This window comes from Falco rusticolus, chromosome 2 (assembly GCF_015220075.1).
Source record: "Falco rusticolus isolate bFalRus1 chromosome 2, bFalRus1.pri, whole genome shotgun sequence".
Lineage (NCBI taxonomy): Eukaryota > Metazoa > Chordata > Aves > Falconiformes > Falconidae > Falco > Falco rusticolus.
Window position 1 is genome coordinate 77,179,895 of NC_051188.1, and position 208,077 is coordinate 77,387,971.

General features: G+C 40.9%; 1 protein-coding gene across 2 annotated transcripts; it reads right to left on the bottom strand.

The window, feature by feature from the left end:
- Positions 1-26,033: 26,033 nt before the first annotated feature.
- KCNJ6 (potassium inwardly rectifying channel subfamily J member 6) lies at positions 26,034-185,093 on the bottom strand. Of its 2 annotated transcripts, XM_037378459.1 has the most exons (4): positions 184,755-185,093; positions 140,155-140,203; positions 64,911-65,831; positions 26,034-26,425 (listed from the first exon to the last, which is right to left on the bottom strand). In XM_037378459.1, exons 2-4 carry the CDS (start codon positions 140,177-140,179, stop codon positions 26,100-26,102), a joined length of 1,272 nt encoding a protein of 423 aa, XP_037234356.1. In that variant the 5' UTR covers positions 140,180-140,203; positions 184,755-185,093; the 3' UTR covers positions 26,034-26,099. The 2 variants fall into 2 exon arrangements, with proteins under 2 accessions (XP_037234356.1, XP_037234357.1); XM_037378460.1 differs by lacking the exon at positions 140,155-140,203.
- Between the last annotated feature and the right edge of the window lie 22,984 nt (positions 185,094-208,077).

Here is a 208,077-nt window from a genome sequence, read left to right on the forward strand (position 1 = left end):
GAGCACCACAACGAAATGAAAATTTGAGATGGGATGTTGCAGGAAAAAAGGTGAAGAAGAGTAAATATACATAAGGGAACATTAATGGTAAAGTACAAGGGAGAATGACTCTTGAGAGAACCTGTTTCCACCTTAATGCTCAAGGTTCATTTATTATTTTTTTTTTACTCATTTATTGAGTCTTTACAAGAAGGGGCAAAGCATAAAGGGAAAAGGGCAGAAAAGTTTTGACCTTATGTAACCTTTACCATTTTTCTCATTGTCTTTTTTGTCACCTAAAGAAAGGCAAAAGGAGTGAGAGAGGCTTGTCCATAAGGCTGAGGTGTTTAAAATAAAAGGTTTTCAACCTGTGGATGCCTGGAAACTGAACCACTTAAAAGTTTGCAAAGTTAACCATGGGGAGCAAGCCTACTGTCAGTAGGTTGAAATTTGCTTTTTCTAGGCTGCAGAAAGCACTGGGAACTGGAGCAAAGTATGACGAGGGATAGTAACAACAAAAACCTAAATTCAGGACCTGGTCACTGTGATTTTTGGAATGTGAGAAGGAAACACGAGATAAATTTGAGAACTTAAAGTCTCAAAATAAAATAATTTTTTGATTAAATTTTACTATATTGGGCTTAATTGGAAATGAGCACTGCTAAGCAGTGGTTGAATTATTGCACTAGCTTTCTGCCCTTGAAGTTCAGATTTATAATCTGAAAGACCAGTAAATCATGCTGGAGGACCCTGCCAGATTTCCAGTCAATGTTTATCTATATTACAACAGTATCCTGCATTTTTTTTTAATAGGATATCTATCAATGAAGCATAAAGATACTGATAAAGATACTGAGAAAATCCATTATTTAGGTAGATTTGTAAGATGATTATTACTGAGAGCAGCCCTGAGGTGAAGGACTTGGGGGTGTTTGCTGGTTGATAAGAAACTCAATGTGTCCCAGCAATGTGTGCTTGCAGCCCAGAAAGCCGGCCAGCAGGTCCAGGGAGGGGATTCTCCCCCTCTACTCTGCTCTCTGGAGACCCCACCTGGAGTGCCGTGGTCAGCTCTGGGACCCTCAACAGAAGGAAGGCTGTTGGAATGGGTCCAGAGGGGGGCCACAAAGGTGATCAGAGGGCTGGAGCACCTCTCCTGTGAAGACAGCTTGAGGGATTTGGGGTTGTTTGGCCTGGAGAAGAGAAGGCTCCAAGGAGACCTTATAGCAGCCTTCCAGTGCCTAAAGGGGCCTACAAGAAAGCTGGAGAGAGACTTTCTACAAGGGCATGTAGTGATAGAATCAAGGGCTAATGGCTTTAAACTGAAAGAGGGTAGATTTAGGTTAGCTATTAGGAAGAATCTTCACTATGAAGGTGGTGAGACACTGGAACAGGTTTCCCAGAGAAGCTGTGGATGCTCCATCCCTGGAGATGTCCAAGGCCAGGCTGGATGGGGCTTGGAGCAACCTGGTCTAGTGGCAGGTGTCCCTGCCCATGGCAGGGGGCTTGGAACTAGGTGATCTTTAAGGTCCCTTCCAACTCAAACCATTCTATGATTATTTTAAAGGTATTTTTCAGGTACATATTATTATTTGTGCAAGACAGTGTCTGTTCAAGTTGTTGTTAATGGTGTGCATCTGATTAGTATTCTCTATCTTCCAGTACACTCAGTCTTTCAATGACAAGTGCAGCTTCTAGTAAAACATATAACACATATAAGGGAGATACAGAGATCACGTAGAATTTTATGGCCCATAACCAGTGTAGAGAAGTCACCACAACTTGCCTAACCTTGAAGACCTGAGGCAGACTATGAATAAATAAGATTTAAAGCAGGGTCAGTCCTTCCCCTGCCCATGCCTTTCTTCCCTACCTCTGCAAATGAGAAATGTTCCATGATAAGATGAGTATTCACACAAGTTGTGCAAATAGTTGAGCATATGTCCATAAAACTTGCTTTCCAGCAGCACATTTGGAATGCAGTTTGATTGCTTGGATGTTCAAGAAGAGCAGACATGAAGTCAGCTGAAACAAATTTTCTGCTTTGGTCTAACAAGTCATTGTTGAAAAGTCTGGCATTTACACAGTTCTAATTATTCTGATATGTTGCATGTGCTGTCTCTCTCATCAAGGCCTTTTGGCATCTATGGTAAATCCATCTTGTTTTATCTTTCTCTCATCTTTCTGTGCCCTCAGGTGAACATATCTAGCCTTGGTCTTTCTGAAAATGAATCTGTTTGTTCACTATGTCTTCCTGTTGATGTTTTTAATAATAAAATGTTTCAGTAGCTTTTCTTTGTAATGGAGGTAGGTTTGTCATGCCAAGGTTCTTGCTCTAGCCACTTGATACCATGTGGAAATCAGCTGTAAAACTGATGTACCCAGTAATGAAATCATCCAATTTAGAGATTAACCTCTGGAAGATGTATTACACTCATCCAAGCGCCAGTTACATGGGTCATGGCTGCAGAGAGTTTAACATTATCCCCCCCTTTCTGGGCAGATTTCGCTTCTTGTTTCGACCTATAGAAGATAAAGAGGCCTCCCATTTGCTCAGATCTCTGCCAATTTGACATGAGTTTCCCTTGGTAAGAGAACTGATGTCGTGACTTTTATCCCTTGCTCTTCATTGCCTTTCACAAAGTAGAGCCTGCGCAATTTAATTTCAGTAAGGGCTTTTCCTGGTTCAAATGCCAAAATGTTTCCTGTTCAAATGTTCAAAAGTTTTCGGCTCTGGAGTTTTTTGGCTGTGTGGGTGTTTTAAAATTGATGCAAAGCATATGCTTAAAGGAAATGTTTTTCTCATCATGGAAAACATTGGGATTTTAGTAATTTGAAGTGATTTGAGTGGTTTAGTTGCTAAATGTAGTAGTTATCGATAATTTGAATAAATGACTGAAAATAGGAACTCAGGATAGAGGTAATTTATGTACCTGATCCTTAATTATCCATCTTACCATAAAATGAAATTATTTATGGCATCTTGTTTTCTGTTTTGTTTAGTAATTTTTTCTCTGATCAAATATTGAATTCAGAAAGATGCAAAAATATTTCTGTAAACAGAAGTCATTGACTTAGAAGAAGATGATCAAGAATGATGAGGTTTTTAGCACATATTGATAATACAACTGCAACTTGTAACTGTGGGATCGCAATATACCTCTCAATACTTGAAGAGATTTTTGTTCAAACAAGCTTGCTTTTCTTTTCTGATAGCTGTTCTAATATTCTCATATGTGCCATCTAGAGGTTGCTTTGGTGGATCAGTCTAGAATAACTTGAGGAGGTCATGTAATAACGTCCACGAGCAGAAGTAGTAATTTGATTCTTACCTTCTTTGAGCTGTACAAAGAAAAACATTGTTGAGAAACAAGATAATGCACATTTTTTTGCTTTAACTATGATGCAAAGCTTACATCCTCATGTAGCTTCTTATAATCACTCATGCCTCTCATGGATTAAGAATGGTAACAAAGAGAAGAAACACAGAAAAGAAAATGTAACTAACTGTATCGTGATCACCCTCAGGAAAACTATGCTCTACTTGGATCATATTTCCACATTCACATCTTCTTCCTCATCAGTATAACCTTAAAAGTCTTTCTGCACTGTGTGCCCACTGCTTTGTTCCCTTTCCACAAAGGGTTCCTTTTCTCAAGATTTTCTAGTTTTGGCAGAAGACAAGAAATGAGGGGACACAATGAATCTACTTGACTGGAGTGCTCCACTTTCGCTTTCAAGGAGGAGTCATCACAGAACCCAAATTCTGAGGATCTGAAGAAGAAAGCACAAGCAGAGGAAAGGGGGAAGAAAACAAGCAGTTATTAATTAATTACATTAAAATTTATCCATCTACCTGCCTACTGCGATACTGTACTTGTGTCACACCATCTGTGTCCAAGGTTGTAAACTCATTGCAGTAGAAACTGTGAAGGGACCGACTGATGCACCTGCAGATGATCATTACAGAATGAGGAAAGGTAGGTCACCTAGATACCAGTGGTCCTTAGGGTAATTTAGGGAGTCCTCCGAACCAGCCGATGCCTCTGAGAACCTCTGTGGCCCCCTAGGCTGTAACTCTACGTGGTTTATTGCCAAGAGGTCCTGCCTCACCCCATTCATCTTGTGAAAGGTTTCCAAAAAATTTTGCATGGCTCCTGTCTGGATGGTCTGCTTTTGGGAAACCCTTGATCCTGGAAACAGAATACTTGGCAACTTTCAATCTGTTGTGAAAGGGCCACCTTGAAGTGACGCTTTTTTGAAACTCCCTGTTGGGTTTCTAACAGCACTAAGCACTCCTTTGGCAGATTGGTAAATGGGGTTCTTCAGCCTTTGGAAACAAATGTACAGTGTGGATGAGCAGCATGTGAAAACTTAAGAGCTCTGATGAAAGTCTACTTGTGAGTCTTATAGCAGTTGTTACACTGTCTTTAGATGGTACCTCCACGGGACATGCCAGATGTTGGTTGCTCCTGCACCAGAACTGAGTAAAGGGGAGATTTCTTCCAGAGTGAACCTTGGACCTGTGCCCACACTACTAATGCAGTCTTGTTTGAATGGAGATGCTGGGCAGTAAACTGTGACAGAGGTGTAGGCACATACTCCCTTCTGCCATGCCTGCTTTGGCAGTGTTATGACAGACAGCTGCAACAAAGATGCTTAGCTGCTGGTGTGAGATTCTCCGAAGATTATCCATCAAAGCTAGGAAGTCTTTATGGGAGCAGCATTTCCAGAGAGGCTTTATAGTATAGTTTGCTCTGGTTTGCTCCCAACCCCCACCCCCCAAAAAAAAAAAAGTAAAAAAAAAAGTTTACTGAGCTATTTAGAAATACATTAGGAATGACTGTAAATGGAGAAACAGCTTTTGAGCTAGTATTTCAGGCTTTACAACTGTGGAGTCCAGAACAGCTCACTGTGGTGCTATCTGTGACCATACTTAGATGGCAATCTCAAATGAGGAATAATAAAATAGTTTATCTCCTGCTGTAAGATACATGTGACAGTTGGAGTCACTCAGTGTCTGTAAAGCCATTTATCTTGAATAGTAAGTCCTCTTCAAGCTTTAAAATCTTTGTTACAAGCAAGAAAGTAATTTACATTTCTTAAAGTGGTCTTTCTTATGACACCACCAACTACTTTGCTTTTTTGACAAAATCATTGCCCGCAACTATGGTAAAATAAGAGTTCTGGAATAAATGTTAAATCTTGCAAATGGTACAAAGTACTTCCAACCGATCAGTCTTTAGAAAACATAGATTATGAAGTAAAACAAATGGTTTTGTTTTAAACCTATTAATAATTTTCAAGCATAAGTACCACCATTGAACTGTCTTTTAAGACTTTTTAAAAGCGGGGGAGAGGACAGGATGAGAAATAGAACAAAAGGGACAAGTCTGTTCATCAGTGTTTAAAGTTAGAAAAATAGACAAGAATGTAATCCAAAATGCAATTTATTACCACTTCTGTTGAGATAACATTTTATTTTGTTAAGTAAAGAAAAATTCATGCTGGCAATTGTCCTATAAGGTGCATGATTTCCTTTTTCATTATGATAGTCACAAGCAGATGTGGCTAGTACACAGGGGAATCTGGTTGGGAAGTCACCTTGCTCAGCTTATGTTTTGCTGGGCGTTTCTTTTCTGAGTTTGCTTCTGAAAAAGAAAGTGAAGCCTCCAGGCTGGAGTTTGGATGAGGGTGTATATTAAAACTATATGCATGCACAGTAAAGCTGGAGACATCCAGAATGCATCAGACCAGCAAAGAGCAACTTAAGAAAAAACTGAGTATATTGCACTCGCTGTGTGTTATTGCAGTTGTGCACTGGCTTCCCTGTGCATACGCTACTTATTGTACACATATGCCATTTCGGTAAGGCTTCTAGAAGTTCTGTAGATTAATATTAAAAGTGGTTGTCTGTCACTCAGGTTGTAGACTTAGAAGATAACCAAAGGCAGAAGTAATTTCTGGAAGGTAATGCCTGGATAACAATCACCCCATTTCATCATGGTCAGAAATGAAAATAGTTACTAATAGCTTACGTACTAATCTTTTATCATAAAACTTGGAAGATTACTATACTAAAAATCTTGTTTTGAAGGAAATTGTAATGAGAAAAGAAGTTTTGACATCTATCCAACCCCCTTTCCTTAATTCTCACTTCTGAGGAAGGAGGGAACGCCCTCTTTTGTGGGTGAGTGCTTATACTGCCCTGAGCTCACCCCCCTACTTGGCCCTGTCAATATATTTCCTTCACTGAAAATAATAATTTTCAAGAGTATGAACAAGTAGCTCATGAGTTCTGTAGCTGGCTGTAATTTGGACAAGGGCAACTAATAGAGTAAGTGTTGGAAGACCCAGTTTCCTTCCCTTGAGGGAGGGATGGTGAAGCAATCAGACAACATCCTAGGGTCTAAGGCACTGGGTTTGCGTTACAGCAAGCTTTCCAGGCCTTTGTTTGTCCTGTGACGTGGAGGTAGTTGCATTTTCCTGTCTGTCAGGGTGTTATGTGAAAGCAGATCTGGTAAAGATGTCTTTAGCTGGAGAAGAATCTAGTTCCACTGTTGTGTAATCTGGAGTGGTGAGACTCTGGTACTCCATGTACTGTCAATTTTGTCAGCGCAGGCACATTTCAGGTCCATTTCTAAGCACTGCAAATGCTTCATTAAAACTTTTTAGTTCTCTGTCAAATATTTCCCTGTTTTCTGTTCAGTTTTGTCTTTTATAGGATTCTGTTTTACAGGTGTGAAAAAGGCTGAGAGAACTTTGTTGCCAGAGAACTGATATGGAACTTCCCTGAGCAAAAGACCAGTATTGCCAGGGGAATACTTGGAAGACACAAGCCATTGTGGTCCAAAGTAGAGCTGTCTGTAATTGTCTAACCTAGGAAGTGCTCAAGTCCAGACTTTTCTCATTTTTCTATGATTCTTCTCAGCTAAGATATATTTATGTCCAAGGCAAAAAGAATATGGTATGTCCTTAGCACTGGTGGCTGGTCTTGTAATTACTGACTTGAACCCGACATATTTCCATTGTGAGCTGACCAATCTTCATTTGCAGTATGAGTAGGTTTTGAGCCTTTTGCTTAAAAATATTCTCTGTTTCTGCCTTCAGGTAGTAAGTGGTACCTTCTCTGTGACATGGTGCGAGTACATGTTGAAGATTACGCTAAGCCCATTTAAACTCGTTTTGCATGTGGCTCAATCAGTGTGTACCACGGAAAAGGAAAGGAAGATTAATGTGATAAGTCATTTTACCAGACATTTGCTTCGTTGCTGTGTAAATTCAGACCAGAAACCCCAAGTCCTTGTTTGTTTGGGTCAGCTTGCTTCAAGAGCTATCAAAAACTTGACATGTCCTCTTGACTTCCTTAGAAAAGGTGCCGTTCACTGGGGAAAGAAACCAGACTGTGGCACAAGTTTAAAATAAAAAACCAAAAATAACCAACACCCAAAATGATGGTGAGGAGATAAACGGCAAGCTGAATTGTAGTGTCTGATAATAGAACAAATAATAATGGAAGTGCTCTGAGCTTCTCCATCTAATAGAAAGTTGAGCTGCAATCACCATATTCTTTATTTGAATGAAAAGCAAGCAAACATTATTCTTGATAGAGAAGTGTGTGTCTTTTACTCTGTTCCATCATCTGGAAAGCAAAGGGAACAGGATGATTCCTCCCCTATCTGCATAGCTCTGGCTGTGTAGAAAGAGATTGAAGCCATCTGCAAAAATGGTTTCTGCTGTTGAGGACATGTTCCATGGGAGCCTGGGGGTCCCAGAGTACAGCAGAACTCTGTTTCAAAGGGCAGAAGTTACCACAATACAAATGAAAGCAGTAACAGTATTTGAGGTGACAAGCAAAAGGTCCTGGATTAGGACCCGCATCCTTACTAGACATTTGGAAAGAGGGTGAGGAACACAATGACAAATCCTGTAAATGACACGGGGTGGTAGACTTGGGCAAAGTTCATGAAAGCTGTGAGAAACTTGAGAGGCACCTCACCAAGCTGGGGAATTCACTGAGCGGCACGCTGCCTGCCATGGGATATCTGCAGCTCAGTGACAAGGTCCAGGAGGAAGGACTTGGAAAGGAGCAAGAAGAAAGGATGAAGCGAATGGAAAAGCTCTCATGGAGAGAAACTGAAAAGGCTCAGGTTGTTTATTTAATGTGAAGGGATAAAAAGCCTGTAAAGGAACTTAAGAACATGCCCTGGTAGAGTGTAGTGAAACCTTCTACTCACCTTTTTATTTGAAAGGTGAAATATCGTGAAATGGTTTTGCTTGAAAAATTGAAGTTCAAAGTGACAAAGTCAAAGCTTTTCTATGCTTTGCTCTTCTAAGGTGGCGTAACTCCTTCCCATAACTCTCGTTGGAACCAAGGACTGAAGAGAAAGCATTAGAGAGCGTATAGATAATGCTTAATCAAAACGAGTAACAGATACTGAGGAGTATAAGCACGCTTAGGGGAATTAATCAGTTCTAATTATTGCAAGTTAGGAGAAAACTTCCTTGCTACTTCTTGGTACAAAACGCTGCCCGTGCTGCTTTCTACTGTAGCTACTCAGAAACCTGGGGGCTTGCTGCAGTTGGGGAGAAGATAGTGAAGATCTTTTCTATGACCATGTAAGAGCTTTATCAAAGCCTGCCTGTCCTGCAACCTTCTTCATCACCGAATCCACACGCAGCTTCAGCTGTATTACATAAAAAGCTTCTTGTCCCTTTTTTTGAATGTTGGCCAAACTCACACAGCTGTGAGTTCAAGGCGGCATGTGTTAAAATGTGAACAAGGGAGCGAAGGATTTAGGAGGGGTAATAGGAGAACCAGGAAAAAGTAGATCTAAGCATGCATATTTCTACTGACTTGTTTTTCCTCTAGTTTGGAAAGAGAACCCTTACAAGGTAACTCTTCATCATTATCAGAAATAGATTTCAGTCCAACTCAGTGAAAGGGCGTACTTGAAAAACTTTAAGAAATATTTGAATTAAAGTGGGTTCTTAACACATCTGACATGATTTGTTCATGTCTAATTATAGCTACTGCTCTGTGCGTGCATTTGATTTTTGCAGCGTGGCTTGGAGTAGCTGTTTCGCTTGGCAGTGCGTGTGCTGGCCCACCCCCCCCCTCCTCATTCACTGAATTCTGACACTATGTTTAGAAGCACCAGCCACCCAAATCATAATGGGCCTCATACTTTGCATTTAGACTGCAGAAGTTAAAGCCAATTAAAACAAGTGCCTCAGCATCTGATTTTTTTGTTTTGTTTTGGTTTTTTGGTGGGTTTTTTTTGTTTGTTTTGGTAAACTTCATTTAAAGATATTCTCTTAAGGGGAATTTTTAATGAAATCTGTTTTGGTATGGTACACTGAAGATATGTTTATTTAACAGGCTTATTTTTTTTTAATCCAGTGCACTTCTCATGCATTTGATGTAATTTCCCCTCCAGTGTTAATTTAGAAGAAGGAGAGAATACTTCTTAAACATGGGTTTGAAGAGGAGGGAAGAAAATGTCTTCAGACACATAACCTCTTCGTTCTCCCAGTAACAGTGGCTGGAGCAGTACCTGCCTCTGGGCACGAGAGGGGAGAGTAAATTCATGTGTGTTCAGCCCCCTTACCAGCTGCGGTGAAGCAATGTTGACCCCTAGTTATTCTTTGCGTGTGTGGGGTGAGGGTTAAAGGCACTAAAATGAATCCTGAAAATCAAGCTCTGTACTCAGCTCTCTGTGCCAGCTTTTCAGGGTGGCTTTAGACAAGCTACTTTACTACTTCTGTTTCTGGGTTAAGCACCCTGCAAAAATCTGTAATAACGGAGCTTTTTATAAAAGATTGTTTCAGTCTTGCATCTTTTTGGCTATGATTTCTTCATGCAGTTTGAGTAATTTCTCTTATGGGAACAAACTTACTTAGTACATAAGGCAAAATATTATACTTCTCCTGAACGGGTATCTCTGTTCATTCACTCTGGAAACAGAGGAAAGGCACTGTGTAGTTTGTGACTAGTCTCAAGTAAAGAGACAAAGCAAAAGCTTACAGCAGTGTGTCTGCTGAAGAAACAAGAAAACCAGTGAAAGTCTGCTTGAGTCCAGCAGTTCTGGACTTTGTCTAGGTATAACATGAGCAAAAAACCTCACGAGGCTGAGTTCCTCAGCTTGGGAAAGCTAAAAGGATATTTTGACATTCATTAAGGAATTTAAAAGGCCATTTGTTACAAAGTAGCAAAGGTGAAATTTGTGCTGTATTTCTGGGGGCAGAAAGACAAAAGTGCTAACTCAGTCTGTGATGCTTCAGGAGAAAATGAATCAAGAATGGGAAGACAGACACAGCAGATTAGATAAAGTGCAGAGGCTGCAACTGTCAACACAGAAATAACTGAAAGTTAATTTGAGGTAAGAGATATGAAGGATGAACAGCTATTAATAATAATGGGACACTGAAAAAATCCCACAGCCGTTGATGGAAGAAATCTGAGAACGTAATGCTATTAGAAGGATTTGTAAAAATAGTAAGATATGTTTGCAGGGGATGTTTCTCAGTCATATCGGTGGAGTAATGGAATATAAAATGCAAGTTTCTAGAGTGGGTGCATCAGAGGTCCATAAGCAAGTTAGTTTCTGGAGCTAACCAAATCCATGCCAGAGGAAAAACCTTACAGAAATAGCTGAACTGCTGTATCGGATGACTGCAGCGAGACTACATTTGATATGGTATGGAAAGTAGAAACACTTGTACATATCAATCAGGAGTGGAACGTGACAGGAAGAAAGCAGAGTGGATAAAGCTCAAAGAAAGTAAAGAATTTAATCTAGCCATGAAAAAGAAAGAAAGAAAGAAAACCCCAGTGAAATCAATCTATTCTTCTCATGCAATTATAATTTTCAATGGGTGGGAACTGTTTTTTTTCCAGTCGTTGAGTCTGGACAAGAATATGGAGGGGAAAAAATATAGTGCAGGCTCAGCAGAAAAGGTAACATGCTGGCTGGCTGGGATGATAACAGGTAATGTTTTCCCCATGAAGTACAAGTGAAAGAAGAGCTGTCTGGCTGATAGCTCCCTCTTCTTCACAGCGAAAGTTAAAGAAATGTGTTTGCATGCATTCAGCATCTCTGACCTGATTCAGTTTATAGAAGAAACATTTACCAAAAAAACCCCCAAACTCCAAATGACTTTCCTCTCATTTTCAGTATTGATATGAACATAGAGGATGTTGCTATCACAGTTTGTTAACCAGCACTAGCATTAGGCATAGAGTACCAGATGGCACAGAGGCCTTCCTGCATGTCCCTTGGACCTTCAGCTTCCAAGTAACCTGAGTCTTAAGAAATTTAAAGGAAAGCATCGATTTTCATGGATCATGACAAAAACAAGGCATAATAAAAAATCCCTCTATGAAATGGATTATTTCACATACATCTGTATTTGCTTCTGTTTGCTGAGAACGAGGAAAGCCTTGCCAAACCAGCAAGATTTTTTTTTTTTTTTCCCAGTTCCAAATGAAGCAAATCTGCCTGGAAAGATTTCAGCCAGCTCTGCTGATGGCTACTGGTTGTTGCATAAGAGCATCCCTCACTTGGAGGGAGACGTGGCTCCCCTCGCTGACCTCTTGGGCAGCAAAGAGCTCCATGCAGGCAGCAGGCTGAGCGCGGCTCTGGAGTAAGACTGGTAACAATAATAATGCCCTGGTTAATGTTCTGTGAGGAGTAAGTGAAACAGCTTTGCAGCCCACCGTGTTAAATGGAATTCAGTGATGTGTCATTTACAAAACCAAATTGTTTTAAGATTATTCCACAGTGTGCTGAGTGGCTTTCATAATGTTCATAGACTCTAATTTGGGAAAGGTATTTGTGCACGCCCATGACCTTAAGCGCACAGCTCTGTGCCTGTGCTTAAAGACAAAATTTCCTAAATCGGTGTCACAATACCTTCAATTCTCACAGAAAAAAAACCCCCAGAATTAAAATTAAAATGATCAGAATGTTAGTCTTGTTATTCCTCCAGGCCATTTTAGCAAAACACAAGCAACATTATTTCTGCAGGTTACGCTAATGAAACATGCATGTGGTTTGCAGGGTGTAGGCATATAGTTTGTGTGTATAGCAGCAACTTTTTCCTTAGTTTTATGCAAGATTTTTCTCTGAAGAGTTACGTAATTTTTTGCTATCCTTGGTTCTTTTACAGAAGTTATCTAATGTGACATAAAATTTGGCATGAAAGGAGTAATAATCTACTGACATCATATAAAACTGTATCTGAGTGTACTCAGTTCTTTAAAACCAGCAGATAACTGAATCATGGATAGTGCTGTTTCTCTTCTTTGATTCCATAACAAAATAAAATCATAGAACCTGATTTTTAGCTATTCACTAAGTTAAGGAAAAATGAGTATTAGAAGTCAGGTGTGGGAGTTGTGTATTTTAATGATTCAAATTCCCAGGATTGGGTGGTTTTTTTGTTTTGGTTTTTTTTTTTTTTTTCTTCTCCATTCGTTTTGGTACATTACCTACTTTTCATGATTTTTATCAAAAATAGTTTGAATCCAATCATTCAATCTGAATATTCAGTTTAGAGGGGATATAATCCTACCAAGTAGTTTGAAGTCCACTCCCCTGTCATATGGAAAGCAAACATGAACCAAATATTTGCAAAAAGGTGAAAACCAGCTAGAACTTTGGGGAACAGAAGAAACAGGAAAGGTAAAAGGACCTTTTCTTTTGTTCTCTTCTTCCCCTTGCCCTCGAAAGTGTTCCCGTGTCTGATCTCTCCGGCACATTTTTATTCCATCTTCACCTACTTCTCCCTAATCTTTTTTACATTTTATCACAGCATTAGTGATCTTGCCCATCTTCCTCCTCCTGTTCATCTCTTTACTCACTGAGTGCACTGTTTGTAGTCACTGTCATCTTTCTCTTTCCATGCTGTCCCTTGTCCCACCCTGGCTCTCCCTGGCAGGGATGTGGGGAGGCAGCTTTGCAAGCCAATGTGGGAAGAGCGCTCCATCTGCCTCCAGCCTTTGCGTTGGAGGCACCTTGTGGCCTTTTAAACGCCAAACTGCTGTTGCCTCCCACTAGCTTTCTTGCGTGGGATCTCCTAGAGTTCGGCCATCTAGAGGTGCTTCTTCAGCATTTCTACAAGCGTATACCTCAGTCCCTCCAGAATTTGCTGTGGGAGATTATTGGGTCTCTTGGACCCCTTCTCTTCTCTCTGTCCATCCCCATTTCTGTCCCATCCTGTCTTTAGACAAAAGACTAGCAGCCACCTATGTGGAAAACTCTGTAATCTACCTCTGTGCTTTGGTCCTGCCTTGTCTGTCCCTAGGGTCAACTTTGCTAAAACTCATACTTATGGGCCCAAAAATTTAAATAAAATTTAAATTTAAAATGCGATTTTCTATATTATAAAATTAAGTGTAAATTATCAAGTCTTCTCATCTTCCTTGTGTTTCCCTTTTGAATTTGAGAATACCTTTCCATAAATAGTAACAGCTTTAATACATAATAGTAATAGATTTAATTTTCCTCTTGATAGCTTCTATTTTTTTTTGGTGACAATTACAAAAACCTTAATACTTGTTAGTCCACATGTTCACTGATAATGAAGCCTTACCCAACTTGAAAATAATGCTGCATCGCTTCTTTTTCTCTTTATATTTATCTGTTGTCTCTAGCTTTATAGTTGAGACTTGTCTACTTAGGACGTCAATCTAAATTAGCTAATAGTATAATTTGAAGTGGATTAGTTTGATTGCACAGAATCAGTTTATGGCACTCAAAATGTAAATGGCTTTAATTTGATTCAGTTTATTCCACTCTCCAAATAATGATCGAACAAGGTTGAGTTAGAGTTAATTCTTATGGGCTTTTCAGAATAAGCAAATTCTAAAGAACTTGAGCAATGAGAAGCAGAAATTTGCCTTGGGATGTGGTGCAGTGGGTGGCCGGGATTTAGTATAGCAAAATGGCTGATGAGGCAAGGGATGGGGTACAGAATGGAAAGCTGAGTTCTCCCTGAGAGAACTGAGTTCTGGTAAATTAAAATTCGCTTATTTTATATAAAGCACATTTAAAGAAATATCTGTTGATTTGAAATCTGATTTTAGTACATTATGTGACAATCTAGTGTTGCAACATTTAGGGAAAGTATAAAGGAAAATACACTTCAATATAATTTGAGAAAGTGCTACCTGTAACTGTTGAAAAGCAATTTCAAAATGTCTTAGAGACGGAGATTATTACCCACCAAAACTCATTATTTAAAATTTTGTATGTACAATTTATTAGCTGTTTTTCCCGTTTAAATCAAAGCATAACTCCATAGACATATGAACTGTAGAAAATATCTTTATCCTATTGTCCTATAACCTAATGAAGCACTATTAAATTTCAAGTGTCCTAGTAGCAATAATGAAGCTCTTCCTAGGACAGTGCTTGGAGGCTGTTCTTTCATAGCCATCTTGCCAATTTAGGAGCACAGGACTGACTAAAAGTATCATATCTTTTAAAATATTATGCCTGTTAAGATAATCTCATATTTTTTAATCTTTTTAAAGACTGGAGTTTGTAATATTGGATAATTTAAAAAGCACCAATGGAAAGAGGTTGTATCTCATCTACTAGAAGGTAATTTTAGTGTTGTAGGTGAGACTGACACTTTTTTTTGTCCCTTTCTTTCTCCCTTTCTGCTTTTCTTTCAGCAAATAATCAGTGTTTATGTGAAATGGTCTAACCCCGTAACGGTTAACGGTGCAGAACTATGTTTATAGAAGAAATGTGACCTGGCAGCACAATACACAAACCTCATCAGTTTTGACCGCATGTAGATTCCTAACAGATGATTTCTGTGACCAGATATCCTGTTTTCGGGCTAATGTTGGTGCATATTCCTGTAGTGCCATAAAAGCAGTGACTGATGTACGCCTACATGTGTTGCAGCAGCTTTGAACTGGCTAGTTCAAGCCCCAGCAAGGTGCCCACAGCAACAAACCCTTGGAGACCTCTGGAGCCGTGCAGCCTGTGTTCAAGCCACGTGCACCGCTAGCATTTGCAGGACAGATGACAGTGAGTTTGCAGGCAACCTGGACATGATAAGTCAGATAACATTTTGCTAATTTTATGATAAAACAACTGCCAGATCAACCAAGAGTGAAATGCAACATACCGACGAGGAATGTAGCTTGCCTTTGGCTGAGGTGGGTAGACCGTAAGTCAATGAAAGTTGTGTCCCACTTCTAGACCTGAGGCTGCAATGAGGTTCTTGTTCACCCACACCTGCTGCAGCATCCATCATTTCTCAAAATGTGGAGCCTTGTAGGTACCCCACCTGTGGGTGAACGTAGGCTCACAGAGCCACTCGTTGGTCTGTGGTATGGGAAGAAATCCAGCTCCAGTCATACTCATGCCAAGTTTAATTAATACTGCAATGAATCAAAATCCAGTGAAAAATTGTTTTCAAAACACATGTGTGAATTTTTCCCCTGGGACCTGGAATCGTGTAAGAAATTCTCTGGAAAATCAAAGATCTGAAAAAAGGAGCCTGAACTCTAGGCTATGAACTAAGGAAATCAGATTTTCACTCTCAGCTCTCACCTATAGCCATCCCTCCTGCTAATAGCACACTGGCGTTTCAGTGGGTTAAGCGTAATCAAATTAAATCAAGACAGTGTCCAAAGCTGTTTATTGTTCCAGAGGAAAGGATTTATTTATTAATATCCCTAATTTTCCTAGAACAGCACTTTCATATATATTTTATTTAGAAATTCAGTTCTCTAAATACCTGATTTTCTTGTGCTTTCTTCATAAATATGCTTTCACCCTTACTCATTCACAGATGTTTTGAAATTATTTCTAGTGAAAGACAAAAGCATGCAAAGGTAGGTTAATAAGAAAATGATTGTTTTTGCTTACCTACCTTGTATCTCTTATCTGACAGAATAATCATACATAGACACTGCTATGACACCAAGTAGGTAACTGCATCTTCCACAAAAGTTTTTTTCTGATTCCTGCTTATTTACTGGCTAAGATGATTTGTGTATGTGCATGTGCAGTTTTACTAATTTCATCAAAAACTTAGATGTCAGTATTTTAGGATAGATACAATTTCCTAATTTGCTAACCTAATGGTGTTAATATTCAGCTTCTGAGATTTATGCAGAAATACAGACAAAAGGTATTTGATATCTGACTACATTATTATTTCTTACTCTACTGGGAATGATATAGCAGACTTCAGGCTTTGAAAAATTTGGAATTTGTGACTACTGATAAAGTCAAAATCTTAATTCATGTTTATCTGAAGTAGTTGCTTTAATTTCTGTTTGTCCCTTTGCTGGATTATGGATTAAATGCAAGAAAAGATGGTAGTAATTGCCTCTCAGACTCTGACTCTAGCCATTAGTGATATTAAAATATGATACAACTTACAGGGAACTTAAAATACTGACCCAGACATTTAAGATACTGTCATTTGTTTAGCAGTTAAATTACTCAACATTTTGATATTCAAAATTAACTTTCATAGTGAATTTTTGCAAAATGACCATATAAACAACAGAAAAGTGATTTTAGGTGGCTTTTTTTTTGGTGTCAAGTGGACCTTGTGGATCCGTACCACAAAGATTTTGGGGCACATAATTTTAAAGATGTTTGCCTTTGTCCTCACTGCTCCCATGTGAGGTTCATTCTGTGGCACATGGAAAATGCTGAGGAGGGCAGTGCTGAGGGCTTGTTACCAGCTGGCGGCCTGCAGCACAGATGACTGGAGGGCCAGCAGTCTGAGAGGAAAATGTTCCTTGTTTTAAGGGCTCTATCCAGGGCTTCCAAGAAAAGTGTAGATTATTTGCTACTACATACATGAATTGTCAAAAACCACCCCTTTTGTTCCTTTTCCCCTTGTTTCCTTTTTTCCTTGTTTCCTTTATTCTTTTTCCTTTTCCCTTTTTTCTTCTTTTTCCCTTTCCCCCCTTTTTTCTTTTTCTCCTGTTTTTCCTTTTTTCTTTCTTTTCTCGCCCCCTCCCCCTTTTTCCTTTTTCCCCCCTTTTTTTGTCCTGCAATGGAATTTTTCCACTGTGGGACAGCCACAATGCAGAAAAAAAGCAGCCAGTGTTTCTTTGGTGTTTCAGATGCGACTCGGAGTGGGCTTTGCTGGAACACTCCAGCATTTCCATCCCCATGCTCATGTAACCCTTTCCCCTTCTCCTGCTGCTCACAGGCTGTCAGCTTTGATCATTTTTTTAATTATTCATTTTTAAATGGCTATCCACTCACTCCAGGTAAACGAGGATAGACTATATTGCCTTTCAGTCTTTAGAGGTACAGCTCCAGTTTCAGCCAGTGCCTTGAGAGAGTCTTTGTATCTCACTGTGAATTTTATAGTAGATTTGACCAGAATTTTTCAACTTAGACCCAATATTATTTTTTTCCTTTTTTCCTGGATACTTCTTCAGATTGCAACAAGCTGACTGATAATTTGTAACCTGGTGGGTAGAAACTGCCAGGGGAGGAAGAAGATCTGCCTTGAGATTTTGCAGCTCTGTATTTAAGATGATCTAAGATTAAAAATTCTTTTATGAGTCAGTTATGGCAGGAAGTTGAGCCTACAATTCCCAGATCCCAGGTGGGTCCTTGATATTTTGGTCCAAAGCCTTCACAAGTCCATTTTTGTGAAAATGTACAGAATATCATATTGGGAAGAGTTTAATTTTAGCTGTAACCAGAGTAATGGAAATGACTGACTCATATTGTAAGGGTGAACTTCGTGGCAGAATTCTTCAGCGCTAGATACCTCCAGCAGTGCGTTTTATTAAAAAAAAATATTAATACCTATTCATTTTTATAGTAGGTAAACAGACTTTAATTTGCTGGTATGAATTTGTTCATTGCAAAGGTGAGCAAATATGTATTTTTCAACCTCCTTCAAGAAAGTCTCCAGCTGAACAAAACATTTTGTTCTAATATCAAAATACTTCAGTACTTTATTGTGGAAATGTGAAGGGAAAAAAATCTGTGAATGGAATATTTCCTTATGATTTATAAAGTAACAGATTTTAATTTTTGTGATTTTTTTCTCTGAAGCAGTTAGCTATATTAATCTTGTTCTAATTATCAGTACAAATCCACAGATTACTCAATAATTAATAGCTGAAGACCTAAAATAAATTATTTCTTTACAGAACTGGAATTACTTTTGAAAGGTCATATTTTCATGGCCATGCAGTTTTTTAGCAAATTAGAGTGTTTGTTGACATGAAGAGAGAACAAACACTGTCATTTATAGAGAAAAAAAAATTGTTATCTAAAATTATTAAATAAAGCCACATCTTTGCCAATTTCCAGGAAAATTTCTGTGTTGAAAAATGAAAAAAGAAAATTTCTTTTTCTGTTTCTGTTCTGCTGTTTCTTCTCTGGGAAATGAGGCTAAGCAGAACCTTAACTCCCTTTATATGCATTAGTTATCATATTAGATGATCTTGTGATTTTTCTTGAAGTTGATTTTGAATTTGTGCCTCTAAAGGGATAAAAGCTTTTCTACACTCATTACTGTAGGTACTAACTAGCATACAGCTAGTTCCTTCCTTGTTATGTAGATGGTGGCAAAACCCCCTAAAGATGGGGTCTTGAAAAGGGACAATGTTTTTTGTGCATTGAACATTTTCCTCTTTCTTTTGAATTCAAGAAGTTTAATGCCAATGCCATCTCTTGTTGGTATTACTTGAATGCATTTCACAAGGGGGGAGAAGTGCTGAATGGGGTTTAAGTGATGAATTTTCTCCCTTGTCTCTTCTCATTATACAGATTTCATTTTGATGATTTGGCTAGCCAACATTTTTAAGCAATAGTTTTCATCACACTGTGCTTTAATATATTTATTAACAGTAATTCTGTGCATGTCAAAGAAATGGTACTTGTGTATAAAAAGTAAAAAATGGCCAGTAGCTTGGCTTAGCTTTGAACTCTTGATACCTGTGGCAGTGCCTGTTGGCCAACATTGTTGGGTTTCATCTGCGGACTTTGCAGTTGGTTTTTTTTCTTCCTTTCTTTTTTTCAGGGATCTTTTGTATTTGCTATGAACCATTTTGCCTTTTGATTAGAAAGTGCATTATCTTGTCTTCCCATGTTTTAAGTACTGAGTTTATTAGAAATGAGGATTGCTGTTTTTCTCTGCTAAGTGATGGCTTCCATTTTTTCCTGCAGAAGCTATGTGTGCCTAAAACCTACTGCAGCACGTGTGGGTTCTTTAGGACTTTAGGATGTATTTGGTGCGGATGGCATTTCAGGGAAGTGGAGACCTCTCCTGGCTCCATCACCTCCCAGGGAGCCTAAAAGCAGGAGCAAAAGGCAGCACAAAGTTCTTACATAGTCATCTGAACAGATGGTCTCTCTTCACAGAAATGCCTCCTGATTCCTCTTGATGTTGGTAAGAGCTGGTAAATGTTCAGCATTTCTGAAAATGACAAGCAGAGATTTAGGAGGTTAGCTCTAGCATCCCATCTATCTAAACCAAAAATGTTGCCGTGAAAAGGAAATAATTCTATCACCATCTGAACAAGATTCATTATAATGACTTCAAAGTATAGCAGTTTGGGTTCCCCACCACCAATCTTACTGGTATTTTCAGATTAGAGATTTCTCATTAAGTTATCATAACCTTTTTTTTAGAAAAGGTCCTTTTTATTTAGAGTTTAATTTTATTAGAGTTACATTCTTGGGAAGATTTCTTAGGCATCTAAAGAGCTCTGCTAGTGGTGCAGTGCTCCAGCTCTGTTTCCTCAGCTCAGCAGAAGGTTGTGTACGAAGTGCTGTGTGCGTGAGCTGTATCGAACACTATACGTTGCATTGCCATCCTTTCTGAGCTAGAATGGTGCCATCCCAAGCACCACATCACACATCCTTTGGGATGGATATTTCAGTGAGAAATTTGGGTCCTCTCGGTCACGATGATGGGGAAGCAGGCAGTGAGGGTGGCTGCGAGGCTTGGTGCTCATGTGCCAGGCAACCTCCTTTCCTGAGCTGGAAGAAGTCCAGAGCACTCCAGTCCAACAGACTGTGAAAAACATGTGGAGGAAAGTATGGTGGGGTAACAGTTCTCCACCAGTTCTTCCAGTTCAGACCTTCCAGAAAAGAGTGCAATTGACTGCCTATAATCATTTGAGGGAAACCAACTCTATGGCTTGGAAGAGTGGCTGATACAGACTTCAAAGCAAGCTGGCAGCAGGATGGTGCCTGTAGCTTCCAGAGGACTGCCCATGAGCTGCAGCTGTGAGTTTGGAGCTGCTGCCTTTGATATAAAATGAAAAAAAAAAAAAAAGTGGGGAGGGTTCTCCCCAGTCCTGCCCTCTGAGAAAAAAAATCTTCAAAGCGGCTGGTATTATTTGAAACTCTTCAGTTTTTATTCTGTGTGGATGACACACAAGTTAGGGAGGATGAGGAAAGAACTGTGGTTTATACTTGTGAATTTTCTTGGAATAGAAAACAGATTTCACACTTGAGATGAAATAGCAAGATATACAGTTCTCTTTAAAACACTGTCCTTAGTTATGACGTCTGTGTGCTGTCTGTGTGAAACTGTGTTACAGCATCACTACCCAGGCAATAAATGGGAGAGTGGCAAGTGGTAAAACAAGTACACCATTACACTGAGGTTGCCACTAGATTATAATTTCTGGAAATCTAGAGGATTTGAAAAAATGGAAATTGGTAGAAGTAAGCTTGAACTAAATGCACAAAATGAAGCATGCCCTGGAATGTCTAACAGCACCCCTCCTTCCTCCAAAAAGCCAAATCCTAGAAGTTTAAAATTCACTCAGGATGGATAAAAGATCATCAGTTAATATGAATAATAAATAACAGCTTTCAGGTCTTGTCTTTAAGAATTATTTACAACATGAAACCCAAATTTATGCTTGCTTTCCAAGCACCTCTTTCCAGACAGCAAGTTTACCAGCTGAAGGAACAAGAGTGAAAGAGAACCCAACTGTTGTTCTTGTTTTATTATGTGTGATTTACAGCCTAAAAAGTGTCTGAGTAAGGCAACATGCCTTGTTAAGGAGGCTGGTATTCTGATAAGAAAGGTGTTTTGATGGACAGAGAATACCATTATGGTAAAAAGTTTTTGTTTCACAGTCAGAAGCTCTGGTGGTAGCAGCTAAGGGAAATGTGCTGCCCGAGGTGCCTGACCTGAGGTTGCTATATAGACAAATTTTGTTTTCAGTGTTGAGCCTCTAATTCACATCCACATTAAATAACTGGAGGAAGGAGTATAAATTCACCACCTGCTTAAATTAAATTAATTAAATAAAAAGACAGGAGGCCCAGATACGCCTTCCTCCCACCAGCCGGGATTCTGGCATAACTCCGTGCACTCTCAGGGCTGCACGCTGCCGTACCCATCTCACAGCCAAGCGGGAGTGAGGTAAAATGGCTTCCCTCCACCTCAGGGCAAGGCTGGGCTGGTGGGTGGTGGCCAGGGCACATCAGACCCAGGCCTCGCGGGATTTGACCCCCTAGGAGACATGGTAGCTGGTTGCACTCAGAAACATAGGCCAGGGCTGTGGCACTGCCCCTCTGCAGACAGCAGCTGGCTGCTGGCCGTGCTGGCTTTGGAGGTGAGAAACTGGAGCACCACGCCTTTCCCAGCCTGAGGTCTGCCATTTAGCCAGGGAGCACCCTGGTCTATAGGGTGGAGGCTGTTATGGACCCAGGGAATGAAGAATTTTCCATTCTTCTGTTAAAAACACAGGATTTAAAGTTTCTTTGGGATGGCGGGAGAATTCGAGAGGCAGGCAGCCTTTGGCATAGGGGCTGAAGTTCTGCTGTTGCTTTTATGGCAGGCCTAGTTTCCTGAAAGAAGTTGGATGCAGCTTTGAGCCTCCCTGGGCTGAAGAGGGCACTGAATCCAGACCTTCCCTCTCCTAAGTAGGCCAATACTGTGCAGCTGAGCAAAATGGAAACTTCTGTGCTGTGGCTGAAAAGAGAAGAGTGATTTCTTCCCTGGTTTTGAAAGGCCTGATTTTCCCCTTTAATTCCAGCAGAGGAACATGGGCAACCCCAGATCTGGGCACCTCTGTGCACCGGAGTTAAAGCCAGACCCTGCCTTGAAGTTAACTTCAAACCAGGCATCAAGTGTTTTCCTCTTGTGTTTGCCAGTGCCTTGTCCCACCTGGTTTGCCCCAGCTGCCTTCTGAGGACCCTCGTTTGTCACGCCACCTCCTTCCTCCACCTTGCAAGGGATGTGCAGTCCTCTGACTCAGGGCTGTGCAGTCCTCACCGCATACGGTGCAGGTGCCTCCACGCTTGCAGCAAGGACCTTCACAGAAGCAGACATTCAACTTTGATCACAGGAGTTAAATTTGTTGGGATGGCTCACATCAATGCTGATGACTATGGTTTTGTAGGACAAAGATCTAGATCATAACAGCTATACACATCTAAGAGAACATTTGCATTTCTGGATGTTTATTTTGAAATAATTTCTGAAATTCATTTTAATGCTGGTAAGATGGTATTTATTGCTAAATGATAAGCCTGAGTATTTGCCGAAGGTTAAATTCTCGCCCAGTATAAATTTGTGTTGCTTTGTTTAAAGCAGTATGTCTGTGTCTATTATGAACACCTGACAGATCTGATTTGGAAACTTGGATGGAGGAGAAACAATTAGTGTGTTATTAAAAAAAAGAAGAAAGGAAAAAAGTGAGAAGGAGCAAAAGAGGACTGTGCAAGGCTGTGCATGAAGTCTGTACAAAGCACCTCTGCAGCATTTGTGTTCATTGGACATGGAACTGAGAGCTGCAGCAGATTACTGAGAGCTCATATGTATCTCTGGAAATCCTTTTGCTCCTGGAAATCACAAGATCCTCTAAGAAAAGGACATCAAGATATATTAGTGAAGTATATAGAGATGTAATGGGTCTTGATTAATGATGTAGTCAATTATATTGAAGTGTGGCATTATTCATGTTCCTTTAATGTGATTTGCCAAAAATATTCCTATAGGGCACTGATATTTCACAGTATAATTTTTAGGATTAGGAGATGAAGTTCCCAGGTTATTTGCTGTTAATGAAAACACCACGCAGTATATACGGCTTGAAAATCCATTGTTAATTAACAGCATTCAATTCTTAATTGTCTTTTTACCAGTTCAGTTGAAATCATTGACACAAAATACATTGTTAAACTGCTTAATCAATCATTGTAGAAAAATAGAGGTGTTTGATAGGGACATTCTAGTACAAAGTTTACGTGAAGCTTCCCCAATGAAAGCTCTGGAGGCTTCTATTATTTTTAAAGCTTATGTTACAAAAATGAGATTTCATAAACTTTACAGTCCATACTACATTAATACCAAAGACGATAAAATACAGGGGGAGAGAGAGAAAGAGATGAACACACACACCTTAAGCTTTAAGTGCCCTATTCACAAAAATATAGCTTACACATGCGCATGCCCCAGTGGCGGAAAGTCTATTTTTTTGTGCTAAAGGACACAAAAAAGGTTTAATTAGGGCCCTGAGCTGCTGTTCTAATTAACACAAACTTTTGTTAAACTGCAGCAATGAATTCTAGAGTGGCCCAGTAAATTACAAGAGCAAAAAGCAGGTTTATCCTCAGAGGAATGCTTTGCTTTCAGCTCATGCACCTTTCGCTAGGACTGACACGTGCGGGCGGCTCGTTGCTACCGATGCCATGCTGCCCCTGGCTCCTCTGCTGTAAGGCTTCTGTCCTCCAGCGGAGCTGTGGAGCCACCCTTCCTTGAAAATGCTCAGTACCCTTCATGGGTAACCTGATGGGTGGGTTGTGAGGGATGAACTGGAGCACTGGGCAGCTGCTGATGCTGGGGCAGAAGAATGAGCTTTGAAAGATCTGCAGCCAAATGAGCGCTATCTTACAGAAGTTAAGTGTTAAGTAACCTTTACCAAGTTGGCAGAATTGGCTATCCTAGGTGAAGGGAACAAAAATCCATATTCTGCACCATTCCTTACATCATGCTGCTTTGTGAAAGCCTTTTAGGGAAAATGTTTAGAGCTGAAACAAAAAACATCTTTCTGTTCAGCCTGATCTACCAGTCCCTGGTGTGCAGCCCTTTCCCCACCCTACTCTGCCTGCCTCAGCAGGAATCACAGCTGGGCGACCTGCAGAAACCCCCACTGATTAGCCACACTGTGAAAATTATCAAGGGGCAACTGTTTCAGCCAAAAAAATGGAAAATAGGTGTGAATTCAATGTGAAAGCTATATCACAGTGCAAATTTTCCACCTGCCCACTAAGTATCTCCTGAGGTTATTTTTTTTTCTCTTCTATTTTAATGTAAATGTTTCTGTACAAAATAGTTTCAGATTCTCTTCAGTGTATTCTTTCTTTCCAGAGCAGGCAGGTATCAAAAAACAAAATTAAGGCTGCAGCTTCTTCTCCTTCGCTGACAGAAATGCAGTTCTTGATGGGCCTGAGCGACAGCCCAGCAAAAGCAATGCTTTTTTCAACAGGTAGTATTTTATGCATGTTGGGCTTGACTGAGCAGTCCTTAGCCCCGCACAGTGCCACACCGTCTGAGCAGCCCCTTACAGAGCATGTCCATGGAACTGTGACACATCAACTCCCCCTGCTCACGTGAATGTTGCCATGTAAGGTACGCAAATTATCACTGCCTCGTTTATTTTAAAGTTGTCAGGTCAGAATGTACAGGATTTACACTGATTTACAACAGCCGAGGAGCTAACCTATGGTGAAGAAAATCATGAGGGAACCACTCTCCTGAGCACGGGTGGCAGGAACCATGTGTTTATCTGAGGAACCCTGCTGAAGGATGTACCCAGGGATGTTGCACCACCCGTGACTCTGCAGGACTGGCCGAGCACTGGTGCTGTCAACAATTGAATTTCATTTATTATGGGTTCAGATGAAATCCAGCTGTTTCTTTCCCAGCTGAGTAGCTAAAATCTGCTTGCTAAGGTGCGACAACAGGTTTCCAATGGCTTGTGCTGTTTGTATACAAACTACTACGCTGAAATCCCATGGTTTGGCTGGGGAGAAGGGAGAAGTTTCCCTAGATATTGCACATAAAGGATAATACCTCCACATGAAACATGCTAGCTATATTAAGAGTATAAAGGAAATTCTGGTTTGCCACAGCCTAAATTTTAGGTTGAACTGCCAAAAAAATAACCGGGAATGGTTTGCCTTATTTGTAAACATTTTCACAGTATATCAGTAATTATGTTACAATTTATCTACCCTGCCCTCTCCCAGACTTATGGCTTTTTAGAGTCATTGAAACGATCTGTTTGGCAAACAGTGAGGTACTCTAAATAGCTGCCAGTCTGGTACACTGAAGAAAATGTCATGCACTAGAAGAGCCATAGATATAAGGGGGAAAATAATCAGTATTACACTCCAAATATTTGAAGAGAAATGCCTACTTGATGGGTAGTTAGTTTTTGCATCCCGATATTTCTAGAACTCTGTTTCTAAACCTACATTAATTACACATCTGTGTACATTATTTAGAAGTTCTTTACTACAGTACTTTTGTACATGCGGTATTTATTACTAAATGTAAAGAGAAAATAATTACATAAGGCATATGTACAGTATCGTGTTGGATTGCAGATCCCTCTGCTCACCTTCATCTTAAAGCTGCAAGGCCCATTTCATAGAGGCTTGTCACCCAGTTCGTGAAACTGTCCTGAAACACATAAAAACTGGAGCCAAGGCCCATTACTTCGATGAACGTTAATTAGTCTTTCCTTCTAAATCCTTTATGTATATACCCATTGCTTTTGTTTGTTTGTTGGTTTGTTTTGTTGTTGTTGTTGTGTTTGGGATTTTTTAATGTGCATAAACCTGGAGGTCTGAACTTGGAGAGGTGCCGAGAAGGCCAGCAGTCATTACCAGGGTGGGGATAGAGATTCCACCATTGATAATGGGTATTGCAGCTTTAACCCATGCCTTTGCTTAGTCTGTGAATCTCTTGAGTTTAAATTGGGCAGGTAGATATTTTGCATCTTGAGTATTTATTTTCCCAGAATTAAGAATAACACAGAAGGAAAAAAAAAAAAAAAAGGTGTGCTGGAGAAAGAAAAGGGGAGCAAAGAGAGAGAAGATAAAGGAGGTGGTCTGGCCCTTATGCCCCTAGTGGTTCTACACTTTGGACTCATTCTCCAAGTTGGCCACATCACCGTTTCTTTCATTTTGGTCTTCTTGATTCTTTTCTTCCTCTTCAGTTTCCAGCTCAGCATGCTGGTCCAGCTTGCTGGAAACCGACCATGTTAGGGGCAGTTCTGCTCGGCTGGCCATTTCTGCCAGCTCTTTGGCACTGTAAACTGGTGTGTTGGTCTCATACGTTTCATGAAAACTGTTGTAGTCAACTTCATAAAATCCATCCTCCAGAGTGAGGACAGGGGTGAAACGGTAACCCCACAGGATCTCACTCGTAATGTATGAACTTCGAGCTTGGCAGGTCATTCCTGTAACAGAGAAGGAAGAATTGCTGTAGTAAGGACCCACTGCTTTCCCAAATCCTTAATTATTTTTTCATATAGGAAGACAAATATATGTAAAAAGGCACATGCCAGAAAAAAATTAGGTTTGACATCATATGAGGTTGGGCTTAGAAAGCAATTTTACGGTGTGTAACCTCTTTGACATCCTTTCCTTCTGTGCATATACATAACAACAAGTAGTGGGTCTGTGAGCAAAGATTAAGATTTCTTAAATGCTTCCTGTATTGCATCAACAAGTAACTCACCTGCTGGCAAGTCTCAGATGGCTTATTGAGAGTCTATGGGACTAGCACCACGCCATCCTTTGGTTCCCTGGTGTGTAACGAACCTATGCTACCACATTCAGCACTTGCCCAGGTTAAGTAACGTACACAAAACTTTTTCTCTGCTGGAGTTGACCCCTGAGCCTGTGATCCATGGGTTGACTTGGCTCCCCTAAAGGCTGGAGCCACCTTTCAGTTACGCTGCTTTGAGGTTAGGGCTGGTGGCCAACACACGAACGTCAGCAAAACTCCTGAAGGACAGGAGTGTGCAGTGTTGAATTCAGATAGCTGGGACTAACTTCTTTGTTACCTTCCCTTCATGGGTCTGCTGAACTTCACTCTGGGAGTTGCTATAGGGCAAAGAGATCTGTAAGATACTATATTTTGTTAAAAGGCATGGAGACAGGCAGTTGTTCCGAGCTCAAAGTAGTCCGGAGTATCCTCTGGGTGAAGAAACATTTGGCTATGGCAGGGACCTGTGACTTGGAGCGCCTGCCCCATCTCAGACAGACAGCCCAGGGAAGTACTGCAATAAAATATTAATGCTCAGAAGTGGAAGAGGGAACCCAGATGATGAGGAAAAATGTCAGGAGAAGTGAATTTAAGAGACAAAACCATATTGCTAAAAATGGAAATACATGGAGAGGATGTGATAATTTTCCTTTAATTATTTGCACATTATTAGCTATATATTACTAGGCAAACTTCAGCTGAACAGTATACGTTGAATACTTAGTAAACACAGTAACATACCCCCCTGGACAAACCTGCCACACATCAGTTATTTAGAAGGTAATCATAAGCAATTAAAAAGAATATTTAATTTTGGGCGCACAAATGGCTGTCTGTAGAAATGCACATTGTTTCTCTGCACTGCTGGCATCGTATTAGGTCACATGGAGAGTCTCAGGAAGAGCAAACATTGGTAGCTTTATTTTTTTCAGGGCTGTGCAAACTGCTCCAGGTAATTCTGCCCTCATTCTCTCGAGCCTCCTCTCCGAGCTCAGGTGGCTTGCTTCTGATGGGTGAAAACTGCTGTTTCTTGCTACTCTGTATTTTTCACTTATAACATTAGGTTTAGAAAGACATTTACCAGCTGTTACCACACTGTGGTACTTCAGCCCTTCTGCAGTGTTTCCCTCCACTTACTGCAGCGCCTCAGACCCTGCAAAGCGGTGACTGTCAGGGAAAGCTTTAGCATGAAAACTGCTGCACCATACCTACCTACTACAGCCAGGCAGAAATGCGACCGTCCTGCTGTGCTTACTGATCTTAATTTCTCTTTCCTTATGCCTAACAGAAATACTCAAGCCTTCAGTTTTTTCGGTGCTGCAGGACAAGACATATTTGCATTTCAATTCTCAAATAACGCACAAATGGAAATATAAAGATCTTACCATTTTTCTGTTCACTTCACAGTTGGGAGGGGTGGAAGGACACGAGACCATATGACAAAATCATCTCTTGTGAGATTTCCTGTGTGATTTTTAGTCTAAAGGAGATCTTCTTTCCCACAAAATGACAGAGGGAGAAGAACCCGGCAGCTCACAGAACACTATACGTGTGAGAAACGTACCAGTTGTGCAGCAGCTTCCCCAAAGGGTCATTTGTGGTTTTTTCCAGCGCTCCTCTGGGCAGACCCAGGAGTGTGGGTGCAGTATTTGATAGGATCTCTCTGCCCTGGGAGGGGGGCATCAGCAGGCAGAGAGGGGTGGCAGCAACCAGTGTTGGTCACGATGTCTCTCCTGCCATCTCGGGCACCTCTCTGGGCTGGTCTCGTACCAGCTCCTTTGCTGTTCCTCGGTGGTGTGCCAAGACCAGTGACCCCTGGAAAGGTTTCCCCAAAGGAGTGTGCTGTTCCTTAGACTCATGTGTTTCTAATCCCTTTCCCTGCTACTGAAATTCAACTTAGACGTGAATGGGAAGTTTCAAGTTTTCATTATAAGGGCAATGGAATTAAAAAAATAATATTGAAGACTCTTTGAAACACTATTACCTTCCTGTGCTCAGACTAAGTACTCAGTGATCCTGCTGCTTTGATTAGGAAAAATTTGCTTAACTTGTGGGAAAGAGGGGGGCAATTTTGTGCAGAAGTCAAGAGAGTTAATTGGATTACATTAGAGCTAGGGCTCATTAAAAACAAACACTCATCTGAAATTTTGACCTGTCAGTTTTTAATTTAGTCTCCCATTGAGCAACGCTTTAATACCTGTTTCTTTTCCGCAGTAGTCAAAATACTTCCAGAGCTAGAACGGAAGAGTTAGGATTTTTCAAACAAATAAGTTGAAATCAAGAAAAAGACTTTACCTAGTGAGGGACGTGTGTATGAGAGAGACCTTATTAAGTTCTCTAAAGGTTGAGAAAGCTAATACAGAAAAAAATTGTAAGTGGATTAGAGGGTTTCCAGATTAAAATGTGCAACAGTTGTGGAGACCCTTGCAGTGATTGCCAGTGCACCTGCATTTCTTCATGGTGTGGCTTTACCAGCCTCTACCTGTGCTGGTTCAGGGGTCCTTCAACTCTGCAGTCACCAGAGCTTCTGGACTGGTTTTTTTGCATTTAAGCCCTTATCATATATTATCATCTAATTTACATGTGTTGCATTATACTCCATGGTTTTAATTGTTCTTTAAAAGGTATTGTGACTTTTATCATTTGCTGCAAGTTCTGAGCATGCTCTGGGTTGACAGGGGAGGCTGTGTCTTGAGTAAGGACATTTTAGATTTTAGGTTTCCAAGTATTGTGTCATTTATTCAGTAATTATGTGGTTTATGTGTAGCCATAGATCTGTTGCACAATGGCTTTAAAAATGATGGTGGTTTGACATTTTGACTAGTGTCTCATTTTAATTGGACCTCTTCAGGGTAGATGAGAGCTGGGGAGCCTTTGGAGCTACTTAGCTCAGCATTAGTTGGACTTTTTCAAAATAAGCTGGGAAATTAAGAGACCCAAATAATTCATTCTACATTAATTAAAACTATAACTGGAAGGAACGGTCTATTTGAGACCATTTGAAAACCTTGAGGCTGGGCTCTCAGGCCCTGCTGTGATGGGCATTGAGTGAAGCTGGGGCAGCGGGTGGTGACAGAGGAGCATTCCTGCTGGGCTGGGCAGCCACTTGCCCCTGCACGTCCCAGTATGGAGGCTCCGCAGCTCCCTGCACCATCTGTCCCTGCCGCCCAGCACGGGGGAATGGCAGTGGCAGGATTAGGTTGCAGTGCAGTGGGCTTGCGCTTGCACCTGTTCACCTCGCTGCACACTGTATTTTAAACGTGCCATAAGCTGATGAAACCTCTGATGGTTGCCCTTAACTGCTGTCTCACTCCTTTAAACTCAAAGCATTTTTAATGAGCAGTAATGAGCCTTTGTATATGTTGCAGCTTTCTGTTAGGTCTTAATGACAGCGTTTCAGTCTGTTTGTTTTATGTTTGCACAGGCTGGGGAATCACAACCGAGTGTTGTGCAAATACGTGATTGCTGGGCAAGTTACCTAAGTAGTAAAATTAATTGCCACCTTACTTCATTGTGGGTTTTTTTTATTATGTTTGATGTTCTGTTAGAGCTTTGTGGGCTGTAACCAGCATCATAAGAGTTGCCACTTCTCTGTGAAAGACACACATCATGTTCCTATATATATACTGTTCCTATAGCTCCTGGGTCAGACCTATTCAAGGTGAGTTGCAAGCTGAATTTTGGTCCTTATTATATCAGAGGAGACAAACTAAATTATGGGGATTGGGTGAAGGAGACTTTTTTTTTTTAGGTAGCCAAGCTAATGCAGCAACATTTTTATTGTTTTGCTTTCAAATAGGGACAAAAAAAGTCCTGCTGACAGTGCTGGGATTAGTTCTGTGTATCTGAAATCAGCAATTAGTTATGACTAGTTATGACAACCAGTGTAATTAAAACTTTAATTTATCCTCTAAATGTTTATTATTCCAGTTCAACAGGTGAGGAGCTGTACAGAGACTTGAGCAATGCTGGAGAGTGACGAGTGGCTTGTGAGCAGGAGCCGGCCTGCTAAGCCACTTTCTGTCTGCATTGGATTTGACACACAGCTGGGCTCTCGCCACAAGGTACCTGTGCTGGGGTGGGAATGCTGTAGAGGGCTTGGTCACATCTGTGACATTGTGTCCTGTTTGCTTCAACAAGAACTGGGGACCATGCTCTGGCTCCTGGTAACACGTGGGCTGCTCCTCTCCAGAGCACAGGCTGCAGTGGCTCCGTCTGCCTGACTGGCAGCATGGACACTGTTTCAGCGTACCCCATCAGCAATTTTCCTTGCAGCTAGAATGAAAGGTTTTATCAAGCTTAATCTTTGCACCACGCAGTCTAAGAAAATGACAGAATAATTCCCCTAAGCTGCTGCTGATATGCGGGTAAGGTTACAACCAACTTTGACTGATTAGAATTAATAACAAAGTTGACGCCACCTCCAGATTCGTTACTCTTGAAAAGTTGCCCTGTGCAGTTATTTTGAGGCTACAGTTTGTTCATGCTGTCTACTGCTATTTGGCTTATGCTTTCACTGTCTTGCAGTGCTACGAGGGTTTGGTGTGGTGACCCAGAGTGACTTGATGCATTTCCCCCCAGTGCACTTAATTTAAGATTTCATGGTAGCTTACACAATAATATGTTGTGTCATGCACTCTTACCATATATTATTTCACTTTGTGATGGCAGCCATCAAAAATAAAATGCTATAAAAAAGTCAGGGGGAAAAGGGGACTTCAGAATCAGGGAATCAAATATGTTTGGACCAAAATACAGTAATATGCAGCTCTAGGTCAGCCTACTGCAGATTACACATAGCAACAGCCTCATTCAGCTTTTGTTTTACTTGAGCTGGTCTTTGTTACAACAGGATGTTTTATTTTGAAATTCCACTCCTGTGATAAAAAAAGGACTCTAAATGAAATGAAGGGAGCAAGAATTATGGCCCATTACTGACTGCATCTCTTTGGCTGACAGCCACAATGTCAGGCCGATTTTGAGGTTCAGCAGTTTCCTGCTGGCACTTAGCAGAACAAGGCAGACGTTTGGCTGCACAAAATCGAATGGGATACCCCATAAAAGCAACCCATTTCCAGTCACTGCATGGGAAGTTTGCTTCACAGTTCAGCCTGGAGTAAGACCTCAGCAGCAGAGGACTCAAGTGTGCACAGAAATCAGTGGTGTCCCCATTTCTGGGGTGAGAGGAGTTTCGCTCGTGTGCAGGAGGCACAGAATTTGGTTGGTGGTCTCCAGCTGAGAGCTGAGACTTCCGTTTGCTCATGCGATGCTCCTATTATATTGCTTTTACCCTGTCTTTATTCATAGCATCCTTTGCTGAGGTTTTGATCTCCTTCATCAGAAGGTTCATTTGTATTGTGAGAACGTTTTAAAAACAAGCCCAGACATGTAGAAAATTCTCTGCCCCTTGAGATGAATTCCTACAGCCTCTGTGTCAGTGCTCATGATGAAACTATTTTGCTGTAGGAATTATGAAGAAGAGGGAGGTGCTGACCCGTAGCATTAGAGCTGACTTGTACCTTGCCTAGGGCAATGGTGAGAAGATGGGAGAATTTTACTTAAACAATGTGATAATAGCACTAATATTGAGGTAATTAGCTGAATGTGCACCTAATGTCTGAAACTCCAGTGTAGTGCTTAAAAAAGCTTACAGTGACTTTCTTGTTTTGTGGCTGAGCTTTGCTCCTCTGCTCCTTAGTGCTACAAGGCAGAGAGATGGTCTCTGCCCGGATGACCTTTTGGTCTCAAATATATTTGGTGCAAGATTTATCAGTCTGTTATTTTTAGATGTTAAAGAGAATGAGAAAGCTATGTCTGCTATTAAAAACAAGCAAAAGGCTAGGAGTCAAGAACTCCTGATTTATGCTTTGGTTCTCCTGTGGACATTGTGTGGGCTTTGGCAAATTACCTAGCTTTGCTGGGTCTGTTTTATTGGTGTGCCACAAGGGACATGCTGAGATTTAAAGGCAGTAGATGTACTTGCAGTATATTTTCCTCCTCATCTAGACTTTCACTGTCAGTTTTGTACTAAACAATTCTCCCTGATGTGAAAACGATTGCCTCAAAAAAGGACAGAGATTTAGAACAAATTTTCATAGTTCCACCAAGTTATTATCAGAAATATTCCACATTAGCTACTTGGTTCTCTTTAATCAAGCTAAAAAAAAAAAAAAAAAAAAAGGAATGAAAAAAAGGAAAAAAAGTCATGTTGTACCCTGAATTCACTGCTTTTTGTGAAGCCCAAAGCATCAGTTGTTTTTGTTGGAAAATGCTGTAAATACCGTGCTCTGGTAAAAGAGTTTCCCCCTCCTTTTTGAATTTAGGTACACTTGAGAAGTAATCAGTGTTGGTTTTTCAGTTTTATTTAATAACCCCATAAATATATATATATATATATACATAAATATAAATATATATATATATAACCTCTTATTCAGAGCTGGAAAAGGGGAATTCCCAGGGTTTCTGATAATTTGATTAAGAACACACCTGGAAATTGGATGCTTATCTCATCCTGACCAGTGTTTAAAGCTCTTGGAAGAAGTAAAAACTGGACAGGTGCCTGTGAGCATTTTAGTCTATCTTTGCTTCAGCATGCCTAGGAATCTGTGCATGACATCCTCATCTTGTGGGTTATGAATGTTGTGCGTGTCTTCTCCATGTCCCAGCTACATCGCAGCGTGGCCACTGCTGGCGCTGGTGCAGGAACTGGGGAGAGGAGTGTGTATGTGAGTGGGAGAGGAAGGGAGTGGGGACAGATATTTTTTTCTTATAAGGATAAAAGAAATAAGCTTTCATTGGAGTTTTTTTTGTTTGTTTTCTTTTTCCTTTTTTGATGTTAAATCAGGTACTTTTTTCTGTTAGCAATTCAAGTAATTTGGTATTTCTATTTTCATATTTCTTATTTAATCAGGCAAAGAAGCTGATCACTATATTTGAAATTTTATAGCCTTGATCTACTGCCATCTGTGACTTCTGATCAGAGGTCTTTGTGGCATCTTCTGTCTTCATCACACAGGTGATGACGGCACCAGGGACAAACTCGACATCAGAAAATGCGAGTTGCCATGGAGTGAGCCGGAGCAGCTGGCCCGCCCAACACCAGGAGTAATAAAATCACATCCCCCATGGGAGAACACATATATTATTGGGTCATGTCTGCACAAGAGGAGAACATGCATAGGAAATTGAGCTGATGAGAAGCCATAATTTCAAGTCAGTGGGACTTTCTGACACTCCAAAATCTTTTTCGTTCTAAACAAGATAACAAATGTGAGGAAATGGAATTATGTTGAGTTAAATTCTAAACAAAGCCTAACCTGGATTAGTCATTCTATTTTCATTCTGACTTCTTCACATGTGATATATTGCATAATGCAGCATCTAAATTAGAAGAAGATGGCCATGCTTTAGTCTTTTTCAAAATATTTTAAAATGTACATTTTTCTGCTCAGTAGGAAATTCCAGTGCCAGTGAAATTATATTTTCCAATGGAAAAATGCTGGATTATAAATGTTTGATTTACTTAGTTATCCTATCAGGAATTAAATATACTTCATTGAGTGTCTTGTGTCTAATTTCTTGCTTTCTGACTACATGTAGCTTAGTCTGAGAAATGGTAAATGATAAGGTAGAAAAGCTTGTCTGATTCAATCTCAGATGTGCTGCTACTTTTAGCTAACAGTACCATATACAGTCTCAATAAACAGCTTCTCAAAGAGATGGTACAAATACTATTCAGCCAATATTTAACCTTCATTTAGCCTTATATTCAGGCCAAGCCCAGCAAATCAAGCTGCCTGATGTGTATGAATTTTAATCATTTTTTTCAGCTGTGCTTTTTCAAATGGATGATGATTACATTTTTCTGTCGACTAAATCTGTGAAATTTAATGTATCAAATAATGCAGCGTCTGACCAGAGAGAGAAGCTTGTTCCTCTGAGAATTTGCACTTGGAGTCCTTGGAAATGGGAAACTCAATTCAGTGGAGCCGGAACATGAAGTACCAGGATTTTGTACCCTACTCTTTCTTTCACAAAATCACAGAATGATCAGAGTTGGAAGGAACCTGTGGAGATCATCAGGTCCAACCCCCTGCTAAAGCAGGTTCACCTACAGCAGGCTGCATGAGTTCCCTTTGCATGAGTTCCTGTTGGCTCCCTATTGCTTTTCCACATTCATAAGCAACAGCTTTAATTCTTATACCAGAGACCCTCAGGAAATACATAGTTCACACAAATATTCCCGTTTAGTTACCTCAGCACTTCAAAGCACTTTGGGCTCAGCCTGTTTTATAGTCTCTCTCCAGCCACTAGATTCACTGCCATGGAGGAAGAACGTCTCATAAAAGCACCAGGAGAGGAGAGGACGGGGGACATCCAGCTGCACACTGGTGTGCAGCGATGCTGTGCTACAGCTGGCTTCCTGCAGCATGATCTCAGGTTGGGAGAAGCTAAAGGGAGTCCATTTTCCTCCAGGGGCTCTGGGTGCCCTGCCCTTTCCCTCACCTTTTATGAAGGGGTGGAGAGCCACAGGAAAATCTAGTTTTGGATAAAATAAGGGTGAAGAAGGAAATGCCTGAACTGCTGTATTGCTCATCTTGGGGAAGAAAGCAGTTGAACAGTTCTTCTTCTTCTCTGTTCTGCATAAACCCAAAGGCTAAATGAGGTCAGCACCTCAGAAGCAGGTTCTTCTCTCTCCACTCCTTGCTGGGGAGGCAGAAGATGGGAATGGGACAGATATGAAAGCAGAAAATATAGAACAGAAAATGCATCCTCTAACACTTCTAAGCTTCACAGTTTGATAAAACCCTATGTCTTTTTAAAAACTCCAGCTTTGATTTGCAGTTTGGATGGGAACTACTTGCACCTCTCCAAAACTTTCAGACTAACGTTGCAAGGTGCACGGTCTCCGATGCACCTGCGGTAAGGTCCCCGGGGAAATGCCCGTGGACAGCATTAGTGGAGCTGGATGCTCGGCAGGTTGCCTGCTGAACTGCTGAAAATATGAACCTTAAATGCATTTGGCATTGGAAAGGGGTAGAAACATTGTTTATATGAGAGCTCTTCCAAGATGGCATCCTTTAAGATGTATACACAGAGAGCCAATCTCTTGTGGAAAAACATAGCTGACTGCTGTATTGGCTTTATGCTACATAATGCACAGCATATGTGACCCTCTTGAGGAGCATGTGTTTAGCACACAGTGGTAACCGGGACTGAGAGTAGAACAATGCGTGTTTGGGCATTGCTGAAATTCCACATGAGCATTAATACTAAGGGACAGCTGGGAGAAAAACCCCTTTAGTTGGAAAGATGCTTGCTGTGAAAGAAGAATTTTCTGTAACAGCTTGTACCTGCTGCACACTTGTGCTGTCATGACTGTGAGATAAACATTTAATTAAAATAGATGTGTGATCTCTTTCACCTCTTGCTGTGCAGATTTCTTAAACATGTAATTTGAGTCTGCGTGTTTGGATGTGTTTTGTTTCTTTTCAAAAATGCTACTTTACAAAGAGAACAGAACATCCAAGGTTTGCTCTATCCTGAACTTTACTGACTTAGAGCTTTTTATAAAAATCTCACATTTTACTGTGGAAATATTTCTGAACCCAGGATTAAAGACAAAACAGTGTGAACACATAGCTTGGCATGCTGTAAAATTCAGGAAATAAGGAAGATCACTAGCTTTTTGACAACAAAATCTGTGAATCACCCACAAAGTATTCTGGTGGTTGTTTGTAGGTTTGTGGCTAATGGCATTGCTGAAGCCTGGTTTAAATGTTGTGAAATCAGAGGAGGAGATGAAAGAGAGTTCAGGATAAAGCACTTATTTCTGCCAGGCAGATGTTTGTGAGAAGTAATGTTTGGAAATGCAGCACAAATAAAGTGAAATTGTGTGCTATCCAAAATCACCTGGATTTTTGGTAAGCAACAGAACGTTTCAGTGGGGTTGCCTGGGCAGTTTCATAATGGTGCATCCTTTTAGGTGGGCTGGAAAACAAGCCTAACGTGGGTAGGTGGTACTTACTTTTAGAAGAGACATCTTGAAGAATTTTTTTTTTCTAAAGATATCTTAGTTTCAGAGATTATATTTTTGATTTATATTTCATCCAAAAGTGTACCAAGAGGACTGGTGTATGGGTGCTCTCTGGTTTTCAGAAGAAAGCTCTAAATCCTGATGGCATTGCTGCAACTATCACAGCTATCATTTGAGAAGGCTAGCTAGTACCACATGGCAGCCTAAAAAAGCAGCTGGGCATGGAGATGTGTGAGAGCTGGATCTGTCCAGCTCTGTAGCAGGGGCTAATAACAGCAGAGCTGCCTTCTGGCTCTTTAACCAAGCAAACAAGCAATGAGCCCTTTCTCTGTGCATTTTGGACAAAGCTGAGCTTGACCGCATTGCCCTTTGGTGACGGCGTTTGGACCTGTGCTTAATTCAGCTGGCACCTCCTCCTCATTTCTTCCTGGTGGCTTAAGCATGGACTGGCCTCTAGCCCCGTTCCTCTTCCTATGACCTGTTGGCAGTAGAGCTCTTGGCAGATGGAGAAATTCTGCTCAGATACTTTGAAGTATGTCCCTGGTTGGACAAAAGTTGAAGCTGGAGGGGTTCAGTGCTGTCTGAAGGACCCCCACACTGTACATGGCTTAGCGCTAACTTAGCTGCTCTGGGAGGAGGAGGATATCTGGGCTAGTTTTGTTAGTATTTCAAAAGATGTGTTTAGATAGCAGACCTTATATCCTTTCATTTTCTTAATAGGAGATAGTTTAAGCAACCAAACATTTTTTCATGCTATTATTTAGTGTGATTGGTCAAGTTTTTTTATAAAAATCTTTTTAAGGGAAACTGTTAAACACACTAAGCTTAAAAAGTCATCTGTTGTAAAATAATCTTTAATTAGCATTTAAATGAGGTTTATTGATTTGGCTGTTGTTACCTTTATCGTAACAAAAGAATCAGCCAATCCCAGACTTCACACAGCTTTGATTTTTTATGAACTTTTGCAAGCCTTCTAGCGATTATGCAAAGAAAATCATCTACACTGTTAAAATCCTCCCACTGAATAGCAAGCAGGTTTTGATTTTTCTTCTTTTTTTTCTCTTTTTTTTTTTCCCCAGTTCATAGGATGAGACTTATTAAGTTGATGCTTTCAGGTTAATAATATTGGCTGTCAACTTAAGCAGCATATTTTTGAAATGCAGGACTGAGCAAAAACTAGCTGCCTCAGGGAATGAGATGCACAATCTTTCACTTCTGAAACACTATTTAATATTCAAGTTATGTCAAAATTTGTATCCATATTTTAGCTGCTTGGCATCCTGTCTGATAATAGGTGCTATTAATATACCTGCTTGTAGATCAATAACCGTTTTAGAAAAAATAGTACTTCACTTGGTTTTAATTGACTTTGGTTTTATTTGAGGTGGTAAGGACGAAGCTGATTCTGATCTTTAATTACTGCCTAGGCATTTAGCAATGAGTTCAATAAAGGAGAACAGCAGCAGTAGAGTTGGGATTTTAGGAAAGCTTCAGTACTGCTCTCCTGATATTTCTATTCTGGGAAAAAATAGGAACAGCACACTTCATGCTCTAGCCTTTTCAATCTAGCACTTTCCTCAATACCTGAATTCATTAAAAAAACCCCAAAAAACCAGCACAAAGCCCAGCAAAAAGTTATTTTGCTCTATTCCTTGTTCATGTGTTATAAATATTTAAGCTAACTGTTCCTGGCAGGGGCATAGACAAATCAGTCTCTGAGAATATGTGTCTGATTTTGCCACAAACATTTCTAAGTGGTGATGGAGCAGAGAAATTCCAAGTTTCCTTGACACATGCACCTCATTTATAGAAGCAACAAAGAGTCATTAGGGCTTTTTAGCACTGAAATGTCTTCTTAGTTTAACAACGTTTATCTCAGCTGGTGAGAAAAATTAGTTGTTTTAAGAAGGAAAAAGTAATTGAGAAAAGGTGGCTAGGTATGGGGAAAGCTATTTGAGGAAGCAAGGAGAAGAGGGTGCTCACACTCCAAATTGCACAGTTCCCAGAGGAGAGGTACCTAAGATAGTGCAGAGGAGTCTGAAAGAAAACAACGGGGCTTTTGAAGCAAGAAACACCTCGTATAGAAGCTACATAAGGTCTGTTTCTCCTGAGTAATTAATTTCTGTTCAACACCGAGGGTGGGCTTGGTGGTCAGCAAAGATGTTAAGCTTTTTCTGGTGGAGCACAAAGCACTTGTTTGGCAAAGGAGTGTTTGTCTCAGGTGGTTGAGGTGCTGGCTGGGTACACAGGGCATGAGCTGTCCCTGTCCTCCCCGGCAGTGAGCAGCACTTGAGAGCTTTCAGCTTTTCTGCTGTGGGTTGTTTCATTCCTCTGTATCAGTCATGAGGTGGCACTCTTCTACCAGAAGAGATAGCTTACAAAGATTTTGAAGTGTGCATTTATCTAAACTAAGAAAAAAGAAGTGATGCCTGGAAAATATCGTTGAGAGATTATTGCAAAAGTTTTGAAATGTCTGGGCAGGCAGGTGGATCACCACCGGGATGCTGCGTGTTTGTGGCAGGAATGTAGTATCTGGAGGAGATACCTTGCTGAATGCTCTTTGAGCTAGAGGTTAGTAGCTTACTTGGTTTTCTTCTGACCCCCATAGATATTTGAGACATTTCTGCACACCACTTGCAGACTAACTATATTCTTCTTCATGACAAGCACAACTCGACAGTCTCTTTCTTGCAGCTTTTATTACTGCTGCCAGACCACTGCTGATCTGGAGCACTTCATTGATATGTGCTTTGTACAATGAACACTTGGCTAAAACTAGACATACTTCACTCTGATGGTATCCTGCCTCTCAGAAAATAAACTAGACCAGGCTCCCAGTTTCAGAGGTAAATGGGAGAAAAAATTAAACCCAGGCATTTCTGGTTAAAGAGCTCTCTCTCTAACATTGCATAAGAGTGTTAAACGTGCGGTTTTAAAAAATGTATGCCATAGCAAATGGAAAGCAGAGCACCAGATTCTAGTCTCAGCCAGCAGCAGTTCAAATCAGCAGCATCTTCCATCAGGATATAGTTATTCCAGACTGTGCACCTGACTCAGGTCTCCACAGTTTTTTACGCCCACGGGGTCCCTGCTAAGTCCCAAGGCATCTAGCAGATGTTTGCTTGTGAGGCAGCATCCTCTGGCTTCTGCTTGTTCCTAAGGCACGCTTAACCTCCAGGATGGGAAAGAGAAATAAAACTTGGCATGCTCTCTTTGAAAGCTTGCTGACCCCTTCTCTTCATGCTTGCCCTGAACCAGGCTTAGGTGGTAGGGGAGCTCAGGGATGGCTTTACAGCTAGTTGTGCTTCCTTCAAACAGTGTAAACCACAACACATGGGAGGAATAAGAGTTTAGAGACAAGGCAGGTTGATGAAGGGGGTGGGAATTTGGGGTGTGAGTTTGGGAGGAGTTCAAGGCAGCATCAGAAGAATGTTGATCCCAACCAGCTCTGTGCCATGCAGTGAGCCTTTCTCTCTCTTCCCACCATAATAAAAGGTTTCCCTGGCTGCCAAATTAAATGCATTGCCACTGCCTTCACCTTGTACTTACTCCAGGCAGAGCTTTTTTAAACCAGAGAGATAAAAAAAGGAAAAACTCTGGACAAGGCACTTTATTATCTAACCAAAACTGGGAGGTGCTCCTGGGACAGGTGACGGATCAATAAGGCCACCTTGGCTTCTTCCTCCTGGTTTTCCTCAAAGTACACTGGAGGATCTGCGCCCTGGTGTAAGTGCTCATCGCTCCCCCCAAGGCTGAACTGCTGCTTGGCTAACCTGAGATCAGCGCAGGCAGACCTGTCTCAAGGAAAGAAGACACTTTTGTCTTTTTGATCACACATTTCTAAAGAGAAAAGGGAGAAAAAAAATGCAGTCACTTATTCCCAGCATGGATGAGACTACTGGAAATGAATTGAAAAATGTAGCAGCTCCCCAAAAAGTCCAAACCCTGACATTATACATCGCTTTAAGAAGCAACTACAGAGCTGGCACATGCTGGGTTTTATGTGCATAGAGCATTAGCTGCTATGCATTCAGCACAACCCGGATTATTTGCTTCTTGTGTTTCCTATCAATTTTTAAATGACATTTTATTCTGTTTTTGCTGGAAATGGAGGTCAATGCAAATACAATACAAGTGCAGAATTTATTATGCCAATAAGTTTACATCAGAATCCAGAAGCCCAGCGGGGAGTGAATTACTGAGGCTCAGAAAAGATAGTACTAGTAATGTTTGGCTTTTATTTCCTGTGACCTTTCATCTGAAAGTCTCAAAAGAAGGGAAATGTTGTTATTTTTGATTTGCCAATGGGGAACTTGAGGCAGTGAATGGTGACTTGCCCTAAGGCCTTATAGAAGGTATGTAGCAAAGAAAGGCTACCGTGGTGAGGATGCATGCATTTTGATAGTCATTTAGGGGCATGCTGGCTATCTGTTGTGCTTTGATGTGAACCAGGAGGATTTTTAGGCCTAAAGCTCAGTTTTCATGGAGAGCTAATGTTTCGGAATGGCATTTTTTTCAGATCCTGTTACTTCAACAAAAGGCAAGATTCTGCTCATTACCAGAGTCTCAGCAGAGCTCAAAATCTTTCCTAAGAACATTTTTCTCCTTTGCTTTAAGCAGAGCAGGGTATGGATGACAAAACTGGAGAGCTTGTTTTGGGAACAGAAGGCAGATGAGATGAATCATGTGTGGAATGTGAATGTGTTTTCCTGGAGTCGCAATTGTGCTTCCTCAGCCTTTTCCTGTTCTCTGTGCAGTGGAGCTCTCCCCTTCTTTTAATTGTGATTGAAAATTTTCTGCTATCAGAATAATGGAGATTTTGCCTGCGGGTGCTGCAATGACACGAGGCATGGCATGCACACATGTACAGATAGAGAGAGATGTGCAGAGATACTGAGGTCAGTGATTTTGCAGTTCTCCTATATCCAAAATAGCAAATCCTTGATGTGTCAGCCTTGGAAGTCCTCAGTCACTTCAAATGCTTAATGAGATAGGTTGATTATCATCAAATTAAAATTACTTCTGTTGTATGAAGGGAGGAGAAGAGAATTTAACTGGCAGCAGTGAGAAGACAATTAACAGACTTCAGAGAGGCACTGGGACAGTTAAGACGTTGTTACAAGAAAATGATGGAAATGATGGACAGATCAGGCTATTATAAGCATATGGTGAAACTGAACAACAGAGCACCACAAAATACTGTGGTATGATGGGATTAAATCAGCCAACACAATTAGTGATGTTCTGTTGCACCACCACAGCACAGAAGCATTTGGGTTTTGAATTTTTGGGAAAGTTTAATGGCATTTCCTCCCTCTCCCCCAACACAGAAACATTTGTAGTGCAGAAAGCTTCACTTGATTTCTAATTTGGGAAAATGCTGTACCAAAACTCATAATTCTTTTTCTGCACAGTTTACCAGGGTAGTATTACACATTTTGGCTGCAAGAAAGCCCTGTAATAAATGATAGCTCTTTCAGCCTGTTGGCAGTATACGGTCCAACCATCAGTCTTGTAAATGTTCTCATAACCATTGCAAACTTGAAATATTTGGAACTGTGGCTTAACACATTATTAATCAAAGAACAAAGGGTTTGCTTTTCTTTCACCAGGCATATTAATGTAAAAAACCCTGTGATCCTCTCAGGTGTCTGCATAGGGATAAAAGCACAGCTCATCATAGTGCTGCTCCCATGATTAAATACAGGCTTCAAGCCCAGTATTCCAGGGAGCATTCCTCAAAGTTTGGTCAAGTATGAAGGCTTTCATTTAATAAATCCCTTTGTGAGCTTGTACAGGTTGTTTGTGTGTTGATGTGCATGTCTGTGAGTGAAGGAGAAGCTGATTAATAGCTTGTTCACTTTCTTGACTGATAAAGAGAGTTATGATATGGTCCCTTCATGAACTGACTGCTCTAACTGCAATGCGTGCCTTTTGTGCTAACCAGTGATTTCATTTCCACAGGCTGTCATCTGGTGGGTCCAAAGCCAATGACAAGGTGATGGCCCAATCCAAGCTTCACAAAAGTCAAAAGTGTCTTGCTGCATTTCTTGGCTTTTGGAAGGAAGTGGTTTAAGTCTGGATAAGAGTGAGTTGCAAAAGCCTCTATAGGAATGGATTTGTTCTTCAGGTTCCTTTACCTTTGGCAAATTTCTCCAGTTTTTCTTGTGTCTGCTGAATCACATGAATGTTTCTGAATCCAAGTGTGGTGATACGTATGGAGTGACAACAAAAGAACTCATTCAAAGGAAATCAGCCCAAGGTAAGGAGGGGACCATGCAACAGCTTTCAACTACATACAGTGCCATGTCCAAGCCAGATCAGGCTGGCCTGCTGTTGTTTGGGTTATTGCTGTACCTTGAACTAAGTTGCTGTGAACAAATATATCAAAAGAAGGAGCACAATGAGAGCCCTGACACTGCAGAAATACTGAATAACACTGTAGCTTGCAGCTCTGTTGCTAATAGGAGAAAGATGGAGAGTGAGATGGCAGCTGCAGAATAAAATTCACTTTGCAGCCTTTTTACACTGTCATATTTAAGAAAGAAAGCCACTAGTACAACTGATGAGGTGTGATGCTTTAGAGGAGGACAGTTTGGATTTGCAAGAAGCTTTAAATGTTTTGTTTTCCCACAAGAACTGCTATCTCCCTTGATAAACTAATTTTAAAAGTTAATGGACTAGATCCTCCATTGTGTTAATGCTGCATTGTACTGCTTCAGTGGTGTGGAAGAGCACTAAAGTAGTCTCCTTCTGTTGCTGGAGGTTTTCCTCTGTCCCAGGGAACTGCCGGACAATACAGGTCAGCTAGAAGGGATCTTCCATGAGCCCTGATATGTCTGGAGCAAAGACTTCTGGGAAAGAAGTGGGTTGAGAGGTGTAACCGTGTATCTCGATTCTGAGTGACTACTGCTTTAGCGTCATAGGCTGACAGCAAAAATAATTTTATGAGCAACTGATAAAGCAAATATTCCCAAGACTGGAAGAGCATTGAGACTCCAAGTGGTTTTTGCATTGCCACCACACCTCCACCCAACCAGGAGATGTGGGTCCCTGCTACTGTTGGCCACATACTTGGAAGAAGATGTAAAAAACAGTGAGGGATAAAAGAGTCTTTGCAACTTGTTTCCTCAGCTGTGCTAACTAAACAGCCCATTCCCTTGTTTTACATGTGTTACACCTACTGGCACGTGGCTGTGGTCAGTGCACGCTGTGCTGAGCTAGGCGGCAGCTGCTCTGGGATCTGAGGGGGATGCTGACCCAGCGGGGCACCGACATGTCTGCTGTGCAGGCAAAGGGGAGTCTAAACTAAAGGCTAGTGCTGTGGGTTGTACCATCTACTCAAATCCTGCAATGCACCTACTTAGTAACTCCATGCTTACATGATCTGAACCAGGGGGGTTGGAAGGTTTTTGTAGGTACCCTGAAAAACCACAGGGTGCTGCAGCAATGCGACATTAAAACAGTATCAACTGTGACAACATTTGTTAGAAGAGGAGGCTGGCAGGGAGCAGTAACAAATCCAGCTGGACAGTTTTAATCTGCTGTTTTAGGTCAATCTGACTCCAAGCCAGGGAGAGACACTGAAGGAGGGACTGACTGGATGGAGACATCCCTGAGACCCACTCACCGTTACAACTTGGTGTCATCATACAGCAATAGTCAAAACTCTCTGCAGCTTAATTCTGTCATCATTCGAGAGTCTAGACAGGGTCCCTGTTCCTCCAGTTCAGACTGGATGTTTTCCACACAAGAACTTAAGGTTATTGTTACTGTTCTTCAGTTGGAGGAACAAACATATTGGAATTAGTCCAAAGCTAAAGAGATGGACAGGTCTTAAGCACAGCTGATGGTTCTTCTCCATTCTAGGTAAATAGACTGACTTTGGGTCTATACAGTTCTTCTCCTACCTGGACAACGTAACACAGTGTAGCAGGGCATAAGAGCACAGGTCCAATCCATGCTGAATTCTGAAACACTTCCAGAGACAGATCTTACCTGCCATTTCATCTCTATAGCAAAACCCCCGCTTATTTTTAAACCTGTGCTTATTTTCAAGGTGGTCATTACCTGAGACCAGAATAACTCTGGACCATTTCCATCTTGGGTACGGATGGTCAAAATGGAACTTTTCTGTTTTACAGAGGCAAGAGACAGCGAAATAAACTCCAATGACAACTAAAACTCAGTAGTTTTCATTGGAAGTGCCAGACAGGCATTTTTGACCTTGTCTTTTTAATACAAAGAGAATAGCATGGATTAAAGATAAAAAAGAATGAGCCATCACATCTGACACACACTTGTCCTGATGCAGGGAGGCTATGGACCACTTCTGATACATTTCAGTTGTGCAGCATAAAGTCTTTAGACACTGCAGCAACAGGGATCTGTCTGAGAATGGGACAAAAAGGAGCTTTCTGTGGAGGCAGTAATAAGACCAATAGGGAACACTTCTTCCTGGGAAAAGCATCGCTTACAAAAGCAGCCGTCTTTCTTGGGGCAGCCAGGAAGGGCTGGCAGGAAAGGATACAGGACTGAGAAATCTGAAGGACAAAATAGCAACCCAAGTGGTCGAGAGCATCTGTTCTTTTTCCCCAGGGTACATGAGCTGCTGGGGACAAGATGAAAGGGTGGGTCTGAATTCTTATTTTCTGTTCCTATTGTGCCAAGTGTGAGGAAGCAGAAGGTCTATCAGCTGGGCCACCCATGAGTGGAGTGGATGTCTCAGTGGGACAAGCCCTCAGGGGTCATGACTACCTAAGCGGTGGGGTTGAGGGCTGATTCTTTGTTTTGCATTAGGTTTTGATACTCTAGAGAGTATAAAATCCCTAGGCTAACCCAAAGACTGCTGCTAACCCACTCTCAAGCTGCACTTTCCTGAAGGACTGCCATGATAGCATCCAGGCTGAGCAAAAATGCTGTGTGATGGAAATCTGAAGCTGTAGAGAAGCGGTTGGCATAGGAGCAGACATGCCTCTTCTGCCTTGTAGGTTAGTACAGCTTCACAGTGTGTCACAGAGAACTTGGGAAAGACATTTTGATCCCAGAAAACATTAGCCCTAAATCCCAGTGTTTTATGGCAACATGGAGAGGCATAACTCTCAGGATGTACCTGTAGGTTGTCAGCACCAGAACGCAGCCTAGAATATGAATGACAATAGCTAGAGAAATTTTGGACTGTGCATATCAATGTGAGCTACAAGAGCAGAGCAAGTTTCACATGTCCAGGAAGGATGTGCATGTGTTTTCTCTGTCCTGAGCCATTCTGATCCTGGTATTGGTAACACTCCTGCTACTGGTTGTACAATTCAGCGTTTTGAGGTGATCAACTCAGGTAAATCTGAAATGAATGTACATCTGGCCTCTGTGTGGCAGATCTGTCCCAGGGGAGGGCAATGGGGAAGATAAGAAAACTTTCTTTGCTTTTTCCTTTTGTCTATTCTTTTCTCTTTCTATCTTTGTCAAAGAATGACAGATGCCTGTGTGTCAAACTGACACACCATCAGGTATAATCTTGAGCTGAATGAAGGCTGTAACTGGAGGGGCCATGACAGGTTTCAAAATAATGGCAGTGTTTTAAGAATGAACATGGAGGATTTAATTCATTAATAGTGTAGGTGCTGCATAGTACAGTTTTCATAAACCTTTCCTACTATAGCAGCTGGAACATCCCTCCATCTACTCATCCTGCTGAATTCAGAGGGACTGAACAGAGCTGAAGGACCTTGTGAAAGGACAGCTAATGAAGTGAAACTTCAGGGAGGTAGGATTCAGCAAATAAAGACCTGCAGTGACTTGACAGCTGCTGAGAGATCTGTGTGGAAAAGAAGCCGAAACTCTCACAAAACACAGAATTGTTTTGAGATTAATTTCTCAGCTCTTAGTTCAGATCAGAGTCACAAAATTAATAAACGACTGTCATTTGACAAAGTCTGTACTTACACATGGGGGCTGGTATAATACAAGTTGAAACTCAGTAAAGTTGATTAAAGTCCATGATGCTGTCAGCACAGATACAAAGCTTGAGGTGAAACGCTGTAGGTCAGAATTGAAGAGATTTTTTTTACTTGTGCTTCCTCAGAATATATTACAAAATTTTTCTTCTGTGTCCCCTATGAGGAGCTTAGCAGCTGGGTGGGAATCAAGCATGTGGATCAGACCTAATTGCTCTAAGTTCCAACAGGTGAGGGGTTCACTTGGACTCTGGTTTGCAGATAAGTAGGTGGGATGACCTTAGTGGAGCCTCCAGGGGAAAGCTTGGTTCATACGTTGCCCGTTGTCATTAATGTTTTGGCTAGAAGGCTTTGGACATAGGCAAGTTAGTTAGAACAACTGAGTGTTTTTCTGTTCATCCAGCACCATAAAAGGCACACAGAGGAAAGGTCTCCGGTTTCTTTCTGATGGAGCCAGGGTTAGATCACTGGGCTCGCTGTGGGACACGGGCTTCACTTCTTTGGAGACAGCCAAAACATCAGAATAAATAATGTCTCCTGGCCCCAGAGAGAAGGAAGACCCAATCCTCAGGTAAAAGGGAGGAAATCTCTTTTTCATTCCTGAGAGTCTACTTCAGTACACCCACGCACTGTTCCTTGTATTGGAAACTTAATAACTTCACTTGAAAATCATGCCTTTTTGATGGCAGTGGAAATAATATGACTTTTAAAGAAGTAGAGGAGACTGTCATTGAAGTCGAGCCAGTTATGTGGGAGTCAGATGATTAAGGTAGATATGATGTAGGAGGGAAGAAATACTATCATTTGGAAAAAACCACTGTATTTTGAACAGGTTTAATGTTCTCTTCCAGGGAAGTAGGTTTGTTATTATTATGTGCATTGCCAACATTAGATGCAGGGCTTGATTTTTCTGTTGACGTGCCTTCTCTATAATTGTTCACATCCATGCAAATCGCCTACAAATAAGTCTAAGCTGTTACTGACTTGTATGGTTGAAGTGTAGGGGAACTTTGTGCTCACTTTTTCAGATGTGGAAACAAGGAGGCAGAGGGTGAGATGATAGGGAATTGCTCTCTCATCCAGGTCATGCCAGTGTCTGCCTGTCTGTCTGTAATGCAGCAGCCTGGGGTATCTATTTTCTGATCACGTCATAAGGTCTGTTTCATTCTTGTTGGCCTGACCTGAGTCCTAGCTCAAGTCTGTGAGATGTTGTTCCTTTTCTTGGGGGACGACGACAGTGCTGCTCCAGCATGTATAACTTGCCCCTTCAAGGTTTCTTGGGCTTTGAGTCATGTGCGGGTCTCAAACTGGCCTCTGAGGCTGCAGCCCAGCAGCTTTAGAGAGGCTGTTGTGTTGATGTGTGCGAATAGCCCCTTAATTTTTACTTTGTCTTAAGGCATATGCAAAGCTGATGCCAGTGCAGGCAGCCGCATGCAGTGAGAGCAGCTGGAGGGCAGAGGCAGCATCGCTGGTGAGCATGGTGCTGCGTGTGAGCTGCAGCAGCTGGGCACCGACTGATGCTGGAAGGTCTGTTCTTGTTCTGAAGCAGTTTTCACCTCTGAAGCTTCAGGCTCTCTGCTCCTCTCTTTGCTGCCCTCTGAAGATGTCTGGTTTTTGAAGCACAGCTTCTTCACAGGGCCTGGTTTCACTCTGTGGGACCAATCCAAAGCCAAATGGGGCTAAAAGACTCAGATCTGAGCATTTTTTTCTGCCCACATCTTGGGATTTGGGGCAATTTGGGAGCAAAGAGCACCATGCACAATTTAGGAGTTCAAATTTAGACTGTGAAGTACTCATATCTAAGCTTGAAGTACTGCTATACGGTACCTTGTTTTCCCTAATCAAATGGTCTTGCGTTTAATTACTTTTACATGAGAAAGAGGAGAAGAAGTAGAAAACGTGCACTGAAAACCCAATAAATACAACATCTGAGATAGATTTAGTGTAATATCTCATGATCTGGATGCAATAAAATCTCAGTGTAGTGATTATGCAAATGAAATAAGCCCTGGTGATGGTGCGGTTAGACTTGACTCAAAGCAAGAAGAGTCTTTCTGTTGATTTCAGTAAACTCGGGGTGTTCTCATACACAGTGGCAACTGCTTCACCTTAGGGTCTCAGCATTTTAATATAAACAAGTGCCTTCTGGGCAGCAGCCCACAGCAACACCTTTCAAAAGGCTATGTTTCACTACCAAAATGGTTTTGTGCGGTAAACAAAACCTCTCCACAGGCAAAGTTCTTTTTCTTCTCCTTGACAAACTAGTAAAACTTTTAAACTGGTAGAAAAATAAGCTAAACCAGAATCTGTGCTTTAAATACTTTATGTCACGTTGTAGAAAGCAGCTACTTTTTTGCTTGGAACAGTTACTGGCCTCTGAGCTTACAGTGGAGGAGCTAAATGACCCTGAACTATAACCAGAATGACAGCTGACTGCTGTATAGCTCAGCCTCTGAGCTTGCAAGTTGTTCTGTGTTAGCAAGTACAGTTTGATTTGTATCAATCCTTTTGTCTAGCCCATACTTCGTCGAGTATGTAAACCCCAGATCCACAAAATGAGTAAGAGGACCCTGCTACATATTTGTTATTTTGCCTGGCATTTGAGTGACCATATTTATTTGAGTGGCCTCTGGACAAACACTTTCCCTGGGATTTATTGCAATCTTATAAACTCAGTGTTTTTTTAACATTCTGTGGTTAAAAATGCTTTGAGAAAATTACATTTCTTCCTTGGCAGATTACAACTGTTTTCAGGGTCCATTTAGCACCAGCACTCACAATAATGAAAGTCCAAGATTTTACAGTCTGGAGAACAGAAGGGTACTACCCCAGGACAAATATTACTTTTACAAGATTTTCTAGATTGGGCTTACTGTAATTACATGATATATATGGAAAATCCAGCTGCTGTATATTATCCCTGCTGGGAATATCCTTTTTATATTAGCATGACTTCATCATTCAGTTATAGTGTGATGCTACAGGGTCTCATGATAAAGACATTATAACACATATTATAAATGCCAGTATGGTTTTATGAGACAACCTGCATTTTTTGCTTTCATAGCACCAATTGTACATTGAGTGTTAATCTCCTGGCAGTACACCTGTTCCTACTGAGTGCGATTTTCTTCTCCTTTTGTCTAAACAACCTACGGGTATGTTATGTATTTTGTTCATTTAAGTAAGTTATGTCCATTCCCAAACTAAAGATCAAATTGCTTTTAAATTGATTTTTCCTTATCCTCTCAAGTCCTGCATTGCTGGAATAGTGGAGATAAGGCATTCTGTACTGTATTGTGCTGTTTTTACCTGGAAGGTGCCTGGCTGAAGGGTACTGCTCTCCCAGTGGCCAGTGATAGCTCTGTGCTGGCTTTTTTGGGGAAATGTGGCTGGAGGGTGCTACTCAAGGGCAGATGCCAGCTGCCTCAGGACTGCCTGGACCTCCATGGAGTCCCACAGGTTTGATACCTCCTGTATCCCTGCAGGACATTGCACATTTTTTTGGTGTCCTCCCAGGTGCGTGGGGGCAGATGCAGTGTGCTGCCAAGGGTCTGGGCTGTGAGGAGGGAGAGATGTACCTGGCTGCCTGACAAAGCAGGTATTGATAAAAGCCGGGTAGCATCACCGCTCAGTATCTGTCGAATAGACTGCTGAGAGGCAAACCAGACTAGAAAGCTTGCCTTGGTGAGGATGACAATTTGAGCCTCTATTGTCCTGTTAAGGTTTCTGCTTAGCTCCCCAGACAACCTCCCCTCAGGTCCCAAGCCATCAGCCTTTGTGTGACCACAGTGCGGCAAGAAAACAGCTGTCCTGTGAGCCAGGCATTTTGGCACCAAAGTGGTGAACAATCTCTTTCACATTTCCATCCCTTTGCTTTGTTGCAATTCCTTATACCAGTCTTCTCAGCCACAAAAATCCCCTTTTAGCTCAGTGCAAATCAGCCTATAATTTTTCACCTCTACCCTGGCTGCTGATATTGAATCACTGGGGATTAACATCACTGTTTTGACCCCCAAAAGATGAATGTGGTCATTTTGTGTTCCCTCCACATGTGTTTCTATGTCAGTGGAACATCACATAAAGCTGGAAATCAAAACTGGTTGAAGAACATGGGAATGGGAGACACAGCACTAATCTGTCATGCCCTGACTGTTCTGCAGTCCTCAGATGGAAGAGGCTGCATGAGTTGCTAGATAGAAATTGCTATGATTATTTATTGCTTTCTGTGCATTTTGTTTTGGTTGCTGTGTAGATATCAGTAAAACTTGGCTGCTGTCTTTTCAGCATCACAGGCTGGGCTGCTGGGCTCTTCAGAAAACTACTTTGAAATCTTAAGATGGTCTGCCCATTGGGTCATCCTAAAAAGAAGTTAGAATATGAAACAATGAGGAAGAGGTGAGCATGGCAATGCTAGAACAGTGACGTCCAGATCTTATATTATAAACAGGGTTTCATGCTCAAGAAAACCCCTTGCTTCTGAATGAAGAAGGGCTTAATCTGAAAATTTTTTCCAAGGGAACTGCTGGAGGTATTTAAATTTTATTGTTCTCAGTGTTCTTCTGGTCTGCTTGATGTGATATTTACACAATGTAATGAAAAGAGTTTTGAGAGAGATTTGATCTCTGTCTTGGCTGCCATAAAAAGGATCAACTTTGAGATCTGTATGTGTTTACAAGAGTCTCTAGCGCTGTGCTCTAGTGCTGTTATCTTTTAAATGATATCGTTAGCACATATTTGTAATGGATCTGCTATACCTGGTGAAATTTTGGCTCTTGGTTCCTTTCTTTGTAACAGATTATGCACTACACCACATACGACAGATGGAAAGCGTGGTAGGAGGCAGTGAACTGAGTACATAAGAAAGGGACATAGAGTAAGGTGTATTTTCACGGACTGAGCATTTTTGTACACAGCAGTGTTTGTATTTGCTGAGAACAGTTTGTATGATAAAATATTCAAGATTTGTTGGGGCTGTCTTTGTGGAACATCTTGTTCCATCCATACACAGAAGGAACAGTAGTGGCTGCAGAGAACAGAACTGCAGGACTGCAGCAATACAGCATACCTGAGGGAAAGATACCCTGCCTGATACCACCATGCCTCCCATAGGTATGGAGTCTCCTCAATTGTTGTGAAGTCTCCTTTTAATAGATGAAATTTCCAGTATGGGTACTTTATCTAGATTATAAACATTTATCTGCTTCTAATCTTCCATTTGCCTTTTAATTAGAGTCTTAATTGCTTCTTTTCTGAGGCCATTAGGGAACTGACAGGCATTGCACAGCTCAGTTTATTCCTTTAGGGTCCTAATTCAAAGGCCAGCAGAGACAGACCTACTCCACAGGTATGGTAGAGCTTCGGATCAGGCTCAAAGCAGCATATTAAACATCCAATACACATTGGTAAGGGGTGTTTCTGGAAGGGATTTCTATCACCATTGGCTTTTGAATACATGAACAGTATTTTATATTCCTTTGGAGGGTAAAAGAAGGCAGGTGTAGCAAGGTTAAGATTCATGTTTTGTGTCTTAAACCCTGGATCTTGATTAATTTAACAGGGTTTTAAAACCCTGTTGTAGTTGTGTTCAAGCCCTGAGGGGAGAGTCTTAAAGAGGAGTTTGAGCACAGTTATAGAATAAGCTGTTCTGGAGCACAGACAGGCAATTTTAATTCAACTGTTTCTAATTCATCTGTAAGTTGAAAAATGACTACTGGATCTATTTTGAAAGATTTGTCTTTTGAAAGGACTTAGATCTTTGCCTCATTCTTTGCTACAGAAAGAAAATAAAAGCAATTAATCGTAAAATTGGAAAGAACAGACCAGTTGTTCTTCAGGGGAATTCAGGAAATTGGAGGAGGCCAGCTGTGAAGGGTGGGCTTGTGTTCATTCTGCACTAGTTGATGTGATGCCTTCCTTGAACTAGTGTCAACCCCACTCTCTTGGTGTTGGCTCCTCTTCCTGCCGGGCCCCACACTGCAGATCGTGGTGGAAGTGCTGCAAGTGACTGCTTTGCTGTAGTCTTGACACACAACTGTGATGATACTTACAGCCTCTGTTTCTAAAATACTCTGAAAAAATGCTCTGGAAAGGCTTGAGTTGCTGTAATAAGGGTGCACAACACGAGACCAGATCAATCACTTGTAAAGCACCAAACTTGGTTAGTCAGGTGCTGGCAAACTGTGGGGCAATTGTGTTGTGAAGGCAGCTGCTGGCCTCTGTCTTCCCAAGAGAGTCTGCCCTTGACTTGTGGCAGGAGGAGGGCATTTTCCTCAGCTGCAAAGCTAAACCTCCTCGCCTTCACAGCTGTGGAGATGTGGCTACTGCCATTGACGCAGATTTTTGGCCAGAGAAGAATCCTTGACTGACTCAAAACCTTTGGCTTCGGACTCTCCTACACTTTTTCATAGCGCCTGTCATGGCTCTATTGGCAGCTAGAATTATCAGAAAAAGTAGCTCATTTGTTGTCTTCTCACTGTAAAAAAAAGACTAATGGAAAAAGAATTTGAAAATTATGAAAAGGGAAGGGGATTTTCCCATCTTGGAGATCTAAGTGTAATAAATTAATACTTCTTATGCAAAGGTGAAAAAAAGCGAACTTAATGGCTGGTTACAAAAAGTGCCAGCACAATTTAATTGGACTGGATGATTCATAAATCTTTTTTGTTATAGTGGTGCCTGGCAGCTCTGCCATAGTCAGATTGATTTTTCTTCTTTAGTGGTAAGCCCCTGTCTCTTCAGTTCACATTAGGCTGCATCAGTGAGAAATGTGGAATAAAAGTTGTCAACCCTGATGTACCTTCGGGGTCCCCTCAAAGACAAATCTTAAACATCTTGATTCTGTTGCTAGATACAAGGCTACCGGTTGTGGTGGTGGTGATGATGATGATGATGATAACAGTAATGACAATGATAGTTGAGCAACTGCTTGTAGCTGGATTTTGTGTTGGCAGCTTGAATCACACAAAGCTTATCCAATTGAGAGAGAAGCAGGCATTCACAGGATCACAGAATGGCCAGGGCTGGAAGGGACCTCTGGAGATCATCTAGTCCAACCCCCTGCTAAAGCAGGTTCACCTACAGCAGGTTGCACAGGATCACGTCCAGGTGGGCTTTGAATGTCTCCAGAGAGGGAGACTCCACAGCCTCTCTGGGCAGCCTGTTCCAGTGCTCCATCACCCTCAGAGTAGAGAAGTTTTTCCTCATATTCAGATGGAACTTCTTGTGTTGCAGTTTGTGGCTGTCGTCCCTTGTCCTGTTGCTGGGCACCACTGAAAAGAGCCTGGCCCCGTTCCCTTAAGATATTTGTAGACATTGATAAGATCCTCTCTCAGTCTTCTCCAGTCCCATCTCTCTCAGCCTTTCCTCATAAGGGAGAGGCCATCACAGCAATGCTGGATGCCCCTCTCAACCTCCCTCACTGTCTAGAGGGGCAGAAAGATGCAAAAGAGGGTGACTGTGGCCAGGGGATTGGGACAAATCCAGGACAAGTAGGGAATGCTTGGGTTACTGCAATCTTCAGATCACTCTTCAAAGTCTAGTTGTCTGACAGAGTGCAGCCTTACAATTTTAAGATTTCCTCTTCCATCAGACCTCCTGGAGCAAAGCTTGGTTGCACAGGCTGCCTGCCCACCTACAGTAATGAACTCATGCTCCTTACCCAGTTCTGCTTCCCCTTTCTGAGACACTATCGTCTTCAGTGGTTCAATGGTGGCCACAGAACAGCTTTCAAGTACATAAACCATAATTTCTTAAATGGTGACATGGGAGAACAATGCAAGCTGTTAGCTGGGCTATTCATTTTTCAAAGCCATTCAGTTCTTTACAGCTATAAAATACTAGGAGCTGGCTTTGAGTTTTGTAATCACAGACTGATTTAGGCTTGAAGGGATCTATGGAGTCATCTGGCCCTACCCACTGCACAAAGCACAGCCAAATGGTTTGAGTTATTCAGGGCTTACGCAGTCAAGTTATGGGTATCTCCAGGAATGGTGATTCCCCTATCTCACTGAGCCCCTGTTTCAGAGTCTTACCAGCATTATGGTAAAAAACCAAAAGTTTTTCCTAGTGTCTAATCAGAATTACCTGCATTGCGACTTGTACATGTTGCCTCTTGTCTTGTCACCCTGCCCCTCTGAGATGTGCCTACCTCCATCTTCTCTGTAATCTCCCATTGGTACGTTCAGACAGCAGTAAGATCCCCCTGCACTGTTGCTTCTCCACGCTGAATAGTCCCAGCTCCCTCCAGCTCTCCTTGTGTCCTGTGCTCCAGCTGCTGATCATCTTGGTGGTCCTGCTGGACTTGGTCCACTAAGTACATGTCTGTCTTGTACTGGGGAGCCTTAAACTGGACACAGCACACAGGAGGTGGCCTCACAAGTAGTAAATAGGGAGGATGAGTTGCTTTCCTCAAGCTGATGGGTATACTTTTACTAGCACAGTTGGCCTCATTCACCAAAAGGACTTATTTTTGTGTGTATCATTCTCTTGCTGAATAGCTTGTGCTAAGAGGGGTAGTTTAATGAATTGCTTAGAACTGTGTTTGCAGAGACTTTTACTCATTTTACTCTAATGAGTTTAGTGTGGGTAGCTGTGTTCATCGTACTTGTGAACCTGAGCCAATTCATCTTCTCAGGAAGCCTGTACCTAAGGGCAGAGGTAGGCAGTGGTGCTTGCCAGCTTCCTTCCCCATCTTGTCTTTTTCTTCTTTTATTCTCACTGTCACTTTGGTGACATCAGGAACATTCTGGCCTCTTCCAACTCCATTTAGTAACAGTTATGAATTTGATGACAAATCCCTGGGAGGCTGGTTACCCTGTTAGCCTTGGCCAGTGCCATGAACTCTCCTAAAGCAGATGTCTTGGCTACCCTGACTGCTTCCCTTCCTACGACAGTGGCCTCCATTCATGCCGACCTAACTATATGTCATTGCCCTCCTCCAGTGCTCATGGTGTGAGATCAAGTCCTGATCAGGCCTGTCTGGGGAAGCCGTTCGTACAGTTCATAACTTTGTAAAATTAAAGTGCTGGGATGAGACTGGGAACCTACAGCTTGGTGTCCTTTGAAGGGCAGAAAATACTCGAGCATGTGATGCCCTTCCCACCATTTATTTCTGAGAAGTTAGTGGAGCTGATCCAAATATTCCCTCTGAATTAGTTTTCTAAACAAATTTTGTCATTCCTCCAAAAACTTAAACAGGTTTTCGCATAACTACTGGAAATTGGTTTTTGGTGATGTCTTTCATTTTTGCTTTGTTTTCATGTTTTGAATGTTTCTTTAAATGAAGTTTCTTTATTGGCTAAATTGTAAGAATGAAATATCTCAAATTCAACAATCCTATATTTATTAAAATCCTATTTTTAAAACTAAAGCTTTGTTGCATTCCACAGTAATCCCAACAAATTAAAATCATCAAACCCAGGAAGAACAGAAATCTTGGAGAGCGTTGTGACTATTTTCTCTAATTCTCTTGGGAGTGGTGGGAATGAAGGAGGGAGAGTGAGCGAGCAAGAACACAAGGCTGATCACATGAGCTTGGTGTGCCTTCCACATTGGTTGTCACAGTGGCTGCCTCATCGCTCCAGGAAGATCTTCTCTCTTTCTCTCTGATCTGCCAATGTAACAGGTTCAGAGTGACGTGCAACCAAAAAAATGAGATGTGCATTGCTTGACAGTTATAAATGTTGTCACATGAGGAAATGTTTTTTATATCAAAATCAACTTTGTAATAATAAACCATAGCTGTTCAGCATCACTTACTGGGGCATTAGCACCTAAGGTTAAATTACTTGTTTAATTAATCTGACTACTATTGTAAGCTGAGAGCATACCACAATGGGATATGGCTATTTGCTCAGGCTGAAACTCTGGATTGTCGTCCTCAGCCAAAAAAGCAGGCCAGCCTCCCTCCAGGTGTGCAGTACAGACTAATGCTGCTCCGAGTTGCACGTGGGAGTGAGGAGAAACACGTGGCTGCTCAGTATAAGCAGCCCATGTGTGTGTGCTGGGATTGATGGGTGCCTATGCTGCTGCTTGGACTCCAGCTCAGACTCACCAGCGTGGTGTTAGTTTGCTCCTCTTCAGTCACACAAGGGAGTGGCAAACTGAACCCCCTTTGGCTACATGGATAAACTAGAGCTCACCTGCTTTGTAGTGTCGGGGAGGTGAAAATCAGGCAGAGCACACATCAGGGAGTCTGAACTTGTGTTTGGTTTTACTTGAAATGCTGTGATTGAGACCACCGAGACCATTGCAATTCCTGGTGATTTGTTTTTACTGGAACCCCTTGAAGACTTTTTTGTAGTGGCCTCAGGAAACCCAGAAACTATGCCATAATGGGAGATTTTAGTGCTGGTAGCAGCTTTCTAGCGTAAAACCCGTATATTCATACATCTTCCCTAGTTTTTTCATGTAGTTTATGCAGCTGGTGGCCTTAGCTGCTGTCCATAGCCTTGTGCTTTTTAACCTATCAAATGTTGATTTTGAATTTCTGGTTTACTTAACAGTTTTGCTTGCTCATTTTTCAATCTTTTAGGTCACTTTTGACTTTACAGTAACTGTTCTATTCAATTTTGGGAAAACTTTCTTCTGAAGGTAAATAATCTATCTGCTTAAATTCATTAGAAACTGATGTAAACATCTGTAACTTTAGAGAGGCCTTACTATTATCAAGGAGTGTAACGTAACATGTTTAGCTTTCATTACAAGTCAGTAAACAGAACAGGAGGAAACAATATTATACAGCTGGAATTAAATAAGCAGCAAGGGGAGAAGTGAAAAGATCTAGAAATATGAGCAAGAACAGTTTGCCAAAAATATTTCCTGTGGTTTTGAACTGCAGGCTAGTTAAGTATGCTTCATATCTGGAGATCAAACATGAGTGAACAAGGTAATCAACATGAAAGAATCAGTTCATTTCAGCAAAAGTTCCAGGAGTAAGACACTGCCCTGATTCAAATCAGTGTGCACCCGGGATTTCATCACAGGTGCTCAGCAGTCTTCGTCCTCGGATGACCAAAAGCAAGTCTAAAATTAGAAATGACAGCTATATTTTTCCTTTTCCAAATCAGCTGTTTCATCGCTGACCCTTTATTTACACTGCTCCAAGAGCAAGTGGGCAAACTGAGCATGCTCAGGTTAATACCCGTTGTCTTGAAAAGTGCACAGAAATGTAAAAGGCACTTCATTGTCCTGAAGCACTTCTCAGGAGGGCTCAGAAATTATGCCTCCACTTTGAAAGCAGGTGAAGAATGTTCAGTGAGCTAATTCTGCCTAGGGAATCCTTTGACCTGCATAACGCTCCTGTGCCCTTTGCAAAGAATTACCCCTTTAGTTTTGCAAAATGGAGATCTTTGTGATGGAGACTGTGTGGGCACAGAGGACACAAGCCCTGCTCAGTGCAGCTCAGCCTCTACTTTCTTGTTCCTCCAGTAACACACTGTCATTCCTTGGTGTCTGAGCTGGGTCTGGAGACACAAGAACTCCACAGTATCACCTTTGCTGATGCCTTGCTTCTGTGCTAAAGCTGCTGGAAAATGCAGTTGCTTGAAGTTATGCTGGAGGCAGTGGTGTTTGGTGAGTGTCTGGCACCGCAGGGTTTTAGGGACAGTCTGCCTGTGGTGGCCAGTGAGGTCTGGGCTGGTCAAGGAGGAGGGTGGCTGCAGGGCCAATGTTACAGCACAGCTTTGTCATCCTGACATTGCTTTGGCTGTGGAAATCCCAAGCCCTGCAAGGGATGTTGCGTGTAGGCTCATGAGTGAAAAGGACTGGTGAGCAAAGACAAAAGTTTGGACATCTCTCTCTGCTTTCCACTGTGCTAGAAAAGGAGCAGTACTGACAGTGGAGGTCTGCAAGAGTGTGCAAAGAACTGCAGACTGCCCTTTCTCTGTGCCCAGAAAGACTTGATATGGTTTGCAAGGACATGATAAGCAAAATGAAGCTCTTCTGCAGGTCTGATTTTTCAGAACAGAATTATGTAATAATATCTAATTAGCTATATGAAAGTGTTTTTTAATGCAGAGGGGCTCAAACCTGTTTTTAAGGGATCTTGCCTTTTAACATACAAATACCTGTTTGAATCTGAGTATCATATCTGAATGTTTAGAGGTGAGGGAGCAGCGGCAGTTGTGGAGGGCTGAACCAATTAATTAGTGAGAAAGGTATTAAAGATGGACAACAGGTTATTAGCAAACACTTGGTAACATGTTTGTATAGTACAGCACTATTCAGAGAATAAAGCTGTTAAACAAAATGTGTAAAACCTTTTCCCTGCCTTCGCTGAAAGTGTTATAGATGCTTTCACCAAAATTTTGGTTGTAATACTCATAATCAGCGTATCTCTTTTCTCATGAACTTTGCTTCCTGACTTCTTGCCTTTTTGTATATTGTTTTGACTATTGTAAAACTGTAATTGTGTCATTTAAACCTACAGCCTTCTTCACCAAATAGACTCATCTTTTCCACCTGTAAAGAAAGCTTCCTGAAAGTAACATTACGATGAAATAGAAGTGCCTTTCTCTGCTGGCATTCAGAACTCCAGCTCACGACTGCAGTCACTCATGTTAACATCCCTAATTTTCTGTGTTAGAATTAATAACCATGAAATGTCTTGTTAGGATTGACAGAATGAGAATGTGAGCAAGGAATGTAAGTGAAAGGGATTGCTGGCAAGCACTAGGGAAATGGGGATATATGAGAAGGTGAACCTGGATGTCTAAGTCTAATAGCTAGCATCAAGAGATGTTAAAACTCTTAAAACAGAAAGAAAGGAAAACTAAAGCCATTGTATCCTGACCATTCCTGGAATGATGATGATCCAGCTTACAGCAGAAGCCATTTATTCTCAATCCTGTTTAAATTGCATTTCAGTCAATATACGTTGGTCGCATCCTGGAGCACAACAACCAAACTTACTTTCACCAGTTGCCTTACAGAAACACTTGAGTGTGAGAAATCCTGGTTCTTTTCTTTCTTTCATCTACATCCCCTTAAGAAGCAATTTGAGAGCATAAACATCTCTTCTTTGAAGAGCAGTAAAAAATTCTAGTGAAAAACTGTAACCCAAGCAATGCTTATTTGGAGAGAGAACAAAGTCTGCTGAGATGTTTTGAAAGGTTGGAACTGCTAACATACATATCAAAGGGAGGTATTTGTTAGGATTGGGCAAGGATAAGGGGTAAATATGGAAATTCATCCAGGAGAAATAAAAAAGACAATAAATCAGGCAGTCAAAAGGGGTGTAGTGAAGAGTGGGAGAGGCTTTATAAAATGTTTGTCTAGTCGATAGCATAATTTACTATATAAATAACCTTCTCTGTGAATGTTTTATTGCTTTCCACACACATTTTCCACAGCTGGCAAGTGTGTTTGTTTACGTATCTATAAACCATTCAGCAAATACTGCTCTCAAGCTGTCCATGTGTCAGAATTGGAAATGCATACTATTATGAGTTTATCTGTAAAATTATCCACACTAACCTAAAGTTATCTGTCTAGCTTTGTTGCTTATTTTTTTGACAGTTATAAACATGTAGATCATTTTCTCTTCCTTGATACGGTTTCAGTTTTCATATTTTTATTTTTAGGCAGAAGGAATTGCCAGTGTCATCTAGTGCACCCTACAGGCCTGATACAACTTCACCAAGATTGAGGGTATTGCCGGCTTAAGTGGGATGAAATACCTCATATTCCTCTCCCGTGTTAGAAAATGCTGTTGTCTGTAAATTAATGCATGTTTAGGTGAGTGATTTGAACCAGTCTGCGTATGATTCAGGAGCCACATTACCAACAAGGCTATGGGCTGTTCAGGGTACTTCTCTTCTTCTTTCTCCTTTTTTTTGTAAATCCTTCTCTTTGAGTTTCTCAGTTTCTTTCTTTCTTGTTCAGTTTCTTCAGCTATCATAACATACGTCACTTTCCCACTTCATACTCCCCAACTTAAAATACTTTCCTTTTCTTGGTCTCAGTTTATTTCCTATATCAGAATTATACAATTGGAAGTCTTGTTTAATTTTTTAAAATTACTAGTTTGATGCTGCTGATAAGATCTTCCTTAAAAATAGATTTCACCAGGTGAAAAAGGCTTTAAAATTTCAATCCTATTTTTAGGAAGAGGCTACTAAATTATCATTAAAAACTCTTAATAGTATATATTTTTTTTAAATTAAACTTCTTTAAATCCAGGCTTTTGTGCCTGCTGTTTAGGGGAGACAGAGTTTAGGATCTTTGAGCCCAAGTTTTTTTTTGGTCCAAGGAAAAAAAAATAATTTCTCAAATTCCATTACTATAAATGTGCATACTCTATCAAATCTCTTAATTGGTCTCTAACAAATCTCTTAAGTGGTATCCAGAAAATAACATGAAAACAGTGGTGGCACTTTAATATAAACCAACTATTTTGAATGGCAAATATCAAATACTGCTGAAATGAGATCAGCATGTTAGTCATGTTCTTTCCAGTTAGTTCATTTGCATTTAATGTTACAGCTCTCCCATGAGGAACGGAGGGATGCCAGAATCCTGCTGTTTAGTACTGCGTTAGTGTGGGACCAGACCCTTTGCTGGTATGGGGCTATTCTGTCAATGCCACTAAAAGCAGCATAAATGCCTCAGAAAAGGCTTCCCTATTAAAGGTGACTGTTAATTTAGTTTTTGCAGAGTTATAAATGATCCTTGCATTGCATTGGCACTTCTACCTGCTGTTAGCATGGTGAAAAATGCAATGGGGGCTGCAAAATGGGGGCTGGAAATAACAGATACGTCCTTCAGATATGGTGAGGCTTCGTTGGACTTTCGCCCCCTTTTCCTGAAGGTTTGTTGGTGCTTCATGGCAGCCTGACATATTTCACACCATGATCGGGTTTTTTGGACACCTGAGAGATGTGCATCAGTATCAGGAAAACCACAGGAATAAATATTTGCAGAAGTGTTATCCTTTGAACCGAAAGGGATACTTTTGAATGTCATTGTACATAAATAAAGAAAGATGCATGTTGGAAGGAAGGATCCATAAACATTTTTAAAAACAGCCTCATTTTGAGTTTTTGCTGATGCTGTATGAAGAAGTCAGATTGACTTCATGTCCTGTTTAAAGTGCCTTATTGAAGATTCTGCCCTCAAAGTAATCTTCATGGTAGAATGAATGTGAATAGTCAAGGTGTAGTGATACTTCCCAAGTTAATATTTTGATATCTGCCTTGGTAAAGTCATAGCTACTTCTTTTTGCATTTCAGAAAGTTATGGTGATGCTTCCAGGGGGAATTAGGGGGTCCTTGGTTTGATCTTTCTGCTGAATTTCGGTTTGGTTAATTATTTCAAATTCATTTAATAAAATGCATTAGTTTTCATTTCCTGTCCTAGCATGCAATGTAGAGTTCACATGACACTACATAAACAATTATGTTTCATACTACAGGTAGATGTGCTTTTGGAGCCCTTGAGGTTGAAAGTATTATATATGTATAAAATGATATCACCTGCTCAGTAAAACTTTAAACAGTATAGTATCAACCTTTAATAAAAATAATAGCAAATGTTTATACTTCACATTTTCACACTGTGTTACTTCTCATTAAAGGCGTAAGTGTTGTCAGAGTGAGTGGGGAAGCTCTGAAAACAGAGAAAGGATTGTTTTAACTTGTCAGCCTTGGGAGTGGCTTTTCTGATGAATAACATAAACTAACGATCTCAGCCTGGTTTTGACCCATGAGCAATGATACTGAATGACACTTGCTGTAACTGAGGTCACAGTTTCTTAGGTTCAGCTTTAATGTTTTTGTATCCCATGACTTTGACCAGTGTTGGCAGGTATGATGGGTAGCGTATTGCTTGCTCTCCAGGGTTGGAGGCTGCTGCTGTTAGCAACTTTTGCTGCTCTCACTCCACATCGCGTGCAAGAAGGACATGTGAATAAACAATGGCCTAAATTTGCTTTCAGTGTTTGCCAGGATGTAACTGGAAAATATTTGTAGAATAAAAGAGGGAAAATGTCTAATTTTGGTAGAAAGTTGGCCTGGTTGCACCTTTGACAAAAATAACCCTATGTGTGTGGGCAAAGGACAGAATCACTGGCTACTTCTGCACAAACATGTTCTGGAAATTGTGCTGATAATTATGACATTAATCTTCCTGATGCCATAGTTAAGTGGCATTATTCGATGCCCTCCCCTCATATCTCATGCAGCTAGAGAGCCAACCCAAACAGAACAAAATGGAGCAGCTTAAAATGGTAAATGCGGCTACCTATCCAGTGCCAGGGTAACACCCGAATCTTGGATGGCTTCAGTGGGTTTTCAAATCACTGCATCCAGTTTCTTTGTTAATATGGAGTCTTCTAGCATTTTAACTTAAACTTTGCTAGCCCGAGCAGTTTGAGAGGTAGGCTCGTCCACTGAAGGCTGATAATGGCTGAGTGGAAGATGCGGTCAGTATCCGAGCAGCAAAAGAGAGCCCAGACACCCGTGCTAGTGTGCAGGGGTAAAGATGAGGTAAGAGAGGGAGAATTAACCAAGGAAGAGTGATGAGGCTTGAGACAAGGCTACATTTGATGCACTGCAGAAGTATACTCTCTTTTGATATTACAGGCATTTTCGGAGAGACTAGTTTTTATACTTCTACTACTTGCCAATCATCTTCACGGAAAACTTGGTGTTCAGTAAACCTGAAAATATCCACTGCTCTTTGGGATGTCAAGTTCATTTCGCTGCATTTCAGAGATTTCAAAATGGTTTTAGCTAACAAACAGCATTTTCCTCATCGTATCAGCCGAAGGTGATGCAGATGTTTGAAACCTCTGTTCCTACTGCACATATCAGAAGCTGTAAACATTTAACTTTGATTTCTCTTTAGTACCACCTACTTCCTGGAAAATCTGGAAGCCTTGCATTTACCACTTCAAATTCTCTGCCAAGTTCCTTTCAACTTTTTTTTTTCCTCCATTTTTGTCTCACACGTTTATTATATGGTGACAAATGCAGTTTTCTTCTGACACCACATAATAGATGTGTGAAAGGCACACACATGTTCTAGTAAGAGACTGCTCTTTATTTCCTGGCTCCAGTTGCAAAACATGAGTCACGGTTAGAAAGGTTGTACCTCTGTCAGAGATGTTTAATCTGCATCCTCAAACTTTCCTAGCTTTTGCTACAGTAGTGGGGAAAAAAGGCAAATCTGGTTCTATTTCTATACTCAGTGCTTCCCTCTCCCTAAGCACATCTTTTCTTCATTTTCTAATCACCATTTCCTTGTATTGATTCTGTTTACTGACTTCAGAGAGTCAGATGCTTTCATTAAGAGGGAAAAAATACCTCCACCTCCTAAAACAAGCGTACCATCACTCTGATTGCAGGAAATACAGCAGTTTTAGAGAAAGTTTCCTCCTCCTATTCTGACTTTAACGCAAAGAAGAACATTACTAGTTCATTTGCTGTGAATTCCAAGCACTATTTTCTCCACGTCAGGTGATATCTGATGTTCTGATATATAATTGTAGGTAATGACCAAATAGCCTCTCAACAAGAGTCTGGTGACATAACATGCCTTGTTTATATATACCAGCTTTAAGTGTTCTGTACACTTCTGCAGTGTGTAGGGGGCCTCAGTGAAATACAAAATCAGACAGATTTTTTGTGAACTAAAGTGGAACAAGCCCCATGTTACAAGTTAAAACAAAACCAAGCAAACAAGCAAGCAAAAAGAGAAACCTGAACATATTATCACTTCCTACTGGATCCAGACAGGCTAGGAATTTCACATGGCAGGCAGTTATTATGCAGTTACCCATGGGTGATAGGAAGCAGCAGGAACTATGGTGCTTCCATGTTAATCATACACAGAGTTTTGTATTGAATTTTGCTTTCTAAATCATTTTATCCCACAAGGTCCTAGTGGTTGAGTTGCTCCTGCAATAGAATGACAAATAACTGGGTGACATGCTGTGAAAAATTTAGAAAATGAGAAATACTATCCCATTTTCCAAACAGAGCACAAACAACACTAAATCCATTAGGCAAGATGGAACAGACAATTAAACTGGGCATGCTTTTAATTTTGAAGCTAACCAGACAACTGATGCTTTTTTCAAATGTAATGACTATTGAAGTGATTCCTTTAAAGTGAAGCAAAACCACTGATTTTCCTTTCTAAAATTAAAGCATTTACCTTATACAAAGTATAAGAAATGTTACCTGTTGCCTCCACCATTCCTTCTAGGATTACAACAATTTCTAGCTCCTCTTTGGGCAACTGGGCTTTGGAAATCTCCCAGAAAGGACTCTGCTGGTTAATTTCATGGCTGATGATCAGTGGTGAAACCAAAAAGAGACGATCATCCCCTGTGTAATAACCTACGTTGATATCTGTCTGGTTGAGTGGTATAAATTCCCCCTCCTTTGTCTGTTTGGATTTGATCAACTTGGCTCGTATTGATGCCTCTACAATGTGTGAATTCCTAAGGTCTCCTACTCGGAACATCAGACACAGCTTTCCATCCCGCATGGAAATAACTGCGTTTGTAGAGAAAACCAAGGTTTCTGCCCTCTTCTTGGGTTGGGATATTTTCACAAACATGCAGCCAACCATGAAAGCGTTGACGATAGAACCTAAAACAGACTGCACTAAAAGCAGAATAATTCCCTCAGGACACTTGTCCGTGATGACCCGGTAACCATACCCAATGGTGGTTTCTGTCTCAATTGAGAATAAAAAGGCTGAGACAAACCCATTGAGGTTGCTGACGCATGGGGTCCACGTGCTGTCCCCTATGTGATCCATATCTCCTCGCATGTAGGCAATTAGCCACCATATCATTCCAAAGAAGAGCCAGGTCACAGTGTAAACCATGACAAAAATCAACAGGTTGAACCTCCACTTGAGATCGACTAAGGTAGTGAAGATGTCAGTCAAGTAACGGTAAGTCTCTCTGACATTCCCATGGTGGACGTTGCATTTCCCATCTTTCCTAACATACCTCTGGATTTTTCTCTTGGCACATTCTTTGTTTATATTTTTTGGCAGATCCTCTCTAGCTTGTTTGGGCAACTTTGGCTGATGAATAGTGACAGGGCTCTCTATGTCCTGCTCCATTGAGTCTTCTTCCAGTACGTTAGCTGCCATGAAAAAAAAAAACAAGAAAAAGACAGGCATTATTTTTCTTATTATTTCTCTAAGTCAACACACACCTTCTTCCTGTATTATTGGCATGAAATTGATATTAATCAATAAAATTATCATTCTAGTTCTTTGATCACCTCTTATAGAACAACACAAATGTCAAATGATGCCAAGCATGCTCACTTTATTGTTAAAGAGAAATAATATGAAGGAAAACTCTTGTTTCCTATCTATCAGGTCATCCTATCTGTACCCATATTTAAATTCTGCATATCTTTCTTCCCCCTACCCTCCTTTACAGTTTAATAAATGAGATTTCTTATGCACCAATAAAGATCTTCTGGGAGATAGCGGATATAAATGAAGAAATGGGTTCACTTGGGGGTTTTAGTCAACAAGGTGAGCAGAGAAAATGAGCGATTGTTGAACATTTTTTCCCATCAATTGAATTGCTATGGAGAAAGTATTAAGTAAGCATAAGGAGTTTAAAAAAAACCATCAATTTGTAGAAAGAACCAGTCCTACCCTTGTTGAAGGAAAGGTGGGCTACAGTGTAATGTATACCAAGAGCAATTCAGGCACATTTCCGTAGAAAATCAATGTCTCACTCGTAATGAGACAGGGAATTGTGTCCTTCTCCCAGTAATGTAAAATATACAGTACTTCAGCACATGATTTCATTTTAATTCAATATGCCTGTGGCCTTTAATTCAAGTGTACCCTTTTCTGTAACAGTATGGGCCTAAACAGCATTACTCCATTAGTGTCTTACAAGAATTTAAAACCCAGAAATGAGAGTAACTGCCTCTTTTTTTTATAAAAAAATATTTTAGTTTCTCAGCCTTTTGACATAAATAGCTTCATTATGTTTATAAGCAAGAAAAAAGAGTTTACTGAGGAGGAGGGTGGTTTAATCAAATGTGTATTGCATGAAGCTGCAGACACAGTGAGGTCTGGGGTAAGTGTTGTCTTTTACTGGAAACCCTACTGCACTCTGGGGCTTGTTTCTGCAGGAATTTCAGCTCTTTAACTCCTAATTTTCTCCCTTCTGGCAAACCGTTATCATTCTGCTGCCAGACTGTGAAGGGAAAAGGCTTCTGCTGGCTCTGCCTAGGCATTTGGCTCTGAATATAGTAGCACTGATGTAATGTTGTACCGTTGGTTTATGGAGATGCTCTTCTTTAACAGTCAGGGCGCTGACCTGCATGTTGTCATTGTGCCCTGCAATGGCCATGGTTTCATAGAACAGTAGAACCATAGAATCATTTAGGTTGGAAAAGATCTTTAAGATCGTTGAGTCCAATCATCAGCCCAGGACTGCCAAGTCCATCACTAAACCAGGTCTCTAAACACTGCATCTATATGTTTCTGAAACACCTCCCGGGATGGTGACTCCGCCATCTCCCTGGGCAGCCTGTTCCAATGCTTGACCACCCTTTTAGTGAAGAATTTTTTCCTAATATCCAATCTAAATCTCCCCTGGTGGAACTTGAAGCTATTTCCTCTTGTCCTGTTGCTCGTTACTTGGGGAAAGTGACCAACACACACCTCGCTACAACTCGCTGTCAGGAGATTCCACACTCCAGATCCTCAACATCCCTCTTGAAGTGGGGGGCCCCAAACCAAACACAGTAAGAGGTGCAGCCTCACCAGTGCCAAGTACAGGGGGACATGTTTACACTAACATGCTGTGGCAACCACTGTGCAGACCCAGGTGTGGACTGCCCTGTCGTGCTCAAGCAGAGAGCTGGGAGCAAGCAGCTTGGGTTGGACAGCACTTCATTTCCCTGAGCTCTGGTTGCCTCTGAGTACCTCTTGCCTGGCTGGGAAATGGGGGCATAAACCCATCAAATCTCCTGCTTGATGCAGCTGTCCTGTCTCTGGCATCCCATGGGCTTGGGTGTCTCCACCTGGCACTGCCCTGGATGGTACAGCCAAACCCTTTTGTGTGCAGGAGCTACCAGGGATGCCTGGGCTTTTGTCCAGAGAGAGGGTTGCACAAGGGGCTGCTCTTGGTGGATCAGTATGGCTCGAAGAGCACTTTAGTCTCTCACTCTTAGAAACATGTGCTACATAGCAGATCGTCTGTGGAGTCTCACAGCATCTGTAGCTTTTTCAAGATGCGCAGACTTGTCCCTGTGGAGAAAGATCACAGACCCTTATTAAGTTTTAGGGGTCACTGAAATACCTAAGGGGAAAAAAAAAAAAAAGGTTTGTAGGCTGGTGGTCTGTCCTTCTGGTCTTCTGTACTGCCAGCTAAGCCTCTGTTCAGCCCCACAGCCTTTTCTGTGTTAAAAGAAAAGCTCAAAGGCCAACAGTAGGATGGAGACCTGATAGCAACTCTGTGTTTAAGACTGTGAGCTCCATCCTGTGTCACCTTTTCAGTTTGCTGCTGTGTCTAAAGAGCATTATTCAGGCTGATGGTAACAGCAACACTGGAAGTCATGTCACAAGGCAGTCAGTTCTGAAGGAACTTACCCTGGTTAGTGACAGTGTGCCTGTTTGCATTACTGCTAATGCTGTATAATGTATGACAAAATAAACACAATAAAAAGGCATTGCAGGAACCTCGTGAGGCAGACTTAAGCCAAAGCCAGAAAATTTGAAGTTAAGGCTTCACACTTCATGCTTAACTCTCCATTGTGCCTAAGGAAATTTCAGTCCACAGGAGCTATCACATCACTGCAGTAATAGACCCCTCAAATACTTTTGAATAGCCTGTGAAGGCTCTGGCTTTTGAGGCTTTAGTGGTCTGTATGTTAGAGTAGTAATGCTGGTTTAATGTGTATCTTTAAGGCATTCTGAATATTTTGCTTTCCCCTCCCAGTTAGGGCCTGGCATGAACACAGAGACAGGGTGCAGGTGTCCCCTGTTGCCTTTGAGAATATACCTTACTTCTGACCTTGCTATTAAAGGCAACCATGTCCTAGACATCCCTGCCTGAGCATCTCTTACCAGAAATGGCAGAGTGAGTAAAAAACCATAGCAGGACTGGGAGGGGACACAGGCGCTGATTTTTATTACTGGCATTAGGAGAAGTCTGAAGGGACAACCCCATCGAGGGATGCCTACCAGTCATATGCTGTACCCCTCTAGCCTGCTTTGCATACAGCGTTTATTTCCTACGGAAGTACTTGCTAGCCATGAAGCACCTTTTATTCATACAACAAATTTTACTGATGCTTTCAAAATGCTTTCTGTTGATTAAGCCCTTGTGCATCATAACCAGCTTTTCCTGCCTTTCCTAGTACATGAGCTGACCCACAAAGAGAGGTTGAAGGGCCACATTTTCTCAAGTGGCCATAAGTTCTGTAGCAGGAGCAAGAAGCCACTGTGTTCACCAGCATACGATGGTGGGCTGTCACTGTCACTGTAAGTGGACTTCAGAGACCTGCCCCTTCCAACGTGGGAAGATTTTTCTTCACTTTGAGAGGTTACACCAGAGCTGACTCCCATCTGGATATGTAAGAAAGGAAGCTTTGGACAACGAAACCCATTGACTGCATTTAACTGAAGTCTCTCTCAGTGCAGCATCTCACTAATACTCTTGTAGACATTTTAATCTCCCTGGGGGCATCCGGCCATTTTGTAAACTCTTCAGGTTCTTCCCAGTGCTGTCATTTCTCAACTCTCAGGCAGTCTCTGAGAGGGAAAATTAAGGTCAAGTTTTCAGCCTTTTTCTTATTGCAAAATGTCCTTTTACTCTTTCCCTCACCCAAATTCTTCTACTGTGAAACCCAATGAATACCTGTATGGGGAGGTTTCTAGATCAGAATCACAGCCTGTCACCCTTTCCTGGTCTGAGTTCTCACACCAGAGTGAACCCTGGGAGAAGCAGTTCATGAAATATGTGATCCAAGGATTGTGCATCTGAGTGTTTCCATGGAAATGCTTGATGAATAAGTTTTAAACACATGGTAGGATCCCTGTTCAGCACTAAGGCTGAGGAAAAGCCACATATTGTCAGCCCCTTTTCCACAAAACACTTTGGCTAATTATATTTTTACTCTATATCAACCCAATTAGCCTATGCTGTTTATTTCGTTTAATTTTCCTTTTGGTTATATAATGGCTGTCATGGTTCCAGGAACAGGGGAGTGAATAGCAGCTATCTCACTTGAGAGCTATTTTTACTCTCTCCGCTTTTCTTCGTGACAAAAATATACACATATTATTAATCTGCACGGCACCCCCCAAAAAAAAACACCCAACAAACAACAACAAACAACAAAACCTAACAAAACTGAATGCTTTCCCCTCTCCCAGTAAACATTATGTTTGTTTGAACACAATGGCCAGGTAACAATACTGTGCCAGTTTAGGCCAATTTAGATTATTCTGTTCTACGTATTTGTTTCAGTGAGTCTTTTAGGCAAATGCATACAAGAGGGATGAGATTTCAGTGGCTTGTTCTGTCAGCAAATGACAAGGATTTCTCCTAAACAAGTCCCAGAATAGTTCTCATGTGTTTCATCATAGCAGTATGTACTGGCTATGGCTGTATTAGTAAACTAAATCTGCCCAGGCCTGTTCTTTAGCTTGGTGGCTAAACGGAGTGGTACAGCCCACACTTTTGTTATTGAACTCCTGCTGTTTTCAAAGCAGGGTAGTCTCATACAATCTGCTTATTAGGAATAGTCTGTGTCCCATGCTAACACCTGAAATGTGGCCAGGAATTGTGTGTACTCAGTTCTGCACTGGTCAAAACACCATGCCAGGGGCTTTTCCAGGAATTTTATGATACAAGGAGTTGGGTGCCAGTGCTTGGGAGCGTTTTATTTTCTAGTAAAGATGCAACCAGTGTTGTTGCCCTGGTCTTGTCTATTCCAGAACAGCATTGGAAAGGTACAATCCAGTGTTTCCAAGCACACCTTTTTATTTGGAGTCTATGGAATAACATGAATGCAGAGTCAACAACAAACTATGAGCTGTACAGGAGATGTTCTCACCACATTTGTCGCTGTAAATGTAACATATTACTATAGTCCCTAAGGAATCATTTTATAATTAGCAATGTGATTTTTTTTTTACATTGGTACTGCTTCAGAGATCTTATTATGGTACTATACAAATACAAAGAAAAAGGAGGTATGTAAAAGGTGTACTTGTCTAGTTTAAATACTTGTAGCCTATTTTGACTGTATAAAATATTAGTGTTGTAGGATGACCTGCAAAATAATTAGGAGTTTCAACAGAGAATATTACAAATTATAACTGACCTTTTAGTAACACAAGCTGATATAGAGTTCAGTGAAGGTTTAACTGTAATTTAGCGGACTAATCTGATCTCTTTTAACATAGTTGTGAATGATTTGTATGCAAATTCATTGAAGATTTGTGAATTTAAAAAAAAATCATTTATAATCTACAAGTTGTTCTCATGGGCTTTATTGCACATATACAAATATTAAGCAGACATAATTTTGACTGTGATTTCTGTCTGCATCCCTACTTTCCTGACAGGATGAGGACAACTTTGAAGTTATGCAGTTGTTTGCATTTGTAAGGTCCAAGCTTGCCTTTTTTGCACAGTCTTCGGTATTCACCTCTCATTTGCTGTGATCACAAGTCTCCCTGACACTGAACTCATCTGTGGAATATTTGGCAGTACCAGGTGGCTATTTCTGGTCCCTGCTGCCTCTGCAAGGTTGTTAGGCTTTGACATCAGGGGAAGAAGGTGTAGCACTGCACAGCAGAAGACATTTTCCACAGTGTTCAACACTCTGCTTTAAGTCTGTGTCTTTGTTTCTTCTCTTGCTTGTGATGGAAGAAGTCAGGTAGAGGAAGCAGACTGGAAGCTTTTGAAATGCTTTGCCTGATCTTGGGCTGGTTTTAGTTACTGTTTCTGAGCTTTGTAAAATCTTATGTCTGATGAGCACTGAGGGCACAGGACCAGATATTCTCAGAATAGAGGAGGATTTGCATGTTTGATGAACTCAGCCTGTATTGATCTCAGTGAGACCAGGTAATCTGTACTGCGAGACGCTGTGTATTTCCACTAGATATGAGGAGAAAGGGTCTTGTTTACAGAAAAAAAATGGAGCCTTTTATGATCAGCTAACAATTGTGAGCAGTCATTATCACAAAATGCAGATTTTCTTCTGAAAAAGAAAGGAATTAGGATCTGATCCTGCATTGTTGAAATCAATGCAAGATTGTCTATTCACTCAGCTGGGAACATTGTCTAGTCCTCATTTTGAAATGTAGAAATGTTCAATAAACACTGACTTGGCAAATTTCTTCAAGAACAAAATTACTTATTTGCACCCATAGAATCATAAATACAATTTCAGAGAGAGCATGTGTATGACTTAAATTTATTTCAGCAGCAGTTTTCACTAGAAAAGAAATGTAAACTGAAGTATATGCATGATTAGAAAAGAGGCTGTTAAGGATGATACCTTGTTTTTTCACACTACCTGCCTCATCGTTGCCTTCTAATCCAACTTGATAAAAATGGTGTTCTACTATTTTCATTTCCTTTAAGCCTTTACAGCTGCAAAAAACCAGCCTGAGTAATGCTTTGCCTCTATGCAGTACAAACATTTCCATTTATTTCTCATTCTTGGGCTTTTTATTATGGAGGGTGGAAAATGAAGCTGATACGTGAATTTAAAAAAACACGACTCTTTTTTGCTAGTCATTTGACCTTGCAGTTTTTGTCTTGGATTCTAACCAATTTTTTTACAGAATTTACCACTAAAGGCCTCAGAATGCTGCTTTTACATCTGCTTTGCTAAATGTAGCTTCGTTTGAAGCACAGGGAGGCCAAACAGCCTCGGCTCTGTTACATATATGGGCAGTGTAAAAAGGCTACACATTCTGAACCTGCAAAGATGTGTGGAGGCAGTTGATTATGAGCTTCTTCTGCCTTTCATTAGGCTGGGGATCCCGAATGGGATTACGAAACTTGTTTACTACCTGAAGTCTGAGTCTGAGTGCTTGGAGTCAGTGATAATTCAGACCCATCTCTAGTTCAAATGCTCGGCATTGAAAATAGATTCTTGGAATATGGAAAGTTTGCTGCTACATATCTCTGCTCCTTTCTGATTAGTCTAGTTATACATGATTTTTACCAGGCTTTTCCCTTCCAGAAAAGCTTGAGCTAGAGGTTGTTCAGAGCAGGTAAGGGTTCTCCTGATAGCCTGTGAATCTACACAAATTAACCTATTGTTTTTGATGTCATCATATATGCTGGCCATTGACCCTTACGTATGTGGTGACTGGGACCAATGTCCAGAGGGTTTCTGGGGGCCCAGTTCAGTCCAGTCTAGATGTTACTCTTTTGAGCAGACTCAGTGCATTTGTGGGCTACTGCTGATATTGTGTATGTGCTCTGGCTTGTGCCATGTTCTTATTCATCATATTCCCCTGGATGGTACAAGTTATGTCTGTCACAAGCTATATGTTGAATTAACAACTCCTTATCCTTTACAGCAGATGGTCTATCACCCTTATCTAGTCCTTATTACTTCTTCACACTCAACCTCCCCACTTTTGTTCCCTTGCTCTCATCAGAAAGGCAAAAGCAAAGATGTTTTCACCTTAAGCAAGTAATGAATAGGAAGGTCTGAGAATGACAGGCCCATAGAGCTACAAAAGGGAGATGAATAGGTGCCCCATGCAATTTCAGAGAATGTTGAACAATGGGGCCAAAGCTCAATGTGATGGAGGGAGCGGTGGTTACTCTGAAAATCATGGCCTACCATGACTAGACAATGGAGGACTACAAGAAAGGCAGCATGAGGATTCCTGGTCATGATAACTGTGCAAGGCTGGCATTAAACTCAGAGAATCTTGCATGCAATTGCTTATAGCAACATACAAAGAAGTCAGAGAGGTAGTTACCTCTTTTGGAAAAAATCAGATGTCAGTCTGCTTTGCTATAGTGTTCTTGTCCTATCCACAACCAATGCAGAAAGCAGCCTTCTCAGAAGCAGTGTTTCTTCTGAAGTAGTGAGGAAGATAGAAAGGATGCACTTTTTGCACTTGGGAAATGCATACTATTGTCACTGCTGCTGCAAGCAGTGGAGCAAGGTCAGTGGCACAGACAGCACAGGTGTCCAACCCTGAGTCATGCCACCTGGCAACATCAGACCTTGGCTCATGTCTAGTACTTCCATGTGGCAAAACTTCTGACAACTGCTGTAGTAGGGATAATAGGGATCATTAATGAGTCACAGTGCTGACAGGTCTTAGTAGCTGCAAATACTGGCCGCATGCTTTCTTTCTGATGCCTCTGTCTCGGATGTATGTCTCCCTGAGCTGCTGTTATGTGTCATTGTCTGATGTGCCCCCTGAGAGATTTCTTTTTGCAGTTACTCAGCTCCAGCTATTTCTGCCAGTTACTATCATGTACTAATGCCAAAATTTTTACTTGTCCGTTGCATTATTACTTCAGAGATTTACTAAGAACTCAGCTTTTCATCTGTGTAGGGTGTACCAGGAAAAGGAGAAAGCGTGAAGGCAGTATACTGACCTGACTGTTATCAGTTTTAAACTTTGTTTACATGCTTTGACTACTAGAAATAAAAAATAAATACGTTTAAAACCTGCTTAACATCACAGAATATTTTGGGTCAGAAGGGACCTGTAAAGGTCTGTTGACCAAACCCCTGCTGAACATGGGACCAATTTTAGAGTTGGATTGTGTTGCTCAGGGCCAAGGATGGGACTTTCCACAGCATCTCTGGGCCCTGTCCCAGCGCTATACCTCGCACATTAGGGAATTTTTTGGTTTTTTTGTATCTTATTGGAATTTCCCTCACTGCAGCTTGTGCCCATTGCTCCTTGTTTTTCCCTGTGCACTTCTGAGAAGAGTATGGCTTAGTCTTCTCTGCAGCTTCTCTTTTGCATCTGAGCTGTTGATTTTCAGGGGAAGTTGTGTGAGGGCTGGTTGAATCCTGGTTTCTCCACATATTTTCCTTACTGCTTACATGGAGAAAGAGTGTTTTCAAGTTTTATGAGAAGAGACTGGGAGAAGAAGCTCCTTCTTCTTAAGATTTTTTCCCATTAAAATTTTCCCAACTGAAAACTCTAGGAACAAAAATTAGCTGATAATTCTTACTCATTTAATTCTGTACCTGTAATGTCACTGATATCTGAGGAGTGCTCCTGGTGGTTTCTGGAATCTGAAGTGTAAATAAGAGCTTGGTTGGCCTGTCCAAGACTGGTTATCTGTACTTCATGTTGGCAAGCTACACATCTTGGCTGTGGCCCATGCCAACTACTGCTCTGAGACAATACATGGGAATAGTTTGGGAGACAGTATGTGCCAGGGACTGCTCCCATTAGACAGCATGGATGAGATTGCATCAAGTTTGGTTTCTTTCACTGTCATCTGCCAACACTGTCCCAGCAGATTTTGTTCCCTCAGACACCTCCACAGGCTCTCATGCCACCTCTGCATCAAGCAACATACAACCTTGGTCTGCAACACAGGCTTTATGTTATTTCAGATGTTTTGAACTGGAAAGAAGATCACTGTTAATATATTAATTATGCCTTGAAACCAAGAGACATAAAGTCCACACAAGACTCAGGGCCAAGTGCTCTGCAGTGTGGTATGGACATCCTGTATCACTTGCTCTCAAGGTTGCAGAACAACTCGTGGCCTGGTTTTATTTAGTGTTGTAGGTGTAGTCACATTGGTGGTGGGCCCGATGTGTATTCCTGTATGTGAAAAGTTTAGAAATCAAAGCAGGCAGCTGTTGCCCTTGTCGAAGTCTATCTTCCCAGTCATGTCACTAGAGAGGAGAGAAATAGACTTGCACAAGAGGAGCTGATACCACCAATTTTACCACTTTCATTTGGCAGGAGAAGACAGCCCTTCTCTCTCCTTGCTGTTTTCTATCCCAACTCTATTCTTGTCCTTTTTTTCCTCCACTTCCTGAAGTAAGAGTGGCTTTACTTGAATCTTTGTGCTTGAGATAGCCAAATACAGTTTTTGCCTGTATTGCTGAACAACCTTGAGATGGCTTTGTGCCTGAATATTCACAGAGCTATTTGGGCAGGTGTTGGAACCATCTTGACTGCTGCACAGACGTACTCTGACCTCTTGCTTTGCTTTGACCAATGAACTATCATAAATATAAGGCACAGGAAGAATGGAGAATATTTTTGTCAGAAAGGAAGGGCTTGATTCAATCAGTATGCTGTACCAGCTGACTGAAGCCAATGACTTTTGCAGTGAAGTAAGTCTGCAGACCAAGCACAAGAACTTCTAGTACTTTCCTACAGAAATGAGCAGAAGCTGCTATGTATTGATACAGATCTTGGACCTGATAAGCAGCTTAGGGTTAGGGGATCCCAGATGGCTTTGAGAGTGTTTACTTTTTCTCTGCAAAACATCACCTACACTAAGTAAATTTTCCCTAAGTCAAGATGATCATTCACTCGGGCAAGCACCTAGAACTGGCACTCTGGGTAGTGTATGTGCGTGCTACGATGCAAAACAGTGTACACACACACCACTGACTGCTACTTTGCAGCTGATTTTGCCCACCATCAGCTTCCTAGTGAAGCAAGGTTTTGGGAGAGCAATTTGAGTGCCATTGGTAAAGATGAGGTGTTTAAGCTCGAAACAGTTGTCACTTGCTATATCTGCTTTTTCAAAAAATACGGACTACAGAGAATGGAATGCCTTTGAAATACAGAGACAAGATTCTTCCTACCCCCTAGTTCTCAAAAGAAGAATGAAAAAGTGTCACAAACTTCTGTCCTTAAGTTATATTTTTCTTTACCCTTCAGTTTATAACCAGCTGCACCCCAAACAGGCTGCCCCCAGGTCACAGACATTGCCTACACATCTTGGTTTTCCTTCTGCTGTTACTGTTGCATGAGGTTACAGAAGGGGCTGGAAAGACTGGGAAAACTGAAACAGCAAATAACTTTTTTTTGGTATTTTTAATGTGGTAACGGAGATTTCTTTCTTGATAACTTCTTTGCAGTCAAAGGAGGATTTTGGTGGCTTTTGCTTCTACTGACATATTTCAGAAGAGCAAGGTTCTCCTCCCTTACAAAAATCAGGCAGGATTTTAATTCATCTTTTTTGCACACTTGAGAAGAAAAATTACTAAATTTTTTTCTCATAGATGCTGGAGAAACAACATATCTGATTGCTGCTGTGTTGTGTGGTGGTGACCTGGTGGATGTCCGCAGTTTTCTGTCAGGTGAGGTGAGTGACGTTCACTTGGCCTAACATACAAAACTCTTGCATCCAAACAGTGCCTCACAAATAACATTGCCGCAGGGACCAGGCAGTTACCCCTCTTACAATTCCTTAGCTTAGCTGAGCAGCTGCCATGTTCTTTCCATCCCCCTCCTATTTCTTAATGCAGCTGATACCGGGATTCTGGCTGCTTTCTTTAATCTAAATAATTAGGCCATCACTAGCTTCATCCTCTTTCCCTGCCAAAGGAAGTCACAGTGAAATACAGAGACCTAGTTTCTTGCTACTGACTTCCCATTTCTACTTTGTGCAGTTTGTAGACTGCAGAGGAAAAATAACTGAGAGATAAGGCTGGAAGTGACATTTAAAAAGATATTTAGAAAAAGACATTTTTTAAAAAAACTCCATAATTTCAGCTGGGTCAATTTTTTGTTTCTCAGGTTGTGCTATTTTGATAACCTGGAAACTGTAAGTGCAGAATAGTACCTGAGCCGTGTTTCCTAAGGAAATGAGCCTCATCCATCACTCTGTCTGGCCTCCCCCCAATCACTTTTGAAACTTTGGCTGGTATTTAGGCTTTTAGATTTCTTTCAGATCTTCAGTTAGATTCTGAAAGTTAGGCATAGCAGCATTTAACAGTCTGTGGAGGTCTCAGAAATACTAAATTCCTACCAGTATCATGACAGCAGCCTGAGTTAACCACACTGTCAGATGCCAAGGAGTCTATATAAGAGGGAGTTACAAGAAATGTTTCTTTTTCATGAGCACTGCTGCTCTCAAAGCTACAGTCAAAAATTTTTGAAGTAGCTTTTCCATTCAATGTCTCTGTGAACTATCTTCAAAAATAGTTGCGTGGAGCTTGAAGGGTTCTGTGCTTTTATTTTCAGGCAATGAGAGTGCAGCTGCAGGCTGGATCTGCCTGATGCTCATATTCTATAGAAGGACCTCCACATTCAACAACAGGTCTGCTTAGGTCAGTCTGTGGCTTTGTCTACAAAGCAAATCGAATGCACGAAAGTAAAATGGACTCAACTCATGGTTTTGGTTTTTTAATATTTTTTTTAGTAGAATCAGAGAAAAAGATAGACATATGTTAGGTTTCAATTCAGATTTTTTCTTACCTTTGTTTGATTTGAATGAAAACCCATATACCCTTTCTGCAATGAGCATCAGCTCTACAGGATTTTATACCCATCTACACATGAATCTTTTAAAAGATATATTTACACAAGTACAAGTACAATATCAGACCCAACATGACTGAACGTGTAAGTCAAAACCACAAAATTGTTTCCATGTCAACAAATAGTAACTTTTTGGTCTTGAAATAAACAATTCAATGGTGTCTAAATGACAATTTACTGTGTTATTTCACTTAAGTTATGTAATAAAGCAAATAGGCCTATAAACTTTTCTGAAAAAAAGAATCAAAGGAGTTGCTGTGAAATTGCTATAATTGCTATAATTGCTATTATCCTTTTTTATAGGGAAATGTGTAGCAAAAAAAGAATTGTAAGCACTGAAACATTTTGTAAATTGGATACAATTCAACCAACAGAATTTTCCAATATATTTTATGAGAGAAAAGACATTTAATTTCAGACTTCCAAAAATGTGGCATTTTGCCTGTGAAGTACTGAAGTGTATGAGCTTTTAGCAAATTTCAGAATTTGAATTTTCACTCCTTTTTCATAGTAAAATTTTACCTAGCTTTAGGAAACAAAGTTGTTCAAAAGGATGAAATAATATATTGGAAGGATTATGTGAAAGACTTTGTAATGCCTATTTTGAGTGAGGTAGGAGGTTTCTGTTTGTTTTTCTCACTTTTTATAAAACTATGTAAAAGTCTTTTCGATTTACTCTTGCTTTGTCTTATAGTTTTTTTCTAGTCTGCCTGAAAATAACCCATCATTCTCCAGGATTGTGCCAAGCATGAATCACTAGATCAGTTTCCTCTCTAAAAATAAGGTACTTTGAGAGGTAACTGGAACCTTTCTGAAAGAGTAGAAATACTTAACGGCATCAGGCTCTCATGTTCTCCCAGCTGGCTAGATTGCAACGTCAAGGTTCTGCAAATCTGTTAAAAAGTCTTGATGCCATTTGATTCTGGGTGGCTGCATGTAGAACCTAATACAAAAATAAAATACTAGCGTGGATTTAAATTTTCTTTCTACCGTATCTATGGATCTTACCAGAACAGGCTGAACCGGTATTATGTTTTTTAAATAATGATGTTTTAGATGGTACATTAGCCTTCAGCTAGCAAAGCCCATCTATCTTTATTGGAGCTAGCAAAGCTCGGCATGAAATAATTCAAAGCTTTCATAGCCTTTAGATGTCTTGAGAGAAAAGAGTAGTTCTGTTTTTCACACATGTCCTGATTTGTATAGGGAGAAGATCTACTTCTGAAATGTATGAGCTATTTTTCAGGGATTTTCTCATAGACATCAGAAATACAGATTTCTCTTGTTAAAGCTAGTATGTGAAACAATAAACAAGCTGAAATAAAATGAGAATTACATGTCTTTTTGAGTCAGATACATGTAGTCAGACTCAAAGAGAGTTGATAAAGGAGTTGACCTTTTAAAGAGAAAACCGCTCCTGTGCAGTAAACAAAAGTATTGAGCCCACAGAGGAGAAATTTTGATAAATGGACTGGTAACAAGAACACACTTCTTGTTCATCCAAAAGCAAAACTAAATGGAAAACTGAGATGGTAAAAATAGAGCTTGGCTGCTTCAGAGCGGCTTTCCGTGCATGAAATGAGTGGAACATTTGCAAACAAATCAGCTTGTGTATTGGTAGGTTTCTTTTTTTCTTCCATTTAAAACTAGCTGAAAGCCCATTTGTGAGGCTGAGGCCAGTGGCAGAAGGGTAATGCTTTGCGGGGAATGATGCAGGATTTCAGCTGCTTGCCTTGGTGCCTGAGTCCCCCAGCAGCTCAAGCACCATGGGAGCCCACCTGGCTGTTCTAAAGGATGTGACTAGTGGATTTGTAGATGCCCAGGGTTTCTTAATAGGGACAGCAGTTGCAAGAGACGGCTTCCGGATCACAGAATGTGAAATGGCAGAAATGCACATGGATTCATTTTTAATGAAATGACAAAAGCTTTACAGGGCCTTCCCTAGAGGTCTGATTGTGCTCTTCTGGTATGTGTGTTGATGTGGGAGCACCAGAGGACATGGGTGTGTGTGAAAAAAATGAGGATTCTGGGATGTCAGAGATGTGGCGGAACAGTAGGCAGGCAGAGTGAAATATTTGAGCACTGGCATGGGTATGTTTGAGCAGGCAGAAACAGAAAGCACAGGCAGGCAGCTGGTGAGAAAGGAGGTAGGAAGCACTACAGTAATGGAGCTAGGGGACCAGATTTGTATTTGAGAGGGTGATGGGAAAGAGTTTGCAGTAATCTGACTTGTCTAGCTTTGTGCATAGGATGAGATTCATTTGTGGTGTTACAGAGAGTATCTTTGTCTTACTCCTTTCAAATCTGGTGGCAAAACAGCTCCTTTATGCTTGAGCTATAGCTTCCTTCTCCGTGTCCAGGACAAATGATGATGGGATAAATTATGACAGGACAAATTAAAACAGGTGACAATTCCTTTCAGTGACTTGCCCAGTCTTACTCAACTCCTTCACTCTCATCTGGGTTCACAGCTGGTGCTGGATGCCTCCGGACTTGAATGTACCAGCTATGAGGGTAGAGTACCTGCACAGCTCCCCTAGCATCCCATGGATGGTCAAGACGAATCTTTGTATTCCTTATTTCCCACCTGACATCTGAAGCCCAAGGGCTGCTTGGCTTCCAAACAGTAAAAAATAAGATGATAGTTGTAGAGGAATTATAGAGGAATGAAGGCAGGTTAATTAACATTGATAATATAGAGCTGTGGGCTGGGTTCAGGGGCAGTGGGTTGGCTGACGTGGGTAAGGTGCAGCTGTGGCTGGTTCCTACTAAGTAGTTAAATAGCTCTGAGGGATATAGAAGAAGAGCCCTGGATGAAGAGAGACCCAGAAGAAGTAGAGGGAGGAGAGAGCTCCTTGGATGTAGGAGAGACAAGAAGTAGGCCCTGGGAGAAGCAGAGAGAGGAAGGGGACCTGGATGAGGAGAGGCTGGCTGGAAGAGGAGCCCAAAGAAAGAAGAGTCTGGATGCATCAGAGGCAAGAAGCAGGGTGGACTGGCCTGAAGATAAGAAACAGCACAGACAGTACATGAACTTCTGAAACCTTGTGGGAGATTGGTGGCTGTGCTGGGGCAAGGCATGGGAACTACTTATTGAAGTTAACATGGGGTGGTAAAAGCCTTGTTGCAGCTGACTAGTTTGGGTAGTGCTGTGACAGATAGTTACAACTCCACTTGTTCTCAGGGCTAGGAATCACATCCTAACACCAGGTAACATTGCATTGTACATGTGCGTGGATGGTCACTGGGCCTCACAAGGCCATGGAAGAACTAGAGAAGGCAATAGAGATGGGCAGCCAAATGGGTGGAGTCCCAGCACCTGCAACTCAAAGAGATGGTAAGAAGAGCCTGGACTCAAGTTTAAAGAGTGTGAAGGTTGAGAAGGACTACGTGGAGATAGAGAATCCCACAGCACCCTGGATCTTGCACAACTGGTAGGAAACTGGTTTTAAAACAGTTGCAAGAAAGTATTCCTTAACAGCAGGTAGTGGCTTCAGAAGCTTACTGCCCTCGGGAGGCTGTGGAGTTGGGTAGTATCAGGAAGTTTGAAAGTGGTTTGACAAGCCCATAGACAAGAGTCCTTTGAATAGACAGTGAAAGGATGGGGCAGGGATACTCCCTCCAAGAGGGTTAATGCAGGAGGTAGGATTGCAGGGGAGTAGGTGGGAAATGGACCACGGGGCTTACATGCTCCCTCTATCACGGCACAGTGAACACTTTTCTTCTTGTATTCTCCCAGTTGTATAATGTACATGTTTCTCTTTTTTAAGTCATTGACATGCCCTCTCAGGTTAATGGGGAGGTTCATGAGAAGTGGATGGATGCTAAGAAAAGTATTTTATCTCTGTTCTGGTGGGTTAACTTTGTTGTTCATGTAAAGGCTGATTGGTTGACATCAGAGGTGATTGGGCCTTACTTCACTGCTATAAAACTATTTATGAGCTCAAAACCAGAGTCTTAGACTTCATTTTTTCCTAGCCTTGCTAGTTTCAAAGGACATAAAACAATATAGATTGTCTGCAAATGTGGTAACTAACCAGCATTGAACAAGATGGATGCAAAGAACTTCTTGGAAAAAAATTAAAATTTCAAAGCAGCTCTTTCTTTTAATGGCTAGTACGCAGAAGGAGTCTGAGTTCCTTTCAGACATTGAATGGGCATCCTCATTTGCCTTCACAGTACGGTTTTGTAAATAACTGGCTTTTAGACTGGTGTCCTCAGATTGATTTGGATGGGATTTTTTCAGAGTATCTGGCAGTTAAAAATGGGATTCAACAAATTATTCTCCCTGTCTATAAATAACAGTTTGGATTTATAACTCAAAAAAAATGATAGTCATAAGTTGCCCCTGAGCCAGCAGTGTGTACTTGGGGCCAAGAAGGCCAATGAGGTGCATTAGGAGAAGCGTGGCCAGCAGGTTGAGGGAGGTGACCCTGCCCCTCTGCTCTGCCCTGGTGAGGCCCCATCTGGAGTGCTGGGCCCAGTGCTGGTCTCCCCAGTTTAAGAGAGATGAGGAACTACTGGAGAGGGTCCAGAGGTGGGCTGTGACAATGATGAGGGGACTGAGGGCATTTCCCTTATGGGGAGAGGCTGAGAGAGCTGGACCTGGTCAGCCTGGAGAAGACTGAGGGAATATTATTGATGCATACAAATATCTTAAGGGCAAGTGTCAAGAGGTTGGGGCCAGGCTCTTTTTAGTGGTGCCCAGCAACAGGACAAGGGGCAATGGGCATAAACTGCAACACAGGAGGTTCCATATGAATACAAGGAGAAACTTCTTTACTCTGAGGGTGATGGAGCACTGGAACAGGCTGCCCAGAGAGGCTGTGGAGTCTCCCTCTCTGGAGACATTCAAAGCCCACCTGAACATGATCCTGTGCAGCCTGCTGTAGGTGAACCTGCTTTAGCAGGGGGTTGGACTAGATGATCTTCAGAGGTCCCTTCCAACCCTGACCATTCATGTCATTCTGCGATAGACAGGGAGGAGCAAAGGCAGCTGTGATTCATAAAACATGGTCTTCTTCTCATGTTACACAGACTTGGTTATTACATAGGGTTAGTAGTCTTGGATTTGCCTTTGAGTAAGGCAAAGACAGGGTTTGATCTTGGGCTGTCCTTTATGTCTGTTGCTTACTGTGGGTATTGGGAGTGAGGAAGGGTGCAGGAGAGAGGTAAGCAGGGTCTTAAGTCTTATTGATCCTCTTGGGAATGCCACCTGCATTGCTTTATTAATCTAAACCACAAATATAATACTGTTTCTGTATGTAAAGCTGTGTTTTCCTCCTTAGGAAAAATCAAAAAATACTTAGTTGAAATATATTTACCTAGTTTGACGCAAGTATACAGACTTTAAGCTAGAATACTTAAAGCATCATTTTTTCAGTCAATAAACTATTTCCCACTGAAATGCCTCATAGCCTACATCTCTATATAACTTTTGGGCACATCTAGGTTGATGCTAAAAGTGAAGCTTTAGAAGAGTTGATACTTTGCAGTATCAATTGTGGGAGGATCGATGTGGCTGAGAGTTACCCAGACAGAACCTATAGGTAGAAAAGTGGAAAATCTGCCAGTTTACTCTGGCCTTGTCACTTTGGGAAGTTTTATCATAATTATTGCAATTTTTATAAGGACTAGATTAAGATTTTGTGCTTGTCTCTGACTTTCACACCTCCCATATATCTCAATACAGACCTTATTTGTGTAAACAAATGCATATTTATTTCCAGCTACAAAGAATGTGTGGGAGTTGTGTGTGTGAAACTAATAATGAGGGCCTGAGATACGTGGAATACAAACCAATGAATATGTGTTCAGGAAGACTGGGGGAGACACACAGAAACCTCTTTCTTATCTGTATACAAACACATATTTTTTTCCTGTCAGATACTGAGCTCTGAAATGGTGACTAAACCTTTTATTTTGGGGCTGTTACTCCTCCTCCAGCTTGTGCGACTGGTATTTCATTCTGGAAGGCCAGTACATGAAGCTGCATCAGAGACATTTTTATCTGATGCTTCCTAAAGCAGACAACCAGGAGCACTAGCAGACCAAGCATTGCCTTCTGCCCGATGTGTTTGGCTGCTACAGATAGCCCTGGACCTACTGTTTTCCTCTGAAGCCCAAAAGAGCAGCGAGTTTGTAAAACAGCAGAGGAACCTGGAAGGATCAGCAGCACTAAAGTGAAGTGGGAAAAGCACTGCTTCCTCTAGCCACAGATTGCCTCTCTCTCTCCTTGGAGAGTGTCAGAGGTAGCGAGCAGGATTTACCTGCTCACATACGCAACACTGGGAAGGCAGCCTGGATAAGGGTGTTAAATGTAATGCAGTGAGACGTTCACTCCTTTGACACCTCTGCTAATGTTGGAATAAAAAAGAAAATGGCATTAAGTACTTTCTGTGGACTCTTGGGTAATAGGAGATACTGGTCTCCCCACATTTCTCATTTTTGTGTATGTATAGGGACCCTAAACTGAGGGTCCCAGGCAAGCTTCTTTAAGGTTTGGTAAACAGGGGGTTGGGAACAAAGAGACTTGCTGCTGCATGGTCATTGAAGCCTTCCAGGGGCTTGGTCTCACCTCTAAAATAGAGAGAATGTCACTTATGGACCTTCAGGAAGAGCAACGAAACCACAACAACCCACATTGGGTGTTCCTTGTGCAGGTACCAAAGAAGCTGCAATGCCATCTCTAAGTTAATCTTCAGTTTGAGCTCTGATCTGTACAAGGAGCTGATGCCTTGAACTGCCACAGGACTGCTTCCAGTGCACAACATGACAGGCACTACACCTTTACTCTGTTAATATATTTATTATCACTGTCTTCTTATACAGAGCAAGCTCTGCTAGCAACATCTGGCAAGCCATTAATAACAGCTGACTGTGATAAATGTCTATTAGTTACAACTGATTTCAGCATTTTATGGCTGACCTGAGCATAAGCAATCAGACCATACTACTATTCACATGTAAATTAAGTACAAGTTCCTATTGCAAGGATGCTGGGCTAAATGGGCAACCTCTTGCTTCTCATCTGTGATCAAATTGCCTGACTTGTTGCTTTCACTTTCCCTCTCTTACAATTACCTTGATTATTTGTTTTTATATTTAACATTAGTTTATCTTGTCTCTGGTAAAGCCTCCCTGTCAAACCAATATGCAACAGCCCTTCCTCGCTCATCCTCTCAGTACTGTTTAAGTATGCTGATGTTATTGGGTCCAGGCAAAATTAATAATAGGAGATAAAAAATGCAGCTGGGTGCACTGGTAAATACATTTGTAGGAGGCAGCAGTGCATTATATTATCTGCACATTGGCAGGGGATAAGCAGTGCTCAGTGCTGCTCACAAAAGGCTACTTCTTTGGCAGACTGAACAAATTTGATCTTATGTGGTGTTATCCTAGGAACATTAATGCAAACAAGGGTGGCCTGGAATCTCCTCTAAGAGGAGTCACAGCTTAGTCAGGAATTGCAGGGTGAAATTTCAGGGGCCAGACTATGCTGTGTACTGGATTTAGCAATTTTAAAAGACTTTTTAACCTTTTGATTAAAAAGACGCCCAGCATTTGTTCTCCTCCACCTCCTCATAAAGCTGTCACTGTTTTCAGTCCTTCTGTTCTGTTCTCTTCCTACTTAAAATAAAATGAAACTGTTGTCCTTCGGTCAAGTGACTTTGAGCTGGAGAACAAGCCTGTATGCACAGGAGGGAACACTTCCACTCTATTTTCCTATGTAAAGCCAGGACCATTGGATAAAGCAGGGGACTGGCAATTATGCTGCATGGGATCTCCAACCTGGCAAGGCACTTAAGACTGGACCCAGCGCTGGCCTCCAATCCTATTTTACTTGATCAAGTGCTCAAATTCTTGTCAGGTGCAAAAAGCACAGGATGAACCTTCCCCAGACCCTTTGTACTCCTGGCACCTACATGCTTTAGTTCAAGTGGCTGTTGCTGAAGTGGCCCTGGTGCTTTCACAGAGGGCTGCAGAGCCCTGTATGCAATGGGCTTTGGCACTGACAACCGGGAGCCACCAATTGTCACAAAGAGGTGGCCAGCTCTGAGCTGTAACACTTTTGGTTTGGGAGATACTTTTTTTTCCCCCTTCCCTTTTACAAGATGCAACTTCAGAGGAGAAAGAATGTGAAAGCTGACTATGTAGTGCAGTAAACTCCAGGACAGATTATTTCCTACAACTGAGGCTCTGCCCAGCTCCATGCTGTGGGTGGATCTGGGTGCTGGTGAGGACTCCTGGCTCTGTGCCTGCTAACTTCAAGCAGTGCATGCCCAGGGCAGAGGGTTGCCTGGGAGGATGTGTGGGAAGCTACTTTGCCAGCTGCTGGCCCACAGGACTAATGCATATGGGGAGTTTGCGTAGTGGGGGGACTCAGGGGGAGGCAGTTTTCCATTAGTACGCTGGAAAGGAAGATCTGCCCATAATGCACAAGGGGAGAACAGTAAGTAGGAAAAAAAAATTACCGTCTTGGTGAAGGGATCTTGGGTTTACCTGGTTCTCTTTATGTGTTCAGAGTCATATGTGCATATGGGAGAACAGGGGAAAGGCAACTCACACAGCTCTTCCCACTGGAGGTGCACCCCAGCCTGCTTTCAGGGTGGTGAGTCTTCATTTTTGTAGGCCTTAGCCTACATGCGGTTTATAGCTCCAAGCCTAGCTTACATTGGATAAGGAAAAAAAATAGAAAGAAGATATATGCAAATTTGTTGTTAAATAGTGAAAGTAACTTTCTGTACCCAGTTAGCTCTCTTGCAAGTGAGGGCAATAGAGAAGGAAAGGGACCTGAGATGTGTTTCATGGGGACCTGAAACATGGGGACCAGGACAGTCGGTACCTGAAACCACTCTGCCCTTTGGCTATAGTACGAGAAGATAATGTGGATGCCTGCTTGGATTTACATTTGCTAATATACTTTGCGGGATTACTAGCAAATCTGCTTGGTTTCATTGTGAAGGGCTTGCTGATTCCTGACAGCCTGATGTACTTCAGCCCTCCCGGAGATGGTGAGCTATGAAGGAGGGGTCTGAAGGGGGTTCAGAGGTGGGTTTAGCCTTCCCTGTCTTTGATAGCATTAGCCTGATAGGAAGCTGGGTGTGAAGTAAAACACTTCTGCAGTGGGCTGGGGCTTGGATGCAAATGTCCCCATACTTGGATATATGTGAAAGGCTGTACTCTCACACATTTGTAGCACTTGTCCTCCACAGAGCGCCTTCGTGGCTGTTATACCAACTCAGAAGCATTTATGTCTCTATTTTCTGCTCATTACCTCGCTTCAAAGACAGTGAAGAAACTTCCAATTAGTTTCATGGTGCAAAAGCAAAGGTAAATACAATTGAGGAAGGACAGCCTTCTGTTGATGTAAATATTCTAATATTCCAAGGAGAATAAAAATTTACAACATCCTATTCCTACTATGGAGACAAGTAAAAAGATCCTGTTATTGACTCCTCGGAGACCATCACTGTGCCCTGATTCTCTAGAGTTTCAGTTTCCTATTGCAATGCAGCTCCAACAGGAACTGATTTGAGTTGTGTTTGCTCCCATGTGAAAGGTTTTGCAGAATTGGTCTGTTGGAGCGCACATTCCATCTTGGGATTTGCAGAACCCTGAACAATCATTTAAAGTTGCATAGAAGTAACCTATTCAGTAATTTTAATGGACATGCTGATATTTAGCTGTAATAAATCCACTTTGATGAGGACAATCAGAATTCCTGCTAGCTGCAAATTCTAAAGAAACTTTTTCTATGGAAAGGAATATTAGAAGTATTGAAAGCATTTCATTTTTCTCCTGGTCCTTGCAAACATCAGTATGAAAGAAATGTGATGATCACTCTATTAACAAGGGATATTATTAGCACTTGCTTACATTTCATAGTTTGTGCTCTCTATGAAGTGGTGGATGCATGTTAACTCTTTGGAATGGAAAAGTGAAATGCTCTGAAAATGCACTGAATCTATTGTTATAAATGAAGGGATTCAAAGAGGGGAAAACTGTAGTTGTGGAAGATAATAAGTTAGTTGCAATGGAATAATGCAGTAAAGAAGACTTAGATGGTGTGTCGATATTTCCTTTTTATTTCTTTTCACTAGGCTGTTCATCCTCAATAACTTTTTGGTCTAAAATCAAAAAGGAATAGAATTGATTTCCAAGTTGAACTAGGATGTCTTTGAATGTAAAAGCCAATGCGGATGTTCTGTTTTCTTTTTCCCTTGCCGTTTTCTTTGCATTTTTATAACTCCTCCTGATTTTTAGAACTTTGTAGCACAGCTTTTGGTTACAAAAATGGGAGAAATCAATATCATCTTAATATCTTGTGTCCTTATGGTCTTTTTAGAATTGTGCATTATTCTTGCATGTTTTCAAAGGCATTGTCAAAGTGCCAGTCTGGCTAATGTAATTTATCAGCACAAGCACCCTGAATACTTCAAGTTATCAGATGTTAAACTCTTCTCACCAAATACGCTGAATAGTCCAGCAACTATTGAACTTCATACTTGTGGGTAGAAATGCAGAGCTTTGAAAGAGTCTTAAATTTCTGGGTTGTAGACAGTGTTAATCATGGAGGAAAAATAAGTAACGGGCAATGAGAGATCAGGGAAGCCATAGCAGAGACATTGGTCTGCCTTTTCAAATACAGTTTACTACCCTGGCTCTGTCTAAACAATGTCTTTCAGCATTCAGTACCTAGCATTAAAGTAATTATTCATGCCAAGGTAGTTGTTAAGACTATCAATATCACCTCTACTTTCTATTGTGGAATCTGTCAGCCCATTATAGTATTTCAGATGAGGCAGTTGGCAGCTTTATGTTGAGCACTAGCCTAGTGTGCACACATGCTGTAAATCCAGTCACCTCCTACCAGTTGTGGTCTTCTACATTTTCTTCTACATATTCTTTTTCAGTAAAAAAAAAGAAAAAAAAAGAAAAAAGAAAAAAAAAAAATCCCTTCCCTCATACAGGCTCTGTCTTCTTTCTTTTTCACCCTAAATAATATTTTTTAGACTAATGCCTCCCCCAAAAAGCTCCCTCAGTAATGATGCCCTTTGGACTGAAGTTAAACAGAACATTGCACTCAAGTGGATATGCAATGGTCCATTTCAGACTGGGGTGGATATCAGGGGGAAGAAGACATCTTAATGCCAGGAGTCAAAAACTTGAAAATCTCACTGAAGAAATGTAAATTTGAAACGCACAAACTTTTCTTTTTGTTGAGACTGTATTCTGTAGTAAACAGTTCAGTGCAACGGAGAATGCGATATATTTTGCAGGTGTGAAGCCTATTGTACAGAACAAGGGGATTTAGGAAAACTTAAATAACTGTCCTCAAAGAAGCTGCTAAGAAGGGAATGCCATGCAGAGGGTAAGAGTACAGCTGCTTCGTCTGTGGACACGGGGCATATTCAAAATTGCACTTGGCCATGGAGTGGCCTTTTTTTGAGCTTTGTCTCAAGTGACTGTAAAGAAATTAAAACTTTGCTATTGTAAAATTAAGGAGTTAAATGTTTTCACATTGTTACAGTTTTACTAACTGTGACTATTTGGACCTCAATTTCATATTACTACTTTTTCCAGAATTTTCCTAAAAGTTTTGTGTTTTTAAGCACATCCATTTCTCTTCTGTTAAAACTTTCGACACTACCAGACCTAGTTAGTTGTGTGTATCTGTAAACACACTCACTGCAAAAGACAGGATGTGAACTGCAATTTTTATGGCAATGGTAAGGTTATTCTTGGGAATAAATGTATGTTTTGTTAAACCAAAACATCATTGTATCACTTGGTTTTCATTTCTTTTATTGCTTGAATTAGAGGGAAGTACCTAGGAGAAAGAAGCAGCCCAATTATGTTTTCTGTTGTCTGAGGAAAATGCAGAGCTTCCTCCACCTGGAAAATTGAGCTTTAGTGTGAATGTAATTATCACACTCTGCTCCCAGCAGCATTCTGTCTGCAGAACAGCAAGGCAGACTCCTTTCTTTTTCAATAAGAAAACCCCAAACACCTAAGAGTCTTCAAGCATCCCTGGCCTGCACATTTGAAAGTTTAAACTGCATCACTGAGAAGGACAGTCTAAATGTTGTGTACAGGTACTTACTTCTCAGGTAGACATTTCAACAGGGCCTCTGTATCTTCCATTCTGCCCCTCCAAGAGCTCCCATGTAAACAGTATTATTAGAATGAATTCTATACGCAGCATACTGCCTTCTGCTTGTTTATTCATGTACTGCTCTGGCTGAGGGTCTCCTGTCCCCTCTAGTGGCTGGGTGGTGGAAAAAACACCCCACCCTATCTGATCCATGTTTCCAATGCTTCCCTTCTAGTTTTTGGAGTAAACTTATGTCGGATCTTTGCTTTGGCTCTCTGCCCATTTGTGGAACTTCTTACAGCTGGTAAGGAAAACCCCAAGTGGAAAATGAATATGGCAGCTGAACAAGAGATGATGTGTCATATAAGGTGGTTTTTATTCAGCAAGGACCTAGAGTTCTTCCAAAACTATGTCAGAAAGAGAGCAGAAGATAATTTCTGGAGCAGAATCTGATCATTTAGCTTTCTTTTTCTACTCAGAAACATCTCACGATTTCTTGGCACTCATGTTGGAAAGTGTTTGATAAATATTTCTGGGACTTTCTTCCCTTTCCACTTTCCCTTGATGAACCGGTCCTAGAGTTTGCTGCAAATATTTAATATATTGCATTTAAAATCTGGACTTGGTTCTCCATCTGGGACTAGTCACAAAAATCCCATGCCATTGTTGCTGTTCCCTGGTTGGATGGGTTGGAGAACACATGGAAGCTCTGAATTTGTCACCAGAGTCATCAGTGTGGCTGAAATCCCTGAGCTTATGCATTCATGCAGCGTAGTGGCAGTGCCCTGCTGCACAGGAAAACCAGCCTGGCTCCTGAGCAAGCTGTTGGAAAACCAGTAGTGCAGGGCCATGCCTGAACTCCTAACCCAGGGAGGACACCTCCTGCTCATGGAGATCTTGCCTTGCACACACCCGTCTCCTGCTGTGCGTTGTCTGTGCCTGGGCATCCCCCGAGGGTGCATGGCAGCACAGGTCTCCAAAGGGGATAATGTACCTTTGGCCTTGGAGCTCCCTGCAAGGTAGTTTGCTGGCACAGTTATGCCTGTGAGAAATAGCACAGTCAGGAGGAGAAAAGCAAAGAGGTTTTTTTTGTTTAAAAGGTTTTTTTCTGAGGGCTGGCATTGTTCTGAGAGAGACCGAGTTACTGCAAGATGCTCACACTACTGCAGGGTTAGCCATACACTCCTTTTGTTTGCCATTTTGTTATGAAGGATGAAGTCTCATCCTCTAGGAAGAGTTTTGAGAACACTCTCAGAGATGCGGTGAGTCAATACAGCTCACCCAATACAGCTTTTCTGGCAGGGATGTTCAAGTCACTTGGAAATTAATGAAGTCCTTTCTGACAAGTGTCTGCTGAATCTTTTTATATAAATAATTATTTCATTTGCTCTTTAAATGCTTTAGCCTCAGGATGCTGCTTAGAAGAAAAAAAAATCTTACTAAAATGATAGCAGAAGTTGACGCTTACAGGCTATGAAAAGGAACAACAAAACAGCCATTAACTGGTGGTAACCAGTGATTAAGAAAGAGTTGCACAACTTGCTTTCAAGTGGATTATTCAGTGCCCAGTTGTATTTTGCTGCATTTCTGTGCTTCCCATCCTTGGGAAGATCTAATGTGTTCAATAAATTGCATCAAAGATTTTTGTCTAGCTGTTGCAAGTTCTATGGGAGCAAATGAAGGATGCTGTGCATTAGCTTTACGGATAATATCACCTGACCATGTTCTGCAGACCTGCATTCACCTCAGCACTGCTTGAGGACCGTGTCGTCTACCTCCCCAGACTATGTGCTGAATATTGCAGGTGAAATCCAACAAATGAATTTGAAGCTTCATTCAAACAATATTACCTTTCGGTTGCAGAACTTTATCAAACATCTTAACAATGGATTTTTTCCTAGCATATAAAACCATGGGAACACCGAGGGACATAAATTAGAAAGGCAAAATAAATTAAGTTGATTTGCTCTGTTAGTAAAAATTTCTATAAAGGTTTTAAAGGTATTTTTTTCTGTTAGTGGTTTAGCAAATAATGAATTTGAATCTGTTCTGAATACTGGACAAACACCAACAAAATTTTCCACTTTGATTAAGTTTGAAAGGAAAAAGCATTGCATTTAGGTTTTTTTCCTCTTTGCATTTTGGTTTTTGAACCTTTATGTTGCCTCTGCAATCGTTACAGAGAAGAAATTCCCTTTTTGTATTGAGATTTCATATAACCATGATTCCAGAAGGTGAAAAACACCCATAGTGTTCAAAGACTTGTAGGCAGCATAGTGAAAATAACTTTTTGGGAGTACTCTGCCTGCTTTCACTGCCTGCTCAGGCTTCCAGTCTGAGCTGAATCATAGAAACCTGAATATAGCCCTGCCTGATGACCCCATCCAGACTTTAATTTTAATTCATTCTGTAATATGCATTATGTGGATGATTTAAAAAATTAGTAAAGAGGCTTCATAAATTTTTTTTCTAAGCATGCTTGGCTTGCATCTGAAATAAGAAGTGCTTAATAGGTATCCAGTCACCACCAAAAGGCATCCTTAAATTTTAGTGTGAGCTCATTATAAAACCATGGTAACAGGACTTTGAAATTGCTAATCTACAAAAGTGAGATTAAATACTTTTAATCACATCTTTGGTTTTGCTACCCAGTTGCCTACAAAATCCCAGAAATCTTCATGTAGTATGTTTTATCATGCATTGGAACTTGGTCGGCAGGTGTAATTCACTTAGGACTGCTATCAACATACACATTTAAAATAAGCTGGTTGCTTTCAAAGCCCTAAATTAAGAGGCTTAACTGTTAAAGCCAGAAGCCACAGATTCCATGGAAACCAAAAGTACCTTAGTCAACAGAGATATAAAGTCAAATGTACATCTCTTCATTTTGATTGTCCCTTGCAAGTAATTGCCTGAGCAACCGAGGTTGTACCGCTGTCTTTGGAAGCCTGTAAATTAAGTACAATTAACAAGGTTTAAGAAACAAAGCAAAACACTTGAACCTCCAGGAGAGTGACAGTTAAAAAAAAGACCTGCAGAATTTTTAACACTGAAAATGGTTGAAGCTCTTGTTTCAGCTCTGTGGCTGTTCGCTCAACATGGAATGATTTCCTGATCATGACTACAGTGTGTTAGCAGGGTTTGTAGCTGTTCATCTGCTACCTACCAACACACAAATCGCTAAATGTGTTGATTTTCCTGATCACAGGGGCACAGTCCTGCAATCCAGCACTGTACATGGAATTCACTAGCTGCAGTGGGAGTTACATGCCTTGCTCTAACTTCTTTGGGTTCAGTACTTTTCCACGGTGGGTCAGAAAGACTCTGAAAACCAGAAAACTTTCTCTGAAAACTTTCCCAAAAAGTGCTTTCATTTCAGATTTCCAAGATTCTTCCCGAGAGACGAAGTCTAGATCTAGATGTGTTAGAGGTATTGTATGAAATCTTAATGTATAACAGACTTGCTGACTTTTGTGCACCTCCGCAAACCTAAACTTCAGCCCATGGCTGTTTAAAGACTTGCAGGTAAAGCTGGCCAGGGAACAATTTGTGTTTCATGACAGCTTTTGCATTTTTTGTGACAGCTTCTGAGGTTGTGAAGTTTTCCTTCTGCACTGAAGGAAAAACAAATCCTTAAGAATGCTTTTTATGAAATGGATCTGTGGGAAACATCTCTTTTTGTCTTGGCAGGATCAGATTTTTCAACCTGTTTTCCCTTCTGCAGTCCCTCTAATCCGAAAGCCCAGGTCAAAGACTTCAAAACCCCTTCCCAGTGCCAGTTTTTCTGAAACTGGACCCCACCTTGTTAGGCATTTTGGCTTTCAAAGAAAAACGTTTTTCAAGAAATTTTTTGTCAGAACCATTCCAACAAGCTCAGCTTTCTGGGGCACGTGGTCCCTGCTCCCCTATCAAGCTACATGTGGAAACAACGTAATATATAGGGACCTGATGGACTGTGGGACTTTCCTCTGACTTTCCTCATGCCCATTTACTTGGACCGTGAAGCCACCATAGGAAATATAGGGTAGGATAAAGATTTTGTGCAAACTGTGTAGAAAGCACTGAAGTTCTGGACATCTCTGGTGAGCTAACCTGGACAGTGGGAACCTAAGGAAAAATCTGGGAAGTGAGGAGGAGCAGGACACATGCTTGATTGAGGGAAGTGTGAAATGTTTCTACAGCTTTACTGTTCCTATGTCTTTTCTATCTTGTATTTAATTAAGCTGTTACTAATATCAAGCTGTTTTGTCTTTTCATGTGAGAAGTAGCATATTGTACCATAGTTTTGAGAAATAGCCAAGGCCTATATGAGACAGAGCAGCGCTCGGAACATTGTCTTCCATCCAGGAACTGCCAGCTGTTGTGCCCTACATCAAGACTAAACCATCCACTGGGGAGCAAGGGACATAAGGAAGAAATTTTCTGGGACAAACAGGCTAATCAGTCAGAGAGGAGGTTTTCTGGGTTACTGCTGATATGAGAAGGCTCTAATGTGACTATTAAGCACTGAGCAGCCTTTGATCTGTGAGTCAGTCATTCAGTATTCTTGACCCAATGAGGGCACGTCTGCTCCTCTTTGATCCATGGGGCAGACTCTGGTCTGATGATCTGCTTTTCCCAGGGGTGTGTGTCTGGTTGCAATCTGTTAAGTGGACACAAAAAAGTTGTCTTAGCAAAAACTGGCAACTTTGTAAAATCCCAGAATTTTATGGACAACAGATGTGTTTGTCAATCTAATTTGCTATCAAGGCTACCTAGATAACTACGGTGTGTGCAGCACATTAGGCATGATCTAAAGCAGAAAATCTATGACATTGGATGACACACAAAGTACAGATCAGTCTCTTTTCTGTTTTAGCTGGGGCACTGCCACTCCCCCTTTGCTACATCTGCTTTTTCAATCCATTCAGTTTAGGACCTGCTGGCACCTGTCACCTCATCCCTGATGGTAACATTCAGATGGATTGACCTGTTCTCTCTTGGCACATACCCAAATGGGTGTGATCCCACTGCACTGTGTTGCTTCCTCCGTCTCTCCCAGTCCTGTTCACCTTTTCTCGCCCCAAAATAGCCCCTTTTGTTTGCTCCTACGGAAAACATAGCAGTTGTGGTAAATAAAGCTTATCCAAATTTGTTCTGTTTGGTCCTACCTTTTTGTGAAGAGGGGATGAATTAAGTGTTGTTTATACCCTGAAATAAAACAGAAGTATTTACTGATTTCTATTGCTTGTACTGCAATGACTCAATGTATTAGGACAAAATGCTATTTAGAGTAACGAAAGGAATGGATACTTCAGTGACAGCATTGATTTTGATCTAACACAGATTAATATCTTATGCTGGTACAATGCAAATCACAGCCAAATGAGATTTTCCCTCACTGCAACAGAAAATTATTAAAAAGCAGTGCTTAGTAAATGCATTAACATATGGTGATATGACTGTGGTTTTGTCTGTACTCCACAGTGCTCATGGAGAATGTGTTAAAATCTCCCCTCCCCCAGCTCCTTAAGCAGACATTTCCTACTCTGTGAAAAGCAAGTAAAAAAAGACCAGACCTTCTGTTTCTAATTTTTGTGTTTAATATCAGTTCTGATTCCAGTTGCTCAAGGCCAAAACTGTATTTCTCTTTCACATTTAGCCTGGAGAAGCCTCCAGGGACACCTTAGTGTGGCTTTTCAATATATAAAGGGGGCTTATAAGAAAGATGGAGAGAGACTTTAGCAAGGTCTGTACTGACAGGACAAGGCACAAGGGTTTTATACTGAAAGAGGGTAGATTTAGATTGGACAGAAGGAAGAAATGTTTTACAGTGAGGGCAGTGAGACACTGGAATAGGTTTCCCAGAGAAGTTGTGGATGTCACATCACTGGAAATGTTCAAGGTTAGGGTGGCTTTGAGCAACCTGATCTAGTGAGAGATATCCCTGTCCACGGCAGGCAGGTTGGACTAGATGATCTTTGAAGGTCCCTTACAACCCAAACTATTCTACAATTTCTTTTCCTTTCCTTTGGATGCTGAGTGGCAACATGTTACTTAGCCACACCTCAGCAGCCATCCATGGTTAACACAGTGTGTTGTAAAACTAAAGATCCTCCACAAGTCCACATGAAAGATTGATCTCAAGTTTATTTAATTTCACTGCCATATTTGTATATGCAATTCATGTGCTTCTGAGATGCAAGGCATTCAGGACTGTATTCTGTAATTCACAGAAGGAATTAAAAACACATAATGTTAATCAGGAAAGACTTGAATTCCAGTCTCATACTCCAGGTATAAATCATGGAACCACAGAATAGTTTGGGTTGGAAGGGACCTTTAAAGGTCATCTAGTCCAACGCTCCCCCCTGTAATGAGCAGGGACATCTTCAACTAGATCAGGTTGCTCAGAGCCCCATCCAGCCTGACCTTGAATGTTTGCAGTGATGGAGCATCTACCACCTCTCTGGGCAACATGTTCCATTGTTTCACTGCCCTCATTGTAAAAAAGTCTTTCTTATATCTAGCCTAAATCTATCCTCTTCAAGTTTCAGACCATTACCCCTTGTCCTATTGCAACAGGCCGTGCTAAAAAGTCTGTCCCCGTCTTTCTTATAAGCACCCTTTAAGTACTGAAAGGCCACAATAATGTCTCCCCAGAGCCTTCTCTTCTCCAGGCTGAACAACCCCAGCTCTCTCAGCCTGTCTTCATAGGAGAGGTGCTCCAGCCCTCTGATAATCTTTGTGGCCCCCCTCTGGACTCACTCCAAGAGCTCCATGTCTTTCCTGTGCTGAGGACTCCAGATCTGAATGCAGTACTCCAGGTGGTATCTCACCAGAGCAGAGGGGCAGAATCATCTCCCTTGACCTACTGGTCACACTTCTTTTGATGCAGCCCCAGGTTACGGTTGGCCTTCTGGGCTGCAAGTGCACATTGCTGGCTCATGTCCAGCTTTTCATCTACTAAAACTCCTAAGTCTTTCTCTGCAGGGCTGCTCTCAATCCTTTCATCCCTCAGCCTGTATTTATACTGAAGTTGCGCTGATCCAGGTGCAAGACCTTGCACTTGGCCTTGTTGAACATCATAACGTTCATATGGGCCTACTTCTCGAGCTTGTCCAGGTCCCTCTGGATGGCAAATAAGACTCCTAAATGAGATTCTTCTTCTGGTCCAGACCGTGCATAGCAATGATGTTGAAAGAGATTTTCAGGTCTTTGGCTTCTCTAGTGTGAAGTAGGAATAATTTTGAACACTAGTGTTTTCTGGAATCCAGATAAACACATGTTGGTGTTTAGTTCTAGAGGACTGTGGGACAAAGTGGAGGAGCTGAAACACTCAATGATTTTTAGGTACATTCACTGAAGCCTCGGAAATTTCTGGGTTTAAGGCTATTAATGAAGAACTGCAAATTTCTGGTGGAGTCAAGTTTAACCAAATCTGGACAGCCCCTGTAGTCACGTGTAACAGTCATTCAGGCTGTTAGTGAGAGGCCCACAGAAACACACAAGAAAAAGTAGGACATTAAAAGAAATGTCATTCTGAGAATCATGAGAGTAGAGAAATTAAGTAGGTGCTTTCATTTTTCCTGAAGCTGGGCTTCCTAAAGGAAATACAAATAAAAGAACATACTTCCTTCATTTGTAGCAAAACCAGCCTACATCCTAATCTACTGGGGTTTCCAAGAGATTCCTCAACTTGTTTAAAAGCCTTTTCAAAAACACAAATGAACTTCTATCATGCTATATTGCAAGATAGGTATTTAAAGTTTTAGGTCTCCCAGCCACTGCATACTTTTTAGTGGGAAATGTCCCTTGCACACACTGGTAGTTAATTGCACAGTTGGAGCACCTTTGGCAAATGAAAGGGTTATAATGACTCTGCTGGAGTTGTTCATTTCCTACGTCTCTGTAACCACTGGCACGAAGCAGCTTTTAGCACTCCCCTGCTGCACAAAGATTTGCAAACTGCCATGGGACGGGGAGCCCCAGACTGACAGCTAAGAGTGAGGAAAACTGATGTGAGAGGCGGCAAAGAGCTCCTCCAGCTGGGAGCTCCCTTAGGAGAAATGGTGGTAAGGGTCTGATTGCAGATCCTTTACCTCCACACGTGGACACTGCTGAGAGAAAACTCATGGCTGTCCTTGTTGTTGAAGGTGCATATGGGGTACCACCACCTGTGGTAGTGTTAGAGGTGCCCTGCCCAAGAGGGCCATCGATAGCCATGGTGTGAGACCTATGTGGCTGAGGGTGTGCTCCATAGCCTGGGAGGTGACAATCCTATCATCTATCAGGTGTCGGTTCCCCTCACGGAGACCTGTTGTATGTGCTGCATTAAAGTCCTCCTCTTCACCAAGCTTAGAGCATGGTGCAATGAACACAACCCCCCACATCATCATGCAGGTGTGACATTAAGACACCAACCTTACAACCATTTGGCCTAAGTTAATGATGGAGTAAGATATAGGTAACTCCCTCTTGGTGGGAAAGCTGGTGTTAAGGTGAGATAAGCATGTGTCAAAGTCTGTCATTCTTAAAAAGGCTGAGAAAATGAAAAAGCATAAGGGATGAATCTCTGCCTGGTAGATACTGGCTTCACTAGAACCCTGTTGATTCATGTTAGCTACAGATCTCATGCAAGGTGTGTTGCTAAGAGTGGTGTGGGAAGAAGAAAATCAGACTTTAAGTGAGGAGAAAGCTCCATGCTTTAAATAATCAGGTGCATATATTTTTATTAATCCTATTTTTTCCCTGATTCTTAAAGTTGGCTGGATCAAAATTCCTTGTGGCCCATCAGCCTAACAGCCTCATATAAAGCTGGGGGAAAAGTTTACAGTCAGAGAATACAATGATAACAGAACATTAAGGCCCATGCCAGACAGGAAGAAGCTATTTTCATTGAGTATCGATTCATATTGGGACCAGAAACTTGCTGAAATGCCCCACTATTTGCCACTAATGTGTATGCAAGTTCCTGCACTGTCAGATTTGCTGCCTTTGTTGAGCAGTAGGTTGCTGAGCTGAAAGTGCCTTTTTATCACAATTTAAAAAATAGACATCCAATAAGAAAATTGGCTCCTTTTAGATACTATCTGGCATGTAGCTTGCTTTGTTTGCTTTTCCAAATCTATCACCACCAGCTTTAAATATTGCCTTGATTAGAACATATATAGATATACCTCCTTTTTTTTCTGTTTCATAAAGCAGAATGAAACAAGATTTCTCTGCAAAAGTGGTATTTTGAGTATCCTAAAAGCAACACGTTAAGGAAATCACCTTTTCTTCAAATAAACTGACAAAACAATTCAGTTCATGGTATGAACAAAGTTTCTAGAAAAAAAAAAAAAAGTGGTAGTCACTTGTAATTCTGCACCTGCCAGATGCTATCATGAAATATGGACTTTGTTTAATTGAGAAAGGGTGTCACATTGTTTGAAGAAGTAGCTTGATTTTGTTGGAAGCTCTGTGTTTTGGAAATGGACAAGAAAAAACTGTTTTTTTATCACAGATGACCAGATGCTTATGTACCACACCTCAGCAAAAGATATAATATCTGTATGAAGAAACTCCCTTGAAATCTTTTCATGGATTGCTCAGATTTACGTCTTGGTGGTGCCAAGGCTGAAAAGAAAATTGAAGTAAAATTCACATCTTCCATGATACCTCCTGACATTAGCCATTGCCATTATGATACTCAAGAGCACAGCAGACTGAAAGCATCTTGAATGCACTTTCTTGAATTTCACCAAGGGTGGTTACAAAGAGCATGTCTCTATAGGTAAAAGTGAGACATTGCTTGGTACCTCTTTGGGGTGTAGTCTGAATGTTGCTTGGTATTATCATAAGAGTGATGAATCGTGGTAAAAAGTAACCTTTTTCACCAGCTGTTCTGACTCTTCCTTGCTGAGATATTGACTCAGCCTTTTCCTGCAGCTTGATACCCTGATTTCTGTATTGTGCCTCTGATCCCTCTCTTTGCCTTGGGGCTGGGCTGCACCACAGTTTCCACCGTGGAAGTCACCCATCACAGACTACATGCATTTGTGCACACATTTGATGTCAGGTGGCTACACTTAGCTTGTTTGCCACTGAGTGCTACCTCCTTCTCCAGCTGCACGAGCCTGCAGGTAGCAGGTACCTACCAGGAAAATGCTTTCCAGCCAGGCAGCCATGTCAGCAGCTTCAAACCAAGGCATTCGCTCAATGGATCTACCTAGTGCAGACAGACCTCTCATGGCTTTTAGCTGCTTTACATGAGTGGAGAGAGGGCTGTGGGCTCTTAAAAACAAGGCTTGGGTTCTGTGGCCGCAGAGCCAGGGCAGCTGTCCCAGCAGGGTCGCAGTATGTAGGTCTGTCATGCTGTACTGCACAGTGTGGTGGTGAGGAGTGAAATCCCCCTCCATAAGCCAGTGCCTGAATACCTTTCTGGGGTTTGTTGCTCTTGTTTTTCACCTTGTGCCAGCTGTCTGACCTGACAAACAGGGTTCCCTTTGACATGGAGAACTGCCTGCTGAATAACACAACTCCATCCTTAGCTTGCTGGCTGCCTGCTTGCCTGTCCCCATGTCGTTTCCTATGAAAGATATATTCTTATCTTCTTTTGTGCCCAGATCTGCTTATGTACTCTTTGATTGCCAAAACTTTCCCGCATTCAATGGTTTGATCAGTTCCCAGATGTTTATTTGCATGTATATGTACATCCCAGCAGTCCTCCCCCCACTTTTGTAAAAGCATATAAATATTTGAAACAGAAAACCATGAATGTAATTTCCCCACTTTTCTTATTTTTAAGAAGTACTTCAAATATTTCAGTGCGGGGGAAAAAACAAAAAGCAGCAGAACCCACACTAAGATGTAGCCTTATTACTTGTGCGTTAATAGAAAAGGACTGTACTACTTCTAACTTCTAAAGGAGTTTAATGTTATGTTCTTTCAGCATATGGAGGGTTTGTTTGATACTGACTTGATTAAGATTCTCTTGGGATCTATTCCACATCCTGCCCATTTGTTTCCTTAGACAGATATTGTACATGATCCTCCTCCCTCCTCCCTGGAAATGGCTCATTGCCCTCTGTCTGAACTGCTTTACAAGGACGGTTGTATGGAGACTGTGGTAAAGATGACAAAGCCTGCGGTGCATGCCAAGCAGTGGATGGTTCCTATAGGGGAAAATGCAGTCTGCAGACATCCTGCCTCCAAGTCTGACATCAGAGGCAGCTTTTCCCCTTATCTCCAAGTGCTTACAAATATGCTGTTAGGCATATCTTTTGCGTGAAGTGCTGGGTTTGTAAGCTGAGACAGGTGCAAGGAAGGATGAGATGCATGGGCAAATTAGGAGCTATGGTATACATGGGTACAGATAGAAACAGTTCAGCAAAAAAGCTGGCTTTCTATTCTGGGGTTTTGTTGCTTTTTTGTGTCTCCTTCATTCTGAGGTAGTACTCAGATGTATTTCTTCTTTGTTTGTAATACTGGCAACTTTCTTCTGGGCTTGCATAGAAATCAGAATCAGAAACAGGAAGAAATGATGGGACTGGCAAGCCATATGCCAAACCTAAACAAGAAAAGAGTGACTTATTTTTACCAGGTTTGGAAATTGTTCCCGAAGTTACTCTCACATGGGAGGTAAGGTGACTCCACATTGCTTGTGGAAGGTAATTGTATCTTCTAACAGATCAACGCATAGAACTGGGCTTGAGAGCAAACAAACAAACATGCTTTTAGGCAGAAGAGTTCTTTTTTAATTTGAAATGGAGTGTAGGAGGAATGCATTAGCAAAGTAATAACCCCTCTACTGGGGTAAGTGGATGAAATATGCTTGCATTATTACAGAACTTTTGGTCTCTTCTGTAGTAGAGAAGTAGGAGAGAAAAGCAGTAGAGAAAGTAGGAAAAAAAACCACTTTCCAGCACAGGAAAGTCTGTATTCCTTGTTGATGTGTAGATATGGATTTATTGAGAAGGGTAAGAACAGCAGAGCCGTAGCATGACCTGCACATCACATGTCCTTTCAAGCTGGTCTTGTTGCACAAGAAGGTGCCCCTCTCTTTCCCCTTGACCGTGCTGGGGTTGCCCCCACCCCCTACCAGTGCCTGAATGATGCAGATCTGTAAAATTACACAATTGTCTCTCTTTTCTGTAGCCAGCTCTGGTTTGGTTTGTGTTTCCCAGGATTGTTGGGGAGATTTCTTTAATGGAAGGAGGTGGGTGTCTCTGAAATCGTTTTATTTTACTTATATGTGTGAGTCACATAAGATTTCTAACTCTGTTCTTTTCTTTGCGGTCCTTTTTACTAGTCCTCAGTTGTCTGCTTAAAGTGCTATAGTGCAAGTAAGACCCTGCATGGGTCTATAAGATACAAGAAACCAGTCTCTGAAAACTGTCTAATGGGGAAGGAGGACAGGTGTCACTTCTGCAGGATCTTCATGTATTATGGCATTATAGCTCTTGCTTTCACCAAAAGAGCTACAGTTGTCCAAGCATTAGTTTAGGCTTAATCCTTCACTATGTCTATGCTTTGGTGTGGTTTTACCATGTGATTTTTCTCACATGAATTGCTGGCCATCTGAAGACACATGGCATCCTCCTGATGCATCATGTGTCATAACTGATATGAAGATAATGGATGCTGGCTGAAGGACCAGAATGTGCAGAGCAGAGTCATGGCCAAATGCACCCTGACAGTGTTTGGAACATGATTTCAGACTGTGCATGTCTAAAGTGCAGAAATATATGTCAGCATAAGTGTAGTTCACCTTTTCACTTTTTTTGACTACTGCTTTCTTGGATATCACCTAAGTATGAATACCACAGCTAATGCAACTAATCAGGCTGGATTGATGAGTTGAGCCCAGTTTTATGAGGTTCAACAAGGAGAAGTGCTGGGTCCTGCACTTGGGTCGCAACAACCCCATGAAATGCTACAGGCTTGAGGAAGAGGGGCTGTGAAGCTTCTCAGTGGAAAAGGACCTGGGGGTGTTGGCTGACAGCCAGCTGAACATGAGCTGGCCTGTGCCCAGGTGGCCGAGAAGGCCAACAGCATCCTGGCTTGTATCAGAAACGGTGTGGCCAGCAGGACAAGGGAAGTGATCATCCCCCCTGTACTTGGCATTGGTGAGACTGTACCTTGAATACTGTGTTCAGTTTTAGGCCCCTCACTTCAAGAGGGATGTAGAGGTGCTGGAGTGTGTCCAGAGAAGGGCAGCAAAACTGGTGAAGGGTCTGGAGCAAAAGACTTATGATGAACAGCTGACAGAACTGGGGTTGTTTAGCCTGGAGAAAAGGAGGCTCAGGGGAGACCTTACTGCTCTTGACCACTACCTGAAAGGAGGAAGTTGTAGCGAGGTGGTTGTCCATCTCTTCTCCCAGATAACAAGTGATAGGACAAGAGGAAATGGCCTCAAGTTGCACAAGGGGAGATTTAGATTGGATATTAGGAAAAATTTCTTCACTGAAAGAGTGGTCAAGCATTGGAACAGGCTGCCCAGAGAAGGAATTGAGTCGCCATCCCTTAAGATGTTTAAAAAATGTGTTGATGAGCTGCTTAGGGACATGGTTTAGTGGCGGACTTGGCAGTGCTAGATGATCTTAAAGGTCTTTTCCATCCTAAATGATTTTATGATTAGAGCTGAGTGTTGGCAGGTCATTTGTATGGTCAAAGGAGAGAGAATTCAGCACCATCTGGGGATGATTTGGCCACATGTCTGGATAATTTCTCAATGTTTCTCTTCTTTCCTTTGCCTATGAAAGATGGCCATGCTTTTTCTAATGTAGTCCCCTTTGGCAGGTACCTAAAGCTATGTATGATGGAAACAGGTCTAAGAGCTCTGGTTTTAAATCTACACTTCATAAATAGAGCGGTCTCCCTTCCACTCTGTCATGCCTTGTTGAATTCAGCAGGGGTTAACATGGATGCAGGAACCAAAACGAACAGAACAAGCTTCAGGGTCACCACCCAAATTATTCTTGATATAGGGAGGAAAGGGATATTAAGAGGGAGGACACAAGAAGATACAAAAAAATACATGGTTTTAGTGTAATGTAACCAATTATTTTAGAATATAATTGAACCATTAATTGGACCTGGGTGTTAACTGAAAGAGGGATATTCTTTGGTAATATAATTATGTACTGCCATTTCTCTTTTTGCTGCCATGCTTTCAAGCCTAGCTCAATTATCTATTATTCCACACAGTCTATTACTAAGGTCAGCCTCTGCAACACAGTGCAAATTTCTGTCAGTTTTCTTTTGTCTTACTGTGGCTCTGTAGCAAAGCCCATGATGAAGTCAGTAATTCTGTCTGCTGAGCTGTGGGCAAATGGTCTGCAAGAAAGAGAGTGTAAAGCCACATTGAATAACAAGAATAAAACAAAATACTGAATATCTTCCAGTCAAGTGAGCACTATGCATATCTGTGCACTGAATGAGACAGGACCCATGGAAACAAGAGACAGTGGTGGTGTGTGATTGCATGCTCTTCCATAACATATGTGCTCAAGCAGATGGGAATGTGAAGTTTTCCTGGACCTTCTAAATAAGCACATTTCTTAATTTCTCTTCTTTTCTCCCTGCCACATCCAGTAAAATAGCTTGACTGAAGTTGACCCTCAGCATGGAAAATTTCAGCCCAAGCAGATTTTTTCACGGGAATTAAAACAAGCTGAAAATGTTGCTGTAATGGGCATGATAAGGCAGTTTTAACAATAGGTGAAACAGCTGAGAACTTCAATTAGGTTAATTTGGCCACATTTAAATCCACTGTGAAGCTGAATAGATGTCCATAACTCCTTATGTTTGCCTGGATGCTAAATTAGGGCTTAGAGTAGGGAGCCCAAATATTTGCTTGCCCCCAGACAAGCAGCAATGCTGCATTTTCTTCCTCTTTTAGCCTGAAGAAATGTGCAATAGCAGGGGGCAGACTATCAGGCTGTAAACAGAACTGCTGAATCCTTTAGCCAATAAATTATCTGTGAGCTACAAGTTAGGAAATGCCAGGGTGAAAATCTTAGCTGTCACAGCATCCCGAGCTGCCTGTCAACCTGCTGGCCTGGAGTAACCTCTGAGCTGAAAGAAAACTGCAAATGAGAGGCTACCGAAGATTAACAGAGGAGGTGCTGGTGACCGAAAGTAGAGAATCCTGAAGTATGTGCTGCTCAGAGGGGTGATGCAGTTTGGGCTCAGTCCTTCTGCTCCACTGGAATATCCCATAATTTATACTCTAGTGTTAATTAAAACCCAAATGCTAACAACTAGCATCCCTTCTAGTATCTTCATTTATTTTAAAACTCAACTGTTTCAAAGTATGAACAAATCAACAGATTGGAGTGGAAAATGCAAGTACCATGTCTATATTGTGCTCTGGGATTAACTGATTCCAAACTTTCCTTGGTGGTCAAGGGAGCTGCCTTTGACAGGGAGTAGCTGAGAGTGGATTCCTGTAACCAGGCCTCCTGGAAATGTGATGAGGTCTCCTTCAGTGAGGAAAGACACTGTCGGTACAGCTGACTTTCTTAACAACACTTGCAGGGGTGTTTTATTATTCAGTTTATTCAGAGCAGGATTAATGTTCTAAGAACTGTTGTCCTAAACAATAATAATGAGTTCGATCTAGACAATGTGCAAAAACCAGAATTCAAATCTTCAAAGATATAACCCACAGAGAGTGTTTGAATGAGTAGTCACACTGCATTTATTCTCAAGATGCCTACCAGAAACAAAGCTAGCAGATTAATAGCTAAGTTTGCTGTTAGCTTTGCATTTCATTCTACTTGTATATAAATTACTTTTGTCTGATGTGAATTACTTTGAAGGAGGAAAATAATTTTTTGATGTGCAAGGTGTGATTGATATGTAAATACAGCTAATATGCAGGAAATGCAGGAAGAGGGATGAAGAACTTCATGTGATGGGAGATATAGTTAGAATACAAATTGCCATAAGATGCGAAGTTTCTTTTCTCCTGCAAGAATGGGAGATGAAAATAAAGCTATTGTTACATGTGCTGAATGCATTTAACATTTTTAATTAGAATGAATTGGCAGATGCTGGAAAATTCCTAATGGTGCTGCATATTGCTCCTCACTATTTTCCTATCAAAATAACTCTGTTTAGTATGAGGGAATCACTGTAGATTTATTTGCCTTGTTGACTTCCTTTTCTCCTTTGGGCTTCCCTGAGCTGCTTTTTTTCCTGTCATTTTGAGACATTAAACAGCCTTTAATCAATGGGCGATAATGCCCAAGGGTTCATTAGTGTTGCTTGGGTCTCCCATCGGCTGCCCTTTTACAATGAAGCAGCTCAAATTATATCACCTCTTCAAAATGTGTAAGGCATCTAGGCTGCTCCTGTGCTTCCAGACTTCCCACAGTGCTTTCAGCCAGGGAGTGTGGTCTCATGACTGTGTGCTGGTGAGAACTTTGAGTTGTCCTTGCTCGCTTTTGGGGTTGCCGACAGGCCAAATGATACGTAGGTGGCAGAAAATGAAAGTGTGCTAATCTAAACTGCCAAGATGCAGAGCGATTTGCTTTTCTTAGAAATAGTGACTCTTCCCTATATAACAAAGAAAAAAGGGAGAAAGGAGGCTGCATCCTCTTTTTTCAGGGAAGCTGCAACTCAGAGCATCATGTAACTTTTTTGCTATCAGGTTGTTTTAGGTCAGTTATTACTGAATATGGAGGGGCTTGTAGCTCTTGCTCTCCCTTTTGAATTCACTCTAGTCAAATGGAGTATAGCACAAGTATCAGTCAACGTGCACAGTGAAGAGTATCACAAAGTATCCTGCAGGGACCCTTCCCTTCTCAAACTACATTGCAGTAAAGTATGAGAAGGGGCAAGGCAAGACCTTTCCCCCCTGCTCAGCAGTTGCGTGTTCACAGAAATCTGTGGTAGTGCAAGAGGAAATGAAACTGAGTTGAGCACCAATTTGCTTACCTGTAGGTCTTCCTGGTACCTGGGTAGAAGACTGTCCAAAGATTCGGGGAGGCTGAAGGAAGGAAGACTGGAAGGCCTCGGGAAGAAGGTGGTGGGCACAAGATTCGGACTGAAAAATGCCCTGCTGTTAAGGAAAAGGAATTTTGATACACTCCACTTTTGATAAAACAGTATTTGGAAGTTTTACAGATGTGTGAATATTCCTGGTGAGGCATTTCATATGAATCTGAATTTTCTATTTTTGAAGTATCATGGTTATAGCAGAAGGTACCTTGCCATTACAAGTTAACACAGGATATAAGCACCATTCCAAGCAAGAGAATTAATCTTGCATACTTTCGGGAGTATTTTAAAAGTTTTTGCTGAACTGTTCTTACAGGGCTTTATAGGGACCCAGCTGCTTGGAAAGGAATATGCTCAGAAAGACTGTGCTGGGGAATGGAGGAAACATTACTGTGGATTTCATACTTGCTGTATGTCTAGTGTAAGCTGATTTCCTTAGAAAGCTTCCTGATCTCTCTTCTGCTATGTCATGCCTGGCAGAAATGTTGTTGTGCTTACTTGATGATTCTACCACCAATAAGCAGTTGCCATTGATGTATCCTTTTTCTTTAATAAGATTTTGTTTTGTGTTATTTTGACAGTTCATCATAATTTTGGTGGGTTATATAGGAATTTAGATATTAGTTTTGCTTGTTTCTGAAGACAGAAATAGTTTTGCAAGAGTTTTGTTCTCAGGCTGGCTTGAGAAGTTTTTCTGTCAGTGTGAGTTGCCAGTTTCTCAGCTTCAGTGACAACTGTTGGAATTTATTTTTGGTTAAAACCCAAAAGAACTGCTTTTGTTAAGAATAATGAGAACAAAGCTTTCTGTAATGAAAACTTCTGCTAGTAGCACAAGCAACAGGCTATGTTGTACCATAGTTTCCTGTGAAGTTGTTTATTGTTTGCATGTGTACCTAGGGCACATTTGACTGACTTCCTTTGACTGTCAAGTGAAAGGAGCTGATGATGTGATGTGCAGGTAGCTTGAGCTGCTCTAGGTGGACTTAATGGATGGACTTACATGATGCTCATGAGAGGTGGTGTGCAAGAGAGAAGTCTGCAAGGCCTAGGGGACTTTAGCTCCACACTGGGGAAAAAATCATCTCTGCTCTTATGAAGACTTTCACGGCCATCACAGAGCACTGTCAGAAATGTGCAGTTGCACCCAATGCACCACCCAGGTGGTCTATTTATCAATCAGTCAACCCTCCAGAGCAGCTTAGATCACATTGCAGCAGGCATTTTCATGCTGCTCAGATGCACGAGATCATGCAGAACGTAAGAGAATTTGCTTGATATTCCTTGACACAAACAACAGCTTAGCTTTTGATCGCTTGGAGAAAAATGAGGGAGAAAGGAGGGAGCAAGGAGGGAATGTGAATAATTAAAGCCATCTGACTGATGCCTTCCTGTAGTTGTAAACTGCTAAGTCTGATATAGCTGTTTAATTTTAAAGGCAACTGAACTAAGTTTCCAATTTGTAGGGCAGAGCTTGGAACCAACAAGACAACAGCATGCAAGAGCAAAACAACTGATTTTCTCCCAGGTCAGCATTTAGCACCAGTTAAACATTTTTTGTAGATTATGCTTTTAAATAACTTCCCGCCTCAATTCACTAATAATCCTGAAAGAGAAGAAATGGAAGCCCTTTCATTGTGCTAAACATTTTAGACTCGAGACCCTTGGGGGAAAAGAACAGTTTCTTTCTGCAAGAAGCTAGAATCTGCATAAGAGAGCTGTGCCTAGGTGGTGACAGAGCACATACCACTTTGGACTGATTTTACATCCACACATGTGGTCTTTGGACAGAGTTTACTTCCTCTCCAGTAACAGGACTAGGGATGGCAAAGGCGGGAACGATATTTTAAGGGATCTGGCCCTTCCCTGGAGTCCAGACTCTGGGGTTTAAGTCCAGGTGTGTTCTATTCCTTTCTGGTCTTCAGTAGTCCCATTACTTGGAACACAAAAAGAGCCCTGGGAACAGATGTCAGCCTTCTTCCTTCTGCACCTCTCCCAGGCTGGAACATGTAATTCAAAATGGAGAGGTATCTATCCAAAAGAACTGCTTCAAGGTGGTCCAGCAGCTGGCTGGTTACAGAGACTGCAAATGTCCCACAGCTCCCCCTTGGACAGCAGAGCGATAACTTAAATGGCCAGGAGATCCTTTTGCTGTGCTGATAAGCCAGACAAATTTGTCTGGTGTTCCTCAATGGATAAACCTGTTTATCTTTTCAGTCGGCTTGCAAAATTGATTATATCCTTCTGCCTTTAGCTCTTGGATTTGCTTGTGCTCCCTGAAGGACTTGTGAGACTCTGAGGAAACCTGACATGGTTTGGCATTAATATGACTAGTGCAAAGAACGGGCCAGCCATCTTCTCCAACTTTAAGAATCCTTTTCCAGATCCTCTTAAACTTGGAGTATCCAGACAAAGATGATTCTCTTCGATAATAAATGTTGTGAAGGTGTAGGGAATGGTCTTGACTTCCATCTTTTATTGGTGATCTTTGAAGGGAGGAGGAGGCCTTCTAGCTCCAGCCTGAGAGCAATGGCTGATGGCACAGGATCGGGGCCGTGGCATTTTGTAATGGAGATGTTCCTTTCCTTGAGCTCATTCCTTGAGCAAGAACATCAGTTCCCAAACAGCTGACTAGCTCAGAAATCAGCACCTTTTTCTTTTGCCCAGCCTTTTGTTTTGCCTCATTGAAAAAAATTTCCTTCAGGCTTTGATACTAAAGGAAATACTTTCCTGCAACTGATGTTATGCCTACTTACCTAGCTACCACGTGGTCTTCAGACTAAGCTCCTGTGCACAGAAATCAGACATGTAACCTTTCACTCATTAAATGTGCCTCTTGCATGGAAGCAACAGCTTTAGCATAAAGTGGCTGGGTGACAAATATGGAGATGGGCACTCAGTTCTGAAATCACTGTAACAGAAATATAATGATAGCTGCAAAATACATTTATCTTCTTGTGTGTCAAAAGGGGAAGATAATTTTGGGAATCAATGTTGCCCTTCAATTCTGTGTCTTCTCCCTTTACCCTGAGAATTCTGCATCAAGCTGTGGTGCAACCTGTATTATTAACATTGAATCCCTTGCTATATGAGTCAAGACAGCTATGTCCTGATTCAATGTATGTCACCAGAAGAATGTCACATTGCATTCTCCTTCCTGAAATAGTTAGAGTTATAAAGAAGTTCTGATGTGTTTCCACATGAAAGACGACAATCCTGATGACTGATGAAGGATTGAGCCGGCAGGATGCAAAACTCTTAAAAGATTTTTTAAAGGGCTCTTCAGAAAAAGACTGCTAGGAAAACGACACACATGGGTGCCCTTGGCTCATGGTGTTGAAGTCTTAGCAACTGGTGTATTTCCCGCTGTATTATTAAGGTAAGTTCTCACTGCAGATCTTTCCTCATGAATATCTTCCTTTATGTGGAAGGGGATGTTGTATATTAGTTAGAATAGAAATATTTCTTATCTCACTATGATACATACCCCCAGCATATAGTATGATGCATTGTATTTGCAAAACATTGTAAGTAACCAAAAGACTTTTAGCAGAAGTATTTTTCAGACATTTTTAAAGACTGTTCTATTATATTCCATATATGCTACTACTAGGAGATGACGCATTGTGAAGATCCCGTGGGCTGAGTGCACTACACACAACAGGTTCTCTTTGTTCCACCACTACATTTTCTTCTCCCACAAATTTCCTACAAGAGTCGGGATTTCCCTCACAGGCTTCCCTTTCACTCCCCTGACTAGTCTACAGCCAATGACATTGATGCTAGAGGCCAATGAGTCTTTGTACTGGTTTTGACAGGAATAGAGTTAATTTTCTTCATAGCAGCTTGTATGATGCTGTGTGTTGGATTTATGACCAAAAGAGTGTTGATAACGCAGGGCTGTTATAGCTATTGCTGAGCAGTGCTTGCAGAGTGTCAAGGCCTTTTCTGTTCCTCACACTCCACCCTGCCAGCGAGTAGGCTGGGGTGTATAAGAAATTGGGAGGGGACAGAGCTGGGATAACTGACCAAAGGAATATCCCATACCATATGACAACTTGCACAGCAATAAATGTAGGGGGTAGATCAATGGAAAGGCCTAAACACATTTATCAAGAACTAAAATCTGGGTTTCTAAGTCAAAAGGGCAAGCACAAGAGTCTTCTGGTAGAACACATAGTTGCTATTGTTTCACCAAAACAAACTGTATTTTGAATACTTACTAAGGCCCTTAGAAGTAAACCTCATTATTTAAAGTTTTTGGAGGTAATTTAGTAAAGGAACTTAGTTGCCCACAGCAATATATTAGAAGTAACTACTTGATTTCTTTCCTTTACTGTCTTCCCACATGCAGCTTCTTTTTCCTTCACAATAAATGAGTTACTGGACAACTACAGCATGCAGACATGCCTCTCAATGTCTTACCTAGGAAGGTGTAAATTATAGGGTTGTTTCTTTTGTCCACAGTTTTCAAAATTTGCTGGTTTTCATTTGGAAGGCTAAGGCAATTTTTAAATGCTTTTAATTTTACCTGTGAGGCTGGAAGAGGCAAAAGCAAACCTATAGCTAACCCCTACAGTGTCTGAGGGTAGAAGCACACTCCCCTAACTCCTGTCTGGCTGGAGCTGATGATCTGCCTGGGACATTGTTTGAAACATTGCTGCCTCTATCAGGTTTTCAGGTTTTCAAGGACGAATTTCTGTCAGATATTACAGGAAAGAAATGACCGCCCTTTATTTTAGTAAATCCATGTTTTTCTTCACAAATAATTGTATGAAGCATGTTCATTTGTAAGAATTATGCATGCTGAGGTGAAGACTATCGACTTGGGTTTGTAATGGGAATATGGAAACTTACAGTTGAAATGAGTACATGTAGCCCTAGGCTCCACCAGCTTGGATGCTGATCACTGCAGATTCTTTCTGGAGGCACTGGAAGGAGACGATCTCCTCCAGAGCTCCCTAATTCAGAGTATCTAAAATGGACACTTAAACTAACCTTTGCAGAAGTCTTGCAAGAGAAGCTTTCAGACGCAGCACTGGAAGTTAGGTGGTGTCATTGGTTATTCTGATGTTTCATAAAATGCCCTGTGGACTATATCAAACAAAGGGAAACAGCTTGAAAACATCAAGAAAAGGATAAAATGAAATTGCTTAGTAAGAAAAATGAGTGGATTTTCCAACCAGTCAGTATTTGGTGGTGCTACAGTGAAGTTTCCTGTTTGTCCATATTTTATGGAGGTAGGGAAATGGGAAGAATCGATTCTTGTAAAAGAATGATGGGCCTAAGGGACTACAGATTCAATTCTCATTTACTGGCTCCTGTATCATGTTGAGAAAGGGTTAGCTCATTTCATGAAGCAATTCCTGATGACTGATCTCCAATATGAGCTCCAGTGTTGCCACTACAGTAGCTGGTCAGAGAGTATGAGAAGCTTTCAGACCAATCTATAGCAGACAAGACCACAAGGACTATAAGTGGAAGGAAGAAGGAATATATGCACAAGCATGCTTTGGTTCTAAAATGCAAATGAATTAAAGTGCCTTCTTGATGACACAATCCAAATGACATTTAATGAAAGATGGTGTATTTTGATGTGGCAGGCTTGGAAAGGAATTCAGTGATAGTTATGAAAACAAGACACTTAAAAACCCCGCAAATTACTGATCTGCATATGAGTATCATATGCCACTAAAATAGATGAAGATAATCTACCTCCCAAAAGAAGTAATTGTATCTTGGAGAGTGAACAAAAGAAGAAAGTAATCTAATGATTATATGACACAGTTGGGTTTGGTTTTTTTTGTTTTTTTTTTAACCAGCAGACAAAGAGCTGAAGTGACACAAAAATCACATGCTAAAAAGACCCCTCACAAAATGTGATGGTTGCATTTTGCTTCTAAGGACTTTTTCTGAGTGGCTGAATCATTCTCAGTGCTTTAGTAATAATCATCAGATAAGTCTCCCAGGGGTATGAGGTCCTCCTAATATCTCTTGTTGGGGAAATTTGAGTGTGCTGGGCTCTTTCTGGCTATATTTTTGGAGGGAGTGAACTTCAGGCATTTGTCTTCTCTTTCTAGCTCTGTGCTAAGCAGCCTGGGAGACTTCATGCATATCTCTTCATGTATATCTATATTTGTATTTATTTGTGCATATATGTATTACTTTTTCCTAGTGAAAGCAGGAACAAGATGCTATTAATTCAACGGTTTGGAATACTGAAATAAAATAAAATGGCATGTATTAATATTACTACTAATAATGAGAAAAAGCACATGCTTGGTGTATTTTATGTCCACTTAGAATCAGCAGGTTTTTCGGTATATTTGGTGCTGTAGTTTAGAGTTCAGTTTTATTTGCATTTCATGGCCACCAATTCCATTGCTGGAGATGTTCTGCCAAACATCATGAGGTGCTTCAAGGCAAAGCTTGATTTGGATTGCATCTTGTCTATAACTTAGTGCTGGCGTGGTACTTCAAGACACTGGTATCTCTGCTTTCATGAGCAACACATTTCACCCATCTGCCAAGCACACAGCTCCACCTAGAAGAAAAAACCCCTCTCCTTCGCTTCAGAAGTATTTCTTGCTAGGAGCTGGCAGTAACAGACAATTGTGGGCTCTTAAAATACTGTGTTGTTCTTCTAGCACTGTAGAGTAAGGGTGGTTAGGCTTTTTTGCGTGCGCATGCCCGAGGGAGAGAAAGAGAAATTCTGGATCTTCCCGACATATCATCTGCTTGTCAGAATGACTGCCAGCTGACATGGAGCTGTATTGTCTGCACCCTGAGACTTAGCGCTATTTCTGAGTTGCCTTCAAAATCATTATTCTTTGAAAAGGAATTCACAGCCCACTAAAAACCCCTCCCTGTACCTAAGCAGTCTTTGGGAATTCAATGAAAGAATCACTCCAGGGCATTTCTGACTGAAGATAGTAAGAGCACCTACTCTGTATTTGCTGCTCACAGAGTAGTTAATGGCAGTTTGGCACATCCCTGAGGGCCTTTTCTAGCACAAATACAGAATTCTGCACCTCTGGCCCGCAGGGGTCTGTCAGGCCTGTAAGGTGCCTTGGACTCTCTCTCCATGTCAGGAAGCCTATTAACGTATTTCATGCCGGGAACTGCAATTCCTCTTTGCTTTTACCCTTCTGCTTGAGATCTGCCTCTGTTGAAAATATGCATAGAAACCTACCCACGTGGAATATTTATTTGGACTGGGCATACACGCAAACAAGGGAACAGTCTGTGTGCATGCACTAATCATGAAAAGTAAGCTTCTGAACTGTGTGTTTACTGGTGTTTTTCATTTCCAGCTTAGAGGTCAAATGGACACCAGACTGCTTGCAATTCAACAGAGAGGTGGTCATACCCAGACTCCAAACAGCTGTGAACTATAGCACATAGTGAAACAGACTTTGTAAAAGAAAAGCAGTTTTGCTTGTCAAGCTGAAAAAACATATTTGCCACTGGGTAGTACGTACTGAGAAAGTACCATTTCTGTAGGCATAATTCAATTCTACCGTCTCTCTGTTCCTACTTCGTCTTTCCAAATGAGATGAAACTAGATGTTGATGAAGGTAAAACAATAGTGCATTCCTTAGTTGTGAGATGAGTAACAGGATTAGGCTCAAGTGATTAATACTGTATTGGTTTCCTGTGCAGAGTATGCATGAGACTATATTTCCTCTAAGGTTAAATGGCACATTTACACTATTTGGGGAGCTAGAAATGAGCATTCAAGGTGGCCTGAGGTATTTCTGTTAACAACCTTAGTTACATTTCTATTGTGATGTGTACCAGAAGACTCTACTTGTGCCCAAGGCACAGAATTAGGGAAATCTGTTCCCCACATTCCCATAAACATCCTTTGGGATCTCTAGCAAGTCTTATCAGCAAACAATTTTTTTCTGGCACATGTCCATTGAAACTGGAGGCTTTGGATTTTGTTGCCCCCTTCAAACACACACATTTCTGCTGCAGTGCACCACAGCTCAGCTCAGACTTTTTGAAAATATAAGCCTATGTTTGCACCTCAGGGAGCAAGACTGCCTTATCCTGCAGTACTATAGAAAGTTAAAACTAATGTTTCTGAGGAGCTCAAATAATATGGCATTGCCTTTAAGTAACAAAACAAACAAACAAACAAAAAAGATTTCTCATTGTCAAACATTCTTAGTAAATTGGCTGTTTTCTTTTTGCCCTCAAACATCTGAAGAAGTATTATTAAACCTAAGCGGATACAAATGTTAAGTAATATGAAGAGTTTGACTCAGACCCAGAGTTAAAGCTGGAAATATTTCTGTCCTTAATCCACTCTGTAGTGCCCTGTGGTAATGTTGATTGTCATGCCAGAAGTCTAATAGACTGCTTACATCCTCCTTGGATAGCAGAACAAACTGGCCAGGGCACATTTTCACTGCAACATGCATTGAGCTTCTCATTGCACTCCTAGTTGGCTTTTAAAAGAACATTTACAAATATTGTTGTTGTTATTATTATTATTACCTGATTATTGCAAGACTCTTCCTTGCTGTATAAATGATAAATGGAAATGCAAGTTCAGATTGCTTATGGAATACAAAACCTAATTATTTTACCCTTGCATACTTAAGTATAGTTTGAGAAGTTATCAGAAGCTTCAAACTGTAGGCTCTCTAGTCTTTTGTTTCTGTATTTATGTCTTTTTTTGGCTTTAATCACTGAATTCCTTTGCTTGGGGAATTTTCATGTGTGACAACACCCAGAAACTATGCACACAATACATTGATATAGAGTTGGTTTGACTTTCAGATAAGTGGAAGGCTTTTGGTCATTGAACTAGTCTTTAAATATTTGTAAATATTCTTGAAAATGTATATATATAATATCAGGTGTGCAGTAAAGTTCTTTAAAGAAAAAGTAGTTACTCCTTATGCCTGTGGAAATGGAGTTATTGGAAGAGATTGGGAGATACTGGCAAACAGATTACTGAAAAGTGACAGAACAAAACAGGTATCAAGTTCAGGCTCTCTGTTTTTGTTTTTTTTTCAGCATTGATAAAACAGATGAAAATAATATGTATGCCCTGAGATTGCTGCAGTGCTTAATTGATTGACCTCTGCAAAGTTGGATAGCAGTTGGTATATAAAATATTGCTATTCCCATTTGATAGCTGGGAAAGCTTTAGACAGTCATTGCTATCTATAGTCATACTGCCCATCCTTTCATTTTATGCTGCTAATTGGTGAAACTGGTTTGTGATCAGCTGGAGGATCAGTTAATGGATCATGTAGGTTAGATGCGTTTGACTCATTCCTGAAACAGATATGAATTTCTCCCAGGTTAGCTTCTTACTGCTTATGATTTTTCAGTTGACAGGAATGAAATATTTTCCCTGGATCTGTAACTTCAGTGTAAAATAGACATAAAATCCGGAATGTCTGCAAGATGTAAGTTAATAATCAATAAACAGTATAAGAAATAAAGCTCCAATACTTCACTGCTAATTTATCTCTTGCTCTGAGTTGCTTAAGTGGTTTTAGTTTCTCTGGTCCTGTGCCCCAGGGCAGACACTGTATTTTCAGTTTCTGTAGAGTATACACAACATCATGTTTCTTATCAGACAGCTTTACAAACAACTTCTATTGCTGCTTGTGATTCTGTCAAAGCTGTGAGAGTGTGAACTTCTTAGAATGGTGAGTTTACTTAAGACACTGCACTTAAAAATATATATATGTTCCTCGAGCCACACTTGAAATGTTTTTCCTAAGTCTTCTGGTGCAACTGTGAGGGTATCTCTAACCATGGTCTGGTACAGTGTTGGGTCAGGCGGATGGTCCTAGGAAAGGGACTGGAAGGATCTGGAAGCTGTGCTCAGGGCCCCAGCGGGTCTGTGAGGAGAGCAATGTACCTTGGCAGGAAGATCCACAAAACCCCGCAGGCCGAGCTGCCTTTACTGCCACTAAAAGGGGAAGGAGCTGACTCTATTTAGGCCAAACTAACCACTTGAGTAATTACTCAGTTTCTTAATTGACATCGGGCTATAACTGAGCTTGAAATGTCATGGAGACTGCTGATTATTTGCCTTCAAATGCCATGCTGTGAGCTGCAGCGATTGGAGAGCTGCCCCACTGGGCAGGTCAGAGCTCTGGGCAGAGCCCCTGCGGGTGACCTCCACAGCAACATTTGGGAGCATCCGCAGCGTTCACAACACAAGTCCATGCCACCCTCTGCCAGATCTGTCATTTTATCAGCTACATTTTGTGCCGGGTGTGAACTTCCAAGCTGTTACTTTTTTACTACGAGCCAGGTCTAAACCAAGTGGTTTAAAACTAGCAGGGAGTGTTTGCACCAGTTACGGCCACAGCAGGGACTGCACTGCAGATGAGGTTCCAGTTCAGCAACAAAGTGCAATGGTCCACCCACACCATTTAGGCTTGTTGCATGATTAAGACCCTACAGTCTGTCCTGTTAATACTGAAAACAATAAATGCCTATGATGGCTAATTAGATAAAGATTGTACTGATGTTTTCTTGGCTAATTTCTGATAAATGGAGCTGTGATCTTATATAACCTTCATTTCTCCAGAAAGGATTTTCTTTTATCCAGGTGGATTACATTTCAGATGAAAGTAATGTAATTATGCAAACAATAAAGGGTAAATAAGGGTATGGGTGAAAACGAGCAAAGATAAATAGATAGGCTTAATAGAATGATGTGTTCCTTCACACAGGCAACATCTGTCTAACTTCATCCACTTCTACAACAACTGATGATTTATTTTATTTCTAAGGACACAATCAGGTTTCAAATATTTATGGAATTGTAGAATATCCCAGGTTGGAAGGCACCTTGAGACATCATCTGGTCCAGCCTTTTGTGGGGAAGGGAGCCTGATGAGATTATCTAGCACCCTGTTCAATCACATCTGGAAAATCTCCAGCGATGGGGACTCTACCACATCCCTGGAGAGGTTGTTCCAGTGAATGTTTCTTACTGTAATAAATGTCTTTCTTATGTCTAAATGATGTTGAGATTTTCAATTCTGTTTCCCTTTTCAACAATCTAATGCAAGAAAACACTCTAGAGTCTACCGCAGCAGGAAAATGGACATTTGTAAGTTCAGCTAGGAGGGCCATTAGGTCTAAACCTCTGTATTAGACTGTTTTATTAGGAATTTAGCAATTAGTTTGAACTAGGTAACTACTGACACAGTTTAAAGCAACAACAAAATTATGACTGATGAAATATAATTAAGCATCTCATAAACAGGTAAATTTATTCTATGTCTTTTCCCAGGGGTTTATTAGAGCTTAGACATGAAAACTGGAATACCAAAAATCCAGCCTGCAGTTGGCTATTTTAGTCTAAGGGAAAATACAAATGCATTTTCAAAGCAAAACGTCAGGCTACCCACAGCCATTACAATTATAATGTGAAATGTTATGGTACTTAGTTCACGCATGTTGTTTGTTCATGCATGATATATTTCAGTTTGCTTTGTTCTTATTACAAACATTCCTTTTTCTTTTCTTGGTGCTTACTCACTGCATGTAGTATGTACAAGTACTGTTCAACCATAAGACTTGCCTTGAACTTGCTTGGTTTATAGGCTACTAGTAGGAAGTAGTCTCTGGCCAGGGTCAATAGGCAAAGATGCCCATGTGCATCAGCCTCTGTTGCACCCAGGAAGCATTACTACTCCAAGTAGTTGTCAGCTTTGTAAATGACACAGTGTGGGAGGCACAGTGGTTTTGCCTTATGGGGGAAATTTTGGCCGCCTTGACCTAGGCAGACGCCACATAGCTTTACTGAGGGATACTAGATCTAGGGGAACCATTCAAATGGAAATGTACTCTGATTTTTATTATTATTATTTATTTATACATGATTTTATTTTTGGTCTGTTAATTCATAGACTATAGCTCTTACTTTGGAATATAAAGTATCACGTATTCTGACATGTTGCACCGACTTCAGTATCAGTGACTGCCACTAGCAGTATCAGAAACCTGCTCATGCCTTCATAGCAGAGAGTTTCAAATCCAAACTCCCTATAGGAAGAGTGGTAGCAAAGAGACTTGATAGACCTGTAGCTCTTTATTTATAGACCTTGCAACAGCTACTGAAGAACCTTTGATTTCAGAAGCACCTTTTATCTGTTATGAAACCTTAGCTGAAGTGAATGCTTATTTTTCAGTTTTGTCTGGGATTTATTTTCAGGCAGGTTTTTTTTTTTTTTGGAAGAACTCTAGGCTTTTGCTTACTACTGACATCAACAGTTCTGTCACTAGAAACTTCTGTTTTCTTTGGGAAGCTTGATATCATTGTGAAGGGTGAATAGGGTATTCTCCTGGCCCTTTCACCTCCAATCCTGTCTGTGGTATAGTAGGGAGCTCTCAGCAAGTGAACCAAAGACAAGACAGGAGAGCAGTGGCTCTCCACAGGGGCTGAGATGTTCATGCCAAGTTTTGGTGGGAGATGTGACCGCCTCCTGTGTGGAAAGCACTGAAAGAAGAAAAAGGTGATGATTCAGTTTGTGTGTTCCCATCGGAGGGCAAAATGCATCATAAGCCAACTGTAATTTCTGCACTTGTCCTTAGAAAATAGTGTGGGCACGTAATATAACTCTGTGGGCTTCCTTGGTGCAGAAGCCAGTGAGGGAACACAGACAGATGGAAAGCTATCAGATACAACTTGTTTTTCCTTAGGAATCTCAGTTGTTAGAGCATTGGTGCCATACTTCCCAGCTACTCTGTGATATGAGTAATGCTAGCCCAGGAGCAGAACGAGGCAGGGAGGCGTGATGGGAAGGAAGGCACTGGTTCACCTTGTTTGTCTCCATAAAGTATCGTGATGGGCTTTTTAGGCTGAGCAAAGAGTACGTGCTTGTAACTTCCTATGAATGCACACTGAGGCAAGATGAAGCTCCTTGGTGGTTCTCACATTTACAGTTGTTGGCTCCAAGAACCACAGACTGCCTGCCACCACGCTGCTTATGTTCTGCTTGGTTGCATTACTGGGAAATAATGACAGCCCATAAATACTGTAATGAATCTTTGCAGTTTGCAAGTGGACCTGCGTAGATGTGAAGCTGGAATGATTGACTGTTCTTTACCGTGTGTTTGAAAGAACCAGGTCCTGCAGGACCAGGAGGGATATGGGAGCATAAGGATGAGGTGTATTGGCAAATTTGTCAGGGATAGCTTTCAAGACATCTTTCTCAACTGTTCCTGGCTTTACCCATTGCATTTGCATTTGCATAAGCACTAAACCAGAACAGAAGTTTAAAAACTCCTAGACAGCAGAGATTTGAAGTACTGCCTATACAACCTTGCTGAAATATGCATGAAAGGAATTTCAACTAATACATTATTAATTTTGGTAATGCCACATCTCTAGCAACATTAGACATATGGAGTAATGAACAAGAATACTTAGAAAATTTGTCTTATATGTGTGTGTATGTACCTGCCTGCATACAGGCTGTGACTCTAGGTTTTCATAAGCACTGTTTAAGATTAAGTTTTGATGCACATTGGAGATAAAAAGATTTGCACCCCTTTTTTCTTTAAACTGTTTAGTTTCTGTTTACTGACCTTTTGTTCCTAATGCATTCAGGGAACAGAAATGAATGCTTTCACTAGCTATTTATAGAAAAAGTTTTAAAAATAATATTTAAGAGGGATTTTTCATGCAGTATTTTATTTGTATTATAAAGCTGGAATAAATAATTGCACACTATACAGAGTAACAATTCCTACTTGTCATATTTTTATAGTCTTCGTAATAAGTATCACTTTTAAAAATTCAAGTGATAACTTCCCTGTACTGCTTTCCATCAAAACTAGTTAGAATATGTCTTAAAATGACAATTCATTAGGGTTTTGCCAATGTAGCTGCAGAGCTTTCTATGATTTTCTGAACTGTATTGCTTATATAATAAAGCCAGTAGCAAGTAATAATCTTTGGTGACATATTTTTCTGCTCCTGGGATGCATTTAGTGAGGTGAATTTAAAATAATGTGAAATAATGATTACAGGAGGAAAGAACAAGGAGTTACCTCATCAGTCTTCTATACTACTGTAGATTAAATGAGTGCTGCAGTAAAATAATACTATGTCAACTTTGTCGCTTTATTCTCAAGATGGTGCTAAAGGACTGTAATCTATTTAAATAGTTTCAATTTGGAGGGGGAAACTACAAAAAATAAAGATTAAGAGAGACAGGGAACTGCTGCAGAGGGTCCAGCAGAGGGTTATGAAGATGATGAGGGGACTGGAGCATCTCGCTATGAGGAAAGGCTGAGAGAGCTGGGCCTGGTCAGCCTGGAGAAGACTGAGAGGGGGTCTTATTGATGCCTACAAATATCTTAGGGGCACGTGTCAAGAGGATGGGGCCAGGTTCTTTTCAGTGGTGCCCAGTGACAGGACAAGGAGCAACAGGCACAAACTGCAACACAAGAAGTTCCATCTGAATATGAGGAAGAACTTATTTATTCTGAGTATGAAGGAGCACTGGAACAGGCTGCCCAGAGAGGCTGTGGAGTCTCCTTCCCTGGAGACATTCAAAACCTGCCTGTATGTGATCCTGTGCTGTAGGTGAACCTGCTTTAGCAGGGGGTTGGACTAGATGATCTCCGGAGGTCCCTTCCAACCCTGACCATTCTGTCATTCTGTGATTTTGTTTTGTATGAATTGATACTATGGAAGAATTAATTGATTTCTTTTTATTTTAACACCTGTATATGTATGTGTGCTTGGAGGGCCTGCAGATCTATTTGGTTTGTTAAATACTTTCCTTACAGTGAAATCTAGCTTCCAAACAGATAGCATTCTTAGTCCACCCTGTGGCCATACTTCATGATCATTTTGAGATGAAGTTCTTATTGCTCTTTTCATAATACATAGAGAAGTCAGCTCCATTAATTCAGGTCTGAGATAAAACCATATCAATATGCTGGATTTTTATATGGAAACACAGTACAAAGTCATAATCTTTGAATAGTTGCTGGAATTTACCATGAACGCTGTGGGAATTAGCAGCACTGAGACCTTGTAATTCTAAAGGCAGAGGCTTACTGCTGCACCACCCTTCGGAGAACCCATGTAGAGGGCAGATCCTCAGCTCTTCTTGAAACTGGTTTAGCTGATTTGAGGAAATTTTTTTCTGTTTCTCTCAATGAAATAGGAAACTAGTTTACTGTTGCTAGGTTTTTTGAAAATGAATATGAAATGCTTGATAAATCACATCTCTTTTCTATATGTGATTATCTCCAGTGTTGTGCTAGTGCTTGTTATACATGGCTGTAAATGGTGTTGCCCACCATAGTGTGAGGACTGAGAGACGTATTATCTGTCTTGCAGGCAGTGAGAGATGAAAAATTAAAGTGTTTCTCCACTGTGTCTGTGAGGACATATTCCCAGTGATTCTCTCAAATGACTTTTCATATGATATGCAAAGGCAAATACACTGCCAGTGCACCTTTCTTCAGTGTAGTCTCCAACAAGCATTTTAATGACAACCACTTGCCATGTACATTTATTCCAGTTTATGAAGACTAGTTTCTTTATTCTTATAGGACTAGTGGGCAGAAGTAGCCCAGAAATTTGACCAAAAAATGGAAGAGAAAAGCCTGGATTTTCTGTAGATGTGATTGTGGTGCAGCAAACATCCACCACCACAGGAGATGCAGAGGGCTCGGATAGCCTTCTCTGGCCCTACAGCACCTACAGGTGTCTGTCATGCTGAGGTAACTTGATGCTCTCTGCTGTTTGCATTCTTTCTTTCCCCTCTCTCTACACCACCACCCCCTCCTTTTTTTTTTTTTTTTTTTTTTGGGTGGGTGGGGATATTTCTTTGACAAGTTATACTATGTGCAACTTTTTTGCAGACATTTATGTTTCACTGGAGGCTAGGAGTGCCTTGTTCTGGCCTGATGTTAATGTCCCTAGCATTGTCTCAGTAAATGACTTCTGGTTGCCACTTTCTGCCTATCGTTTATGCCATACAAAACTGCAGGATTCCTCCAAATCCATCAGTGGTTTATAGCACTGAGTACATTCCTCCAGCACCTCACTTCTTTTAAAAGACAGGCTGAACAGTCTGATAATAAATAGATACAGTGGGAATGTCTGGTCATGACTACCATGCTTTCTTCTGCCAGAAACCATTGGGTCAAGAAGGAACTGCATTCTTCAGGGATCTGGCATTAGAAGTTATCAGCAAGGGCTCTTCATTAATGAAAGCTAGGCCTTGTCATTCATGGGATGGGGCAGAACTAGTACAAGCACCAGGTCATGGTTTCAGCAGCATCTCTGCCCATCAAACTCACTGACACCGCATTTCAGAGCAAGCTGTGCCTCTTTCCTCCTGAGTATCCTGACTGTGCAGCACAACTCCTGGTGCACAGGTAACAACATACCGGCTGCTATTTCAGTGTACTTTAGTTCTCTAGTGCTTGGTTTGAGCAGGATGAGAGCTGCCTTCTGCCACTTAAGCAGTTATTTCTGTGCCATGGGATGGGGGAGGGAGTCTGCTGCACTAGTGTGGGATCTGTATTTTAATCTGCTGCTGCTGTTGGAACATACACATGTATTCCATCTGTATCCCATCGTAGTATAGATGACAGGTAGCTTCCTCTTCTTTTTTAAAAAAAGAGCTGGTGTGCAAAAATAACTGTATTAAAAGATCCTTTTAAAGCCACAATGTTAGCAAAACTGGGACACGAGTACTTATAATGTGGTCTCTAATCGTGTTTTGCTTTTTCTTTCGGAAATCTCCATCTGCAGAAGGAGTGATGTTTAGTGCGTGAATCAGGGGTAGTTATGCAGTGAGAAAGGTGGCTGGTTGTATATCTAATTTCTCTTTCACTCATAGAATTCACAGATGTAGAAGTAATGACCTTGTAATTTAGTTCTTGGTCTTTAACTCTTGTTTAGTTTTACTTTATGAAAGTTTACAGAAATACTGAATTGTGGTTGGCTGTCACTAGGACCACATACTCTTCATTTCCTGCGTGTTCAGCTGAGACCTGGAGATTCTGGTCTTAATCTTGGTTACCAAGCCTTTGCACCTGACATTGCTGAGGCCTGGCACCTTTGGCAGAAGGCCAACTGGGATAAAAATGTCCTGGGCCTCGGGACATCATTAGTTGTAGCACTCATCTCTGGTTCCTCTAGTGGCCTTCGGCAGGTAAGTCTGAGCCCCCATCTCAGTTTCTGTCTGCAAGGTGGAGAAAGAAATAACTTCCTTTATTGTCTGCAAAGTACTTGAACATCATGTGGAAAGTCCCATGGGACACTCCAGGAGGAAATATGTGAGCAAGTTGTGTGACCTGGGCATGTTAGTAGTGGCACTTCTGAGCTTGAGGGTGCTCTGAAACCACAGCTGCTTCAAGCCTTTCACTGCAGACTGATGGGCACAGAGTATGTATAGACACAACTGCTTTCTCCTGCTACTCTCATACGTCACAGTCATTTACAGATCAGCTGTACATACTTTCTCTTCTATGTTACTGGCAATGTAAGATTTGAAGCCAAAACAAATTCTCACCCAAGTCAATCCATTACCACCTCCTCCAATCTAATCAAAGGTTGTGTAAGATACATATACATTTATATACACACAGATCTGTGCATATATGTGTGTGTATATATATATATCCATTTAAGATATTTAAGAAATTGTGCACATGAAAATTATTTTAAATAAAAAAAGGGTCAGGTCTTCAATCCCTAGTACATCAAATATTACCTCTAGTTATGTGGGAAGAGAGCTGAGGAGGATATTAAAGCCTGAAATTACTGAGCTGTTTGTAGAAGTAGTTAGGGAATATGGGCAATAATCTGTTGTTTAAAAAGCAAAATCCCCAAGGATTCTGAGTTCATGAGTTGAGTGTGCATGCATAGCATGTCTATCTAATAGATCAATATTTCATAGATCAAGAACAATTTACATGACAGACTGTAAATTATAATGACTCCCCAACTAGCCGGTATAAATGGATTCTAAGCAGCGTGAATCAATAACAGATGCTTCTCTAATAGCTTCCCCACTGCTGGTGGGAAACAAAAGCTGAAACACCACATCTGTTTTTCTGTTGCCACCTAGAGAATGCCTGATACTATATATCCCATCAAGATCTTTTTTCAGGTCAATTTTGTTACATTTTCTATTGAAAATCTTAGCAGGGTAACCTATAATTGTGTACGGAAATTTAAGATCCTCACTGCTTATGCCTAAGCAAATCGAGCTTCTTATATGTACAGGCGTACAGTTAGTATTTATTGAAGCACAATGTCCTGTTGGCTTCATAGCCATGTGTCAGGAATGGGACAGTATGGATTTGTGGGACACATGGTTTTGTCCCCAGTAGTAAGTCTCAGCAACATAATGATAATTAGATAGTTAACACTTCTGAAGTGCTAAGTGTTGATCATGGAGACACACATTATGGCTAGGGATTTCCGAAGTGACACAGTCCACCTGAGACAATCCCAATTGTCTGTCTTCTGCTGTCACACCTATAAAGCATTCACTTGAGCTACTACTCTGAAAGTGCTCCTGCTCAGTTTGTTAATACCCTCTTTCATTTGTTTGTTCTAGTAAAAAAGTTCATCAATCCCTTCTATGGTTTTGTAGATCTGTAATGAATTTTCTGTATTCTTTCTGACTCCCAAGTCCCTTGTTCTTTCTCCTTGGATCTAAGCCATTTTTGAGTTCCTTTAATTTTCTTCCTTTTTTTTTTACAAACCCTCATTCATTCCTGATGATTCTATTATGTCTTCTTCCATGAAATGCTGCATTTTTAAATTTATTTTGTATGAGTTATTAGCAACAAAACAGCCTTCCCCTCAGAAAAACAAAACAAAACAAGACATCCCAAACAAACTGAAACCAACCAAAAACCCCAAAGGCAGCTCCTCCTTCCCCAACAATCTTTGATTCAGCAGCTATGTGGTTTGTACACGTATCTGCTGGTGATAGGGGTGAAACCTTAGCTCCATCCCTGCCATCATTTCTCACTTAGCCCCACTAAGGATCACTAGCTTGATCCCTCTGTTCCCATAGTCTCTACCCCCCACCCCTCTGCATGGTGGTTTTGAACTGTGCGTTATGTGAGGACTTGTCTTCTAATACCTGTGCTTTCAAAGAGGTGTGGATGTTATGAGGTTGCGCAGGTGAAAATAGGGTATTAAGATTCTCACCTTTCTTCCCCCCCTCCCAACTTTTCTCTGTTTTTATTGAACTGCAATTAACTCTCTGATTTCTAGTTTAAGTTTCTTAAGGTCTATCTGGCAGCGGTATGTTAATATGTCTAAGAAAGGATTTCTTACTCTCCTCCTCCCTTCCAAAAAGCCTCTCTTGTCTTCATTCCCAGTTCTAGTTGTTGGTGTGAACAGAGGGTTCTGTTATTTCTGTCTACAGCATTTCATCATTTCAGTATCGTCTTCAATTCCCCTGATTTTTCCTCACTTCTTCGCTACTTGGTTAAGTGTTTTTATAATGATCTAGTATGTCTTTTCTATCTAATCACATCACTAAAACTGCTGTAATACATATTCTGTGTAATATACATAGATTGAAACACAGTCTGTAAAGCTGCCGCTAAGATTTCCCCTTCCTCCCCCCTGCACACACATACTCTCACCCTCCCCGCCCTTCACTGTTCACTGTTGCAATTGTGTTCCCAGTTTTTCTGTCTCTCTGCTAGCTCTTTTTCTTTCTATTATTAAATTGAAGCTTCTTCTGCCTTTCAGAAATCACAAGAAATCATATCCTGGTTATAGACCTGCTCTTCTCTCCTCTGTCTATTCACCCTGCATCCTTTAAAAGTCCATTTCCTCAGGCTGTCTCATAGTCATGAAACTGTTGGTCAGTCATGGTCACTGAAGCACATATTCCTTGTTGGTCTCTTCTTGCTTGTGTGAACTCTCCCGTGCAGGAGCTATGTTAATGATTTGCAACAGATTGTCTTTTGTACTTGTCAGTGTATGTGTCTGATACTCTAAAAATTAAAAAATGTAATGGATGACTGGCATGAAAAGGAAGAAGAAAGAGTAGAACGGGGTATGGCAAGTAAATTATTACAAAGGGCAGTTAGTGTCTTTCTAAGCCTCAGAGAAAATACTATGGATCGCTTGGTGCATTTCTGTGTACAAAAGGGACAGGAGTAGAAAAGAGGAAGAAACAAAACAGTCTTTTTTTCCTCTGCAGTAATCCATAGATGCTTGGCTGAGATGGGCTAATATTAAAATGAAAGCACATTGTCACACTCTTCCCACACCTCTGAGCAGCAGACTGAACTATACATAAGAGACAGTACTCCCTAACATCTGACTGAAGCACATTTGCTTTCACTGTGTCAAGAGAAGGATGGAAATGGTATCAACACCTTGCTTTAAAAATGCTGTGAGCAAAGATTAAAAAAAAAAAAAAGAACAGAAGAAGGCGGCTTATATTTGGAGCTCAAATTGTGATTTACACTGACAATTTCAGTGGTAAGCAATTCCATTGTTTGGGGTTTTTTTTCTCCATTTCAGAGTTTTTTACCTTTTAGGTCTCCCTGAAGCTATAAACCACCTCAAGCATAGTAAACCAACAGCAGCTGTAGCTTTCTTTTAGGGAACACTACCTGTTCTCCTTTGCTGGCCTCCCTGCCTCTAAACCCAAGATATACTATGAATATAATATAGTATAATATATATTTTATATATATATAATAGATATAAACCATTATATATATATATGAATATAAGCACCTTACCATCCCTCCCTTCCTTCCTTCTTTCCTTCCTTCCCTCCATCCCTCCTTGTCTTGCTCCTTCCGTTCTTCCTTCCTCTTGTCTTCCTTCCTCTCCCTCTTGCCTGCCTTTCTCCTTCCTTCCTTCCTTCCCTCCCTCCTTCCCTCCTTCCTCTCTCCCTCCTTCTTTCTCCCTCTCTCTCCACCCTTCCCCCTTTCTCTTGTTCCCTCTTTCAGCAGCCCCCCTCGCTCCTCACTGATATGTGGTCTATTGTGATTCCTTAAGACTTATAAATGTCAGTCCTTCCCCCAAGCCTCCCCCCACCAGATTCTGCTGTTTCAGTTCTCCGACATCTCTTGCTATATATAGTCAATTGGTCTAACTGAGTAGGAAAAAAAAAATCCTTTACTTTCTGTAGGGAATACCAGCAAAGCAGCAAATATTGCTATGGCAACAAGCCTCTCAATCCATCAGACTCCTGCAGTATCTAATATATAATCTGTAAGGCGGAGACTAGTGTTGAAAAATGAGCATGACATATTGTCACTTCAGGATTTAATATCCCTTCCCCATGACCTTAATTAGCTCACCTTATTTTGGGTAATTATTCAGTTTCTGATAGAAACTTCTATTTTATTTTGCTTTACTAAGGAAGCTAATGTGTCTTCTGCCTTCATTAAAATGCAACTTTTGACTTTTTCCCCACAAACATGCCACAAAATTGGAGTTTCTATAGTAACACACAATGCAGACTTAATTTGAAATTATAATCTCTTGATAAAGATGAGATTCCCCCAGCCCCCTTCTCAGTGTATTTTCTTTTTTAAAAAAAATGGTTTTGCCACAGTGGTATACCTCTTTTCTGTTCCAAAGGAAGTTTGAAAAGAGTTTCTTAAAATTAAAAACCACCATCTAACAGCACTACTGAAGTTCAAAAAATCACATTCTTAGCACTCATTTTCCTTGTACATTATAAAATTTTTATAATTTGGTTGCTTTTTGGCCTCCTTTTATTTTTAAATTATTAAATTCTTTTGCTATGACTGTTTGTTTAATGCTGTGGAAAAAGCATAACTGCATTTAAACTGGTAAGACTTGCAAGGGTTACTGGAAGGGCCTTTATCAGGTTTAACTATAGGCGTTGGATTTTTACCATAGTTTTCTAAGAGATATACTATTACAGAGCCTGTTTATCACTCATTCAATGAGATAACTTTACAAAAAATTAATCCACTGACCAATTTCAACAGCATTTTAAGAAGCCTTTCCAGGCCTTCTGCTGTTGAGTGGGAAGATGTAGATCTGCAAGATCTTTTCCCAAGGAGTTTGAAATGGAGGTGGGAGGGAGGTAGAAGGGTCTGATTACAGTCGGGGTGTCCAAAATAGGAGCATGCAAGAGTGAAATGTTTCACGGAGAACTGGACCTTGCTAGCGAGGCAGAGGGTGTCAACTGGCTGCCCCTAAACAGCAGGGTGTTTGGGGAAGGAACTGATGCCTACTACAAATGGTGCATATGTGAATGGTTTGACACACCAACTCTTACTAAATCACTTACAGAGAATGAAGCCTAAATCCCACTGTTAATCTCTCCCATCAACAGTGTTTCTCCAGGGCTTCAGGTCAACCTCCTCATGGCCAAGAGGTTTACCATTTGGACTTATTAATTCTGGTTCTGAAAGTGGCCACTGCCTCCTCTTCCTTGTGGCTCTGCGTCTCAGAGGGAGAGACTTTCACTTATGAACCCCTGACTGTTCTTCATGGGCATTTGCACAAAGTTCTACAGACGTTTCTGAACAGTGAACAACAGAGTTGTGCCCACAGTCTGACTCAAGCTTTGCTACTAGTCCACTTATTTACCAACAGATTTCTGCATGGTTGTTTTAGATCTACCCCAAAAGAAGAAAGGGTAAGCTGTACTGATTTGAAGAGGTGTACTTTAACACTAGACCATTTCAAGCTGCTTTGAAATGTGGTCACTTTAAATGTTGCCCCTACATCTGCAAGCCTTTGAGAGTTCTGTAAATGTTAGTCAACTGCATGGTGAAACCCAGAGCAGAATCTCTTGCAGTAGGGGTACAGAATGAACCAAGGCAAAAGCAGGTTTTAAAAAACTATCACATGCTCAAGATATGGCAACACAATGACACTTAAGACCCTGACGTGGGCATTTTTCCACTGTGTGGACTGTTCTACCTAACTAGCAGTAAGTGAGGTCATACCTTAATGCAGGGGTCTACCTGTTGAAAGTCACTGACATAAAGAAATAATTTAAATGAGTTCATGAGTCTCTCTCCTTTCTTTTCATGTTAACATCATGGGCACCTTATAAAATTAGGGAGGCAGAAAAACAGTAGGAATTTTTCTGTTCACTTTAATGGGTTTTGTATCATGCTTTTCATGAATTCATTTTTAAATATTACAGCCCAGCACATATGATTGAATGGATACTAAAAATATGCAACATTCACCCACAAATTAGTACAACAGCATGAGTTACTTGCGCCTTAAATAGTAATACTCCCCTAAATAATAATGTTATCACCAAAAAGACACTCAATTGCATGCAAGAGCAATATGCCATAAGAAACAAACTGACTTAGCAGGAGGTCTGTAGATAGTTCCTCTCTGCCTTCTTAAAAAAAAAAAAAAAAAAAAAAAAAAAAAAGGAAAATGTGTGCCAATATACCATCATATGTTTCAGTAGGTTTCAGAGGAAATTATTCTTTGCCTATCATCAAAATAACTATTCAAACAATACTAGAAAACAGAGCAGATATTTAAACTGCCTCCCAAAGCTGTCAAGTGAAAGTATAGGTTTTCTAAACTTAAAAATAAAGTGCCACTTTTAAGGACAAGTAATCATGCTCTTTGTTGTCCTTTTGATTTGCAGCTAGGTTAGCAAACGTTTCATGACACGTGATGTGACTCTACTGTGTAAGTTCCTGGGAGCAACAGAAGAAACCTGCGATGTAGAGATAGCAGGCTCAGCTTGACAATGATAAATATGTCAGACGGTGACAATCATTCTGTGAATTTAGTTCTTGTGAATGAACAAAAATGGTAATTTAAAGTGTCATGATTTGGAAGCATAATCATCTCTGTACCAGTCATTCACAATCAGTTATAGTAGAACAGAGCCTGATATTGTTCCATGCATAAACTGTGAGCTGCATGAAGACATATGGATACAGATTGGGAGTCAGACAAGAGCATCAGATATGACATTCTAGAAATAACAACCAATTAAATTTCACCCAAGGACTGAGTCCAATCACTTACATACCACTAAAACTTGTCTGACTTGATGGAGATGAGGCATAAAGTATGTGTTTATACAAGCCAAATATGTTGTGGATTTTGTCTTCAGTGTTTTTGGCCACGCCACTCTCAGTCCCCACACCAGCTGGGTGAGGAAGAATCCAGCTGGGGAAGGACAGGGCTCAGCGAAAGCCCTTGCAACAGTGGTCAGTGACTCTTCTCAGCTTCAGAAGCATCATGAGTCTTCCTTCTCTTTGTAAGCTGCTACCCTGCCTTTAGGAATTCAATAGGCTCTCTAAGGTCTTGGGACCAAGCTGGAATAGTTTTGTAGCCATGTTTAGAGCTCTTACTACTGCTCAAGTGGACACAGGTGGCCTATATTGGCACTGGATTAAAAGGGTCCCTGGCCGTAAAACTATAGGAAGACAGGGAAAGTTATCTTAACTGCTGAGTGATACTCCTAATGTGAGGCTGATGGTGGTAATGGTAATAGGTGGTGTTCATAGGTGATGAGAAGGGAAATAGAAACCAATTTAATTGCCAATTAGGTGAGTAGGAGCTGCATGCCTCTTTTGCTGATACCAGTATTCTTTTTCTTTTGTGCAAGCCTTTCTGTTTTCCATTATTTTGCTTACAGGTATCTGGATTAGGAAATGTGCTTATGAAGTACGATGATGACAGAGTGGAGGGAGTTCAGCAAAGAGCAACCAGGACTGGAGGCCCTGAATGCTGAAGTGGACTATAAAATCTAACTCTATAGTTTAATTACAGGGTGATTAGAGAGGAGTTCTGCAACCTGGCAAATATTTGGAGAAGAGAGATAGGGGAATTATTTACAGGAGGGATGGTAATAGGAAGACGGAGCAATATGCCTGTGCAACATGCCTGGGCTGGAACAGCGAAGGGACCAACGCTGAAGTCTGGGATGAAGACTGATGCTGAGGTGCAGAACAGCCCCGTTGCACAATCACTGCTGTCCCTGTCACCTGAAAACACTGCTGCGCTGACTCACAGGAGGACAGATCTTACAGGTGCCTTCCTTCTTGTTGGTTTATATTTTAAGAGCGCTCTTACTGTTGGCAATGACTCTCGCTGGAGTCTTTTTGGTTTTCTCCTCCATGTAGTTCAAGATACTTTACGTTAAGAGGAATAGTGGTAAATAAAGTTAGAAGAGCCTGAGCTATGAGTACAGGCAGTGGTTCAGAAACAGTACACTTTGAATTAACGTGTTCTGTCCACAAGAGAGAGTTTGACTTACAGGCATTCTTTTGCCTGTAATATGGTTAACATGGCCCCTCTTATCACCTGTCAAATGTTTGAAGAGGAAAGGAGGCAGGTGAAAAATACAGGGAGAATATAGTCTAGCTTTAGGGATTAATTTAACAGCTGATTATAAGACTTTTAAAAGATGTCTGTCTAAAAATACCATGATAAGACCTTTCTCATTGTTTATATTGAATAATGCAACTAGGCTGTTTTTTCCAATGAAGTGAGGTATTTCTCTTTCACATCAAATAGTTTATCCTACCATGCTCTATGATATTTTCCATTCATTGATTCTGGATGACTTTGCAACTCATTTTCAAAGTCTAAGGCTTTTAAAATCCAGTACATTTATGGTACTACCTGTTTAAACAGCTGTTTTTGTACATCTCAGATACCTTTTTTTTTTTTTTTTTTTTTTTCTGGATTGTTTTTCATGTAACAGTTGACCAGCATTCTTTGCTATTCATCATGCTATGATTATTTCCTAGAACTAAAAGCCATTATGGTCTCTTATCTGCTTGATAGCTCAATAAGCCTGATCCAGATCAGACAGTTTTCTACAGCTTTCAGAAACATTGATCCTGTTTTCCACCATTTAATTCAACCCATCTGCTCTCTGTGAAGACAATTGATTAGACATTTTTAATGACTTCTATATCCTCAGTGAACATGAACTTCCTGCTCTTTACATGTACAGCATGGTGCTTTCTTTCAGCACTGCACACTGCCCTCTTCTCCAGCTGAAGTCTGATGTTGGTTACCACCTCTGGAAAATTTAAGTGTATGTTAAATAAATATAGGAAAAGCTCTGCATTCCAAGGACATTAAAATTGTGAAGCCAAGCCCCAAATAGCTGGAAATAGGCAGTTAAGGGTGCAATGCTAACTGGCTCAGATGTGAACATACCCATATGATTCAGGGTATGATGAGAAAATGTCTCAAAAAGGGCTTTAGCCACCTAACTGATGTTTTTGGCAACTCAGTCCAATACTGAGGTCCTCAAAAACTGGTACTTAAAATCTGAAGTGACTTCTGCTTTCAATATTAAATTTCTGTACATGCTTAAACTAATTCTGGTCATGCCCAGAAACACTGGGCATGTATTTCCCCCCAAAACATTGTCTTATACCTAAATGTATCTCATACCAAATCTCATCAGGTTCACAATTTTGCCCTACTGCTGATCAGAAGATGTTTTTGCATTATGACTGTGGATTGGGTTCTGCAGCAAGCAGTGCTGTGGGAAGCTGTGAAGGTGTTTTGTCTAATAGTTTTGTGTCCAGACCACTTAGATTTAGTATAGAAGACGAGTGTTTCAGAAACATTGATCCTGTTCCCAAAGGATCCTTTGGGAAGCATGTGACTGAAAAACCCAGCTTCACTGTGCCACAGGCCGTAGCAATGCAAAGGAAAGGCACTGAGTATTCTTAAATAGTGTTGGACTGACTGTAGCCTCTCTTTTAGGAATGGGTGATCCTGAGCTAAGGAAAGTAAGGGAAATATTGAAACACACACCTACCATGGAAAATTACAACCTCAACAGAACAAATGTTAAAGGTGTAAGTAACAGTAAATACTGTGTTTCTATAAGAAGTGGTATAATGTTGCCTATGTGTAATCATTGTTCCTAACTAGAACACCAGAAATTGTTACTTTATTCATAGTTCAGATCTTGATTATCTCATCCCCAATATTTTGAGTTTTATTTTCACTACGATTTTAGCTTAGCAAAGTAATATTAGCAATGCTATGAAATTTAATATGTTTTTGAAAAATCTAAGCTTCTAGAATCATATGATTAAATGAAAGCCTTGGTTTTTCATTTGGTAAAAACCACTGCTGTCTCTCACAGTTGCAGACAAAAGTTAAAGACAAGACTCTTAAAAGCTTAGAGAACACAAAGCAAATACTCTTCCCATTGTTGTATACTGAGGACTAGAAGTACTGTCTATCAGCCTCCTGATTACAACAAGTTCCTTTTGTTTGTTATAGCATATATAAATTCACAGTTCTTCTAAGCCACTGCTATTGCATCACTGAAACAACAGAACTTCTTGCTTTCATGCATAATGAGCTCCTGTTATAGAATTTCATTCTCACAAAGCCTGACCTTTACCATGAAGAACAGACCGTATTTTCATTTAATGATAATAGCATTGTTCTTTCTATTCTTTTCATTATGCACATCATCTATTTCTGCAGAAATAGTAACAACAACAACAACGATATTAGTAATAATAATAAAGCAATACACATTCTGGGTACTTGGAATTTAAATTTGTCCAAGGATTTCAGGAGTTAATTTTGAAGTAAATGTTATCAACCTACATATACAGTATCAAATCAATAGTAATTAGATGTTCCACTTAATAAAACATTTATCTCTATGGCTTAATATTTGCTACAAAACTACTCCTCCAGAAATAACTGTCACAGCAGAACTCTGTTCTTACTGAAAAGTAAGAGATGATGAAAATACATATTGTAGGAAAACCCAGCCTTCCTATTCTACTCTTAGCATGCCCTCATAAAAAGCTAACCGTAAAAGGATAACAGTGTATCTTGAAAATAAATGACTTCAACTTTCTCAAGCATATGCAGATGTCTTTCTTGAGTGAGTTTTCTGAATCCTTTGGAGTTTTTGCACTTCAATTTTGCATTGTAAGAATCTGTTCCTTGTAACAAATTGATGGTAGTTGACATCAATGGAAAATGTTGAACTGGGTATTTGTACTTAGAAATGCTTTCTGACACTGAAGAATTAGTATTCTAGACCAATGGGGTGGAAATTCGGCCTTTAGGATCTGTTCTTCAAAGTCCTGATTCTATATATACACAGCTGTTGTGTTCACACAAGATAGCATTTATGAATGCACCACCAACTTGTGATGTGATAATAAAAAAGTTAGGTTTCTGAACAAAAGGCAAAGATAAAAGGTGTAGTACTGGGGAAAAAAAAGTTGAAGTAGAAAGGTCACAATGTCCTATAGCAAGAGAGAATATATTTGATATATATTTACTGTAACATACCGTATGTTTTTCTTACATGTCATAAAACAATAATTCAAAATAATTAGAAGTGCTAAAAATATTCCACACTACCCTGGCACACATAAATCTGAAAGTGCTGTGACTTTTAAGTAACTCAATGCAGAAACATTTTTCTTTTTATAAACTCTCTCTACAAGTATGAAAGAGCAATAGGGACACTTCAGATTCAGACGCTGGAGACAAGAAAAAGGCTTTTGGGAAAAGCACTTCATCACAAAGCAGCTCTCTCTTAGGGTTTGTCTGGAACTGAAATTCTTTCAGGTTAGCTTGATTATTTTTTTTTTTACCTCCCCTGAGTAAAATTCATGGCATCCATAATTCAGAAGATTTTATCTGGAGTCATCTAAGGTCTCAGTATTCATTATTTCGCTGTCTTTGGAAGTAAATTTATGGACATTTGGTGTACACATTGTTGTAACAAATGAAGGAACATCCTTCTTTTAAAACAACTATTCTGCCTCCGGCTGTCCTCATGCAGGTGTATCATGTGGCTTAACTCGGAGGCAGAACAAACATGACTGTTTACTGATGTGCCCCTACTGCCAGAGAACATCTTAATTGGATGTCACTTCTCTGTTTCAATGCTTTAAGGCAGCCAGCCGTGCCCATTTTCGATTCTAGCCTGCAGCAAGTTCACACTGCTCATGTCACATATTGATTATGCTGCAGCCATCATATGGCACACTAGATCCATGCTTCTGCGTAATTCAGTGCTGAGACCTTGGACTTCCTCATTACCTTAGGGAGAAGGGTTTGTACAAGCTCCTCTGTACACCAGTGACCGGGAGATCTCAGAGGTCAGTTTGGATGAAGGAGAAGAGACACACTTATATTCTCACTTGGTCTTCAGCAAAGAGCACATCTCTGGCAGGGCTGTTAGAAGTACCAGGACTTTGAGAGCTTTGCAGGTGCTACCTAAGCTGGCAAACCATCATGTTGCAAAAGAAGCAACCAGCTAGTCCCTGGTGTAAGACAGACATCCACAGATACTAGTTAGGGGCTGTGATGTAGGCAGCTTTCTTTCACCCAAGGTAACTCAGAAACATGCTGCACACCTTGAATAGCAGGGTAGCAGGAGGAGAAACTGATGGAATTAGAGAAGAATTTCCTTTTAATGTCATACCGCTGGACACTGAAAGGAATTTTCTAAGGTACTGTCAAGGCATCGCCATATTTGGCTACTCATAAAATGTCTTGTAATAATTGTTATTCCCCGAAGTGTTCAAAACGATGACCGTTCCTGAGGACTGTGTAGTTCTGTACAGGATGTTTCTCTGAATATCTAATTTTTCATATTGGCCAAATACACCAGGCTGAACATCTGATACTTTCCTGTACTGCTTAATATTTGCCTTCCTACCTTGCTTGCTGTGCTTTAGCTATTCACGGGAAAGATAATGGCATTATTTGGGTTAAAAATGACCACCGGTGCATGAGAAGCATAACAGGGACAGAAGGAAAAAAAAAACCAAAACCAAAACACAGGAAAAATAATTTGGTTCCTGATTTCATTTATATGCTCATCTTTTAAATATTCTTAGATTATGTGAGGTAAATTGCCCAACTCAGACTATAAAGAAATTTCAAAATGCATATGGATTTTAAGGCAGTATAAAGGAATTCTTGGACAGCTCCCTGGGGCTCAATGTAATTATGGTGGCTTTCTATGAATTCTGTGCTAGCGTTGTAAAGTAATAATTTGGGCAGAGTGGTCTTATTTGGCATGCATTTCTACTTCTATATCAGCTCTAAGGAACTATCCCAAAAAAATTATCACAACATTTCTTTCTAGATTGCACTTTAATTGTTGTATTAAAATGTTTTTCCCTCTCAACTTATTTTTTTTTAAACTTTCAAGGAAGACAGTTGTCTCAAGACATACAAGTACATAAGCTCTGTCATCATACCTCATATCCTATAGAATGGATACCTATATCCTATAGAAGTGGGACAGAAAGTATTTAAACCCTTTTTCCCTTACCAATCTTCCTTACAATGCGACAGATCCTCTGGGGATGGAAATACAAAATGTGACAAAAATACAGACTGTTATCCCTGCTGGCAAAGATAACAGACTTGGAACAACTATTGCATCAGTGTTCTCTCAGTCTTCCTCTTAGCATGCAATGTGACATGAATCTCAGGTGTAGGGATTTTCTCACTGCAGAAACATCCAGAGAATCTTTATGGAGAAGAAGGGGCAGAAAGCAGTGCTTGGTAGCTTCATCAGAGCATTTTGGTAGAGAGAAAAAGATAGAGCAGTGGAGGGAAGGTGGCTGTTTTTTTCTGGAACTGTGCAAAAATATGAACAGAGGAAAAAGACAAAAAGCACAGCTTTTGGGTGAAACTGAAAGGTAAATAGTAATTTCCTTATATTGGTACTGTGAACAAGCCATTCCTTGAGGCCTTTAAACCCCTACAAGGCCTCAAAGGCCTTTCTTTATTTTATCACTTCTAAGTAAAAGGCCCTGCAGTCCAAACCAGAGGCCCACCCTATGCCAGCTTGTTGCTACCCCATTCCATTTATTTCCTTTTAATCTGTGCTAGCTTTAAAGTGAGCACTGTGGTACCTTCACTAAGAATTTTCTTTCCAGCTTGCAACACAGTTTATGATTTATTAAAAATATTTTAAAATGTCTTGAAATCATCTGAAAATTTCATAAAAGGCTTGCATGAAGTATGAACAAATCCTTATACAAAGCAGCAGTAAATCCTTTCAAGAAGCGTGCTGTCTTAAAGAAGCCAAATAAAAGTAATTCACAAAACAAGCACAAATCCTAAAGGAACTGTACAGTGCTCATGTTCCTGATCAGTCATAAAGTTTTACAGAGGCTGCTTCTCTGACTCTTCAGACCATTCAGAGTCTGCTTGCTTTGTCCTAACACTTTTTGCTGAGATTCCTTCACCTTGTTTCAGAAAGGTTGTGCAAAGCCCAGCAAGTAGCTAACATATAGGGCAGATACTTATCTGCTTTCACCTTTGCTAACAGGTTTCTCCATTGTTCCGTCCATCTCCCACCCATCCATTGAGACAGTTATAGAGCTATCCAGCATCCAGGAGCACCAGAGAAGTGATGGGGTTGCAGGATGTTTCTAAGAATGACATTGTACAACCACAAAGATCAATGGAGCAAAGGAGGAACCTGTTAGTAAAGGGTCTGGTATCATTGGCCTTTTGGGGCCTACTAACAGTTACCACCTAGGCTCTGCTGCGCCATGGATAAATACTTCTTTCTACTTAAGAATACTGCAGAAAGTATAGGAATGTGGATCCTGTTGGCAGCTCAAAAAATTGAAAATCTATGAATCATGATCATCTCATCTATGAATCTGTCTGAAAAACTTGAACTTTGCCAGGTCTTATGAGGTGCAGACAGCGGGGGAAAGAAGTAGTGGACAGAACAACATTCAGATAACAACACACACCTTCATGGCAATAACTCCAAGTGCTTTAATGAGAGTTTAACTACCCCATAGGAAGAGGAGCTCTCAGGTTGACTTCTGCATCCTGTATCTGCGCACGAAGCATTAGGAGTAGGGCCTTTGCTACTTGGATGCTCTGCTGCCTCTATTGTGTCTCCCAGGTCTGCAGCACCTTTTTGTGAGATAGGTCGTTTCTGATACTGAGATCATTTTTTATAGCCAGTAGTGGTGACTCTGCCCTGCAATGGCATATGTAAGGAGATACAGAGAATGATTTCAAAAGGAAGCAAAGTGAACTGGGAGAGCAAAAATGCAGGGAAGTGCTGCCCGAATGGTACTTTTGTACACAAACAGATAAAATTCAACGGAAAAAAATTTCTAATGTGAATGAGTCTTATGCATTTCTGTGTTTCTGTCTTTCTAGAATCTCTGGTTAAGCACAGTAAAAGATTTCTCCCTCTTAAAGTCAATTTATTTAATCTTCCATAGGCTGTGGAGCTATATAACTTTTGGGAAAGAGACAGTGGCTTGGCAGGATTTCATCCTAAATTGCCTCCAAATTTAGTCCAGAAATAGATTATCAGCCTGAGTCTTTCAGCTACAAGTGTTTGCAAGCACTAATTTATTATCTAGATCCCATATTACAGCAGAAGTACAAGCTATCTCTTGTTGGTTACATGTTTAAGGCAATGTACACCTCTTAGAAATCAGTGAAACCAATGGAAGGTTTTCCACATATATCTCTGGGCATAATGCCTGTTGGGTGAATCTGCCAGGTGACAATCCTGAACAATCGCACTGCATTTAGTGCAACCTTTTGTAAGCCTGTGAAGAAATGTATGTGCTAACCTGCATCAAGTAAATTAAGCACTCATTAAATCCACAAGTAGGTACATTCTATTTAAGTAAAACTCAGGCTTATGAAGTCAAACACATAGTAGCTGCTTTGCTGGATTTAGGTCCAAATACAGTTGATTTAAACAATGCATGAAGAAAATAGTCCTTGTTTTGGGGATACCTTATTTTTTTTAGGAGTGGAATGATTTATGATGAAGCTAGGAGAGAAGACAGGGCTGAATGAGATCCCTGAATGCAAGCACTATTCTCTGGTTTTGTGGCATTATGTAAGGGAGGGGGACAGATGGAAAAAGAAAGTGGTTGAACTTCCTATTTGTACTCACTCATTGACTCTGTCAATTTGGCCATCTCTGTTTCTCTTTTGGGCTTCTCCTGGGGGAACAGACAAAATAAAAACAAACATATATATATATAAATGTATATCATATAGATATAAATATAAATACACTTGAGTGCAAGTGGCAATGTGAGGGAAGGACATTAATCCTTTTTATATTTCTATTTTATTTAGGGATTTAACTTCACTCCTAAATAGCTTGCACCTCTAGGGACTTTTTTCTTGTAGTCTTTGCATTGTGTCGGCTGTGAAGTGTGAAACTTGTATTTATTTCTCTGTGTGTGTGTGTGTCTTGTTTGAGTAATTGAAGTTGTTAAAGTGATAATGCAGGAGGAAATCCTCCTCTGTTTCACACTCTGCACTAAAATGTGCAAGTTTGTTAGGACTTCCTGACAAAAGACATAAAATGACCATCCCACAAAACAGATATACTGAAGGAAAGAAGGTACTTACTTAGAAAAATAAATTTCATATGGAAGCTGTAGTGAGTGGTATGGTACTGGGTCTGACACAGAGATGAACTGACTGAAGTACTGCTTCCTTTATTTCTTTGATACATGAGGGACTCCCAGTCAAACTTGCTTGTCTTTGTCACTTGATTTTGGCATAATTTTTTTAATCTAGTTTTGTTTTCCCATTTCAAACACTTGTTCTAGCTGTTGTAACTAAACTTGCTTTGACAGAAGGTTTGGCCAATCAAGAGCCCTTGGATTTTGTGGCATTTCTCTTAACAGAGATCAATGCCCCAAAGCACATCTCAGCCAGAGCAATGGAGGCTGCTTCAGTCTCCTGATTTCAGAGCCAGAGTTTGGCCTGAATTAAAACATTCAGCCCTTGAAAACCATTTAAACTCTAATTAGCTACTTCTGAGAAGATGTGGGGCTGCTGTCACCCTTACAATCCCTGAAAGATTATACAAGCGTCTTCAGTGACTGAGTCCCAGCCCTCTGGGTTATTAGTGGCTACCTGTCCCTTACCCCACAGCTGTCTTGAAAATGCAAAGAGTCCAGGCATTCTCTAGTTTTAACCACAGCTGACAAGTCCAGTTGGAAAAGTCAAAGGGAAAAGGGCCTGGAGTCAACACTGATTAATAATGGGTGTGAGAGCCTGCCTCTGTGGAGGCTGTGAGAGAGGGTCTTGTGCGCAATGAGTGTGCAGGTGTCAGCTCTTGATCCAAGCAGCTTTTTTCCCCAAAAACCTCAGCAGAGAGCATTTCCTCCAAACTATGTCTTTAATGGGCAGCAACTCCAAAGAGAAGCACCCTGCCCCCTAGCTCAACTCTGGGACAAGGTCTAGGTTTCTGGGCAGGGTGGCCTGCAGCAGATGCTGAAATGGTTGGGGACAGGATTCAGCATGGCAACATCTCTGGTTGGTTGGTTATATACCAACAAACGCACTGGGGCAAACCACTGGCTGAGAATGATGTGAGAATGTTCCCTACCAGGTGTTCTTTGACAGTCCAGACCTAGCCTTCCAATGCAACTTGGCTATGACATGAGCAGACCCTGCTGCAGACATTCCATGCTGTCACAAGAGCTATCCCTCCTGCTTTGTTTAAAAGAGTACGATCATCTTATGACTTGAGAGGAGGTGAGGTCATCCATCTCTGTCTTATGCAGTACTGGCTTCTACTGGTGTAAAAAATCTGAAAGAAGTATTTTCTATACCAAATAGGCTACTACTTGCACTTCAGAAGTCTAGACTTCTGCTAGAAAAAATATCACATTTCATAGTGATAGGAAACATTGGAACACATGAAACAGGCAGATAATGCTTCACAACTGTATGCATGCCCCTTAGAGCATTTCATATTAAGAGAAAGGTTTAAGGTTATGTCCTGAATCTGTAGTGAGGTTAATGCTCTAAGCCATGCTGATAATGTAGCATTCAGCATCTGATTCATGCATTACTATGAAAGAAAAAAAAAAAAAGGAAGAAAAAAGAAACAGCACAAGAGTGCCAGTTACAAAAAAAAAAAAAAAGTCCTTTATGGCAAATTCTTGCATGGTATTAATCATCAAGGGAAAGCACAGCACTGTGAAAATCATCAGTAATTTCTGTCCATGTTGCTTTATAATGTGACCTTAAAACACCTCCTTGCACTACAGAACTTATAGTTTATCAGGAACGAACAGTTGGGGAAGATCAATGTTGAGCCCTGAAGATGGAAGGCTGGATTTATTAGATTAATAGCAAGCTGTGATTTTAAATATTAATACTTTGCTCTTGCTTATTATGAAATATTTTTTACTAATGATGAGGTCTATCATAAGGACATAGGAGACTAGAATGTAATTTCCTTTTAAAATGAATGTATTAAATATAATATACAAGGAGGAGGTTATGTGTTTTTCAACCTCTGCGTTCTGTTAATGATCAAAATATTTGTTTTGAAGAAGCTGGTAAGGGCAAGCATTAACAGAATGTACTTTTTCCTGAAGTAATGGTCTGAGACCACTGACAGGTGAGCACAGAAACATTTACATGTAAAGAGACTGCACATCTGAACGACAGCAGTTAGAGTATAGAAGGCTGAAGAAGAAAGCTAGGGTTCTCAGGCTTGCAATACTGTCACCTGTGTGAATTTCCCTATTAGACAGACAACATGAAATGGCTGACAAGATTCAACTAATTGCTGTATTTGAAAATATTGAAAGAGTTGGGTTTACCTTTCCTAAGAGAAATGACAGGACTACTGAAGTTCTGATCTTGCTTCCATAGAAGATAACGGTAGTCTTGTGTGAATGTCATTTCTCAGTAGTACCGATTAAAAAATGACACCCTTTTCCCAGGTATTTTATTGGAGAAATTAATCTTTTTTTTACTGCTATCACTGAAGTTGAGAATCTGTGTGAAATTATTCTCTCAGGTTCTGCATTTTCCCCTTTCTCTACTGATCACTAGTACATGCACACACACTCTATGGAGTTCTTCTGGAAACTCTAGGTCCCACTCATCTGTTTTATCAAAATGGCATATTTTAAGAAAATGTGAACACCTCTAAGAAATTTGGGGTTTGATGGCAGATAAAAAAGGAATTCCATCATTTCTGATAGAATGAGTTCTAAGAGTTTAACTTTGGGGCGAAAAAAAAAAACCCAACATTAACACAAATTTTTGCTCCTGACTTCAGCAGATGAGATTTTGAAAACAGACTGACAGAGTAAGATTTAACTGCCTTTTTAAAAAAACCAAACAAATAAAATGCAAAAAACACTGTTTCATTTCAGGACAGAATTTGCCTTTAAGGGCAGACTGTGGTAGTTATTCCCTCTTGAGAATACCGGGTAAACAAGAATTGGCATCTCAGAATGCACATCAAGAAAACTAGGCCTTATTTTTCATCTCTCCTAAGACAGTGAGGTTCAAATTTATTTTTATTTTATTTTATTTTTTTTTAGCTATCTAGCCAGCATGGAGTGATTTCAGCAGGGATTTGAATCCACAGGCTGTTGCTGATTGTACCTGTTCTGGGGCTAAGAATCCAAATCTTCCACAACCTCAGGGGAGCAGCAGAGACCAACTCTGCTCTTTTAAGAGACTGGATTGTGTGCAGACATGTGCTACCCTTGCACACCTGTGTGGCACAGTACTGTCTTCCTGGGTGCATAAAAAGCAAGTTGTTCTGCTTTTCGTATTTTAAGTTATATGTTTATGAAGTGCAAGTGATAGATGAAATTGTTGTGATGCAAGAGGGGACATGTGAAATGTAAATTGGTACATGAAGCATGCTAACTTCAAATAGTAAAAATGGCTATTTAAAATGCTTCTTTATACTTTTTGCACTGTTGGTGAGGTCTGTAATTCAGCTGAGGGTGTAAGAAAGAAGCCACAAACTCTCATTTTCTAGTGAGGTCTTTTTTTTTTTTTTTTAAGATATCTGCTTTATATAAGCTTCCTTAAGACAGATGAACTCTTTGCCCAGTCCAACAACACCCTGAGACTGTGGTGTCCTGTCTTGCACTGAATTTAATCTTAAATTATCATGCTGTTGCAAATTTCATGGGTTTAATGTAACTCTAAGTGCCAACACAGAAAGCATGGCCTTCACATCAGTTTCACTTCTCAGCGAAAGAAAGTCAGGCACCTTTGTATAAAGCTCTACTTGCCTGACTTCCCATGCTGCAGAGTCTGCCATAGGTTCTGTCAGAGGGCGCACAAGAAGATGTCAGTCATGACAACAAGGAAGTGCAGACTTTATATTTTCAAGCATCGTGCATGAGCAGACAGGGAGGATCATATCAAGTACCAGATGAGAATCAAAACATGGAGTACCTAGGTCACTTGTTCGGTAAGGAAAAATTCTTGGGCAAGAGAGTGCATGATCTTGTAATTTTACTAATGGAAGGACATGGACACATCCTGTGATCTTTTCATGGTCTGTTAGCTTCAGCTGGCACAAATTGGTGAGATCATTCACTTTACTGCATGGCTGAAACTTCTCTTGTACTTTTGCCAGTTCACAAGTGCAGAAGTGTGCCAACATGCTAGGAATCTATCGACGTAATCTAGAACTCTGGCTAAGATTTCTAAGAGTTTTTCCTCAGTCTACTGGCTGAGCTATGGATCAGAACTCAAATACATTGTATCCATTACACATACTTTTTGTGAAGCTTTGTAACTTTTGAAAATAATTCAGTAGCAGATCCCTAGTAATTTCATTGATACATCCTTTAAGGCAATAGCTGTTCAATCACTAAATGCAAATTCAATGAGCAAGAAGCAAAGAAGAACCTTTTCTGAAATTTCAGCTTGGAGTAATCTATCTTGGGATATTTCAGATTACTTTTCAAACTACATGGAAATGGCGTTATGTTCGAAACACTATTAAATGAGAATAATAGAATTTCATTTTATGTAGTGTCTTTCATACTCCTGACATCTTCAAATGCTTTACAGTAATGAATTAGATACTGGTTGTTAGGCAATGGTGTGTAGGCAAAGGCAGCACTTATTATGTGTTATTCATTTTAGCAATAGCCTACACGCAGCTCTCGAAAGCATAGCTTATTTTAGGTGGAGAGGGATTTTTGGAAGGAGTTGGACCTCATTTGAAAAACACCATAGGAACTCTCATTTCTATCTGGACACATATCCAACAAAGGAAAAAATAGCTTAATAGCCCATCTTTAGGACCTCTAACAATGAGATGCACTGCGTTATTGCATTATTTTACTGTTATTAAATTCAAGCTGTATGTAAGACCTGCCTAGATTTATGGGAGTTGCTTTTCATGCCTCCCTGTCCCAAAGCTAAAAAATAGTGTATATCTTGTTTATTTTTGTTATTATGCCTTGACCACCCGAAAAAAGGTGGCTGGTCCCAGCTGCCTGCTTTGCCTTGTCTTTTAGAATTAACTCTTAGGGTAGGGACTGTAATGACTATATTTGTGCAGCAGCCAGCACAGTATGAACTCAAGCAAATTGGCTTCATCCTCAGCTTTAAGGGTGAGAATACTAGCAAGTAATCTGCATTCCCTTGCAGTGATCCCAGCGTTTGCATGGCTAAGAATATATTTTAGAGGACTATCCTGTGCTTGGCACAAAAGGCGATTTCAATTTGCATCAGTTGGAATGAGTTTAACAGACAGTATTTGAATAGATGGAGTGAGCAGAGTTCACTGAGGGTGTACCTTAGCTGGTTTCGCTGGAGTTATTGAACAGTAGGGGTGAGTATGGCTCATTAATATGTTCAGATATCATAAAGCACTCTCAGTAGCTGTGATACGGGATGCCTTACATGGAGGAAATTTGCATTGACAGCAGGAGGAACTGAATTTATTTCTCTTGGTTCTAGAATATAGTTTTTACATTTCTCATAGTTTTAGTTAACTTACTCATCATTCACACTTGGTCTGTGAAATATGCATGGAAAAATCTCTGTGTATTTTTCCAGGCAGAAAATCAAGCAGCAATTCTAGAGAAGCTTGTCAGCTCCCCTCAGAATCAAGATACAAAGCTCTCAGAGTCCTGTATTAAAGCCATTGCAAATACATTATTGTTCTTTAAGTAGGAAGAAAAAATATTCACATATTAAACAGTGGGGATGGCATGTGGTGTTTCTGAGTGTAGGAAATGTTTCTAAGAACAGAAGCAGCATATATAAATGTTGCTGACTGCTGTTGAAAATGTATGCACCTACCAGAACACAAATAAATAAAAATTTGTTCAAACAAGATAGTTTGCAGTATGGAGAATATTCTTATCTATGAAACAAAACAACAACAAAAAAAAAAAAAAGAGAGAAACACATTAAGTTTTTGGCATTTTAAGTAAGATCTAAGCTGTAGTAAGCCTCAGGTTTTCATTTTTTCTTAAATAACCTAAAGCACTTCACATTTTTAAACTATTACAATTGATTGTAGAGAACACAAATCTAAAAAAAAATATTAAAAAGTCCCACCTTTGGCAGGAAACCTCAGAACTACAGGCATTTAAGTATCCTTAATTTATTGTGGTAAAGGTGCCAGGAGATGCAGATTATTTTACTAACAATTCTGTTTTATATTTTTATGCTGTTTTATAAATGTTATTTCTGCTATCAACCGTAGAAGAGTCACTTAAGCATTAATATGCAATGGCTATTAAGGATTTAACGGGAAAATTACACAGTGATAGGTTAATATAGAAATATTTTGGATATCTGAAGGACCAAAGGTGAGGGAGTTAAGTAATGTTGTGGTATTATTACATGATTAAAAGCAGGTATAGTTTGTTTTCTCTAGAGGGCGAAGTATATCAGCTTAATTTTCATCTCCTTTCCTGGTTTCATCTGGGATGGACTTAATTTTCTTCTTAGCATCTGGTGCAGTGCTGTGCTTTGGCTTTGGTGTGAGAACAACGTTGATAGCACACGGATGTTTTTAGTTGTTGCAAAGTAAGGTAAGGTTCCTGGATGCTGCCAGTGAAAGGGCTGGAGGGGCACGGGAAACTGGGAGGGGACACAGCCAGGACAGGTGACCCAAACTAGCCAAAGGGATATTCCATGCCATGTGATGTCATGCTGAGTATATAAGCTGGGGGAAGAAGAAGGAAGGGGGGGATATCCAGTATTATGGTGTTTGTCTTCCTGACTAACCGTTAGGTGTGATGGAGCCCGGCTTTCCTGGCAATGGCTGAACACCTGCCTGCCCATGGAAATCGGTGAATGAATTCCTTGCTTTGCTTTGCTTGTATGCGCAGCTTTTGCTTTACCTATCAAATTGTTCTTATCCCAACCCTCGAGTTTTACTTCCCTTTCTGATTTTCCTTCCCACCCGTCTGGGTGAAAGGGGAGTGAGCCAGCAGCTGTATGGTACTTCGTTACCATCTGGTAAACCATGACATCTCTCATTACAAAGACCCTATAGAATGACTGAAGATTTATTTGATTCCCAGATCCCAGTAAAAATATATCTCTTCTAAGACAATGAGTTGGGCTGTCTAAACAGTAGGAGAGCTTCCCCTTCTATACTTTGACAGCCAACGAACTATATGTACTGCTTGCTTTTGAGAAGCTCAGCTTGGGTGTTCTAACAAATTATGGATGAAGGTAATTGCAATGGAGTATTTAAGTCTTACACACAACATTTTCAGCCTACATTGTGAAACTAAGCAAGTGTAAGTATAAGCTGAAAATTGAGAAAAATATCCTGGCAACAGAGTGATGTAGTGATGCTATACTAAAAAGGTTGGAAAGCTTTTTACTTAGGGGTATTAAAACTACATTGGACAAACCAGCATAAATCGCATCTTGGAAAACAGTCTTCAAGACAGAGTGGAAAATCTTATATGCTTTGTCATCTAATCTCCAGATTTCAGGTAGGGTGGCTGTGTACAATTAATGCATGGTGCAGAGCTCTATAATCAGTGGAAATTTTCTTAACCAATTCAAAGACCTTTGCATCTAGCTCTTAAGAAACTGCTATTTTCCCTTCTAGGGCATAATTCATGAATATATTCTAAATTGTAATAGAAGAAATGTAAATTACTTTGACATAACAGTAGCTACCATATTTTAAAAAGTTGGTAGAAACCCAAAAGAAGAGATTCACCACAGAAAACAGACTTAAAAATGCTTACCCCATCTTTTCAGCTGTTAATAATGCATATGTTTAGTTTTTCATGAACTCATTGCTTCTGTGCCCCCATAAGAGAAAATCTGAACTGGTTGTTTGCATTCTTGTTATAGCATTGTAATGTTGTTATAGCATTAAATTCCAGATTTCAATAAGGCACACTTAAAGAAAATTTATAGATTGGGGATTTCACATGAAAAATGATAGGTAGAAGCATGCCTGAACTAATCTAGAACCATTATTTAAACTATTTAAGAGCATAATGATCTAATAAAGTATTTTTTTATTATTACTTGCCTTGATACATTGCAAAAATAACTCATAACTGAATAGAACAGATCAAGCATTTCAAAACTGAACCTATTTCCTCAGGTACCTTGTGAGACTTAAATGATGAACATACAACTAGGGGAACTGACATTTTTCTTTGTTTTGTGCTATCATCATGTTCATTCATTGAAAGTTCTTAAACAAGAACTGTCTTTAGTGTCAGATTTGGCTTCAAATGAATAATACCAAAGCATCTCACACAGTTTCCAATTTTAGCAGCCTTTTGTTGTTAAATCTATTTAAAAAAAAAAAATCTTCAGAAGCAGATACATTGAGAAGAACAAGTAATGTGTTGATGAAAAAAAATGCTAATAAAGAAAATACCTCACTGTCCTACTGAAAAATACCTGAAAATACCTCCCATTTACTACTCCCTGACAGAAAATTGAACTTTTGCTTGCTTCTGCTGATATTCAGGCTAGCTTACACAGATCTCTTACAGATGAACTGCAAAAGCATTAAGAAAGAGAAATGCTGAGGTAACCCAACATTTCTGAATTTAAAAACCGAGACTTCATTCTCAAGTTGGTGTCTTCCACATAGAAAAAATAGAAAATGGGAGTGCAGCACTTTCAGTATGATTACTTTGTTATTAGTGACCTTTCCACCTTAGGGTGAAACTCCTTCTTTCCCCAAATGTACAAAGTCACAACCCTGGCTTTCAATCTGCCAGCTTTTCAGAGTTAATGAAGATAATAATAGGAGCTGCAGCAGAAACAGTCAAATCATAGACCTTTGGACATACGGCCTGGGGTTCATGTCACCCAAGTTCAGCCCCCTAAAGATTTGGACATACATCTAAGCAAGTTGTTTAGACTCCCTGTAGCATCAACAGAGGGAAACCAGCACCTCCAAAGGCAGGTTAGCCAGGTGTCTCAAGTAGATGAAATTGCTGGTGGAAGTGCTCAGCTCATTTAGAAATACAGCTGACATGACTAAATCAAACTAAAACTTACTTGCTACATGGCTAAAGACGCGAGGTATGAAGCCTCCTGTCTCTGAAACTGCTGTGGTATTGACTATCATCTTTCTGCTGTGCTAAAGGTTTGCTCCTACCCTTTACCTCCCATTCTCCCCACTCCCTTGTACTATTTCTTCTCCTTGTTCTCTCTTGTTTTATCCAGCACATCACCTTTCCTAAAATGCTCTCGCCTTTCCCTTTTCTCTCCATCTAACTTTACAACTAACCTACCTTCTTTTTCCTTCTCTTCACACTCTCCCACACTTCCAAAAACAACGGCTGTGAAACTAGCATGCTGTTTGTTGCTATCACACGGTGCATGCCTCCCTCTCCACCCCTCAAACCCACACGTACTATCTATCTTACCTAAACAGACTGCACATCTTTGAGGCAGGGACTGCCTATTGCTTGAACTGTGCCGGATCAATCATAGCACTACCCCAAGTCTTACGACTCTGTAGAGATATTCTTATTTTGGTATGTACAATATATTATACTGTACATGATCATAAATGACAGAGAAGTACAAAATATTAATTAAGAAAAATGCAAAACAGGGTGAAAATCATTGCACTGTTGATCTCACCGTTCTCCTGGTACTTAGACCAAGCTGACAAAGGGTTCTGACTGCTTTAGGAGACTCATGCTTTTTGTTGGCTGAGGCTAGAGATAGCATGCACGTTTATTGTTCCAAACCAAAGGCTGTTTTCTGTAAAGGAATGCTGGCTCGGTATGGTGTAATGCTGCCTAGAGATCCCCAAGCAGCCTCTGAAAGAACAATAACTGTCAACCAGTAAATTAGTCTGCAAGAACCTTGCACGAATGTAACTGTGCTGCTAGTACTTGAGTTAGCTTTTAACCTAGACTCATTTTGTATTGTGCCATGTAGACATCTGTATTGTGTCTTGGGGATTTGAATACACTTTAACTGGAATATCCAGACAAACTCTGTGTATAAATCACACTACAGATTTACAAGTCAGATACAGCAAACCTATGTGTTCCTCAGGTAGCGCAGCTGATTGCACTGTATATACAGTGCTGTATGATGGATAGGTTTCAAAATGTACTAGCTTGTGTTCTCTTTAAGTGTAACCACCCCCAAAATAATATATATGGTGCTACTGATAAAAGGTCATCTCATGAAGCTAGCCATTTCTGTTGCTTTTAATCCAATTGTTAATAGTAATAAAACATGAATAGCTATTAGCTTCTAAAGGGAAAATAAGTGTCTTATTAGAGATGGAATGGGATAAAGCATTTTATTCTATTAAAAACATATCAACTGTAATGATATTACCACTAGCAGATACATCTTCTAGGCTCCTCTGCTGTACCTTGATGTCTCTAAGAATGCTGTCCATCGCCTTCCTACATGATTGTTCCTTCCTGAGCCCTCTAAGCTCCTGTATCATACATACTTCCCTGACTATCACTCCAAAGGAGTCCCTGCCTCTTCGGTATTACAAAGCTCTGCCTTTTCCTCCACCTTTTTTGATTGTTTTAACCACTCTTCCCTCCTGTCTGATATGCCTCCATGCACAAAGTAGATGCAGCAGTGTGGTAAGGAGCAATGTCTGAAGCTGCCCATGGGCCTGTGTGAAGGCTGAAGGCTCCCAGTGTAGATAAACACCTTGTACAATGGTACAGAGAAAGCAGAGAGCAGGAGCTCAGGTCCAGCCTACGTATGAAAGAGTGAGGTGCTCACCTGGCCCCAGAGCTGCACAACCAGCTGCCAGAGAGGGTAATGTCAGGTAGTGAAGACTCACAGAAGTATCAGAACTTTATGCACATCTAATTGATTGTCAGCTGAGGATCCTTCCTGGTTTCTGTCACCTTGAGTACATTTACCTGTAAACTAGGACAAATTTCCTCAGTACACCAGCCACAGTGCAGAGACCTCCTGTCTACCACTGATGTGAACTAATACAGCTGCACACCTGGGGGCCGGGGTGGGGGGCTGGGAAGCTGCATCACCATTAACACCGTGGGTGGAGCTCATCAGCTTGGCCCTGGGATGCACTGACGTGACTGTAGCATCTCCACTTCAGGAGGCAGGAGGCAGGACAGTTTCTGATCAGCTGAGTATAGCTGCACCATGCTGCACTGCATGGTATAGAAGTCAGAAGTCTCTATGGTTATTTTGTGAATTTTCTGGTACTATTGTGCTGATTTGGAGTTTTCTTGGTCTTATTCTTTATTTATTTGTGGTTAACAATGGTTATCTTTTTAAGAAAAAAACATTATGGATATCTTTTTTAACTCTGCGGTGGGTTGACCCTGGCTGGATGCCAGGTGCCCACCAAACCCACTCTGTCACTCCCCTCCTCGGCTGGACAGGGGAGAGAAAATATAACAAAAGGCTCGTGGGTTGCGATAAGAACAGGGAGATCACTCACCAATTGCTGTCATGGACAAAACCGACTTGACTTGGGGAAATTAGTTCAATCTATTACCAATCAGATCAGAGTAGGATAATAAGAAATAAAACCAAATCTTAAAAAAAAAACACCTTTCCCCTACCATCCCTTCTTCCTGGGTTTAATTTTACACCCTATTTTCTCTGTCTCCTCCCCCCAAGCATTACAGGGGGACAGGGAATGGGGGTTGCAGTTAGTTCATCTCACGTTGTCTCTGCTGCTCCTTCCTCCTCACACTCTTCCCCTGCTCCAGCATGGGGTCCCTCCCACGGGAGACAGTTCTCCATGAACTTATCCACCATGGGTCCTTCCCACAGGCTGCAGTTCTTCCCAAACTGCTCCAATGTGGGTCCCTTCCATAGGGTGCAGTCCTTCAGAAACAGACTGCTCCAGCCTGGGAAGCCCACAGGGTCACAAGTTCTGCCAGAATACCTGCTTCAGCATTGGCTTCTCTCTCCACAGGGCCACAGGTCCTGCCAGGAGCTTCCCCACAGGACCTCGAGACTTCCCATGGGGTAACAGCTTCCTTTGGGCATCCACCTGCTGTGGTGTGGGGTCCTCCATGGGCTGCAGGTGTAGATCTGCTCCACCATAGACTTCCACGGTCTTCACCATGGGCTGCAGGGAATCTCTGCTGTGGTGCCTGGAGCGCCTCCTTCCCCCTCCTACTTCATCGGCCTTGGTGCCTGCAGAGTTGTTTCACATATTCTCACCCCTGTCTCCAGCTGCAGTTGCACAGGTTTTTTTTCCCCTCTTCATAAGTATGTTATCCCAGAGGTGCTACCACCATTGCTGATGGGCTTGGCCTTGGCCAGTGGTGGGTGCATCTTGCAGCCAGCTGGCATTAGCTCTATCAGACATAGGGGAAGCTTCTATTAGCTCCTCACAGAAGCCACCCCTGTAGCCACCCCATGCACCAAACCTTGCCATGCAAACTTCATTGTCTCCTCCATTTTAAAACTATGAGGTAGTTCGTTATTACTCAGAATTACAAATATATTTCCTAAAAGCTGTTTTGTGAAATTTTAATCAAGAATAAATGCAGTCAGAAAAATTATTAATTTTTTTTCTCCAATTTTCGAAACATCCCGTTTTCCTATTTTAATGGTGTCTTTTCTTCTCCCCAAAGTCTAGATTATGCCCAACATTCATTCAGTTATGTGTAAACCTAGATAATAAAAAGATAAGCACATAACAATTCCCTTTCTGTCCTTTTAACATATGTATTCTACCACTGTGCAAAACAGATGTAATATATAAAAATCTTCTGAGTTTTGCAGCTTGACTTGATTTTGATGTCTGCTGTATAATTCTTAAATGCTTAACACTACAGAAAACTCTAGGTAATTTAAGGCTGAATTAATCTTTACTCACAGAAAATGGGAACAAGAATTAGGCAAGATGTTTCATTGTTTCTTGGTATCTTTTAGTTAAAATTCCAGTTGTTTCTTTATTGTTATTATTTTTTATTTTTGTCTTACGGAAAACAAAGCTTTACTTCTAGTAATGCGTACTACAACAGAACAGTTCCAGGCTTTCCTAACCATTCAACAGAACAGATCATTCTGCTTTGCAAAGCCTTGATGTGTAACTTTATGGACTATTTTTCATCTCTTTCTGGTTTTCTGTTTCTTTCCAGAGCAATTTCAGCTGCAGAAGCCTGGAGAATGTTATCTAACATAGACATATATGCCCTGATTGTGAAATTCAGTGAGTGCAGTTCTGTTATATGTCTTCATGAAGCTCTGCTGGATGGGGTCAGAACACAGGCCGGCTCAGTCTAGACAGAGATGTCTCAGTGCAGGGTCAAGGCTTAAGGCTCTGACTTCCTTCCAAGCTCGTCGGTGGTATTTGAAAAGCCCAGAATTAAAGTGACTACCTTGGTTCGCATTCTGTTGGAGAGAAATCACGTCTCCTTCTCTTTTTCTGAGTATACAGTAGTAATAAGATATCTTCTTTTTCTGTCCACCCTCTGAAATCAACTCTGTCGATGCAATTCCTCAGATAATAACGATTTTCACTTTGTTAATTTGATTGCTGTGTAATTACAAATTTTATGCAAGATGGTACAAATCATGGCCACAAAGGGTTTCATATCAAGCAAGGTAAAATGAGATGTTTACCACAGCGATCATAATAACAATTGGAAAAGCAGGCACTCCAAACACTTATATGAGAGGAAAATGACTTGTTTAGGCTTTATGAGACGGTGTGTAGTTGTTTCTGCAACTGATCAGATATATCAGGTTTATAGAACATCACCAGAATGGCCCAGATCTTCCCAGGTTACAGCTGCTGGTCTTTTTTGCAGACATGCCCACAGTATACTGGAGGTCAGAATGGCATTTCAGTGTTACAGCCTTGGGGACCAGCCTCTTGTGAAAGGCTTCATCCAGTACTTCTGGGGATCTGGTTAAATCACACCTGCTTTTTCCGTATCATTCCACACTTGCTCACAATCTATCATTGTGAAAAATACAATTTACCTTCAACTTTTCTAGAAACTTTATAATTCAGTTCTAATGCACTGTCTGAATTTCTGTTTCTGCTACTGAAGGAAGTTGCTGGTGTGTGCAATTCCCAGGATGAACAGTTATTACAGCTTCTTTTTTCTTCATGTAAAATGAAAAAAATCCCAAACATTTTCCCTCTCACACTTCTCTATCTTTCTCATTTTTATGGAATCTTTTTTTTTAAAGTTTGTTGTTGCTTTTCATTGTGTTGACAGTCACTGCTACTTTGCGGCTTCCTCATAATTCTTACTTGGCAGTTTTTGCACTGAAATTACGATCAGCGTCCAAATTTTCCAAGCTACTGAAAGTTTTCTGATCACATTAAAGATGTGGGTGAATAATACCTTTGGAAATTAAGCCCTGAGTGTTTTAATAGAGTCATTATCCCTGTATGTTGTCACAACAACTAGACCCTTTCAGTGATTCAGATCCAAATGGAAAATCACATCCCAAATTACAATAAATGTGGGTACATGCAATTATCATCACAGAAGGCACTCCAGTTTCCATGCTCATTTCGTCATGTTTTTCTCACCTGAGCCTGCCAACAAGGATGCTAATTAATGTGTTGGGGTTTTTTTTGAAATGTGGACACCTGCCCATTAGGAGCTACCAGTTCTTAGTATACAGAGAAAGCTGTCAAATGGTAATTACCTTTTGTTTTCTGCTACTCAGGTCTCTGAAGGAGAAGTTGTTCTCACATTATCAGATGGGCATGAGACCTCTAGTGCCTTTGGATATTTTTTAATTTTCTGCTTAGGAGGGGTTCCTTTGGTTGGTGGTTTACTTTGTTTGTTTATGGTCTCCATTTGTTCTTATCCACAAGGTCACATCATTTCAAAAATCACTTCTGTGATTTTAGGGGAACTTTAGGCTCAAGGAGAAAGAATTTATTACCATATTACTAAACTGGTCCAGAGAATTACTTTGGCATATCCAAACATGTAATTAACAGTAGTCAAGAACTACTGGATTTATCAGATCACAGCTCCACTTTCAGAAAATGTGTGCAGAATATTTAACCTTGGCACTTTATAATTATCTTATACTTCCTTATTTGAAAAGAGAAACATCCCACTATAGCTTTTTAATGAATAAAATCTGACTTACTACTTTGAGAACCCTGGGCTGTATTCTTCAGCACAACCTTGATTATTATGATTTTAAATCCTTTCTTCATTCTGCCTAGCACAATACAGCATATTCTTTATTAAAGAAGTTATACGTGGTATCTCCGTTAGTGAAAGTCATGATAGCAATCTGAGCTAGTTTAGAGAAATTGGAAAGAGCCTCAAACCACCTACCTTGGGCCCCCTCTGGGCTCTTTCTTGCTAGATGCACAGCCAAATGTGGCACTCTCCGTGTTTTGGTTGTATATTTTGTTAAAACACATAATGATTTAATCCTGATTTCCTTGGTATTCTCTGAATCCGAAGGTCTCTGATCTACAGAATGTGTTGTATTTGAAATACACAGCTTTTCCCTCGCTACCCTTTTTGTTCTTGTTGTTGCTGATGATGCTGGGTTTAGTGAGCTAAAATCTTGAACTCGTTCTTCAAGACCTGTCCTGCCCAGCATAGCCACACGGAGTGGCACTTTCCTCCTCAAGAGATCAGCAGGACTGCTTTCTGTGGGAAGAAACATCAGAATTTGGCTTTCTGTATTTAGTCCTAGTGAGATCACCCTCCTTCAGCAGAACCAGCCGATGCTGCATGAGTAGGGGAGAGGGGGACAGTAGGGGGACAATGCCTGATATGGGAGAGGGAATATCACGTAGGGGTAGAAATGCTTGAGGGAGCTCAAAGGCATGGAAAGACAGGAGAACCCCAAGTGAGTTATGCAAAGAGGGGAGGGTCGCACAGTAGAGCATGGCCCCGGTTTGGAGATTGGAGGCAGAATGTCTGTCTCAGCATGGCGAGACATCCTAGAGGAGCCAGTCAGCCTGCTGGGAAGTAGAGTTTATTAGCTTGGGCATAGTGCCGTGTTAACGTGGCTGTACTGTGTTTGGGTCTTGAACAACTATTTCTGTAAGATGTGCTGTGTGAGGGGTACCAGCCTATTCAGTTCTATCTCAGGAGACTAGACACTGTTTGATGGGTTAGTGCATGATGTTTGAGGAAAAGGAGAAAGAATTGAGCTTTTGGGGTTTAGCTTTAGACCCTGAAGGTCCAAGATGCCAAAAAAAAAAAAAAAAAAAAAAAGCCTAATTTCTTCTCTTTAGAGTCATTGATATTAATACCTTTCTCTATGCCAACTTCTGTGTTGTTGGTGGTGTTTTGTGTGTTTTTTTTAATTCAGCCATTTTAAAATAGAATATATTTATAAATGACCCCAGGGCTATCATTATTTTTTATTCTGATTTCCTACTGAAATGTCTGTTGTGACTGAGGTGCCTTTTTTTCACTCTTCTAACAGCATTTCAACAGTTTTGAGGTCTGTTTCAACCACATTCATCAGAGCAGTTACAGGTTTCAGTCACATTAATTTATCAGATTTTTTTGGAAAAATGGCAGCTGAGAAGGAGCCGTTGCTTGGACTGAACTGCTAGGCAGTGGAGAATTCACGTGGGACAGTACAACAGGAATTTGTGCCTTCTGCTGCTCAAAGAAATATACACAGATGGTGCAGAATATGCACCTTCAGGGGCTCAAGCAGTGACAGTTCTGTGATTCGTTAAACTTAAGCAGCTTCCCTTAAGGTCTTGGTAAGTCACAGCAGTCAATATGTTTACACCTGGGGCACAACTTCAGCTCTAGAGTAATAGTTGTCTTTTGTGTATTTACTTATGTGGGATAAAAAATTTAATCAGGGAACAATTTATATTTAAATGTATTGCACAGAACCTTTCTTGCACAACTTTCTGTTTCTGTGCAGCTCTTTGCATTTCTCATTTTGCTACAGCCCTCTGTCTTCTGAGAAGAGTATAAAGTTATGTCCTCATTACTCCAGTTGTTATAGGACTTGGAGAATAATTGTGTGGGTCTCCTGACTAGAACAGATTGTCATTGTATGCTTTTTTAAATGGATGTCTCTTAGATTTTACATCACCCATGAAAAATTATTTTGATTTTTCATTTTATCCATACCCAAGTAAAATTGTTCAGTAGTAGAACAAGAGTACCAGTTTAATGTAAAATATGCATCAATTAACTCCTTTTAGAAAGTAATTTAACACTGTTTTCTCCCTTCTTCTGCAATGGTATAAGTTCTTTTGTTCCAGTACTTCCTGAGATGACCTGCTGCTGATTGTACAAAGTACACTTAGTGCTGCAGTATTTCTGGCTAAGCTGAAAATTGCTGGTGGTCTAGAATCCTTGACAAAGTCTATTCATCTGCTTGCCAGCCTTCATCATGGATTAAGGTAGTAATACCACAAAACCTCTCTAGTCAGGAAAGCAATTGCACACCTGTTTAAGCAGATGGTTAAATGCCACTGAAATTGGTTTTTGGTGGCATAATAGAGAAGGGCATGAGGACTCATATTGATAAAATGCTACCATTATGGAATGATGTTCCTGAAATGACAAGCCTCCATGAAGCTATTAAGAGCAGGTGCAGATGGATGAAAGAATGGGTGAGGAGAGGTGGGGAACAGATACCTTAGTGTTTTTCTCCCATAGTGTGCCTATCGGTACAGAAAGTACAGTCCAGATGATTCTGGATAAGAATTAGCAAAGGGCGAATTACTTTTTCACATCACCGTTTGGACTTTTTCTGCTCATTGGGACAGCTCAAGACAGCTTGCATGATGGCAATCCCCGGTGTGCTGTTTGAATATATAATAGGAATAGGATCCAGCAGCATGTGTATACATGGTGCAGAACAAAATGTTCCGTAAACCTTGACAGAAAAGTATATGTCCTTGCCCGAAATACATACCCTTGAAAGACACAGAAAGCTGTTAATATGTGTACAGTCTATCAGGAGTGGAAATTGAAAGGGGGAGGTGAGACAGGGGAGATTTTGTGGCTCTGTTGCTATTTATCACTTTCTTCAAATAGACAGTAACCCATGAAGATACCCAGTCTCCTTTCAGGAGTACCCCAGACTGAATTGCTGAGCTCCCTGCGGAGAATTCATTCATCTGTCTGCCAGTCCTTGTGAATTATTTAACTCCTTCAGGGCTGCTCAGAAGGGTGTCACTTTGGTTTAACCTTGCGGGCTGCACTGATCAGAAAAGGCACCTTCTATTACCTTCTATTTGTGGTCTCCTTTCACTGTTCTTTCACACCCTGCCAGCCTGGGAAGTGCTGTGTCAAATTATAAAAATCATTGATCTTTCTGGAGCACATATGGAGACTGGTGGAAATTTCATCTAGAGAGGTGCTGACACTGAGAAATGAATGACCGGCCAGCTCTGAAGGTACTCTGTGGGACACATCTACTTATTTTGGCACCTAAACACCTTAAAAGTCCTAGACATATTTTTTTTTAATTGAAAACAGTAAAAACGCTTAGATTAAACTACTCCAAACCATAATATATAAGTACAGTACAAGCGTTGTATTGCTACCCTTGTTAGTACTAGAAATACTAATTCTTCAAAAAAGGGAGCTGTAGTCTATGTTGCAAGTAACACCAAGTGTGTGCAGTGTTGAAAAATGGTTTTGAAATATATTTTGAGAGGGTACTTAGGATATTGTTACACACATATGTAACTGTATGTGTTACATATTTTATTCTAATGGCTCTATTTACACGATGATCCCTTTACTGCTATGAGAATACTTTCATATTTGAGTGGAAAATAGCTTCTGGAGTTGTAGGAAGAGGTATCATCTCTGTGTGTCCCAAGTGAAATGAGGTATCATATTATAGAATTGTATTCTTGTTAGAGTAGATGTCTGTGTCCCAGGATATCCTGTTAGGATAGCTATGTCAACAAATTGTCATGTCTCTAACCAGTGTAAAAATAACAATACAACTGATGATACAGTCTCAGCAAATGTTGTTTGCTATTATTCTTTAGTGTGTATTAGCAAAATTGTGTCCTGAATTCCTTGTTTATCATTTGTTATCAATTGCCCAACAGCATGTTCTGTATTTTTCTTGCTTGTTTGAAAAATAATCAGGTTCAAACATTGATTTTTTCAGGTTGAACAAATTAAAATTTAATAGTAGCAAATGCCAGCAATACTTCCGACTAAGCAAAGATTTCATAAGTAAAACAGACCTTTGAAATACCCATTTTATTTTTGCCCAGAAGTAATCTCTTTAGGCTCTGAGCCAAATATCTGAACTGGCTAGAATAGAAACAAATCTATACAGATTTTCATTGAGTGCCCTAAGGTGTTCAATTATGTCTAAAAAAAATGGGCTGATTTGGATTATGGACAGATCATTCAATTTGGATAAAATACAGACCTTCCCAATACCAAATCTTTAGGGTTTTATGAACTCTAGTCCAAAGGCAATTGCACTGAGACCTGTCTTCTATCCCAAAAAACTTATAGCAGTCTTCTAACCAGAAAAAGAGAAAGCATAGTATGAAAGATACTATTTCTTTTACCTCTTTGGATGCAGTCAGAAGCATAGTGCCAGAACTCATCTAGAGAAGTTTGTTTGATTTTGTTTTAAACAAATAGATTTCACAAGCATCTGAAAAGAATCTGAAAAATCTCCTATTTACAGTTTTCCTATCCTTGATTTGGGGTGACCTCTCTTGCAAATGAACCTATTTTTTAAGAACTCTTGGTGCTTTATGAACGTTTTCTGAAAGGAAGGAGTTTTCATGTCACGCTGAAGAATTGCCCTGTCTTTCTGCAGAACCAACACTTTAAAAATGCAGCTCTCTGAATCTTTTCTTGCTAGCATGTCTTCTCTTCCTTTGTTGCTATGGTTCTCTTTTTACTTTCCTGTGGAAGCTAAGCTCAGGAGAAGGGTTTCCATTGACCATGTTGAACTTGAATGGATCTACCTAAATGTGGAGCAGGGGGTTGCTTGTGGCATCTAAATCTGCACCATTTGCAGCAAAAGTCTAACGTAAGGATTCTTGTCACGTGCTTCTTCTCAATGAAAGATCTCTATATATGTACGTGTATATATATGAATGTGTCTATTTGTCTATCAGTCTGTCTATGAATGCCTACTTAATAATATCAAGACCCAAACTGCATTTTCACCTCATGCAGAGCAACAGTATGATTGATTCATTTATTATTAGATAAGGTTAGTTTTCCATTGGGGATAGCAAGGTAATGGTAATGGTCATATCATGTTTAAGAGTGCTTTATGTGTAGATTTTTTTAAGCCTGTGATGGTAAATCACTTTGCCAAGTGAGATGATACATATTTTTCTTTGGTCAACATTAAGATACATCACCTGAGAACACAAATTGTTTCTTGTCTGCAAAGGGGGAAAACTCTTCCTTTACGTTTTGGAGACTTTTGCTGTTTTTTTTCTTTCAGAAGTTTTTTTATTCCCTCTGACTTTTCTTGATTTTGCATCTTCCCCGCCCCCCCCCCCCCCCCCCCCCCGTTTAATTCTTTCTTTTTCAAGAAAAAAAAGATTGGTTATTAGAATTAGTTATCAATAGATCATTGATTAAAAATAAAATACATGTAAAATAGTACCTAAGGAGTTAATCTGGATAAATTTAAGGCAATGTTATGAGTTAACCTGGAGGCAACACTCAAAATCAATAACAATCTGAAATCAGTTATTTCCTGTACCTAGAACCCATCCTGTACAGATCAGCTATTATCGGTCATATTTATTTTTCTGCTAGGGTCATTTTAGCCTTCTGTACATACTGCATGTTTATAAGGCAGGTTTTTGGTTCAGTTCATACCATTCATTAATCAATTGGTAGGTCAAAGAATAGGGAAAAAAAAAAAAAGGATACAGATTGACTCCTGGTTCTGTTTTAACTTTTATTGATCATTGGGAAGGCTGATTTTTTTCCCAACTTGCATAATGTGTGGTTTTGTTTTCTGAGGGTATGCTTCTGTTTTCATTAGAAAAGAGAACAGAGGACTACATCTGACTTGCCTGGTATGTGAAATTCCAGCATTTCAGATGTTTAAGATATTTGCCATTGCATGAGTCTACTAATTTAACTTCCTTTTTCTAGTAGGCTGAACAGGGTGTTAACAGTTGGCAGAGTCCATGACTTTAAACTAACTGACTAATATAATAACAGGCCTGACCTGATAAATAATTTTGACAAATTCTTGTTCTCTGTCTGCTAATCCCCTTTTGGTGGGGAAAGGACATGCATTTTACGGCTTAGAATTACTATAATAATGGAAAGTAGATACATTTTTTCAGCCTGGATAGCTTCTCATGTGTCAGTTTTCTTGCTGATTGTGGAATTAAGACCAGAATGAACTGTGTTCTGTGTTTTTTGCCTATGGATGAGTGAGTCTGTTTTTTCTTTTCCTGGTGTTAACTTTCTACATTACGTTTCTTCTGTAAATCTAATCCACTGACTCAGAATACAAGGGAGTAAATAGATGTTACATTGGTAGGTTTCTATTTATTTATGTTTTGGGGTAGGGAAAAGGTATGGCTGCTCTGAAGCAGCACATGCAGGAAGGCCCCCAGACAGTCTGAACTTACACTTTGAACAAGATGTAAAAAAGAGGAGTAACGACCATAAAGCAATGGAAATCAAAGGCTCGGTTCTCCACACTCCTGTGTGGACTGCAAATAGCCTTTCAAATGAGGTGTGATTTTTTTTCCTATGCTATTGATGTGTCAACTTCTTGTAGTCAGTTGTGTCATAGCCTTTAGAAAGTATCCTCAGGAACAGGCATATGAATACTTTGCTGTAGGTTAGCCCACACTAGGAAACCAGGGAGAGTATTTGTTCACTAAGAACTAAGCTAGTATACTACAGGTGGCCAAAGAATAAAAAAGAAGTGTTTGTGGAATCTAAGGACTAATATATAATGCAGTTACAAATTTTCTATTCTCTAGAAATACTTAGCCCCAGTCAGGACTCTCGAGTTAAAAGAAATTATAAAATAGGTGCCATTCCCTTTTAGAGTCATTACCTTTCAGCTCTTACAAATCAAGGACGGACTACCTGAACAGCATAGTAGTAAGATCATCAGTGTCATCGGTAAGTGCAGGATTGGCTTTGCGCACAGGAAAAGTGGACAACAGACTACTGGAATTTCAAAGTCACAATTGTCTTGCAGCTTGGTCTAGCCAGAACTCTGGAAGTTCAGGCTGCTGAGTTGAGATGGCTACAGCTGAGGAGAGGAGGATGCATTCACAGAATGACAGAATGGTTGAGGCTGTAAGGCATCTCTGAACGTCATCTGATCCAGTTCCCCAAAACAGTGCCACCTAGAGCTGGTTGTCCAGGACCATGTCCAGGTGGCTTTTGAATATCTCCAAGGATGGAAGATTTCACAGCCTCCATGGGCAACCTTTGTCAGTTCTCAGTCAACTTCACAGTAAAGAAGTATTTCCTGATATTCAGACAAAGTGTCCCGTGTTTCAGGTTGTGCCCTGTCATAGGGAATCACTGAAAAGAGCCTGGCTCCATCCTCTTTGCGCTGTTTCTTAAGGTATTTATATACATTGACAAGATGCCCCCCTGAACTTTCTCTTCTCTAGGCTAAGCAGACCCAGTTCTCCCAACCTTTCCTCACAGAAGAGATGCTCCAGTCCCTTAATCATCTTCATGGCCCTTCATTGGACTCTCTCCAGTCTGCCCATGTCTCTTGTACTGAGGAGCCTAGCACTGGACACTGTACTCCAGGTGTTGTCTCATCACTGCTAAGAGGGAAACTCTCTCATCTCCTCTTTTTCACCCACCCAGTAGCAGGAGCAGTAGCAAGCTTGGCTCGCCACATCTTTCACCAGGGCCTCTCTCTACTAGCTTTGCCCATTTACCCTTCTCAGATCAAGAGCAGCTTTGCCTGAACTCCTGAACTCTTCACTTTGGAGTAGTAACCTTTCACCCTGCGATGCTCCTGAGAAGCTCTGAGCCAGCTCTGGTGCAGCAGAGCACAATACAGTCAGCCACGAATGAAAGCAGACACTAGCTCATCGTGTTTCTAATGCAGTCATATTCACACCCCACACACTTAGAGCTGATCCAAGGCCCATTGCAATCAGCAGGAGGCTTTCACTTGGCTTCAATGGGCCCTTGATCAGGCCCGTAATTAGTTATACTTCCATTACTGCTCAGCAGGAGTCTGAAGGCAGAATCTTGTACATTCCTGTCTCTTTTTTTCTTGAGAACACTCCTGTTATTGAAACACGATGTGACGAACCTCCCTAAGGTGCAGTAAAAAGGGCTTTGTTTTTTTTCCCCCCTTCATGGTTACACAAAAATCTATAGCTCCTTTTGTTTTTCTTTTGTTTGTTGCCTCCCACAGTAAGCACATTAATTACCTGCTCCTTCAGCCTTCCTTTTTTTCAGTTACAGTAACCCTACTGGAAAGAACTGATAACAAGAGAGACTTCATAATCCAGACTTAAGTTAAGAGCAGTTTAATATATAAAAGCATGCAAGTGATATAGGTTCTGTTATCCCACTTTGAAAAGTTACATTGAGACTTCTGAGCCTAAAATTTCTGGTACAAGTCCGTGGGTGTTTGGAGTGTAACTCAGGCTAGAAAGTTCTAGCAGAGTACAGTCTGCATCATTGCAATCCCACACAACTACGCAAAGCTAGCTCCAGGAGTAAGGATTATTTTTGAAAAAGGTTTGGAAAGGCAGAGGTGAAGACATCCTAAACTGCACTGAAACAAACATTAACAGTTCCAGGTATACACATCATAATATATGGGCTGTTGGGCTTTTTCTTCTTTTTCTTTCTTTTTTTTTCCCCCTTCTCATCTGTCGAACTCCCAAAGGGTCAGATTGTGTTTGCTTGTTTGCTGACACTAGTCTGGCCTCTATGGGGAATTCACTGTGTGGCATGCTGGGGTGAGCATTTATAGGGGGCTTGCTATCTTGCACTAACTCACTGTGTGAACTTGCTCAGGACAGGATTCACCTCACCTCACTTCAGCCATCCTCACGTTAAGCATCTGCTTCTGCAGGTCATCCTGTCTGTCACTACAGGCCATTGGAAAGAAAAGGCACTGCTTTGCTCCCTCCTAAAGACTGCACGGGGAACTGTCCTCTGGAGGTACCTGCCTCCTTCAGTTAGTTAGAAAGGGTACCTAGACAAGGGGCTGAACCTAGAGGTTTAACTTCTTGGTAAGACAAGTTCTCCTCCTTTTCTTTGGGTGCAGTAAATGTTCTCCATGCGCTCAAAGCACATAATGTCCTCTGTTCTGTTTGACATGGGCATGTTCACATTGAAGGTAAGGTTCAGTATGGGCAAGTGTATTGCAGGCTGTATGGGGTAGACTTGAGGACAAAACTAGGGATAAGACACCTTTGTCAATAAAAATGTAAACTCGTCATCTCAGTGGCTGGAAAACTCCCAGTCTATCTACGGTGTTATCAATACCAAAAGGTTTGGGTGCGATGACTGGGACTATATTTCACCCAGAAGGAAAATCATCTCACACACCAAATACATATGCATCACAGTATTGAGGCATAACCTGTGAAAGCAGAGAGGAATCCATCTGGCCTGCCATTTACGGGCACTACATTTTTACTGTCACTTTTAAAAAAGTTACGTTAACACCCACCTCCGGGCTAAGTCTTTGCGTATGCAGCTCTGCCCTAAAAACATTCCCTTTCTCAGCTGGAGAACCTGCTCCTGTTTTGCCCATGTCTCTAGCTGTTCTTTCATGTTCCTGGTACAGAACAAGACACTGAAAACAGCTGCATAACATGTATGTGCATGTCTCTGGGGAAGGTGAAGAGAGGCAGCTGCTGCCTTTGCAGAATGTAGAAGTGCTTTAAAAATATTTTTTATGACACTGTCTGAATATGAGTGACTACTACTTGAAATTAAAACCTAAAGTAAAACTTACACAAAAAGATATCTTCTGATTATTGTATACAATTTACCTAACAGACATATTGAAGTATTTTTTATGTGTGACATCTAATACATTTTCAAATCTCAGGCTTCATTGGCACTTCATCTACCATCCTTCATGTCAGTTGCTTTCACTCTGATTCCATATTGTTTGCTTTCCATAAATAATACACTGCTCTTTTCTAGCTGACAAAGGACAGCAGTTAAGAAAAGACTTTCTTGCTTCTCCTTATTTGATAACATCACTGAGGAATCCTAGATGGAAAGAAGTAACTTCTCCTATCATGTTAAGCCTTAACAATTTGCAGGTAATTCCACTGCAGTAAATTCTATTATGTAAAATTGTTGTACCTGAAAAACAGACATCTACCTGCACTGTTGGGTTGTTAAGTTGCAGTTTGAGCTGTGCTAATTGTTTCTTCTTACAATGTATAAGCAGGCATGGGAGACTGAAGGACAGAAAACAGGCTGAAAGTGTTTCTCCTGACCCACACTAAATTTTCCATGTTGCCAAAGGACTTAAAAAAATGTCTCTGATCTTTGAGGGATATGGTTCTTTCCTCTCCAAATATACGAAGTCAGACACTAGTAGCTGAATAAGATAAGAAGTCACAGAAGACGAGTTCTGATATCTGGCAGAGCTAATCAGGTCATACTCTAACATCTGAGCAGAAAATGAAGAATCTTAATTGGAAAGACATGCTGGGGCTTGACATCTTCTCCATTTCCATTGTAATGCACATTTGATGGCAGCAGTGTACAATAAGGGTTCAACACCCTACAAGAACAAAACACAGTGTTCTTAAAAGCAGAAAAAAACCTTAGTCATCGACTGGACTTATTAAATTTTCTTTAACTCAGATTTCTGAAGATTCAAAGAGTTTGTAGTATTTGTGCCTCAGAGGTGCATTGCTTGCTTTTTAATTGGGGAGGTAGGTGGATGATCTGTTTAGGAGAACATGGTGGCAGCATTCCCTTCCCTCAAATTTACTGTAATTGCTCCAAGGAGTGAGAAAACAATCAGGGCAGTGAAATTCTGAATCTTGCAGTCTGCTGCGCTGGAGGAATCCTGTGAGACTTTGAGTCACTAAGGTTATTTTTCCTTTGTTTTAGCTCTGTATCTCATGTTATTGCCCTGCCTTCTAGATGCCCAGCTGGGATGGACTCATTCATCTTTATGAAGCATGCATTTTCGAACTGTATCATGACTAGTGTCATGACCAGACACACATGGGCTAATTTCCTTTTGAGGAATGCTAGATGGATGACCTGTTCTGCTGCCAGTATCTGAACTGCTGTTTCCAGGACTCCTTGAACATCTTTGCATACCTCTGTGCTGTGCTGTGCTATCACCTCTTGATATAGGAAGAGCATATGTTTGCCTAGCAATCGACTGTCACAAGAAAGGTGACTGTTGCAAATGCATTTATAGTCAAGCTATTGAATTAGCTGTCCCTTTGAATTTATACGTGCTAGTCCATGAATGTACAGGCATAGATTTCTGTGTGCTCATGTGCACACAAATACACACACCGTCTGCATATTGTCTAAGTTTAATTTTAATTTTACTACACATATTTTCCTTGTATGCCTGCCAGTGATTTTGATGGACTCTTTTCTTTCTCTGCTTATTGATTCCTGAATTCTCTTCATGGCAAATGAATAGAAAAGACAATATATGGAGAAAGAATTTGAGTAAAATAAAAATGTACATTTCTGATGCATGCTGTATATTTTATTCTTGAGTGGGGTATCTTCAGTGTCCTTGTAAGGGATGTTATGCTGACAGAACCAGCGGAGAATGTAAGAGTGATTCACAGTGAAAATTGGTGAGGAAAATTTGCTATTTACAGTCAAACAAAGTCCTCTACAGACTTCTGACTACATAACCTTTAATATAGAAAAACAGTTAATAACAGTTTCTTGTAGATTGGCAACATTGAAGCAGAGGCATGGAACTGCATATATAATGAAATTGGGAAGCTTTCATCATTTTCAGAACTGACAAAAATAGTGGATATTTAAATATTTCATCTTGGCTTATTATGAGCTGGCATTTCTTCGTACTTACTAATAACTGAATGCATTGTGCCTTAAAAAAGCTTCAGTGCAGCCTACCTGAAGATGAATACAGCTAGCTAGGAACCACTGGCAGGGAGGGGAGATTGTTACAAAGGGCGCATGCCTGGGTATGTACTAATAGGTTGTAGAGGTTAGAAGAAGGGACAACACATTTTTCTTATAGACCTGTGGTTTATACTGAGATTAAGCCAGTGTGTCCTGGAAGCCTCTGCCATATGTTGTCTAAATGGAATTATTTGACAATTTAATTCCAGTTCCATAATTAAGCACAGTTCAGTTAGTACTGTGGATATCTCGATGCAGAGGAGGAAGGTGTGTGTAATAAGAAACAACAGAGGGATGTTAAAGCCAGACAAATACAAGCACAAATGTTTAGTAATGTTTATATGGTAACCTGTGGGTCCAGCTGCCAGGTATGACATAGGTTCACCACTTCTTGAGCTCTGGTAACAAGACATGGACATAGCCTGGAAAAATATGTTTTTGCCAAAGACAAGCTACTACTCTAGGGTCATGTGGTATGGTCTGCTTTTTACAGGAGTGAGATCAAATGAACTGATGGTGATCCCTACTCTTAAAAACAACAGAAAAACTTTTCAAAGTCATGTTATTCCCTTGGTTTACAGGCTCTGCCCTGCAAAAAGTAGAATTTTAGCTTAGGCTTAGCAGACCTGGGAATAAAGCACTGGCTGAATAATGCACGGGGTTTGACTGCACAGATTCAAGAGAAACATGGGACTTGTGTCTTCAGATGTCCTAGGGACCTTGGTCCCCTCTGCCAACAGTTAAGCATCATTCCATAGATCCACATTCAACCCAGAAGGGAGAGGGAGTTCAAATAAATTACTTTACTTGTCTTTGAATCACCTGATTTTAATGAGAGTGTTCTAAAATACATAACTGTAGGAATGCTTAATGCAATGACAGCTCTCTTCATTAGATAGCAGTCCCTTCTGTGTCCCTGCATGACACACTGTTGTTTTTTCAACTAGTTAATCATCTCTTTTGTTAAGTAAAGATATATTTTTACATTTCTACCCATTGAAAGTCAAGGTCTTTGGCTTAGTATTGAATTATCTACTGGAATGGTCTCCAGCTTCTGGGGGCTTGAAATAACACAGTTACTCATTTTAATTTTGGATTAAATTTAGATTCAAGTCACGTGAAATCATGCAGTAATCTAAAAATACCCCTTGCAGAGTTTTGTCTGTGGTTCCCAAAGAGATATACACAGCATATACAGATATATGATAAATCTAGTATAACTTTTCTGTATTTGTTATAAGAATATTCAGTTTTTCTGTCTATGTTCAGTAGTTATTCTCCATCCTACTCATGTCCAGTGAAATCGGAGAAAGAGTTAGTTGCAGTATTTCATATCCTCATATCAGGACCATTTTACTTCAAGTTCACTCCATAAAGCACAGCGCTGCCTGAAAACCTTAGGACTAGTATAGGCAGATATTTCACAAATTATGCATGAGGCTACATTGAATGTATTCCTCCAAACTGCTTTACCACACCATTCTCCCTTTAAAATATCTACTCTTTCCAAATGTAGAAGGTTGTCTCTGCTGGCAAGATCCAGTGTACTGAACAAAGGCTAAAAGCCAGGGACTCCTTAATTCTAGCAGCAGCTTGCTCTTTAGTAACAGATCTCTTTCTTTTCAAGAGGATGCACCAAATTAAATTTTCAGTGGAATTTTCCATGGAACCATGCTTCTCATTGATAATGTACTCACCAAACCTGCAGAAGCTAAAGAAATCCTAGGTGGCAACTGTGGAATTCATTTCACCTACTTTTTCCATTCTTAAATGACATTGCCACTTCTGCTCCTTCTGTAGTCAATGGAGGCAAAGGTAAGCAAGCAACAAGCAGGCAACAAGCAGGCACTTCCAGAGATTCCACTGGAAACAGGATTTGAGAGGGAATACTTATTTCTTCTTTGTTGAGTGACTGCAGAGGGACTAGTCCAACTTAGTCTAAATGCCTAAGTTTTTGACAGCTAGCATGACTGAAATGGTTGATCGTTATTAAGATATAATGGAAATTACGCAATTTTGACCATTGCATTACACATTCTTGATGAAAGAGTAGCACAGAGCAGTTGTGTTCTCCTTTCCAAAGTCAAAGAGGAATAGCTGGCATAATACAAATCAAGATGCTGCTTAGGTCTCCACTGTCCTATAAGGCTTTGTCTACATGAGCAAGTAAAAAAAAAGTGCATGAAGTTATGGGCACTGGAACTCAGTTGTTTGCAATTCTGAATTGTTAGAGTGCCCATGAGCATAATTTTGGCCTAGGCCAGCTGGCAGTATCCCACTCCTGACAAGTAATTTGGACATAAGTTTTGCAGACTGGGAGGGTTTGGTACATGTCAGAGGACAGTCCCAGGCATCAGTTTGTGATTACAGCAGCTTACTTAGCTGTGTTCCCATTCTTATCTGTATGAGCCTTTTAGCATTAGTAAAGCCTTCGTGTTGGGCTTTGCCACAGCAACTCTATGTGTCCCATAGGCATTAGGGGGTTGGGTGGTGTTTAGATTCCAAGTCATACAGAATTGCTTTTAATATATGACAGGTATCCTATTGGTTCTGGCAAGCTAGCACTATTATATCTATGCAATTGGAAACTGAGTTCATTTAAGATTCTTTTAAACTTTTTATTTCACTCAGCTTTTTATTTGATGGGGAAAAATAAAATGTGTATGGTACTGGCTACCTAAGGGGTCATTTAGTTGAACAGTATCAGCTTTTTTCTTCCCTTCAGAGAAAAACAGCTTGAAAAGGTAACATCTGAACAAACATGGCCTTTCTTTCTACACACATTATGGTAAAAACCATTAAAATGCTCAAGAAGTGTTGAAACACTATTTCATTTAGCATTTCCCCTTCTCTCTTGAATCATGATTGTCTTTTCTAGTTACCAATTATATCTCTCATTTTACTGCTGGAACACCCACCCATAGGATTTACATTATATAGTACTGTCTAGTATTTTATTGTGTGATCTTACAACTTAGAGTGTAGACTGCAGAAGTGATAAGCTGCAAATTGTTCACTTTTGGACTTGTTTTTCCTTTCCTAATGACAATTAACTGAAGCAGAGGAAAAGTTACATCTGATGTTTAACTAGGTGTATGATATTTCAACTTCTTTATATTGTATCAGTGACACATTCCTAATGTTGTACACTTAACTGATAGGTAGATAATTTTTATGTTTGATTTTTTTTTCGTATTTTCCCCAGGAGACATCACATATAGGTCCTAGCAGAAGAACTGCAATCTAGAAGAAATAATTTTTCTTATTCCATCTATCAACGCTGGAATTAATAGTACGCATTCTTCAAATTATTTTATACCAATGACTGTTGCTTTTAAATCATATGTCTAATGCCAGAAGTATTTAACAGTTTATGTAAAATTATGTACTTATGTTAAACATCCAGGTGAAATGTATGACACAGTGCTGGTCTGTTTATCCTGCTTTGCTAATGAAGTTTGAATTCAAAAAGACACTAAGAAGTTAAACTGCAAAGATAACCCTGAAAATGTCCTTCCTTCTGCAGTGGGAGTTAAATGGATGTCATAGACGTCATGGATTTTAAATCTATTTTTCATTAAAGTTTATGGTGCAATAGAGATACATACTAGACTCTGTAAGGATTGGGAAATACCGTATTTGAACAGGGGGAGTGGAAGAGAAGACTGCCAAAACATGGATTACAAAGCAACAAAATCTTAGGCTCAGAGGTTATTCAGAATGGTATTGTGTAAGTAAAGTAAGCAGCTCTGCTGCCCAGCTGCTCCAAAGATGCCAATAGTTGTTTTAATCTTGCCAGGGGGCTAGATGCCAGTGACAAAAATTAACATAGTGTAACATCTGCTTTCTGTGATTGCCACCCAAAAATGAGAAAGGAACATTCAGTTGCTTCAATATGCATGACTGAAAAGGACATAGATTTTTTAGCATCCTCTTTATCAGAATATGCTTTTGTGCACTGCTGCTTTTCCCAGCCTGTTCTATGCAGCGCACATTCTTTATGGACTTCAAGATAATGACATTTTAGGACTGGCATCAGGGCTCCTTCCCAGCCATAGCTGTTTGTGGGGTCTCGAGTCCAGGGTGACTCAGTTGGTGTTCTGGAGCCTTTCTTGGTAAAGGCCTCCTCTCACCTCCTCCTCCAAATGCCTCAGGGAGGCAGCCAAGCATGCTTAATTCTCTCTTAACATTTGCTCACAGGGCAAGATGCTTCTGGCAGACACAACGTCTGTCGTAATTTACAGGCAACTTGATAAAACAGCTGTCCTACATTTCTGAAGTGCTGAACACCTTGAAGATACATTTGGCTAAAAGCAACGTAAAACAACTTTGAAGACATTTGAAGCAAAAGCTCTGTGGTAGCAAAATGTAAGAAAGAATGGAAAAAGTCATCAGGCATGATCAAACCTAGCTGTTAGATCCTTGTTCTTAGGATCGGGATGTACTGCTTCTCTTGTGCCTAACTCTCTAGAGTAAGAGAGAAACAGATGTTTCAGGGTGGAATATGCAAGATCTAGCACATTTGGGAAAAGGTATATTGTTTTCCAGTGGATTCCAGTCCTTTGGCTTTGTAGCCAATTATCCTTGTTTTAGGGGAATACTCTGTGTTACTATTGAATTTGAATCTGGTCTTTCAGACCTTTATTTTGTCAAGATAATTTTGAATGCTAACCTTATCTTCTAAAATACTTGCATACTTTACAAGTGCAGTTAATTCCGTCATTCAGAGCATCAATGCATCTAAGACAGAATTGGACACTCTACAGACCCAAACTGACACATTCTTCTATACTGTCAATGAACCACCAGTAACTCTTCCCTAGCACACTTCTACAACCAGTTTTGTAACCATGACTATGTAATTTCTTCTAGACCAAGTTTTGCTCCTTTCTTATCAGAATACTGTGGCAGATGGTGTAATGTCTTCATAAAATCAAAATATATGACCTTCTCATCTTCTTTCTTAGCCTGTGTTGGTCTACTGTAGAATGAAATTAGACTGGCTTGTTGCAATATGCTGTTGATAAAACCATTTTGACAGCTCTCAGCTTGTATTTTCTGGTGCCTACACCAGTCTGTATTTTTTAAAGATCTTAAGTTAAGGTGAGTGGTCCATAATTCACTAGTTTGTCTTCCTTTTTCTGTGAAACATCTTTCTTGCTAAAGATGCACACCACACTTCCTCTTTCCAGTCTGTTAGAATTTCCCTCATTCTCCATGAATTCTCAGGTAGCTTTGATGTTGTCACAGACATTCCTTTAGTGTATTCTTCAGGTTTAACCGAATTTGAAACACCTAGTTTTTTGTACACTGTAGCCTGTACCTTCCCAGTTATAGGGTAAGATCTTCCTTCTTGGTTTGGACAGTACTAGAACCTTGCTCACCCCAGGCCTTTCCAGTGAAACCTGATGCAAAAACTGCACAAAATACTCTTTATCCTACTAAGTATCATCTCTAGCTTTCCTCCCTGTTGAGAAGTGGGCCAAGACTCTCCCAGTGCTTTCTTTTACTACTGATCTACTTACAGATTAATTTCTTGCTATCACTGATGCCTCTTGCAAGCTTAATTTCTTTTTGTTTCTTGGCTTCCAGAGTTAGCCACTATTTCTTTCAGCAATTATCTTCAATGCTATGACATAGTTTGTGTATGCTTCCTTCTTGTAAGGTCAATGTGAAGTTCACAAGTTAGCTCAGCTGATCTCTTACTACATTTCTTATACTTCATCTGGATTCCTCTGTGTGTGTGCGTGTATGCACCTGTGTGTGTGTGTGCCCTTTCTCTGAAGGACAGCTCTCCTTAACTGCTGTAGTTTTCTACAAAAATTCCCAAATTCCTGTGATCAGCAGCTCCTACATTCTGAGTGATTCTTCCAATTACCCACAAAAGAATGAATCTACTGATCCTTCTAGTTCAGTGATCTACTTTAAATCCCTGATGTATTAGCACCTTGTTCCTTTCCTTTTCTATTATTACCTCGACATTTGTATCTAGTCTTTCCCTATACGTAACATGGCTGGATAAGCACTGAAGAAACCTACTGTGTCAGCCACCTCTTCAAGCCTCTGTTGCACCAGTTAACTTGTTACCTTGATCATTTAGTAAGGTATCTGTGGTAGCGCAAGAAAGACAGGAAATGAAAGGGAAATAATCAGACTTGTTCAATGGATTGACTAATTCATTCACTTTATCCCTTTTATGACGTTTTCATGAATGGCCCTATGCATGCTTTTGATTTTAGGTCCTTGTCAAAGTTACAGGTGCTTACACATACCTAGGATCATAGAATCATTTAGAAAAGACCCTTAAGATCATCGAGTCCAACCGTTAACCTAACACTACCAAGTCCACCACTAAAACATGTCCCTGAGCACCACGTCTACACATCTCTTAAATACCTTCAGGGATGGTGACTCAACCACTTCCCTGAGCAGCTTGTTCCGATGCTTGACAACCCTTTTGGTGAATAATTTTCTCCTGAAATTTTCTGTCATCCTTCCCTTCAAGGGCAGTTAAAATCCTCCTCCAGGAGGAAGTTTGTAAGCAAAGGTGGCCTTCCTTTCTCTTTGTCAGGAGGTGGCACTCCTTTTATCACTAGCTGATGGAACACCATTCTGCAGTCAAAGAAGCCACCCTCCATCCCACCATACCATGTGAGCAGGGGGCCTGAACCCCTGCTCTTATCCCTTCATGAGCCTGGCCCTTCACTAAAAGAACTGGCCAAGACCATATTCCTGATGTTTATGTGTTTCCCTAAGTCCTTTGCTCTCTGAGCTTCCTAATTAATTTTGATTTGCTCATTCAAGGTAGTAGCAGTGTCTAGAGTAAGAAGGGCTATTAGTGGTGCGGGTAAGCCTAACTTTTCAGTTAGTTTAGACTCAGGCTGTTTGGCAGCAACACATCCTCTAAATTCTTGAGGAGTCCTTTCATAATAGATTTGGAATAGATTTTTTTCTGCCTACCAGGATGATGTGTCTGCTCCCGATCTCAGTAGATGATTACTCAGGAGCTGGAAACTGTCTGCCTTCAAAGATGGATGTAGCCAACTTTATCCCTCCTCTTCCTCCTATTCTGTTACTGGTACTGTTGCAAAACCTATAGTCATCTACTGTCTCTGTCTTTGAGGTTTCCTGTGTTAAAATGTTTGTGACCATTGTTTCATCTGGTGACCCAATCTTACAGCTTTCCTTCATGAGTCTTATGAAATTCTACTCAGTGGTGTGTCCGGTGCTGAATATCTTTCCCGTTTTGATCTTCATGGAAAGGGAAATACAGCCCTTGCAAATGTAGTCGAAGGCTTTGGATAAAGCATTGACCTCATCTGCCACTGTCAGTGATGCAGTTTGCAAAGAGTTGAGAGACAAGATACTTCTTGTGGAACTGCCTGTGTTCATCACTCTCTTATATGTACATTGCAAAACTTGTAAACTGTCTCCTGAAACTTGTATTTGAGAGCTCTTGAGAGCTGCTGGGCTAGTGGCTTACCAAACTGTTGGCCTAGATGAATTCTGCTGCTTTGTTGTGAGACATTGAATCCTATGGTGAATTAATGGTGGAACACTTTGTTGTAAGGAGCTGTTAACTTGGGTTCTAAAAGTTGTCTAGCAGCGTTAGCTGGAGGGTGTGCCTGTGTCTGAAGGAGTCCTGCCTCTTGATAGGATTAACTCTCCAGGGAGCAGTGCCACATCAAACTCTCGGATCTGAAAGTAGCTTAGCCACAGTTCAGTCTCTACATTGCATTTTGTGTCATGCTTTATAAGCCCAGAACTCATCTTAATGCGTTATGTGCATCTTAGAAGGATTTTAGTAAGTAATCAGTATTGCTACTCATGATATTTGACCTTTCTGTTTTCTTTTAATCTCTGTTTAGACACATTGGGAGAAATTCACACCCTTGCTGAAGGAAAGACTAAAACTCCTTCACTGAAATTTTAGCAAGTTTACAAAGCTGATGTGTTCTCTTGTACTTTGCTCTCTCCATCCCACCACTTCTCTCATTTTCATTGTAATTTTACTGCCTTTTATCAGCAGCAGACCTGGTTCTCCAGTGCATCATGCCCTGTATATGCAAAAGATGCACATACAAACGTTGCATCTTGGGGAATTAGTTTGATTGAGATGGAGGGTTTAATTTTCCTCATGCTAATGCCAATATGCTGTTTTGGAGACCTGCTCTAGTGTTTCTGCATGCTGTTCACACTCTTGCAAAGTGGCTGTCAAAGTTTCTCATCCTGATTTTCATAGGTATATATGTGACTCTCCAGAGTTCAAGGCAGGGGAGGATTGGACTTAGAACAATTGAACACTGTTACTTTCTAATGGGAACTGGTCAACTGAGAGTTTGTACCTTTGTCCAAATAGATAACTGAATGTGGCTCTGCTGTGTTGAGCTTGGCTCTTAAGCTGGGTTTGCATCCAGCTTTTGCACATGGCTGGTTATATAATACTGCAGCAGCATGGAAAGACAAGAATTACTTGATGAGGAAAGTGACAGTGGAAAGGAGCAATGAATTTCATTATAAAGGTGAACAGCTTCAGTTTGTGACAGCTAAGAGAATGAAGTTCTTTAACAGGGATTATTTGGATTAGAGGAAATTTTACCAGACAAAATGTCCATCTCTCTGTGTATGTAATAAAACGCTGCAGCCTGTGGGTTTAAGTCAGTGACCTGACAAAAAACAGGCTTAATTGCATAATTAGTATTAGATTCCTGTGGCCCTAGTTTGGTGCAAATAGTTGACCATTTGCAATAGTTGACGGTGGCATTCTTCTGACATTCAGAAATCTCCAAGTGGGCATAGCTTTAAGTCAAGATCACATTGGAAGCTTTTGGAATCTGATGTTCGCCACCCATGGCACTAGACTGAAGGCACCAAGAGCCAGCCAGTATAGTTCAAAGCAGCTGTATTGTCTGTGTCAACAGAGAACCTGACCGAGACTAGGAAAACACTCTGTTTCATCTGTGTGTCAGCTTCCCATACCTGTGCCCACCCATGCTGAGGAACTAGCTCTGTAGGGATACAATTTCTGCCCAGTATATGATTGTTGTATTCAGCAAGTGTCTGAGTTTCTGTCTTCTATGATCCATCCCATACAACACCAGTGAGAATGCATGGCATGCAAATTGGGAGTTACTTAGGCCTGCATCTCTTCTCATCGTATCTTCTTTTTATGGCACTGTCAATAATGTAGAGCTGTAAGATGCTGCGTGATGCATCTACTGTAGCCATGCTAAGCTTGAAATATTCTTCCTTCTGTGGGAGTTGCTAGAGGCAGGGGAGCTTCACTTTGAGATACTACTTAAAAGTTCACAGTGATAGTAATTAGGAGAAATTATTATTTGACTTTAAACTGAATGTGTGTCATCTGAACACTCAGTGTCTTTGATGAGTCTGAGAGAGAATAAACAGAGACCTCCAACATCACTCTCCCAGACACTGTCCTGACATGGCTGCTTTGTTTCCTAAACTGTGATTCTGCTTAGTGGGTTTTTTTTTAGTAAGGACTGTGTTCTTTGATCATGTCCCATTGCCTGTAGAAAGGCTACAGGTTAATAAGGGCCATAATTGCTTTTTGTTTAGAAAATTGAGTACTCTGTCTGCTTGTGGCTAGTGCTCTGAAGTGTCTCTTAGCACTTCTTCGCACTACACCCCTGCATGATCTTGGTGACAAAATATAATTCCAGTAGGAGGCAGAGTATATCATTCCAGTGGGGAAATGAAAATCATTTCAGTATAGGTGAGGACATGTACTAGTGGACAGAGTTTACTCCCTTCTAATGTGGGAAAATTAGAATTTGCCTACTCCTCACAACAGGATACCTTTCCACAACAATCCACTTTTCAATATACTTTTATACCCCCAGGCTTTCATATTAACACACATTGAGGAAAAGAGAACCTTCAGGAGGGATGTGGAAAGGCTCTTCAAGTATGGAGGGTAACCATGAGACATTTCCAGAGGCCCAGTGGGGATAAAGGCTTTGTTCAGCAGCCCTGACAAACTGAATTAAGAAAAAATACTTTTTGGTACAGACATAAGGAGCAGGAGAGGTGCGAGGGGAAGTGAAGGCAAGGGAAAGATCAGCCACTTGAGGGGGAGTAAATAATGAGTATTTAGTTCAAGTACCTGAAACAGCTCTGGTGGCCAGGGTATAATCTAAAGACACTTCTGTTCATAGAGCTAAGAAAGAAGCTGGAGAAACCAGTCTGATCAAAAGCATAGAAGAGCAGGGGTACATCTGTTTCAGAATTCTTTGCAATGCTCTTTCTGTGCTTTTATTAGTGGACTGAAATGGCAGTAGTTTAATTCAAGTCCCTACTGTAGCAGTGTAAATAAGTCAACCAGAAATTTCACTGTCTTAGAAAAAAACCCCTAATTACGTGGTAGTGCAGTTAATTCACATTTTCAATTATTATCCCACAAGGATATGTCTATGAGGAAATTATCACTAAGCTAAAATTCTTCCACAAAGATTGATATAGGTGACAAAATTTAATTAAGGGTTTCAATTTATCCCCACTGAAATGAGTAGGAAAACTCATTCAGTTCAAAAGCAGCAGCTACCTTTTATGTGTGACTAGTATAAAAAATATACAGTTAAATATATCAGAAGAAACAAAGCTCATAGTAAGGACTCAGAACTAACTGAACCAAGACTCCTATACACCTATATATAACTGTATATGCCCAGACAGCTCTATGGACTTCAGTAGCGCAGAGCTACTCACATAACAAACATTTGCCAAGTGGATGATTAAACATTTTTTAACATTTACCTTTGCTTTGCTGCAAATGTGTTGAAAGTTTCTTAAAATTATGTAGCTTCCTATTTCAGTGCACATGCACACAGAAGAATATAGCTGAAGTATTTAGTGAGGGTGGGAATTTTATAAAGGTAACATTTTATAAAGGAAAATTCCAAATCTATTTCTGGGCTGGGATGCTGTACACCTACTTTCTGCAAGAGAAATCTTTACAAATGAAATATAAACCTAGAAATATGGCACAAATTTGGGAAAGATTGCCAAGTAATCATCCAGTGATCCACTATTCACACAGAAAATGAAGTTAATCCCGGAGAATCAGCAAAGTTAGCAGCAAGAGACAAGGATACTCAATGTGGAAGAAATTATCAAATTTAAAAATGAGAATAACAAACATGAGAATATTAAAAATCAAAATACATAAGGAGTTCCCCTATGACTGTAAACAGGAAAATTATATACCTTCCTTTTAAGACAGATAAGAAGGTGGAACTACGGGCAGATTAGCCTTTCTTCAGTCCTTGGCAAAACTGTGGAGATATTCTCAAAAAAGCTATTTACAGACACATGAAAGACAAGAACATGATCAGGAACACTCAGCTTTGGTTTATCCCTTGGCAAATCATGCTTGGCCAGTTTGACAGCCTTCTACAATAAAATGTCTGGGTCTGTGGATGAGGGGAGTGTAGTAAGTCTTTAGCAAGACTTTCAACACTACCCCATAGCTTCTGCTAGCCAAACAAGGACAAATGAACTGGATGGGCAGACTGTAAGGAGGGGTGGAAAATTAGCTAGACCTTTGAACTTGAAGGGTCTACTGTTCCCAGTCTAACAGGTCATGGTGTTCCTTGAGGGTTGATACCTATTGGAGTCAGCTTTAATGCCTTTATCAGTGACCTGGACAACAGGACCAAAGGCATTTCAACCAGCCTCCAGATGACACCAAACTGGAAGGAGCAGTTGATGCACAGGGAAGGTAGGGAAGTTACTCAGAGGGATCTAGACAAGCAAGAGGAATGGGCTAGCAAGAACTTAAAAAAGTTGAACATGGACAACTCCTGTACCTGGAAAAGAGGAAGGCTGGGAACCAACTCACTAGGTAGCAACACTGCATGATAGGAACTGTGGGTTCTACAGACAGCAAGTTGCACATGGATCAGCTGTATACTCTTACAGCCATGAAGGCTGAACGTATACTGGGATGCATTAGTAACAAATTAGCAAGCAGGTTGAAGGAAGGGATTATTCCCTTCTGCTTGGCACTGGTGAAGTTTGACTAGAGATCTCCAGATGCCCCTTCTAATCTATTTTTTCTAAAGTTCTGTGAAATGATCTCATAATTCTCAGATTCAGTACTGTTTATTAGGTTTCGTTTTGAGGTCATTACAGGTTTGTGACAGGGGTTAAGTTAGGGTAATAACTATACATACACTGAATGAGTCTTTTCACAGGGACCAAAATGCTGGAAGTTGGTAGGACATAGAAGCTTAGGTCCTTGATTATTGGCACAGACGAAATATTTACAGGCAATATAAAGGTAAAGCATTCTATTTTCCAGTTAATTGTATAAACATTTTTATTTGGGGAGAGAAGCTTTTTAAGAGTTTTCTTAACTTTTAGTTCTAATAGTTCTAATTTTGACCTCTCTACTAATCATTAATACATGTTTATCTAGCTGCATCAGAACTACACTGTTCTCCTCCTTTTTGCCTCCCACGCTGGTGTGTAGGATTAAGTAGAAGTGCTAATTCTAGGTTATTGAGTATGGTTTTGATAATTACAGTTATAACTGGAGAGTAAGGTTTGAAGTTTATCTCTGCGTTTTGGAGTGGTTATTTTGTTTGTTATGGTGTGGGGTTTCTTTTGGGGTTTTGTTTTGTTTGTGGGTTTGTGTGTTTGGTTTTTTGTGGGGTTTTTTGTTGTTTTTTTTTTTTTTTTTTCTGATGGTACATCTTTAACAATGACACTCGACTGACTATGAAACCAACCCATGAAATCCAGTCTTTAGACTGTGACTATGCTGAAATATGAAATATATGCTTTGGGTCCAGCCTCACTCAACTTTAGATTTCACAGAAATGAAAATTTAGCCTGAAGACAGAAATCTAATTGTTGTAGAAAGTTAAAAGTTCTTCCTCTTTGTAATTTGCAAAAACTGAAACCTGATTTTTCTGCCTCTTCTGCTCATAAGGAGGGGTGTGCCTGAGGCCTTGTTTTAAAGATTCCTTGTCATTTCAGTTGCCAGTGTTTGCTCTCACCTTTCACAATTGCACAACCCAGCTCCTTAGCTTGCCTTTGTCTTGGACCATATGGGGTAGTCCTGCCTACACACTTGATAGCTACAACATCACTTGACATTTTAATGGGCCTACTGTTCAAGAAAATAATTTTTCATTAGACTTGATCTAATGTTTACTTACTACTGAAGAGGTCCTTTTTACACAGGATCTAGTCCAGCACCCTTATGAGCCATGATATCTCTTTCAAGCATAATATAATTTCCCCTCTCTCAGTTTCTCCTTCATCATAGTGACCTGTATAAACAGCTGATCTAAACATGTTTTGCTTTGCTTTTAAACTGATGGAATGGTTAGACTTGTTGCCACAAATTGATATGGGTCTGATCCTGCACTACTTGTTTATGGCTAACTTAACTAAGGGAAAGTAGCAATCCCATAAATCTGACTTTATTCTGAATTTTTTAAAATAATTACAATGTTTTATTGGTTGGTGTGAGGAAATATAACTGATGACAGTTTTTATGCCTTTGATTTGACAGTTTCAGCTGTGCTTACCTCGATTGCTATTGGCTGGCATTCCATGTAGGTCGCAACAGCCATTAATGTTAAAATTATCTGCTTTGAAATGGAACCTCTTGTTGTTCAATGCTTTTATTCCAGCTATTCATAACACACATATAATAACATTGTATTTCCAATATGAAAAGCATTCTAGTAAAGCATCTGATGCACAGTTTTGAGGAAAAACCCAAGTCTCCCAGGAAGTCACTATCAAGTGGGAATGAGATTAAAACTCTTTTCCTGAGCTTACTGTTTGGTAAATTTAGCATTCATTGTTTAAGAAGGTCTCTTGGTCTCTTTCTGCATGATCAACATTAAAATACTGATACTTAATAAACTAGGAATATTGTTTTCTATTATCAGGCTGCCTCCACTAGTAAAAATCGTACAACATAAATGCAACAAACACATTAGCCTAAACCATATCTATTTCTAAAAACTGCTGGTGTTTAATTGTCCCAATTAAAATGCAACATTCTGTATCAAGCAGATGATGAAAATGCTGAACAGAGCTCCCAAGCTTTTAACAATGAAAATTAAAGAAATAATAACGTAGAAATGTGTTCTCTACAACGCCTCAACCATTATTACTTAAGACATAGTTTAATTTATTTGAGCAAATGCTAAGATGAATTCTTTTACTTCTTACTTTTATAGAAGCACATAAACAACTCCTGAGAAATCATGCAACTTGGGAGGCTCATATTGAATGTGGTGTAAATGCACTGGCAGAAATTCCACAAAGAATTCTGTCTTTTACTAAACCAATTAAGGTTGTGCTTGTGGAATTTTCTGTTGATGTTGCTATAATTAATTTATTTAATGTTGCTTATAAGGCAAAATCATTTCGTAATTATCTGATAAAATTATTCTGACACTGCAGGAGTATTGTCTTACATAACAAAATCAATAGCTTCAAGTATTATAAATGATCTGGTAATTGCCCTGAAGAGTCGTGTTCTATTACTTTTCCTCATTTTCCCACAGGAAAGTAATGAGTTCCCAAGCCCATACTTACAGTTCAATCCTTTATTTCCATCCTTTTGAGATAGGTCTGAAAATGTGAGGCCCATCATTAAAAAATTCAGGTCTCCATTTCCATAAAGGCTTAACTGACTAGTTCAATTGGCTTGTCAAGAAGTATAGTTAGGGCAAAATGTGCTTCTACAGTTAAAAAGCCCTGAACCTGTTATTCTTAAGACATAAATTTGCTTGGAGTCCCTGCATAAGTACAAAGCCCAACTAACTCCCATGCTAGAGTAAGACTCACCTATGTGGTTGTCTCTGCTAGGCTAGGACTTATTTGAAACAGACAATTTATAACAAAGGAGGAACCCAGTAGCTGGTGTGATTTGACAGCTTGCTTATAGTTAAAGCATAACCTCAAGAGGCTGGGGATTTGGATTCAAAACCAATAATTCTACATGTATCTATAGTTTACTGCCTATCAGGACCGAGGCGAGATTAAATAAATCTTGTTTGCTTAACGCAAAAAGAACATCCTGACATGGTGAACAGCAGAAAAGTGACTAATCCATTGCTATCTTCCCCAGTGAATATTATTCATTATGCTGTTGGCTTTTCTAGAATATTTTTTCATAGTCTCAAGCTATAATTGCATATGTAACTGCTAGCATGAGATATGTATAGGAAAACTAAGACAATAATTTAAAACCTATCAATGCAATAAGTATATCTTGGCTTCTGGTGAATTATCACTAACCTGAATACCTTTTTCCTCCACTTAGTGTGTTTTTTTAAACTGGTCACCAAATGCCTGTGGAGAACAGTTTATGATCAGGAGTTTTTTTTTATGATTAGTTGATCGTGTCTGTCTGACTGGCAGAAACTCCACCTGTCTAATTGTGTACCTCAGCAGTGGGATAGCTCCCTGCGCTAAGAGTGCAATTTCTTCAAGTGCAATTTCTCAACAAGTTTTCTTAAGGAAAACAAGTCGAGAATCCATATTTTTCACAATTTCTGCAGGACTCATTTTATGGATGTGCGTGTGAACAGTCTTACTGGGGAAGCAGTTCACCATAACAAGTCACAAAGAACCACTGCAAACGAGTCGTAAGAAACAACCTCGAGCAAGTACGTGTAAAAGGTACCATTCATTAACGTGTTTGCTCTCAGCTCTTGCATGCATTTAGCTCAGGAAAGTTTAGCGGCCCTAGGTGAGGCTTCCTCTGGCTCCCGGCACCCGGCGGGGAGCGGCACTGTGCTCAGGGCTGACTCTAGCAGAGGGAGGCGCGGGGTTCCCCCGGTCCTCCCAGCGCAGGGCCCCGATGCAAAGCCCCCGGACGGCTCCCTGCCTGCCGCCGGGAGCCGCGCTGCCCGCGCTGCCCGCGCTGCCCGCCGTTCCCCCGCTGCCCCCGCTGCCCGCCGTTCCCCCCCGCCCGCGCTGCCGCCGCTGCCGCCGCTGTCCGCGGTGCTGAAGCGGGGTCGGGCCGGGCCCGCAGCCGGTGGCAAAGCCCCGGGGCTGGCGGTACGCGGCGGGGCCGAGGAGCGCCGGGCAGCGGGACGCTGCGGGGCACGGCTGGCACAGCAATAAGCAGCCACGAACAGCTCGCCTCGAAGCAGCTTCCTCTGCCCGCCGCGGCCGGAGGCTCCGCGCATAGCGACTCGGGGACAGCCGCGGCTCGCTGAGCCTGTACGGTGCCCCCTTCCCCACCAGGGTCCCAAGGCTCTTCGTCGCTCCCCTTTCCAACGAGAGGGAAGTTTTGTCTGTGATATCTTTCCCCCCACCTTTGGGACCGGACCTGGCCGGGAAGGGGCGGCGGCGGGTGCCGGGGGAGGGGAAGGGGGGAGTTATCTCTTACTTATTTATTTATTTAGATTTTTCCTCCCTCAGGTCGCCATGGTGATACCGAGCTCGCTCTCCCTCCGATCAAGAGGAGACGGGCACCCCTTCGTGAGCATCTTCCCTCCACTCCCGCTGCCCCTCTCCCCCGGCGGAGGCTCTCCCTTCCCTGCCCGCCCAGCGGGGCCGGGGCCGCCGCCCCCTCAGCCTAGCTCCGGCTCCCCTCAGCCTCGCCCCGACTGCCCTGAGCGCTGCCCGCCTCGGGCCCAGCGTGACCCCAGCTCCCCGCAGCGCAGCCGCCCCCCACTGCCCTCCCAGAGAAGGAGTGAGATCGGAGCAGCCAAAACAACATCCCCGCCACCCCGCTTTGAAGTTCTTCCCGGTTTCGGCACTGCCGCTGGAGCGCCGATGGGGAGGGGGCGGCCGGGCGAGACGTCGTCCCTTGTCGCCCCCGCCCGCGGGTGCCCGCTGTCGAGCCCCGAGGCGAGGGGAGGCCGCCAGAGCCCCGGCCCCGTCGCGGCGGCAGCGCTGTACCCGAGGGCGTGGGGCCGGGGCTCACACACGGGAGGCTCCCGCGACGGCAGCTGGAAACGGCCCCCCCGGGGCCGGCCCGGCCCTCCCGCCGTGTCCCCCTCAGCCGCGGCTCCCCCGCCGCCACCTCGCCGCTTGCCCAGCGGAAAGCGGCCGAGGCTGCTCGCCCCCCGGTTACATAAGTAACGCACCCCGCATCCCCCCGCACTGCCGCTGTGACTGCCGGGGGGGCTTGAGGAAGGGCGGTTGGGGGCGGGGGGGTGGGGGGGGGCTGGAGGACCGCGGCGGCAACGAGCCGTGAGGGTACAGGCACCGAAACGCAAGCCCCGAGCCAGCACCTCCTCCGCCTCCCTTCGGGTAACCCCCCCCGCCTTACCTGGCGGCGGCACGCTGCTCTCACTCCATGCTGGCTCCCCGCGGGACGGGGCAGGGCGGCGCTGCCCGGCTCTGCACCGGCTCCGGCTCCGGCTCCGGGCCGGTGGGTGCGCGCGTGCGAGCGCCGCTCGCTGTCACACGGCCCCGAGGATGCTGTCGGGCGTCTCCATGCCCCACGCCGCTCGCCCACCTCCCGCGCCGCTCCGCCGCCGCGCAGACGGGCACGCCGGGGCAGCGGCACCCGCCCGCTGCGGGGCTCCGCTCCGGGTCGCTTAGCGCCGCTCGCAGCGAGAGCGGGGGGCGACCGGACGGCCGCGGCGCTGCCGCGCGTGTCTGCGTGTGTGCGGGTGCGAGGGGAGGCGGCGCGGCGGGCGGGCGGGCGGGCGGGGGAGGCGCGGCCCCGCGGAGGCGGCCGCGGGCGGGCCCAGGGGCTGCGGCCGGCGCCGGGGGGCTGCGCTAGCCCGGCCGGCGCGGCGGCGGCGGCGGCGGCGGCGGCGGCGGCGGCGGCGGCGGCATGTCGGAGCGCGGCTGCCGGCAGCGCCACCTGCGGGCAGCGCGGGGCGGCGGGGGTGGTGCGCTCCTTCCGCGGGGGCGGCCCTGGCCGGTGCCTGCGCCGCCCCCCCGCGAGCGGGCGGGCTGCCGTGGGGGGCGAGGCGAGATGCGGCGCGGAGCGGAGCTGCGGCAGCGGGGAGCGGGGAGCCGCCCCCGCCGGAGAGCCCCGTCGCCTCCCGTGGGGGTGGGTGACACGGCGGGCGTGGGAGGGGGCGAGGCCCCGGCTATCTCCCCCGCGGGAGTGCGGGCGGCGGCTCCGGCAGCCTCTCGCCCCGCCGTCTGCCCCGGGGCGTCCTCCCCGGCGGGGCGTCCGGGAGAACCGCAGGTGCATCCAGGCGCCCGGTGGAGGCCTGGCTCTGTGTCCCGCAGGACTTCGCTGGTGCATAATAAGTGCTGATCTGGCACCGCAAAAGGACCTCCGCCTCCCCGAGGGAAGGCGGCATCTTTGACAGCGCTTTCCCACTCCCAGGTTTGGTTGAAACCGGCCAACAGGTGCCACGTTCCTGGGAAGAGTGGGCGGCTGCCGGACAAGCAGGAAGGTGCACAAGTTCAGACAGTTAAGCCTCCTTTTCTTAGAAAACCTAGCTGAAAAGCAGAACCAAGGCGGCGTTTGCCAGACATCACTGATCATTTTTCTTGTAGGACGCGTCCTTTCCGGGCTACTCCACCTTACACTTCACGTGGTGTGCCTACATCGTGTTAAATTACCCATCTTCCAAACCAACACACCTATTCTGTAGGAAGCAGAATGGGGTTGTGGCTTTTTGGGTAACACAATAACAATCTGCACTTTCAGAAGTCATACCAGTTTCTCTGTATTTTTTTCTTCCTCTTTTTCCTAAGATTAGGCTGCAAGCCCAGCTCCACAGTTCATCTGAGCTCCTGGACCATGGAGCACCAGTGATCTTATTTTTTCCCCCTTCTGAGACAAAAGTAGTATTTTAAACCAGCACTGCAACTTATAAGATCTCCTTATTTGCATTTCCTTTCTCACCTCACCATTCCTCTTCACACCTTCCTACATTTCCTAATTTACTTTCTGGGAATCTTTTCTTTCTCCATCTAATCTCATGAGTCCATGCGTTTGTGTTGTGGACGTATTATAGCATGCTAGTCTAAAAAAATGGCTGTGTTCTAGTTTCTTAAGCTTTTTCCATAAAAGGGAACCTCACTGAAAAGAGCAATATAAGGCCTCTTCTTCCTTGGAGATTTGCACAGCTATTCATTTCTTCTTGCAAACTACTGTTCTTTAAATCTCTTCCCTTGTGGTAGGAACATATCTACTGGAACAGTGTCTGTTCTCCAAGCTGAAGCTGCTTTTCTAGAGCCTGCCTTACTTGTTACTCATTTTTTGTGTTTTCATTTGCCAGCACAGCAAGAAAAGTGGGCATAATCAAAATGGAGAAAGTGTTTCTGTGGAACAAGGATATGTATGAGCTTTCCCTTCCCAACTTAGCAATCCTGACACAATGTGATGTGTGATAGGGCCTTTTGTCTCTTTTATTTGTTAAATATTTCAGAAGGAGAAGCATATGGATGGTTACACTGAGCTTGGAACCATAACGTCATTAAATTGCACAAACCCTTGTGCTTTCCAAATGGCACTTTTTCTCTTGGGCCACACAAACTAAAATGGCTCTTGAACAGGTGCACAAATCATTATTTTATACTTAGCCTACTGTCCCCCTTCAATCTATTTGTCCTAGTTGCAGTTTTCTCTAAGCCAGCTCCATGAATCTTACTGCAGAACCTCTCAGAGTCTATTAATACTTATGCTAGCACACACAGAAAAGATGCCTGCTACTTTCTTAAGGTCCCAGGCAAATGCCTGACTGGTATGTTGCTGAGATTTCTTTTTCCTTTCTATCTCAGTTGAAGGCCAAAGCAGTACTTGAACTGGCAGTCTCTAAATCCATATTGCTTGTTCAGGGTGATTTCAGTTAATGAGCTTTGACTCAGAGATCCCTCCCACCTCCCTTTGGACAGAGAGTCCCAGAAACAACTTGACTTCACCAGACTAGTGCTTTGCCTGAGGGAACAGTTTATGTCAGGAACTGAAGTTTATATCAGCTCGAGACTTTTGGAATTGGTTTTGCACAGTACATTTTTTAAACAATAGCAAAAGTAGAGGCATGGGTTGATAAGGATAAGAGGTGGAGGGGATTGGTACAGCCTCCTTTAGATGCCTGACCTTAGGGATTTACATTAGGAGTCTGCTTTGTTTAGACCATTGAAGAAAGGAGCCCATGAAGGGCTACTCAGTGCACCTAAAATAAACCTCAGTTCTGAATTGCCCTCTGGAGGGTTTTCTCACCCTTGCCTCCTATTAACTGCGTAGGAATTGTGCAGAGGTCGTGGAGAGATTATATGGAGACTGCCTAATCCAGGATCTGACGCATGATTATCACCCTCCAGTTTTCATTTTGCCAATGCAACATGGCATTTATACATGGAAAAATCACTTGCCAGCGCCTCTCTAGGAGCGATTTTGATGTATGCTTGCCAACTGGAGTTACTTACATTTAAGTGAAGCTACAGCTCCCAGTGCAAATTGTGAACACATGTGATATTCCCATGACCTTATCTGCAAGCTTGTGTAGCTTCGTGTTAGCATTATTTAATTCACATCCATAAGTGTACGCAGTGCTTGCCACCTACACTGTAGTTTCTGATATGCTGAATCACCTATGCCAGTCCTGCATGTATGGGTTTTGCTTGCTGTGTGCATTCTGTACATGCAATCCCGTGCATGACAGACAGCACTGCATGTTTGAAGTCTGATGAAATTGAGCCAGAGCTATTGGTTCTTCCCTTTGAGTTCTGAAGTGTTTACTTTTCTTGGTATACATCCCTCCTTTCCTCTGGAAGGGGTGAGTAGATGAACTAACAATGTGTCTGCAGAATTTCAGCCACAGAACACTGTTTCATACATAAACTCTGAGTTTTAACTGTTTTAAAGAGTGGTTTTTGATCTGCCTTATTAAAGGGTTGCTATTTAGCTGTAAGACAAAGTTTGTCCAATGTTCTTCTCAAAATTATGACACTTAGCTGGAGATATCAAAATCACTCCTAAATGCATCAAAAAGCATCTGTTTTTATGACTAAGATGTACACTTTGACAGTCACGGCTAGCTGATCCTGACCCACAGCTCTTAGACAACATCACAAACCCAAAGCACATGAAGATCAGGACTGGGGGTGATTTGATGTATAGACGGAACAAATTGTCTGGCAGCTTTGGAGAAACCACCTTGCTTAGAGTGTTCTTTGCTCCTCCTCTTGTTACTACACTTCTTCTCACTGGCCTAAAACGTGTAAGTCTAGATATTGCTTCATACCACATGGTGACACTGAGAGCTTTTCTGCACAAGGGTAAGAAAGCTATGGTTAGAAATGTCTGCTTAAAGATCAGCTAAAACAGTTTTGGTTCACACAACTTGGTAGTATTGACAAAGGGTCAAAATTTGCTAATCTAACAGTAATTTTGAATCCTCAGTGGGTTTTGTGACTTGCTGGAGTTGGGGAAATTCGCAGAGCAAGCCATTAGAAACTGACGGGGAGCTAAGGAGAGACTAGTGGGTGGAAGCTGTCTGATTTTGTTTTCTGGCAGGAAGAATACCAGAGGGAATTCTTTTTCCCAGCCTGCCACCCCCATTTTTTTTTTCCTTATTTACACATCAATGCATGATTTTTGGTGTCTAACATTTCCATAATGCAATCTGGTAAACCTAGCACAGCTGTTTTGAAAACCTGCCTGATATTTAAGATTGCTTTACTGCACAAAAGCTCCTATTTCACTTGCTAGCCTTCCCATTTCTGGATGTCAAGATAGGGAATGGCTATAAAAATGAAGTTAGGTGTCACAGTTGCCAAGATTTATTATGGAGAGGTTTGCAATAACCTTCTCCCCTTTGCCCTTTATCTATCTTCTGTATTCTGCCAGGTAAAGTCTGTCTTTCCTGATATTTTTGGATAGTACCTGACGCAACAAAGCAACTTTCCTGTCTGCAGTCAAGTACGTTTGTAACAGAGGAACAAAACAAAACAAATAAGCCAACCTAAAGCTATTGATCTTCATGGAGCATTATAAAAGCTGCTTATGTAAAGCTGTTTTGCAGCCATTGCAGAGACGCAGTCTGAAGCTAGGAATTTTGCTGCATGCAGAAGCAAAATCTCCCCATCTTTCCCACAGCATCCCATGTACAAACTGTCTTCCCTGCTAATGTAGCTTCATGCTTGGAAAACAAACATTTTTCTGAGTATTCGTCTTTCTTTGTAAACTGCAGGGCACATACCAATCACATGAAACTCACCCCGCCCCCCCCCCCCCCCCCCCCAGATTAATTAAGTCTTGTTTAATTTTAATTGCCTTCTACTTCTTTTATGAGTAATTATTCCAAGTCTTTAAATCTCAAGTGACTCCCTTCCGCTTTCTTGTTTGGCTGGGATTTCTTAATCAATACTGTATTTTAATTTTCAACAGGTAAATTTTTGTTACGGTCGTCCGGTTAAATACTGCATTTGTGGTCTTTCTTACATATATTATACAGCAATCCATCACTGCTTCTCTGTCACTGCATTAGTCTTTCCTCTCTAGTCCTCTGCCTCCCATTTCTACTTCAGCCTCCCATTTCCTCACATTTAGCTCATAAAATGTCCTGGTTATGCTGTTGTGGTTTAGGGCTAGAGGTCTAGAAGCAACACGCAGGATCATTGGATCACATCTGCACTGTGCCGTACAGTTCCTTCCTTCCAATGACTGCTGTTTACTGTAAAACCAATCTGGTTTTTGTTTTGTTTTGTTTTGTTGTTTTTTGTTTTTGGTTTTTTTTTTTTTTAATTCCTGCTACAACTCCTGAAGCATTACTCACTTCTCTGATGGTTAGAAGTTCACTTTGACACAGTACTTTAAAATTTTGCTTATCTAGTTGAAATCTTTTTGTTCAGGTAGTAAATTTTTCCCTAATTTAGGACTATGCTTACCTCCTTTTCTCCCTTCCCTTAATCTGATCTAATATATTTATAGTGAAGAGCTTAGTCCCCTCTTAGTTTTTATTTTCTTAGGCTGAACTAGACCAATTCTTGCTGTTTTTCCCTTGTGCCATGAGCTCTCCATTCTTCTTATCAGCCTGCTGGTCTTTCTCTGTACAATATCCGTTTAAATTCATCTTACTGGTGCAGAGGAACCAGAATTGTGACAGTATTACTGGAAAGGGCTCATCAGTGTCATGTACAACAGAAACAATATTCCCCTCTCCCTGCAGGAAACGTCTTAGCTGATATGATGTAGGATCACATTTACTTCTTTACAGTTATATTGCACTCATGGCTCTGTTACCCTCCGACTGAGGAGGATACAGTCAATTCCTTCTCTTTCCTTGTCAGTCCAATCATGTTTATAACTGAGGGCAGGAATTTCTGTTTAATTCATAACTCTGCACTTTAGACTATTAAATCTCATCCCATCCCTATTATTTTACTCTAGTTTTCAAGGTCATACCAGTCACTGATATTCCCAGTCTTTCTGTTTTACAGACAGTAGTGCCCCAATTTGTGTAATCAACACATTTCACTGGTACTTTCCTAGTCTGTAATATAAAATAGTTTTGGCTGGGTGTCCCCTCCTCTTACTGAATTACTGTCTTGCCCAAAGAAGAGAAAGGAAATAACCGGCTTCAAAAGTTAAAAGCTAAAAACTGTAAAGAGCCTCGTTGTTCAAAGTCTAAAGTAAGGTACTGAAAATGATGGCGGCTCCTTCCTGCTGCAAAATGGGTATGAATTTGTGGTACTGGCTCTGATTCTGCAGTCATTTCATGACAGGGCTGACTGATTGTGTCCACAGGACACTCCTCTGCCATGGACCTCTCCATAGGTGCAATAATTCACTACTATGGATTCAAATAGCAAAATAGTGTTAGAGGGGAATAGGTTGCATATTGCAGGAAAAGGTGGCTGAAGGTAAAGGAAGGTTTGTGTTTGACTGTGGGTAAGAAATGGTGCTCAGCACCCTGCCATTGTGACTGGAAAGCTGGTTTGTTGCTTGGGTTTAATCCTGCCAGTGTTACAAAAGGCACTGAAATTGAAAGGGCAAAAAGGCTTAGTGAATGTGATCAGTTACAAAAGCAAAGAGGAAAACTAGTTTTTTCTAAGTGATGATTATAAACTGCCCAATTAAGTAAACAAAGGAGTAGTTGAAAACTACTCATCAGATAATAAAATTAATTATAAACAGCAGCCAAAATGCAGCAAGTATGAACTAATCAAAATACTTAATTAGGCTTTGCAGTAGCTACTTTCCTCCCTACCACTATTTATTACAATTTTATCCGGGGGTTGGTGTCTTTGGTAAGGCTCCAAAACTGTATAATAACTGGTTTAAAAGCCTTATGCTCTTACAAAATAGTAATATTTTGAAACACAGTACATTTCAGGCTGACTTAGCATGGTAAGCAAGGAGCCCCTTGCCCTAAATGGAGAGATTTGAAAGCTGGTATTGCCTCTATCTGTTCTGTACCTCTTGTGGTGCTTGAGGCACCTGCCAATATGTTAATTCTTGGCCAGACAGCTGCCATTTGTGTCATTGCAGGTGTCTTATCCAAAGACCACAATTAAACTGATACTGAATTTAAGGATGTAAAAGATCTGTATCAATAAAAACAAATCTGTATAGGAAACAAACTAAAGAAGGTAGTAGCAATTTAGAAGAAAAGCCCATAAATTGTAGTGGATATATTATTGTCATTTGATGTAAAAAATAAAAAAAAAAAAGGGAAAAAAAGAAAGTAAATCTTATTTCTTTAGATTTAAGCACATAAGAAACAGCCACCCTATTTTTTTGGCTCTTGCTCTAGTTTCAAGGTAGAACGTGGTAGTGAGTTCAACTATGACAGACTGATCATATTACTCACAAATAGGTACCCTGACATTGAATGACATCCACAGAGGACAATTCTGCTGAGGAGATTTTAAGGAAGATGGATTCCATCCACCCATCATTTACAGACAATTTGCAAGGAGGCTAAACTCTGTAGTCAAAGTGTGCACATGCCCTTTCAGAGGGTGTCCTTACATAAGCGTAGGCACTGAGCCTGGTGAAATGAGCAAAGCGCTATGTCTGGCTACAGAAACCTATCAGTTCTAAAAGGAATTATATTTAAAAATACATGGTCTCTAAAGCAAGGATGGATTTCTATTTAATTTAAAATAAGACAAGTTGGGATAATGTAAAAGGAACTTTTTTTGTTGTTGTTTCATACCAGTTATAAACCATTGCTGCATAGCTCAGTGTTAGAAATTGTAAACCCTGACAGTATTTACAAGCTGACGCCATTCTTCCTATAATTATAACTACATTTTGACTTTTGATTTGTAAATTCTGAACTCAGAAAAATGGACTTTGCACAGAAAGTAATCGGATTAACATCTTGATTTCTTTTTGTCCAAGTCTATGAGATCACACACCAGCTGTGGTGTTGGTGTCTCTCTTCTCTTGTGCCTCACGAGAAATTAAATATAGTGGAAATACATATAGTGCTACCACTGCTTGCTTCATGAGGCAGTTCGCATTTCGTGGATAATGCATTAACACTGGAACAGGCAATTAGGTGACTGTCCCTTCTGAAGTCCAGCTAAAAGAACTGGTCACTGTCATATGCTGCTGAAAAACTGGAGGTGAACTTGTTACTCATAGTAACAGTCCAGACTGTGAGATCCTTCCACCTTCCAGCTCTTTCATACGGTGCAAAGTGGTATTGAAAGTTTTGGATGAGCTCCTGGGATTCCTCACCTGGCACATCTCTGGAGGAGTCTGCCTTAAATCTGTCCCACAAGGACACACACTCCTGTGCCAATCCCCTCATGGTCTAGGATGGGGGTGGGGGGGCATGTAGGAGCGGGCTTGACACCATTTCTAGGCAAGATTTGGGTTATTGCTGAAGCTTACCAAGTTCAATGCTGTGACGTTCAATGCTGTGACTGTCATAACCTGACAAACTCACAAAACAGTATCTTTGCTGTGAAGGCCTTTAAAACCTCTGAGACAACATGGGATTGGGTTGATACAAAGGTATTAGATCTCTGTTCTCTGGATCACTGGACTCTAACACCCAACAGTGGGATCTAGAGGATCAGACTTCAAAAAAAGTCACAGCACCAGGCCATGGTATATACCAAGGAAAGAGTGCGATTTCCAGTTTTTCTGTTGCTTATCTAGAATTTCTATTGCATGCGTGATGGTTTTCACGGTGAACAAACGGAAGCCGAAAATAGGGTTGATAAATTAAAGGTGTTCCTAAATCATATGTGTTTTCAAATAATTTTTAAAGAGTGCAGGTCCAGATATTGTAGAATAGTTTGTGCTCTAAACTCTCCTACAAACCAGAAACTGTGTTTTTCTCAGTACTCTGTGCATTGTACCAGCACTTGTATCTATGAAAAGTAGATACAGCTAAAGCTGTTATTCCTCCTGTCATCTAACGAGTAAGATATTTTTATGCTTGCTTTACACTTGGCCATTTGGCCGTTTGGGTTATTTTTCATCTAAAAATTAGGTGCACAATGAAATAGACTTCCTGTGTGAACACTGGAGGAGAGCCATTCTGTTCTTCATGCCTTAGACATATCCTACTGAAGATCTACTAAAAGATATTTGGGCTCTTTTTAAAAGCCTGTTCCCACAAGTGCGATGTTCCTCTAAGGACAGTGGGTGAGGAGGAACCCTTGAAGGGAGGGGAGATTGCCCCTCCTCAAGGGTAGCTGCAGAGCCTTCTCAGGGAAACAGTACCAAAAACCACTGAGTAGCAGAAGCAGAAGAAGCAGGGAGACATTCCCCATCATGGTGCCCAGGACTTGCTGTTCCAGGAGAGCTTGAGAAACTGTTGTCAGGATCAGGAAGGACACGTACTGTGGGAGTGAGAGCAAGCAGGAAGAGTGACGCAGGAGCAGCAGTGTCTGCCAGTGACTGCCACCACTCCCGGGGTTGGTTGAGGCCCCCCATGGAAACAAGGAGAGGAGCAGGGGATAAAAGCAGTAACTAAATCCGTTCTGTTTCTGTTCTGTCTTTTCTTGTGAAATAACAGCTTTTGCCACCTAAAATTCCATCACCTTAGTTCATGTTCAACTACATCCTTGCCTTTTGAAGTTTAAAAATGTCTCAGCCTTTTTGTGGAGCTTGCCACGAGGAAGAGGTGTAGGCATATAAACCTCAGCAACCTGAGCAGCTCAGAATCTGGTTGCAGTAACGATGGGATGAATTATCCCTGGCCGATACTTCCTTCTCTGGGGACTCTCCAGGGGCTTTTATGACCAGTGTGGATTCAATACCTGCTCTAGAACTGCTGGTATTAAGTGACATGAATTCTGTCCTGGGATACAGTGAACTATGAAGACTGAAAGGTGGCTGAGTAGCATGGCTTCTTGAGAAGTATGAGAAGGGCTGAGGGGGCAAACCTGGAAAAAGGGATCCATCTCCATTCAGTGAGCAGATCGCCAGGGGTTTGGGTGGGAGCAGAAGTGTGGCTATATGAGAAAAACTGAGAAGAGTCAATGCAGGGATGGCACTCAGCTAGGAGAAATCTTAAGGTGAAGCAGAAGAGGCTTCTGGTTAGGACAAGAAAAAAATATTAGAGAGGATGTGTGTTCTAAAACAATATTGTGTCTGTTCAGACATGAAAGACAAAGAGAAATACGAAGGTCTAATTTCAGAGCTTGTATTAAAAAAAACCCAAAACAAACTATCAGTTCTCTTTAATTGTTTCATACCCAGATACAACTTAATGTGAAACCTAGCAGGTGTTAAGAAAAACAGTGTTTTGGTTACCCGGAGCAAATTTCCAGTGGAGTTGCTTGTTATATTTCCACGTATGCTAAAGAATCTGTAGTCATTAACGTCACTGGAGGATCTGCCTTTGCCAGAAAGTGCTTAGGCAAAAAAACCCAGGCAGCTGAATTTCATAAAATTCACAGATCTACTTCCACAGAGATGTCAGAATCAGCAAATGGATGAGTTAGGAATGATTATAGCACAAAATTTACATTCTTATTTTTTGCTTGAAAACCAACAAAAAACTATGTACATCTTGTTCCTGGGAAAGTCAGAAACTACAGATACAAAATAATAAATGCTGCATTAGAAATAGTGCATTCACAGCCAGTTTGCTTTTGTATGGTATCTACAGCTGAAACTTACTAGCCAATGTTGTGAGATTTATTTCCAACTGAGAAGACCACTTAAAGCTCAGTAACTAATGTGATTTAATAAAACACAGAATAATGCACTCCTGCTTTCATTTTCCCAAATGAATATTAATCTCAGGAAACAACAAAAAAACATGCAATCACTCAAGTGTGCTATTTTACAAATAAATTATATCTAAACCAAAACACATACTGGGTTTAGGAGATTCTTATTTGGCTTGTACAGGCGGTTTCAAAGGAAACAAGAAACTTAGGAACATTTCCATAAGCTTTGATGATACTGTGGGCAGTCTTTGCCGGTCTCTGCATGTCAGCTAATAAGTAATCCCAATTCTCTGTGAAAATGCAAACCACACACACGCACACACACAAATATATAGACTGAGATCCTGTCTCTATTAATGTCAACAGTAATTTTGCCCTTGCTTTCCACAGGATTAAGATTTCACCCAGGTTTATAGCCTCCAGTGCTTTCCACTCCTAAGTGGTGATAAGGGCTTATAATTTAATTTCTGTCAAAGTAATAACGTCTGAGATACAGAAAAGCATCTCTCTTTCCCCTAGCACACTTCTTTATTACACAACAGGCTCATAAATAGAAGCCAAAATAACAGCAGATCCAAAAGTTCTCCAAACCCAAGAGGTCTGTGCAGGTCTCCTGAAATGTGTGCACCCTGTGCCACTGGGGCTGGTTGCGGTACGGCAGCGTCCTGGAGGTGTACCGCCGGCGTGCAAAGAGCGGCAGGCAGGCAGCCAGGCAAGCAGCCGGCCACCCACACACTGCTGCAGCATGCCTGCCGTACGACGTATGGTTTCTGCAATCTGCTTGGATGCTTTTAACTTTTAGCTTTCTGCTTCGCCTTTAAATCATTGACTTTCCGTGGATGGCAAAAGATGTCTGGATGAGAGCAGGCTGGATGATTTTGGGTATAAAGAAATCCTGTGCCTTGAGTGGCTCCAGTGGAAATGGTTGGGTTAGGAGGGCCAGACCTGTAACTGCATGTGGAGTAAGCAGTCACCTGGGCAGGGGCACAGTCACAGGCTGGCTGATGGACAGCAGGGACCGGGTAAGGGATTGATCCCTGCTGCTTTATCTAGGCCAGCCACAGAGCTGACCTCGTTTTGTGAACGGATTGACGTTATAACAAAACAAAAATGCAGGCAGAGGGCTGACAGAAACTCCTTATAATGGAGAAGACGTGACATTTTTGATGAGCCTTCTCATTTTAATCCTGGTATGAAATGAGTTAAACAAACAAAAAAAAGTGGGCATGGAAATATTGCAGCATCAGTAGTAGGCAGTGTGAAATTGCCCTCTTAATGTAAAATGTAAACAGAAGGCATCCAAGTTGGCCAGTTCTATTTTGTATTACACAGCAAGGAGAAGGTTGCTGTTGTTTTTCCAATCAAGTCCTTCTCCAGGACTTAATGTAAGGTAATACATAATATATAATATTAGCAGGGGGAAAAATAGCTGAAAAGAATAATAAACGAGCTGGAAATATTTGTACTTCTAACTAGCTGGTTCAAATCCAGTCCTTGTTGGTAGTGATCAAAAGTTGCTACCATCTGTTGTTTGGCGGCCTTTGTGGGTGAGCTGTATCGCTGTGGTCCCGTGGACAGGTGTTTCCGTAATGACACCATTGCTACGCTTGGCAGTCGCTGTTAACCTTGCTGGTAGCCTCCAGAGAAGCCAAAGACTGCAGTGAACTCAGACACAGAAATATCTTCTTGTTTCCCTGTGTTATACCTGATCAGATTTATGAAGCCACGTGTGGGCAGTTTTGGGTGCAATGACCTGTGTGGGGAAGCAGGACTAGGGCAGGGATCATCCCCCTGTACTCGCCACCTCGAGTACTGTGTTCAGTGTTGGGCCCCTCACTACGAGAAAGCCATGAAGCTGCTGGAGCGTGTCCAGAGAAGGGCAGCAAAGCTGGTGAAGGGTCTGGAGCACAAGTCCTGTGAGGAGCAGCTGAGAGAACTGGGGTCATTCAGGCTGGAGAAAAGGTGGGTCCAGGGAGATGTTGCTGCTCTCTCCAGCTACCTCACCGGAGGTTGTAGGGAGGTGGGTGTCAGTGTCTTCTCCCACATAACAAGTGATAGGAAGGACGGGGGAAATGGCCTCAAGTTGCACCAGGGGAGGTTTAGATTGGATATTAGGAAGAAATTCTTCACTGGGCAGTGTTGGGTTGGAGTCGATGATCTTAAAAGTCTTTTCCAAACTGAACCATTCTATGATTCTATCTGACCATCTCGCTTTACACTTCCGTAAGATTTTTTGAGGAGGTGGTATTTGTTCTGTATAAAAACCTTGGCTGAAAAGAGATGTATTTGTACATAGTAGATGTTACAGTTTAGACGTCTCTTGTCACCACCATTCTGTGGGTGAGCTAATAGCCTGCAACACTCATTCTCTGGTGCATCACAGTTTTTCACTAAGCCCGTGTTGTGCATCCTGTATCTATGGCATGGCTTGGGATGTTTCAGTGACCCAGCTCACAGTCCAGAACAGGGGCACAGGAGTACTGGAACAACTGGATTTTCATGAAAAAATTTTCATGTGGTTTCCTTTACTGGAAAAATGAAAACTTCTGTGGTAGTCAGCTTTTGACAAAAGCAGATTCTTTTATGTTTGCAGCAGATAATTTTAATGAAATTTTGCTTAGCCAAACCTCAGATTTCCTGCTGAAAACCAGTATTGATTGAAATATGTTCAGGTACCTTAGTTTATCTCCTGCTGACTAAGGAAATTTAGCTTGGTCTGTGGAGAGGCCAACTGTACAGATTGAGTTGGATTTTAATTGGGCCTAATGACTTTCTAAATGGTTCTGTGGTTGTGTAGGAAATACTTCTGATCAGCAGCCCCTCTGCAGTCCTGACTTCACAGGGAGATAGGTGTAAATTGACTAGATTATAAAACCCCAGCCCTGACCTCAGTGATCCACTGACTGAAGGTTAATGGCTGATACTAATTAGGGAATATTTGGATACAGTTGCCTGACACACTCTGTGGTGTCATTTGTGTCACACAAGACAACTTTGCACTCAGTAGGGAAGAAAGGCTGATTGTCAATTTATGGAATATATTTTTCAGCCCACATTTATTCATAGAAACATACTAACTCTCCTAATTATCTGGGGATAAAAAACTGTCACCTATTATGAGAGACCATCTCACTTGCCTGGGGAGATCAACAGGACTTTGCAGTTGTCACTTTTCTTTAGCTCTTTTTCATGAACTGTCACAATTACCCCTCACTCCCTACATGGCCATCTCTTTTATGGCTTATATTGATTCATTTTACGGGTTGGATATGTTTAACTCTCTTTGAAAAAGTGTTTCTTCAGTGGGATTGAGATGAGTTAAATATTAAGGATGTGCGACCTTGCTCATTTTCTTATCTGTTTCCTGGAAGATTTATGTAGTGTTTTATCACCTCTGAAGTGCTCCCTTACTTGTTGATGGGAGAAGCTTCTCAGGCCACTGAGTCTTGGCTGTCCAAAAGGTTTTTTTTCCCCTCTAACCTAACAGTCGTGATACATATGGGTTCAGAAGTTCATCTGTACTTTATGTCTCCATTCATGGTAAGGAAAGGAGGAGCTGCTTAATATAGGGATGTAATGACAATATGGTACTATAGTACAATATGGCTTATGTTCATAAACTAACACAATTATGAAATGTTAATATACATAAAATTGTAATTGAAGCAGACACTTGCATACTGAGCATGCAAAATGATGTAAAATCCACAGTTCCTGCTTACATACGTTGTTACGTCTTTGATTCTCTATGAAACTTTGTAGATTCAAAATCAGCTTTATGTTCTTTCAACTCTGATTTACTACTGCTGTGGTTTGCAGCATTGTTTTTATTTCAGTGGAAGACATTTTGTTTCCTACATGGATTTTTGGCTTTTGCACCCTGGAAATGCTGACTGTTTTCCATTTCAGAATTACTGCTGAGACTTGAGGTGTCTGAATAATGTTAAAAATGAAGCACTGGTTTGCAAAAGGAAGGAAGGAAGACAGCCTGAACTTGTGCACCTTCTGTGCTTGTGGCTCCGCGTCCCCTCTGTGAGTAAATGACAGTAGCTTACTCAGCGCAACCAGCTCCCCATTTTCTCCTAGTTGCACCATTTTCTGGCAAGCAGTCATTACAATCAGCAGTGCTTTAATGACGTGCTGAACTGCTGGGGACATGGAGACAGAAGACATGAAAATATTGAGGGACTCTTCAGTAATAATTTCTCAGAGTGTCTGTTCGTTTAGAAATCAAACCCTTACACTGAATAGTGAAATACTACTCCTTGTCAGCAAGACCTTCCCTGAAGACTGACAGAGGCACCCTCATACTCCTGTTGTGGCTTTCTGTCTCTGTCAGTTATAAATTAGGATACTTTGATCTGGGACTCCTGGATTCTCTTTCTAGTTCCATCACTCATTCAATACGTGGCCATGGGAAAATCGTATCTTTTGCAAAGGAATTGCTCAGTCAGAGGGAAGTCTCAGTACACACTGCTGCAGGCTGAAGTGTGGCTTTACGCTCAGATGGCCGATGAACCCCCTCAGACCCTGCTTTGTCAGGCAGGTAGTCCATGTAGGTTCAAGTTGTCAACAAATCCCATCTGCTCTGACAGCAGGTGATTCTAGCAGCCACACGGGAGGGACACCAGCCCACTTATTTGCCCAGTGTCAGGCTTGTACGTGACAAAGTTGGGACAGCAGATGGGGTATACTGCAGGTAGCTGGGTATAGATATATATATAGATATAGATAGATACATATATAGCTGTGGGCAAGAGCAGGTTTGGGTGCCCTGCCCCAGCACTGGGCAGAGCTGGAGTTTGCCTTTCAGCCTGCCTAACTGGTTTGCACTTAACTTGTTCCTGAATACATTTATAAGGGCAAAGGGCTTATTTGTGGTTTGCTGATTTGCCTTTCAGCTTAACCCTAAAGCCACTTTCAAGTAACCACAGAGATGGAGCCCTTGTGCTTTAAGCATCTTAAGCACTTGTATGAACAACTCTCACTTATAAACAGGCAATACGATGAAAACTGCTTATGTGAGTGCTTATAATACAATGCATATTTTAAATAGAGTATTTGAAAAAATATAACTTGTAGATCTTTGTGATTTATATCAAATGTTTTCAGGTGCAAAAGGTTAAAGAAAAAACGTATCATTGTTTCCACCTTCACTGGACACGTTTGCAAACAATCACATATGTTTAAGGGATTTTTGTGCCAGCTGTAGTTATACCAAATGATACATTATTTCATAAATAAACTGTCACTTATTCAGCATCTTTATTTAGAGGTGCTAAACAAGAGACTTCTCCCTGCCTAGAGAAACACACATGGAGAGAAAAATGTAAGCGAACTAACCCATGGAATAATTCTAGTTCTCAGGTTTAGTTACAAATAAAAGTCCTATGGCCAGTCAGCAGAGCTTGGTGACTCCTAATGCTTTTAGGAGACCTGCATGAATATCTCAGGGCAGAACTGTGCCCTAACTTTGGCTAATACTGATTAAGCAGCAGCTGGAATGAGTCACGTGGAGGTCGGGTTTTAGTTCACTCTGTGGTTGCACATCTTCTGACTATGACTTGGAGAAAACAAGACAAAATGGTGCATTTGTTTTTGCAAATCTGCATGTAAATATAGGTATAAAATATGCAGTGGTATTTGTAGAGTATGTCTGTGTCACAGATATCACAGCTGATATTGAGTATTTCATAGGAATTTGCAGAACGTATGCCCCATACTATTATATATATATCTTCATAGAACAGGGCTGCTTGGTACATGATTTTAAAAATATTTTAAAAAAATAATTTTCAAGACATTGAATGATGAATGTAACCGAAATAACCATATTAATTTTACTCAGCATTAAGCTTGATGTTTCCACAACTTGAATTATGGAAGAATTTATGTTCAGCCTGCTTTTTCTGTTAATTACTTTTTGCATATAACATGAGAGCTACTCATGAGTCAATTGCTCGCAGGGTTGCATTTAATATAAACAGAGCTCTAGCAATTGAATTGGTACACACTGCCACTGCTTTTTACCCTTTCCTTCCATCTCCCCATCCTTGAATTCCTCTTCTCACGTGCATAAGGCTTTATAGAAATCTTCAGGTCCCTCTTGTGCTGAAAAGCCCCTGCGTTCTGTATTGTGGAAAGATGAAATGCTGCAATAGGGATTGTTACATTAGAAAAGAGTTTTCCTCACTGTTACTATGGTCAAAATTCTTGTGAATCTCATTGGCTGTTATAAGACTAGCTCCAGTCTGGATTTAAAGCTGTAGTTATAACCATTGCATGCAATCTGAAGGGAGTCTGTCTCGAAACGCAGTATGTGAGAAAAGTGATGCTTTTCCTCAAACGGTGGCAAACCAGTGAAAGAAAGAGCATTTATTCAAAAAGCAGTTTCTTGTGTAGTATTCACTCTGCTCAAACAAAATACTTTTTGGCAATGTTCTTTGTAATATAGAATTGTTTTCTGTTTTAATGCCTGCTGATGTTACAAGTTGAGTTATTATGAGATTGCTCTAGACAGGATGCTAGAATAACAAATTTGTGTACTCTCTCAGCAGGGTTTGGAGTGGTGGATGGAAGAGGTGTAAGCATGTGTGGTTATGGGCATTATTCATAATTAGAATATGTGACAAGAAAAATTAGAGAGTACACAGATGGAAAGTAAACGGTTCAATAGTTATATATGACACATTAAAGTTTTTTTTCACTTGGGAATTCAGTATTTGGGTTTGATTTAGTTTGTGTAATTATCTCAGATACTTCTGAGATCATATATCTCTTGGGTTGGACAGAATTAGAAATACCAGCTGTGATTTTGTGCTCATTTGCACATGCACAACCCACACAGTGTTGTTCCTAGTGATAACAGCCTAATGGTGGTTTTATAGATCTATTGGTGAGATGAGTCAACATTTTGTATGGCTGTCATTTTTCCAGGATTAACAGACAAATCCTCCAGCCCTTTGCTGCATTTAAGCAGTTAAGGGAAATATAGGTCTGCATCCTACTAAAAATCTTAATTCCTCTGAACAGTCCAGGTTCAGTGGTGAATGCCATTTTAAGTTAAGATTAAATTGATCTCACTGGAGGTGATTATATAAATAATGACTTAGGATAAAAAGCCATAGACATTGTCCCAAATATTTTCTTTTTACAGAAAAAATGGATTTTAAAAATCAGAAAATACAATAGGAAAAATTCATACATTTGCTATCTATGATGTTGGAAGGGGGGCAAAATTTGACATAGTTCATTTACTTAAGATGTAGCATCTCTACCTTGATTTCTGTCTCTATAAGAGCATTATGTCAGCTACCTTTGGTTCATGAATACCATGTTGAGATTTTAAGATCACCAAAAATCTAATATTGCATCCTTCAAAACTTTTATGAAAGAATTTTGCCCAGGTTTTGAATCTTTGATTAAAGTGTTCCTTTCAAATAACCACCCTCATCTTCTTGTGAATGGGAGGTATCATAGTATTTTTCACACATAATTAATCACATTTCTGTTAAAAATGTGTGTCTTGAATCTGGTGTGAATTTATTTATCCATCATTCATAAGACCCATTTGCACTAGGCTGAAGTTTCCTATATTATCAATTACTTTCTCATCTTCAAGATATTTAGAAAGAGTAGCTTGGTCACTGGGCTACCTTGATGCATTAAACACAGTATAACCAGCTGGTCAAAAGAGGTGATTATCCTGCTGCATTCATCATGGACACAGCCTCACCTGGAGTAGTGTGTGCAGTTCTGGGCCCCACAATGTAAGAAGGATGTGAAGGTCCTCGAATGCATCCAGAGGAGGGCTACAAAGCTGGTGAAAAGGCTGCAAGGCATGTCCTGTGAGGGGCAACTAAGGACTTTGGGATTGTCTAGTTTGGAGGAAAAGATGCTGAGGGTAACCCCATTGCTCTCTATAGCTTCCTGAGGAGGGGAAGTGGAGGGATGCACTGATCTCTTCTCACTGGTATGCAGTGACAGGACACATGGAAACAGTTCAAAGCTGTGACAGGGGAGTTTCAGACTTGACATTAGGAAACATTTCTTTACTGAGAGGGCAATCAAACACTGGAACAGGCTTCCTAGAGAGGTGGCCAATGCACCAAGACTGTCAGTGTTTAAGAGGCATTTGGACAATGCCCTTAATAACATGTTTTAACTTGGTCAGCAATTGTTCTACATGATCATCGCAGGTCCCTTCCAACTGATATAGACGATTCTATTCTATTCTCTTCAATAGCTGTCTCATTTTGTCAAACCCCCATCTCTCAAACTCTACAGTGGCTTCTCCAGTCATTGAGTATATTTTTTTTTCCTGTAGCTCTCTATTTTCCATTTATTCTTTCTGGAATGTGGGCCACAGAGCTGGTCATAAGAAACCTGTATTACTCTTACCACTGCCATTGTAAAATCACCTTCTTGCTACTTCGCCCTGTGGAAACGCAAGCATCATGCTAACATTTTTTGTTGAGCTATGTGAATCCTGAGACTTTGAGACCATCGCACAAACTCCGCCAGTCAAGGCTCCAGTGTCTATTGTTGAGGTCTGACAAGTTTTACTGGTGGAACATTACAAGTTTTGTTCCTCTAAGATTGCTTTTTCCACTCTACCTGCATAATATTTCAATATGTTCAGCTTAACAAGCAATTCAGATTGCTTTGTGTAACTGATCAGTCCTCAACATTATTTACCATTCTTTGTGTCCTCTGCAAATTTCATAAATAGTAATTTTGTGTCTCCCACTCTCTCTACATCAGTGAGAGCTGAGCATGCAGAAAAGTATAGTCTATGAAGAGCATGAATTGCAATGATTCATTTGTATGGCACTGTAACACTCCTTTGTTATTTCCCTCTGCTGATTTTCAAGCTTTTACATTTCAGAGTTCTGTCCTGAAATAAGTAATGGAATGTAAAACGCATTTCACAATTGAAGGTTGATTTTATTTCAGTCCAAATTCATCATTTATACATCCACTAAATTCTACCAGTACACCATCTGGTAAGGAGACAACAGGGGTGAATTACATGTAATGCAATTATGGTATGAAAACACAGCCGTTTCTGTTATTCATTAGATTGTATTACTAAAATACTTAGTAAAGATCAGAATGTAAACTAATAATACTTCTCAGTATGACTATAACAATATCTCTACAGATTTTACAGTATATACCTCTCTTAGGAACGTGATTCAGTGTTCATTGAAACCATAAAAGGTTGACCAAACCAGAAAGGTTTTTGAGCATCATTCCTGAAACATAGCTTCCTAACCTCTTTGCTTGCTTCCCTCCCTTCTTTCTATGCTCTTTGTGATTTTTAATTTTAATCCATTTGTTTTAATGATGTATCTACTGTATTGTGTGTATCTACTGTAGTGTGTATCATCCCTGACACATGACACTATGTAAAACATAGATGGCATTGTTCTATACAAGAAGTGACAAAGTTTGAAATTCATAATTGGAAGGAAGCTCTTTGAAGGTATTGATCAAAACATCTTGGGCTTCATGGTGTTTATGCTGGGTGCTGTAATTTGCAGCACTGTATTCTACTTCATGTCCTTTGGTAATCAAATAATAAATGTACACAGATGCTCATACAGTTTATGCTGGGTACACTTGTTGTCTTGCTCTTTACACTTTAAAGCATGCTTTGTGAGACCTTTATGTTATTCTACACAGAGTTTTCCCATGATGTATCAGGCTGGAATCTGGAAACCTATATTCTCAAATATTTTCCTGAACTTGACACAATTTTGGACAGAAGGGCAATGAGCAGTTATGAATAGCTATATGCTTAATTTTCACCTATGTATTTTTCTATATTCTGATCAAAAACACAGTTCTGATGTGCAACTCTGCTCTTATTCTTAAAAACCATATAGTTAGGTTTTGTCATATACACCTTATGTTCATCATCAGTGAATTGTGGCTGCAAGTCTACCAAAGCACAATGCATATGGCTCAGTAGCATCTTCAAGAGCAACATTCTGCCTGTTGCACTGACAGTGTGCAAATATTTACTAGTAACAGAGCAAAAATGACTGACTGGGTCACCAAAGTGATCAAAATATGGAATATGTATGCATTTCCACATATTTATCTAATTTAAGCAGAGCTGTGTATGGGGTAAACACATGAAGATTATGTAAACGTGAGAGTAACAGAGAAGCCAGATATCCAACATATTAATAAGTTTACTTATTTTTTCCATGCATGCAGGTATGTTTGTACAAACTTACCTCAGATAAATACAGTAAGGAAGTTCTACACTCCACTTTCCCTATTCATACCTGTAATTATATATATATATATATATATATATATAAAATCCTTCTTGTATGTTTACATATTAGGCTAATGTGAAATAGAGTAAAGTTACGGTTTATGAATTAGATCTTAACCATGCAGGGATTTTGTGCAATGATAAATAACACAGCTCTAAATATTTAGTAGAAGGAGTAATGTCTAATATGTGTTTCAGCATTTTCATTTGTGAGGGAACATATTTCCTTGATAAAAGAGACTGGAACAGTGCACATTAGTTTACACTTTCATGTGTGAGGCTTGTGAGATTCTGACAAAGAATCTGGTTTGTTTTCCTTGTTCCTGCCTGCTACTCAGAACAAAACCATCAGATGTAACTAAAAAACGAATAATGGGAAAGCATATTGGGATGGGATTTTTGGTGTTTAATTAATGAATTAATTGATTGAAATTTCATCAAAGTTCACTTATAGATACCCGTGTGTAAAGGGAGCTAGTACAGTGGTGGGAAAAGGGGAAATGTGAGGTACATGCCTTGGGTCTGCTGAGCGCTATGAGTCTGGACACTAGGCCTATCACCTGTTGTGATTTTAACAATATTTTGTGAGTTGTTGAGAGGTGACTTACTTTCTCTGTTTATGTGCACAAGGTCATTTTAGACTAGATAGACAGACCATGACTGGCGTAAGTTTACTGAAATTATGATCAGTTACAATTGCTGGCAACCTTTCTGAAGTTGCTTATTTGGAGTTGAGCATGTCATCTTTTGCTTCCACAGTTGGCCCTTTTCCTACAGATCCAATTCATATCCTCAAATGGAGGACATCTGCTTTGAAGCAGAGTAAATGACAATTACACTATGAATTCAAGAGTGGAAGAAGTGGCTGTTGATTTTGATTCTTCTGTAGTAAACCCCACAAATACCAGATCTCTGCAATTCTTTCAGAGGACACAGAGTAATGGGCAGGGAAGAGTGGACCTGAATATATCCTGAGAGTTATAACTGCCCTTGTTAAGAAAATCATAATATGTCACTGGATATGTTGAGAAAAACAAGCATGTGTGGTGATTTTTCTTCATATGACAGGGTATATGGACAATATAGAAAGCTTTCTTAGAAATAAAAATAGAATGCTTCTACTAGCAAAGAAAGTCTTTGGACCCGTGTTGGATTTTTTTCTTCCCTAAGAAAGGTGAAAACCTAAGCAGGGTCTTTTCATACTGCAGTGGTAGTTTTTTCCTGCTTTAATGGATCCACAGAAGATACTAAGGTGGCAAAAGAAAAAGTACTTAGTTTTAATGCTATAAAATTCTTGACCTGGAAAGTGCAATGCTGTCTTTAGTAAGAAGAAGCTTGATTTTTCAGAATACTGATGTCTCATTTGAGTAGACTTTACCTGACAATCTCACAAGTATGAAGTGGCTCTTGATTTGAAGGGATTATCTCTCTGAGCCACATGCTTAGGTCATTCAAATTGCCTTGTGTCCATGGACTTCATCTTCAACAGCTGAGGACTCAGCTCACTGAATCTGTTCTTGTTACTGTTGAGGTTAAATTATCAGAAAATAAAAACAGATGTAAAGTTTCCCCCAGAAAAGAGTATGTTTATTTAAATTCTGCTAAGGTTTTTTAGTCATAAATATTGCTGGCCTCGAAAATGAGTTGTGTGGGAGTAGGATTTCTATGTGTCCATATTGCCTGCAGAATAATTGAAGATTATATATTTTCTAAACTTCATATCACCAAATGTAAATGAAAGATGCATGACAGAATTCATTACCTTGGCTACAGACAAGAATTTTTTTTTCTTCTTACTGTTTTTTCTCAAGCTTGATGTGAATGTGTAAATGAAAGGTTGGTATGGAAATTCTTGTCTGTTTTTCAGATTCGGCTGGTAGTGCCATAATTGTGAGCCTGTTTGGGTGCATGATTCCCAGATCCACCCCTTTCCTTTCCTTTCCTTTCCTTTCCTTTCCTTTCCTTTCCTTTCCTTTCCTTTCCTTTCCTTTCCTTTCCTTTCCTTTCCTTTCCTTTCCTTTTTTTTTCCTTTCCTTTCCTTTCCTTTTTTTTTCCTTTCCTTTCCTTTCCTTTCCTTTCCTTTCCTTTCCTTTCCTTTCCTTTCCTTTCCTTTCCTTTCCTTTCCTTTCCTTTTCCTTTCCTTTCCTTTTCCTTTCCTTTCCACACCTTTCCTTTCCTTTCCTTTCCTTTCCTTTCCTTTTCCTTTCCTTTCCTTGCCTTTCCTTCCTTCCTTTCCTTTCCT

Excerpts from the sequence above, each read along its gene's own strand:
- KCNJ6 (XM_037378459.1), bottom strand. The coding sequence starts at position 140,179 with ATGGCCAAATTGACAGAGTCAATGA. Across the intron at positions 65,832-140,154 it reads CAAATTGACAGAGTCAATGA|CTAACGTACTGGAAGAAGAC; the intron begins GTGAGTACAAAT and ends TTTTCATGGCAG. Across the intron at positions 26,426-64,910 it reads AGGAATGGTGGAGGCAACAG|GAATGACCTGCCAAGCTCGA; the intron begins GTAACATTTCTT and ends TCTCTGTTACAG.